General features: G+C 35.5%; 3 protein-coding genes and 1 pseudogene across 4 annotated transcripts; 3 read left to right on the plus strand and 1 right to left on the minus strand.

Annotated features, from left to right (window-relative positions):
• Window positions 1-32,397: 32,397 nt before the first annotated feature.
• Window positions 32,398-198,610, plus strand: sntg2 (syntrophin, gamma 2). The gene is made up of 17 exons (XM_088623452.1): window positions 32,398-32,424; window positions 42,356-42,493; window positions 56,912-56,968; window positions 57,078-57,135; window positions 60,972-61,015; window positions 64,627-64,668; window positions 84,314-84,401; window positions 88,358-88,449; window positions 114,071-114,198; window positions 142,628-142,757; window positions 144,667-144,705; window positions 148,530-148,646; window positions 167,755-167,826; window positions 175,849-176,058; window positions 193,999-194,091; window positions 195,724-195,834; window positions 197,947-198,610. The coding sequence occupies exons 1-17, from the start codon at window positions 32,398-32,400 to the stop codon at window positions 198,076-198,078; spliced, it is 1,578 nt and encodes a 525-aa protein (XP_088479578.1). The 3' UTR covers window positions 198,079-198,610.
• LOC148674863 (U6 spliceosomal RNA) lies at window positions 184,858-184,955 on the plus strand (annotated as a pseudogene).
• Window positions 198,611-212,360: 13,750 nt separating the features above from the next.
• On the minus strand, window positions 212,361-217,948 carry LOC148674864 (marginal zone B- and B1-cell-specific protein-like). Of its 2 annotated transcripts, XM_088625565.1 has the most exons (4): window positions 217,559-217,944; window positions 214,785-214,888; window positions 214,005-214,109; window positions 212,361-213,207 (listed from the first exon to the last, which is right to left on the minus strand). In XM_088625565.1, the coding sequence occupies exons 1-4, from the start codon at window positions 217,778-217,780 to the stop codon at window positions 213,036-213,038; spliced, it is 603 nt and encodes a 200-aa protein (XP_088481691.1). In that variant the 5' UTR covers window positions 217,781-217,944; the 3' UTR covers window positions 212,361-213,035. The 2 variants fall into 2 exon arrangements, with proteins under 2 accessions (XP_088481691.1, XP_088481692.1); XM_088625566.1 differs by lacking the exon at window positions 214,005-214,109 and having other exon boundaries at window positions 217,559-217,948.
• Window positions 217,949-229,314: 11,366 nt separating this feature from the next.
• tpo (thyroid peroxidase) lies at window positions 229,315-252,303 on the plus strand. Its single transcript, XM_088623453.1, has 11 exons — window positions 229,315-229,408; window positions 230,035-230,128; window positions 230,699-230,868; window positions 233,522-233,654; window positions 234,983-235,112; window positions 236,569-236,775; window positions 238,809-239,324; window positions 245,157-245,415; window positions 246,486-246,656; window positions 249,580-249,817; window positions 252,090-252,303. Exons 1-11 carry the CDS (start codon window positions 229,315-229,317, stop codon window positions 252,301-252,303), a joined length of 2,226 nt encoding a protein of 741 aa, XP_088479579.1.
• Window positions 252,304-288,358: the final 36,055 nt, after the last annotated feature.

Genomic DNA, 288,358 nt, shown 5'->3' on the forward strand with positions numbered 1-288,358 from the left:
GATGACGCGCGGTACCGCGGTACGTGATTGATTGACCGACAGGGGCACTCGTGGTCCGTTGGTCTGTCGTAGAAAGATTTACAGTAAACGTCTTTACTGTGCCCGTTGTAGTATTGAATATTTATATGGAATTTTACCACTGAAGGGAAATCTTAGTGCCTCAGCATAAAAAGAATAGAAGCATACTGCAACGCGTGTGAAGGCCATAAACAATATTAATTTTGGAACTTAAACATACAGTATATGGCTGGTCTCGGTACTTTAAAGAAAACATACACACCAGTATTCCATTTCTCCCTTAACATTTTAAGCATCGAAGTCTTTAACTAACGTGATACTGGAGTCAACAAGCATACTTTTAGAATTTGATTAAAAGGGAATATAATATGGAATCTCGTATCTCAAGAAATTAATAACGATATAATTATATTCATGTTGCAAAAAAACTGCAACGGACATAAAAACTCCCTTGCTTTTAACAGAGCGTTCCATAATTTCTAACTACGAAAATTATTTCAACTGCGACACTTATCATTCAACCAGAGCTCGAAATATCACAAGGATCCTCTAGAGCACAGCAAAGACTGTATTAAAAGAATCGCATATCTCAAGAAATTAATAAGATATAATTATATTCGTGTACTGCGACAGGGCTGTGTAGGGCTGTTTCACCTCTCTCTTCATGTGACTCTATTCAAAAGCCATTTAGCAAAGAGGGGATGAGAAGAGTGACAAACTAGTATACAGTACAGTACTTTAGATCTTTTTTTCTGAACCGGGGAAAATCTGATCATGTTTCTCTATAACAATAATAAAAAACATTGCCACACCCGGACTGTTAAACCAACTTTGAAAATACCTGTGAAACCGGTTTAATTCGTCACAGCCAGCACTCCCGCAGAGAGGGCGGTTGTACTCGTTAATGTCTTAGCACAAAGCAGAAACTTCTTGTATTTTCCGATGACATACAAGTGGAAAGATTACAGATTTTAATCGTCTTTTTTCTGAACCAGGAAAATCTGAAAATGTTTCTCTATAACAATAATAAAAAACTTTATTTTACATATCACCTTTAAAAATGGCATCTCAAAACAATACAGTAGATGTAAACCACAGATTACAAAGTAAATACCCAGACAAACGCAAACGCATTTTTAATAAAATGCTTTTATTCATTCATAATCCGACGATCTCAGGAAGACTAATGGGGGTCTGGCTTTTTTTCTGGAAAACCATAACTCTGGTCTTGTCCAGATTGACTGTCAGCGCTCAGGTCTGACAGTGCTGCTCCAGCAGCGCCAGGTTCTGCGGCAGCCTCTGTTCTGTGGGCGACAGCAGGACCAGTTCGTCTGCAAAGAGCAGGAACTCGATTTCTGTAATTAATGCAGATCAGTAAATCAAGGGACAAAACAATTATTGCACCCGGGTCCTCAATGGGCTTTGACGTGCTAATGCGTTGGTTTAACACTCCGGGTGTGGCAAGCCTCTAATGTCTCCCGACTTCGGCAAAAGGCACCTGTGTGGAGACTTTTCGGCAGCAGCGGGAGCAGTACGACGCATTTCTGGGGAGGATTGGGAGGCTAGAGACACTCCTGAAAATGCAGACTTTTATCAATGGAAACCGGTGTGTGTGTCTCTCTCTGCTGGATGTCCCTATCACTCTCTGCTGAATGAATAAAAGCATTTTATTAAAAACGCGTTTCCGTTTGTCTGGTATTTACTTTGGTCCCTTTTAACTGTTTTTCCATCTTCTTTATTGCTTTGAGATGCCACTTTTAAAGGTGATATGTAAAATAATGTCTTTTATTATTGTTATAGAGAAACATGATCAGATTTTCCCCGGTTCAGAAAAAAAGATCTAAAGTGCTACACCTAACTTTCTTAATTCGATGTATTTAAAGCAGTGAACTACTGTAGGTGCAACATAACATTCAGAAATACAATCGAGAATAGTTTTGTGGTGTTTGTATAGATGAAACGTTCCTAAAACGTATAACGTAACAAAATTAAAGTTTCTGCTTTGTGTAAGGATGGTATCAAAAGTAATCTAAGTGGTGAGAAAGCTGTGCTCAATGTATTTAAGGGACTTAAAAGTAAAAGGAGATGCTTCATATTGCTTGACTAATTTATAAACTAAGTTATAAATGCAGACGCTCCCTCGGTGCCGCGCCGGGTGTAAATATCTAAATATACATTCGTCCTGGGCAGAGGCCGAAGAGCGCCCGGCTGGGGTGCGCGGGGAAGAGCAGGACAGGAGTGAAAGTGGTCAGGGCGGGGTTTAGGAAGGCATACAGTCTGGGCAGGTATAGATTACACTTTTCTAAAACGTATTTAAAAAATAAAAACGATTACAATCTAATCCTTCCACGTTTGATCCCAAAATCCCAAGAAAAATAAATCTAAACGGGTAGAAAGCTATGCTGAAAGTTTATTAAGATACTTAGAAGACAAAGATACTGTATCAATTTATGTTGCATTAGTCTGATTATGATAAAAAAACACATATAATTAAACACGCGTTTGCGATTTAAATCAAAACACGATTTAAATCAATACAAATGTTTATATTGTAACGCATACTGTCCAGCCTCCATTTCTCTATAAAAATTTACTCTATTACAAATTTACAATTTGTTGATAATAGAAATGTTAGGTTCTCTAAAGCTTTGTGATAGTTGACCCACCCAGGCAGCAAAAGATCAGCTGCACTTGTAAGATGCGACACCGAAGATATGATTAATAACCTTTTAAATCTGAAGGGAGATCTGAAGGAATCCCCCCCACACACACAATAGAAGCAGGAAGCGGACGCAGGGACCGTTGTCAGAAGGGAAGAAGGCGACTATTCATTGCTATCAAAAATGACTTAGAATCGATCATGTTGTGATATTTTGAAATATAAAAGTCAATTGATTGTCCATAATATTGCTATTCTATTTTTTCGAAGAAATGTTTGTTAAAAGAAAAGTCCAGCACCAGCTGGATTTGAACACACAACCTGTGAGTTGGTAATCGGGCACGTAGACCAGTGGGCTACAAAGGAAGGCACATGAAGAGAGAGGCGAAACAGCCCTTCACAGCCCTGTCGCAGTACACGAATATAATCATATCGTTATTAATTTCTTGAGATACGTGATTCCATATTATATTCCCTTTTAATCAAATTCTAAAAATATGCTTGTTGACTCCGGTATCACGTTAGTTAAAGACTTCGATGCTTAAAATGTTTAGGGAGAAACGGAATACTGGTGTGTATGTTTTCTTTAAAGTACCGAGACCAGCCATATACTGTATGTTTAAGTTCCAAAATTAATATCGTTTATGGCCTTCACACGCGTTGCAGTATGCTCCTATTCTTTTTATGCTCAGGCACTAAGATTTCCCTTCAGTGGTAAAATTCCATATAAATATTCAATACTTAAACGGGCACAGTTAAGACATTAAATATACATATACATACTGTATACAGTACAGTTTGCATAGGGTAATATGTTTATGTTCCTAAATCAATCTCTTTTATGAGCATTACTGTACTTTGCATGATTGGAAACAAATGCGTGATTGCGAAATGCTGTGGTGTTACTTTTACAAAGACCGTCAATGAAATAAAGAATGTGGACCAGGGCAATACTTTGAGTTTACACTTACAGCTTGTCCAAGGTCATTCATTATTAATACTATTAGTAATATCTTCGTTAAAGACTTTGATGGCGACAGCTCAAACATGAGAGGTTGAGCTTTATTAGCTCCGCCTTGCGGAAATTCCGGATACTATTATTTTGCTTGCCGTATTATAGGAGAATTTACGGTAACTAGCGGTATTTACCGGTAACTCGCGGTATTTACCGGTAACTCGCGGTAGACTGCGTACAGCATGCCAGAAAATAATGCGGTATCGCCCGCGCATTTTGAATGGCTGCATCTGTACATCATCATTGTTGACTTGCAGTCTTAAGCTGTGGAATTGATTGCATGGTACAGTCTTTCTTGTTTAAGGATAAGTGTGAGTGTCCTTTTACAGTACATATAATGGTTGTGTTCACAATACCTAAAAATTGTAACATTTCATTATATCTCAACCTCAGTAGTAAATAAGTCTATGTACATCTACAGTGTTGAACATTGTCACGAACATTAAACCGAAGGTTCCAGCTGAACTTTTGCTTCTAGATTCTGTAATTGCACAATGTAATAGGTTGTTCATACCCTCAAATGATCATTTGTACCTCGTAATAGCGTACTGTAGTAATGTATTATTTTGTAATGATAATTTTCTTGTGAAAACGAAATTCAAGTGATTTTTGTTTTCCTTGATGGAAGCAATGTGCTTCTGTACTATACAGTGCCTTGCGAAAGTATTAGGCCCCCCTGAACTTTCAACCTTTTGCCACATTTCAGGCTTCAAACATAAAGATATAAATTTTTTATTTTATGTGAAGAATCACCAACAAGTGGGACACAATTGTGAAGTGGAACGAAATCTATTGGAATTTTGAAACTTTTTTAACTAATAAAAAAATGAAAAGTGGGGCGTGCAAAATTATTCGGCCCCCTTGCGTTAATACTTTGTAGAGCCACCTTTTGCTGCGATTACAGCTGCAAGTCGCTTGGGGTATGTCTCTATCAGTTTTGCACATCGAGAGACTGAAATTCTTGCCCATTCTTCCTTGCAAAACAGCTCGAGCTCAGTGAGGTTGGATGGAGAGCGTTTGTGAACAGCAGTTTTCAGCTCTTTCCACAGATTCTCGATTGGATTCAGGTCTGGACTTTGACTTGGCCATTCAAACACCTGGATACGTTTATTTGTGAACCATTCCTTTGTAGATTTTGCTGTATGTTTGGGATCATTGTCTTGTTGGAAGATAAATCTCCGTCCCAGTTTCAGGTCTTTTGCAGACTCCAACAGGTTTTCATCCAGAATGGTCCTGTATTTGGCTGCATCCATCTTCCCCTCAATTTTAACCATCTTCCCTGTCCCTGCTGAAGAAAAGCAGGCCCAAACCATGATGCTGCCACCACCATGTTTGACAGTGGGGATGGTGTGTTGAGGGTGATGAGCTGTGTTGCTTTTACGCCAAACATATCGTTTTGCATTGTGGCCAAAAAGTTCAATTTTGGTTTCATCTGACCAGAGCACCTTCTTCCACATGTTTGGGGTGTCTCCCAGGTGGCTTGTGGCAAACTTTAGACGAGACTTTTTATGGATATCTTTGAGAAATGGCTTTCTTCTTGCCACTCTTCCATAAAGGCCAGATTTGTGCAGTGTAAGACTGATTGTTGTCCTATGGACAGACTCTCCCACCTCAGCTGTAGTTCTCTGCAGTTCATCCAGAGTGATCATGGGCCTCTTGGCTGCGTCTCTGATCAGTCTTCTCCTTGTCTGAGCTGAAAGTTTAGAGGGACGGCCAGGTCTTGGTAGATTTGCAGTGGTCTGATACTCCTTCCATTTCAAGATGATCGCTTGCACAGTGCTCCTTGGGATGTTTGAAGCTTGGGAAATCTTTTTGTATCCAAATCCGGCTTTAAACTTCTCCACAACAGTATTACGGACCTGCCTGGTGTGTTCCTTGGTCTTCATGATGCTCTCTGCGCTTTCAACAGAACCTTGAGACTATCACAGAGCAGGTGCATTTATACAGAGACTTGATTACACACAGGTGGATTCTATTTATCACCATCAGTCATTTAGGACAACATTGGATCATTCAGAGATCCTCGCTGAACTTCTGGAGTGAGTTTGCTGCACTGAAAGTAAAGGGGCCGAATAATTTTGCACGCCCCACTTTTCATTTTTTTATTAGTTAAAAAAGTTTCAAAAATCCAATAGATTTCGTTCCACTTCACAATTGTGTCCCACTTGTTGGTGATTCTTCACATAAAATAAAAAAATTATATCTTTATGTTTGAAGCCTGAAATGTGGCAAAAGGTTGAAAAGTTCAAGGGGGCCGAATACTTTCGCAAGGCACTGTATACATTAATTTAGTATTTTTTAGTATACTGTCTAAATATAGTAGGAATATTTAGATGTATTGTACGCCTTCTATCAGAAAAGGCTGTTCTCTGCAGAAGGATTCATCTAAGGGGCAGAGTTGAAACACTATAACACACACCTTTCCTTCAGTTTAATAGATACCTCCCACCCTACATTTCAAGCTTACACTGTTTGACATATCTGAAAGGAGTTACAGTACATCATATGTTGACTGGGGGATGTAACTTCTGATTACACTTATTTATTGGATGTTTTTACATATTAAAAAAGAGGTGATAGTGGACCAGACTGACATAATAGAAAGTGTATTTGTGTAACAATATGCAAGTTTTTTTCTGGGGTCTCATGTGTATTGAATACTAAGCAACTAGCCAGAGAGTTGTCACACTTAATTTCAAATCAATTGCAAAATAAATTATTTTAGAGTCTTGAGGACAATGTATTTTTTAAGGTTATTTTACATGACATTAATTATGTTTTAGTTTAAAGCCATATTAAAAACTCATTGGAATAAAATAAATGATACATATTTAAATTTATATTAAAAAATGATTTAAACTATAATTAAGGAGCTACAGTATGTTTGACTTAAATGTTAAACTCATCCATTCATAAAAGTATAGTCTAAAGATCAGTGGTTTAAATTAGTAGCTACAGTACAGATGCAGCCATTCAAAATGGGTGAGGTATTTTGCGGCATACCCCGGTGGGCGTGTCGCGGTATCACGCAACTATTAACTAACTATCCGGCGTCGCCTTGTAAAACCGCCAGGGGGAGCTTAACCTCTCATGTACAGCATTTGAGCCTTTAATTTTGAACTATGTATTACAGCATGTTAATCATCAGTCATTTAAATGTTGGTATATTTTATGAAAGCAAGATTGCTCAGTTGGACAAAAGTACACAACCTACCTTTATCAGAAATATTTATGCATCAAAGCCTTTACTGAAGATATTACTAATAGTATTAATAATGGATGACTTTGGACAAGCTGTATACTCAAAGTATAATTTCTTTAGCACATTTGTACAAGCACTTGGAATCTGTCCAAGCCATACTTTGTCAGGCATTTTGTTTTACTTCAACGGGCATAAAAACTTCCTTGCTTTTAACAGGGCGTTTCATAATTTCTAGCTACGAAAATGATTTAAAATGCGACACCTATCATTCAACTAGAGCTTAAAATATCACAAGGAAAAATACACACCGGTATTCCATTTCTCCCTAAACATTGTAAGCTTCGAAGTCTTTAACTAACGTGATACCGGAGTCAACAAGCATACTTTTAGAATTTGATTAAAAGGGAATATAATATGGAATCGCGTATCTAAAGAATTTAATAACGGTATGATTATATCCGTGTACTGCGACAGGGCTGTGTAGGGCTGTTTCGCCTGCCTGATCATGCGAGCTGTCTTGTAGCCTACTGGTCTAGGTGCGTGACTACCAACTGGCAGGTTGTGTGTTCGAATCCAGCTGCTGCTGGACTTTTATTTTAACAAACATTTCTTCGAAAAAATAGGTAAGCGATATTATGGACAATCAATTGACTTTTATATTTCAAAATATCGCAACATGATCGATATTTGCGATATTTTGAACATATCTTCCCTTCTGACAGCGGTTCCTGCTTCTATTGTGTGTGTGTGTGCAACAGAGTAAATTTTTATAGAGAAATGGAGGCTGGACAGTATGCGTTACAATATAAACATTTATATTGATTTAAATTTTCTGTGCCTAGTCACATTATTTTATAGCGTTTTTATTGCGTTATTAAATCCGGTGGCGCTGTGTTAGTTTCCTGACTCACATTATTTAAACTGCGACACTGATCATTCATCTCTAAATAAACTTTATTTTATATAGCGTTTTAAGCGAATAGGTAATTAGATTGCTCATAAACCTAATCGCTTTTTCTACATATACACAGCGTGATTGCTCTCTGAAAATGCTTTTCCTTTCTTTTTAAAGTAGGCTCAGATTTCAACTATAGATCGTATTATTATAAACTTTCTTGGAAAAATGTATTTTATGTAAACCATGTTTGCCATTAATTCATTTAGGGCTAAAATACGTTCATTGTCTTCCAATCGAGTCGAGTTGACATTGGAAGCCTGCCACACCCGGACTGTTAAACCAACGCATTAGCACGTCAAAGCCCACTGAGCCAGTATTGGCTTTAGTATTCCCCCCTTCTCCCCTCAATTCAATTCAATTCAAGGTGTTTTATTTGCATGACAGATGGGTACAAGCAGTGTTGGGTATGTATATTGTAACGCTTACGGCAGACAGGCACCAGAGCAGCGCACCGAGGGAGCGTCTGCATTTATAACTTAGTTTTTAAAATTAGTCAAGCAATACGAAGCATCTCCTTTTACTTGTGCCTGAGCATACTGCAACGCGTGTGAAGTCCATAAACGATATTAATTTTGGAACTTAAACATACAGTATATGGCTGGTCTCGGTACTTTAAAGAAAACATACACACCAGTATTCCATTTCTCCCTAAACATTTTAAGCATCGAAGTCTTTAACTAACGCGATACCGGAGTCAACAAGCATACTTTTAGAATTTGATTAAAAGGGAATATAATATGGAATCGCGTATCTAAAGAATTTAAAGACCAGACAATCGCAAACTCGTTTTCAATAAAATTATTTTATTCATTCAGCAGTTTGTGAGAGGGACATCCAGCAGGGAGACACACACACACCGGTTTTCATTGACAAAATTGTTTTTTTTCAATTCCTCTTGTCTAACAGGAATGTTTTGTTTGTGGACAGACTGTTAGACAAGAGGAAAAGACCGCCTCCTCCTACGAAGCACTTCGTTGATCCAATCACGAATTCTTTTCCAGTCGTACGCAGCAAGGGTTGAAGAATCTCCGATTCACCATCGTACTAATGGTTTCCCGGAGATTGCAAGGAAAGGCACTTTTGCCTCTGGACCCATCGAAATTTACAGACGTGGTCCACCCCCAGTAAATTTCAAAAGTCACAAGATTTCGAAACACGAGGGCGGCGTAGCGGTCGGCTCTTGCTTTCCCGTCTATGCCGATGCACTGCAAGTACAACCCCCCCTCCATCTCCTAGGTGATGGGTAGCAGTTGGACATCTGGGAGAATTATTCGTCCCACTGGCGTCTGTAAATTCCGCTGTGCTTCCTGGGGGGAGATAGGCGGCGGGGACAGTATCAACAGATTCTTGCGCGGTGGTGAACTGAGAGGCCGGGATGGAGTGTCCTGAGGCGGTGTGTGCTCTGCGGGGGGCAGAGCTACCGCCAGGCATTGCAACCTGCGCGGCGGGGAGAGGCACTTTTCGGGAGACAGCTGCTCAACTGTTTGACTGCTGGAACATACTGTCTCCTTCCTCTGCATTTTCAGGAGTGTCTCTAGCCTCCCCATCCTCCCCAGTAATGCATCGTACTGCTCCCGCTGCTGCCAAAATGTCTCCATACAGGTGCTGCTTCTACAGGTTGGCACCCTGGCCAGTGGCCGAGAGCAGAAACCCACGGCCTGTGGCAAAATAACATAATTCATGTAAGAAATAAAGTCACACAGTAGTATTCATCAGTCGCGGAACAGAAGTCAAAATAAACTTTTCTTTTTTTCCGTCTTACCGCTTTCTTTTTTACTGTCCTGGTGGTAGATCGTTTCGCCCGTGCGGTGTTTTCTTGAAGAACAGGCTACGAAGAAATAATTATAATTGAATTTAAAATTCAAAACGGCAATAATACCTTGTAATATGCGCTGTAATCGCGTATTTCAGAAAAAGTCTGCTGTATCTGCTTACCCTTCGCTCTTTGGAAGCTGGGGCGGCAGAAGCACCCCGTCTCTACGGTGAGGTGCGCTGACAGCTGTGTGGTGTGGCGCAGTTGTGGCCTGGCACGGTGAAGTGCGCTGGCAGCTGTGTGATGCAGTGGTGGCCGGGCACGGTGAGGTGCGCTGACAGCTGTGTGGTGTGGCGCAGTTGTGGCCTGGCACGGTGAAGTGCGTGGTCGGTACCCAACCACCACTGCATCACACAGCTGCCAGCGCACCTCACCGTGCCAGGCCACCACTGCGTCACATAGCTGCAAGCGCACCTCACCGTGCCAGGCCACAACTGCGCCACACCACACAGCTGTCAGCGCACCTCACCGTAGTAATTTTGAAAGCCACTGAGACATCAGGTACTACTGTTGTATTTATGAAAAAGAAACAAAACAAAAAACATACTAACAACTGTGCCATCCTACTCCTTAGTTAATACATTTTATTATTCATAAACAGTTAACATTGTTAGCAAAATATTTTGAATTATATTTAACCCTATTTTTTCTTTAGTTTTGTATTTAACTTATTATATGATAGTCAGACTTAATGTATATTTGAACAATGAAAATATATTTTTACAAGATTTTACATTAAGCACTTAAAATTAATATGGTTAATAATAGTAAACTGTAACATGCTGTAACAAGATCGGTTAAACTGCGAAGAAAATGCTTTCAGAGAAAATGTTTCAGGTGTGAAGAACATAGATCTCCAATGCAATTTTAACAAAAACCTGTTCCCACACACCCTGCCCCCACTACCATTAGAATATACACAAACATTTTAGCGTTTCATTCTGAGCAGAAGACCCTCACACCTGAAGAGTGCTGGCTGTGACGAATTAAACCGGTTTTACAGGTTTCAATCACAGACCATGTGACATGGGACTCAGTAAACTAAAACACAGCGCCACTGGATTTGATAATACCTAACCAAAATCCGCAATATGGAAACAGAACCTGTGTAATTGTTCATAGATGATGTACTCCTAACATTTTTTCAAGACGAACTACAACATTTAAAAAATGACTTGTATGTACTTGATATCTCTAATCAATCCACGGGTTCCAGCACAAAACGAAACTAAAACGCATACCGTTTCACGCTTCTTATTAGTTGCTCAAAAGTAATTTGACCGTATGAAATGCATAATATAAACCTAGAAACATATACGTGAGCAGTACTGTAGTATCGGTTTTAAGACATACCTCTCAAATACTGTAAATCAAGTTAAAAATATCTCAAGACCGATTCTGGTCGTAATGAAACCATGTTTCGTGTATGTTTTCTTTTTCATCTTGAAATAACTCATTTCTAAATACCTTTTTCACTGTTAACATCTTGCAGCAACTTTGCGACAAAATATACACTCTGACAGTTCATCCTGCTACCAACATTAAATAAAACAAATCTTAAGATTTCTATATTTATGTCTTTATTTAGTGGTTTCATTCGAAGCTTACAATGTTTAGGGAGAAATGGAATACTGGTGTGTATTTTTTTCTTTAAAGTACCGAGACCAGCCATATACTGTATGTTTATGTTAAGATTTCCCTTCAGTGGTAAAATTAGATATGAATATTCAATACTTAAACGGGCACAGTTAAGACATTAAATATACATATACATATTGTATACAGTACAGTTTGCATACGGTAATATGTTTATGTTACTATAAATAAATAAATAAAACTGAAAGGTCCAGCACCAGCTGGATTCGAACACACAACCTGCCAGTTGGTAGTCACGCACCTAGACCAGTAGGCTACAAGACAGCTCGCATGAACATGCAGGCGAAACAGCCCTACAGAGCCCTGCCGCAGTACACGAATATAATTATATCGTTATTAAATTTCTTGAGATACGCGATTCCATATTATATTCCCTTTTAATCAAATTCTAAAAGTATGCTTGTTGACTCCGGTATCACGTTAGTTAAAGACTTCGAAGCTTACAATGTTTAGGGAGAAATGGAATACTGGTGTGTATTTTTTTCTTTAAAGTACCAAGACCATCTGTATACTGTATGTTTACGTTCCAAAATTAATATCGTTTATGGCCTTCACACGCGTTACAGTATGCTCCTATTCTTTTTATGCTCAGCTACTAAGATTTCCCTTCAGTGGTAAAATTCAATATCTACAACGGGCACAGTAAAGACGTTTACAGTAAGTCTTTCTACGACAGACCAACGGACCACGAGTGCCCCTGTCGGTCAACCAATCACGTACCGCGGTATTTTGCGTCATCGCGCGTCAGGATGCACGACGCCGTAGCCAATTACCTCCGGTACGTGTCTGTACCGCACACTTTGAATGGCTGCATCTGTATATCAACTCAGGGTAAAAGGAGCAAGTGTAAGTTTAACTAGTTTTTGTTTATTCCAAAAGAGCATAAAATACACAGTATATCTAATTGCAAATTCAGTTTAAATTGTCCTTATACAATATATGCTGTAGGACTTTGATATATCTCACACTTAAAAATGTAATTAAAATTTCTGTTACAAAATGTACAGTATAATACAGTAATACAGGTCACTTCCAAATACCGCACTGTATGTGCTAAACATTATGCAGTTCAAGACAGTTTTAGCGTAATTTATTTTACAATAAAAATGACATTTCAAGTTAAGATTTCATTTCTTTAAAACAGAAAAAAAGAAAAAAAGTAATTTAATCCTTTTAAACTCTGTATCCTAAAATAATACTGACATTTTGTGTGCACTGTAAAAACCCCACACTTCACCAAACAATACTATTGTTATTAACCAAAGGATTCTGGCTTACAGTACTCTTTTGAAAAGACTCCTCTGGTTATTTGATATCTTGAGTTAAAAAAAAACATTTTAGACTTTGCAACCCTTCTCTTTCTTGCACTCATGTTCAAAGTCTGGGATGTTTCTCAGATTCAGATACAAAGCTAATTATACTCCTCTGGAGCCTGGCTTGCAGTGGAGCTCTTGATGTGTACAATCAATCAGACTTAATATAAAACTGAGTCTTTGCTTTCTCCGTAATCTCCTGTACCTAACACACAATTGCAATTTTTAACATCAGTTTTATGGACCTTACTATGCACAATGCAATCAGCACACATGAAATAAATCTACTGTTATTCCAGAAATCTGTACTAGGAATCAGTCATAAATTAGTTTCTAACATGCTTAGATTGTTAATAAAAGAACATTTTCCCACAATTATTTTCCCTCATGTAGGATTTTACTTACAATTCAGACCAGGATTTCTTTTATTAACTCTAAAAGTGTTCATTCTATTTTTTTTTCAATTGAGCTTGCATGAGAATTTTCAGGTCCTGGGACAGATTCTTGAGTAAAGGACTATTTTCTTTCTCTGTCTTAAATTCCCCTTCAGGTTTTCACTTGTAATCCTGTGTCATCTTGCTCTACACTGAATTTGAAACCTATCTGTGCCCCCTAGGCTTCTGTACACTTGGATGAAATCTCTCAGTCTCCTTTGTCCTAGACTGAAGAGATCTAGTTCTGTCAAATTGTCCACACAGTACAACAGTCCTCTGAAACTAGGAGTCCTCTTAGTTGCTCTTCTATAAACTATTGCTAAGGGTATAATTTAATTTCTGTCCTATGGTGACCAAAACTAAACAAAATATTCTAGAAAAGAATTATATTCTATTTTATATAGAAAATATTGAAATCTAGACAGAAGTCTTGTTAGTGTCTTTTAGAGCTTCAGCATAACTTCCCTGTGTCACTTTTTGCTAGGTACCCAAACATTCTGTTTGCTGTTTTATTGATTCTCCATATTGTCTTGATAAGGACATTAAGGAATCTACACAAACACAGCTATTCCTTTTGCAGTTAACTTATTGCAGTTCCAAAGCACGTAATGTGATACAGTAGGTAAATTTTATGTACCTACTACAAGTATGGATCACTTTGCACTTATCAGTGCTATGGTTCATTTGCCAAATGTTTGCCCACTTATGGATTTTGTCTGAAAATCAACTACAAATCAAATGTGTAATTCCCTTGTCACTTCATTTTTGTTTTCTTCTCCCCCATTTCAGAATCATTAGCTGATATTACTAGTTTGCTAAGTATACCAGATATACCAGGACCGAAAATGGATCCCTGAGGCACACCACTACTCTCATCTGCCCAATTTGAGGATAAGCCCCTTAAGATAACATACTGTTTCCCATTTGCTAACCAGTTCTCAATCAATATACATACGTTGCCTAGAATTTCTTTGGCTTTTAATTTGAAGATCAACCTTTTATGGAAGACTAGATCAAATATCTCCTCACATCAGTTTCTATAACCATTTTTATTTAATTCAGGATCATGGTGGATCGAACCCTATCCCAGGAAGCATTGGGTGCCCTCCCATTGCCGGGCATACTCATGACTAGATCAAACAATTTCTGGAAATCTTAATATACTGTATCATGTTCATGTATATGATTTAGAGTGATCTAATGTTGTTGTTGCTTCTTTTAAGAATTTGTTAGGCAAGAGGTAGACAAGACATCCCCTTTCAAAATAAAATTGGCCGTTTCTTAAAATGTCCTCATTTTTTAAATCTTATTAACATTTTGAAATGTGTATCTTTCATTTCCATAACTTTATCATCTCAAGAGGTCCAGACAAAGTAAACAAAGGTTCAGTTTCTCCTATCATGACATAGTTCCTAGTTAATGCAGTAATTTCTTGATTTGTCATACTTATACTTTTAGCACTGAATTAAAGTATAATGATTTAAGAATGGATGAGTAATTTGTTTTGAATGTGTTTGTGGTGTTGCTCAGAGCTTTTTATATCCCGACAGAATTGGTCTATTTTAAGCTCCATGTCCCCCTTTAAAACCTCCTCAGTTACTCTACAGATGCAACCATTCAAAGTGCGTGGTAAAAACCTGTTCTGCACGCAACTACCTATGTCATACCGCGGTACGCGATTGGCTGGCCAAAATGACCGATAGGGGCACTCGTGGTGTATTGGTCGGTAGTGAAAAGCTTTTATCATTTAATCTCTTTCCTGTGCACATTTTAATCCGCTTAGTATTGAATATTTCTATGGAATTTGACAACTACAGGGAAATTTTAGTAGCTGGGCATTAAAAGAATAGGAGAATAATGCGTCTGATGATTATAAACCATATTAATTTAGTAACATAAACATATCATGTAAACTGTATATGGCTGGTTTTAGTAGTGTAGTGTGCTCTCACAAAGCACCAGTTCTGTAGGGTTTGGGCATTTACGGGGACAATTATTAATAGTAGCTGTAAATCACAAAATTATTATTTTAAATGGCTTTAGAATCCAACCTTGCAGTATAACTCAAACAACGCACACACACAGGTACTAATACACAAGAATACATTTATTAATACATAAAATATGCATATAAACCTAACAGATCTTATCGAGAGTGTTATCAGAATACAAAAGGTATATATTCAATCAGTCACAAAGAGTTACACATAACAAGAGGACATACGTTTGGTACAGATGCAGCCATTCAAAATGGGTGAGGTATTTCGCGGCATACCCCGGTTGCCGTGTCACGGTATCACGCGGTATCATGCATTTCACGTCTGTCACGTGACTAACTATCCGGCGTCGCCTTGTAAAACCGCCAGGGGGAGCTTAACCTCTCATGTACAGGATTTGAGCCTTTAATTTTGAACTGTGTATTACAGCATGTTAATCATCAGTCATTAAAATGTTGGTATATTTTATGAAAGCAAGATTGCTCAGTTGGACAAAAGTACACAACCTACCTTTATCAGAAATATTTATCCATCAAAGCCTTTACTGAAGATATTACTAATAGTATTAATAATGGATGACTTTGGACATGCTGTATACTCAAAGTATAATTTCTTTAGCACATTTGTACAAGCACTTGGAATCTGTCCAAGCCATACTTTGTCAGGCATTTTGTTTTACTTCAACGGGCATAAAAACTTCCTTGCTTTTAACAGGGCGTTTCATAATTTCTAGCTACGAAAATGATTTAAAATGCGACACCTATCATTCAACTAGAGCTTAAAATATCACAAGGAAAAATACACACCGGTATTCCATTTCTCCCTAAACATTGTAAGCTTCGAGATCTTTAACTAACGTGATACCGGAGTCAACAAGCATACTTTTAGAATTTGATTAAAAGGGAATATAATATGGAATCGCGTATCTCAAGAAATTAATAACGATATAATTATATTCATGTTGCAAAAGAACTGCAACGGACATAAAAACTCCCTTGCATGGTTTCATTACGACCAGAATCGGTCTTGAGATATTTTTAACTTGATTTACAGTATTTGAGAGGTATGTCTTAACACCGATACTACAGTGCTTAAGTACTGCTCACGTATATGTTTCTAGGTTTATATTATGCATTTCATACGGTCAAATTACTTTTGAGCAACTAATAAGAAGCGCGAAACGGTATGCGTTTTACTTTCGTTTTGTGCTGGGACCCGTGGATTGATTAGAGATATCAAGTACATACAAGTCATTTTTTAAATGTTGTAGTTCGTCTTGAAAAAATGTTACGAGTACATCATCTATCAACAATTACACAGGTTCTGTTTCCATATTGCGGATTTTGGTTACGTAATATTATTTTCTAGATTTCACGTTGTGAATATGATGGGATGTCTGATGGGATGTTTCTAAAAATCCATCCTCTGTAAAACGTCTTCTCTAGTTGTCCTGCATATGTATTCGCTAATGAAGCTGTGTGTTCTGAGCCTAGATCTCTACATTTCTGTATGAACCAGCTTAGAGGGCTAAAGACAGCTTGTGTTTAAATTGAGTGTAAGGCAATTTATGCTTCTAAAGTCATGGTCAGCATTTATCTTTGTACTGTGCTGTAAACTTGTTCTGTGCCAAGTCACATTATTTTATAGCGTTTTTAAAGCGTTATCAAATACGGTGTTACTGTAGTTTACTGAGTCCCATGTCACATGGTCTGTGATTGAAACCTGTAAAACCGGTTTAATTCGTCACAGCCAGCACTCTTCAGGTGTGAGGGTCTTCTGCTCAGAATGAAACGCTAAAATGTTTGTGTATATTCTAATGGTAGTGGGGGCGGGGTGTGTGGGAACAGGTTTGGTTGAAACATTTTCTCTGAAAGCATTTTCTTCGCAGTTTAACCGATCTTGTTACAGCATGTTACAGTTTACTATTATTAACCATATTAATTTTAAGTGCTTAATGTAAAATCTTGTAAAAATATATTTTCATTGTTCAAATATACATTAAGTCTGACTATCATATAATAAGTTAAATACAAAACTAAAGAAAAAATAGGGTTAAATATAATTCAAAATATTTTGCTAACAATGTTAACTGTTTATGAATAATAAAATGTATTAACTAAGGAGTAGGATGGCACAGTTGTTAGTATGTTTTTTGTTTTGTTTCTTTTTCATAAATACAACAGTAGTACCTGATGTCTCAGTGGCTTTCAAAATTACTACGGTGAGGTGCGCTGACAGCTGTGTGGTGTGGCGCAGTTGTGGCCTGGCACGGTGAGGTGCGCTTGCAGCTATGTGACGCAGTGGTGGCCGGGCACGGTGAGGTGCACAAAACGAAACTAAAACACATACCGTTTCGCGCTTCTTATTAGTTGCTCAAAAGTAATTTGACCGTATGAAATGCATAATATAAACCTAGAAACATATACGTGAGCAGTACTTAAGCACTGTAGTATCGGTGTTAAGACATACCTCTCAAATACTGTAAATCAAGTTAAAAATATCTCAAGACCGATTCTGGTCGTAATGAAACCATGCAAGGGAGTTTTTATGTCCGTTGCAGTTCTTTTGCAACATGAATATAATTATATCGTTATTAATTTCTTGAGATACGCGATTCCATATTATATTCCCTTTTAATCAAATTCTAAAAGTATGCTTGTTGACTCCGGTATCACGTTAGTTAAAGACTTCGAAGCTTACAATGTTTAGGGAGAAATGGAATACCGGTGTGTATTTTTTTCTTTAAAGTACCGAGACCAGCCATATACTGTATGTTTATGTTAAGATTTCCCTTCAGTGGTAAAATTAGATATGAATATTCAATACTTAAACGGGCACAGTTAAGACATTAAATATACATATACATATTGTATACAGTACAGTTTGCATACGGTAATATGTTTATGTTACGCGATTAAAAAATAAATAAAACTGGAAGGTCCAGCACCACCATTATGTTTATATGGTTGTTTTTGTTGGTTGGTTGTTATTATGGTTATTAATAATACGATCTATAGTTGAAATCTGAGCCTAAATAAAAAGAAAAAGCAAGTGATTAGGTTTATGAGCAATCTAATTACTTATTCGTTTAAAACGCTATATAAAATAAAGTTTATTATTAATTTGCTGGACAGAGCGGTGAACATTATTATGCATAAGACAAAGATAACGATCCTGATCAGTTTAGAAATCTGTGTACGCTGTAAGGTTTTTACTTCTTAAACTTTTAAAATACACGTTTTGAATAGAAAGAAATCCTCTTCCTGGTAGTGTGTATAGCACACCAGCACGTCTTTTTTCTCCAATCAGAGGGGTGTCAGATAGTGTCAGCCAATCACCATTCTGCGTTGGGTAGCAACGGGTGACTGTTCTCAGGCGGAAGATGTAAACAGCTTAATGTTCGTGTTAAATAATTTTTTTTAAATTCAATTAAACGGGCACAGTTAAGACATTAAATATACATATACATACTGTATACAGTACAGTTTGCATACGGTAATATGTTTATGTTACGCGATTAAAAAATAAATAAATAGTCCAGCACCAGCTGGATTCGAACACACAACCTGCCAGTTGGTAGTCACACACCTAGACCAGTAGGCTACAAGACAGCTCGCATGATCAGGTAGGCGAAACAGCCCTACACAGCCCTGCCGCAGTACACGGATATAATCATACTGTTATTAAATTCTTTAGATACGCGATTCCATATTATATACAGCCCTACACAGCCCTGCCGCAGTACACGGATATAATTATACCGTTATTAATTTCTTGAGATACGCGATTCCATATTATATTCCCTTTTAATCAAATTCTAAAAGTATGCTTGTTGACTCCGGTATCACGTTAGTTAAAGACTTCGAAGCTTACAATGTTTAGGGAGAAATGGAATACCGGTGTGTATTTTTTTCTTTAAAGTACCAAGACCAGCTATATACTGTATGTTTACGTTCCAAAATTAATATCATTTATGGCCTTCACATGCGTTACAGTATGCTCCTATTCTTTTTATGCTCAGCTACTAAGATTTCCCTTCAGTGGTAAAATTCAATATCTACAACGGGCACAGTAAAGACGTTTACAGTAAGTCTTTCTACGACAGACCAACGGACCACGAGTGCCTCTGTCAGTCAACCAATCACGCACCGCGGTATCCTGTGTCATCATACCTGCGGTATCTGTACCGCGGTGTCTGTACCGCTCACTTTGAATGGCTGCATCTGTATATCATTCATTTAGACCGTTTTGTAATTGAACTTGGTTACAACTTCTACATTAGATACTCAAAACAAGTACATAATCTTAGGAATTAAATTGATATCACTGGTTGGGATAACAATTGAATTCTCGAGCAGTAATCCAGTGAAGTTGAATACTCATCCATTCTTTGGGGATTCAGATCTCCTGCAGGCACAAAGAAACAGTTGCAGGTGTGCTGTGCTGTTGCGGCTTGCGACTGTGCGCTGCTGATGTTCTCTGAAGACCTGCTAGTTAGTTTTGGCTGAAACTAGCGAAGTTTGTGCACAGGAGAAAAGATGACTGTTGGTCCCAGCAGGTCAGGAAGAGGACCCGTTCGTTCCTGATGAAGCGCTAGTTCTGAATAGTGATTCATCTGTCCACAGTTCCGACCTGTTCACGAGGCTTGCTGCTGATGCTAACCTCGGGTGGATCCTCTGGTTACTCTCTGGCAACCTCCGCTCTAGACTCTTAGAACAAAGCAAAGTTCTGGCACTCGGACTCACTGGCCGTTCCGTGGTTGTCTGGGCTGAGTCTCAGGATGGTCAGAAGGCGCGCTGCGAGAATGTCCTGCCCTTGGGAGCCTTTCTGCTCGTGGGCCGTCCTGCCCTGGAATTGTCTCGCACCCCTGGAATTCTCCCTTGAGATTCTCCTTAGAATAGTCCACTACAGGCTCTCTGTGCTGCCTGTTTTTACCGGGAGAAACTTCAGCTCATTCATTGGCTGAAAGTTCCATGGGCAACAGAGACCCATGTGGGTTACTCGGCCCTACCAGTCCCTGATTGGTTGATCAAGGTGAGATATGAGTCACTTACTCCTGATACTTAGGAATGCAGTCCAGATGTCCATTTGGCACTCCCTAGACAGATAGGCGCCAATGGATGACCATTGATCATGATAGCCAGGCTAAGCTAAGTGCATCCCCATTTGGGAGCTGTTCCTTATCAAAGGAAACCTTAAATCAGCCTGCATGAATAGTTTCTCTGTGGCTGCACCACAGAGATGAAGAGAGAGATGGGGCCTCATTTGGGAAAGCACAGCAACACTTAATTCTGTCTTATTAACAAGCATTGCTGCTACAGTAGTTTAAAGAAAAAATACACACCAGTATTCCACATTCTCCCTAAACATTTAAAGCATCAAAGTCTTGCATGAGGTTATTTCGGAAACGTTTTTATGTGCTCCTTCTGACCATATTAAGTTTGTATACTTTGTGAACAGTGATAATGTTTTAACCTTTTCTAAGAATATGCTCATTATCGGAGTAAACAAAAGCATACTTTTAGAATTTGATTAATAGGGAATATAATATGGAATTGCGTATCTAAAGAAAATAATAACGATATAATTATATTCATATACTGTAGCTCAAACAGTAGTATAAGACTTTCTATTGATATGAGTATGGGTGTTTCACTGCTTTTCATGTGACTGTGTCTGTGGTGTGATGGCTTAAACTTGTGCCTTATAAGCCTGAGATCCGGCGTTTGACCCCAGCTGTCGTCATGAGTTTTCTTTTAACAACTTGACATTTTTTATATTTCTAAATATCACAACATGTTCGAAGCTAAGTCATTTATTAATAAAAATGAATAATTTTAAATTGCTACTGATATAATTACTGACAATAAATATTATCAACACTATATTGAATTTGTTAGTCTTTCTAAATATCACAAGACATTCAAAGTTAAGTGATTACCATTTTCCATGAATACTTGCACTCGTTATCTCAGTAAAAGAAACTCATACTTTTCAGAATTTAATTATTTAAGCAATAAGGCACGAGAGGCCGTGCTATATCATGGATATAATCACAGTTATAAGGGGTTGTTAGGCCCAACGCGATGCCTCGAGTGCCTTATTGCTTTTATAAAACAGTCCCAAAATATGCGAGTGTTGTATAGAATTAATTTTAATTTTAAAAAAATTATTTAACCTGAAAATTAATGTGTTTACGTTCCTCCGCCTGAGAATATAGTCCCTCGTTGCTACACAATGCAGAAACACAGCCACAAGTACAATTAGCTAGCAAAGCTGGCCAATATGATAAATACAGGGAAAAAAAGCAATTGGGAAAAAAGACCTGCTGATCTGTTCGATATACCAGTAAGAGAACAAAATATGATTTTCTCTGTTTGAAAAGTGTGTTGTCTTCATGAAATTCATGTATTTTAAATGTTTAATTAAGAAGAAAAAAACTTACAGCGTACACAAAGATTCTAAGCTGATCACGAGGAAGAAAGATCACCCATTTATCATGCATAAAAGTGGTTATTAACTATCGAAACCTGTTTTTATAGCTTTTAAAATCATGCAATGTCTAAGTTAAACAGGAACACATCATTATATCTCATTTTATATTTATTTTTTTTAAATCATTTGCCCAGCCTAAGGGTGTTTATAATATAAGGGCGTACAGTATCTAAAGAAATAAAGAAAGATATAATAATATTCATATACTGTCTGGCGGAATAAACTGAAGAGTTAGTTAATGCGATACAGACGATAGTATTATAAATGTAACACTTTCAGGCTCACGCCCTTCTAGCTTGGGAATTGAACCCAGGTCTCCAGCATTACTCAACAGGGAAGCAGCCAGTCGAGCTACAGTGAGATCTGCCCTCAACACCAACGGACCAGGTTCGTCCTATTCATATGAAAGGCAGTGACGTCACTGTGCTGGCAAGTCCTCAGTCACCTGCCCAGCGGATCACTGCATCAGAGAGAGTCAGTATAGCTTCTGGGAAATAAATTTTTCCTGCATCAAAGTTTAACTAGTTCAGAGCACCCTACATTACAAACTCCAAGCGTTTCATTTTGAGCTGAGGACCCTCACACCTAAAGAAGGCTTCACAGCTGAAATGTTGAGTTTTCTCTCTTCTCTTTTCAGCATGGAATAAACCTATTACTAGATCCTTTGAGACTATGCAGGCTGACTCAGCTACCCACCTGAAGTAGTTACAGTATATATATATATTGCAAGGTGCTCTGTTTTATTAAAAGACACTCAGTTGATATAGACGTGGGTAAACAATGTGCTTATTATGCAAATCCTGCTAAACTAAAAATTAGACAAAAGAAAAGTAGTATTGGACAATGTTGTGAGCATCTGGAGAAATTTCTCTATAAACTGAAGAGTTTTAGAGAAGACACGTATCACCTCTTTTTACACTTGTAAAAAAAGAACATTCCACTCAGTGGCCGATGCATTATCTCAATCACCTGCTAATTCATTTTACACCACAGGAAGACAGGAGAATGTGATTATACTGTATCTGTATGGAATTTGTATTGCGTTTAGAAAATGTGTTTAAAATGTATGATTAAAAAGTAAAAAAAAACTTACAGCTTACACAAAGATTCAAAGATGATCATGAGGAAGTTTATTGCATGTCTAATGGTCTAACCCCATTACCCCCATTTTGATTAAAATCACAAATGCGTGTTTAATTAAATGCCTATATTGATTCACAATCTGGCAATGCAGTGTAAATCGTTCTCTTTTACTTTAAGCATAGCTTTCTCACCATTTAGATTTCTTTTTTAATACCATTGTTAAACAAAGCAGGAGTGTGTTGTTCCTGGGATTCAAACGTGGAAAGATTAGATTGTAATTGTTTTTATTTTTTAAATACATTTTAGAAAAGTGTCATCTATACAAAAAAGTTGTATTTACTACCACTCGATAGTTATATTAGTAGAGATAAGCTCTCTATTAAAGCTCAGATCAAAGATCAAACACAGATCAAACAGCAATATCTCACACACTGGGACTGATCTGTGATCTGTGATGCTTTGCTCTAGCAGGCTAGCTGGTGTCTATGTGATTTGGGCTGGCTGGCTGGTGGCAAAAAATAAATAGAACCGTTTTAAACAACTCTTAAGCATACTGTTGTTTTTGTTAACAACTTTATCAATGAAAAGACCACGGGCACTTTTCCTCCCCCCTACATTCTCAGAATAGGTGGACCTTCCAATGAAAGACAGTCCCCCTTCCCCCCACAGATAGACAGACAAATGTTTTCACTGCCTATTATTTGGCTAGCTATTCAGAGGGAAAAGTGGTGATGTCACCACGTTGGCAAGCATGCGATTCCATGTTATATTCCCTGTTAATCAAATTCTAAAAGAATTCTTTTGTTTATGCCGATAACGAGCAAATTTGCAGAAAAGATTAAAACATTATTACTTTTCACAAAGCATATAAACATTATGGTCAGAAAAAGCACGTAAAATAATTTCCAAAATAACCACATGTAAGACTTTGATGCTTAAAATGTTTAGGTAGAAAGTGGAATACTGGTGTGTATTTTTTCTTTAAAATACCAATACCAGCCATATAAAGTTTACATAATATAATAATAATAATAATAATAATAATAATAATAATAATAATAATAATAATAATAATTGCTTACACTTATATAGCACTTTTCTGGACACTCCACTCAAAGCGCTTTACAGGTAATGGGGACTCCCCTCCACCACCACCAATGTGCAGCATCCACCTGGTTGATGCGACGGCAGCCATAGTGCGCCAGAACGCTCACCACACATCAGCTATCAGTGGGGAGGAGAGCAGAGTAAAGTAGCCAATTCATAGAGGGCTAATGGGAAATTTGGCCAGGACGCCGGGGTATATAATATGTTTATGTTCCTAAATTAATATCATTTATGAACACGTGAGAGGCATGGTGAATCTGAGATTCTCAAAACTTACTTTGTATGATTGGAAACGAATATGTGATCGGATGAACTAAATGCTGTGGTGTTACTTTTTGTCGAAAAAATAAAGTATTTTCGTTTACAAAGACGGTTACAAAGAATGTGGACCAGGGTAATACTTTGAGCTTATAACTTGTCCAAGGTCATTCATTTTTCATACTATTAATTTAAATGGTGGTAGGTTGTGTACTTTTGTCCAACTAAGCAATCTTGCTTTTATAAAATATACCAGCTTTTTAATGTTTAATGATTAACATTCTGTTATACACAGTTGGAAATTAAAAGTCTAAAGAGTATACAACTTAAATTCTTAATTGGATAAAGATTGTCCCCCAGGAGTGATTGGGATTCGAAAGTGGGTGTTTTCTGGTGACAGCTCAAATGCTGTACATGAGAGGTTATGCTTTATTAGCTCCACCTGGCAGTTTTACAAGGTGATTCCGGATACTATTAACATAATCAAATTTGTATGCAGTAAAATGCGGTATGATGCGTTTTGAATGGTTGCATCTGTATGTACAGTATATGTCTCCCCATTAGTACTCTTCTGTTTCAAGTGTAATTAAAACATAAAACCAAGTGCCTACCTGCGTCTCAGAAAACTATTGCTGATGAAGAGGCAAAAATTCCCAAGAAAAAAAAAGTTACGTTGAGAAACAGAATTGGAAAAAAAAATCCTCTTGGTGCCCTAAGATATTTAATGTATTAAGTGGAAGAACAGATGCATCTACTGTACGTCAAGAATGCACCACAAACGTGAAGCCATGGTCTTTTACCGTCACATCTATTGATTTGGCCACGTCAAAAAAGGAATTTCCCTGAAACATCAATATCAAATGCCAAGGGATGGCTCTTGATCAAAGTACATAATAATCTGATAGCAGATACTCAAGAACATATCTGGGAAAAAGCCCAGAAGTTTGAAACCCAAAGATGCCAGAATAAAGAAAGCAAAGTTGGAGCTTTCAGAGAGAACTATTCTACTGTATAATGGTTTAATCAGCCTCCTTTTTCTTAATATAAGACAATCATCCTTGACAAAAATGGATATCTAATATAAAGAAAATCTACAAATTCATAAGACGCCTTACTGATCTTAATATGAATTTATGTATAACAAATTTTAAACATTTATCCATCAATATATGAGTATGATTTAACAAATTATTAAATCATGGAGCAATCTTGTGTGAGCATGTTTTTCCATATACATTTGATTTTTGATTTAATTTTTTTTTTGTGCCAGAATCTATATGGGCCCCATTTTATCTAGATATATACTGTACTTGCCAAATAATTGCAATCCTGATCAGGAGTTTAAGGTTCTGATTGCTGCTGCTGCTAAAGAGCATCTCCTTTCAATTTATTGATGTAGTACACTGCCATTGTTGATTTTGTTAGTATTTTTTATTTAAGTGACAATCTAATTTAGCTGAGTATCATCAAATCAATGTCCATCAGAATTCAGATTTGGTAAAATATACTGTTTGCTCTTCCTCAGCTAGCAGGATGGAAAGTTTATAATGAGTAATACCAGCAGCCATATCACTCTGCAACTCACAACTGGTAACCCACTGAAGCTAAGCAGGTGTGAGCCTGGTCAATACCTGGATGGGAGACCTCCTGGGAAAAACAAAGGTTGCTGCTGGAAGAGGTGTTAGTGGGGCCAGCAGGGGGCGCTCACCCTGCAGTCCATGTGGGTCCTAATTCCCCAGTATAGTGATGGGGACACTATACTGTAAACAGGCGCCATCCGTCGGATGAGATGTAAAACTGAGGTCCTGACTCTCTGTGGTCATTAAAAATCCCAGGGTGTTTCTCGAAAAGAGTAGGGGTGTAACCCCGGCATCCTGGCCTTACCAATCATGGCCTCCTAATAATCCCCCTCTATGAACTGGCTACATTACTCTGCTCTCCTTCCCACTGTGGTGAGCGTTCTGGTGCACTATGGCTGCTATTGCATCATCCAAGTGGATGCTGCACATTGGTGGTGGTGGAGGGGACTCCCCATTACCTGTAAAGCGCTTTGAGTGGAGTGTCAGGAAAAGCGCAATATAAGTATATTATTATTAATAGACTTCTAAAAGTGAATTGTATTTTCCAACTCAGGATTTTTGTACTCAGGAGTATGTTTCTCTTATTGTTGTGTATATCTGTATATATTCTGTATTTAGCGAAGTGTAGCAGCAAATGTACTGTATATTTAACTTGATATGCTCCAACTCATAGTAAGCTTTCAGTTTGTCTTGTCTATTAGTCTATGATTTTTTGTTCAGCCAGTTCCTATGACTATGAGTTTTGAGCCTGTATTAGTTTTTATGTGAGTTTTGTTTCCTTCAAGATATTATATTCTGCCATGGTAAAATTTCTTCACAGGGCCAACTAACTTTCAGGGTTTTATAGTTTAATATCATAATTACTAGATTTGTTCTTATTTTCTTGAGCAAACCCACTATTGAACCCAAGTGTGTCCTCAACATATTTTATGATTGTTATTGTTTTGTCATAAAATTGTTATGGTGTAAAGATCTTATGTACAGTATATCTTACTTCCTCTCTTAGTACGATGAAACTCTTTAGTGACAAAATAGTCTAGCCAAGTTAGTTGTAGCTGTTGCATTCTCCTGGGTGTTAAAGTAGTACCTGTTTTCCCAAGATTTGATTAGTTGTAAAAGTCCAGGATGTTTTTTTTTTCAAATTTAGTTGTATAAGTATTGCTCCTGCAGTGTCAGGTACTGCTGGAGCACCCTAAAGATGTTGGAAGTAGATTTTGAACACTTACTATATTCTTTATGCATGAAGGATGAATATTCTTGGAAATTAGTATATTAAAAATATGTCAGTGATCTGTTGCCTGATAGCCCTTACCCAGGTAGCTGTCACGGACGTCCAAAGGGACTAACCGTGGAGAGGCAGGAGAGCGGAAAAAGACCCATATGCGTAGCGGCGAGATGGGAAAAAGGCCCGGGTTCGTTCGTGCAAAGAGTTCAGGAGTGCCGTATAGAAACCTATGCCCTCAGGTAGCGGACGTGGGGCGACCTGGTGCTAGGACATCCGAACGTCAATGCTGAGCGAGGGCAAAGGGCAAGACCCGGAAATATATAGCCCAAGGGAAAGAGAGGGACCGGAAGGACAGCAGGCAGGAAACTAGGGACAGGTCAGAGAAGGAGCGCCCCCCCTTCATGGGCGGCTTCTGACGCCGATACAAATAAATAAGCTACACAGCACTGGGGGGAGGAAAAACCTCATTTAACTGAAAGGAAACCTCCGGGAGTCCACGGCTAAGAGATGCCCCTTTCCACTGTGCATATGGGTTGCAAAGTGTTAAAAGCATGCATTCTGCAATTATCTGCAAATACATTATAATTTTTAATTATTAGTATTTTTTATATTTATTTTTATTGGCAAATCAGGCAACCTTGTCCAGGGTGAATTATAATGCTTATGTAAGATAGAAGAAAATTCAGAAACACTAATTCAATTATGGCTGTGTTATAAAGTTCTCTAAGGTTTAATTAAATTTTCAGTCACATTCTAATAATTACAAAGCCTCTTTCAATGACGAGATTGAATATGAATATACATATTATTATGTGTACAAAAATATCAATAAAACATAATGATCCATAGTTAATATTATCATGGTATATTATACTATTATGCTGTTTTATTACCTCTACATTGTTACAAATGGGGGCTACGAAAATGATGAAAATCAGGATTTAGTCAATAAGTAAAATAATTATTCATAAATCCCAACTTGTAAGTGATTTCTAGCAATAGACCCCAGCAGTTGGTATAATTGAAGGCACGTGAATTCTTTGTTCTCTGGCACACCTTTGTTAAAAGGAGTAATAATCCAGGCACACTTGGTTTAACAAATATTTATTACAATGACAAAATACAAACTGCACTACACACAACATACAACACACAAATTACTTTATGTACAGTATTTACAGTACAAGCAAGGCATTTCAGAGGCCTAACATTCAGGTAACCCAGAAAACCCCAGACTGTTACTAAGCATTAAACTCTTAATATACCTGCAGAGGCCACACAAGAGATGAGCTGCCTTTAACTAAATACAATGCAACATGCAGTTAAATCTCTCTCTCTCTGCACCCCGGATGCCAAAAAATAAATGGGAGCCTATATCCCATCCATAAAAATACACCTTAAGGAGGAAAGACTTATCTAAGTGAGGTATCTTTTACTCAGGAAACCTAAGTTCCCTAAAAACACAGAATAGCATGCTCTCTATAACAAGGTTCAAATACTTAGCTCCAGTCAGGTTTGATTCGATCATGAAGTAGGGGCTCTCACCTGGTGCAAGCTTCAAGTCACAACTCTTCTGTGCGCTTAATGTGATCTTATATTTTGTGTGTCTGTACTGCTGCTTGACAATCATTAATCCATGACATACTAAGGAATATTAAGATAACATTTACAATTTGAAGTTAGAAATGTTTACTCTTTGCAGTGTCACAAACTTTATCTAATATCTAAGAGACACTTCTCAGTCACCTAAAGCTGTAACAATATATTATAGTATTCTGAAGTAATGCTGTATTGATATAAATTGGTTTTAACGATATTCCCTTCATGCCTTAAGGCAGAGAGTTATTATAAGGGGATGAATTTTATTTATAATAAAAACAACAAAAGAAGCCAGGCATTTTCACTGTTTTTCAAAATGAAATAATGAATTATTTCAGCACTTGGCATAAGCTATTTGAAGTGTTAGTTCCCTGACAGTGATTGAAAGCAGATTGTGTCCAAATACTAGTAACATGAGCCAGGGACTTTTTCACATAGGCCACATTCCAGTTGTCATATTATGCATCACCAATCACCTGAATTTAGATTCATTTATTCTCAACATTTTGAGAAATAGAAACTTTTCTATGTACTGTACATTATACAGTATATGAGCAGATTTTGAGTATACCTTGGGCAGATGTTGTCGCTAAAACACTGTGAAATGACACATTAGCACAGAAGAACAATGATGCCAGAACTTTCATAAGCAATATTCTAAATTTCCTTATGTAGGAGATTCACAATTCTCCTTCACATTTTGAGGAGGGTCAAGAATTGTAACCCTATTGTATCTGAATATAATCAGGATTTAAAATGATCATGTGTTAAATCTAAAAAAGTCCTCCAAGTCCAGAACACACTACATCTTGTCATCACTGCTACTGAGGTTAGTTACACTAAGGTTAATATACAGTAATAACTCATTTTAAATGCCCAAAACCAAGCTTAAACTATGATTTGTTGCACAACAATGACGTTCTAGATTGATGTTTGTCAATACAGAGTCATTAGAGATTACTGTAATGATGTCTTTAATACTAGTTAACCAAAGCTTGTTGTGTTTAGTTGAAAAAAAAATTTGTAAATCTATTTTCATAGCTTACCCAATTATTTTCACATCTTATCCAAAAAGTTAATAGTTAGATAAATAAATCTTTTTCTATTTATAGTATTTGATTTATCTGTTTATTTCTTCTAATAAGCTGTTATTAGTCTTGCACAGCCGCAAACAACTTCATCAAAATTCACTAACAGGTGTCATGTGCAGCATAGATAACATTCAGCTGATGAAAGGAAATACATCATGAATTTAATTAGATAGGTGGCATTTCTTTCTTTATAAGGCAGTATACTTTTCATTCTCACTTATTACCCAATTGAGATATGTTAGTCAAAGAATATATGAAAGGCATTTGTGAATGTTTTGGATTTCTTATAAATAAAAGAAAATATAGTCAGTGCATGTCAAATATTACAATGCAGGCTAGCTATCATTAGCAGACTAGAAAAACAGATTTAATTCCAGAATCACTCATTAGATATGGTAATGAACTTTTAAAGATTATTTTTTTTTCTTTTTGGAAATTAGTGTTTGACATAATAATGTCTAAGCAGCTGATTATGACAGCAAATTTATGAAAGTAGATAACCAGACCACTCCTCAACACACTGCTTTGAAAATAAGCTGGAGTATTCATACATATGTGGTTCAAGTGGATAGCTGCGTCAGCATGCGTAGGCTGCAAAGGAACAAGTAATAGGTTTATTCCATGCTGAAAAGAGAAGAAAGAAAACACAATGTTTCAGCCATGGAGCCTTCTTCAGCTCCAGATCTGAAGAAGGCTCCACGGCCTAAACATTGTGTTTTCTTTCTTCTCTTTTCAACATGGAATAAACCTCTAACTTATTCATACATATGTATTGTATACTATATAAATACACTTTGTAGAGAAAACAGTACTTGAACATTTTACAGTACACCACAGATGGAGAACATGTTGTGTCACAAAGGATAACACAAATGTGACAAATTAAGCAATTGTATCTACAGGGTAAAGTGTCATGATATGGAAGGGAAGAGCATACTGTACCTTCCTTCATTGCATAAACAGTGATGACACAGGAGCAACAGTTCAAATACAAGAGTTATGGCCACCTTACCACCACAAAAACAATGACTGAAACAATGTATTGTCTTTATTATTAAAGGACATATCTGTCATCCAGTGTAACACCATTATCTTTGGGGATCTTGTAGTTTGTCACATTAATGTAGAATTGGTAAACAAAGGTCCTACAGTCCAACTCTAGAATCATTTATCACTTAACTGCTATACACAAGTGTCTGTCATCAGTATTTTTTTAACACTGTAAATGACTGGTGTGAAACCAATGGCAGAACAACATGTTTGTATCATTTCACCAAATTGTCATTAAAAACAACTTTTCCCACTGGCTAAAACTAATGGTCGTGGCGAACCAGGACTGTATCATATCCCCCACTGGTAAAGTTTAACAGTAATTGCTTATATAAACTGGTTGCTGAGAATAAGAATATTCCAAACATCCATTATTAACCCACACATACAGTAAAATATACTGTAGTGGCTTACAGAAAGAAAATATTGTGAGCCTTTTTGATTTTCCTGTGCTAAAGTAACATGCTCTCTATTGTGAGTGTCCACTTCACACATACATAGAATTCATCAGAACCAAAGTTCATGGTACATTAAGGTCAACCTGGTTTTGTCTCAAAGGGAAGAAAAATTGGAAACTCTGGAATCACTCAGATTGAAAATTATTTGCTGTCAAAAGCTAAGATTGCTTGTTTTTCTTTTCAGCTGGCCTGAAATTGACTTTTGGTTTGACATTTGTTTGCAACAACCCTTACAGGGGAAAATCTCCCATGTTGAAACTTTTTTTTCTGGCCAGACTGCAAGTCAGTGTCCTCTGGTTAAGTGACTCTTATGGAATAAGTAGATATCAATCTCACCTTTCAGGCAATTACTTGGACAAGACATGAAACTCCTGTCAGCCTCACTGGGGATCAAATTGGAATTTAGCTTACCTCGAGAAAGAGGTTATGACAAGAATGAAAAGTGCTGTTACACGTATCTTTAAAAAAATAAAAGAGAATAATAGGCTAGTACAACAGTGTACTTAGTAATAATTTAATGGTTCTCACAAATAAAACAATAAGCAACAATTATTTAAAACATGTCTCTATTACACTGACACAAATATGTGGAATATTCACCAAAATAAAGGTGTACTTTTAAAGAAAATAAACAAGCAGTTGCCTCAAGTAAAGTGCGATGTACAGAAATAAAAATAATTCTTCATTCAACCAGATCAGAGTTGGTTGAGAAACTTATTAAGGTTAATTTTGTGGCATTGATGCAGGCTTTTGCATGTGATTGTAACAGAGCACTGTGCTATAGCTTTTGCTAGCCAGGTCTCTTTAAAAATGTAGACATAGGCTCATGGTTAGTGTAAACCAATTAACAACAATTTCTCTGCTCAGAGGTCCAGGTTAATTTATGGTTAAGATCAGTCTCACAGTAGCAGAGGTTAGATTAAATTTTGATGGAAAAGTTAGCTCCGGAGTATGGAAGGGAAGACCAGAAGGAGAGAAGCCTGGCTAGCTACTTGGAAGGTTCAATCCAAAGGTTAGAAGTGATGGTCTTGCTCTAAGGATAGGAAAGAAGTGGAGCTCTTGGGTGGAAATGGTGCCTGCAGCTATGTTGGGGGAAAGGGAATCCTTAGGCTAAAGCTAAATTTCTAGTGGTTAAGGTTAAGGAAAGGTTAAGCTTCTGCTTAGATTTAAGATTCAGGTAGAAAAAAGAGATTGGGGGAATTTGATAACCCAAACTACATAAGGCATTTGATTTATCAGTGCTTCCAGACTCTGTGGCTGACGGAAGAAGGGAAACTGTACTTGTGTGGCAAAACTCTACTATTTCTCATTGAAGCAGCTGCAAGGAATCCATTGATCGTATGTCTACTGGTTTGGGTTGTTCAAGAACCCTGTGACAATTACACAATGACTGAGGAAACCAGTGGGGTTAAGGTCAGTATTGTCACAGAAGGGAGGACCAAGTGTGATCAAAGTCTTGGATTTCATAATGGATTGGTGCAGTACATCAAAAGACTTGTATCTGTGGCTTATAGTAATAAATAAACAGTAAAGTGTTGTTGTCTTTTCAATTTAATGGTACTACTATTTTCAATTTATTTTATGTGATGCCTTCATCCAAGTTGAATTACCAACTATTTATTTTCTGTAACAATTCTGAGTGAGAGGAGAAGTAATATTTTGAACTAAAAAGAATATTTCACGATTGGAATTTATAGATTCCCCAGTCAGGCTGAGAGGGGAACAGTTGAATACTGTGTAGAGGTTTGATGGTTTTACTGAGACAATTATTAATTGTAGCAGTAATCACGAGGTGGTTCATTGTGGCTTTTAGAAAATCAATTGTCAGAACAACTAACAACGCACACACACGGGTTCAATACACGAGATACATTTATTAATATGAATTGTGCACCAAACATATACTAGTCTGCCTGGATACAAGCGGCAGACCTTACTGTGAGTGTTATCAATATACAAGGCATATAATCTCGAAGAGATGCAAACGCAAAGAGATACACAACAGAGAATATATGTCAATATATATAGTTCGGTTACCAAATCACTAATCAGTGTTATTACCCACTGTTACTCTAAACTCGGAAGTAAATACATTACTTGTGAATTAAATTGATAACAACTTGTATTGAGGTACAACTGAATTCTCGATACGCAATGTAGAACATAGGGTTTACTTATCCACTGTGTATGGATTTGGAATTTCCCGGCACGAACACCAAACCAGCTGACAGGCTCTGTTGCAGGCTCTGTTGCAGCGGTTGTCCAATGGGTGTTGTCCCAGCGTCCTCCGGCTACCGGCCAACCAGTCGAGGTGCACCTCGGAGTAGGACGGGCGGAGGAATCTAACTGCGGCGCGCAGGGCAGTCATTGCTCCAAGGGGATCTACCAGCAGTCCGGCTGGCTAGTAGAAAGTCTCTATGCAGTGTGACCGCGAGTCCTCACAAGTCACTCTTTATGCCCGGGAAGAAGCTTGTTCGTTCCTGGTCCAGTGCTGCTTCTGAATAAGATATTCAGGTTGTCGACGAGGGTCCAACTGTAGGCTGCCGTTGATCAAGCGGAGCATTCACGTTGGTAGAATTCTGAGTACGTATGGGATCCTCAGCCTCACTCTTAGAACAAAGTCCAAGTCCCAGTGCAGACAACAGCAGTTGTCACGTGATTGTCTCTGAGGATGCACGAAAGTGGCCAAGGAGAGCCCTGACCTGAGCTTGCGCTCCCTTTTTGACCAAGACACAGACGTGTGCTGATTGGTTGAGAGTTTGGCGGGCATTGGAGATCCACGTGGTGTTACCACGCCCTGCCAATCCCTGATTGGTTGATCAAGGTGAGATATGAGTCACTTATTCCTGACACTTAGGAATGCAGTCCAGATGTCCATTCGGCACTCCCTAGACAGATAGGCGCCAATGGATGACCATTGATCATGATAGCCAGGCTTAGCTAAGTGCATCCCCGTTTGGGAGCTGTCCCTTATCAAAAGAAAACATCTTAAATCAGCCTGCTTGAATACTTTCTCTGTGGCTGCACCACAGAGATGGAGAGTGAGATGGGGCCTCATTTAGGAAAGCACAGCAACGCTTAATTCTGTCTTATTAACAAGCATTGCCGCTACAGCTGTATGAAAGGTCTACTGTATGTAAAAACATGACATTTATTATACTGTGTCTTAATTAGAAAAAGTGTAATCACTGTATTAAATGTTTCATATACTAATGGTAATATAATAATGATCAATACAAAATGGATTACTGATTCTGAATCAAATCTCTGAACTAGCTCTTTATGTATTATTTCCAAATCCAGATTTAGTAATGGCTAAGGGCAGTAACTAGACCAGCTCCTTAATTGGTTTCAGCCCATATGAAGGATACACTGTGGAATCTATAAATAAGAAATGTGACTTCTTAAGCAATTCCTAAGCAATGGGCTTATAACAGTCCAAAAAATCCTTGTAAAATTCAAGGAACAATTAGTCCTTGTGACTATTGTAAGGCATGCTGAAACTCATTATTGTTATTTTTGTGATCTAACTAAATCACTTAACTAAAATGTTTTAGTCTGTTTACCAACACATGACTTTTATGGGAGCTAATTTTGTTCAACTTTAGCTTTTAGAGGCTTTGTATCACTTAACTAAATGTGATTTGGAGAATACCATATCAAGGTGATTTATATCTTTTATTTCTTTGCTTTCTTCTGCTTTTTTTTTCTTATCAGAGGAGTAAGCTGTTTTGATATGCCTTCACACAATAGTAGTAACTTGTACTGACAGAAACTGATGAATCCCCAGCTTGCTAAGTTAAGTATGTGAAAATCATCTCAGCTTGAAAGAACATGGCTTAAAAGATGTGTTTGCAGTTTAAAAGTGACAGCACCTCCATTTACCTTTTTCAAACCAAACTGTCTGGTAAAATACAAAATGTTGACCAACGTTTACAAACACTGCAGTACTGAGTGAAAAATGAAGGAGGAAAAAATGAAAAATCTTTAAAAAACATGTACTGTACATGCTGTATACAGAAGGCTTCACAGCCGAAAACGGGGTACCGCGGTGCGTGATTGGTTGACCGACAGGGGCACTCGTAAACATACGGTATATGGCTGGTCTCGGTACTTTAAAGAAAAAAATACACACCGGTATTCCATTTCTCCCTAAACATTGTAAGCTTCGAAGTCTTTAACTAACGTGATACCGGAGTCAACAAGCATACTTTTAGAATTTGATTAAAAGGGAATATAATATGGAATCGCGTATCTCAAGAATTTAAAGACCAGACAATCGCAAACTCGTTTTCAATAAAATTATTTTATTCATTCAGCAGTTTGTGAGAGGGACATCCAGCAGGGAGAGACACACACACCGGTTTTCATTGACAAAATTTTTTTTTTTTCAATTCCTCTTGTCTAACAGGAATGTTTTGTTTGTGGACAGACTGTTAGACAAGAGGAAAAGACCGTCTCCTCCTAGAAGCATTTCGTTGATCCGATCACCAATTCTTTTCCAGTCGTACGCAGCAAGGGTTGAGAATCTCCGATTCACCATCGTACTAATGGTTTCCCGGAGATTGCAAGGCAAGGCACTTTTGCCTCTGGACCCATCGAAATTTACAGACGTGGTCCACCCCCAGTAAATTTCAAAAGTCACAAGATTTCAAAACACAAGGGCGGCGTAGCGGTCGGCTCTTGCTTTCCCGTCTATGCCGATGCACTGCAAGTACAACCCCCCCTCCATCTCCTGGGTGATGGGTAGCAGTTGGACATCTGGGAGAATTATTCGTCCCACTGGCATCTGTGAATTCCGCTGTGCTTCCTGGGGGGAGATAGCCGGCGGGGACAGCATCAACAGATTCCTGCGCGGTGGTGAACTGAGAGGCCGGGATGGAGTGTCCTGAGGCGGTGTGTGCTCTGCGGGGGGCAGAGCTTCCGCCAGGCATTGCAGCCTGCGCGGCGGGGAGAGGCACTTTTCGGGAGACAGCAGCTCAGCTGTTTGACTGCTGGAACTCTAGCCTCCCAATCCTCCCCAGTAATGCATCGTAATGCTCCCGCTGCTGCCGAAATGTCTCCATACGCCTTGGTCTCCATACTGTACTATGGTCGCTGTAGTGCAGGTTCGCAGTTTTTTTTTTGTGATGGGAGCTTACCCAATCCCTTGGTGTCTTTTATGCGTCACACATACTGTATTTCAGCGCCATATATTTCATGGATATTATGGAATATAATGGATGGATATCTTAGTTATCTTTCTAGTTCACAGGTTTGCATGCATAATTTAATTTTGAAAGCCACTGAGACATCAGGTACTACTGTTGTTTTTTTTATGAAAAAGAAACAAAACCAAAAACATACTAACAACTGTGCCATCCTACTCCTTAGTTAATACATTTTATTATTCATAAACAGTTAACATTGTTAGCAAAATATTTTGAATTATATTTTACCCTATTTTTTCTTTAGTTTTGTATTTAACTTATTATATGATAGTCAGACTTAATGTATATTTGAACAATGAAAATATATTTTTACAAGATTTTACATTAAGCACTTAAAATTAATATGGTTAATAATAGTAAACTGTAACATGCTGTAACAAGATCGGTTAAACTGCGAAGAAAATGCTTTGAGAGAAAATGTTTCAGGTGTGAAGAACATAGATCAATGCAATTTCAACCAAACCTGTTCCCACACACCCCGCCCCCACTACCATTAGAATATACACAAACATTTTAGCAATAAATTCTGAGCAGAAGACCCTCACACCTGAAGAGTGCTGGCTGTGACGAATTAAACCGGTTTTACAGGTTTCAATCACAGACCATGTGACATGGGACTCAGTAAACTACAGTAACACCGTATTTGATAACGCTTTAAAAACGCTATAAAATAATGTGACTTGGCACAGAACAAGTCACATCAAGTCAATTTAAACACAAGCTGTCTTTAGCCCTCTAAGCTGGTTCATACAGAAATGTAGAGATCCAGGCTCAGAACACACAGCTTCATTAGCGAATACATATGCAGGACAACTAGAGAAGACGTTTTACAGAGGATGGATTTTTAGAAACATCCCATCAGACATCCCATCATATTCACAACGTGAAATCTAGAAAATAATATTACATAACCAAAATCCGCAATATGGAAACAGAACCTGTGTAATTGTTGATAGATGATGTACTCGTAACATTTTTTCAAGACGAACTACAACATTTAAAAAATGACTTGTATGTACTTGATATCTCTAATCAATCCACGGGTCCCAGCACAAAACGAAAGTAAAACGCATACCGTTTCGCGCTTCTTATTAGTTGCTCAAAAGTAATTTGACCGTATGAAATGCATAATATAAACCTAGAAACATATACGTGAGCAGTACTTAAGCACTGTAGTATCGGTGTTAAGACATACCTCTCAAATACTGTAAATCAAGTTAAAAATATCTCAAGACCGATTCTGGTCGTAATGAAACCATGCAAGGGAGTTTTTATGTCCGTTGCAGTTCTTTTGCAACATGAATATAATTATATCGTTATTAATTTCTTGAGATACGCGATTCCATATTATATTCCCTTTTAATCAAATTCTAAAAGTATGCTTGTTGACTCCGGTATCACGTTAGTTAAAGACTTCGAAGCTTACAATGTTTAGGGAGAAATGGAATACCGGTGTGTATTTTTTTCTTTAAAGTACCGAGACCAGCCATATACTGTATGTTTATGTTAAGATTTCCCTTCAGTGGTAAAATTAGATATGAATATTCAATACTTAAACGGGCACAGTTAAGACATTAAATATACATATACATATTGTATACAGTACAGTTTGCATACGGTAATATGTTTATGTTACGCGATTAAAAAATAAATAAAACTGGAAGGTCCAGCACCACCATTATGTTTATATGGTTGTTTTTGTTGGTTGGTTGTTATTATGGTTATTAATAATACGATCTATAGTTGAAATCTGAGCCTAAATAAAAAGAAAAAGCAAGTGATTAGGTTTATGAGCAATCTAATTACTTATTCGTTTAAAACGCTATATAAAATAAAGTTTATTATTAATTTGCTGGACAGAGCGGTGAGCATTATTATGCATAAGACAAAGATAACGATCCTGATCAGTTTAGAAATCTGTGTACGCTGTAAGGTTTTTACTTCTTAAACTTTTAAAATACACGTTTTGAATAGAAAGAAATCCTCTTCCTGGCACAGTGTGTATAGCAAACCAGCACGTCTTTTTTCTCCAATCAGAGGGGTGTCAGATAGTGTCAGCCAATCACCATTCTGCGTTGGGTAGCAACGGGTGACTGTTCTCAGGCGGAAGATGTAAACAGCTTAATGTTCGTGTTAAATAATTTTTTTTAATTCAATTAAACGGGCACAGTTAAGACATTAAATATACATATACATACTGTATACAGTACAGTTTGCATACGGTAATATGTTTATGTTACGCGATTAAAAAATAAATAAATAAAAATGAAAAGTCCAGCACCAGCTGGATTCAAACACACAACCTGCCAGTTGGTAGTCACGCACCTAGACCAGTAGGCTACAAGACAGCTCGCATGATCAGGCAGGCGAAACAGCCCTACACAGCCCTGCCGCAGTACACGGATATAATCATACCGTTATTAAATTCTTTAGATATGCGATTCCATATTATATTCCCTTTTATTCAAATTCTAAAAGTATGCTTGTTGACTCCGGTATCACGTTAGTTAAAGACTTCGAAGCTTACAATGTTTAGGGAGAAATGGAATACCGGTGTGTATTTTTCCTTGTGATATTTTAAGCTCTAGTTGAATGATAGGTGTCGCATTTTAAATCATTTTCGTAGCTAGAAATTATGAAACGCCCTGTTAAAAGCAAGGAAGTTTTTATGCCCGTTGAAGTAAAACAAAATGCCTGACAAAGTATGGCTTGGACAGATTCCAAGTGCTTGTACAAATGTGCTAAAGAAATTATACTTTGAGTATACAGCTTGTCCAAAGTCATCCATTATTAATACTATTAGTAATATCTTCAGTAAAGGCTTTGATGCATAAATATTTCTGATAAAGGTAGGTTGTGTACTTTTGTCCAACTGAGCAATCTTGCTTTCATAAAATATACCAACATTTTAATGACTGATAATTAACATGCTGTAATACACAGTTCAAAATTAAAGGCTCAAATGCTGTACATGAGAGGTTAAGCTCCCCCTGGCGGTTTTACAAGGCGACGCCGGATAGTTAGTCACGTGACACACGTGAAATGCGTGATACCGCGTGATACCGTGACACGCCCACCGGGGTATGCCGCGAAATACCTCACCCATTTTGAATGGCTGCATCTGTATCATTAAAATCATTTGGTATTACCTCTTCATTCCACATCTGTATTTCTATGACAATGATATGGAGGTGTATCTTTAGTTTCTGTCCACCATATAGTAGCCTGGGCCCTTCTAGAACATACAGTATATCAAAAACATTGCCTTAAATAGAAATGTTAAAAAAAATAACTAAATTACTCCAAACTAGTCAGAAATATTTCAAGTAGCACTCAGGATGTAGTAATAAAATATTTTAAATTATTTTTGCAATTAATCTGTTTCAATTTTTGAGCATTTTGTTTCTTTTTGTAACGTCATGCTTCAGTGGTTTGTAAACTAAGCAGGTTTTTTGCTGTTGACAGGAAACAATTACAATATTCACTAACGTTTGGCTAAAATTTCCTTTTTCTTTGGTTGTCAATGCCAAAATTGACAATGTTTTGCAGGTGGAAAGTGTGGTTTCAAACTTTTGATTTTTGACCATATTTGTTGAAACACATTTAGTCTGCAAAAACGGCACAATTGGGCCCAATTTAGTTTTTGAGGAAACAAAAAGATAACACTTTTCCTGCATTTCAGATACTTCCTTAAGCACAGCAAATGCAACACAAATTGTCTAGGTGTTGTTCAAACCCTAACCCTAACCCTTGCTTGGGTCTTTCTAGAACATACTGTATATCATAAACATTGCGTTAAACACCAGTGTTGATCATTTTACCTACCTTATTCCACACTAGTCATAAACATTTCAAGTAGCATTTAAGAAGTAGTAATAAAATATTGTAAATGTTTTTGCTGTGAATCTGTATCAGTTTTCCAGTTTTTGTTTTTGTTTTTTTGAACATCGTGCATAGGTGGCGTGTAAAATAAGAATGTTTTTTTGCTGTTGACAGGTTAGGCTTACAATATTCAGTAACTTTTGGCTATACTTCCCATTTTGTTTTCCTGTGAATGCAAAAAGTGAGAATGTTTTGCAAAGGGAAAAGTGTGATTATAAACTTTTGAGTTTTTACCTTTTTGGTTGACGCACCCCTTGGGTCAGCAACAATTGCAAAATTGGCCAAATTTCATTTTTGAGGAAACAAAAAGATAACACTTTTCCTGCATTTCAGATGCATCCTTAAGCACAGCAAATGAATCACAAACTGTCTAGGTGTTGTTCAAACCCTAGTCCTACAGTACGTAAAAAAAATTCATCACTATCTGCTGTTTTGCTGTTATTCATTTCCATAATGGCTTTCATCACCTCAATAGGTGTTGGTACAGTTCTCAGACTGGGTGTTGTGGAATGAAATTGAATCTACAGTATTATGATTAACAGTGAATGTTTGTTAAAACAGATCTTCAAAAATGTTCCACTAATGGGTATTGGCTGCCTTGCTTGCCATGATCCATTCCCTAACTTACAGGCACTGTTCCTTAGGTACTTGGACCATAACTTGAAGAAACTATGGATTTCTATAAGTTTTTGTAGTTTGTATAAGATGATTGTTTGCCTTGTCTCTCCACCATCTGTTTTTCAAGGCACAAGTTATCCTTCTAACCTCCATCTATGTTTGATGGAGGTCCAAATATACTACTTGGAGTTTGGGTCATACTGCCATGTGTGGAATAAGGTTATTGATCATTAGACCATTTTTGCCAAACCAGTCCTGGTGTAAGTTCTTCTGACCAGGTGTTGGTGAGTGTTTGTCTTGAGGTCTTCCCTTAAGGAGTATGAACACTTCTTTACTTGCCTGTGACTTTGATTATCTGTGGACCTTGTTTCTTCCGTAGAAATGAAAAAAGAAGAAGAAAAACCAAAAACAAATACAGCAATCCTAAGGCATTATAATAAATCTAATATGTATCCACCAGCCTTTAGTCAACTTTACAAATCTATCAAAATTTCCAATCTTAGTAACAAGGCTGTTAGCTTGCAGCAGAAGTAGGGTCACACAGAAATAACATTATGTTTTGTATCATTTGTCATAAAGGTGAAATAGGTGTTGTGCTTCATATTTCCTTTGGTTATTTCTGGAAAATGTGAAAAACTTCCAATGTTTGGACTAGGACATACCAAACACATGACAATGGTTTATCTCTATGACAAACTACAAATGGCTCTGTTCAACTGTGGTGCACAGTATGATTATGTTTGTTCATTGTTTTCATCTGTTTATACAGTACGTCTTTATTTTAGATAGGGTTTAGGGGATTCTGTTCTTAGACAGGTAGAGTGCTGGAGAGATCATCCACCTTCCTTACAGGGGGAATTCCCTAGGGAACAATTTAGAGTAAACCAATCAAATCTAATGTGCGTGAACATGCATGTCTCTGGGAGTTGGCAAGAAACCAGAGTTTGCCCACACATCCAGTATGCATATTGGACCCCTTTTTAAAACAAACTAGGAGCATAAAGACACAATAGGGATTTAAATGCCTTAAATGCTTTGAAAATGGGGACCAAAGTATTTAATTAATCGAAGTTGAAAGTGCATGCTGTGAAACAGTAGATTCCACCATTGTATTATGTCACGAGACAGTTTGCAGTGATGTCCAGTTTGTCATGAGACCATATAACCGAAAACTTTAATGAACATGAATATTGTAATTGGCATGTACTATATGATGATGTGCATCTTTGATAAGAACTCAGCCTCTAGGATAGGCTGACACTAAGTGATATTCCCTTGAAATCAGGGTTAGCAAATGCTGGATATATACTGTAAATATTCCTATATTACTGTATATCGTTGGAAAGCACAATGAATGAAAGATCAGTGTCAAAAGAAATTTGATTCCTTCAGTAGGTGATCAGGATTCAATTATGAAGTAGAGTGGAAGAAAGCAATTTTTTTGAAAAACAGTTTTTTTCATTTTTAATTACACTGTAAAAATCACTCTACAAGACAAACAATTATTATAATGTTCAATTCATCAACATGATTTCCATATTAAACTATTTAATTTGTGTATGAAAAGTTAATTTTTCAATCAAGTTGCTTTTATTTGTACTTACAAAACTCTTTTACTATGTTTCACCCAACAGACAAAAACTGGAATAGCCCTGCTGTATAATGAAGAGACTGGTAATACTTATGACATTCGACTTAAGCTAACAAAGGAGATATTAACAATACAGAAACAAGACGTTGTTTGCATCACTGGAGGTGAATCCAGTTCAAATGTAAGTACTAAAGCTTTATACTTTCTTACAATAATGCAGAAGATTTGATCCTTTACATAGCAAGTGTGATTCATAAATACTATAAAGTCATAGATAAAATAAACGACATTTTTCATTATTTTGTCACATTTAAAATGTTACAATCAATTTCCTTCTAAACAAAGTCAAGTAAAATAAATGTAATGAAGTAGAGAAAATAGGATTATTGAAATTAACAATATATACAGTACTTCTTTACCCCAAAGTTTTGAAAATTCATGAAACGACAGTTTAATCCATCTCCAGGGGCAATTGCAGCTGCAAAACATTCCATCATTGGTTCCACTAACTGTTCACAGATATCTGCAGGGATACGGGACTCCTCAAAACAAAGTTAATGCAAATAATAATTCTAATAGTTTCCTCCATCCCTCATTTTTCTATTGGTGCTTTTCATCTACCCACAACTATCCATAAAAGCATGAGGTTGTCTAGTTTGGAAGGTGAATAATATCAACAAAAAATAAGAATAGCAAAATGCCAGAGGGTGTTGTTTTTACATGTAAAAACAATCTTGACTATTGTGAGGTCACTAACAGTACAGTACATCATTCTTCTTACCCATAGCATATTTGTGAGACATTTGTGATTCAAATGTCTGGTCTGCTATTAATTTAAACTCTTCAACTATTCTGGACATTCCAGTTTGATGCACACCCAGCACTTAAATACCCTTACAGTATCATTGGATAGTTCTAATATTATTGTGTAAGGGGTTTTCTTGTTTTCTTGTTCTTTAAATATGGAGTGCACTTTGGTTAAACACATAGATTACTTTGTTTTGCAAGTAATTAGAAGACTTTTACAAGTATCAAAGATTTCAAAGATTTGTTGGTTGCAGCACATGTAATGTATGACTCGAAAATTAAGTAGATGATCTTGTAAAAAATTGCTATATTTATCTTAAGTAATCCTTCAATTCCATGTGTAAATAAACAATAGCAGTGGTAAACTCCGCTAATTAAATCTTTACTGATTAAATGTAAAACATGATCTGATGCACTGTATATAATTGTATTGTTTGTTGTTGTTTAACATTGTTTATAATTGTATTCCCCTAATTCCCTTTTCACATATTTAATTTGAATCAATTAGAAAAGCAGTAAACAGTTCTTTTACCTCAAGCTTCAGCACATTGAAATCCTTTTTATCCTTTATGATTTCAGCCTTTACATGTAAACTCAGAATGACTAAATTAGATCAATTATAAACGTAATTGTTCTAAACGAATGCTTTTTCCAATGTCTTTAGCCTGTAAAAATTTTTTAGTCACCCATGAAATCTACAGGGTTGAAGGTATTTTTGGTAAGGTGGGAATTATTAAGATGGGACAGGGGAAGTTGGTTTAAAAATGGAATGAAAAACATATCTAACAAACAATGAAAAGGCTAAATTCTAGTTAAATTCTTAGGAGTCATGTGTCCCAGACTACTGCTTACCTTTAAAACTTTAATACACCATAACTTTGGCCATAATGTAGACATTGTGAATGCATCACAGTGAATACATAATATTTATATTAATGCAAACAAAGAAAAATACAGAAGCTTGTGACACACAACATTCTTATGACAGTAAAAATTAGTTTTAATGAAAACTACATTGTACAGTACAGTTACACATATTGATGTGGGACATATAATTCAATTGTATTTCCAGTTAATTGTTTTATATAACTTTTTTTCACTAATCAATTCCATGGTATGGAATGAATTGAATACAAATCATAAAAATTTTGCCCATTGGAGTCATGTGGGCATGTGGAATTTATAATGATCACAGCACACATGGCTGCCAATTTAAACTGCTTCGCTATATAAACCAAGAAATAATTCTTCAAGCTGACATAAAACTGAATATAGCACCTAGAAATAGTGTTTTGTGTTCTATACTGACAAACTTGACATAATCCACATTGGTCAGTTTTCTTGAAGCCAAACATATTTGAACAAGGTCTAGCATGTTACTGTACTGCTCTTACTTTATTTCTGGTGAGTTTAGTTTAAAGTTTATATACCATCACCATTTATGGACAAAATATAGTCACTGCATTTTATGTGGACCTTTATGTAATGCTGACATATAGTGCCATGAAAAAGTGTTATTGAAAAGTTTTGACACTGAATGTTTTCAGGTCTTCAACCAAAATCTAATTTAAGATAAAGGGATCCTGAGTGAACAAATAACTCTTTTTTTACTTATTTGATGAACAATTTATCCAACACCGACAGGCATTGTGTGAAAAAGTAATTGCCCCCGAGTTAAATCAACCCAATTAAAGAGATTAAAGTCAGCTGATTGAACACAGCCAGGCTTGATTATAGACAGCTCTGCTCAATATAAACCTCACTTACTGTATTTTGACCCTTACCATTAGAGTCAAGTTGCCAGCACAAAGATTCAACAAGCACATTATACCATGATCAAAGGAATTTCCTGAAGAGATCAGAAAAAAAGTTGTTGATTTCTATCTGTTTGGAAAGGGTTAAGAAAAACTATTTCTAAAGCTCTGGGACTCGAGCGAACCATAGTGAGAGCCATAATCTCCAAATGGAGAACACTTGGAACAGTAGTGAATCTTCCCCAGAGTGGCCAACCTGTCAAAATTTCTCCAAGGGCGCAGCATAAAATCATCCAGGAAGTCACACAGGATCCTAAAAAAAACATCCAAAAAACTGCAGGCTTCTCTTGCCTCAGCTAAGGTCAGTGTTCATGACTCCACAATCAGAAAGAGACTGGGCAAAAATGCCCTTCATGGGAGAGTAGCAAGGCAGAAACCACTGCTAACCAAGAAGAACAAAAATGCTCGTCTCTCATTTGCCAAGAAGCACCTGGATGATCCCCATGCCTTTTGGGGAATGTGCTATGGACAGATGAGTCAAAAGTGGAACTTTTTGGACGACATGGGTCCCATTATGTCAGGCGTAAAACAAACACAGCATTCCACAGTAAGAACATCATACCAACAGTCAAACATGGTGGTGGTAGTGTGATGGTGTGGGGATGCTATACTGTCTCTGGACCTGGACAACTTGCCATAATTGAAGGAACCATGAATTCTGCTCTGGATCAGAAAATTCTTAAGGAGAATGAACAGTCATCCGTCCGTGAGCTGAAGTGTAGTTGGGTCATGCATCAAGACAATGATCCAAAACACAAAAGAAGTCCACATCAGAATGGCTGAAAATATGCTAAATTAAAGTTTTGGAGTGGCCTAGTCAAAATCCAGACCTAAACCCAATACAGATACTGTAGCAGGACCTGAAACAAGCAGTTCATGTTTGAAAACTACTGATGTTTCTGAATTAAAGCAGCTCTGTGAGAAAGAGTGGGCTAAAATTCCTCCACAGCGATGTGAAAGACTGATATTGAATTATAGGAAGCATTTGGTTGCAGTCATTGCAGCTAAAGGTGGCACAACCAGTTATTAAGTGTATTACTTTGTGTTGGATAACTTTGTTTATTACATAAATGAAATAATAAAAATGTGTTATTTTTTTTACTCAGGTTCCCTTAATCTGTTCTTAGATTTTGTCTAAAGATCTGAAAACATCCAGTGTGACAAATATGAAATAGAGGAAACCAGGAAGTAATACTTTTTCATGGTGCTATAGTTTTTCAGTTGTTGTTATTCAGTATTGTTTTCTCTTTTGGTGTTTTAAGTGGGTTAGGGAAGCTGTTGTTGAGTATGTCAATAAACAGACATTCTTATTTTCTTTTGACTGTTTTATTAACTACACAAATCACACCTTTATGCCATATATTCCCGCCTTCCATTTCTCATTCTGTTGTCTTGCGATGTCTACTCACTATACTACATCCCCTACTTTGTTATTTTTAAAGTTCATAACTTTATCATACAATTGTAACAATTCTATATCAACACACAGGAAACTATTATTATCTATTACAACAACATTTACATAAAACCTTCCATTTCTGTTCAACAGATTCAACCCTCTTTTTTTCTTGTAACAACAATATCTATGTGTAACAACTCAAATGTTTGTTCAATTTCTGCTTACATCACTTCTAAATTTCTAGCAGTCTAAGTAACGTCTACATAAATAACAAACAAAATAGGCCAATTATCATTTGGAGGGCTATGCAAGTCCTTTATTTTTAAGTGTCTCTGTATTGAGCCGGTTTCCTGATAACCCTGCCACGTCTGGTTGTTACTTCACTTTTGGGTAAAGTTACTGGCTCTCCTTTGGATGTACTCTCCCATGTCTGAGAATGCTGCATTTCCTACATGTCAGAAAGTCCAGTGTATCTCTTGGCTCATCAGTGTTGGGTAGAAGTAGTTTCTTGTTTATTGATACTTCTTAGATGAATTGGGATTATTGAGAATTTGGAAGCTCACACTCCTCTCTAAATCTATCTAAAAGCTTCAACATCACTACTTCGCACCGGCCATCCCAGTAAATAAATCTATGAGAATGCACACATTTCATTCAATTAAAAGTAGAGCTATTTGTTTATTTTTGAGAGTATTTACATGTCCTTGAGACCATACTGTACGGTCCTTTCATGGGCCACCCAGTATTAAATCATCCTTGTCATCACTTTATGTGCAAAAATCTTTGATTCACATTTTTTAATTTGTGTGAGGCTATACAGTACCTTTTAGAATTTTCAGAATACACCTTCTGGAAAGGTATTTTATAGGGGAAGACATAGGGAACTGATTTATTACAATTATTTTTCAGTGTTAAATGTACTGGAAAAAGAAACATATCTCCAGCCTCTTTCTGCATTCTAAAGCTTTCAGACCTTTTCACAATATTTAATTGTATGTCAGTGCTTGCTGTTTGAGAAATAATGGTAATATAAAATTTTACTTTACTATTTGTAGACACAAAATAAATTGTGGCATTGATTTTTTCTCTTTATCTAAGACTCTCAGTTCTTGTATATGATGATGCTCCAATTTGAATTTGATTTGGTACTGGAACATTTTTACATTTAACTGTGGTGATCTGATTTCAGAATAAGCCTGTCATAAAGCAGCTCACTGAAAATATAACAGATTTTTAATAGATTAAATTGAACCATATCTCATTAAGGGAGGTTATTAATGCTTAATTAGGGGCTCTTGTATAGATTGTGCTTCTTATCTGAACAAATCCCATATTGAGTAGACTTCACAGTTAGGAATGACAATTTTGCAGCTAGAAAAATAACAACATTGTAATTTTCAGAGAAATGAGCTGCATACTTATTTTCATAAAAAATCCTGCTACTATTAGACAGGTGCAGAAGACACTGGAGACATGCTGACCACCCTAGCAGGTCACTTGTTCTAAAACTAAAACAAAATGATGGCTAATGCTTCTTAACTTAACTAAAGATGATGATCTTCTGCTCGTTAAGCCTGCACATTACTAACAACCGAGGTTGATATTCCTTTTTAGTAACTGTTGGAAATATAGGAACATGTTGGCCATTTAATACTAAACTATTTTTTTCATTCCCTGTATGTTTTTTTTTTCAAAGAGATCAAAAGTCAGACTTAATCTAACATCTCTTACAAACAGTAAATATGCACTGGAATGTTATATATAAATAACTATATACAGTGCGTACAAGTCTGTATCTGAGGGAATGCAAAGGGGCAGATGCATTTTCTCAATTTAGACCAAGGCGATTGCACACAGAGACATGTGCACTACGTTTGTGATCTTTTAATCTATTCTTTTGCACCTGAACTGGTTTAGGGTTGCCATACTGAAGGTGCTGATTACCTACAGTATGCAATTTGGAATAATCTAATTTTCTTTAAAATACATACAGTACAATCTGCATTTATAAGTTTAATCAATTGGAGTACTGTCTAGAGATTTATTAAAATGTCTTATTAGAAAGTAGTGTTGAAACAGAAAGAATAAGGTTCTGGATTCCGAGATGAAGTTAAACAGATGAGTTTATTGCATGCAGGGAACAATAGAACCGAAGTCTTGTTTCCCGCAAGAAACAACAAAACCGAAGTATTGTTCAAAGTGCTGGGACAAACTTTCAGTTTATATAGCATTTTCCTGCTGCGTCTGATGTCACTCATTATTATGGTAAAGGGGGGAAGGTCACGATGTCTGGCCAGTTTACAGCCTTTTGGCCAAATGGTTAATCAGTTATAATGATTATGTCACAAAAATATTTAAATAAGACACTTAACAGAAGCCTTTTAAACTAGAACACTTTATACTGTATTCTTGTATTTTGTAGACAGCTAAAATACTGTATAAATATTGATAATGAAAATGTTTAATTAGAAACTAAGAAAGTTTTCTAATTCTTTGGTCTGATTAACAGGAATTAAACATTTTTTTAGCATTAAATGGTATTTAAAACATTCCAAAATTATTTGGTCAATCATTTGATTTTTCTTATCCAAGAGCTACAAGGATTTACAGTATGTTTAAATTCCTTCATAATTATTAGCATTCTTGTTATTAATAGCATTTGAAATGCTGAATTATCTGGAATTAAGAAGTTCAAAACAAAAACGTTTGAAAATGAGTAACTGTACGTCAATTACTCTTGCTGTAACCATAACAAAATAAATTACTTAAATTACCCTCTATTTATCTATTATCAAAACATGTTTATTCCCAGTAATGGTTATGGAAATCCAAAGTCTGTAATAGACTACTATTAAAAATGATTATATTTAAAGATTTCTTTGTTGTAATTGAATGTTTGTCATGTCATTTGCCAAACCGCTTTATACTGTACCATACTTTGTTGCGGAAAGTCGAAGCCTACCTGGCAAGCAAAGAGTGCAAGGCAGGGTACACCCTGGACGGGGTGCCAGTCCATCGCAGGGCAAGTGCAAGCCAATCATACATTGGGACAATTTGGAGGCCACAGTAAAAGTCGAGGGGGGAAATTTGGCCCGGACACCAGGATAACTCCTTACTCTTATCGAGAAAATGCCCGGGGATCTTTAATGACCAGTGAGAGACAAGACCTCAATTTAACGTCTCTTCTGAAAGATGGGAACCACTACAGTATAGTGTCACCACCACTGTATTGGGGCATTAAGACCCACACCCCCCACTGGTCCCACTAACACCACTTCCAGGAGCAACCATAGCTTTCCAGGAGGTCTCCCATCCAGGCTGAACCCTTCATAGCTTCAGTTGAGCGGTAGGGTGATATGGCCGCTGGCATTGAATGTTTGTGACTCTTCAAAAACATTTTAGTTTATTTGCTTGAGTCTTGATCAAGACTTTTTCATTTTTCTGAAAAGCCCAAACAATTATTTTTCATTTTGTGTATGATGAAGTATAGTAGCCCATGGCTAGAACTGCACAATACTAAGCACAATCATGTACCTAAATATTCAGTCTTCTATATGGTCATAGTTAACATTGTTCTTGTAATTGAATGTACCCACACACAATGGCATAAATGTTCTACCAAACAGTCAATTAGGTGAACAGCCTCATATTTTCCTGAGTTTGTTGCTGGTTGCATTTTTGAAGGCAATGCAGTAAATTACTTAATGAAGGTAATTGATATTTTAGAGCAGGGGTCTTAAGCACATTTCCTGGAAACAACCTTAGCTCCCTACTTTGTGGAAAAATAAACATAATTATTGCTATTATTCTTCAACATCTGTAAAGTAGATCAGTGCTATGGGACAAATGGTGGCCACAAACAAAATGTACATGAACATAGGAGATCTGGGACCTCTTTTTATTTTTTTTATACTCTACAAAATCAGCAGGTCAGTCCCCTCTAAATATATGTATAGTCCTACTGTCCTACTGAAAACATAAACATATAAAGTATATACTGAGCATGATCCATAATTATTTAAAAATTGTTTGAAACAGCTACGTATTAACAAGCTTTTCGTTACTTATTATTTTGTCCAGATATTTAAACACCTTAAATCATGTGTGATTAAGGTTTCCAATTTACTAAATTAATAGATAATTTTGTTTCTTTGAACATATACAGGGTTGTGAAGAAACATCACATTCATTCAAATAGTTTGAAAATCAATGAAAACATATTTATAGAAAACACAACAGAAGAAACACTTAATTACTTAACATTTACTACTGTGAATTATCTTTCAAAACAAATGAGGAAGCTTATAAATTTGTGTCTACTTTATTTAAGTATGGTGGGAAGAATGGCATAATTTCATAGTTTAATTGGACCTTTTTTTCCAATGACTAGTCTGCTTGATTGGATGATGTCAGTTTGAGTCATAATTTCCCAGAAATATTAAGTATGAAGCCTGAATATTTTGAATAAATCAAGTTTAGAGAAAAAAGGGCAGTAGCTTGATTGTTTCTTTTACAGTACATATTCCTATTTCATTTTTAGTAATACCTTAGGGAAGCAAATATTATTTGATCGATGCTGTACAAAAACTTAAATATTTACAGAGATTACTAGGGCTTTACTTTAGGGGGTGCAAATCACCCTTAACTCTTTATATTATATGTGCTTAACAAACGGTTATTGATGTTGTATTTATAGAATGAAGAGGTGTGTCCATTCAGGTACATAATATATCTAGAAGCTTCTGTAAATATACGAAGATTTACTTTATTTAAGCTGCTTCCCCACAACTTAGTACCTACCTTAGTCTTTTTTCCTAAATGATGCTCATGACAGCATCACTGGCTCCACCTGCTGGCAGACAGCTTAAATAGTTTTCTAAGAAAGGGTTAAACATATGAATGTCAACTGAACATTATAACGTTATAACAGTGGTATGTTGGAAGTGTGTGTCACACTAACACTGAACTGACAATTGGTAAAATATTTAGAAATTACAAATACAGTATCTGACATCAGTTGGATAAGGATTCAGTTAATCACTAATAAGGATCACTTACTGTACTATCAGGTTATTGACACTATATTGAGGTTCTCTTAGTGTAAAAATGGTCATCACTGGTTCACATACTGTATACAGTAAATGTGCAGTTTATAATGAAGTGTTACCCAAAATGTTTGTAAATGAGAACAAAATTAACTTTTGTTAATAACATTTTTAATCATCAGTAGAGGTCTGCTAATACTAATTAGTACTATTAATGTGTATTTATAATCTGTTAATATATTATTATTAATTTTATACATGTATTTTGGAACCACATACCTAAAGTACAGTATAATCTTCAGTTTTCTACAAAGGCTGGAATATACAGTACTGGCAGTATTGTATTTTTCACAGAAATTTACTACTACATATTTACTCGGGTTCAAATAATCAGGTACATTAAAGAAGACACACTGTGCAGATTAAAATGCTTTTTCCACATATCTATTTATGCTCAACATGCTAGGAAATATTTTTTGTCCATGCAAAATCATCCACTGTATGTGAAGCTCAACATAGACAGATGTAATGCAAAGTCTTTATCTTGTGTGGTGACTGCTGTGATCAATGCTACTGTTATGATCTAAACATGTATGGTGTTCATGAACGTTCATATAATACCTTACTCCCTCCTCTAAAAATCAATCTTACCATTCCCTCACCTCCAAAACTTCATTTTTCCTCAATCCTGCTTCAAAATGTTCTTCTTCCTCTTTCAAAACTGTGCTCCTTGCTTTGGAAGTCCACGCTCCCAACTTACGCATCACTTACTATACAATCATGTTGATATTTGATTGCAAAGACAGTTAAACTCTGTCTTTGAGAAGAGGAAACAGCATGTTTTGGAGTAGAGAGGAGGATATCCTAATATTGTATGTACACCACATACAGTACAAGTGTCCGATCGAGTGTCAGAATTAGTTCTAGGAAAAATAACTCCAATCATATTCTCAAGCAAACCTAATAGATCTTAACTCACACACTGAAGAAGGCTCCACGGCCGAAACATTGTGTTTTCTGTCTTCTTTTATTCAGCACGGAATAAACCTATTACTTGTTCCTTTGCAGCCTACACATGCTGATGCAACTACCAACCTGAACTACTACAGCCTACACCTGCTGCAACCCACTATGTCTTCCTCCAAATCTTTTTCTAGATCTCTTCGTCATACCCTTTCTTCAACTCTGGGCCACTTGCCCGCTTCTCTCACAGACACCTGAAGAAGGCTCCACGGCCGAAACGTCGTTTTCTTTCTTCTTTTTTTTCAGCGTGGAATAAACCTATTACTTATAGGCTACGCATGCTGACGCAGCTACCCACCTGAACTAATAGATCTTGACTACAATGTGCTATGGACTGTCATCACTCAGACAAACTGTACAAGTACCAAATTTATAGCATTGACTGTCTTCAGTTCATACTAACAGCAAATTCATTTATATAAAACAAGCTGTTTATTTTGAACAGTTTGTCTTTCAGTTGTTGGTAGAGCCAGCTCGAAACAGCAATTACCATTGGGCTACAGCAGAGTAGAGCTAATAATCTGCCATTTGTGGACTAATTTTCAAGAAGTGTAAAATGTTATCTAAACAATCTTGAAAATTTATAGCAATGTTTACTTCGATTAAACCCAAAAGTGATGGGCACAGATGAAAAATAGATTAAAATCAATGCGGGATGCAGTTTTGGAGGTTGAGGATGAAGTTATTGCTTAGCTGATTAGACACCTCAGGAATCTCCCCAAGTACACATTTCTTACTAAAGAACTAGTATTACAAAACTTTGTACAATTACAACTACAGTACATACAGTATATTGTATAATTTATTAATAAAGGGGAAAGACATTACCCATGTTTTATTTTTTTCAGAGTTGTTTTTATGATGTATGTTTCACACTTTACACCTTGTCCTCATACATATAGCACACTGTGTGATGACAGATCATTAACTACTTTTGTCTGTTTTTTCAAACTGTCATGAATGTTAGCATGTGAGTCAAGTGCAGAAGCTGAAGCTTTGTGCATTCATTTTTGTTTTCTCAATTTTCTCTCTTAATTTGCTTACTGAAGTGCACATAGGCAGATCATACTCATTATGATAATCCCAGTAATGGGGATATCATGTGCAGGCTGAGTGTTTGGAAACCAAAGAACTAAAATCATCTTCACCTTTAATTACCATTGATCTTCTCCAAGGAGAACAAAATTTAAAAGACAGAGTTGCATGGCTCTAGGCATCAATATGCACAGTGCAGCTGAAAAATAAGGTAAACAAAAAGTAATTGAATCACGGTCCATCTCAGTCTATTCCATTCCTTTTATTTTAAGATCTTGGCAAAGTTTAGACCTCTGTACTATTTGAAACTTTATAAACATTTTAAATCACACCCGTATTTGTGCAGTATAATATCTATTTTTTTAAGTTGCTTACAGTGTCTTGTGTGAGTATTCACTCCATTCCAAAGATCAAATTTTGTTGAACCATTTTTTGCATGCACTGTTTTTAATTGAATATTTTTGTCAAACTGTGAATGTGACCCACTTTCATGGGTGAACAAAGTTAAATGTCAACATATAAAAAACCACAAAGCAAAATAATCACAGCTGCAAGTCTTTTTTTAAGAGTCTTCACCAAAAAAAAGCACATCAGGATCCTGATCCACAAACAGAATGGGCAAATTTCACCCATTCTACCCATTCTTCTTCCTCTGTTAAGTTTGTTAGGGTTTTTTGATGAACAGCAAATTTCATGTCTTTCTTCAGATTTTATATCAGATTCAAGACATTCAACTCCATCTTGTTAAACCACTCCAGTATTGCCCATGTCTTTTGCTTTGCGGTAATGATGAAAATTGAATTTTAATATTTAGTGCTTAGGAGAGGACGTTTTAGAATGTTTTCTTTTTTTTTGCTATATCCATTATATAGTAAAAATAATTTTAAATTAATATGTCTCAGTCCCTTCTGATGAGAAGCAGCCTCATAATAAAATGTTACTACCACCATGTTTAATAGTTAGGGCTGTGTTGAGTTTGCACCAGACTGCATTATTACCCAAGTGTTCTAGTTTTGTCTCATCTGACCACAAAACATTTTATGTTTGCAGTATCAATTAATTGCAAACTCCATGCAGCAAGAAATGGCTTCTTTCTTGTCAATCTGCCATAGAAGCCACCCTGTGATTCATGAACATTTTCTCCCATCTGAGCCACAGAACTCCGTAGCTCTTTCAAAATTGGCATTGTCCTCATGGGTGTAGCTCAAATTAATTTCTTCCTTGTCAGTTTGGTTCATTTTGTGTTTCCAGCCAGCGCCAATTTAGGAAACTCTGCAGAACTGCTATGAATAAATGTGTGTTTGACGCAGGCAGGTCGGGAGTGGGAGAGAGAAACACTGAAACACTTGTTTTCGCCAGAGACACAATGTAGCCGATGGCTGATAGCCGCAAGACTGATGAGGTGCCAGGAAAGAGCAGCATGTGGGTGTGCTGTGTGAGTGTTGTATGATTTACCCTTTGGAAGAGAGTTTATCTGAGTGCACATGCAATTGTAATGGTCTGTAGCCTGTGAGTACCGAAGAGGTGTATAAATTGTGTTTATATTGCAGTCCATGCCGTCTCATTTTCTGAGAGAGACAATGGTAAAAAGCAGCCTTGTGGACTCAGGGTCCAAAGGTTGCAGTCAACAGTGAAATGACAGGACTTGTTATAGGTTGCAGAAGCCCTCTCATGACTGAATGTGTGTTTGGAGACATCAGAGAAGAGACGTGGTCTGGATAGCAGAGGGCAGTCAGCCACTGACACTCAAGAGACTTCATCAGCTTGTTGATGTGAGAACATGAGTGGTATGCAGGAAGATGGCAGATGGAGAAGATAAGTCTTCCCCAGAAGGGGAACAATGTGTAAGATCTAGGAACCTGGAGGGGTTCCAGCAGAAAAGAACTTTCAGACTGCAGTAGGGTTTCTCTCCTGTCTAGGTGTTTCCATACTTGAGACTCTAGAATGTGAAAGAGTGTAAGAAACAGTAATGAGAACATTTATGAATTAGTGGTGGTCACTGAGCTGGAATTTCTGCCGAAGGGGAGGTACTGTATGTGCAGCTGTAAGACCTGAGAGGAAGCAGTATTCCCCAGCACTGTGGGAGGGCTAATTATTAATTCCTGGTCTACTAGTATTTCTGAGGGAGGACCAGAGAGCAGGGATTTCAGCAAGAAGGATTCTGGCTCTGTGAAATAAGAGTGGTGGATACTGTCTCTCTGGCAATGAGTTACGTCTGACTTGTCTCCACAGTAGGAAAAGAGAAGGACCAAAAAGGATCCTTTGGAGGTGAGTATGCACCAAAATTTAAGTTGTTTCGGGTTGGCAATGAGCTTACCCAGTGAAGTGGATCCTGCCTGGTACACACTTCTTAATGGTTTACTTCACCGTTCGGCAAAGGATATTTAGTGACTTTAATTTTTTAAACCTTTCTCCTGATCAGTGCCTTTCTATGACTTATCTGTGTTGCTTTGAAATCTCCTTGGTCTTCATGGTAAAATCTTTGCCTGAAATAAGATTACTGACGAAAGGACTAACTAAGGTGTTTTTAATATGAAAATTACAATTTCACACTAATTTTGTACATGTGAATTGATTTAGACTTGTCATAGCAAAGGGGGATATACATTTGCAGGTAAAGCATTGGATTCAGTTGCAGGGGAAAGTACCGTGTGTATATGGTTAGTATGGCAAGTTAAGGGACCTATGAACAAGAAGGTTGCACAGAATAGGCGGTCAGCAATATGAAATGACAGGGTGGTAAGGAGAGGTTACCAGTGGAGGTGTGATCTTGTAAAATGGGAAAGTTGTCAGTCATGGTTCTGGGAATAGAAAAGGTGTTAGGGTGTTAGGGAAGCACCAATGGAATGTGGTTGTGAGTCTGGAAGCATGGAAATAACCTTTACCTGTTCCTTTGCAGCCTACACATGCTGACACAGCTCCCTACTGAAATACCTTTAACTGTGCTGCTCTACCAAGATATTAGACAATATTATGCAATTTCCAATTACATCTACAGCATGATTTCCACTATGATGTTCACAGATCTTTGAAGATATACTGTAGGACCATTAAGCCAACAGATCATGCAGATCTCTGTGACATGCTGTTAGAGGTTCAATAGCTTTTTGCAGCCGGAATTGCACATGCTTGTGGTGTCCTTTTATCTGACAACCACTGCCTGTAAACCCTTCATGATATCTAAATTGATTTGTAAGCCGGGTCGACAAATGCTTTTACTAAAAGTCATTCCAACAATGTAACAGCACACTGATGGCACTGGGAAGTGTATATAGACAGAGTTTCTTTTTAAATAGGCTTTTTGCATTGTTATATTCAGTATGAGTCCTGAAGCACTTTCAACAAATAAAGTAATGATTTAAAACCTGAATTGCATTGGTTGTGCTTAAACATTTATTATCTCAGATGTCATTTTTAATCCTTCTTTGTAAAGTTTTTTATTATTGTTTTACCAAGCTAAATTACCATTTTTAAAGCACAGAACTGTTGTACTTCGAAGGCAAGCTGTCGGGGGATTGGGTCTAAGTATCAAAGTAAGTTTTAATCCTTTAAAATTTTTCTCATTGATTTTATTATTACAATTTGCATAGAAATGTGCTGGTTAATTGTGTTAATAATATTATTGCTATATCTGCATTTTAGGGTGGTGCTGAGCATAAAGTGCCTGTAGTCATATCGAAGATTTTTAAAGATCAAGCTGGTAAGGACACTTTGATACTATAATGTTCTTTATTGATTCAGACTATGAATTATGTTTATCTACACTATCGTGGGTGAAGTGCAAAGTAAATTAAGGACTTTAGATATTTATCCAGCAGTTGCAGTAGATCATACAACATACTGCTTGTTTTGTTATCTGCTTGGGTCAGCTGAAATGTAGATCTGAAAATATAAAATTTTGATATAAAATAAGTACTTTAAGTATTGTAAGTATTAAACTGACAATTTCAATTTTTTTGGTTATAGTCTGCTTTTGGTTCCCATATTTTACTCTTTTGAATATTTCCTCTTTATTAGGATTTTGAGAAATTGTAAAGCAATCTGGAATCTATTTTGTATTTTATGCTTGAGATCTGGAGAATAGAAAGCAGTAGGATTAATTATGTTTAATACAATGTCTAAAAAACAGAAAAAAGTTATTTATTTTTTGTAAGATTATAGAGGAATATATAGAGCTATATTGTATATACATTTTAACTTTTTATAAATACTTATTATATGTCATCCCTTTTATATAACATGTAAACAAAAATAACACAAAGTAATCCCAACACTTAAAAAATAAATACTGTAAATGAACAAATAAATAAATCCATGTTAACCCATCTTAATACATATTAAGAGTCAGAATAATTATTTATAATAATAATAATAATAATAATAATAATAATAATAATAATAATAATAATAATAATAATAATTATAATAATAATCAGAAGAAATGTTTTTTGCTAGGATGATCAAAATGCCTTTAATCAGTCCGGACCAAACGTTACAAAGTTAATGAAAAAATATATAGTATATATACTGTAACAACATATACAATCAGTATTAATACAAAAAATATCTGCCTGTATCCAGCAGTGTCAATACTAAGTATGGGAAAGTGTTCTCTCATTCTGGAAATTATGCTTTCCAAAACATTAGGTAAAGAAGCTAGCAGATGCTACATAGGCATATGTTAGTCTCTTTGGGTTTTGCTAATTACAAGAGTTGTAAGTTGTCTCTAAGCCATATGGAATACATTATAAATGAATGGGTTGACTTACTAGGGGAATAATTAAATCTCATACAATTTGAATATTTACTATACTTTATAAAATGGATGGAATATATTAGACATTTTAAATGTGTTTTGTTACTGTTGCCTTTTTAAAATATTTTATCTGAGCTCCTCTCTTGGGTATAGTCCTACAGTATCACTGAATTTAATTCAAACTTTATTATAGTGCAGTACTGTGGCATAACAGAATGGTTTTCTCACAGCTTTGGAGTCCTGCAATTGATTGGATCAGTATTTAGTGCTTCTAAATTTGAATTTCTTTTTCATAAGCATTTAATATTCTATGCAAGGAACTGATTAATTTTCTTAGTTAATTAATTGACCTCTTTTTTGTAGTGATCATGGGACACTGAGTTCCCATGAAGGTTCTATGTGAGTGGTTCAATAAAGTATGAAACCTATTAATCATTGCAGAAGTATATTTTTTAGTATATTTAATGTATATTTTTAAGTTTTTTAAAGGATACATTTTTAAAATTATTTCACTATTTTTGTACCTTATTCTTGAAAACCGTGGTGAACAGTCAAGAAGAAAATATATGCAACACTTTATGACAATTATTTTTCCTTGCAAAACAAAGATAGAGCTAATTAAAATATTTCTTGCATACCTGGGAGCAGGATGTACACAGTCGTACAGTACAAAAATGACGCTCATTTTACAATACAAGCAAATACACCAAAATACTGAAATAAAATCTGAACTCTTTGTGTTCTACCTTAGATTCTTCAAAATCCCTCTGTAGCTGGAACTGTTAACAGCTTCAGAGTCTGTCTCTGAGAATTTTCTCAAAAACAATTCCACACAACAGCTAGAAGTGATCTCTGCTTCCTGGTTTTTAATGTCATCCAAACAATTGTCTTCCACTAATTGGTCAGGCAATTTGACAGAAGGTCATTCCCCATTGCTCTCAGGGCAATGTCTTTCAGACAAGGATCTCCATTTGACTTCTGTCCTTTTCTAACATATGTATACTGGCAAAACCACCTGGCAGTAACTCCATTGGTGGTTACAGAAGTGATTAAAACATACCTCTAGTTACATAACGGATTACATTCTGCAAAATCTCACTTAAGTAAGTTTTCAATTAATAGGTATTACAACTGTTATAACTATTAACTACTTGCTTTCCACGTTACTAGAATGCTTTTGAGCCATAACTAAAAGGGCAGCAAATACCTTTCAAATACCTTTGGAAATTTAACCAGACACATAAAAGAAGATCCCTGTATGAGGCAAAGAACGAGTTTGCACACAATTTTCTTACATGAAGTAGGATTTACATTAGACGGGGTATAGGCCATGGATAGTGCAAGAAGTATCCTAAGTGCTGTTGTGTAAGAAAAATATTTATAAAACAGAAACGCACAACAACAAAAATAATAAGATTTTATTTCATCAATCATTTGAGAAACAGTCTCTGTAATCCACTTCATAATGTGATTCTTTGCCGAAATATATAACAATTACTGTCTGCTGTGATAGAAAAAAAAAAGATTCCCTCGGTTGGGTGCCATATGATTTTCTGAACTGCTTCCTCATAATTTGCTAGGAATCACCTTTCACTGGGAACTGAAAATCTGCAATTATTAAAAAGAAAATGACAGCCTCTGCTGGCAGTCCTGTCACCTTTACAATTTGAAGGAGAGAACACAGTAAAAGCCATGTGCCAAAGCATTACTTATTATTAAGATAATAAGATAATGCAAGAATGTTCTTAGTTTTAAACAAATAGGTTACAGTAGTATAATCTATAGTCATGTATTGAATATATCTTAATCTGTAACATAAAGTATATATTATGGATATGCCGTACATTATATATGAATTATACAGAAACTAAATAATTTTGGTTACCTGTAGAAATAATATAACTTTTATTTTGAGATAACATTTGCACAGCCAATTCATTAGATTGTGATTCTTTCAACCACAAAACATTAAATGAGCCCATAAAATATAATATTCCTGCTTATATTGTCAGTCACATTTCAAATGTTTTGAAAAACATTTTGTATAGTATTATGGATGATTTTCAAAATACAAATGTGTTATGGGGACACTTCCTCTGAGCATGGACAGTGAAGCTTGTCTGCCTTGAAGGACAAAACACAGTTGAATCCTAGAAGAAAATCTGCTTGAGTCAGCCTAAAATTTAAAACTGGTCGATAATTCACATTTTAGCAGAACAATGACCTGAAGGTCAAAGTCACACTGGAGTGGTTTGACAAGAAGAGGTTGAATTTCCTGGAGTGGTCAATCTATTACATCCTATAGAAGAAAAATGGTGAGAGTTGAAGATTGCAGTTCATCAGCAATCTCCAATGAACTTTTCAAAACTCTCACAGCTGTACCTGGAATTGTGCAAAATTACACCATCCCACTGTGCAAAGCTGGTAGAGAACTGCTCAAAAAGACTTACAGCTGTAATAACTACCAAATGCACTTCACCCAAGTTCTGACTTTGGGAGAATGACTACTTGTACAATTGTCAAATTCCAAAGTATTTATTTTCTTTTCATCTTATTAAAATATTTGTATTTATACATTTAATATGTATACTGTAAATATGTCAATTTTTGTGCTGCAATTCTAGGTTCACTTAAAAATTTCATAGCTGCTCATTGTGTCTTTAGAATTCTATAAGACACTTTCATTTATTGCTGCTTCTTGAAGCACTAGCTCATGTGAAAACTGTCATTATTTACTAAGATTAATATTAACCTCTAACCCCTCCTTATTTCCATTTTAGCGGATCAAACAGGAATGCTTTTTATTGGAGACTCAGTGTTACAGGTTAGTATATCTAATTTTTTTTCTGTTTTGTATATTGAACACAGATTATACTTATGTAACAGCCATCCTGATACATATACTGAAATACAAATTACAGTAGATGGGAAAATAACAAATTATGTTTAAATATTTTATATTTATAAAATATAAAAAGTGATAATTTATTGTAAATGGAAAATGTGCGACCTTCAGAAAAGAAGATGAAACAGAGAATGTACTCTGGTGTGATTTTACTCTTGATTTTCACATAAATACAGTATCTGCCTTGTTAGCAATCAAATCTGACCTGGACATCTGAACTAGATGTCACAACTTTCGCTCAACATTTTTTCCTATCTTCCACAGCATATTTATTTTGACTGCAATCTTTGTCCTGTTTTCTTGAATTCCTCCAGCAGATCAATGGCATTAAAGTAAGGGGGTGATGAAAACAACTCTTTAATTTAAAACCAGTGTCTTTTTTCTCCTTTAAGAAATTACATTTTCATCTGGCAATTTACTTCTGGCCATTGTCATATTGAAAAACAAGCTCTTTGCCTACAAGTTGCTTCCAGAGGGTATTGAATGAAGGAAATTGATATTATACTTTTACTTCTAGTTATGTAATAATGAAAGAACCCCACACCTTCACTTAAATGTACTTAAATTTTGTCAAATGTTCACATGCTTTTCTTCTTACAGTATGTGCATTTTATTCTTATGATTTATCACCCATTCTTAGTTTTATTTTTACATCATCTCAGTAAAAGGTTCCGTTGTAAGATAAGATCACTTTATTAGCCATTTACAATTTCTTGTATTAGAAATTCGTCTTTTCGCATACCCCCAGCTTGCTCTCCATAAGACAGAGACACACAGACAGGGGTAGAAGTTTGGGGTCAGAGCGCAGGGTCAGAGATTGTACAGCACCCCTGGAGCAGTTGGGGTTAAGGGCCTTGCTCTGGGGCCCAACGGAGTAGGATTCCTCTGCCGGCCGCGGGATTTGAACTGGCAACCTTCCAGCCACAGGCACAGATCCTTAGCCACAGCTACCGTTCCGCCCCTATGTTGAGTACAAGTCACATTAGAATTTCAAATATGTGATGCAACAGTTTCTTTTCAAATGAAGAATACATCGTTGTAGCTTAGCAAATAAAATGCTGATTTCCAAATAATCATTCTATCCACTCTTTATTATAGAATTTCTGCTTTTAAAAGAATCTTGGGTAGATTTGTGTGAATAGCTACTGCTATTTAAATGTGTATGCTTTCACTGTGTACATTAAAAGCACCAGATTTTGAAACTGATGAGGTAATTATGTAAGTACTGTACTTTAGTTCTCATCCCTATTATAATGGTTTGAAAAAGATTTTAAAAAGTGAAAAGAACATTGCATAACAACTTTTCAGATACATTTACTGTAGCACTGTTGACAACAAAATACACAGTGATTTAATACTGAACCTATACACGGCATATCTGCTAAGAGTATATGCTTTTGACAAGTTTTTCCACATGATTCCATACTGTTTGTTCTCCTTATAGAAAGTGTAATTCAGTAAGAAAGTGTCAATGACTTTCACTGCCAGTACTGTATATTTAGGTGTTTGGAAGCAAATATTGTCTTGGTATTTGAGATGCTTGTGTTATGACTTCATTAATTTTCACTGAAATTCCACTCTGTTATTTAATATAATAAATATAATATTGCTTTATTCCTCTTAGACTTACTCTACATTTTAGATTCCTTTTATTTCTTTATTAGACTTAACATGATTGATGTACTATTCTGAATTGAAAGGACAGTAACTTTTTTTTTACTTTTCATAGCTTAATTTAAAAGCCAGACACTAGACAAGGGAAAATAATCCCTAATGCTTAGATTAAATGAGCTGTTCAAACTGTAGTACCATCATATAGCATTAGACAGTGTTATTTTAACGTGCTCTATATCATTTGTGCACATTTTACAGATTACTGGTAGTTCAGAAGGTTCAAACACTCTTTGTGTACAACATCCCAGAAGATTAGAATTAAAATCTAAATGTGAAATATTCACGAACTTCTTTAAGATTGATTAGCATTGACATCTAACTAAATATAGAGCAAAAAGACATAGAACAGGGCTTTAATTATGTTCTTGGCAATGGCAGTAAGGCCGTTTTGTTTCCCTGATTTTGCCTTTCTCTTTTGACACTGATATTGGCCTCACATCTGATTTGTTCACTTTGCATATAGTTTTAATTGAGTACCATCCATTGAGGCCACAACCTTGCTTTGCTTTAAGCAAACAGTAGACATCGCTTCTCAACTGCTCATGTGGATGAAGACAGCTGAGCTTTGACATGAATGTATGGCTCACAAAGGGTGGGCACTGCACTTCCCACAAATAAAAGCACTTCACATTGACAGATAAAGTTTCCGGCTCATCCTGTGCTTTAGATACAAGAACTGCATGAATACCACATAAGAATACCTATCATTTTCCCTAAAGGATCAAGGTTTATGCAGTGCTGCCAGTGACATTTTCTAATGAATTTCGTGCTGAGAGCCACAGAACATATGAACTCAAAATAAGCTGCCAGTTCACAAATCTCTTTGACCTTAATTGTAAGCTTAGAATTTGGAATTTTTATATTATATTATATTATATTATATTATATTATATTATATTATATTATATTATATTATAAATTGAGTTGCAAGAAATATTAATTAACTGTAAAAGCAAAAAAATAATAATATTATGCCAGCTACTACATAAGCTACTTAAAATGGGATTTTGTTGTGACCATTAAAACCATGTAAAGAAAACATTTCATTGTGCCAAAAAATAAATACAGTATAAGATGTGTCAAGTTTCTTTGTTGATCTTGATTATGGAAATGATTTGGTGTGGTAACACACACAAAAAATGAAATACCATATTATAGGGCTGAAATGCATTTCAGTTTTACAGACATATTCCTGTAATAGCTCAAAGGTGCATTTCATACTCTATTCTTATAGGAAGTGCATTGATACAGAATAAATGTGGGGTTGTCTTATTTTCACTAATCCTTTAATTTACATATTTAATACACACACAGTATCTTTGATAAAAAAGCTTTGCAAATAATATATACAGTATATGATAACAATCCCAACTTTTTCAAAAGCATTAGTTAAGATTACAATATCAGAGCAAATGAGGAAATGAAGTCTGAGCCAAAAGCTACCTGTAAAAAACATGAAATATGTGAAATATCCAGGTCCCAAGTTAACTTGAAGTGGATCCCTTTTTTCTTTATTTTCCTTACATTATACTGAAATCAAAATTAATTATACTGGGACAGAGATGTAGTAATGTCAGTCTTTTTTCAATTTTATCAAATGAAAATCTTAATAGTGGAAGCTTACCCTTTGGGACCTTCTAGCCATAAACTTGAAGTTCTGATAGAATCACTCAAAGGTGATTTATAAGGCAATTGTAAGTTCTAATGGGCTGTGTGGCCTGTCCAATTTTATGATGAGATACTCCAGAGCTGGGATTACAATAAAATTAAAATAAATTATCCAATTACAGAATCATACATTTACATGTATTTGCATTAATTTCTTCAAATACTGTACATGTTTTATTTTTCTCTAGGTCAATGGTATTAATGTTGAAAATGCTACTCATGAAGAAGTTGTGAGTATATTTTAAATATGTTTTTTCTTCTTATGTCAGTATGTTCTTGTCACGATAAAAATTCTCCAGCCTCTTAAATTTCTCCAGGCACTTAGAATACTACAACCACAAAACATTCTCCAGCCTCTAAATTTTCTCTCATCACAAAGAATACTGCAGTCATTAAAAATCTCCAGCCTCTAAAATTTCTCCAGACACTAAGAATACTACATTCCAGAAGTTTTGGAAGACCACCAAAACTTCTCTCCAGAAATGGCCCACAGGTACAAGATAGTGGCAGATAGACAGCACCGCCCCTTTCCCCGTCTATGCAGAGGTAAATTTGTCTGTCTTTCGTCGAAAAATCTCCCACTACGACAACCCCCCAACAAACCCGGACCCTGGTACACCAGACCTTTCTGGGTCATTTCCCAGGTTACCCCTGTTTCTTACCTCCTGGCCCTTCCGCCTACCCTCAAGATCCATCCTACAATCCATGTCTCCCTCCTCAAGCCCTTCCGTAGGGTTAGGCCCCGACTTTCACAGTTAACAGTTAAGATTCTGGATTCTCGCTGCCATCATGTCTCAATACAATATCTGGTAGATTGGGAAGGCTAAGGAACCCAAAGAGAGATCCTTGGTTTCTGAAAAGGACATCCTAGATCATAGCCTAATCATTGACTTCCACCGGACTTTTCCTTAATCGTCCACGTAGTACATTGGGAACCGCCCGTGAAGGGGGGTACTGTCATGGTTCCACCTTCCCCCAAGGAGACGCCACCGTTAATTAGACTCAGCTTCCATTAATCAATGCTAATTGGCTCCTATTTACCACTAACAGCATCACCTGGACTGACTATCCTATCCCACACTACAGTGTTTAAGGACTGCTTACTGTACCTGTTCCAGTTTGCTTGGCATTGGGTCTACGAGCAGAATTTTTTAAACTCCTATCAGCCCAGCGCTACTTAACTTGTTCCTCCTGATCTCCCGGCTTTGTGACCAGTTCTCCTTCTTAGACTGGAGTTTTGGATTTGACTTGCCGGATAAGTACACCTGCCTTACTACTTCTCTCCTAGGATTTCGCATAGGGTCCAAAACCTACCTGGTTCACTTCGTAACAGGTCAAGTATGGAAAGGCCAGATACACAATGTTTTGGTAACAAGATATATACATACAAGTGAAGATGCTTTGGTGTTTATTGTGATCACTAATGCACTAACCCTGGAGCATAACACACATATTGTGATTTAAGTTATCTTAGAGGAAAAGTCACCTTGTAAATGTTTTAGTATTTTAGTACTGTCAACCAATGCATAAGTAGATGTAATTTCTTATCATTTATGCTTCCTTGTAAAATTAATTATTTGTATATAATATATAATGAAATTATAGCAGACCTTAAGTGAAGCTCAGCACTTCACCATCTGGCCATTCAGAGTTCAGGGCTCTCAAGAAAAGCATCAATTTTATACTGATAGTGCTCACAGCTGACACGTTATTTTTATTGATATTCTGTATTAACACAAGTAGAGCATTTAAAACTGGTAACCCTACCTTCCTAAAACAGAACTGGTGTTTGTGTATATATTGAGTTTACTGAAATTGGTATGTTTAAAATTAGGATAGCTTATTAAGATTAGAATACAGTATATTTGTGATATCTTTTAGATTTGTACAATATAGTACAAGTACCCTACCTGTACTATATTGTATCTATACATATGTATTGTATAGTACTTCATTTTATTTCCTCCAAAAATATCTGGTCAATTGCTTAAGATACATTTTGATGCACTAACAATTACTGAATAACAAGAGCAAGACATATGGAGTATAACTATGAGCTCACAGTTTAGTACAGTGAAAAGCTTTGGGACTGTGAAGTGAAATTTGTTTTGTTCTTTTTGTTTACTATTGTTAAGATAAAATGATGTACAATATAGCATATTCAGGGTTTATAAGTATATTGTTTGTGCATATATGTTAAACCATGTTAGAAAAATAATTTTGTTTGTTTTGAAATATATAAAATGCAGATTAGAACATTTTCGGAAACAAAGAAAACTGTTTGAAAAATCAAGAAACTATTGTAGCTTTTGTTTTATAAGATAATTTATGTAAGTACATATATCAAGGAGAAGTGATTACATTATATGGTCTTCCTATATGATTTAACTATTGCCGAAGACCATTTTAAAAATAACTTTATAAGTTTTTTTTAGAACTTTCATAATAAGACTAGAGATAGACAATTTTCATTTTGTTTTAGGAATCATAGACATAAAGTATTAGCAGGAATAATGAATTATGCAGGCTGGAACTGTTTTGAATCCTGCAGTGTTGTCTGTGGCTTTCTGAAATTTGAAATATGTTAGTTAGAACCAAGCAGAACAGATTACTGAAGACAGAATTCACCATGTATAGTTATGTGGGTGGATATAAGTACATTTTTACAAAAGTAAAGTGCAATGTTTTTGTAATAGTAGACAGACATGCAACAGCTTTTAAGAAAAAAAGTAACTTTGTCACCTATTATGATGGTTGTCTAACCTTTCTCAATTACAATCTGTGTGTTCCCAAAAGCAAAGGACACTTAAATATGGAACAATGTGGCATCAGTGATGAGATGAAACACTGTCTTAAAATGCAACTGATTTATTTTGTATAAACATAATCAACAAAATGTGAAGTCTAAGTCTGAATAATACGTATGCTAAACTAAGTTTGATTCACTACATACTGTACCAAGTTTAAGGAAATACAGTACTTAAATGAGGCTTACTAATTAACTGTATAAATCTAAATGGAAATTAAAAAGATATAATGCAAAACGAATAGCCTTAGTAGTTTTTCCCTTTTCCACATGAAACCTATTTACTTTGAAAACAAAATTATATTTTTTTGAAAATCCTAGAAGAAATATAATATATATTATTGACCTTTTAGTTGATGAGAACTTAATATTTGTACATTGTCTGCCGCAAGATAAAAAGCAGCAAACCACAAATAATAAGTAAAATATTGCCAAAAGTACACTTATTGTATTCTACTGAAATAACAACTCAGTTCTAGAACTGGAATAGGTATAAAAAACTGTGATATCAGATATTGAAATGTATATACCTACTGTGTATCTTAACAAAGGTGAGGCAGAATAAATATGTATTAGTAAATTAAGAGAAAATAATAATACTGTAACATGACATTTAAATTATTCTTTCTGAACACTTCAGATCAAATCATATTAATCTAAATTGCATTAACTTGTATGCATTTTATTTTCATGTAACTCTGCATCAATTTTGGAAATCTCGAATATTAAAGGCTGGCTTTTTACCTTATATTGTTCTTAAATAACTGATTTTCTATTCAAAATCTGTGTCAGGTACATACAGATGCAGACATCTTATTTGTGTATACATTTGAATTTATCTGATATATTTTAATCGTACAGTATGTCTAAATTTAGTTACTATGGTCTTTTTACACACAAGGACTTCCTCACCAAGCAAGCAAAGTATGTACTGTAGTTATTAATTTGGTGAATGAATAAAAACTACATTTACCGATGACCACTTAGTTTAAAGATTTCCATGAATATCCACAGATATCCATACTGTACATCAACTACAGTATTAGTGTAATTTATGTAGGCTGTCTTCAACTAGATGCAATTATTAACCCCACTGGTTTTGCAATTGGTCATTGAAAATATATTAAATTAGATTAAAATGTTTTGAGTAACACATACTGTACCTGGACAATATAATGGCATATAACAATGTTAACAATTGCAGTAGTTTTGATTAGTTTATAGTAATTCTATGAAATGTATTGTTTTCTGAAAATTTCCATGAAACCAGGCATAAAACCAAGGTCTGATATAAACTCCATTCATGCCATGCCACTGGCAATTGGTCACACCAATTTACAATTGGTTAATTTACAGTTGCTGTTACTAAGGGGTATGTCCATTTATTCAACCCATTTTTCTAGGATTTAATTTGCACATTTGTTTTTCACTTGTAGCCCGTGTAATGATGTGTAAATTAAAGACAAATACATTCTAATTTAATGTACTGTATCTTGATTTTAGGCTGTTGTGCTACAAAATGTGTTACTTTGGAAAACGAGTGTAGAGTTTCTATAGGGACTGTAAAAATCAACTGTTTTTGTATTTTTATTGTAAATAAAATACAAAAAACAGATAATGTTTTATTTTGTTCATAGAAATAAAATTGTACTGACAATTTATTATCTTTCACTATTGTGAAGGATAGTAGAGATAAGGAGTGAATATCACTGGAGGGCTTCAACAGTCCAAACCTACCCCTGCTAGACCATCTATGCTACTGTAACAGGGAAGCCAAATAAGGAATGTAAAGACAAGTGAGAGAACGATATGGAGACACTCCCAAAACAGGAAAGGTTTCTCATGAGGAAATTAAGGAATTGGCTGCATCTGTAGACACAGTTTCTTATAAAAAACATTCAGAGTAGACAGGGGTTGTCTACTCAGATCCTCCAAAATCTCTTGGATGGTGTCATTGTATATCTGAGAGTGAGATGATTGGTGAATGATTTAGAGGAAAATATTCTGGGTTGGACAAAAAAAACAAAATATTATTACTTACCATATCAGAGTAACAGACTGGATTGTTGCTACACTAGCCCACCAGTAAAGAGAAGATGTTTATTTAATGGCTTGGCCTAAATGGGATCAACTGGGTTCTTTTCCACTGCTATGGGTATGGTTAAAGAACTACAGTAGAATTTATCCGGGCAAGCATAGGGAAAGTAGAACAACATTTAGGTTATAACAGGTAGTATAAGGAGGGAAAGTATAACAACAAAATCCCCTATGAAGACATTATTTTATGTGTAGGTTTTCCTGCTACATTATCAACTTAACAGGAATCTGTGACAGCCATCTAGTTATGTTTGTGGTTACAAGAACCCACAAAGCAATTCCACACTTGATGGCCCTATAAAAATGTTCATTTATTCAGAGGTATCAATGCAGAAACACACCCAATGACAGCACCAGGCAATTTATATTTCCAAGATTTTATGTGTGTGGGATGATATAACTATTATGAAATATAAGGGAAACAGTGAGCAACACTTAAAAACATTTAGAATGTCCTTATAGTCATGTATTATGGCCAGAACAAATGAGTTTAATCCAATTAAAACTCCAGGTAAGATTCAAAATTAATCCATAAAGGTAATTGCAAAGAAAGAGAAAGCTCTCCAAATCAAAATGTGTCAGGACTAGCACTGGCAAAAAAAAAAACCCAGAAAACAATTGCAGTCTCTGTAAGAGAACCAGTCCTTGAAAACAAAACAAGCCAACACAAAAATAAACTTTGACACAGAGTACAGAAAACAACTATTACAATTGCAAAAACCTAACAGGAACACTTAGAGAGAAAGATATAATCAAATCCCAACATTTTCATATAGGTACTATATTTTCCCTAATACACTTAGGTAATCTTTTCCTTTTGTTTATTCATGTCTTGCTTCTATGCAACCAGCCCACCTTTTGTGTTTTGCAGGTTCCCTTGTCTTTCCTGTATTAATTCCCTGTTTCATCTATCGTCTTGCAAACTATCCTCTGATCGACTTTTCATCTTGTCTGTTCACGCTGTCTTGTCTCCCCTATGAATTTCCTATTTAACCTGCCTTTGTGTCTCTGTGTCTGCACTGCTCTACTTGTTCTCCAAACCAATCTCTTTAACTTGCACACTGAAGTGTTCCCAATTACCTTCTACAAATTAATTATCTGGGCAAACTGAGCCTTATGTTCATCCATCCTTACTTAATTACCAATTATCACTTAGCAAAATATAGTAGGAATCCTGAAAACTCATACCTACAGTAGCTATAATTAATTATGATAAAGAAAATACATGTACAATAAGGAATCACCAGACAACAAGTGGATATATCACTAAGTGGCTAAAATGTGGGCTTTAAATGTCACACCACTGACACTGGAAGCCACAGTGGTTGTCAGCAAGGCTTCACTACAACTTTGGCATCCTACTGTAGCAATAAGGCACTAACTGATCTTAGAATTAAGTGTTTGGAAAGATTATAATCTTGCTCTCTTGTCTTGAATTGAAAAAAAACCCTGAAAGTCCATTACTCTTGACTCAGTTTCTTAGTACAATGTGGCTGAGTTATGAATCTGATAAGCAAGATATCCTTACTCTCTAACACAAACCAGACCACCACAAATTGAGCTCATCCTGACACCTTCAGTGATAGAGTGCCAACATCAATACTTCTTAAGTAAGAGAGAGGCACATCTGGATTCACACCCCAGCTAGATATAATCTGTCATAAACCCACTGTCTGAACTACACTGGCAAACACATTTAAAAGTAAAATGTCCTAAAATATTCAGGCTGAGACTATCTACAGTAAATGAAGATTTTTCCCAATACTTTTGTTTGTGATGACCACCCAATTGCAATTTCCTCTTACAGTTACACCTAATAAATTCCATGAAGTTAAATAACGTTAACATTCTAACATTTTTTAAAATGAAATCTCATTTGTGGTGGGTGCCCAAATTCTGAGACTGTGGGCATGTTCCATTGGAAGCTGATTTCAACATGACGCACAGAACTCTCCCTATTTCTGTGTGAAGGGGACTTCAGAGCTAATGACGGAATATTGGAAGAGCTTTCATATAGATCCAACTCTTCATCTCCCCTCAGGGACTGCCTGGCCAGATATTCTCAATTCTGATGAGTATTCAATGGTAACATTTTGAGAATTAATATTTCATTATAGTTTAGTATATATTTGATAAAGATTAATTCAGGAAAGTCAAAATGCTAATGACATTTATCCAACTATTATTTCAAGTATTTTTTGTAACCTCTGAACATTTGATCATCCATTCGTGTGTACCACAACTGATTGATTTACTGTATATATGTACTTGCATAAGTTTATTTGGTACATTTTGTTATAGTATTGATACATTTAAATATTGTACTATTGTACCAATATTGTACTAAATTGGTGTGTATACATCACTATTTTGGTTAGCTGATTCCTAGTAGTCAGAAGCAACTCTTTGATTTAACTGTTTCAATTTCTAGTTGTGTTATCAAATTCAAAGCATCAAATCACTGTAGTAGCCTAAATTCTGGCCTTTGACCTCTGAATTTGTGAAGTTGCTTTTTATCATGGATAAAACTGTGCTGGCTTAATCTCTTTCATAATATTAACACAAAAAAGTAGCAAAATATTTCTTCAGAGAGACAGCAGCAAATAAATTAATAATAAACAAAACATACAGTAAGATAAGACATGTAAAATGGTAATTTTTAAAATTAACAAATGACTTTTAGGGTAGTGAAATGTAGAATTATTATTTAGATAAGAGATATGTGTAGCTATAGGGGCATATGACGTTATGGATAAATGCAGTGCATACAGATGCAGCCATTCAAAATGCGCGGTACAAACCCGCGGTATGGTAACCTACCCACAAGCCACCACAACCACCCACAAGGTAAGTGATTGGCTGGTCAAAATGACCGACAGGGGCACTCGTGGTGCATTGGTTGGTAGTGAAAAGATTTAATCATTTAATGTCTTTACTGTGCACATTTTAATCCGCTTAGTTTTGAATATTTATATGGAATTTTACCACTTAAGGGAAATTTTAGTAGCTGAGCATAAAAAGAAGAGGAGCATAATGCATCTGAAGGTCATAAACGATATTAATTTAGGAACATAAACATTACTGTATGTATGTAAACTGTACTCTGTATGGCTGGTCTTGGTAGTTTAAAGAAAAAATACACACCAGTCTTCCATTTCTCCCTAAACATTTTAAGCATGAAAGTTTTATGAAACGGTACCCAAATATGCGATTGCTGTATAGAATTAATTTTAATTAAAAAAATTAAGCTGTTTACATCTTCCGCCTGAGACCAGTCACCCGTTGCTACCCAACGCAGAAACACAGCCACTAACTAGCAAAGAGAGGACATTAGCTAGCCAATATGATAAAGAAATAAATGATTATTTTGTTTATTTCTTTCGCACATTTATTTGAACATTTCCATCGATTGTACAAGCACTTGGAAACTGTCAAATCCCTAGTTCATCAGGCATTCTCCCGGTCTGGCGCCGGTCTGTGTCTTCTAGTATATAATGCCAGCGAACTCTTGTTTTTATGTCCACTATAACAGACAATCTCCTTTGCTTTTAACCGAGCGTTTAATAATTTCCTAAAATGAAAATGATTTACTTTATTTCCCTCACGAGATCAATAAAAGTATCTATCATCTGTCTAAACTATGGGACAGAATTCTGGGGTCTCCCCATACCAGAGATTATGGTAGGGCTTCAGAATGGTGATTGGCTGACACCATCTGACACCCCTCTGATTGGAGAAAAAAGACATGCTGGTTTGCTATACGTACATACTGTACCAGGAAGAGGATTTCTTTCTATTTGAAACGTGTATTTTAAAAGTTTAAGAAGTAAAAACCTTACAGCGTACACAGATTTCTAAACTGATCAGGATCGTTATCTTTGTCTTATGCATAATAATGTTCACCACTCTGTCCAGCAAATTAATAATAAACTTTATTTTATATAGCATTTTAAATGAATAAGTAATTAGATTGCTCATAAACCTAATCACTTATTCTACATAAACACAGCGTAATTGCTCTAGGCTCAGATTTCAACTATAGATCGTATTATTATAAACTTTCTTGGAAAATGTCTTTTATGTAAACCATGTTTGCTATTAATTCATTTAGGGCTAGAATATGTTCAATGTCTTCCAATCGAGTCGAGTTGACATTAGAAGCTTGCCACGCCTGGACTGTTACACCAACGCATTAGCATGTTAAAGCGATTTCATTGAGGAGCCTAGCTTTCTTAACTAGTAAGTACTGTACTTCCTTGGTTTTGGAGGGGGGAGGTGTCTTTCGCTGGAAATCTCGCCCCCTTCTACTTTGAAAATACCTGTGAAACCGGTTTAATTAGTCACAGCCAGCACTCCCGCAGAGAGGGGGGTTCTACTCGTTAATGTCTAAGCCGGAACACATCATTATAACTCATTTTGTATTTCTAAAACAAAATCGTTTGCCCAGCCTAACACTATTGTTCTTATTGTTTTTATCCTGTAAAGCGCTTTGAGGAGCACAGCTTTCTCACCACTTAGATTACTTTTTGATACCATCCTTACACAAAGCAGAAACTTCTTGTATTTTCCGATGGCATACAAGTGGAAAGATTACAGATTTTAATCGTCTTTTTTCTGAACCAGGTAAAATCTGATCATGTTTCTCTATAACAATAATAAAAAACTTTATTTTACATATCACCTTTAAAAGTGGCATCTCAAAGCAATATAGTAGATGTAAACCACAGATTACAAAGTAAATACCCAGACAAACGCAAACGCGTTTTTAATAAAATGCTTTTATTCATTCAGCAGAGGGAGAGCGTAAAACCTGGGCGTAACAGCTGTTCCTTTTTCTGATCACTCGCTCTCTGGATAAACGTCTCGCCTGTCCTGTTCTTTGTTTTCCTAATTTGCTGATTATGCCTTCTGCGATCCACTCCTGCCCTCACACCTAAAGAAGACTATTTTACATTTCTTTGCACGGTCCATTGTGCAATTAACCCTTGTATGTGCTGTCCTTAAGGTAATATCACATAAAGGTGATATGTAAAATAATGTTTTTAATTATTGTTATAGAGAAACATGATCAGATTTTCCCCGGTTCAGAAAAAAAGATCTAAAGTATACTAGTTTGTCACTCTTCTCATCCCCTCTTTGCTAGATGGCTTTTGAATAGAGTCACATGAAGAGAGAGGTGAAACAGCCCTACACAGCCCTGTCACAGTACACAAATATAATTATATCTTATTAATTTCTTTAGATACACGATTCTTTTAATACAGTCTTTGCTGTGCTCTTGAGGATCCTTGTGATATTTCGAGCTCCAGTTGAATGATAAGTGTCGCAGTTTAAATAATTTTCATGGTTAGAACTTATGAAACGCTCTGTTAAAAGCAAGGGAGTTTTTGTGTCCGTTACAGTAAAAGAAAATGCCTGACAAAGTAGGGCTTGGACAGATTCCAAGTGCATTTTTGCAATTTACGTTGCATTGTGCATTGTGCTGCTGTAATACAGCTGTAATACAGTAATGATGTAATACAGTTTAAAATAATTAAACGTCTAAACAGTATCAGCTTTGGGTTTGCAAAATGGGTTGCAATTTAAAAAAAGTCAAAAACCACACTCAAAATGCAATTTAGAGCTTTCTGGCAAGAGGAGACAGCCAAATAAATAATGTAACATGCCACTGTTTGTGCATGAACAAGGTTATACTGCTATTTCCTTAGATACGCGATTTAAAAAAAACAACTTTTTTTTTTAATCCCCGGCGGAACAGGACATCCATAAGAATCAAGTAATAGGTTTATTCCATGCTGAAAAAAAGAAAGCAAACACATTCCATAAGAATCAGCGCTTTTATATATCGCCTTTACAGGATAAAAACAACAATAACAACAACAACAACAACAACAACAACAACAATATTGTATTTCATTGCACTTTGACAGATCGTCCTTAAATCAATTGTTGACTCTTCTCTCTTTTCTACTTGTTTGGCGTGACTGAGCTCCGCTCTGTACCACACACTGATCCCCCCAGAGTCTCTGCCCCGAGTTATTTGGGGTTTTTTGACAGAGGGCAAAAAACTTTCTCTCTCTCGCTTGCCCTCCCCCCTTGTGTATTGTCTGTTTTTTTTGTGCTGTCCTTTGACAAAACAGATAATGTGAATCGAAACCTGTTTTTCTAGCTTTTAAAGTTGTGCGATGTGTAAGCGGGAACACATCATTATATCTTACATATGAAAAATACATAATATAGCTCCTAAACAAACGCAAACGTGTTTTTAATAAAATGCTTTTATTCACTCATAATCTGACAATTTCAGGAAGACTAAGGAAGGACTAAGGGAATTGTCATCTGTTGTTGAAGCTCTGTGAGCTCGGTGACTTTGAGACCACTTGTTTTCCCAGGTTGTTTGAATCGCCACAATTCAAATAGAGAAAAAAGAGCTGACTGACAAGATTTAAGATGTGGCTGTCAATGCTGGATTAAAAAAAACACGTTGCCCGACGTTAGTTGCATTGCTTGAAAAATAATTTTATTTCGAGAGACTGGATAAGTAAATCAATTGTTTTTTAACTTCCTGACAAACAAGTAAGAATTTAACTATATGTTTAAACGTTTCATGATATGTCGCTGTTGTGAATGTCTGTGGAATGTATCTTATTTGCCTGTCTGTCCTGGCTGTGCTCTCTCGCCCTCCATCTCTCTCAATTCAATTCAATTCAAGGTGCTTTATTAGCATGACAGATGGGTAAAATCAGTGTTGGGTATTTACTTTGCTTTGAGATGCCACTTTTTAAGGTGATATATAAAATCAAGGCTTTAACTTGCTTTAACTCCGCAAGTCTGAGTTCTAGTGTCTGTCCTATCCGAACCCGAAAGTATTACAATATGTATCTTTATAGCAGGTGGTGTACAGCTTTTTAGTATAGATTACACTTTTTGTTAAAAAAAAAGTCATGGCTTCAGCTGGATTTGAACATTCACCATGTGACGTGGGAGTCAGGAACCTAACCCACAGCGCCACCGGCAAGGTCACTTGCAGAGTGCTGAAAAAGCCCTACAGAAACATTATCAACAGACGATATACAGCGTGTACTATTCTTGTGTTGCGGTACATGAATATAATTATATCGTTATTAATTTCTTTAGATACGCGATTCCATATTATATTCCCTTTTAATCAAATTCTAAAAGTATGCTTGTTGACTCCGGTATCATGTTAGTTAAAGACTTCGATGCTTAAAATGTTTAGGGAGAAATGGAATACTGGTGTGTATGTTTTCTTTAAAGTACCGAGACCAGCCATATACTGTATGTTTAAGTTCCAAAATTAATATCGTTTATGGCCTTCACACGCGTTACAGTATGCTCCTATTCTTTTTATGCTCAGGTACTAAGATTTCCCTTCAGTGGTAAAATTCCATATAAATATTCAATACTTAAACGGGCACAGTTAAGACATTAAATATACATATACATACTGTATACAGTACAGTTTGCATACGGTAATATGTTTATGTTCCTAAATCAATCTCTTTTATGAGCATGTGAAAGGCATAGTGAATCGATTCTCAAAAATTACTGTACTTTGCATGATTGGAAACAAATGTGTGATTGCGAAATGCTGTGGTGTTACTTTTACAAAGACGGTCAATGAAAAAAAGAATGTGGACCAGGGCAATACTTTGAGTTTACAGCTTGTCCAAGGTCATTCATTATTAATACTATTAGTAATATCTTCGTTAAAGACTTTGATGGCGACAGCTCAAACATGAGAGGTTGAGCTTTATTAGCTCCACCTTGCGGAAATTCCGGATACTATTATTTTGCTTGCGGTATTATAGGTGAATTTACAGTAACTAGCGGTATTTACCGGTAACTCGCGGTAGACTGCGTAAATATAAGCTGCGTAAAAAATAATGCGGTATAGCCCGCGTATTTTGAATGGCTAAATCTGTATTCTGTACATACAGTATATTGGAGTGGACAATTTAATGGAAGCACCTAACAAAGAATGAATCATATTTTGAAATAACTAAATAACTAAATTGCAGGGATTCCACATGTGTTTCATATCAATACCAATACCAATTACCAATATGTTTCTGTTATATAAAAGATGCCTTAAAATCAACACTTAACATGATTTCTAAAGCAAATACAGTAAGAGAGCTAACAGATTTTAAAAAGAGGTCAAGTAGTTGGTGCCTAAATTGCAGGTGGTCAGTCACAGAAATGGCAAAATTATTTAATGTGTCAAAGGGAACAGTGTCAAAAACCATGACGGTGTACACCAAACAAGGGAAAATAGCATCAAGAAAGAAGAGCAGTGGTCACAAGTTGAAGCTCACTGACAGGGATAGATGGACACTTAATATAATAGTTGATAAAAGCCACAAAATAATGGCCTGAAAAATTACATCAGAACATAACTACACCTCCACTCCCAACAAAATGAGCTGCCATTTGGAAACCACTTGTAACCAAGGCTAATGCAAAGTAATGCGTAACCAGGTGAAAGGGAAACAAAAACTGGACTGGTCATCTCTTTTTCCTACATCTGAATGGGAAAATATTTGGAGAAAAAAAAACTTCAACCCACAGAGTACAAAGTAGATTTCCACCTCCTTCATCTCTTAAGGAACTGGAGGCTTTCCTTCTTAAAGAATAGTCCAATATACCACTGGAAATAGTTCAAAACTTATATGTCTGAATTCCAAGAAGGATTGAAGTATTTCTGAAAGCAAAACGGTTGCCCAACTCATTTTTGGTTAATAAATACTCATATACAGTATTGCTTGGTGTTTCCATTATTTTGTTCACCCCCTGTATATACCAGCTCTCCTTGGCTTGAATCTAACTACTGTTAGAAAAGCTCAATATCAAATATTACCATTAAAACATTAATGATTAGCATCATCAGTATGTTGCCAATATCTGAGACTAAAATGAAAGTATTTGTGGATTGTTTTGTTGAGTGAATTTAGAGTTCAGAATTGTAATTTTTAAATAAATTATTGCTTTCTGTTAACTGAAAGCAAATAGCTTTAACTTTCCTTTAACCAGAAGCAATTGCAGAATAGCAGTTCTATAGCTTCAGGTTGTTAGATCTTGAATACTAGCAGGTTTGGACCAGCAGTGGGTGTGGAGATCTCACACAAATACTGTATGCTGATACTGAACCTTTTAAGAAGAAAATTATTGATTATTATAATAGATTCAGATATAAAGAAAAGAAAAAAAACTACTCTTATTGATTTCAATAGGCAAGATTGTTAGTTTTAAAAAATGTTTCCTTCCATTAGTTTGTCAAAAGAAGTGATATACTTAATGATTTCCTTTCCATCTATTGTATAAATATCTAATGACCCAGAGTCAGGCACCCTCAGTTTTTTCAATAATACAGGAACGTCAAAATTGCTCATCAGTTAAATTAAATGTTAGTTTGTAAACAAGAACATTTTAGGTATTGGTAATTTCACAGATTACCAGTAGAACTTTACAGTTTGGCCAACAGAAAAGTTGAATCTATTGTTGAGCAGAACATACTGTAATTATATTTAAACGTGTTTATATTTTTTTAGATTTATATAAATAAAATAAATTTAAGAGCTCTGCATTACTGTTCGTATTACTGCTTTTTTATCAACTGTAACTCTTTATATTTGATATTCTTTATTGCTTTAGACCTTGCTATTTCATTTTTGCTGTTTTTTATTTTATTTTGCAACTAGCATTACATTTTCTCTTTTTATGGTTCTTTTTCTCTTTTTATTAATTTACTTGGTACTTGCAAATTTAATTTATTCAAAGCTTTTTATATTTGTTAGCAATTAATAATGCAGTAATGGAACTTGTCATTGTGTAGAAGCATTACACTAGTAGGGCCTGACCAAATTTGAGGAGTTACTAGCAAACCAGCTTGAGTTTAGTCATGCACCACTGGCTGGTTACTGTTGCTTAGAGGAGAATAGGCGAACAGTTCAAAGGACTGTGATATTCTAATTAGTGTAATCTTTATTTTTGACTAAATGCAACGTTCATAATGCTTAAGATACCTGCAGCTAAAAATATTTCTGAGATATGGATCATTGGAAAATTGTCATAGAGAATATGCACAACTGCCTTGTGGTAAATATGTCTATGTACAGTAGTCTTGCTATAATTTCCCGGAATTTTCTTTCTTTGTACTGCGCCTAAATTACTTTATCTTTATTAAACTACAGTAAATGGCATCTACAGTAAGCTTCTTTGAATGCCTTGTAATCAATTAAATTATTAATTTATATTTAAAAATATTCTTTCATCAAACCAATATTGACAAGTGTCATTGATGGTCTCTTAGAAAAAGATTAGAGCCACAGTTTTGACCTGTGTTTTTAATGAGAAATGTGAATTTGGACATTTGCGTGATATAATGGATTCCAATTTATGTTTTTAAATTTCATGAGACCTATTGCTAAAGTTTCCATTAATGATCTAAGGATCATTTTTGCTAAAATAAGACTTTTCTCCTTGTCTGATGCTGAGAAATCATTTAATTCCTTTATTTCAATTCAGATGTTTTTCTGGTATTATTAGGTGTACCCTGTCTTATCCACATCTTGTACAGAATTCAGCTGCCAAGTTTCTAATGAAAATGAAAATTATAATGGCTTCACCGCACTGGTGTCAAATATATTCTCGTATTCTGCACCCTCCAGAGTGTATTGTCCCAATAACCTCTGTTCCTTTTCCCTTAAAGGCTCACCCTCTCCTCTTCCTCCTCTATTAAACAGGAGGAGGTGTCCTCCTCTTCCTCCTTCGCCTGCAGTGACTAGCACAACCTTTTTTGTAAGCCTGAACCATCTTCTCCAGCCTGTTTCTCCCACATACCACCTACGCGAGCACGTACTGTAGGTTGCCACAACCCATTATGGAAGTGATTTTACAAATGCTTCTTTGAGATACATACTGTATAAAGCACTTATTGAAAAGTCTCTGATTATCTAAACCAAATATATAGCTCTATAACAGTTTGCTGACAGTTCCCTGCTGTGTATCCCAAGAGTGAAGCCTGAAAGAAAAAGTTCTTTTTTTCCTTATATTGCAGCACAACTGTTGAATTTATGGCCTATTAAGAGGCACTTTCTCTATTTTTAAATCAAGACCTAAGACACATGTTATAAACCAAAGTTTTTGTTCATGTTGTTGCATTAAAATGTTATATTAAATAGTTATTTTAGCTTGTTTTTTCTCAATTTTAAAAAGTACTTTCTTTATAAAGCTCTTTGAGATGCTTTTAACATCAAATAGACTAATAAATATGCAGTGTAACAACCTTCTGTTCTTATATTGTTGTAGTTCAAAAGATAAGCAATTCTGGGTCTGCTCAGTACTGGGATGAAAGACCACCAAGAAGGATTAGGTTGTTGGTGTGTGGTGTTGGTGGACCAGGATTCTGTCTGGATCCACTGGTTTACATAATTTCCAGACCAATGCCCAAGTAAGATGAGTGTGTTGTGGGGGTTGCAATCTTTTGGATGGGATTTCAAGATGAGACCCAAATTACTTGGTTATTAAATATCCGATGGCATTGAAAGATTTAGGGCATTAATTCATGTTCAATGTTCTGGCTAAATACCACTCTGGGCCAACAGGGTATAACTAAATTACCCCTTATTAGAATTAGTGAAATATTTTTTTCATTTTACATGATCGTTTTGCAGTAGAGGTTCTGGTGTATAATAGCTATACCATGCATCACCAAGGTTGATGAATTTGGTTGTGGAGTAAGTGGAATCCTTCCTATATTTAAAGAACTTTGGCATACATTCTTTACAAAAAAAATGATACAATAAAATATACAGACATTTCATACATCAAATCATACAATCAAAATGTAGTGGCTCAACAGGTGGGTCTTGAGGAGACACCAGAGAAAAAAAACGAATAGGCAAATGTACAGTATTTAAGGTTTTAATTTTACTTCAAAATCTCTTTTCTCTACTTATCATCTCACATCCCTACAACATACTTCCCTAATATTCAGTGAAACACAGCAACACTGTATGAATATAAAAATGAATGTAAATTTTCTAGTATGGCTTCCAGCTTTCAAGTCTGTCATCTATAGGAGGTTCACGTGTTACAGTTCCATTGGCTCGCAGCCAGGGGGCACCTCAGGCACTGGTTGGTGGCCTGGCTGTAGCCAATCACCAATTGAGCAGTGCTTCAGATGTTTTGTTTTTTTCTCTAAGGAGTGCCTACTGTACCTGGTTCTTGATTTTGGCTTGTTTCTAGACTTCGGTTATGGAAGCTGCAGAAGGTCTACTCCTTTGCTTATTAGAGCTGTCTAGGCATCCTTTACAATGCTGTTCAAGGAGCTGTTTAAAAAAATACCTTAGGCATTCCTTTGAGTCTAGACATCTAACCACAGTGAGGTCCATCACTCAGCCACAATCTGCCTTCAAAATAAAAATCATTGCACAAAACAAAACTCCACTGATCTATCACTTTAATGTTTCTAATCTTCATGTACTATGCAAATTACTGCTGGAAAGATCTAGCTTTCATTAAGGTGAAAATTGATATGACTGCACTTAGTAACTATGTGAATAATAAATATTGTGATAATAAGACAGTAGGTAGCCTCTTTCTGTTGCTCATTATGTAATGTTACGTAATTAATATACTAGTAAGACATACTGTATTGCAAAGTGCAATCCTGTTAACTGCAATTGTATTTGTATGTTATTTAGATTTTGTTCTTAAATGACCTACACTTGAGGTATGGTACATTCTAACAACCAGATTGAACTTTCAAGTCTCAAATGGTTTGTAAACTCTTGTACTGTTTTAAAACACATTTTAGTAGCAGAAAGAGCCAGATTAAACTGGTAGAAAGTAACTTGTTTTAATGCACTTGAGATAAATCATTAAAAATGTTTGTGGATGTATAATGGCATACAATTTGCAATAAATTGCAAAACAACATAGAGAACATTATTACACGTACCTGTAGAAGTTCTTAATATTAAACCACAGATTCATATAACAAGAATACCTGAAGCTGAAATGACATTTTTTAATGCATTGATTGAAAAAGCAAACAAACAGATTTGGTTTTTGAAGTAGCCATATTGCCAACAAAAAATAAAATTAAACTGATTGAAAATAAAGAAATAAAATAGAAACATTTAGAAAACAAATATTTAATGCAGGGTGCTGTTTAAGTACTAGTTTGCTCCTTGTGCAAGTAAAGTATTAGATCAGAGCATGTTGATTCCAGAATCAGACTTGTGAATATTATTGTGTTCTTCTGCTATGTTTAAGTGAAAGCATTACAAGAGCTCAGGGAATAGACCAGTTAATATTGTAAACAAAATGTTGCCATCATTTATTCTAAAGAAACTCAAGTACCTTTGTAAGTAGGCTTTTAGAATAGATTACTTTGTATTGATAGCAAACCGGTCACTTTAAAGCACCAGCTGCTGAAGAGCTCAGAGAAGCTGTTAAATCGGTCCAATTGAAGCCAATAACTAGCTGATTTAGGTGATTAAGAGTTGGAATGAAAACGAGCAGGCACAGAAGCACCTTATGTTCAATATATGCTGTATATATATTTGTGAGTAAATATCTTTTTTCTTCTGTTCAGCCAATAACTGATATTTCTGGTACCTATTTTTACATCTTCATGATGATAGTGTTTTTCAGAAATATTTGTAGAGGTTTTTGCCCTTGAGTGCTGCAGCACTTTTGTAATGCATATTATAGCCATAAAGTCCAGAGGTACTCAAATCTAGTCCTGGAGGGATTTTTAAACAAATTTGTTCAGAGTTCTGTTTCTAAACTGAAGCCCTTTCCTTGCTCTAAAACAATTGTCGATTTAAAGAACCTTAGTGTATAAAGCCAGCTGTACTACAGTACTACAGCCACTACGGACTGGAACTGGCCCCATTAATAAAAACAGGGATTCTTTTTTTTATTAACGGTGCAATGCATGTGATAAAATGAGCAGTCTTTAAAAAAATTACAAAATTATTTTTTATTAAAAAAAGCACAAAATTGACATACAATATCATATTGCACAGTCAATCCTATTAAACAGAGCTTTTGAGATGTACCAAAAATAATTTGTTAAATGTGATGATACATTATTAAAACTATGAATTTCTATTTTAAGTAGAAAACAAAACTAAATAATCAGTTTAAGTTAAGTCAGTAGTCCAAGAGTGTTGTTACTGTACTAGAAAGACGTGGGTTGAAATCCCAGTTGGGACGCTGCAGTTTTATTTTTATTTAAGGTACTTTACTTATATTTCTTCAATACTGAACTATATGAATGTCATTTGCTTTAGCTAAATTTCATCCAAATAACCCAATAATAAAGAAACCGTCCTACCCATAATCAGTGCATTTTTGAGACACCTCAAATGCCTCAGCTGGGGTCTGGTCTTGGCCTTGTTTATATTCAAGCAGGACCTAATCAAGCAAATAATATTGCAAATCCTCTTTTACATGAGGTTTAGAAATCACTACTTTGCTCAGTATGTAGCTTGTTCATACACTGTATCCAGTTAAAATAGCTATTACAAACCTGATAGTGTGGTTTCCAGAAATTGGATACTGGCGTTTAAATCTAATTACCTGATACTGTGAAAAAAACAAGCAGTCTGTAATCTAAGAGTGCTCTGTGTAAGAACATATTGTTTATAAACATTCTTATAACTAATTTTTTTCTAATTCTGATACAGAAAGATGGCTGACTCATATTGTTAGAAAAAAAAACATTTAATATGTGTGTGAAATTAAATTTTTGTATTAGAGAATGTGCTAATCGGGACAAATGCAATGATTTTACTCATGCCCTGGTTTTATCATTTGAAACCTTGATGTAAATTGCGAGGTGTTCAGTTTAATGTGATGTCTGGCTCTGTGTATTTCACTTCTGTATTTTGGATGCCTTCCTGCAGTAAACTAGCTGTGATTTATCACACTGACAGGTACATCTTCTGCGGAACGCTGGGGATGAAGTTACCATCACTGTTCAGTACCTCAGGGAAGCTCCATCATTTCTTAAGCTCCCATTAGGTAAGAGAGAGGAATAGTAATGGATAAAGGCTGCAGTAGCATTTCTCCACAATATTTCTATAAATGAGAACCTTCTGGTGTATTTCCTTTGTTTTAGTCCTCATAATCAAACAAACACCATGGATATTTAGGCTGCTACCTTTATTTTTTGAAGGGGGGTGGGCTGGTAGGCTGGTCTATTAACTTCTAAGATTACACAGGAAATAATCCTGTACACATTATTTCCTTTTTCTTCTGCCTAAAATAAGGGATAATTATTGTATTTAATAATATGGTATTATCATGATATACTGTAGAAGGATCAAAAAGTAAAATCTCTTTCTGGCCATCTGTTAGCATAGTATTGAACTTGATTCTTTTCTGATTTATTTTTCTTTGAAATTAGTGTGGTCACGTCCAGTTAAAAGAGTGGCTTACTTTTTTATTTTTATGTCATGTACTGTTTGTATTACTCAGTCCTCTATATTTACTGTTACTCATAGTATTGTTATTCAGTTCTGTAAACAATTATTTATTTGCCATGTAAGGCATGTTTCTGAAGAAATGTAGGATGGGAATCAAATGTTTATTATGGATGGGGGGCTATTCATCATGAAACTTTATCAAAAGAGTAATTTCCAATATTGTATAGTTAGTTTCATATACCTGTAAGTTTAGAATACCAACCAGGGTCCATAATATCATAAATAAAATTATCTTACTAGTAATTGCTCATCATTATGGATGTTCATGTTATAATGGAACAAGTTTGCTTTCTTCATGATGCACTCACGGCATATTAGCACCAATATCAAAGCCAAAAAAACTTCATTGACTGGACAGATTAAGATCTTATATTCTTCCCTCTTAAGTCTTTCCCTTAAGACTGGTTGGTCTTCATTATGCTTCTTATACTGTATCTTAAATATTCAATATTACAGATGTGGTCTAATTCAAGCACTTTTTACGTGACCGTTCTTTATTTTGTTTTGAACATAGCTACAGGTATATGTATGTGTGAGCACGCAATGCATTTTGGATTTGTGCATTGCCTGGATGCTAAATGTAATAGAGTTTTAGTATTGAATAAATGCATATAGTACATTTATCTTCCACCTTAAGTACTACATATGTACTGTACTGTACATGAGTGAATATTGAGTGAAAAATGCTGTTTCTGCAGATATTTGTATTGAGACATTTTGAAATGTTCTATGTCTAAATGTCATTACATCCTAACAGTTTTAATACTGTTTTAGTACAGTTTAGGTTATTGTAGGTAGAAGGAAGTTACACATTATTTTATCATATAAAACTCTTTGTTGTTGTTATTTATCAAATACATGAATTATCCTATTCTAATTAAAAACTACACTTTTCTTTCGAATTGTGTGATACAAACAGTTTAAAGAAACATAACCAGCTAAACAGCACTATAATGGGAAAAATGAATAGTTTCACAAAGACTTTAATAAGCACTTCACATGATGCTATTCTAGATGATTTCTAAACTTCATGCTGATATATCCATACTAAGTTTTCTGCTTAGTAAATATGCCATAAATATTTTTATAAACGCTCCATCTGCTTGCTAAAATTATATAGTTAATATGGTATTTTGAGTGCTGAAAATTGTTTTTGGTTTGTGAAAAATTATGCCCTGCATCCATAATCTGAAATCACTTGTGTGAACATGGAAATGGAACTCTGTATGGTGATTATCGATTTTCGCTTGCTGATTAGGAGTAAATGCTTTCATATGTAAGCAGAACATTATTTTCAACAAACAGAAAATCATTTCCAGCAATTCACTAGAGTAACACAGTAGTGCTGTGGTTAGCATTGCTATCTTCATGGAACATTGTCGTTTCTCCTTGTGAGTTTTCTCCAAGTGCTCTGATTTCCTCCCATAGTCCAAAGACATACTGGTAGATTAATTGGCATCTAGGAAAATTGGCCTTGGTGTAAATGTGTGAGTGTACTGTATGTGTCTGTATGTTTGCTCGGTGATGGACTGATGTCCCATCCAGGCTGTATCATACCTTATGCCTGTTACTTCCCAGAATAGGCTCCAGCCCCCCACGACCCTGAATTGGATGAAGCAATTAGAAAATGGATGGATGAATTATTGCACCTCTCAATCTGCATATATGATAATCAAACACAAGGAAATTAGCTTGACTAGTTAAGGTTCTTTCTCAGACAGAGTATGTTGAGTATTATGACCCGGGGGCAAATATTTTCCAATCTTCAGACAGTTTAATTGAGAATGAAAATTAACACTTCATTCTCTTGGAGGGAAGTTCCTAAAACTGTTAACCACTCTCAAAGGCTCAGCTCAGTAGAAAGTTCCCCCCTGAATGTAGAATATACACAGCCCATTTATAGTTCTTTTACTCAGAAAAAAATAAGAAATTCTGTGTTAGGAATTAATGTTTCTAATGGTCTCAGATTAGAAAGTGTAGAAAGAGAAGGGACAGACCAATTAATGTGCCAGCTGCAGGTAGTTAATATAAGATAAGGTTCACACCACTAATGTGACTTAATGCCATTCTGACTTTATGCCAGTGATACCCAAAGAGGAATTCATAAACAATAACAGCACTCTAGCTTAACACCAGTGTTGGATGATGAGACTTATGCTTTGGTTAATGTCAGTAATATACAATATATGGGGAAGCAGATAAATAAAAATACTGTTAAAACAGGCATTTTATAACAATATACAATTATTGGCCACCTGGGAACAGGATTCCCCAAAAGACAGCACATACTGTAATTGGCAGAGTTCCATCAGGATGAGTTTGGTGTTGTATAGTAGAGACCAGAGGTCTCTCTGCTTTTCTACAAACACTGACTTCTATTATTTGTTGGGCGCCTGAAGGGTCATACAGTCGTAACTGAGAGAAGAAGCATTGCTCCTCCGATTACTTTTAACTTTCCTTGGAGTGCTATGGATCTTTGAACTGACAAATAGAGCTGACAAACTGTAGGTCTGCAGTTAGATATGTCAGAGGAGCATGTCTGTGTGTCTCATTCTCTGTCACGTCGGAAAGGTATATCAGCAAAAATAATTGGTGATTAAAAAAAAAACAGTCCTGGGACTGCAAAAAGCTGTTTTTTATTTCTCCTACAGTACTTCTCAGACAGGAGAATAACTGTCTGAAGTATTCAGTCCCCAGATAGGGTGTCTCTAAGCAATATTGAATGGTGCTTAAAGCATAAATTATTTGCATCTGTGCAGTGGGCACAACAGCAGCAAATGGGCCTCACATTTTGATGCTTAAATCATCACTCTTTGATAGCACAACGATTTATTCTAAATTGAGCCCACTCTTACTATAAACCTAATTATAAATACGCCACAATCATCCTACTAATGAAAGCAAATAGTAAGAATATAGTAAATCTGTCCTAAAACATTAATTCTGCAAACTTTTAATGTTTTACCTGTGCTTTGTTTACAATTTTGTAAATTAGTCTCAGTAAACTTATTCACATAAAAAAATAAAAAATGCATTTAAGATTTTAAAAAAGCCACCTGCCTGCTTAGGATTCAGAAGTACTGTATAATTAGATACAAAATGCTTTCATTGTTTTATGAATAATTAATAGGATTTTTACCAATTCATTTCCTTTGTTCCAAATTGTCCTTTCCTGAATATAGTGCCACTGTGTAACAGATCTTTTAAAAACATTCTATTTGTAGGCTAGCAGCTATTTTATACAAAGCATGAAGCTCAAAGCCTCTTATTGAAAGTAAATTTGGCAATTTTAGAAAAACATGAATACTTTATGAATGAAATATGAGTCCTCACAAAGTATATTTGAAGCTACAAATGCAGAGGTCTAACTATACACTTTGTTCTTCTGAGAAATAAAGAAAAAAATATAAAGTTTCTTTATATTTTTGACAAAGGATAAATGGAATCAAGATTGCAGCTTAACTCCTTCTATATGCTCCTGTATATTTTTAGGTTCTCCAGGACCATCTAGTGACAACAGTAGCAGAACTTCCTCCCCACTCTTTGACAGTGGTTTACATCTAAATGGAAACTCTTCAAATACAGTAAGGCTCATTTAAGTTTTCATCATATTTGAGCTTTTAAATATGTCCCCATGGTTTCTGGGTATCCATCACTGTTTTCTTTTTTCCTATTGCATTTGAGTAAGTCACATACTCAGCTGGGGATAATGCTGCACATTACACAAATCAAAGCATTAAGTTAACCCTTACAAATGCATTGACAGTCTGAAGGACACTGTGAGGACAGATGAGTGCAAAAGGTTTATGGAGCATTGGGAGTCTTCTGGAATTGGTGGAAGATGTACTGGGGCAAAAATGTACAGAAGTGGTGAAGTGTGTCTGAGAGAGGTTTATAAGTAATTTACCTAGGAAACTGGGTGGCAGGGATATTAAAACAGACCAATCCTGGTGGGAGCAGAAAAACATGGATTTAACAAATTCAAAACAAATAAACTCATCTACTCTTAAATGCTTATATTTTAATTTCAGTGGAAAGGACATGAAGCTACTCAACTAACCTGGATATCACAGGAATAACTGAAACAAGGTTATTGTTGGAAATAACACAGAAATCTAAAATGTTGAATACCCCCAATTTCAGAAAGGCAGACTGGAAATATGTTGTGAATTTGGGCTATAAATAAAAATTAACCTACAGACAACTGAAGCAAGAGGGTATGGGAACTTTCAAATGTACTGGATCAACTTTAAAAGGGATCAACTGGAAAAAAGGAATTTATAGGGACTTATCAATGGCTGTATATTATAGACTACCTAATGCACATATGGGCACAAATAGCTTGTTGTATGATGAGTTTAGGAAGGTATGTAGCAAAGGTAACATCTACTTACTATGAGACTTTCCGCACATAATTGGGATATTAGATGGCTGAAAAAGTTTGTTTGCTTTTTAACACAAAAAAACAAACTACATTAGATGCTCTAATTGACTTAATATTCTCAATCAACCGGGATAGAATTAAGATAATTTATCTGTTAGAACTACTGGGGCATTGAGATAATAATTTAGCATCTTTCAATGCTTTAATACACAAGTCTAAAATTAGGCTTTATAGTTTTAGAAAACCAGACTATGAAACTGGAAACAGATGGATACAGAATCAAAAATAGAAATATGGTTATATTTCAAGCACATAATGTTCAAGAATCAAAACAAATTAATTCCTAAAACATTAACATCTAAATCCAGGAAAATATAGCCCAAATGGTTTATGTAGTCATTAAGAAAAGAAGCTCTACAGACTGTATAAATGGGTGTAACGATAGAAAAAAGAGTATCAAAATAGAGCTATTGGAACAGCTGAATAAAGTAAAGAATATCACAATAAAGACAAACATAGTGCAAAATACTTTTTTCCAGTTCTGCAGCTGGAAACAAACTGAAAATACAATACTTTATTAAATAATTTATACCACAAAAAAGGATTAATAATAGAAGGTGATAAAGATATAGTTAACATATGATAGAAAACAAATACAGGACTCCATATTATACATCAGGTTGTGTAACTTTAGTGTAACTTATACAAGGTTCTAGAGAGGTTAGGAATGATAAAAAAAGAACTCTGAAGGTCTTTTCCAGTCTTACTTAAGTAAATAAGGAATGTTACTCATTAGCTCATAACTAGAATGTTTACATTCTCACTTGGAATAGGAAAAATGTCACATTAAAACAAACCACAAAGAGGGGCATGGAACTGAACCAGGAAACTACAGCTCAATTAGCCTTTTTCATATTACTGGTAAAAATATGAAAACGATAGACCTAAATTAGAAGAATACTTGACATGTGAAGAAACAACCAACATGGGACTAGAAGGGGATGGTCTTGTTTAATTCCTAGAATTCTTTAACAAGCAACAAGGACATTGGTTAACATTAATTTATAAGAACAGTATGTTATCTGAAGGAGTATAACCTCTAACTTGGTAGATGCGAGTAGTGGTTTGCTACAAAGAACCATTTTAGGCCTTTTGCTCTTGCTGATCTTTATTAGTGATATAGATTCTAAAAATGGGTATAGTTAGCAAACACAAACAGGGGTACGGGAGTTACAAAGACTTTTTACAAAAATCATGCACTGATACTTGGAGAATGACAAATACAGTAAGTGCAAAGTGACACAAACTGGTACTAGGACATGCACGATACATATTATACTGTATGTGATCTTCTGAGCTGCAGAATAATATACAGGAAAGGAATGACAAAAAATATTTAAAAAAACAAAAGACTTGGCATCACCTCCCATACGAACAAATTATGAAAGTTAAGATATAAAACACCTTTTTATAACTCACTGAGCAATACCGAGTAAAATTGTGTTAACAGTATACTTTACTTTTTTGTGAACAGTTTGGTATGTAATAATTAACTAGGAAAATGGCCTCAAAAAGAGTTCAAAGAGCAGCAACAAAATTCCGAGGTATTATAGATAGTTCAACCTAGGGGACTGTTTCACATTCAGTAGTGAAGGAAGGACGAAGGGTCATAATTGGAAACTTAAGAGGAATTAATTTAAGACTGAATGAATAGAAAACACATCGTTATTAAAAGTAGTGAGTATCTACAACAGCCTTCTCAGTGACGAGGATGAGGCCTAAATTCTAGGCACCTTTAAGAAACAGATAGATAAAATGTTAGGATTCTTTCACTTATCTACTAAACATGCAAATGAGCAAGACTGGGCAAATGCCCCATTTTCATTTGAAGACCTTTCTAATGTTGTTTCCTTTGCACTTATTTTTAAGTCAATTGCAAGAAGCAGAAAGCAGCCTAGTAACTATGGATAATGATTATTACTGAGGTACTGTATGTAGACTATAATAGTATACTGTATGTGCAACCAATTTTCAAAGGAGTTGCCACTGTGATTTTTTTTCAAGTACAACCTGAGAACAAGTTGCAGCTGGATTACATTTTCAATATCACATTTGGGTTGAAAAATGGTAATATCCACACAAGGTTTTGTCTTTTTAATAAGATTTTCATGATGATGTTCCGTGCTTATTGTGACCAACCTCCACATTTAGACCACAGTACTGAATCTCCCCTGCTTATCTAACATTGCTGTTGAGGCTCTAACATACAAATAAGAGAGAAAAAAAGAAAAACTATAATGCCATAAAAACATTACATCATATATATGACATTGTTGCATAATTAATTATTTATATAGTAGGTATAATCCCTATTAACCATTTAAACATCTTATTATTATTATTATTAAAAGAATGTAACGGTTGTTTGCAAGTTTGTAGTCAGATGTTCCTTTGGAATCTAAACACCTATCAGAAACATAATTAATTCTGTTTCTTTTACTAAATTAATATACAGCTAGTCTATAATATGCTAAATGTTTTGACACCATGGAGTCAGTAACTTTTCCAGTTCCTGCCGTAATTATTTTATATTGAATGACTGCTCTATGACTGACAAGTTTAAGTGTCCAGGTAGAAATTAAACAGTAATACATAATTTGTGACTAAATGTAAATTGGAACTGTCAGTTGTTTCATAATCTGAGGTGGTTATGTAATGGCAGCAGTCATGGATGATGGTGCTGATATTTGAAATTATTTTTTAGATAACATATTATTAATACCTGCAAATGAGTTGTCAAATCTTATTGTGTTAAATTTATTTCCATAATACATAGTTCAATGAGTGTGTCATTTAGCTTTCTTTAATTAATAAATTTGAGTTGATATGTAAATCTGGCTGTGTACTCGCTGACATCTAACATCTTTATCATGCTGTGCAACCTGAGGATACCTAATCGTTTTCTTGATTTGCTCCTGTGTTGGTGCTGGAAGTTAAGTGTGTTCATTCAAAAAATGAAAACAAAATGAGGATGAGGATGGGATCAGGATGACAGACAGAGGGGCGTGACAACGGTGGTCCAGTGCTTGGGGGGAGTGTTGCAAGCGAACAAGTCTAAGGAGTCCAAGGGGGAAATCCAGGGCGTAGTCCAGGGTCCAGGTACCGGGAAACCATCCAAGATAGACGAAGTTAAAATTGGAAACAAGATCTGGAACAGGGAATTAAAAACAAGATAATGAGGCCAGGCGCCGTTCTGAAGCCTATGCCATTGGTAGGCGGGCTTCCAGGCGTCCATCTTCCAATGCTGAGCCAGGAATAGTGGGAGCGTCAGGCTTAAATAATGACCGACTAAACAGGGGGCAGGTGCACGTAATAAACTAAAATACCAAAGGGTTTGAGCACCATTAAGAGGAGGGATGATGATCGTGACAATGCTCCTGCATCAGAACTGCATTTAAAATTTTCTTGCCATCAGAAAGAAGCATTAAATACGTTTTGTACATTTGACAAAGAAAATATTTTGTTTCAGTGTATAATTTTATGCATAATTATTTTTCATGGTTACTATGGTACAGACAAAATGAAAAACAGTATTAAACTTCACATTTAGCATTTTAAATGTTTGCACTTTAATTACCCTATGCTGTTTGAATTGAATAATTGGAAGTAACTACATTTCTTTATGGCCACTTTTTCAGATGTACTCTTAAATCTGCATATCACAAAGTATTCATTAAAGTCTTGCTGCTTACTTTGCTTACTTTGGGCATTTTATTAACTAAAACAGTTACAATTAATATCTAATGTTGGTTTACGGTTACTTTTAAATCTTTAAGCACTAAAACCTCAAAAGCTTTTATACTACAGTATGCCGCCTTCAAATACATTTGAATTTGGAATTTGTAACAGCAAAATGCAGGAAAAGTGTAATTTGAAGGGAGAAGAAACAATATCTGTCGTGTCTGTGCAACTGGATACAATGTAGAGAGATAGGGGAATACCAAACAAAAAGATGAATCCCAGGATGGCACCCAACCCATTATACAGTTTGTACATTGTTGACTTGCCGTTTACCATTACCAACAATAACAATTGGTGTAAGTCTTACTATCAATATAAATATATTCTGTTCAATGTTTACAGAGTAGTCAAAACCCTATGTACTGTACATGTTTCTGCAGTTTCATATCAAGAGTAACATACTTTTGGAAAGTTGTGCCATTTCTACATCACAAACACGGTGAAAACAATATGCGTTTAACCTCGGAATGCTTACTGACATGGTGTTGTATTCCATGTATACAAAAGACAGAACATGGCTCCTTTAGATTATTTTAAGATTATTTTATTTAAGAGGAATGTGATGATATTCTACTATTTTTAAATGCTACTTTGCATGGGACAATATTATTTTTATTATGCAAAATATGAATATAGCAGGCGACATTGTTCACAAATTCTACACTTACAGCAAGTCTCTACAATCAATCAAAGTTTATTTATCAAATGCACAACAACACAACATGCAGCAGTAGTTGCTGGCAATGAAATGTCTTTTCTACAAGCTCACCAGGGTGCTTATAAGAGTTTTTTAAATTCTTTAATGAACTGTACCCTTACATTTGACTTCACTATTTATTCTCTGTACCCCTAATTCCGTAATAGCCCTGCTTTCCCATGAATAAGAAGTGTAGAGTCCTTTCACAATAAAACTACAACAAATCTATTTAATTAACACCTAGATGCGAGAGAACACATTTAAGACTTACACCCCATTAAAATAAGCAATTCCTTCATTTCAGTTCTCTTTACTCCCCAGGATATCTGAAAATTCACTATTGCATACTAAAAGCTCTAATACTGAATTATTTTATTATTAATTTTAATTATTTAAGAATTATTAAATTAACTAATAAAAAAGATATACAGTACATAAGAGGTTTTTTTTATCAATAAACACATGTATTAATGAACTTCATTCTAATAAATGTGGGTGACTAGAAAGCATTTTAGTTCAATATTACAATAATTTTCCAAAAAAAGTGACAAAGTGACTGATGCATAAATTCATTATGTAGTGACAATATTTCCATAATTTGATGCAGTGTCCCACTTAGTCCACTACTAATTTGCTTAAACCCTACAGCTTAAAATGGCCTCTGGTGGTAGATAAGCTATAACTTCCAGCCTCTCTACTGCCACAGTTTAAATAAGGCCCCTTAAATTTTTGGGATTTGTACACCCCTGTAGTCTGGTGTTCAAATAATCACATTTAGAGCTTAGAACCAATTTCCATGCTAGATATTGGTACTGTAGATTTTTAGCTTTGTTCTTGATCATTTTTTTCTTGAAATGGCATTAATCAACAGGAGATGATCTCCTGGACCTTGCTAAGCAGTAATTTGGAACACAGCTGTGTACTTTGGATGTTCATTGCAATTGACCCATTAAAATTTCTTTTCAATATCAAGCACTATTTTATCTGAACAGAAATACAGAGCCTCACAAGTGTATTCATTCAGAATGAGTTACAGATTTTAACATAAAACATTTTTTGCATGAAACAATTCGAAAAATATTGTACTGTAAATGTAATATCACTCTCCATAGAAAAGTGTTATTTGGGATAATTAATTATACATACCTCCAAGTATGCATTCAAATAAAACATTAAAGAAAAATAATTCACAATGGTGCAGTGATTAGCATTGCTACCTCACAGTAATGGGACCCTGTGTTCCATTCCTGACATGGGGTGCTATCTGCATCGAGTTCATGTGTTCATGTGTTCATACGTATCAACTATGCTAGGAAGAGGAAACAAATCACAGAGAATCAAGAGAAAACTGTAAATCCAGACTAAACAACTTAGAGATCTCTGACACAAACTGGCATGTTTAGAATAGAAAATGTCAAAAACTACCATTCTACAGTATGTCCCCTACATTCATGACTGGATTCCAAGAAAGAATCCTTTTTGAGGGCAAATGACAAAAAGAGGCTTACAAGATTGCTAAGCTACATATGAATGATAATTACTTTTCTTATGGTCAGATTAAATGTAATTCGAGCTTTTTGGACATGCTCATGAATGCTACTTTATGTCTGTCATAAAAATTGCAAAGCTCATGTTGTGAAAAAAACTCATCATACAGTGAAATATGACTGGGTTGGTTTTCCATCTATTGGTTGTGGAGTCCTTGTTAAGAATTAACTTTAACAAGTACCAGAATATTTGGCCAAAACACCTAATTCATTCTGCCAATAACCTCAAATTTTAGTTGAAAATGAACATTGTGACATGACAATAATTCAAAGCACACATCCAGCTTGACAAAGAAATGGTTAATTGCATGCAAAATAAATATATCTCCAGATCTCGGCCCAATTGAATATTTGCAATTTGAACTCAAGATGACAGTTTACTAAAACAAAGGGTCTGAATTCTGTCTAGAGGAATTGTTAAGACCTTCCCTGACGTGCCAGAATCTCATAGCACACTGCAGAAGGTGTAGTTTCAGTGTAAAAGATGTCAGCGATGACAGAGATGGATATAAAAAAATACTAACCACAGGGACATTAATAAATATGCTTCTGTTTTTGGAACCATTTCATAAGACTTGGCTCTATGCAATGGCTATTAAGATTGTTTTTTGTTCCTCTTTCTTTGGAGGTATGAATACATTTGGAATGCATTGTATTCTTACAGTATGTCTTCCCATTCCTCTATAAAAAGACTGCACTCTAATCATAACAATTTTCATTAACCTCAGAGTGCAAAACAGAGAACGGGTGAAGATATCTTGGAATCTTGTTTTAATTTCTTCATTCAATATTTCTAACTTCTTCTATAATAATAATAATAATAATAATAATAATAATAATAATAATAATAATAATAATAATTGCTTACACTTATTTAGCGCTTTTCTGGACACTCCACTCAAAGTGCTTTACAGGTAATGGGGACTCCCCTCCACCACCACCAATGTGCAGCATCCACCTGCTGGTTCTATGGGAACCAACATTCATTTCACATAGCACAAACACTTAAGCTGGTTTCATATACAACACTTTCAATTTTAAAAGCGCTAGAAAAAGGTTTGTTGTTTAAATACTGTATGGTTAAGCCAGTTGTCTAAATGAAAATTAATCTTAATGATCATCTTCCAGATGAAAGAATCAGAGTTACAGCATTTTCTGAAAGGAAATGTTTTTATTTTTGAAATTTCCAGGAGCTAGTTTATCAAATATTTCTGCCTCAATAAACAAAAACATTTAGATTTGCATGACAGACTGACTGAGAATTCAGAAAGTCTTACACAACTGCATTGTTCCCATGACAACCAAGGTTACTGGTCCCCTGAGATCTCAGGCCACAGTGGGGTTTTAAAGGCTCCTTCAGGACAACTGCAGATCAGCCAGTCTACTGTTATAAAATTTGTACATTTATTGCTTCTTGTACTGGATACAAATTCTTCTATCAACTGTATTACTTTAAATCAACAGCAAATTGTTTTTTATAGCCGTTTTTTTTTCCTTCACTTTTCTCCTTTACTCTCTGGGGATAAACATCCCTTTTTGCCCCCTCATTTTGATCTCCAGAATAAACAATTACATAATTTTCTTATTATTTTTAATGGTGACCTTGTCAGGGGAAACACTGTTGTCAAAAACAAAACAATTTGTTTTAAAATCAAAGCTCTACCTTCAGGTGCTAGTTCTCTACCTTCCCAATGTTTAAACCTTCCTTCCAGTGTCTGTTCTGTTTCTTTCTCCTGTCTTTTACACCATAACCTTGAGACCCAAAATCTTAATAGTCATTCTGAACTTATATTGAAACTCCTTTCCAGCTACAAAGATCTTCAACTGCCTCCAGGGCTGTTTATATTGAATTTAAATCCAGATGAATTAGGGGGATATCAAATGCTACACGTTTATGCTTACCAATTCTTAAGCCTTGTATGAGAGGTTCTAAAGCTCAATGGACCACCCTTTTGAACTCTGCATAGCAGATACAACATAGTTGTATCTCAACTATATTAAAACAGGTTACGTAAACACTTAATCTTCCTTTATGAATAAAGCAGCTTTACCCAGGTTAAAAGTCCATCTACCAAAATGTGCAAACATAGTGATGTGACATTCTATCATGTTTTTTTTCTAGGCCTAAATGTAGGAAGGAAAAAACTACCCTTTTCACCTCAATACCCCCTTGCATCTCTAATCAAAATCATACTCATCCCTCAGCCTCCATCCTGGTACAGAACGTGTGATCCACATAAATAATCTTTAATGCTCTTTTCATGCGTAACAGCAAAAGTTTACTAAATGGTTTATAATCAGTATTCAATTAAGTTATTGGCCTTTTTATAAATGAGTAACACTACCCCAATCTTAATACTCTCCGATAGGTTACCTACTGTTTTACATTCTTTAAACATGTACTGTATTAAAATTAAGACCCACTATAGACTACAACCTGCTAATAAAATTATAATGGAAACCCATCATGAGCTGGTATTTTTTCCTCAGTTTAAGTTTTTAATAATTTAAAAATTAATCTTCCATAAAATCTACACTATTCCACAGGTTCTGATATGCATTTCACCTTTTCAGCACTGTTCAGCAGAGCACTCTGCACAATTATTTTCTTATCACACACACATTTCTATAGAATTTCCACTATAACATTTTTTCCCCATTGAAGATACTACATCCCCCCTTTCCTTATTTAGAACAGTAATATGTTCATTTTTACCTACAATCTTCTCAAAATAATTAGCACACTTTTACCCTACTTTTAAATAAATCTTGTTTACTCTTTTTATTAATTACTGTAGAGTCTCAAGTTCTTTCTTCACCTCATTTATGAAATCCCATTCTTGTTCTTGAAAATATAATCTTCTATTTTTTAGGTTCTGAACAAACCTTTTTTTCCTTTGCATTCATCTACTTCCTCCTTTTCCTTAAAAAAATGTTTTTTTTTACCCAATCCCACCATTGAGCCTTAGAGTCAAAGAAGTCCTTTAAGGACCCAGACCTCCAATTTTCATATTTAACTTTAAGTTCATCTTCTATCTCTAGACTGCATAGAATAGTATTTCTATACCCCCCCCCCCCCCCCCCTTTGTATTCCTTCTTGCAGATTAAAAACAGACTTCAAAATCTTCTGATAAAAAAAAACACTGGAACCAAATAACTTGATACACACTATCCATTCTTAAAGGGAAAATTAACACCCCAGATCTGAACCCCCCTGTCTTTCAGCCCACAAAAGGAATTAGACACTTTAAAATCCTCTACAATTCTCTTTAATAACCCAGAGGTCTGATCTTACCAAAGTTGATATGACCTTGTTCTACTGTATCTGTGTCAGGAATCACACAATTCAGACCACCTCTTCCTCCTATTAGTGCACTGCATCTCAATAAATGTTAGTGGGAGCATAGGTATTCAATGTCATTGCTCTCCCCATAAACAATATATTCACTCTCAGCAATCTTCCACATTCCACAAGTGAGCAATTCTTTATTACAAAATTATTAATACAGACAATTCATCTGCTCTGCTCACATTAGAGCCACTCCAATCAGTTGACCCCTCCAGCCAAAGCTACTCCCACTCTACATAAGATGTCATATTCCTTTTGTTGCAATATCTGCATCCACTGTTCTCAGATATTTCAACAATTTGTGCATTACTCATGTTCTGAATCCCTCTTGCATTAGTTAGAATGGACAACAGCATTATAATCCATAAAACCTGTCACTTAATTTTAAAACAACCCATACATCTCAAAATGTCAATGACCAATTAATTCTCAGTTTTAAAGCTGAATAAGGCATCTCACACACTAGGAACAGGACTCATCACCAATTCACCAGTCCACTTTATCCCTAGTTTATTCCTCACAACACCATTTTTTTAAAGATACCTCTGTTGAGCCATTATTTTCATTTTCAGACTCTGAAATTACTTTATTCTCCTACCTCTCATCCACAGGTCAGACAGAGGCTCTTCACGGATCAGTCCTCTTTCCTCAACTTCATTCCCTGTCATCATGTTGTCTGCTTCTTCGGATTCTTTTGATCATTTAATCTTTTTCACTTTATTCCTGAACAGTTGAGGGCAATTCATATATATGTGAAAAATATCTCACAAACTATTTTGTTAGTACACGATTCAAATTCACATCTAGTCTCAGCACAATGTCTACAATACACAAACCACTGCCAAATGTCCCATCTCGACCACAGTGTCTACATAACATAGGCTGGTTCTCATAAAAATGATCCTTTCTTACCCCTTTAAATAATCAGGATGGAGAGATGTTTGACCCTTCCCATCCCCATATCCCTAGTGATCTATGTGCAATTTTACAACTTCTCTTCTCAATCCTGTCCATACAGATGCAGCCATTCAAAATGGGTGGGGTATTTCGCGGTATACCCCGGTGGGCGTGTCGCATCAAAACGCAGTATCACGCGGTATATCGTGTCATTTGACGTCATGCCGGAAAGTATCCGGCATCACCTTGTAAAACCGCCAGGAGGAGCCAATAAAGCTTAACCTCTCATGTACAGCATTTGAGCTTTTAAATTTAAACTGTGTATTATAGCATGTTAATCATCAGTCATTCAAATGTTGGTATATTTTATGAAAGCAAGATTGCTCAGTTGGACAAAAGTACACAACCTACCTTTATCAGAAATATTTATGCATCAAAGCCTTTACCGAAGATATTACTAATAGTATTAATAATGAAGTATTACGCTGGTCCACATTCTTTCTAACCGTCATTTTAAATGAAAATACTTTTAGTTTTTTCTTTGACAAACACCACAGCATTTCGTAGATCTAACTAACGAGGACAGGACATTAGCTAGCCATTACGATAAAGGAATGACTTTTTTTGCTAATTTCTTTAGCACATTTGTACAAGCACTTGAAATCTGTCCAAGCCCTACTTTGTCAGGCATTTTCTTTTACTGCAACGGACATAAAAACTCCCTTGCTTTTAACAGAGCGTTTCATAATTTCTAACTACGAAAATTATTTAAACTGCGACACTTATCACTCAACCAGAGTTCAAAATATCACAAGGATCCTCAAGAGCACATCAAAGACTATATTATATAGATACTTGTATCAGATACATGAGAATCCAGGCTTTTTTATCAACGCTTTCTTTTCCGTATACCAGATATTATGGAACCACTTCAGAAGGGTGTCAGCCAGTCAGATTCCAGGAATTGGTACTTTAAAGAAAAAATACAAACCGGTATTCCATTTCTCCCTAAACATTTTAAGCATTGAAGTCTTTAACTAACGTGAAATAGCGTGTAAAAAAGTGGTAGTTTTAAGCTTTTCTGCTAATATAATATGGAATCGCGTATCTAAAGAAATTAATAATGATATAATTATATTCATGTACCACAACACAAGCCGGAATCCAGCCGGAGCCATGACTTTTTTTTTTAACAAACATTTCTTTGAAAAAATAAAACGTTTCCCTGGGTCAGGAATTAAATAAAACTTCACTCGCATCAAACAAATTTTTATTTCTAAATATCACAACATGATCGAATTTAAGTCATTTTAATATCAATGAATAGTCACCTATGCGTTACAATATAAACATTTATATTGATTTAAATCATGTTTTGATTTAAATCGCAAACGCGTGTTTAAATATATGTGTTTTTTGATTCACAATCAGACAAATGCAACATAAATTGATATCTTTGTCTTCTAAGTATCTTAATAAACTTTCAGCATAGCTTTCTCCCCATTTAGATTTATTTTTCTTGGGATCTTGGGATCAAACGTGGAAAGATTAGATTGTAATCGTTTTTATTTTTTAAATACATTTTAGAAAAGTGTTATGTATACTAAAAAGCTGTACACCACCTGCTATAAAGATACATATTGTAATACTTTCGGGTTCGGATAGGACAGACACTAGAACTCAGACTTGCGGAGTTAAAGCAAGTTAAAGCCTTGATTTTATATATCACCTTAAAAAGTGGCATCTCAAAGCAAAGTAATTACCCAACACTGATTGTACCCATCTGTCATGCTAATAAAGCACCTTGAATTTAACTGATTTGAGAGGGGGGGGGGGAGGGCGAGCGAGAGAGCACAGCCAGGACAGACAGGCAAAAAAGATACACTCCACAGATATTCACAACATCGACATATCATTAAAAAACGTTTGTACACATTGTTTAATTATTACTTTTTTTTCAGGAAGTTAAAAAAAATTGAATTTATTATCCAATCTCTCGAAATAAAATTATTTTTCAAGTGTAGTGGCAAGGCTTATTAATAAGGCAGAATTACGTGTTTCTGAGCTTTCCCAAATTAGGCCTCATTTCTCTGTTCATCTCTGTGGTGCAGCCACAGAGAAACCATGCAGGCTGATTTAGGGTTCCTTTGATAAAAGACAGCTCCCAAAGGGGGATGCACTTAGCTAAGCCTGGCTATCATGATCAATGGTCATCCATTGGTGCCTATCTGTCTAGGGAGTGCCAGTTGGACATCTGGACTGCATTACTAAGTGTCAGGAGTAAGTGACTCATATCTCACCTTGATCAACCAATCAGGGACTGGTAGGGCCGAGTAACCCACGTGGGACTCTGATGCCCATGGAACTTTCAGCCAATCAATGAGCTGAAGTTCCTCCAGGTAAAAACAGGCAACAGAGAGATTCAGAGTGAGTTTCGGGAGATTCAACAAGATTCAGAAGGGGAGATTCAGAGAGATTCAGTAAGATTCTGAGGAGAATTCTAAAGGGAATTCAAAGGAGAATTCCAGGGCAGGATGGCCCAGGAGCAGAAGGCTCCCTAGGGCAGGACATTCTCGCAGCGCGCCTCCTGACCATCCTGAGACTCAGCCCGGACAACCACGGCACGGCCAGTGTGTCCGAGTGCCAGAACTTTCCTTTGTTCTAAGAGTCTAGAGTGGAGGTTGCCCGAGGTTAGCACCAGCAGCAGGCCTCGTGAACAGGTCGGAACTGTGGACAGCTGAATCACTATTCAGAACTAGCTCTTCATCAGGAACGAACCGGTCCTCTTCCTGACTTGCTGGGACCCACAGTCATCTTTTCTCCTGTGCACAAACTTTGCTAGTTAAAGCCAACACTAACTAGCCGGTCAGTGAGCATCAGCAGCGCACCGTCGCAAGCCGCACAGCACAGCCTGGCACCGAGCCAGAGAGCACGGATTGGACAGCAACAGCCTGCAACTGTTTCTTTGAGTCCGCAGGAGATCTGAATCCCCAGAGATTGGATGAGTATTTAACTTCAATGCATTACAGCTCGAGAATTCAATTGTTATCCAAACCAGTTGATATCAATTTAATTCCTAAGAGTTATGTACTTGTTTGAGTATCTAATGTAGAAGTTATAACCAAGTTCATTTATGAAACGGTCTTAATGAATGATATACTGAACGTATGTCCTCTTGATATATATAACTCTTTGTAACTGACTGAATATATACCTTTTGTATTCTGATAACCCTCTCGATAAGATCTGTTAGGTTTAATGCATATTCTATGTATTAATAAATGTATCCTCGTGTATTAGTACCTGTGTGTGTGCGTTGTTTGAGTTATGTCGCATGGTTGGACTCTAAAGCCATCAAAAGAATCAACTTTGTGATTTACTGCTACAATTAATAATTGTCTCAGTAAATGCCCAAACCCTACAGAACTGGTGCCTTCAGAGAGCCACTACATTTAATTTTGCTACGGCTATGATTACATATTTGGCGTCCCTGAGCCGGTTTTATTACATATTTGGCGTCCCTGGGTGGGCGTGGCAAGACTGAAATGAGTCAACCAAGCGGAATAATTCAATATAAAACGCCGCGGGTTTCATACACGACAATACAGTGTGCTGAAAGCCGAAAGGAAAAAAGTTCCCCTTGCTCTTTAAGCAGTGCTTGATTGTTTTGTGATCTTTTGCAATCTACCGGGTTGATTGCATACTTGATCTTGTGGTTTTCTGTGGTAAAACTGTGATTTCGTACTTAAAAGTAATACTCTTTAAGTTTAACGATGGTTGCTAAAAGGTCTGAATTCGAGTCGCTATTAAGCACTCTCTCTAGCAGCGACAGGTCTGACCACGATCTCTTCCATATCTCCGTCAGCGGAGAAGCTAGAAGGATAAATCTCCATTCTCTGAGAGAGCTAGCGAAGGACATAGAGAGATTTGACCCCGCAGTGTCAGAGAATAATATCCAGAGTTATATTCAAGACCTCAGGTATAACCTGCAGTACCTGCCAAACGCCACAGAACAGGAGAAAGTGTTTCTGGTCAGGAAAACTACCAGCAGAGCTGTACATGAGTGGATGGCTAGGCAGATGAAAGAAGTCTGTAATGACTTTGAGCAGCTTTGTCATGCACTTATCGAAGAATACAGTGCTTTTATTGACCCGACTGCTGCGATAGCCACCGCCCTTAACATCAAGCACGAGAGAGCAGAGTCCCCTCGCGAATATTACGAGAGACTTAGACGAACTTATTTTGCAGGGCGAAATGATGAGGGTTGCGAAGAGAACACACATTTCAAGCGTTTATTCATTGCGAATCTCCACCCATCAGTCAGAAATATGATCTTAATGCATACAGATGCACACACCATGAAAATGACTGATATTAAGAGATTCGTGCAGAAAGCCTGGGAGTATGATGTCCAAAGTCGCTCTGAGCAAAAACCTGCTAAAGCGACTGTGTTCGCCGTCAGAGCCAGCAGGGTTAATTCCCCCCTGCTCGAAGGAGCACAGGCTCCTGAGCTGGCTAAGCCCCGTTCCAAAGCACTCACACAGGACCGCACCCAGCGTCCTAAGTGCCATGAGAACACCGGGGGAGGGAAAGGGCTAGATAAAGCTGAACAAAAGGATTCAGTAGCCTCCCGCCTGGCCAGGCTTGAACAAGCTTTATTAGGACAGAGACAACCACTCCCCACGGCTGCCGGAAGCGTGAATGAGCTGATACTCTCCACTGGAGGAGGCGGAGACCCGCCCCCTCTCCCTCCCTCAGTCTATCTGATTGAGCGGAAGGGTTCCTGCCTGGATGAATTCAGCCACTCCCAAGTGAGTGCTGACTCCACCCCTGAAGTCACAGAGCAGGCAGTAAAACACAGAGGAAAAGCAGGAAGCTTTTACCTCAAGGCTGCCATGGGAGATGTCTTACACAGTGAGACACTGATTGACACTGAGGTTGAAAGGTGTTTGATGTCACACGGCAAGCTCAAACGGGTTGAAAAAGAAAAGGGCATGCTACTCAGAGTGGAACCTTTGGTGGATCACCAGAAAGGCAAAGTGTGGAAAAAGGTCAAGGCTCCTAAGCCTTCTGTACAGAAGGAAAGGGGGGCCAAGAGGCAGACTGTGCTCACACAGTGCCCACCGAACACAGAAGCCCATGCGGAGATTCCTTCTGTTCCCTCTGGACAAGAAATACAAATATTTTCTTGTTCCCCGAATATACAGGGAAGTCGTGCCCCGGCCGAGGTCCCAACAGCCTCCATGCCACAGGAGCGGTGCTCCAAGCAGCCGCCTGATCCACCAGGTAAAGCACACACCTTTTACATCCCTAAAGAGGAGCAGATCTCCCCACCTGGCGATGAAAAGGAGCTTTCCCTGTGCACCCTGGCACCCAAAAGGGGTCAGGACCACCACCCTGCAGTGGTGGAAGGGATCCAGATGGCAGGAGAGCAGGTTGGCGATGTAGCCCTCACCCTTAGCCCTGAGAGGTCCTCTATTAGTGAGGATCTGCTTGAGCAGCTGTCACAGGGCCACCGCCAGGTGCCCCTGGTGCAACATTCACAGGTTAGACAGGAGGTCCAGCTGGACGCTGAGACTATTGCGCTGTGGACACACCTGATCCCAGATGCCGATTCCCTCTGCTGCGACCCAGGGAACCTGCAGTCAGGTAACATTATTTCTCACAACTACCAGGTAGTGAGTGAGACTGACCTGATTGTTCCTGCCTCAACGGTAGGGTTGCCAACACACCCAGTCCCCAGGAAGGGACAGGGAATGAAAGCCGAGCCGGTTTTCTTACAGCCACCAGCTCAGTCTGTCAGTCTGAGTCTGACCAACAGTGGTTCAGCCAGACTGGAGCTGGATGGTCAAGTCACCCGCCTGCCAGTGCAGGACATCGCAAAGAGGGGTGTCAGAACCCCAGCCCGCACTGACATGGGCCTGGTGAGTGATAGTAAGTTCAAAGACAGTGAACTAGCTATCCCACTGCTGGGGCAGCTCCCTGAACCCCTAGCGAGGGAAGGGGGGAGCGAGCAGGTGCCCTACACCCACGCCCAGCGTACGATTGTATATATGCCGATAGAGGGATTCCTCAATCAGGAAGTGTACAGGGTGGACCTGAACAGTGAGAATGGGATAACAATCCCAGATCACTCAGGTGCTCCAGATGACCACTCAGCCGAGGGTCAGGCATGCTCCACCGCTGCACCGCCACCCTGCAGGGTTCCTAGAGCACAGGCATGAACAAATCGAAAAAGCAGATGCCCTGGAAAAGGAGGAGCAGCATCAGCAGCTGCGTCAGATCTCCCCAGATTTCCAGGATGTTGGTGCCCAAGATGCCACATGGCATACTGAGAAAGACACCATGTACACGCTGCGCCAGCTTAGAAAGGCAACAGTCACTCAGAAGGAGATGACTGGGATCAGCCACCCGAAAAGACTTTTGGGAGGACTGATTGCTGCCGCCACTGTTGCACGTTTGCTATTTCCTGGTAGGTTTGTGTGCTACTGGCACTCTCACCCCGAATGCCCCAAGAAGGCAGGTGTCAGAGATGCCAGAGGGTAGTGACAGACTGTATCGACAGCAGCAAAAGTTGGAAAGCTCAGGGAAAACCCTACAGGCAACTTCCTATGCAACAGGGTTAAACCTTATTCCCCAACCAGTGGACATGATTGTTGGTGTTATACGGTGGGTTTATGCTTGTGTGCAACAGGCCAGAATGTTGACACAAGACCTGTTAAGGGAGCTTAGTGCCACTGTAACCAGTCTAACCACGGCACAAATCCCAACCCACTTGATTCCACTCTTCTCAGTAGAGGAGTATGTGACATTAACCCCATCGCTCATAGCTCACCCAGAAGGCAATCCAAGATCGAATTCGGTTTCAAATCTTGAGATGGGTATGGCTACCAAAGCTATCCATTGGCTGTGTCTAAACGATTCACCAATGAAGGGTGTAAAGCTACTAACGAGCAGAGGGAGGTTAATGAACCCCATGAAGAGCAGGTGGGAAGTAAATGGCTGGTCAGCACACCACATTTAACAGACACTGTGACTTGTGACAGGCATGATACAGCTACTGCAATGCAGCTACCTAATCAAACAGTTTTCCTGCAAGTTCCCGAGGAGGCCATAGTACAGCTTGAACTTAACACTGTACTGTCTAGAACCAGACAACATAAGACCAAACTTGAGGTCGTGGATGCCTTCAGGTGCCACACTATTGAATTGGATAGAAATCCAAGAAACAGTAAGCCCTGAGGAGGTACAGGTAGTTGAGTTTGCTTTAATGGAACAAACCTCCAAACGACCCTAGCAGATACCCAACACAGGTGTTGAGGTTTATCAGGGGGCTGGGAACAGGAACTGTTGTTATTGTAACACTACTGCCGGGAAGCTGGATCATGACTGACAGTGTACTCTGAATGCTGTAGTCTTACATCAAGATGTACTCTGGGTAGCATGAATGAGTCAAAGGTAGCATGCCAAAAGAAAGGAAGTTACTTCTTCCCAAATATCTACTACAGAGGTATCAGATATTGACAGTGAACTTCCTGATGTGTAATTCCTAGACTTAGATAATGTCTCCTACCGTGTTTATACATACTCCAGATGTTATTCATCCTGTTTGTATCCAATGCTGGTTCTGGTATGAATTCTCGAGGAGTAATGTGGACATTTAAGATTAATGTTCTAATGGCAAGGGACATCACTTAACTCTGTTTTGTTTTGAAGGCAACAATGCCTCAGGACCTCGTGACCTTCAAAAAGGCGGGATATGTAGTGGCAAGGCTTATTAATAAGGCAGAATTAAGTGTTTCTGAGCTTTCCCAAATTAGGCCTCATTTCTCTGTTCATCTCTGTGGTGCAGCCACAGAGAAACCATGCAGGCTGATTTAGGGTTCCTTTGATAAAAGACAGCTCCCAAAGGGGGATGCACTTAGCTAAGCCTGGCTATCATGATCAATGGTCATCCATTGGCGCCTATCTGTCTAGGGAGTGCCAGTTGGACATCTGGACTGCATTACTAAGTGTCAGGAGTAAGTGACTCATATCTCACCTTGATCAACCAATCAGGGACTGGTAGGGCCGAGTAACCCACGTGGGACTCTGATGCCCATGGAACTTTCAGCCAATCAATGAGCTGAAGTTCCTCCAGGTAAAAACAGGCAACAGAGAGATTCAGAGTGAGATTCGGGAGATTCAACAAGATTCAGAAGGGGAGATTCAGAGAGATTCAGTAAGATTCTGAGGAGAATTCTAAAGGGAATTCAAAAGAGAATTCCTGGGCAGGACGGCCCAGGAGCAGAAGGCTCCCAAGGGCAGGACATTCTCGCAGCGCGCCTCCTGACCATCCTGAGACTCAGCCCGGACAACCACGGCACGGCCAGTGTGTCCGAGTGCCAGAACTTTCCTTTGTTCTAAGAGTCTAGAGTGGAGGTTGCCCGAGGTTAGCACCAGCAGCAGGCCTCGTGAACAGGTCGGAACTGTGGACAGCTGAATCACTATTCAGAACTAGCTCTTCATCAGGAACGAACCGGTCCTCTTCCTGACTTGCTGGGACCCACAGTCATCTTTTCTCCTGTGCACAAACTTTGCTAGTTAAAGCCAACACTAACTAGCCGGTCAGTGAGCATCAGCAGCGCACCGTCGCAAGCCGCACAGCACAGCCTGGCACCGAGCCAGAGAGCACGGATTGGACAGCAACAGCCTGCAACTGTTTCTTTGAGTCCGCAGGAGATCTGAATCCCCAGAGATTGGATGAGTATTCAACTTCAATGCATTACAGCTCGAGAATTCAATTGTTATCCCAACCAGTTGATATCAATTTAATTCCTAAGAGTTATGTACTTGTTTGAGTATCTAATGTAGAAGTTATAACCAAGTTCATTTATGAAACGGTCTTAATGAATGATATACTGAACGTATGTCCTCTTGATATATGTAACTCTTTGTGACTGACTGAATATATACCTTTTGTATTCTGATAACCCTCTCGATAAGATCTGTTAGGTTTAATGCATATTCTATGTATTAATAAATGTATCCTCGTGTATTAGTACCTGTGTGTGTGCGTTGTTTGAGTTATGTCGCATGGTTGGACTCTAAAGCCATCAAAAGAATCAACTTTGTGATTTACTGCTACAATTAATAATTGTCTCAGTAAATGCCCAAACCCTACAGAACTGGTGCCTTCAGAGAGCCACTACATTTAATTTTGCTACGGCTATGATTACATATTTGGCGTCCCTGAGCCGGTTTTATTACACAAGCAATGCAACTGACGTCGGGCAACATGTTTTTTTTAATCCAACATTGACAGCCACATCTTAAATCTTGTCAGTCAACTCTTTTTTCTCTATTTGAATTGTGGTGATTCAAACAACTTGGGATAACAAGTGGTCTCACAGTCACCAAGCTCACAGAGCTTTAAGAACAGATAGTTCAGGTGGGTAAAATAAACCTTTATTTGAATAAACCTATTACTTGTTCCTTTTCAACAACAGATGACAATTTCCTTAGTCCTTCCTTAGTCTTCCTGAAATTGTCAGATTATAAGTGAATAAAAGCATTTTATTAAAAACACGTTTGCATTTGTTTGGGAGCTATATTATGTATTTTTCATATGTAAGATATAATGATGTGTTCCTGCTTACACATCGCCCAACTTTAAAAGCTAGAAAAACAGGTTTCGATTCGCATTATCTGGTGAGCCTTGTTTTGTCAAAGGACAGCACACTCTCTCTCGCTTTCCCTAAACGGACAATACACAGGGGGGAGTTCAAGGTAGAAGGGGGTGAGAATTCGACACCTCCTCCCCCCCCTCCAAAACCCAGTAAGTACAGTACTTACAAGTTAAGAAAGCTAGGTGTTAGCATAAATTATTAATAATCAATAATATTAAATTTAGCACTGTAATAAATTGTGCTAATAATAAATTCTATTCTACTCTGAGAATGTAGGGGGAGGAAGAATGCCTGTGGTCTTTTCACTTACAGCAATATTATGGACACTCAATTGACTTAAAAAAAACATTTTTTTTGACAGCTGGTACAGCACCCACCGCGCCCACGCGCCAGCATTATATTCTCATGTATTGGTAGAATATGTTCATTGTCTTCCAATGAAAGAAGGGTTCCTTTCGCCATAGTCCGGAGACATTAGAAGCTTGCCACGCCCGGACTGTTACACCAATGCATTAGCATGTTAAAGCGATTTCATTGAGGAGCCTAGCTTTCTTAACTAGTAAGAACTGTACTTACTGGGTTTTGGAGGAGGGGAGGTGTCTTTCGCTGGAAATCTCGCCCTTTTCTACCTACCTGTGAAACCGGTTTAATTCATCACAGCCAGGACTCCCGCAGAGAGGGGGGTTGTACTTGCAGTGCATCGGTATAGATGGGAAAGCCAGAGCCGAGTCAAGTCTAGCCATGTGTGAGTCTAGTCTCACAGAGCTTCAACAGCAGATGACAACTTGTGAGTTCGATTAAGAATGAATAAAAGCATTTCATAAATAACACGTTTGCGTTTGTCTGGGTGCTGACAAAGTAAAAAACAATCACTTTTTGACAGTGAAGAACTGTGTGTGTGTCTCTCTCTCCGCTGGCGTTTGTAATCATTTTTTATTTTAAATACATTTTAGCAAATTAATGTACCATAAAAGTATTGTGAGACATATTTGGGTTAACATGTTCAGTGTTCAGTGTGTGGTAATTTGTTTAGTGCGAGTCAAGTTTTATTTAATCTCTGACCCAGGGAAAAGTGTGGTGTAGACGGCTGAGGAGAGAATGCAGGCCCACGCTGTGTCCGTTATTCTTTTTGTCTTTTTGTCTTTTTGAGCCAGTGAAAGCTCTGTTGTCCTTCACATGAATGCCTGAATCATTGTACCGAACCCAGGATTTTACAGTATTTTTTTCTTTAAAATACCAATAACAGCAACATACAGTTTACATAATATGTTGATGTTCCAAAATTAATATCGTTTATGACCTTTATGACCTTCGTTATGCTCTTCGTTAATGTCTAAGCCGGAACACATCATTATATCTCATTTTGTATTTCTTAAAAAAAAATCGTTTGCCCAGCCTTACAGTATTATTGTTATTGTTTTTATCCTGTAAAGCGCTTTGAGGAGCCACCTTTAAAGGCGTCATATACAATAAAGTTCATTATTATTACTATTGTTAATTTGCTGGACAGAGAGGTGAACATTATTACGCAGAAGACAAAGATAGCGATTTACGTTGCATTGTGCAAACAGTATCAGGTTTATTTATGGGTTTTAAATAAAGGCAATTTAAACGTGATTTAAATACATATAAATGTTTATATTGTAACGCATAGGTGACTATTCATTGTTATTAAAATGACTTAAATTCGATCATGTTGTGATATTTAGAAATATACATTTGTTTGGTGCGAGTGAAGTTTTATTTAATCTCTGACCCAGGGAAACTTTTTATTTTTTCAAAGAAATGTTTGTTAAAAAAAAGTAATGGCTTCGGCTGGATTCGAACACGCAACGTGTGATGTGGGAGTCAAGAACCTAACCCACAGCACCACCGGCAAGGTCACATGAGGAGTGTTGAAAAAGCCCTACAAACATTATCAACAGACATCGTACAGCGTGTACTACTCTTGTGTTCGGTATATGAATATAATTATATCGTTATTAATTTCTTTAGATATGCGATTCAATATTATATTCCCTTTTAATCAAATTCTAAAAGTATGCTTGTTGACTCCGGTATCAGGTTAGTTAAAGACTTCGATGCTTAAAATGTTTAGGGAGAAATGGAATACTGGTGTGTATCTTTTCTTTAAAGTACCGAGACCAGCCATATACTGTATGTTTATGTTCCAAAATTAATATCGTTTAAGGCCTTCACACGCGTTACAGTATGCTCCTATTCTTTTTATGCTCAGCTACTAAGATTTCCCTTCAGTGGTAAAATTCCATATAAATATTCAATACTAAAACGGGCACAGTAAAGACATTTAAATCTTTCTACGACCGACCAACGGACCACGAGTGCCACTGTTGGTCAACCAATCACGTACCGCGGTATTTTGCGTCAACATGCGTCACGATGCGCGAGGCCGTGGCCAATTACCTCCGGTACGTGTCTGTACCGCGCACTTTGAATGGCTGCATCTGTATATTGTCATCTTCCATCAATTTCATTAGATTCCTCTGCACCACACAATATTTACTCAACCAGGATGCTACAACGTCCACCACTACAGTATCATTAGTCATTGTTAAAACGTATATGGACACCAAGTTGTCTGACAGCCACAATAAAGAAAAATTCCCAATACATCACTCCATCCTTTCTCCTGAAAGAATTTCAAATACCTTCCCCCCCCAATCAATGTCTATATTCTGAAGCTCAAATATCATTCTTTCACACAACAGTGAAATTGAACAATTCACTTCTTCTACTTTCTGCAAAACTTTCCTCATGAAAGCCAATCTACTCAGTCAGAGTTTGTAGTTATTCCACCCCATCTCTAACTTGAGCTGCTATTTGTCTACCTTTTTAATAGGATCCAAAAGGAGAAAAAACAACCCCTGCCTTTTCAAAAGCCAGAAAACTATTCAATACCAAATAAACCTTTCTTAGTAGACTTTCTCCCCTAACAGGCCAAAAACCTGAAGTCAAAGAAAAGACTATTCAAATTAATCCATGCTTTGAGAGTAACAACCCACAGCTGATTTTATTCTGAAATCATTACAATCACTACAACTGAACACAGGTGGAGGCTAATTAGCTTGTTGTATAATTTGGAAGGCAATTGACTTCACAGGAGCTAATTTACAATTGCTAATACTAAGAGATGTATGCACTTAGGCAACCCATTTTTCTAGGTTTTCATTTGTAATTACTTTTCAGAATGTTTTAGCATTTGTTTTTCAATGTGTGTTACAATGATTAAATACATTCTGATTGATAGAGTCTTGATTTGAGGCTGTTAGACTAAAAATGTGTTACTTTGGCAATGGTATGTAGGCTTTCTATAGGCACTGTATATAGATAAAAATTAATGAAATAATGGGAAAAGGAATGAGTTTAATCATAGCTTCGACTGAAATATTAGATTTCAATTGAAGCAATGATGAAAGTGATTTTTAGGTAACAAATAACAGATACAAATTTACATGTAATTTCCTGCTGCATTGCATGCATGTTTTGTTGTTCATATATGTGTGGACTGCTTTTGTTCTCTTGTCCTTGTTTGTCTTTTAAAGTAAGGTGTCATTATAAGTAAGTTGTTTACAGTGCAAGACAAAGCCTATTGTAGAATTACAGGTTTGCAGAATGAACATGAACAAAACCCACTTAGAAAATATGCAAACTCCACACAGATACTGTATCTGAGGTTGGAATTGTGGAGTAGAGTTTACCACCATGCTACTCTGCAACGCTTCTAAAGTTATGTCTGATATTAATGGGATGTTGTAGGTCACATCTGAATTTGGTGCTCAGCATTTTATTTTCAAAAATGGTATTTTAACAATGGTAGAATAGTCACATAGGACCTTTCTTGACAACTCTGGAAGAGTAGACATTGTTAATTTAACATTATTCTTAGAAAGGATTTGTCTGGCAGTCCCAGAATTGTTTAATTCAGTTCCAATTACATGCATCTGAGCAACCCTAGTCTCTTTTTGGATTTAAAGGAGAAGAAAACCTGGAAAATAATCTACTTGGTTTAGTTTATATAAAATACGTTTCTATGGGACCTTCTTCTCAATGACAGTATAAATGTTTAGATTTGACCATTGACATTTGCAATAAAATTTGTTTTCTGAATTGTGTGGCTTAAACCTTGCTGATCTTTGCAACCTTATCTGCCTTTTCACATTAATAGAGTGTTTTATTCTAAGCCAAAATTTTACACTTTTAAGTGAGTGCTCCTATCATAGCTAAAATAACTAAAATGTTTGTCTATCAAAATATAGAAGGAATACATGTAGTCTAGACGTTTATTATACTAATTTCAAATATAAGCCTGGCTATTCATTTTAGGCTATTCATCTGTTTTACTTCAGAGCTACTGCTGATGTAACATAGGTATTGTATTTCTCACTGAATGGATATTCCATGCTAAAGTCTTGTTTAAAGTGGCTCTACCAATGGGGCTACAATGGGGTTTTCTTTTTCTATACCTGCATATTTAGAAAGCAATTCAGCCCTCCTCAGATGTTTAGGATTTTGAGAAGTACTGTATGTTATTATGCTGAATCTGGCCATTCCCTCCTTAATTATTAATGATGCAATTTCTAGTGAAGTACACAAAGTGTCTTATGATATATTTTAGTAAAAGTTTGCCCTATGCATCTTAAGTACAGAATGCTATAGTATGTGGGGATGACAACTGGAGTATATAAAACATACTGTAGGTTGCATTTTCATTTCAGAAAGCCATGGCTGGATTCAACTCTAAATGAAATTGTATGTGTTAGTTTAATTATACTAGAGAACAATCTATGTTTGCCGCACTGGATAAGATCATGTCTTCAATGTCTCTCATTTATTCTGTGCAGGCACCATCCTCACCTTCCTCACCCACAGCTAATGAACCAAAATATGAGAAGCGCTGGCTCGACACCTTATCTATCCCTCTGCTGATGGCTCAAGTCTCAAGATACAAAGCTGGAACCGATAAATTAAGGTCTGTAATCCAGAGGGGGGAGTGTAGAGTAATTCACTTCAAAGCCATTATTGTTTATGAAGCAGACGTTGGTTGTCGCTGGGCCTTTTCCATTAAAGATGAGAGGTTTTTAAGCCCAATATCCATGCATGGACATGCTTCTGACCTTTTAAGGTTAGTGATCTGAAGTCCATCAGAATAAGTGCAATGTTAAAAATGAATGCTTTAGAACATTCTTGACCAAGAATAATAAAAAAAAACAATCATACAAACTGCATTGGACTTGATAAAAATATTTGTGCAGGGGAAATGGAATTGAATGATAAGATATAAGTCACAAATTTAGAAATTTTACATTGTGAACAAATTTGATAAAAGAAAGCATTATAATCCTAAATAAATAATTTGATTTAATCTTGTTTGATACAATAATTAGTAAATTAGCTAAGTGAACACTTAGCATTAGCAATCGTACTGGTAGAAGAAACAATACAAAAAAAGAATTCCCTTAGTGATCTGCAAAATGTAATTTTCAACCAGGATTATGCTACTATCAGCTTAATTCCCTTGACCATTTTCACATACAGTATTCTTTCATACAACCAATGTACTTTTAAGTTGCTCTTTTCTTTATTAAGTGGTGCACACCAAAAACTACTGTAGATAGAATACATTTATTTAATTCAAATTCTTGCTCAGAGAAAAATTGGTTTTTAAGTCACAGTGCACTTCATTAAAGTATGAAACAAAACGTTTTGTGTACAAACAAACATTGGCAAGGAACAATCACTGGGACAGGGGAATCACAAATAGCTTTATCAAACCATAAAATGAAAAACAAACCAACATTTAAATACATTTTTTGATTCAATTATGGTTACCCTATCTTCAGTGAACTGATGTTGTTTCATATGCTCTTATGATTGGTAGGACTATCACAATTATGTTTATGAAAAATGATAAAAGACATCTATCCCTACCTATATATTTCTATTACAGTATTTCCAGTCATTTTATGACATTTTATTAATAAACATTCTTTTGCTGTAGATACTCTTTGTTATTGTTTTTTAATGTCCAATTTACCTTTGTTATTTTAACTTTGTAGTTTTTTTCATGCATTGTAGGAATATTTATTGTTAATATCTTATGTTTATTTTTGCATATTTGTCAATATGCAATAGTTTTGGTTTGTGAATATATCACATATTATATCACATAGGGTCAGTGTGTCAGTGTTGGAATTGGCATGGTACAGCATGTGTAAGCTGATGTGTATTAATGTCATCACCATGCAGAAAAATCATTATTTTATAGGTGCCTGTATAGATTCAATATTTTGTGTGGTTTACTTCATCTTATTTTATATATGATTAATAAATATCTTTGTTTAGTTTGTCCCTGATGCTACTACTCTATTGCCATAGTATAAAAAATACTCATGTGCCCCAAGCTATTCATAAGCACACACATGGGCAACATGTGACAGTGTTTATTCTGTATGCTCGCAGCCTCACTATACAGCAGTTCAGACAGCAAACACAGAAATGGCTTCACCTAATGAGAAAATGGGGAATTTTAGTACAGACAGATTGTGTAAATCTAGAGTCGAATTTTACCAAGAGATAGATGGTTAACAAATAACTCTTTCACAAAGTGCCATGGTATCTGTAATGACCAAGAAGGTGTCACGGATGTCGGAAAGCCATGCTATGGAATGTCAGGAGAGCTATAAAGACCCTATGCGTAGAAACCTATGCCTTCAGGCTGTGGAGGAGATGAGGAGATGACTTGGAGCTAGGCGGGTCTCAAGACATCCAAACCCTCAATGCTGAGCAAGGAGGAAAGGGTGACCCGGAAATATATAGCCCCGCACAAAGACAGGACAGAGTAGGAGTGCCCTCTAGCTTTAGAGGGCATGACAAAAAGAGGTGCTGTCCTTTGAATGATGCATTAACATGAGCTTCTAACTACTGTCTATTGGGGACTAGTGTCCCGGCTACTATACTGTGTCTTGATCTTCATTTGCATGACCAGGTAGATTTTTATCAATGAATCCATAAATCACTATGAATACTTATTATGGAAGTTTTAACACATTAATCATTCAATTAATGCTGTAAAAAGATAGTTTAATTAAGATTTCAGTAACTTTAAGTAATTAAGAGTTCAGTTGGATGGAAAAAAACAACAAACATATTTCAGGATCCAGACTGTATTTTCAGCCAGCTGTTTATTTATAGGTTTTACCATGTTATTTACTTTCTGCTACTGTTGTTTTCTATTAGAAATGACCTCTGTTGCCAGGAATAAGGATATTATTACCACACACTGATTAATACTGAATCTTAATAACTGTTCTTTATGGATGTGTGAAAGGAGTATGATTTCCATGCATGCAAATTAGAATTTGTGACCCTATGGGTCACTTGTAATCTATCATTAACACCATTTTGAAGTAGCAAAACCAACTGTAAAAAAAACATAGCATGCCTGAATCATTGCTAAATATCTGGAAAGAACAAAGTAATAAAGATCTTGACTGAGACAGGTTTGGAACAGCCAAAAGGGTTTAAGGGTCAGACAGCTAGATGTGGAGAAGGTCTATGTGGTTTATGTGGTTGAGCATGATGAAGAAGATTCTGCTTTGATAATGTTTTGGAAAATTCTATTCCTTGTTGTAAATAATTCTGTGCATTTAAATTGATGTGATTTTACCATATTACAAATCATTTATAAGTTTGTTAATTTGTCTGTAGAATCCACACTAAAAAATGTTTGATGTACAATAATATAACTGATATTAATATGGGAAAATCATAGAAAAGAATCAACATAAACATAATTGCATTCTAACAGAAAGTACTGTATAATTTTTATTATTTCTCACTGCATTTCTTTCTGTTGTAGTTTGTTCTGCTTCCCATGATATTGCCCTCTGAAAATATATGTTATCTACAGTTTGTTCAGATACAGAGATAAAATAAGTACAGAGACACACATGGATATACTGTAATCACAGGTATATTACTACTGCTGCCATTCTAATCACTGTCTTCTGTCTGCTTCCAGTGTGGAACAGATGTACAGTAGTGATAGAACTCATTCTTAAATCAATAACTTACTGTATATAAAATCTCCCATATTCTCCACAACAGTCCCATGAAACCAGAAATATTTTTTGTTTTTCTTCTTTGAACATGTTCTAATGATGTAATATTTTTTGTGGTTTGGTGAACAAAAATGAATATAATATTCTAGATGAAGTCTTACTAGTACACTGTAGAGCTTAAAAAAAATCCTGGATTTAAATCCATGCTGTCTCTTAATTGATTGGGAAAATTCCATAAGGCACCATTGATTTGTTGTAGACTGTTCTAGAACGTCAGTAAGATTTATGTTAAAATTACTCAGTGCTGCTGGAGATTATTCTATATCATGGGGGGTGTTATTGATTTTTTTTCTATTGTAAACATTTTAATGAAATATTCATTTTGTACAGTATGTTAACTATTTTTTATTGCGTGATAAAAAATCAATTCCTATTATCTTACCAAGTATTTCCATTTTTTCATTAACTGTTTTAGTACTGAAGGAAGTGTTACACATTACTTTTTGCCTCTATTGCAATATTCTTTTCTGTCTCACCTATTGGAAATTCTGTTATCTTTCTTTTAGGTTTCTAAACCTATTTTTTAGGTTGCAGAATTCCTGTAATTCTATATACTCCTTTACACAATCTGTGGAGTGTTCTCTTCTTTCCTGGTTTTTCTTAATATCTCCATTAAACCATTACATCCATATTTGTTGGTCTTAAAACTTCACTGTTGTAGGATTTAATTGATTAATTGAAGAATACTGTGAATACTCATCTATCTGTTTCCAGTTCACTGCTTGCTAGCTCTTCCTCATTCCTTCATAGTTTGTAAAGTTATAAATCCTAATTAAATCCTAATTTTAGACTATGTTCTAGAACTTTTAAAAGTATACTGTACATCAAACGATACCATATTATAATCACAATTTGTGCCTCTATCACTTCAGTTCCCTTGCTGTGATTGCTAAGAAGCACTATCAATTTCAACCATCTGAAGTTCAGCTTCTGTATTGGCCCTCACCACATAAGAATTAATGTATGGAAAGTTAGAATTACCAGAAGTATAACATCACTTTTACTGTTGCTTTCTACTACTTTCCTGATCTCATCATACAGCTACGTGTACCTGTATCTGCATTAGGTGGTACAGATCCAGCCATACCGCATGTTATGATAATAGTATCCGGAAGCACCTTGCAAAACCACCAGCTGGAGCTAATAAAGCTTAACGTCTCATGTACAGCATTTGAGCTGTCTCCAGAAAACACCCGGTTTTGAATCCCTGTCACTAGTGAGGGACAATCTGTTTCCAATTAAGAATTTAAGTTGTATACTGTTTAGACTTTTAATAATTTTAAACTGTGTAGTACAGCATGTTAATCATCAAACATTAAAAAGTCGGTATATTTTATAAAAGCACGATTGCTCAGTTGGACAAAAGTAAACAACCTCCCACCTTCATTATAAATATTTTAAATATGCATAAATATTTTATACATCAAAGTCTTTGCGGAAGATATCATTAATAGTATTAATAATGAATGACCTTGGACAGGCTGTAAGTTCAAAGTATTACCGTGGTCCACTTTCTTTGTAACCATCTGCATCAGATTAACTCAGATAACTACGTTAAGACATTTTGCCTGCTTAAGCTACAGCTTAAGCTGTTAAGTGGAGTGTTGGTGTAATGGCTTAGGCATGTGCCTTGCATGCTGGAGGTTGGGGGTTTGAACCCAGCTCTCGCCATGAGTTTTCTTTTAACAAATAAACATTTCTTTGAAAAACTGAAATAGTAAATATTATCAACACTATATTGTATTTGGTGGTATTTCTAAATATCACAACACATTCAAAGTTAAGTGAGTTAAGTGATTAACCTTTTCTGTGAATACTTACACTCGTTATCGCAGTAAAAAACCTCATACGTTTTAGAATCCACTAAATAGGGAGTATAATATGGAATTGTTTATCTAAATATTAATTTAAGGATCTAAATATATGTATTTACATAGCTGGTAGTATAGTATGGTAGTAAAAGTGTTCTAATTTTAATGCGATACGAAAGATAATATTCATAATAAATGACCTTGGACGGTTTGTAAACTGAAAATTTATAGAGAAGATATGTAAAGTATTTTCTTTCGAGCTTGGAATGAACTTTTACCTACTGGTATATTCCATTGCAGCTACGGTACCTTATGTAACGCAGCTCCGTACTTCTCACAAAGGCTAGGACTGTCAACAACCCGCTGTGTAATGTTATGTAGAATAGAATGGAACAGAACAGTTCTGGGGGATGGGAAGGAATTTTCAGTAGCATGCACTGTTGTCAAGGTAGCTGTTTAACATAAGGCAACCAGCAATCAAATGTGGGAAATGCATTTATTTGTCCTGCATCAAAGTTGAACTTGTTCAGACTGCCCTACGTTACAAACTCCAAGCATTTTATTTTGTCTATTGCTGCAATATTGACAGCAATGTAGTTAAAAGGAACATGTCAAACTGTTTCCAAAATAACCACAAGTGAACGAGTTGAGAGATTTGATAATAACAGAGAAATCATAACAATGACCCCGTGTTGCTAATCATGCATAGGGGAATAGGCTCCCACTCCCTGACAGAAAAAAGGGTGTGAACTGTACTTAACATAAACTCCGCTTAACAGAGTAAGCAAGGGGTAAAGTTACTTTCTGTTCAATTAAATATAGCTACTGTACAGATTATAAATTCTTCAAGCAATAATTTGCTGTGTGTCAAAATCAGCTACTTTCTAACACCTACGTTTTGTCTCTTGTGCAAACTCAACAAAGGTTTATTTTTTATAATTCTGAAACCTGAAAAATATGCCTCACTCATATTACCCTCCCCCACTCGAGTCTCGCCTCCATCTGTTCCACACACGCAAATCAGATCTACAAATATAGAGTGCCTTGCAAAAGTATTCTTGCTTTGTGCTCAGTTTTGCCGTTTTCCAAATACTTTCAGTGAAAGGCATAAGATTTCTATTGGATGATTCAGCTGGAGTTTTCACCCAGTTTATTCATTCTGCTTTAAGCCTCGCCATTACTGGTGTGTTTCACCTCATGGAGTTCCTTCTTTGAATTAAACAGCCGTTTTCACCCAAAATGAACAAGATAAAGAGCATTTTCAGACACCAATTACTTTGTGTTTACATATAATAAGGGATTAGATTTATGAACAATCTAATTTCTTATTTATTTCAACAGTGAAAGTTCAGCTGCAAAAAGGTCGTACCAACACTAGTTGGTACGTTCAGACGTTCAGGAAAGGGGGTGAATTAAGCAATGTCAAGTGCAATAATTCAGTGATCAGTAATAACAGCTAAAAAATCAAATCAAAATTGATAAAATGCACAACAATACAGTGTTCAGCTGTTACGCATTCCACTCGCGTCTCTGTCCAGTCTTGCATTCCCACGTGTGCAGTGTTTAACAAATGCTCATGCTGCAATACACCTATCGCCATTTACTGTCGTCACTATTTTAGTTCTCCTCTTTCCTCGGTTCCCCACTCACAAGTGCGGATACTCCTAGAGCTTTCAAGTGCGCATTATTCTCTTCTATGCCTAAACCTCGGAATTTGATCTTCTAGCCTGCTCCTCGTTTTTAACTTTGCCTTTCATTTTGGATTGTTGCTCTCTTGTTGTCTCTCCTGTGTTCAGACCTACTTGCTTGGTTCCTGGTTTTGCTTTTCACTTAGTGATTTGGATTGTTGCTCTCTCGTTGTCTCTCCTGTGTACAGGCCTAGTTGCTTGCTTCCTGGTTTCGTTTTTCACTTAGTGATTTGGATTGTTGCTCTCTCGTTGTCTCTCCCGTGTACAGACCTACTCACTTGCTACCTGGTTACGTTTTTGCTTAGCAATTCGGATTGGTGATTTCTCTCTCTCCTGAGTCCTGCACAGGATCCATACACCCTTCCTGCCTGACCTGACAGCAGCAGTATTTGCTGACAATGAAATGTCTTATCTGCAAGCTTGGCGGGTGGATCACAAAATTAAAGTTACATAACAAATGAAAATAAACTCAATATAAATAGAACTGCTATATGTCCAGGGTGTACATTATGTCCAATGCATTATGTCCAAGTAGTGCAGTATGCCAAATACAGTGAAAACTTTATGTCCAAGTAATTTGACCATTTAATAGAGCAATGCAAAAATGCTGGGAACTTCACAATTAAAGAGCTCTGTAGGGCAAGAAACAAAAGCCTTTTTAAGGCTGAAACTAAAATTCAGTTTAAAAAAAATAAAGCAAAAGAAAATTTGGGATGTTAAAGTGTGAGAGAAAAATGTGAAAGTACACAAATGCACTTGAGCAAAAAGTTTTAGAATTGGAGCAGGTGTTACCTTGAAATAACCAAACAGAAAAAAGCCATGACTAGACAGTGCAGAAGAGGGATGCAGGAACACTTGCAAAAGCTTAGATATCCAAAAAATCACAGAAAGGTCTTATGTTACAAAAGAACTTGTGAACCTGAAGCAGATTTGGCAGAGAGTTAGGGGCTTGACTAATCAGGTGCATTCCTGGTAGGGAGACTATGACTTTTTGATAGGATAGAGAGTCAGAAAATTCGCACACATGAAAAACAGAGCAATTCAGTAAGAGAGCCCTTATATGAATTAATATCAAACATGGCTTCATGGAAGGCTTCTCAAACAGTTGGGCTTTTAGGTAAATTGCCAGGGGACAGCATTTGTAAATATATTTTGTTAAAGCAAGTCATTTTTTGCAACACCAAGAAAGTAATTTAGCCTTTGTCACTAATGGAACTACTAAATAAAGATATAAATATAGAAAATATTTTTTATTCAATGCTGGTAGCAGGATGAACTAAGTCTCAGCAGCTGTCAGGTTGAGTTCAGTGTATATTTCTGAGTTGATACGAGATGTTAACAGTGAAAACAGTATTTATCAATGGGATTTTCAGAATAATTATAAATCAAGCAGCATAGGGAAAGCACAGAAAATAGGTACTTAGATTGATCAGATCCAGAGACGTGGAAAGGCTCACTCCTTAAACCAGCACTATAAAATAATTTATCCTCAGTGAGATCCAGCCATCTCATAGTGGGTTTCTATTACTCTGTATACAGTAGTTACACAGCGCCTTTAGTTCCATCCATTTTCTAATCTCTATCCTTTACAGAGTAGCTGGAGTCTATCCCAGCAAGAAACAGATGCAAGGCAGAACACACCCTGGACATACTGTAGTCTCAGTCTATCACAGGGCAGACAGACACAAACACACACTTAAGCCGGGGTCAGCATTTCCATAAGCCAATTAACCTACCAGTATGTTTTGGACTGCAAGAGAAAATTAGATTACCTAGAGAAAACATAGAGAGAACATGCAAACTCCATACATTCAATACCTCAGGAATTGAACCTAGGGCCTCAGCACGGCAAGAGAGCAAAGCTAATCACTGCACCACCATTAAATGGATGGATATCTTAGTTATCTTTATAGTTCAAAGATTTCCATGCATAATTTAATTTTGAAAGCCTCTGAGACATCTGGTGCTACTGTTGTATTTATGAAAAAACATACAAAAGGCATGTATGCACTGTGCCATCCGATTCCTTAATTAATATATTTAATTTTTATAAATAGTAAAGATTGTTATTAATTGTTTATTGTAAAATATTTAAAATTATATTTTACCCTATTTTTCTTTATTAATTTTGTATTTTACTTATTATCTGATAGTCAGATTTAACATACATTTGAACAATTATTTGTAAATTAATATTTTTACAAAATGTGGAAAACTTGCAACAATTTATCAATGCTTATTTTATATATATTAATTACTTTATGTTCACACCTGACTTTCTTATTTAGATGTATTAAAAACATTGAACTAAGTGTACCATAACATTCAGAAATACAATCAAGAACAGTTTTGTGGCATTTGTATAGATGACACTTTGCTAAAATTTATTTTAAAAAATAAAAAATGATTACAATCTAATCTTTCCATGTGTGATGCCATTAGGAAGTACAATAAGCTCCTGCTGTGTTTAACGATGGTATGAAAAATAATATAAATGATGAGAAAGATCGCTCATGTTCCGCTGCTCCTCCTCCCTTCCTCAGTGCCGCCGCCCCTCTGACGGAAGGCAGTGGGCGGTGTGCTATTTTCACAGCCTCTGGTTGGGAAAAAAGACCTGCTGATCTGTCCTACACAACAGGAAGAGAAGAGAATGTAATTTTTTTTGAAAATATAATGTGTGTTGAGTTTATGAAATTCAAGTATTTTAAACTTTGAATTAAAAAGTAAAAATCTTACAGCATACACAATGATTCTCAGCTGATCACGAGGAAGAAAAATCACCAATTTGTCGCGCATAAAAAGTGTTTTTTCAGCTTTTAAACCAGTTTTTTTTTCAGCTTTTAAAGTCATGCAATGTTTTAGGCAGTTACAGTAAATGTCATTGTATGTTATTTTTTATTTCGTTTTTAAAAATTTAAAAAATCTTTTGCCCATCAGGTTGATAAACTGTTCTCCGATTACTGGCAATTGTAAAAAATAACCCTTCCCCCCCACCTTATTTAATTTAAAGTTTTCCGTGAAGAAATCCTTGAAGACAAAACCATCACGTATAATAATTAGTCGAGCAGGTTGCCTGTTGAATTACGCTGACGGACCGGGTTCAATTCCAGGCAGTGTACTACACAGTACAGTTTAAACTTTTTTTTTAATTCCAACTTAAATTGTTGGCTGATTACTGGCTGCTGACATTTGGATTAAAACAAAATGTAGATTTCTCAGTTTGGATGTAAACCTGAAGAGACACGTCATGTTCACAATTAGCTATAATAGTGGACTATTTTTATGCATTTGGCTATATACTTCAACATTTATCTTTCTACAATAACAGCAAGTAATGTTCTTACTACGTATACTTAGGAAAGGATTAAATTTTATAACTTTTTATGAAGTACAGTATATAAGTTTAATAATGTTAGAACAAGCATGTTAAAACCAGAAAAAACTCAAATTATTTATATTGTAGGGGTTTTGTGCATTTACTGGGACTACTCCCTGAACTACTCAACTACTGTATATGCATACTAACAACAAACACTTTCATTAAAAACGTTGTTGTTTACATTGAATAGTTATATTGTTGAGACAGAATTCGTACCATGTTGTTACCAGAACTCCAAATGAGATATATAACAACAATACTGTACAACACTAATAGAATGATACTGTAACTTTTAATTACTGTATTTTAAAAACTGTATACATAATTATTAGTAATTTTCTATAGTAATCATCCTCACATCTCACCCCCACCTCTCTATAAATTTTAATTAGAAAACATGTAATTTTATTTTAGCTTATAGTATATAATATACATATTAGCTTTAAAAACATATACTATTTAAAAGCAAATAAATATAAAAAAGAGGCCAGATGAAAATAAAAGTTTTGAGTAGTGATTTGAATGACTTTGTTGTGTACAGTAGGTGGCATTATAGCTAATACAAGTGTGTGAAAAATTACGGTTAATATACTTAAATTGTTAATATTGCAATGTGCTGAGATACAGTGTGCCCCGTTTGATTTTAATATGATTTTAATGAGTGCTTGCAAAACAGTGGTGTAAGTAATAATATCTAGTTAAACTTAGTCTGCAAGAAGAATGCTTATACTATAGTTGATGTACCATATGAATATGTCTTGATATTACTTAATGGAATTCTTTAACGTGTAGCACATCAGGACATGTAGTTTTTTGTCCAGATACTCAGTTCATGTGTGATTAAAAACTACATGCTGTTAAGGGGAAACTTCCTGTTCTGTTCTAAATACACCCTTTAAAAATTAAAAAAAATAATTCTAAATTAATTTAGAAATGTAAAATTAATAAACACACCTGAAGAAGATTTCAATCTTTCAAGATCTTTCAGAAGATGTCTGTTGGTTTTACTCACTAATTTACCCAGCTTATTAAAATTACCTGTACTTATGTTGCCAAACCAACAAGTGAAGCAGTATGTTATGACACTTTCAATGAATGATTTGCAGAAAAGAATATTTATGTAAGAATAGTTTTATCTACCTTAAAGTAGCTGACTTTTCTAAGAAAGGAGAGTCTCTATTGGCCTTTTTTATAGATAGTGTCATAACATTTTTCCCATTTTAGGTTTTTGTCAATGACCAGTCCCAAGTACTTATAGTCATCAACAATTTCAACAGGCTGACCATCAATTATAGTGGGTTGAGGGGATGTGGTATTTTTCCTAAAATCAATAATTAGTACCTTTGTTTTTGAAACATTTACAGATGCAGCCATTCAAAACAAGCGGGGTATGCTGCGGTATAACAAGCTGGGCGTGTCGCAGCATAACGCATCATACCTTATGCAAATTAGATTATGTTAATAGTATCCAGAATCACCTTGTAAAACCGCCAGGTGGAGCTAATAAAGGTTAACCTCTCCTGTACAGCATTTGAGCTGTCACCAGAAAACGTCGGTTTCGAATCCCGATCACTGCTGAGGGACAATCTTTATTCAATTAAGAATTTAAGTTGTATACTCTTTAGACTTTTACATGTAAACAGTGTATTACAGCATGTTAATCATTATACATTAAAAAGGCGGTATATTTTATAAAAGCAAGATTGTTCTGTTGGACAAAAGCACACAACCTACCACCTTTATCATAAATATTTTAATTATGCAGGAATATTTTATGCATCAAAGTCTTTACCGAAGATATTACTAATAGTATAAATAATGAATGACCTTGGACAAGCTGTAAGCTCAAAGTATTACCCTGGTCCACATTCTTTGTAACCGTCTTTGTAAACGAAAAGAGTTTATTTTTTCATTGACAAAAAGTAACACCACAGCATTTAGTTGATCCGATCACGCATTCGTTTCCAATCAAACAAAGTAATTCTTGAGAATCTCCGATTCACCATGGCTTTCACATGCTCATAAATGATATTAATTTAGGAACATAAACATATTACTGTATGTAAACTGTACTGTATATTGCTGGTCTTGGTAGTTTAAAGACAAAATACACACCAGTATTCCATTTCTCCCTAAACATTTTAAGCATCAAAGTCTTACATGTTGTTATTTGGAAAACGTTTTTACATGCTCCTTTTGACCATATTAGGATTATATACTTTGTGAAAAGTGATAGTCTTTTAACCTTTTCTGTGAATTTGCTTGTTATCTAACAAATGCATACATTTAGAATTTGATTAACACTGATTATAATATGGAATTGCGTATCTAAACAAATTAATAACGATATAATTATATTCATGTACTGTCTGGCGGCATAAACTGAAGAGGTTAGTTAATGTGACATGGAATTATTAAGAATTATCACCTCTTTTTACACTTGAGAACAAATTAGTACATTCCACACAGTGCGCGGTGCATTGTTATCTCAATCACCTGCTAATTCGTTTTACACCACTGGACGACAGGAGAATGTGACTGTACTGTATCTGTACAGAATGTGTGTTTCAATCAATACAGTAATTGATTAAAATCGCAATCGTGTGTTTAATTAAATGCCTTTTTTGATTCACAATCTGAAAATGAAAACCGCGGTAAAGTCACCTTGAATTAAAAAAACCGACTTTGGCACGCCTGTAGCATTTTCATGAAACCTCCTAGAGTTGTGAGAACACTTGCTTTGTGTATAAAGTACATTGTGAATGTTTTCACAGCCTTCACTTTGTTGTTTTTATGCCATTTTTTTTACCTTGCACGAATATTCCTATGTCTGTATCTTCGCAAGGGAATCACTGCGAATTTTAATACTAATTAAATGACCGCGGGCACTTTCCACCCCTTCTACATTCTCAGAGTAGAACAGACTAACCTTCTAATGAAAGATGGTCCACCCCCCCCACCACGGACAGGAAAAGTGCCCACAGGCACTTAAACTTAATATGGTCAGTTACAGTAAACAATAACATGGTCAGAAGGAGCACGTACAAACGTTTCCTAAATAACCACATGTAAGACTCTGATGCTTAAAATGTTTAGGGAGAAAGTGGAATACTGGTGTGTATTTTTTCTTTAAACTACCAATACCAGCCATATACAGTTTGTAACGTAGGGATTTCTATATGTCTTTATTTAGTGGTTACATTAGTGACAAAGGCTAAACTTTTAGCTTCAGTAATGCGTACGCCGTATGGCATAAATGCTTGTTTTGGGTTTTGCTTGTTCAGATATCTCCCCTTTTTATAAAACGACATGGTTGAAAACTGTTCCAGAGCCACTGTTGTTTCATCAGTGAAAAGTACATCATGAAATGCCTCTCCCTGTTCAATCCACTGGAAAAAAGAAAAGGAGCATAAAGCGTCTGATGGTCATAAACGATATTCATTTAGGTACAGCATCAGAGATATGTTTTTAACTGCACTGCATCGGAGAGAATACCATAGTGTGTTTTTTTTTTATTCCCTGGCGGAAACTGGCTTCCATGAGAATCAGTATGGCTCAGAGATTAAATAAAACTTCACCCGCACCAAACAAATGTATATTTCTAAATATCACAACATGATCGAATTTAAGTCATTTTAATAACAATGAATAGTCACCTATGCATTACAATATAAACATTTATATTGATTTAAATCGCGTTTAAATCGCCTTTATTTAAAACCCATAAATAAAGCTGATACTGTTTAGACTTTTAATTATTTAAAACTGTATTACAGCAGCACAATGCACAATGCAACATAAATCGCTATCTTTGTCTTCTGTGTAATAATGTTCACCTCTCTGTCCAGCAAATTAACAATAGTAATAATAATGAACTTTATTGAATATGGCGCCTTTAAAGGTGGCTCCTCAAAGCGCTTTACAGGTTAAAAACAATAACAACAATACTGTTAGGCTGGGCAAATGATTTTTTTAAAAGAAATACAAAATGAGATATAATGATGTGTTCCGGCTAAGACATTAACGAAGAGCATAATACGTGGGCGGCGTAGCGGTCGGCTCTGGCTTTCCCATCTACTGTATCGATACACTGCAAGTACAACCCCCCTCTCTGCGGGAGTGCTGGCAGTGAAGAATTAAACCGGTTTCACTGGTATTTTCAAAGTAGAAGGGGGCGAGATTTCCAGCGAAAGACACCTCCCCCCTCAAAAAAGTTAAGAAAGTTAGGCTCCTCAATGAAATCGCTTTAACATGCTAATGTGTTGGTGTAACAGTCCGGGCGTGGCAAGCTTCTAATGTCAACCCGACTACGGCGAAAGGAACCCTTCTTTCATTGGAAGACAACAAACATATTCTAGCCCTAAATGAATTAATAGCAAACAGGGTTTACATAAAAGACATTTTTCCAAGAAAGTTTAGCCTTTGTCACTAATGAAACCACTAAATAAAGACATAAATATAGAAATCTTAAGATTTTTAAAATACATGACGTTGCTAAAATTTATTTAAAAATAAAAACGATTACAGACGCCAGCGGAGAGAGAGAACAGGGGAGGGATGTTGGTTTTGCATAAAGGGGGGAGGTTATGGAAATAAGGTCTATTTGGGAATGTGGAGTTACATGTTCTGGCTGTTTGTGAATTATCATTGTTGAGTATGGAGTGTTGAGGTACTGAGAGTTTAATGGTTTGATATATTTGATTTTGTATTGTGATTGTTATCTATGTTTTTGGTTGGTATTATGTTTTTATGGTTGTTTTTGTTGGTTGGTCGTTATTATGGTTATTAATAATACGATCTATAGTTGAAATCTGAGCCTAAATAAAAAGAAAAAGCATTTTCTGAGGGCAATTACGCTGTGTTTATGTAGAATAAGTGATTAGGTTTATGAGCAATCTAATTACTTATTCGTTTAAAACACTATATAAAATAAAGTTTATTATTAATTTGCTGGACTGAGTGGTGAACATTATTATGCATAAGACAAAGATAACGTTATTAGATTTACGTTAAAAGACATTTAATTAAACACGCGTTTGTGATTTAAATGGGAATGGGGGTGACGGGAACTCTCAATCTAAATAAAAATAAGATAAATAAAACAGGTTTCGATAGTTAATAACCACTTTTTATGCACGAAACACGGGTGATTTTTCTTCCTCCTGATCAGTTTAGAAATCTGTGTACGCTGTAAGGTTTTTACTTCTTAATTAAACTTTTAAAATACACGTTAAGAATAGAAAGAAATCCTCTTCCTGGTACAGTATGTATAGCAAACCAGCACGTCTTTTTTCTCCAATCAGAGGGGTGTCAGATGGTGTCAGCCAATCACCATTCTGAAGCCCTACCATAATCTCTGGTATAGGGAGACCCAAGAATTCTGTCCGATAGTTTATGTAGATAGATGATAGATACTTTTATTGATTTATTGATTTTATTGAGGGAAATAAAGTAAATCATTTTCATTTTAGGAAATTATTAAACGCTCGGTTAAAAGCAAAGGAGATTGTCTGTTATAGTGGACATAAAAACAAGAGTTTGCTGTGACGTTATTGGAAACCCAAATTTAACAAAAAATCGCTGGCATTATATCCTAGAAGACACAGACCGTTGCCAGACCAGGAGAATGCCCGCAGCGTAAAAGAAAATGCGTGATGAACTAGGGATTGGACAGTTTCCAAGTGCTTGTACAATCGATGGAAATGTTCAAATAAATGTGCAAAAGAAATAAACAAAATAATCATTTATTTCTTTATCATATTGGCTAGCTAATGTCCTCTAATTTTCGTGTTAAATAATTTTTTTGAAATTAAAATTCATTCTATACAGCAATCACATATTTGGGTACCGTTTCATAAAACTTTAATGCTTAAAATGTTTAGGGAGAAATGGAAGACTGGTGTGTATTTTTTCTTTAAACTACCAAGACCAGCCATACACAGTACAGTTTACGTACATACAGTAATGTTTATGTTCCTAAATTAATATCTTTTATGACCTTCAGCTGCGTTATGCTCCTCTTCTTTTTATGCTCAGCTACTAAGATTTCCCTTTAGTGGTAAAATTCCATATAAATATTCAATACTAAGCAGATTAAAATGTGCACAATAAAGAGATTAAATGATTAAATCTTTTCACTACCAACCAATGCACCACGAGTGCCCCTGTCGGTCATTTTGGCCAGCCAATCACTTACCGTGGTGCCCTGCGGTGGCTTGTGGGTAGTTTACCGTACCACGGGTTTGTACCGTGCATTTTGAATGGCTGCATCTGTATATCCTATAAGATACAGACCGGCACCAGACCAGGAGAATGCCCACAGAGTAAAAGAAAATGCGTGATGAACTAGGGATTGGACAGTTTCCAAGTGCTTGTACAATCGATGGAAATGTTCAAATAAATGTGCAAAAGAAATAAACAAAATAATCATTTATTTCTTTATCATATTGGCTAGCTAATGTCCTCTCTTTGCTAGTTAGTGGCTGTGTTTCTGCGTTGGGTAACAACGGGTGACTGATCTCAGGTGGAAGATGTAAACAGCTTAATTTTCATGTTAAATAATTTTTTTTAATTAAAATTCATTCTGTACAGCAATCGCATATTTGGGTACCATTTCATAAAACGTTCATGCTTAAAATGTTTAGGGAGAAATGGAAGACTGGTGTGTATTTTTTCTTTAAACTACCAAGACCAGCCATACACAGTACAGTTTACGTACATACAGTAATGTTTATGTTCCTAAATTAATATCGTTTATGATCTTCAGATGCGTTATGCTCCTCTTCTTTTTATGCTCAGCTACTAAAATTTCCCTTTAGTGGTAAAATTCCATATAAATATTCAATACTAAGTGGATTAAAATGTGCACAGTAAAGAGATTAAATGATTAAATCTTTTCACTACCAACCAATGCACCATGAGTGCCCCTGTCTGTCATTTTGGCCAGCCAATCACTTACCGCGGTGCCCTGCGGTGGCTTGTGGGTAGTTTGCCATACCGCGGGTTTGTACCGTGCATTTTGAATGGCTGTATCTGTAACTTTAGGGAGAACCAGTTAGTTGTACCAGTTAGTAAAATAATTTAGAATGGACCCATGATGATATTCTGTGTCCTTTAATAGACTGACCAAGGCTGTGTCATCAGCAGACTTAATGAGATGTCTATCTGTTTGTTTGCTTATGCAATCATTAGTGTACAAAATGTACAGCAGAGGGGAGAAGACACAGCCCTGTGATGATCCAATTGATGTGTAGCGAATGTCCTTGGTACTAGTTGCTACCAAAAACCAAATGAAATGGACCACAGTTGATCAGTATCAGTTCCATAGTGTAGAGGAGGGATGTAGAAAGACAAATGCAAGCAAGGGAGAGAGTTACAATGGTATTCAGATTTTCAAGTGACATCATGGAGTATTTCAATTTCAGGCAGTTTTCATCATTCCCAAACTATTCCTAAAACTCCTAAACTTTCGTAAAATTATGTCTGGTTCCAGTAACTTCTACAGAAACCAGAAAGTCATAAATAAATACAGTAGATGAGTATTTAGAATTAAAAAAATATCAGGTAAGGGAGACTTGCTGTGCACTGGTACAAAAAGAAAGACCTGTGTCTCCCATAACCTTTAGACTGGTTTTTGGGAGCACTCCCTCCCAAGAATTAAAAAAAAATAATTATTAGAACAAGCAGTCAAATCACTCCTTCAGTACCTCTCTCCAAAAAAAATCACATCATGAATGTCTTTTGGAGACACCCCCATGTTTCAGTCCATAGACATTTCAAAGACAAAAGACAGAGTGCTGATAGATATGTCACTTGTAGGTTGTACCTTTCAAGACAGTAATATTAACTGCTGCAAGAGAACTAAGAGGTGAGAGAGAAGGGTATACTTACATAGTTCAAATGACAGGTGATAATTACTGTCAAATCTCACTCTTCTAACTGCATTAACCTCCTGTTATAAAAATGAGTCTTCATTCACCAGAAAGGTTCGACAGTTAATCTCACAAAATGCATTTTATTACAAGATTCATTCAGCATTTTAAGAATAGCTTCAAACTTTTTTTATGCAGAGGTCTTATTTAAATATCTGACAGGAATAAAACGACGTAATCATAAATTAATACCATTAATCTTTCACCATTTAATACCAGAAATGTATCACAAAAAATCCATTTAAATTCAGACGTTTAGTTTTTCAAATGCAAGTTACAGTAGTATTTTCTGAGTTATCTTCATATTTATACGTTTTACGTTATACATTTTTCTTTAAAAAGAAAAACAATATTGACTAAATTTTTCACCTCTTAAGAAATATATGAAGTACAACAGACAATAAGAAAGAAATACATGAAGTTTAAAAGCACATCTATTTGACAACTGCATTATGAGAGTGGTTAATATCTTTGATGTTAACCAATCTGGATAGGAACCTATAACCTATAGATGTAAAGAACTTAACAGACCCTTCAAGGGATCCCTGGACTTTTCACTGCTGGCCTCCTGGATGTGGAACAGAACTGGGGGAGGGAGGCCAGTGAAGAAGAAGTCCAGGGAGTCCAGGGTGGAGGTCTGGGATTGGCGTACAGTCAGGAACTGGAATAGTGGTACCTGTACCGAATAGGGAGAGCCCTGAGGTCCTGGACTGAATATGGGACAGAACCATAGGGAAAGGAGGCCAGCAGAGAAAATTCCAGGGTTCCCAGGGCAGTGGCCAGTTGCCTATTCACAGTCCAGTTCTGAGTCTGTGGTGCGCAGTGAAATCCAGGAGTGATATGGAACGAGAATGGAGAAGCAGAGCTGCATGGGGAGAGCCCTGGGGTCCTAGATGACAGAAGCTGCCTCTTAGATGTGGGACAGAACCAAGGGGAAAGGAGGCCAGCAGAGAAGAGTCCAGAATCCTCTGTACAGTCCAGTTCAGAAGATGTAGTGATGAGTGAATCCTGGAGTGGAGTGATCTGGATCGGGGTGTGAGCTGACTGCCTCAGCAGCAACAGGTGAGTGGTCAGCATCCAGCCCGGAGATCTCATCCCTGGCAAATCAGCCCATCAACGGAATTGGGGAATGGAATAATTGATAATTAAGTGCAGATCACCTGAAGAGGATTTGGTTATTCAGCAAGCCCTGGAAAAATGTGAGCCCTCTTGAGAATGTGACGGTTTCCCTGGTCAACTGGTAGCTGAGAGACTCCATACAACATACAGTATAACACATAAATATTGGATTTATACACCCTTCGTTACTCTGGGTTTAGTTTTGTCTTCCTCACTTACATCTTCCCAGGAAGGTTTTGTTCCCCATGCTAAAGTTTGATGGTATTGCTTTTGCTTTGGTCAAGGGAAGCTACAGTGGGTGTACAATACGATTTTTGTTCCATGCCTTCTCCCAAATTATTTGTTTTAAATACTTTACACCTCTTCTTGTCTAGAATGGATGAGATCTTCAGATCAATTATTTACTACCAAATGGGTTAAATGTATTAAATGTCGTTTTGAAATTTCGTCTTTTGCATCCATTCTTATGTTCTCATCCATATTGCCCCCTTCAGCTTCACATTCTTTTTCGATATTAGTTATTATGCCCAACTCTACCCCTCTTACCAGATGTCATGAATTGGGCTCAGACTATTGATTCCTTATTCTCTCCTGCAGCCCTTGGCTGGTCTTATATTTGGTTTAATTTTATACTCATTTTTGAATATCTCAATGTTGTGATATTCATATTTGATTTATATATATTCATAATTAATCTTTTTGTGACTCTTCAGTGTTTCAAGAGTAAATGCTTCCTATGTCCTGAAATGAGTTTTTCTTTGCTTATTGCCCATCTTTCTCTTATCTGCACTTGTAGGTTTTACAAGGCACTGATAATACTTTAGTCCTCTTCTGCTTGAAATGAATCTGTAGATTTACTGGGTACCTGAACAGTAGAATTAAGGCTCAATTTTTGTAAAATTACATTATTCCTACCGATGTACGTTCAAGCACAAGTAATTTCTGAATTTATGTAGATTGTTTACATCTTCTTTTTTGTTTATATTCCATTTTACCCTTGTGTATGCTTTACTTAACAAAAGCTCTTTCTTTTTAATAAACGTTTGCATAATGGCTTTTTTATCAGATTTTTATTTGATAATCTTAGAATAAATTACATTCTAATGCTGGCCTCCTTCTCCAGAGGTACTGTCCTGCATCCAGGATGCAGCTTCTGTTGTCCAGGACCCCAGGGCTCTGTCCTTGCAGTCCCCTCACTTCCTTGTAGACAGCCCAGTTATGTTCCTGTTTAGCCCTGTCCCTTGGATTTTTTTTCTTTCTCTGTCTTCTTTCTGGACACCTTTCTTGGCTTCTCTTTGGGCCGGCTTCCTCTCTCATTTTAGTGCTGTTTGCTTTACCTCGCCCTCCTGTTTCTAATGCCTTCTGGGTTCTGTTCTTTTCTCTTTCTACTTTTTTCTGTAGTCTCATTTCAGTGTCCCAGCAGAGCTTTCTGTTCCATTCTGGGGAGCCAGGCATCCTTGTCCACTCTGTTCAGCGAAAATTTCCCTGTTCACCCTGAGGATTCTTGTTCCCAAGCTCTGACTGGGACACTTCCCTACACTTGTGCTGACTCAGGGTTCTGAAAGCTGAGAAGGGTTTTAGTACTGGTGCTTGCTTCCCGTCCTTTGCAGTTGTCTGGACACGCACCCCTGGCCTGGTCTTGGAGGAGAGCCCCCTTAAGGGCATGCACTTTGAATCACTGACTCCCCAGGCCCTTTGACTGACCATTGTTTGGGGGTTTCCTGCCTTGCCAGCTTAGCGAGACCCCTCCTCTCAGTAAAGCCCTTGGGGACAAGAACAGCTGTGGCCTGAGGAGACTTATTTTTCTAACCCACACATCGGCTTGTGGGTTTACTGATCTTCACTCTATATCTGTGAGGCACCCTTTCTTTCTTGGGGCTTGGCAGCCAGTTCTGTCTAGGAGCCAAGGGTCCCAGATTCTGGTCAGCGGTCTTAGATGAGCGGTTTAATTTGGGGCTGGCACTTTGCCACGTCAGCCTCTCTCTTTGGTCACTAGTGATGCAGACAGCTGGCATTTTACAGACAGTTGTGTAATGTATTAATACATTAACTAATCATGCATAGAAATCCAATCCACTCCATAGTAATAATGTACATTTGATTTAATCTAGGAAGGCAGGCTGGTGGGTGGTTAGCAATGCTGCTTGCAGTGCTGGGAGTAATTCCAGACCTGGGGTGCTACTGTATCTGCAAGTGAGTTTTATGTTTCTCCCATATTCTTCTGGGTTTCTTCAAGGGGCTCTGGTTTCCTTCCACAATACATAGACATGTTGGTAGGTTAATTGGTTTCTGGAAAATTGGCCATAGGTGTGAGTGTGCATGTCTGTGTTTGTGTCAGTGTTTCTGCCCTGCTCTGGGCTGGCATCACATCCTTGCGCCCATTATTTGCTGGGATTGACTCTGGCTCAACAACAAACAAAACTTTTTTGAAGCACTAAAATTTCTCCAGGTGACTGTCTGTGTGGAGTTTATATATTCAGCCTGTTCTCTCTCCCATTTCCTGGCTCCTCGGTATGAGTATGTGCTGTGTATGAAATCATGACATTCTGCTGGATTTTTAAAAGCTTTTAAAAATGTTTTGCAAAAAAATAAAATATTTGATTAATTTTAATCAAATAATATGTTCTTCTCAGCTTAATATCTGATAAGCCCCAGTACAAAAGTAAATCTACAATAGTGTGAAATGCTTCCGTCAGCTAGGCAGCTGCTAATCAATTGCAGTACTGTACATCTCATTTAGTTTTTGGTAGAAGTGTCTCCTCCTCCAGGTGTGTAGTTTTTAATTCAGTGCGTGAGCCAAATACATTGATAAAAAACAATGGTCCCACACCCGTTAAAGAATTCCGAGAAGTAAGATTAACAGATATATAAATCAACTGCAGTATTAGCATAGTTCTTGCAAAATGCCTTTATCTAGATGCAATTATTTACACCTCTGTTTTGCAAGCGAATGTTTTGAGCGGTGCATACCATACCTCAATAATATACAGTAATGGTAAATTGCAATAATAACAATTTAAATATTGATCTTAATATAATGTAGACTTCACCTATGTGAACACTTGAAACAACCACAATGCAACTTATAATATACAACAACGTTATTCAAATCACTACTCAAAAATATTATTTTAATCTGGTCTCTGGAGCTCTTTTTGTTTTATGTGTTTATTTGCTTTTAAATTTGCAAATAATTTTAATAAATTTAAGTGTTTATTAAGTCTCTATAATATATTTTGATCATCAAAATCTTTAAAAAAATCTGTTTTCTAATTACTATTTATACACTATCACTAATTACTCTGTATACTGGTATGTAATTAGAAAAATACTAATAGTGTTAGTGTTATACAGTATTGTGATATACTGCATCTTATCTGGGTTTGTGGTAGCATTGTGCTAACAACATCCCGTCTTCGTTGTATGGCTTCGGAGTCAGAACAGCCATTCCTACAGAAAGGAATAATAACTCTGTTAAAACCAAAGTTGTGATTACTTCCTGTGTGTGTGAAAAAGATAATAGTAATTAATTTAGAAATTCTGTGCCATTAAGAGACAATATCAGATACATTAAATATGTTTTCTAATTATCTGTGTTTTTAGGAAAAAGTATAGTATTCCATCATTGGCAAGTCAAACCAAGATACATACTATACTGTATGTCAAAGCCTTGAATTAAATTTTGAGCTAACCTTAGTTATCCACAAGAGAGCTGCTGAGCCGTTGTGTAATTCAATGTGTAATTTTTCTGACAAGGCTGACTAATTGTACTCAGGATTTATTACTATAAAATAGTGCTCATGCCACAGCTCTGTCACAAAAGCATAATAATTTAGCATCTTGTGTTGTAAGTTGATCATTTTAGTTAGTTTACATAAAGAAGAGTTTCATGATAATTAAACCATTTCATACTGAACTATTCTAGTGAAATTGCAGAGTCAAGCATATAATTAGCACAAGTGTTAAATGCATACAATGAGGTTTATCATTGCTTTTTTTAGGTTTGTATTTTTCTTTACTTCTCAAGGAAATACAGTAGGATATACATGATGATAATTGCAGTCTAGTATTTGTAGTGAACATTTACAAGGTATTACAGTTTCTGTTTTGTACATATCTTTAAAACCTACAGAATATTCTGGAAATGCCATGCAGTGGTAGAAATCATTTTTCTATAAGCAGCTTTTAGATATTTTGGAAGGCTGAAAGATAATTTACAAACCTTTAAACTGTATTTTAATGTATTTAAATGGCAAACACATCAACAATATTGGTAATTTTAAATGGGAAGAAAAGTGTTCTGTATTTCATTTCTGTGTTTTTGTTGGTGTATCTATAAGTCTCTAATTAATAGGATCACAAACTATGCACAAACATGAAATAATACAATAGGGCCATTGTGACACTTTATAGATTTTGATGTAAAATGTCTATATAATTATGCAATATTTAAGTTTTTAGTCATACTTACATGTATCTGAAAAGTATTTTATAGTAATAAAACATTAAAAAATAAATAATACATATTAAATAATTAATAAAAATAATTCTGTGCAAAATAGAAAAACACTTTAAATTAAACAAAGTCCAACAGGTTGCCCCCAGAAAAGACAATAATAGCAACAGGCCCACCATTAAGGCCAGCAAAACTGCTCTCAAAATTTACAGCTAGGTTAATTAGTGAGTGCTTTGCCTGGTATCACAGAAAACTAATAATAACAGTTAAAGAGGTTTTATATCGTACTATTTTATTTTTAAAATTTTATTTAAAGACTTATTTTATGTCCTTAAAATAAAGTCAGGATCAACAGGACTGATTCCTGGAGAAAGGGAAATATACAGATCCAGCCATTCTGAATGTTCCATGCATAATGCACCATTCCGCAAATAGCATACTTCATTATTAAATGTATATACCACAGTATATTAAATATTAAATTAATATTAAAAATAAAAGTAGAGCTGTTTCATGAAGCAAAAGTACTCAGTAGGATATATAAAAAGTTAATATATAATAGTGTATTTTTCAAATATTTACATTTAAATATTGTGATATACTGTATAATATATACAGATGCAGCCATTCAAAATGCGCGGGCGATACCGCATTATTTTATATAGCGCCTTTAAAGGTGGCCTCTCAAAGCGCTTTACAGGATGACAATAACAATAAATAAGAAGACTACAACAATAAATAAGAAAATTTCACAAGATAGGACACAATTATAATTACAACAATACAACAATAACAATAGAGGAGACCGTGGAAGATGGTATTAAGAAGAGCAGAGGGGTGAAGAATGGAACCAGTTAAGTAAAGGCTTTTCTGAAGAAGAAGGTTTTGAGTCTGGATTTGAAGGAGTTTAGAGAAGGTGACTCTCTAATATCCTTGGGCAAAGAGTTCCAGAGCTTGGCGGCATAGCAGGAGAAGGCCCTGTCGCCCATACAATGTAGACGGGCTTGGGGGACAGTAAGGAGGGCAGAATTTGAAGAGCGGAGGTTGCGAGGTGGGGAGTAGGGCGATAAAAGTTCAGACAGGTATTGAGGTGCCAAGCCATGTAAAGCCTTGTAGGTGAGCATGAGGATTTTAAAGTCTACACGGAATTTGACCGGAAGCCAGTGCAAGGAATCCAGGATAGGAGTAATGTGAACACTTGCACTAGACCTGGTCAGGATTCTGGCTGCTGAATTTTGGACATACTGCAGCTTGTTCAGAGTTGATTTAGATACCCCAGGGAGTAGAGCATTGCAGTAGTCAATTCGAGAGAATACAAATATGTTGATCAGCTTTTCAGCCACAGTTAATGATAGCATAGGGCGTAGTCTTGCGATATTTCTAAGGTGAAAAAAAGATGTTTTGACAGTATGCTGTACATGTGGGTCGAATGTTAAGCCAGAATCGAATATAACCCCAAGGTTTTTCAATTTTGATTGAAGCTCAAGTACAGAGCCATCTACAGACAGGGTTACAGGACTGGCTTTACGAAGTTGATGGGGGGTACCAATAAGCATGACTTCAGTCTTGTCACAGTTAATCCACATAAATTGGATTAACTGTATATAATTATACAGTTAATTATATAATTAATATATTAATTATAATATAATATAATTAATATATTAATTAATTATATAATTAAGTATACAATTATATCGTTATTAATTTGTTTAGATACGCGATTCCATATTATATCCCCTATTAATTAATTAATAAATTCTAAAAGTATGCGTTCGTTTACTGAGATAATGAGCATATTCCCAGAAAAGGTTAAAACATAATCACTTTTCACAAAGTATATAAACTTAATATGGTCATATATATATAACTTAATATGGTCACAAGAGACATACATTCAGTTTACCATTCATTTATACCATTTCATTACTGAGCTTTGATTACAACTTATACACTAGATACTCAAAAGCGAGTACGTCACTCATAGGAATTAAAGTGACATCAACTGGGGTTGAGGTAACAATTGAATTCTCGAGCTGTAATGTAGAATGTTGAATACTCATCCAATTTATGTGGATTCAGATGTCCCCTGGATACAAAGGAACAGCAACAGACTGTTGCTGCATCCAATTGACGTCCTCTGGCCCGGTCCCAGGCAGTCCTGGTGCGGATGGACGTATGGGAGAACGAGGGAGAGATTCCTGCTGTGGTGCACTGGCAGTGACTCTCTGAAGACTGGTTAGTTAGTCCTGGCTGAACTAGCAGAGTTAGGGTTAGGTCCAAGCAAGCCATACTTTTTAGACAGGAAGAAGGCCGGTTCATTCTCAATGTAGCACTAGTCCTGAATACAGCTGTCAACAGTTCCGACCATAGTTCACTTGTTGATCAGGCGAGCATTCATGGTGGGTTACCGGCGGTTCACAAGGCTTGGTGCTGGGCTAACCCCAGGCGGGTCCTTTGGTTACGTGTGGGCGACCTCCAGTATCGCCACTTAATACAAAGTAAAGTCCTGGCACTCGGACATACTGCCCATCACGTGATTGTCCAAGCTGAGTCTGAGAACGTCCTGTAGGGGCACCTTCTGGGCCCTGTGCTGCCTCTTTTATCTGGAGGAACTATGGTGGTTCTTTGGTTGAAAGTTTCACGGGCATTCGAGACCCACGTGGGGTTACTCTGCCCTACCAGATCATGATTGGCAGATCAAGGTGGAGTATGAGTAACAATGCTCTCTGACCTTAGGGTTGTAAGCCTCAGGATGAGACTCTCCCTTGGAATCTCCCAGAGAGTAAGGCGCCAGAAAATATGAAAATATTTAGAAAATATGAAAGTTTGAATATGGATTCAGAGATAATTTAGAATTAGTTCTCTAGTGTATACAGTATTCTGAAATTGATCTGAATCCTCCAGAGTCTCTACAGAGTAGTAGCCTAAGTAGGGAGTAAGAAGCAACAGTAAGTCTCGGACGAGACAGGGAACAAGTATCTTCCAGTACAGAGAAGACTGGCTGTGGAAAGGTTGCTGAGGGTGGTCAAGGGAGCCGTGAACAAGAAGGTTATGCAGATTAGGTGGTCGGCTATATGAGATAATGTGGCGGTCAGAAAAGAGGGCCCCAATGGAGGGATCATCCTGTAGGATGGAAAAGTTGTTAATAGTCCTGGGGATAGGAAGTGTGTTGGGGTGGTAGGGAAGCACCAAAGGAATGCAATTGTTACGGTGGGAGTGAAGGGGACAAATTTAGGCATTTGTCTGTTCCAACTCTATAGAGGACTGAATTCCTACACATGCGAAGAGGAGCCGAAGATCTTTTGGGAACAAATATAGTGAAGTTTAGTATGATAGTTAAGAATTAGGCCTATTTGTTCTTGTACCATATTTTCTGCACAACAGACTAATGTTTGAGTGGCAGTTGGTAATAAAAACAAGACCTGAAAACACAGAGCTCCTGCAATGTACTGAGAAATGTAATTAAGTAGCCATCAGCAATCTTTTCCACAGCTTACATTTTTTAATAAACAGTATCTTGAATGGAAGCACTTGTGTGTGGCAACTCCTAATTTTGTATAGAAGATTTTTCTTTTTTTGGGATTATAAAAAGACAGTGGTGATGTTCATGGAAAGAATATTCAATGAATTTCATCATGGTTTAGTTTCATCTGTCAATATCCAATATCCCTGGCATCTTGGCAGTCAGTGCCCATACATGCATCACAGAAACTGTCTAAACCAGGAATTCTAATCATGTGTCGCTCATACAGTATATCAATGTTTAAATCACTGCTTTTGAGAGACTTGAACTCTTAAACATTGTTTAAATGTGGAGGTTGTGTGAATGACAGACATGCTTGTTTTTGTTATTGCATGTTTTTGTTTACAAAGGTTTGTTTCACAGTTTCTGTTTAAGGGGGAGAATATGTGAGGGTTTAGCTTTCAAAATAGCTTTATTAACCGATACTCTACTGTCTGATTTAAATCAACATATTTTTCTTTAAATAAAGTGTGTTCACCATTGATTGTTTTCATTTTGTTTAAATAAATGTGAAATTATGTGCCATAAAATGAGTGAGTCGTTTGTTAAAGATGTGTTTGAACACTTTTATTCTACGTTTTGCTGTTTATTAGGTTTGACAGGCTTTAAACTTCACATTGACAATTTTGGGGATCTATTAAAGAGCTGATTGATTGTCTACCCAACAACAGGCAAATTATAATTTGTCTAGGGGGGAGCCCCAGACACATCTGATTAATGAAAAGTCTACAGTGTATTTATACCAGAACTCTTGTTTTTCAGAGGAGCATCTGAAAAGGTGTATTCTATTATGTGTTACATAATGCATTAGGAATTTAATGTATGTTAATATGGGTGGGTGGGTAATGGTGGGTGTTATTTTGTAAAGATGTTAGCATAAGTGTAGTAATAACTGTTTAAACAAGATGAGGGCAGACTGGCCCAACTCAATGCCTTGATAAGAAATCAGCTTAAGCAGGTCTTTTTAATGTCGATGTTGCAAATGTAATAACATAGTGTTTAGTTACCATAGAAGTAATAAATGATTTAACATTTGTTTAGATAAAAACATATTAAAATGTCTTGTATGTTTTTTTAATTAGATCATCTGTGTGCCTCTAATCTGTGTGTAGATTTCTTGATAGAAAACAAAAACATTAACCAAGGCATGGTATCATTATGTAAATATTAGGTATTAATTAGTTCAATCAATATTATTAGTTATTGATAATCTTAATATGTCTGTCACTTAACATGAGAAAAAAGCACTCAGATTAGTACTGACAACCACAAACAACAAGTTCTATTTGCATCAAAAACAAAATTTAAGAAACATCTCATTTTCTACTTCCTTTGACTTGTCATCCCTTTACCTTTGTCTTCCACTAGGTTAAACAGCTTTGAAGTTCTTGCCTTAGATGGAGTAAGCTCTGGTGTTCTTCAGTTTTGCACAGCATCAGAAACCACGGACTGGCTGCGATCAATATCAACCAATGTCAATGATTTGACACTTCAAAATGTACGTATACATACCGAGTATAATGGAATTACTGTATAAGAGACATTTTTCACCTTTTCAGTGAAGGACTGCAATTCCTAGAACTCTAGATCATTTAATGCTTAGCACCACTTATTTTAGCTCTTCAAGAAATCTCAAACCATACAAAGTATTGTAGCTTGGAGCTGAGGAGGGGCAAAATACACAGGAGTAGTCCTCTTCATATTTTTTTAATGACATCATTTAAATATAATAAACCCATTAGTAGAGGTCTTATAGACATACAGTGTAGTATTCTCAACATTCTGTAATCTGTATTGGTTGGGTTGCTTTCTTTTATGTTATTAAAACATGTCTTTGAAAGATGGAAGCAAAGAAGAATACCCAGTGAAGAAAACAAACATGGCTAGATCATGCAAACTCCACAATGCTACACAAGTTAATCCAATAATTATTAATTTAAACTTTAACAATTAAAATAAACTCATACTGATCAATTCATCATTTAATCCATTCATGAGAGATTTATGAGAGATTTATGTGAAAATTCCATATTCTCTCCCTGATAGGTCCTTGTAATGTGGTATTTTTCTATTAAACTGATAATGCATTACTCTATAATGATAAAGGTGCTGTGAGTGTGTCACAACTACCAGTAATTATGCATACAGTATGTATGTAAACCTGAAATAAACACATCAAGTTCATAACAGACTATAATACTTTATGCCCCTGAGCCTGAATGCATGCTATATAAAACCATTTGGGCCTGTCTTTTTCTTTTTATAGGTGTTAATATAATTATCCAAAAAAACTCAAATTTAAAATACAGCTGAAAAAAACATTCCTATAATTTCCTTTTGTGTTGATTTATTATTAAATGTAGTTTTTACAATTAAAGTAAAATCTAATTTTTCCCCTAAATCAGTGTATACTTATGGAACATATTGTTTAGCAAGCTGTGTTTATATTAGTGGCCCAGCTTACAAAGGAATCGGATTTTGTCAAAAAACAACTCCACACCATATAGGGAAACTGTTCATGCTGCCAAAAACATGTCTGTAGAATTTTGATAAAAGACCTGCTCTAGGCAAATTCCATAGTACTTATGTTTACTTTATGTCATTATCCTTTTGCTCTAGAGTGACCTTCTTCTAATTCACAACCTAATGAAAAATAAAATGTCTTTGTCCAACTTAATTAAAGGATAATAACCTTCTTCACCGTATTCCATTTTGGAATCCCACTAAACAGCATATTTCATTATGTGCCCTCATATTTAGTATGCAGGCGATGGAAAGATATTGTTTACTGAAAATGTAAGAAAGAATTGGTTCACAAAGCACCCTTTACAAGGAGATTTTTTTTGTATTTCTGTCATTTGCTACTTTCATTATCAGCTTAATTTTATACATTGATTTAGAATTTCAGTGTGTACTCTATTAGCAGTGTGAAACTATTTCTCACTATAACACTATGAGATGTTCACCATTCTGATGTCAATTGGCTTAAAATACTGCAATGTTTATGTCACATATTAAAAATAAATATTTTTTGCATAAAGCACTGTGCATTTCAGCATACTGAAAAAGTACTTTTCCCCTTTCATTAAGATATTTAAATTACAAATTATTGTTCTCCTATATTTTACATAAACTGAGCAGAGTGGCTAAAATAAATTACACTCTAAAATCTCAAAATTACGAAAGCACACCTTACTAACATTGTACATTATTTTAGGGGACAAAAGTCTAATCAAAACTCCCAATGTCCACTTTTTACTTCATGGAATGTTTTGCAGAGGAATATTTGCATTGCTCAATTCTATGTTGATATTGAAAGACACTAATGTGCACCCATTTGGTAGTTTATACAGTATGTAAACTATTCTATGTATAAGGACCTGTTTTTTTCCCGTTTCTTTATACAGATGAAAATGGCCAACAAGTGCTGTGCACCTGATGACCAGGTAAAAAAGAAATCTCTTTTAAATATGAATGTGTCTCATTAATACAGTAAATAGAATCCCTTGCTCAGTACAGGTTTTTCCTTTGATTTAAACAATGAGATTTAAAAATCTAATCAGGGACTCACTAGTAACTCATTCCTTTGATTGCTTTGTTTGGATTGCAAGTTGATTACTGGAGGTCAAATGTTTCCATCATGGTTAGTTTCCTGGCTAGATTTCTTGGACATAAGTATTCAGCTGACTGCTAGTGTAGCTTAGAGTTTTGTCAGCAGGGAAAACCTGGGTACCTCATTGTAGTGTTGCAAATACAGATTTCTCTGTTTGGCAGTAAAGTTCTTGTTTATCTTTAGAACTGCAGCATAGAAAAAGAAATCTATGATTTGTTAATGTATGTCTCAGAAGTTGAGTGTACTGTATATAGTCTGTCTCTCACATTCCAGTGTGGGAGGCTTGCAGAAGCTATTTTGAGTTGTAAAAGGTAAAAGGCATTTCTTAAATAATTCACAAACTGTCAGGCTGTCCTTATCTGGCCTTATATATGTATAAAGATTTTTAACTGCACAACAATGTATTAGACATTGGATGTAAGTAAAAAAAATACCCAGTGATTATTTTGTCTTTGAAATATAATTTCAATAATAACATACAGTATATATAAAATCAGATAATTGTGGATTTTATATAGTAATTATTTTCTTTGAATTGCAAAATATAATTTCAATAATAACATAATTATATAATTATATGTATTTTATATATGTTACAAATTGAGGGTTACAAAAATGGTGAAAATCAAGATTTGACCAAGTTGTTCAGCCAATAAGTAAAATAGTTACTCATAACCCTTATAACTTTTAAATGCTTTTTCTAGAATATACAGTACCTTCTGGGACAGCTTTGGTGAAAGGAGTAGTAATCTAGGCACACTTGGTTAAACAAATGTTTATTAACAATGACAAGACACAACACTACACACAACAAAACATACAACAGGCAAGTTGTCTACACTATTTACAAACAAGGTGTTTCAGAGGCCTAACATAATCTAATCACCCAGAGAACGTTAGACTGCTCCTAAGCATTAAACTCTTAATGTCTACAGGGGCCACATAAGAGGTAATCTGCTTTTTAACTACAGTAAATGCAACACAAACTGGAGTTAAATCTGTCTCTCTGCACCCCAGATGCCACAAAATAAATGGGAGCCTTTATCTCTATTCTAGAAATGCATCCACAAGCAGGAAAGACATTTCAAACCAAAATATCTTTTACCCTGCAAACACAAGTTCCCTAAAAACACAGTATAGCAAGCTCTCTCTAACAAGGTTCAAATACTTAGCTCCAGTCAGGTTTTGTTTGGGTGATCATGAAGTAGGGGCTCTCGCCTGGCTTAAACTTCGAGTTCCAACTGCTCTTTCTCCTCTCTCTCTTCAGTGTTGTTTCTTGCTGTTCTCCTTCCTTGTTGTCTCTTTGTGCTTTTAAAGTCATTTTATATGGTGTGTTTCTTTACTGCTCATTGACAATCATTAACCCACAACTTTACAATGGTTTCTGATCAATTGTGTTTTTGTACTGTGGGAGTAAATTGGAACACCTAGAGAAAGCCCCCACATCTCAACAAACATCCTCTCTGCTTTGAATCTAGAAGTGCTTACTGCAAGTGTCACAAACTTAATCTAAAATCTAGAAACACTTTTCAGTCAATAAACTCTAACAATTCTAAGCACCTGCAATGCCTTTCTGAAGACTGTAGATTTTTTTTGGTATTAATTGGTCTGGAGCAAAATGTGTTCACATTTTATTTTATTCAGGTAAATGTAGGAGTTTAATTCTAACAGGAGATAGCACTTGCTAGGGGAAGGGTGAGTGTAGTTTTCCCATTAAGCACAATATAGTATTCTGATATTCTGATGACAATTTGTAATGAACTGTAATTCATTGAAAAAAATACATTGAAAGAACTGTGATTCAATGGCCAAAATAAAAGAAAAAAACTCACAGTCAAAAAAAACGAATCCTCTATGCCTGGTACTGAATACTTTACTCAACTCCCCATTAGCTACATGTTTTGTATGCCTATTCAAGTAATATCTGCATAGTCAATGATAAAATAACTAGTCACAGCACATCCTTTGTGAGTTCAAAGGAAATTCCCTTGGATCTTTCAAAAAATAAATGGAAAGGTCTCTTAGATCAATAAAATACTACTTCTCACAGAAGCAGATGGCCTATCTTATTTGCAATCATTCTTATGCAAATGTCATCCTTACCCTCTTGTGTATAGAGCCATATATATAATATATATATATAATGTATTTTTAAAAATAAACCATAGAATACTACAATATACTGTACACAGGGAACTAGCGGTTGTGGTGGTAGAAGTTAACTAGAAGGTTATTCTCAGATAGGATAATTCTATCATAAAAGCAATGGTTACTCTCCAGGCTATCATTGTACAGTAAATGAGATTAGAATTTGTTCTTGACAGACTTATTAATTAGAATTTGATTAAACTGATGGTTTATTCATCCATCCATTTTCTAGCCGCTTGTTCCAATTCAGAATAACAGTAGAGCCAGAGCATATCACAGCAAGCAACAGGCATGAGGCAGGTAACACCCCAGAAGGGACGCCAGTCCATCATTGGGCAGACACACAGACAAAACTATTACCTATTTTCTCAGTAGCCAATTATGTTTTTGGACTGTGGGAGTAAACTGGAACGACTAGAGAAAGCTCACTCAAACACTGGAAGAACATACACACTCTATGCAGATAGCACCCCAGGTCCAGAAGGGAACCAGGGTCCCTGTGCTGTGAGGCAGCAATACTAACTACTGTGACACCATGTCACCCATAATGGTTTAGTGTAAGAATAAATATAGTTCAACTATGTTGAATAACTAAAAGTATTGACCAACTTTGCAGAAATGAGGGCATACAGATTATACTACACTGTACAGATTTCATGCAAAGCTGTGAGTCTGCATGTACTGTAAGTTGATTTATTTAAACAGCTGCAACATGAAAAACAGTGTATGATAAAGTAATGGAAATTGGTACACATGCAAATGAAAACATTTAGAATATGTTCCAATGGACAACAAATGGAATCATCAGGACCAAATGTCAGTCCTACATGTTGCAATACAACTCATACATTACATGTTACAACAAACCAAATAGTGTTGCACTTGCCTTGCACATTGCCCACTAATATTATGATAATACATTATTGTAATATTGTTACAGTACTCTAGTTCGGGTAGGTAGCTGTGTCAGCAACTGCGTAAGCTGCAAAGGAACAAGTAATAGGTTTAGTCCATGCTGGAAAGAGAAGAAAGAAAACAATGTTTCAGCTGTGGAGCCTTCTTCAGGTGTAAGAAAGATAGGGCAGTCAGGAGAGATAATATAGCATGGGAAAATAAAAGCCAAGAGAGAGGAGGAGGCGGGAGGGGAGTGGACAATCAATTGGTGGAAGGTTGAGAGAGGGGTGGAGAGGTGTGAAATGAAACCTACATATGAATAGAGAGAATTATTAATAGTAGTAGACACAGTAGTAGTAGTAGTAGTAGTAGTAGTAGTAGTAGTAGTAGTAGTAGTAGTAGTAGATATAGTATACTATTTACTGTATATTGTAGTAGTAGATATATAGTAGTAATATACTATAGTAGAATATTGCTACTATATTAAAGAACATTTTCTTTGCCCTGGGAGCATAAAATATTTAAATAAACATTTAAAAATAACAATCCTTTTATTATGACAAGTATTGTTTTGGGAGAATTTTCTTGTCATTATTTGAATGGTTTCTTTTGCAGATTGTTCACATGGGCTGGGTCTGTGAAAAGCTCCAAGGAAGTGATGCCTCACAACAATACAAGTTTAAGTTCCTGGCACTAAAAGGCTCTTTCCTATATATATTTAGCACCCCTCCGGTAAGTTCACTATGCCCTTGCAATCATTATCAGCACAATTAGAAACACTGAAGAAAGTAAAGCACACATGAACATACAGTAGCATTGCTTTATATCAAAAGGTGTATATTAAAATGAGGCAAATTTTACATACAGATGCAGCCATGTAGAATGCACAATGTGTTAGTTGGTATGCCATGGTAGGCACCACAGTATCACAGAGAGCAGCATGTCATAGCTTTTTATTATTCAAATAAAGTGATATAGGACTTCACATCTCTGTAAAACTGCCAAGTGATGCAATCAATCCTTAAAGTAAGGCAGCCATGGCAATATATGTGGTTGTCAGACAAATCAGTACAGTATTAAATGTCTATCAACCTGTAAGTGCTTCCCTGCACTAATCATACTGTATGTACAGAATACTAGCCGCAAACTTAATAAAATTTCATTAAATACTCTACAATGATTACATTGCTGAGATAGAATGTTGCTACCACAACTCAGAATAAGATAATATACTGTTTGACACTTATACTATACAATTGTATTTTTTAAGTACAGTATACAAAATTATTTGTAATTGTTATTGAATAAATAATAATTAGAAAACGAGTAATTTTATTTTAGATTTTAACTAAAGAAAGTATTACTTTTATTTAATTGTGATTATGTAGTTATTATTACAGAAATATATTATAACAAAATTAAAAGAAATATCTTATATTGCTTTAATATCTTTATTTAAAAGATATAAAAACAAAAAAGTTATAATCAAAATTATTTATAACATTATTATAATATAATATATTAAAATAAAAATTTTAGGTAGTAAATTGAATGACTTTGTCATGTACTTTAAGTGCATTTTCGCTGATACAAGTATGCAGTCAATTTAGATTAGTATATTTAAATTGTTAATATTGCAATACAGTATGCCATTATATTGTCAAGGCACGGTATGCACCACTCTAAATCTTTAAAAGTAATTTTAATGATCGCTTGCAAAACAGTGGTGAAAATAATAAGATGAAAGCAGTCTGTAAGAACTACGGTAATAAATGTAGTTGATGTATATTAATATCTGTGGATATTCACTGACTTCCTTTATGTCTGTGGGAATTTGGGAAATGTACAGTACAGTAGTTTTTTGTCCCTGTATTCTGCTAACGCACCAAATTAAAAGCTATATACCATGAATGAGACAGTTCTTGTTCCATTTTAAATATAACCTTTAGAAAAACAAATAAAACTATTCTAGAAATGTCACAAAATCACAACATTTTGAAAATATTTGACTTGTGTCAATAATATGCATTTTTGTCAATAACATGTGCTAATGGTACATTACCAGTAATAAATGAATAACTGGTGTTTGGAATGATGCATTCAAAAATACAATGAAGACGAAGAAGAAATTACATTAATTAAGCACTATCACCAGTCTGAGGTATTTATTTTTAAAAATGTTCCCTTTTAAAAGCTGAAAATTATTTTTTTTGTCATTAGGGTAACATTTATTTACTTTACATTTAAATTTATTTAACACAAAATATAAGCTCAATGTGCAGTAGTGATTACTGCAGGCTTTCTTGTCCATTATGCTGATGTTATCTATATCACACCATACTCTTCACTTTTAAATTGAAGTTTGAATTCGGTTTAAAATGAAAGAAGACATTTTTTTGCACAGAATAAAATGACCTGGGGACTTAATTCAGAAAAAAACACATAAAGGAGTATGGTGCTACTGTATATAGAGATCTCAGTTTGAAATACTAGACCTGGTAAATGTACTGTAAAAAAATACCTCCACATCATATAATAAGGATTAAATAGTATTTGTGGTATGTAATTCTTTCCTTGATTACTTACCAAGTCAGGTCTATTCTACAATATATTCCAAAAATTCACTAAATTAAAGCTGTTACATCAGGATTTAATGGCACATCTCATTAGGAAAGAATGGAGAAACAATATATTTTCTGTTGAAACCCTGTGTATATTTTGTGGCAATGACTGGAATTAAACAGCATGTGAAGATATACTATCAGTTTCGTATGAACTGACATGGTGCTTAAGAAAATAGAGGAGTACAGAAATTACATTGTCTACTTAATGTATGTCATCATTCATTTCAAATAGACTGTGAAGTCTTTTCTCTTGGTACCTTTGAGAAACATTAAATTAGATCTAGCAGGATGCAATAAGCAAAAAATCAATTTCATTATCCTAACTATTTATCACAGAAGCACTTGTCAAGGTCATGTTTCAATAACTTCTAAACCACTAGGAAATATAGGAAATCCTTTTTTTACAGTCGTACATCCACATGAAAATGCAGACCAGATAATAATCCTCTACTAAGTCTGCTTTCTAATTTATATTTGGTCTTTTATTTTTTTTTATATTCATAAATGTCTAATAAATATTGGACAGCTAACAAAAAACAAGAAAAACACTCATAAAGGATACAAAAATAGAACAATAGTGGAAGAGACCCTACCCACTGTCCCTTTTATCAAGAATTTAATATACTGTACTACATACTGTACAGTAGCTCAACGTCCAGGTGAAGGGAAATGCTCACGTTTATGAATACATAACAAAATACATGGATTCAGAATCAAATTATGCTGCTAATTTGAACATGTTTTAAAACTACAATATTGCAATAGACATATACAGTATTGCACTTAGGTACTCTAGTTCTAATCCTTCACTCTTCAGTATGAAGAAATCGGTGAGTTGACTCTTTTAATGCCTTTCAGGATTCTGAATACTTGTATAAGGTCCCCTCATTAAGTTCTTTGTTCAAGACTAAAAAGGTTCAGTTCTTTTAGTGTATCAGTGTAGTACACGATTGTTCTACTCTAGTTGATTCCAAGGCAGCAATAACTTTCTGTAACATGATGACAAAATCGTGCTCAGTATTGTAAATGAGGAGTATGGGGCGGGGTCATCCCAGTTAGGTGAGCAGCATTCTTGAAATTCTCACAAGGAAATCACTGAATTGGCTGCCTCTAGAATGTCAAGCTTCCTATTAAGGCAGTTCCTGAGGCAGTTGGAGGTTTTCTTTTAGAAAAAACCCTCATGGTTGAGTATAACAGTGAGCATTTAAATGAAGATGCAGTAGTAAGAGAGGTCTTCTTGTAAAACAAATTGCAGAATTTCCCATTTTGGGGGTAAAATTGTTTGCAGCCTCTGTAGTTTTCTGGGTCGGGATGCCGGTAAACAAGAAGGTGGTTAATGAGCGCACCTGGCCAACCGGAATTGACTGAGTGAGGCTCTTGCCACTGCTATCTGGGGAATTACACAGTTACGGTTCATGTGGAAAGCCCCTTGCCAAACTATCAGAAAGGAGGATCTTTCGTATATCCCTTTGTCTAAATTCTGCACTTTTATGTATAGATCCTAATCTGTCAAGATAGATGTAAATAATGTGTCATTATTACAATATGTTCTCAAATGCTATTAATCTGTAATTTGCATTATGAACTAACTTTGTTTCCATATCTATTTCCAGTCCCTTATCAAATTTCAAAGGAACATACAAAGTGCAGCAATGGGAAACCAGAAATCCTCTCTAATATTCTGCTAGGATAATATTGATGTATTATTGATTTATAAATACATCTTAATTTTCAAACTCCTTATGTTCACAATAACTTTTTACTATTTTGAAATTAAATGAGAGCCATTTACATTATTTTATGTAATACTGTAATACTGTGTTCTGCTAAAGCACCATACTTCTATACAGAATTTTATGAATATGTAGAAACATATAAGCTCAAGTCAATAGTGCAGGAAATGGAGGAAAGAAAATGTCTACAAGTTTAGTGGTTTTATTTGAATACAAATGATATATAATGAAGCAGATTGCCTGCAAGATTTTCACATTTAGCCTACTTTGAATGCTGAAGGTCTATATTTCAAATATTTAGAAAATGCATAGGACTATATCATTGATTATACTTATTTTATAATATAATGAAATCAACACATGCAACAAAAGTGAAGGGGGATGTGGTAAATCTTGTTTGGCAATTAATGTATTATTGACAAGTCATATCTCCGGTTAAGTGTCATCTGTCGTTTTATAATGCAATCCGCTGAATACATGATTTGTCAATGATCACCATTAGTCACTGCTGATTTGGCTTCAAACTGTCTGTCTGAGGGAACGATATTCACACCATTAGGACAAGGTCATCTGAAACCCACATGAGGTTAAAAAAGCAAAGACTCTGCAGCAAGGGAGGAATTCAAAACAGTTAATAGTAGGAAAGGGCTATTTATTTACCATGTTTTAACATACTGTAGCTGTACATGGTAGTGGTCTATCCCCTAATCTGCTACTATAAACTCCAAATATACTGTATAGGTCACTTTGTTTGGTCTTGTACTATTATACAGTACAACTTGTATGCACAAAGTTCATTTGCCCTATACACTTTAAATAGAATCTGTGAGCTTTCAATTACACACAATACGTTCTTCTTCACAGAGTTTCCTGCAGTTACAGTGATATTTATTCTTAAAAGTCAGAAGGCTCCTACTGAGTAGAAAATCAGTTTAACATGTTAACCTTCTTATAAGATTTAGATTTGATGCTTTGCTCAGCTAATACATGCAAAAGTACTTATATTTTAAAAAGAATATAATCCTAACCTAGTTTGCTGTCTGAGACATTTATTTTGAACAATCTAAAAATGAACACTATTATCTCCATGTGAAATAATGTTTTTTAAATAACAATTTTTTTATTCAAATGTTATACAATTTGTATTAATTTTGTTTCAATAGCAAAGGTCTTATTTTCTTTTATTATATGTATGGTTTGGCTACAAAACACATTTTTCTCATATTTATCTTAAATATATTAAATTAACTAGACTGGGATTTCTACAGATAGAGGTTAAATGTTATCCTATGTTATTTAGTAAAAGTTAAGTTGAAAATATTTTGAAATCTCTTCAATATATAAGCACATATTCTACACAGAAACACATAAATAAATATTACAGTGTATCTACTGTGGTTAATGATACAATACTACTGTACTGTATATTGCTTTTGTAGTAGTAGCCAAGTATTTATTGTGTATGAAACACATAAACATACATACATTTCTTGTCATGATGTGCAGGTGAAAGCATTGTTTCATTATTTCTTGTTGTGTTTCGAAATCTGGAGGTGACCTTCAGATGTATTTATAATCCTGATGAAATAGGAATACAAATACGCTATCATGGGCTTTGAGACAAGAGATTTGGAAGGCAAACATAAATCCAAAGACAAAATTTAGAGTTTTCAAACATAAACTGGAATCTTCACATATGTTTTTGGAGTTGCACAGATGAAGCTTTTCTGAGGCTAAACTACAAAAGGAAGAGACTGGAGTATGCTAGTGTTGGTGATTGAGGTTTTAATTTGCTTAAACAATCATAAATTGAAACAGCAATTTGTGAGAGTACTTGACGACCTATATGAACCAATCAAAAATAATAATTTACAGTCTCACACAAGGATTCTATATATACAATATACAATTAATTTATATAACCAAAACATGCATAACAAACCACAAAAGTAATAGAATATATTTGTGAAATGATCTGCTGTGATGCAAAAGATGATCGTTCACTTTTTCAGGGACTACAAAGATCAACTTTAATAACTTCAGAGTTAAAATACACATGGACTTTAATGTGTTTCAGTCCAGTTCACAGGTTCTATCTGTATCATATGATTAAATCACATTCATATTCTCATACACATGAAGATATGGCATTTACCATCATGACCTAATCATCAAACATGCATTTGAATTAATAATACAACTTTTGAGAATTGTAATGTGAATAATGAAGGTTTATACTCAAAGGTCCTTTGGGCACCCATCCTTGATGAGTTTAAACTTTGGTAAGATGAAGCTGGGTGGATTGATCCATGGCAGGTGCTCTGTGCTGGGAGAGAGAATGAGCTTTTGCCCTGCTTTGCTTAGCAGTTTGCATTGGCCTCTGCCGAACTAGCAGCTTGCTGACTAAACAGTGTTTATACAGTACAGTCATCATCTTTGGGTCCAACCTCAAGCTAGACACAAGGGGAAGTCAGACCCTTATAGGCCATACCTTTATTAAGAATGTTCTGGATGTTGACAAAAAGAAGGGGTCCAAATGTCTAATTTTAATTTATCAGGCAAACATAATAGTGGATTCAAGAACGCAAGATTTCTTCTGTTTCAGAGAGAATATCTTTGACAGAATTCTGCATTGATTCGCTCACTCGGCCTGGCTTATTAGAGAAAAGTTTTAGTCCTGATATAGACTGCTGTAGCGGTGAGGCTTATTAATAAGGCAGAATTAAGTGTTTCTGAGCTTTCCCAAATTAGGCCTCATTTCTCTGTTCATCTCTGTGGTGCAGCCAAAGAGAAACCATTCATGCAAGGTGATTTAAGGTCCAAGGACAGCTCCCAAAGGGGGATGCACTTAGCTAAGCCTGGCTATCATGATCAATGGTCACCCATTGGCGCCTATCTGTCTAGGGAGTGCCAGTTGGACATCTGGACTGCATTACTAAGTGTCAGGACTAAGTGACTCATATCTCACCTTGATCAACCAATCAGGGACTGGTAGGGCCGAGTAACCCACGTGGGACTCTGATGCCCAAGGAACTTTCAGCCAATCAATGAGCTGAAGTTCCTCCAGGTAAAAACAGGCAACACAGAGAGCCTGGGAGATTCAGATTCAGATTCAGATTCAGATTCAGATTCAACAAGATTCAGACAAGATTCAGAAGGAATTCAAAGGAGAATCCCAAGGGCAGGACATTCTCGCAGCGCGCCTCCTGACCATCCTGAGACTCAGCCCGGACAACCACGGAACGGCCAGTGTGTCCGAGTGCCAGAACTTTCCTTTGTTCTAAGAGTCTAGAGTGGAGGTTGCCAGAGAGTAACCAGCAGCAGGCCTCGTGAACAGGTCGGAACTGTGGACAGCTGAATCACTATTCAGAACTAGCTCTTCATCATAACGAACTGGTCCTCTTCCTGACTTGCTGGGACCCACAGTCATCTTTTCTCCTGTGCACAAACTTTGCTAGTTAATGCCAACAGTGAGCATCAGCAGCGCACCGTCGCAAGCCGCACAGCACAGCCTGGCACGGAGCCAGAGAGCGCGGATTGGACAGCAACAGCCTGCAACTGTTTTTTTGTGCCCGCAGGAGATCTGAATCCCCAAAGATTGGATGAGTATTCAACTTCAATGCATTACAGCTCGAGAATTCAATTGTTATCCCAACCAGTTGATATCAATTTAATTCCTAAGAGTTATGTACTTGTTTGAGTATCTAATGTAGAAGTTGTAACCAAGTTCACTTTACGAAACGGTCTTAATGAATGATATACTGAACGTATGTCCTCTTGATGTGTAACACTTTGTAACTGATTGAATATATATCTTTTGTATTCTGATAACCCTCTCGATAAGATCTGTTAGGTTTATATGCATATTCTATGTATTAATAAATGTATCCTCGTGTATTAGTACCTGTGTGTGCGCGTTGTTTGAGTTATGTCGCATGGTTGGATTCTAAAGCCATCAAAAGAATCAACTTTGTGATTTACTGCTACAATTAATAATTGTCTCAGTAAATGCCCAAACCCTACAGAACTGGTGCCTTCAGAGAGCCACTATGATTACATATTTGGCGTCCCTGAACCGGCTATGAATCACTACACTGCTTAGAGTCACATGGGTGGAAGTCAATTTGCCAGTTTAGATAGTGAGTACTGGGGAGCCAGTGGTAAACCAGCAAAAAGTGAATTTGGTTACAGTTTTCATAGTATAGAATCACCAGTTGGTAATTGGTTGAGATGTTATCAAGTTTGGACTTGGTACACATCCTAAAGATCATTAGTGGATTAGTGGATTTTCTTTTGGGTGATTCATCAATCCCTGTGCCTTTAAGATCATGTCCAGATGTGCACATGACTCTCTGTTAAACATCCAGGTGCCAGTGGTGGACATCCACAATGGGGAGTGTAGATCATCACTGTCCTGGGGAAGATTGTTATCCAAAAGACAAATGTATCTATCTTACTTTCCCACATGCAAAGACCACCAGATCATTCTGTGACTGAGATGACAAAGACAGGGCCTCTTTAGCTACATTCCTGTGCCATCACACAGACATGCAGGAAGTTGCTTAGTCAAGGCACACAAAGAATATTAGAAACTCTTTGATAACAATTAATTCTAAGTGAAATAATAGGCCTTGTTCCTACACCAGGTTATATCTAGACATACAGTAATTGGAACCTTGTTTTAGGTTAGAATAAATGATTGAGCTTTTTGGACAAACTCAGCAGTGTTACATTTGACATAAAAATGTGAATCTCATGAAGGGAAGACACTCACTGTGAAATATGCTGGGGGGGCCTATCATATTTTGTGGTTGAGACATACATCCAAATCAAAACAGAAAAACTGTACCAAGCGGCACACCTCCAATAAATGCTTTCAACTAGCCATATCAATCTCCAGATTCAATTCAATAGTTGTTTAAGCACAAGTCTGTTTGAATTCAGAAACCATAAGAACTGGTTGTGAGCAGTAATACAAAAATCTCATCCAGCCATCTCTTGAAAGAACAAAGAAGTCTTCTAGACTTTCTAGACTTGAGCTACAGTATATGGCTCGTTAAGATAGTTTTGTGCACCTAAATTAATTTAGGTTTGCCACAAAAAAGGGTTTTATTTCTAATGCTAATGATGGCTTTTATAATTAGTTTTTTTGACTGTCTGTTTACTTTGTTTGTCTGTCTGTTCAAATGATTATGACTTTTAACCATTAAAACTACACAATATGTAAACTGCAAGTCTAAATACTATTACAGTACATGGCACTGTATATCCTAGTCTCACTATTACAGTGTTACAGTCCACCTGTTTCATTCAACATTAAAGTAATGCACAAATTGATGTGCTAGTTTTTATGATGCATGTTATTGTAATTATTTTTCCAGTTCAGTAATACTGAACTCTTTCTTCTTCAGATTACATTTAGAATTCATCCTGAAAATCTTGATTCTCAAAGGATACAAAAAGAATGGTATCGTAACAGCAATCAGACTAAACATTCCTTCAATTTATTTCTATTTATTTAGCATAATATTAGATACAGAATTTACTTGTTTGTTTCAGGAAAATGTGTACAGAATATAATTATTCACTGAAGATGAGGGAATATTTCACAGAATAAAACATGTGGCACAATGTTTCCATTATGATTAACCTGAACAATCCTTCAGTGTCTGCTATTTTAGAACAGCATTGTGAAATAATACATTCTGTCTAATGTCCTTATACTAATATCAGTTTATATTGATGATATTTTATGAGATGTGCTCCTGTCAGAGCAATCTAACATTAAAGAAGGATTAAATTCTAGAATTTTACAGGTATCACCATTGCACAGCAATATGAGGATATAAACACCAGTGGGTAATCCCAGCAAGAGTCAGTTAATTACGTAGAACAACATCTAACCAGGCTACTGGGCTCAACAGTCATTCCAAACAAGTGCCTTTCCCATTTGAACTACAAAAGAGACACTCATTCTTGTAACTGTTCACAAAAAAATGAAACAGATTATCAATAAAGTATTTGGGTTGATGTGATTTTATTTCAAGAGTTAATTATTAGTGGTAATACAACATTAATGTTCTTCGTTACAGGTGATAGAAATAGTGTAAGTTAATAAAAAGCACTTTGCCACTGCCCACAAATGGCATTTTTTAAAAGAAATACTTCATTAAGAATATAACCAAATATATATATATAAAATTACTGGTATATTGTACCTCATATCACTATATATTTTGTCTATGTTTTGTGCATAGCTTTAATTTTTCCATCACAATTTAAAACATTAAAAAAATACTCACTATAGCACCCAGACTGTATGTGGTGACATACATATAGCCAGAGATAACTTTCTTATAAAGCATGAATACATCAAATTTTGATCATTATCAAATGTAATTTAAAGATGAATTTAAGGTTGATAACAAAAATATCTTGTTAAAAAAACTGTGCTGATTTAGAGAGAGCACCATTACATTTTCTTCATAGAGTAGCATTGCTGTGAGCTCCATTTTCATTCCTTGCAAAATACAGTTTTATGATTATTAGTTCTATGTTCAAAGGCATAATGGAACTTAATAATGCTCTGGGATATGCGTTCCACAGACAACTGCAACAGACCTCTGACTGTTCTGTGAAATGGCTAATAAACAAATACCACCACTCTCCTGTCTGTCCTTTAGACTCTAATATGTCTCATGTCACATTATAGATTTAAATCGCATGGTCTTGAGGGACACCACTGAGGCAATGAAATGCTACTCAATGAATAATAAATGAGGATAATCAAAACACCTTTTAAAACTAAGAAATAGTGAATGCATGTGGGAAAAAAAAGACAGACTTGAACTGCCAAGGTCAGATGTTCTGCTCTGGAATGAGTTGAGTGAGTTGAATGAGTTGGCTGACTCTGTATTTGGCACAAACAGTTAGTAATCAAACTCTGTTATTAATTACCGTAGGTGAACAAAATCTACTTTGCCATGCTGTGTAATGATTTTTCTCAGTTAAGCCCAAGCTTTGTTGCACACATGTACTGTAATACGTATAAGTCTAAATAGCTCTGAGGAGACATGGTTTTCTGTGACTGGTATGGATAAAAATATAACACTGATTCCCAGATACAGAAGAACATCTTTCCCTTATGTCACATTTATTTTTATCAAGATTGATGATATAGGTGTTTTAATTGAAAAATAGCAGTGGAAATAGCAGTTATTCAATTGAAGTGGTCTATTATTTATTATATATTATACAGTATTGTAGTGTTCTGACCCCTAGCATTGCCTGTCCTTTGACCTTGACCCTGATGCCTTTAGCCATTCTTAATACTTGCTTTTACCCATCGTATTTAATGGAGAGGAAATTTCCTCTTTGTCCACATCTGTCAAGCACATGCCTCTGTCTTTCTCCTTTACTAAATGCCACCCCCTCTCTGTGTTAAGTATGACCTCCTGTACAACTAAAGGGTAATAAAGCAGAGTGAAACTGAATCTGCTGCTAATGTCATTCTTTACTCTGACACAGTCAGGAAAAAGGAAGAATCAGTAAAATGTTATTTATTATTTGCACAGTTGATACACAAAGTTATCAGTGAGAACCTGATCACTTCACAGATGTACTGTAGGCACTGTGGGAGTTACAGCATGCAAAATGGCTAATGTCACATGACAAAGCTTGCATGATTCTCCCTGTCTTTGTGATAGTATATCAAAGTCATAGAAATAATGCTTGTATTGCTTCTGATCTGCTGGGATTATTATCTTAATAATCCCCATCTATGAACTGGCTTCCTCACTCTGTTCTCCTCCCCACTGACAGCTGATGTGTAGTGAGTTTACTGGCGCACTATGGCTGCCGACACATCATTCAGGTGGTGTACAGAATGCTTTGAGTGGAGTGCCCAGAAAAGTGGTACATACATTTTAGGAATTATTATCAGTATTAGTATTTGTATTATTATTATATTCGTATTAGTATTAGCACACTATCAAATATACCTGTACAAATAACAAAAAGCAATTAAGCAATCACAGTACCTTTTTTACAAAAATCAATCATACTTTTGGTACTTGCAACACTGAGCTGAAACGTTTCTACATTTTAGAAAGTTACAATTGCCTTTTCAACTTAAACCTTTACTGTACAGTATAGATGCAGCCATTCAAAGTGCGCGGCACAGACACGTACCGGAGGTAATTGGCTACGGCCTCGTGCATCGTGACGCGCGTTGACGCAAAATACCGCGGTACATGATTGGTTGACCGACAGGAGCACTCGTGGTCCGTTGGTCTGTCGTAGAAAGATTTAAATGTCTTAACTGTGCCCGTTTTAGTATTGAATATTTCTATGGAATTTTACCACTGAAGGAAAATCTTAGTGCCTAAGCATAAAAAGAATAGAAGCATACTGCAACGCGTGTGAAGGCCATAAACGATATTAATTTTGGAACATAAACATACAGTATATTGCTGGTCTCGGTACTTTAAATAAAAAATACACACCAGTATTCCATTTCTCCCTAAACATTTTAAGCATCGAAGTCTTTAACTAACGTGATACCGGAGTCAACAAGCATACTTTTAGAATTTGATTAAAAGGGAATATAATATGGAATCGCGTATCTAAAGAAATTAATAACGATATAATTATATTCATGTACCGCAACACAAGAATAGTACATGCTGTACATTGTCTGTTGATAATGTTTCTGTAGGGCTTTTTCAGCACTCTGCAAGTGACCTTGCCGGTGGCGGTGTGGGTTAGGTTCCTGACTCCCATATCACATGGTGAATGTTCGAATCCAGCTGAAGCCATGACTTTTTTTTTAACAAACATTTCTGTGAAAAACTAAAACTTTTCCCTGGGTCAGAGATTAAATAAAACCTCACTCACACCAAACAAATGTATATTTCTAAATATCACAACATGATTGAATTTAAGTCATTTTAATAACAATGAATAGTCACCTATGCGTTACAATATAAACATTTATATTGATTTAAATAGTGTTTTGATTTAAATAGCAAATGCGTGTTTAAATATATGTGTTTTTTTATTCACAATCAGACAAATGCAACATAAATTGATATCTTTGTCTTCTAGGTATCTTTCAGCATAGCTTTCTCCCTGTTTAGATTTATTTTTCTTGGGATCTTGGGATCAAACGTGGAAAGATTAGATTGTAATCATTTTTATTTTTTAAATACATTTTAGAAAAGTGTAATCTATACTAAAAAGCTGTACACCACCTGCTATAAAGATACATATTGTAATACTTTCGGGTTCGGATAGGACAGACACTAGAACTCAGACTTGCGGAGTTAAAGCAAGTTAAAGCCTTGATTTTATATATCACCTTAAAAAGTGGCATCTCAAAGCAAAGTAATTACCCAACACTGATTGTACCCATCTGTCATGCTAATAAAGCATCTTGAATTGAATTGAATTGAGAGAGATGGAGGGCGAGAGAGCACAGCCAGGACAGACAGGCAAATAAGATACACTCCACAGACACATATGCACATATAGTTAAATTCTTACTTGTTTTTCAGGAAGTTAAAAAACACTTGATTTACTTATCCAGTCTCTTGAAATAAAATGATTTTTCAAGCAATGCAACTAACGTCGGGCAACGTGTTTTTTTTAATCCAACATTGACAGCCACATCTTAAATCTTGTCAGTCAGCTCTTTTTTCTCTATTTGAATTGTGGCGATTCAAACAACCTGGGATAACAAGTGGTCTCAAAGTCACCGAGCTCACAGAGCTTCAACAACAGATGACAATTCCCTTAGTCCTTCCTTAGTCTTCCTGAAATTGTCAGATTATGAGTGAATAAAAGCATTTTATTAAAAACACGTTTGTGTTTGTTTGGGAGCTATATTATGTATTTTTCATATGTAAGATATAATGATGTGTTCCTGCTTACACATCGCACAACTTTAAAAGCTAGAAAAACAGGTTTCGATTCACATTATCTGGCGAGCCTTGTTTTGTCAAAGGACGGCACAAAAAAAGCAGACAATACACAAGGGGGGAGGGCAAGCGAGAGAGAGTTTTTTGCCTTCTGTCAAAAAAAAACAAATCACTCGGGGCAGAGACTCTGGGGGGATCATTGTGTGGTACAGAGCGGAGCTCAGTCACTCCAAAAAAGTAGAAAAGAGAGAAGAGTCAACAATTGATTTAAGGACGATCTGTCAAAGTGCAATGAAATACAATATTGTTGTTGTTGTTATTGTTGTTTTTATCCTGTAAAGCGTTTTGAGAAGCCACCTTTAAAGGCGATATATAAAAGTGCTGATTCTTATGGAATGTGTTTTCTTTCTTCTTTTTTTCAGCATGGAATAAACCTATTACTTGATTCTTATGGATGTCCTGTTCCGCCAGGGATTTAAAAAAAAAAATGTTGTTTTTTTTAAATCGCGTATCTAAGGAAATAGCAGTATAACCTTGTTCATGCACAAACAGTGGCATGTTACATTATTTATTTGGCTGTCTCCTCTTGCCAGAAAGCTCTAAATTGCATTTTGAGTGTGGTTTTTGACTTTTTTAAAATTGCAACCCATTTTGCAAACCCAAAGCTGATACTGTTTAGACTTTTAATTATTTTAAACTGTATTACAGCATTACTGTATTACAGCTGTATTACAGCAGCACAATGCACAATGCAACGTAAATTGCAAAAATGCACTTGGAATCTGTCCAAGCCCTACTTTGTCAGGCATTTTCTTTTACTGTAACGGACACAAAAACTCCCTTGCTTATCATTCAACCGGAGCTCGAAATATCACAAGGATCCTCAAGAGCACAGCAAAGACTGTATTAAAAGAATTGCGTATCTAAAGAAATTAATAAGATATAATTATATTTGTGTACTGTGACAGGGCTGTGTAGGGCTGTTTCACCTCTCTCTTCATGTGACTCTATTCAAAAGCCATCTAGCAAAGAGGGGATGAGAAGATTGACAAACTAGTATACTTTAGATCTTTTTGTCTGAACCGGGGAAAATCTGATCATGTTTCTCTATAACAATAATTAAAAACATTATTTTACATATCACCTTTATGTGATATTACCTTAAGGACAGCACATACAAGGGTTCATTGCACAATGGACAGCGCAAAGAAATTTAAAATAGTCTTCTTTAGGTGTGAGGGCAGGAGTGGATCGCAGCAACAGGGCACGTGTATCCAGAGAGCGAGTGATCAGAAAAAGGAACAGCTGTTACGCCCAGGTTTGTTCGGAAAACTGCTAAGCCCCTCACAAAACAGGAATTGATCGATGCGATCTATAAATTCTGGGAGGAAGAACTGACCGAACAAAATTGTAACAATTTTATTAACAGGCTGTTTCGTGTTCTTCTTAGGATTGTTGACCGGGGCAGGGGACATTCGGGAATGTGAGTCTGAGAAAGACAGTCTCACGTTTGTGGACAGTCTGTCCACAAACAAAACATTCCTGTTAGACAAGAGGAATGTAAAAAATACAATTACTTTTTGTCAATGAAAACCGGTGTGTGTGTCTCTCTCTGCTGGATGTCTCTCTCTCTCTCTGCTGAATGAATAAAAGCATTTTATTAAAAACGCGTTTGCGTTTGTCTGGGTATTTACTTTGTAATCAAAGTTTTTTATTATTGTTATAGAGAAACATGATCAGATTTTCCCTGGTTCAGAAAAAAAGATCTAAAGTATACTAGTACTAATCTGATCAATCTAACTGCCTGTTTCCTGTGCTTTCTCTATCCTTTAAAATAAACTATTATTCCACAATGCAGGGTATTACATAGCCAGTATCACAGGCCAGTTCACAGGTTTGCATGCATAATTTAATTTTGAAAGCCACTGAGACATCAGGTACTACTGTTGTATTTATGAAAAAGAAACAAAACAAAAAGCATACTAATAACTGTGCCATCCTACTCCTTAGTTAATACAATTGATTATAAACAGTTAACATTGTTAGCAAAATATTTTGAATTACATTTTACCCTGTTTTTTCTTTGGTTTTGTATTTAACTTATTATATGATAACCAGATTTAATGTATATTTGAACAATGAAAATATATTTTTACAAGATGTGGGGGAAAGTGCAACAACTTATTACAGCGCTAAATTCAATATTATTGATTACTAATAGTTTATGCTTACACCTAACTTTCTTAATTAGATGTATTTAAAACAGTGAACTACTGTAAGTGTAACATAACATTCAGAAATACAATCGAGAATAGTTTTGTGGTGTTTGTATAGATGAAACGTTCCTTAAAAGTATAACGTAACAAAATTAAAGATTAAAATCTGTAATCTTTCCACTTGTATGTCATCGGAAAATACAAGAAGTTTCTGCTTTGTCTAAGGATGGTATCAAAAAGTAATTTAAGTGGTGAGAAAGCTGTGCTTAATGATAATTAAGGGACTTAAAAGTAAAAAGAGATGCTTCATATTGCTTGACTAATTTTAAAAACTAAGTTATAAATGCAGACGCACTCTCTGTGCAGCGCCGGGTCTAAATATCTAAATATACATTCGCCTCAAGCAGAGGCCGAAGAGCGCCCGGCTGGGGTGGGCGGGGAAGGGCAGGACAGGAGTGAAAGTGGTCAGGGCGGGGTTTAGGAAGGCCGCCGACCAGTGTGGCTGTCCTACAGTGAAGCGGGCGTACAGTCTGGGGAGGTATCCGTTTTCCTTGTAAATAGTTCCCTGCTTCTGCACCCCTGGGTCTTACTCTCTCTCTCTTTTCTCTCTCTCTCGGGCGCACGGGCGGTGTGTTGGCTCGCGCATGTTGGCGGGCGGGGGCGCGGGAGAGCCGGGCAAGCAGATGGTGAAGGAGAAGAAAAATAAAGGCTTTCACTTCCTTTAACTCCGCAAGTCTGAGTTCTTGTGTCCGTCCTATCCAAACCCGAAAGTATTACAATATGTATCTGTATAGCAGGTGGTGTACAGCTTTTTAGTATAGATTACACTTTTCTAAAACGTATTTAAAAAATAAAAACTATTACAATCTAATCTTTCCACGTTTGATCCCAAAATCCCAAGAAAAATAGATCTAAACGGGGAGAAAGCTATGCTGAAAGTTTATTAAGATACTTAGAAGACAAAGATACTGTATCAATTTATGTTGCATTTGTCTGATTATGATTCAAGAAACACATATAACTAAACACGTTAACACTAAACACATATGACTAAACATATAACTAAACACACGTTTGCGATTTAAATCAAAATGCGATTTAAATCAATATAAATGTTTATATTGTAACGCATACTGTACAGCCTCCATTTCTCTTATCAAAAATGACTTAAATTCGATCATGTTGTGATATTTAGAAATATAAAAGTCAATTTATTGTCCATAATATTGCTATTCTATTTTTTCGAAGAAATGTTTGTTAAAAGAAAAGTCATGGCGCCAGCTGGATTTGAACACACAACCTGCAGGTTAGTAATCAGGCACGTAGACCAGTGGGCTACTAGGGAAGTCGCATGAAGAGAGAGGAGAAACAGCCCTACACAGCCCTGTCGCAGTACACAAATATAATCATATCGTTATTAATTTCTTTAGATATTCAATATTATATTAGCAGAAGAGCTTAAAACTTCCACTTTTTTACACGCTATTTCACATGTTAGTTAAAGACTTCGATGCTTAAAATGTTTAGGGAGAAATAGAATACCGGTGTGTATTTTTTCTTTAAAGTACTGATTCCTGGAATCTGACTGGCTGACACCCTTCTGAAGTGTTTCCATAATATCTGGTATACGGAAAAGAAAGCGTTGATAAAAAAGCCTGGATTCTCATGTATCTGATACAAGTATCTTTTAATACAGTCTTTGATGTGCTCTTGAGGATCCTTGTGATATTTCGAGCTCTGGTTGAATGATAAGTGTCGCAGTTTAAATAATTTTCGTAGTTAGAAATTATGAAATGCTCTGTTAAAAGCAAGGGAGTTTTTATGTCAGTTGCAGTAAAAGAAAATGCCTGACAAAGTAGGGCTTGGACAGATTCCAAGTGCTTGTACAAATGTGCTAAATAAATTATACTTTGAGTTTACAGCTTGTCCAAAGTCATTCATTATTAATACTATTAGTAATATCTTCGGTAAAGGCTTTGATGCATAAATATTTCTGATAAAGGTAGGTTGTGTACTTTTGTCCAACTGAGCAATCTTGCTTTCATAAAATATACCAACTTTTTAATAACTGATGATTAACATGCTGTAATACACAGTTTAAATTTAAAAGCTCAAATGCTGTACATGAGAGGTTAAGCTTTATTGGCTCCTCCTGGCGGTTTTACAAGGTGATGCCGGATACTTTCCGGCATGACGTCAAATGACGCGATATACCGCGTGATACTGCGTGATACTGCGTTTTGATGCGACACGCCCACCGGGGTATAACGCGAAATACCCCACCCATTTTGAATGGCTGCATCTGTATGGATAGATTGTGTACAGCACACTTCTTAAACCCATTCAACATGAGCTGGATAGTTTATCTAGAATAGAGAGTGCAAAATGAAAGGTGTTTTTAAGTGTGTTTGAATCCTGTAGCCAATAATCACTGTTTTAAACCTTGTCTGCATTCCTGTTAAAATAACACATAAAATAAATTAAAAATAAAGGAGCAAGATACCATGAAGCTTTTTTAAGTGATGAAGGTTGGAAAAGACTGTATGCAGAAGAAAAATTGTTCAGGCTTCTTTGGAGAATGTGAAATTATAGATGAGATGAGCACAGGATCATGCACTCCATCCTTTTGTGAATGTGCACAGCGGACCATAATTGTAAAATCTGCTGCAAATGTGCTTACAGAAGGTTAGTTTTAACCTACAAGAGCACAGTGTGCACCATTATTTTGCAAAAGCAGATTTCTAACTATTGATGTGCAGTATTGATGTATGTCTTCTTGCACTATGTCAAAGGGCTAATTTTAAACTAATCTGTAATTATGGAACTTTGTAGCCTGTAATCCCTATATTTTGTCCCATTACATTTCTATTTTTATTTTGATTAATATCAATATACAGATTAACCAGTGAAATGTTAAGCATATCAAAAAGAATATACACAAATACTTTAACTTAAAAGAACGTCCCAACACGCTCCTTTTCATGTTCTCCAGTTAACTCTGAGGTTAGCCTTATTTTAGCCTTATTCTTTCAAATAGTAATGCAGGTGTACTGTATGTGTAGAGCTAGTTTCTTGAATGCAAAAAAAAAAAGTTTTTTTTGTGCAATGTTAAGTTTTAAAATACTATGATTAAACAACACTAGTAGACATTTGATCACAAAAACATGTATGCTGATAGATTTTTTTTTCTCAGGTATTAACTGAGTCAAAATTGTTAAATTAATTTTGACTTGGCTAATATCTGTCTTATCTTATCTGTGTGTTGACATAAAAAATGTTGTTGAAGCTTTCAGGCACTGTATTATAAAAGATGTAAAAAAATACTGTGTGTGCTTTTACTTATTTTTCAGGTCAGTACATTAGATTGGCCACGAGCTGAAACAATCCATAACCTCTGTGAGGTTCTCTTTAAGGTACACAAGGTAAGTGTCAATAGGAAGTGGAATTACAGTATATGCAACACAACTATAAATGTCTAGACCTTACTAAAATTATTTCTCAGCTTTAAGCTTAAAGAGAAGTTCTTTTGGATTTCTGATTCAAAGAAATACAATATATACCAATGCACAAGTGTAATGCCTTTAATCACATTTTTTATGCGTACACAGCAAACAATAGAAAATGTGAACAGAACTCAAATCAATAAACAAGTACAACCTTTGTAAATATTAAACAACATCTGTTAGTGCTCACAAACATACCTGAAAAAGCACATGGATAGACTATCTTGAATACTCTTCCTGTGTAACAGCAGCCAACACCTGAAATCTAACAAGTTGCAGTTGTTTCTTATTGATGGCATTTGGTGAGCTTTTACCACAATTGGTCTGTTGGAGTCATTTCAAGGGGCAAACGTTGGCAACAAGACTTTCACTTTGATTTCTTGAAACCACACCTTTGTAATTTTGTAGTTTTGCATTGTCCAAAAACGTTCATGTGTTCATGTGTCACACATCATTCATTAACGCCCAGAGGCTTGAACAATGCAAAAGACAGTATAAAGAACATAAAAAGATGATTCCATCAAATCTGTCATGGTCAAAATTCCATTCAACACTGAAAAAAATACTCCAGCACTCTCTGCTGACATCTCAGTTATTGGCTGGATTATTACATACTGTATGAATAGGTCAGTTCCATGTAAAAGGCAAGCATTATCCATAGGCTGTTTATTTGTTCTAGATTGGTTTGTGCTATGGACACTACAAGCTGAAATTATTTCACAGATTAATCAAATAGATATGAGGGCACCAGAATGATGTGGTGAACCCCTTCCAGGACATGGCATACACAGAGTAATTTTGCTGTTTTTTCTGACCTAGTTTGCTGATTGTTGAAGCAGTCCATCTCACAATCCATAACATTCCTCACTGCAGTCTTAGGCCTACAGTCTTATCGCAAACTAACAGATGATTTTTAGTATTTAAGCATGGCGATGTCATATACAGTATTTCACTGTTTTTGTGTAAACTGAAATCATCTTTTTGAATTGCTATTTATACACCTTCTTTAAACTAATTCTGTAAATTTTAACTCCATCAATCTTTTATGTGCTATAGCACCTTTTGCAATAGTTTGCAACAGTGTACTGAACTGATTTATATTGTTCTTAACAATAGAACCCAAATGCCAAAATACCTAACACTTGATGTTTTTATTAACATTCATGAGTAAAGTTCAGTTTTTCTTTATAAAAAGTGGAAAGCTCTTCTAAGAAAATCACCAGACTTGTCTGCTCACTAAAATGAAATTAAAATAACATAGTACAGTATAAGTGGCAAATGAGATATTGATGTAGAATATGAGTGTTGCATTTTCGTTGTGTATTCATATAGTAAACAAGAGAAGATGATTTCAATGCTGATTTTGATTGCTTTGTAAAATTCAATCTAATTTGCAATGTCTTTTTATGGAATCTGTAAAAAGGTATATGACAGAGATTGATTGCAAGGTTGAAATTCTATTTAATGTACAGGTACAGCAACAATCAAGTTAGCACCTTTAGTCCATGTATGAGTTACAGCTGAAATAAGGGTATGGCTAACGACAGATAAAGGTATACAGTAGTTTGTATAAAACAAACTTTGAGTTTAGACAGAAGGATAACCAACAATAATAACACAAACCCAAAATAAATATGGTCAATAATTAAAACAGAAGCTCAAATACAAAATGAAAAAAATAACTGTAATACCACCACCTTAAGTGATGAACTTCTGTGGTAGTAGTGATTAGAATTACTTTCATCATTTAAGACAACACAGTCTGTGTTTCTTCTAGGTAGGAACCTTTAAAGTAACCCAACCACTGTACTTATCCAATTGGATCTTGAAGATTCTCACTTCCAAGTACTTCCTGCTGTCCCAAAGAATAGTAAGTGATCATACAAGTAGCAATCCATGCACGGAAAAAAAAAAAACTCAGAGAAGAGCAAGTTTTAAAATTCAAGTCTATAATATTCCACTAAGCATATACAGTGAACAACATGTTGAAGTAACTTCTGAATGAAGACCCATCAAAGAACGAAGCTTAATGCATTACTGCTGCATAGACCCTTGCATTGTGTGATTGTTTGTTATAATACATTTCAAGGTTGTTCTGGGCTTAATACAGTAAAAGAAATGTAAGAAAAATTTGTTTTTTGTTTTTTTATTTGACAGTTTCCTTTTTAGTGAGTTGCACCTAGAGTATTATCTCTGGACATATCTATCAAATATAGAGCCGTTTTTAGCTTGGCAAAATATAATACCTCTAGGAAAAGGCAAAAATAATCCTGTTAAAAAACAAAATTAAGTGTTTATTATGCTTGATCAGGTTGTACCTTATACTGTACTGCATTGTACTGTATGTTAGAAAAAAGTTAAGAGTATGTCACAATCCTTTGAAATCCTTTGTGACATCTAAAGATATAAAATACATACAAATTCCTAGAAATAAAATCTGTTCATAAATCATAGAATTGTACATCACAAAATAGGTAATTCTGCTTAGTACAACAGCATCTTCCTCAGGTGAAGGCTTTTATAACTTTTTGTTTGCTTTCTTTGGTTCCACTGAAACTTTTTCAAACTGAGATGTACAAAATTCATTTTGGATTGTGAACCACTGTGAAAGTCACTAAAATGTAGTTATCTTTCCAAATAGCAATGTATTTTGCCATACTAACCCCTAATAAGATAAGATCACTTTATTGGCCATATCCAATTTCTTGTATTAGGAATTTGTCTTTTTCACATACCCCAACTTGCTCTCCATGAGACACACAGACAGGGAGTTAACCTTGGGGTCAGAGCGTAGGGTCAGCGCCCCTGGAGCAGTTGGGGTTTAGGGCCTTGCTCAGGGGCCCAACGAAGTAGGATTCCTCTGCCGACCGCGGGATACAAACTGGCAACCTTCCAGCCACAGGAGCAGATCCTTAGCCACAAAGCCACTACACTGCCCCAATTCAGTCTAGCTAGTGTTATGCTTCTCTGTAACAAACTGCTTTATGATTTAAATAAAGAAATGCATTTCTTTAACAACAATAGACTAGCCTTTTTGACTTAGGACGAAGGTCTGGCAGAAATTTAGATGATTGGACAGACCTTGGAAATTGGGAATACTGTATGTCTAGTATAATGTTGAGGAAGTATAAGACAGTGTGGTTTGTGCAGGTAAGTGGATGAATCGAGCCTTCCACATTAGATAATAAACTTGCCATTTTTAAAACAAAATACATTTTCCAACACAAATTTCTAAAGTTAATATGATGCATTTGGTGACTTTGGAGTTCCTGAAACCCTGACTCAATTTAGAAATGAAAGAACAAGCCTTACATTATCAAAGATAAATCTGTGAATCTGAGTTAAGTTCCAAACATTTGTTGCTATTTTAAGTAGATTTATTTTGGAATGACCCTTTCTAGATAGCAGAGCTTTCATTTCATAAAAACAAAAAGAAAGAAAATGTAATTGTAGTTTACGTCTAATAATTACGCCCTCCCCCCCCAAAAAAAATAAATAAAATGAAATAAAAAGCAAAGTTACTTCCCATAGTTTACAAATTACATAAAAAATTAAAATTTTATTCCTTGGACCATTTTCTTTTATTTTTTCTTCCAAGACTGAATTTAAAGTGCTTATAAACAGGACAATAAAAACTTTTTACAATTTAAGGTGGACGTTTGGCAATGCTTGTAACATCTGTTGCTATTCTGGGGAAAAATACATTTTCCCATTCTTATTTTAGGAATTGATTTACTTTTCTTAGGAGTAAAACATTTTACACTTCTTAATTAGGCAAGCATAATGGGTGCCATCAAAATGCTTTTAATGATTTAAGGATAAATGTCACACCTGGTGTACAAATATGTATTTCGTTTTACATCTATTTTAGTCATGTACTAATTGATAGTTTGGATATTATTTAGTCAGACATTACTATAAGTTTCAAAACGTTCAGGGAACTTTTTCAAACTCTGCATTATATGTACTCATAAATACTTACAGTATTTATAAATAATTTATTAGTAATTAAATTAATTTTCTTAAGAAACATGTTAAAGTGGCTACAAAAGGAATAATTTTTGAGCAACTGGAAAACATGGCTAATCTCAAAGATTTTCTCTCAGATCTCAAATGTTTGTGTCTTTCAAATGGAATACTCAAAATAACACAGAACTTGTTTGAAACTAATCTCCTCTGGATTGAAATTTTAAGACCTTCCATAAATGTACTTGTTGACTATTTTATACACATAAAAGAGCAGTTTGTAGCATGTTTTGAACAAGTGCAAAGAAAAAGTGTTTTCCCCAGTAGTTATATACTGTACTCAGTAAGAAAGATCATACCAAAGAATGAAAAACAGCTCTATTACTACAACTATAGGGCCTGAAATTCCATACTTATGGGATTACTTGAATAAATCTGATAGACAGTCTAGAATAGGGATAGGGAAAGTAGTTAATAAAGCAAAACAAGATGTTTGGTGAAAGAAAGTTTTAAAACCTTGAAAATCTTTTAAATCTTTTTTTAAGGTTTAACTTAAACATTTAGCTAATTTATTTTACATGCAAATAAATATACTTCTATTAAAGAGAAATCTTTGTTATACAGTACAATAGAATTTTTCTTGCTTTGAAATATTTAGGAAAGCCTTTCTAACAAAGGTCCACAATTGTCACAACCACAAATAATCCAACACCAGATCCTTTCCGCAAATGCTGACGCATTCCCACGACTGCAGACAATCAGACATCTGCTCTTCCCAATTGCCATAAACGCCAGCGCATGAACTAACCTTCCAATTGCACCTCTCACTATTCACCGCGCTCACTATACTTAAGGGCTCACTACGTTCAACACAATGCTCAGTATGGTTTCACCACTGGAGCTCCTGTCTCTCGCCTTTTTTCTTGAAACTCCTGCCTTTTGTAATATTATTGATCCTCCGGCTTTCTGACCCGAGACTAAACTTCAACTACGATTCTTGATCCCGCTATTTAGAAAGTACGCCTGGCTTTTTCTCTGTGCCTCGTTTTTTCTCTCTTTCTTTTCGCCAGTTTGTCTCATAGGGTCCATCTTAATCTCATTTTCTGGCAACAGTACCCTTACAACAATAAGAATAACATTATCTTATACTGTAGTACAATCATTCTTGTATATTAACTACAGATCCAGACATCCAGAATGCGCAACGAAGAATGCAGTATAATGCGGAGTACATGGTCTGTTTTAATGCATTTTTTAAAACATTCTGTTGCAGGACTACACTAATTTGTAAAACTGCCAGGTGGCACAGTGAATACTTAACATGGATAAGGGATAATCTTTTTCCAATAATAAAATTTAATTTATAATGGTTTATTATAGCTTGATGTGCCGCACATGAATCACATGAAAAATATTCACAGATATGCTGAAACAATAGTGTAGGTTTTTAAAGACAGTACAGTATGTATGAAATGTATTTTTTGTAATCAAAATGTAACTAATAATTTCCTAATTATTGTTGCTGAAATCAGCATTAAGACAAAATATAGATTATTTTAATCAGGATGTAAAACTTAAAGTACATCGCTTTCACAAGGTATAATAAAAAAAGCTATTTTTTATAAACCCAGCTGAGTAATTTAGCTTTGTAAAACAGCACTACTTTAATTTAAAAAAAATATTTGTGCTTTAAACCTGAACTGAACCTTGGACTTTCTAAGTAGCAGACAAGCTTTTAACCACTGTACCAGAGCATTGCTCAAGTGCAGTGCCCAACATTAGAAACTGAGTATTTTATTGTTCATTGCAACAACAGCAGAATATACTGTAGTTAAAACGATTATGTTAAAATGTTTCCAAAATAACAAGTGAACGAGTTCTTGATATAAATGCAGATGTTTTCAAGAAAGTGGAATACGGTACAACTACCAGCTAGGATGAATATAATATTTAGATCAACAAATAAATATTGATAATGACGTTCAGAAACTATTTTTATTTACATTCCATTTTAACATTCCCTATTCTGTTGATTAAAAGTACTACAACAATAGCCAATTTATACTGTAGAGGGGGATTATTAGGAGGCCGTGACAGGTAGAGGCCAGGATGCCGGGATTACACCCATTCTCTTTTCGAAAAAGACCCTGGGATTTTTAATGACCAGAGTGAGTCAGGACATTAGTTTAACATCTCATTCGAAGGACAGCACCTTTTTACAGTACAGTGTCCCCGTCACTATACTAGGGCATTAGAGCCCACATAGATCGCAGGTTGAATGTCCCCTGCTGGCCCCACTAACACCTCTTCCAGCAGCAACCTTAGGTTTTCCTAGAAGATCTCTCATCCAGGTACTGACCAGGCTCAAACCTGTTTAGCTTCAGTAGGTTGCCAGTTGTGAGTTGCAGGGTGATATGGTTACTGGCACTAGAGCCCTCCAAAAGTATTTGTAAATGCAAGACAAAATGTTATTTTTGTTTTTCAGTTCAGTTTGTGTTTTTGATCATGAGGTTACTATGTATGATAAGTAGGAACTAACATAGATGTTATTTTTCAGGTAATTCCATGGATATATTTAATCATATCAGATCATATATAGAAATACTATGTGTTTTACCAAATTATTTAAAGTAACCATAAGTACTAGGATTCATTCACTGCAAGTGTATTTCAGACTGTTAAAGCTGGTATTTGGTTGCTTATCCCTTTGAGGTAATAACTGCTTGGATCATAAAGCATCCTCTAGAGAGGTATAACTCTGTATGATGTTGTACCTTGTTACACAGTGGAAATATGCCTCACTCTGTGACTTCTCTAGTCTCCACTGGAAATCCCAAGACAACAGGGAATGTGACGCTCACTCTCTGCCCTGAACCTGCAGTAACTAGCTAATCAATTACATCTGTTTTCACGCACTGTGGTAACCTTCATTTGCGGTCTTTAAATTGCTTTCACTTTTGGTGAAATATAATATTAAACTATTATTAAGAAATATACAAACATTCCTTCACACTTTAAAGAGTAAAACTGGTGGTAAATTTTAGAATATAAGTATTCTGCAATGCATTTAAATAAAGCTTTTCAAGTTAATTCAAAAAAGCACAATTCTAGCTAGGATTGGGATTATTATAGAAATTACATGTACTGTTATTTTTACTAGTTGAGACCAGTATGTTCTATTCATCACCATCATGATTATTGTAGAAAGAAATTTGTATTATACTTTATATATTAAATATAAATTATAAAATGAAATATTAATGCATATATTTGTACTAGTACATTTAAACTAAGGATTAAATTCTGGTACATACAGTATATAAAATTAACTATTGCCACTGAATAAATCCAAGCCTTATCTCAGATTCATGAGATCCACATTCTACTGTAGGTTCCTTAGCTCTAGATAACCAAATCGGTAAAAGTACCACCTGTCAGTTTGTATTTGCCCCAAATACATTAACATTATACCATTTATAATGAAGTACTGTATGGCTCAGCACTTATTTCCTTTAGACATTAACTGCCATCTAACTAATGGATAAAAATAATTGATCATGTAATTAAAACCTGCTGAGACATCATATTTTTTTAATCCTTTAAACCTTTCATCCTCACAATTGTGTAGTGCTATGACAATTTAAAATTAAGGTGCAGTCACGGAAACAAGAAAACGACTAAATACTTTTTTACCTGAAGACATTTCTATCATATTTTATTTGAACTGTCAAAAATACAAAACATACTGTACGTAACACTTATGACAGACCATTAATAACTATCTATAAATTCTATAAACCTCCAACAAGTATTGTATTTGTGTTCTATTAAATGACATTTAAGAATGTTTGCTTGTATCATAATTTCTATGTAGTGATGGATTTCCTATAATGTGTAAGTCCCAAAACTATTACACAAGAACAACAAATAAATAAAAAGTATAATTCATTAACCTGTGCACATTAAACTTTTCAGCTGTGGATTACCGAAGATTGCTGGTTACAAGCAAAATTGTACCTTGGCCTTCATCAGGACTGTGAGCTTCGAGACGATAAGTCTTTCTGCTTCAGTGTCATGGCTGGAAATGGCAAGAATCACTACTTCAGTGTTGAACTAGGCAGTGATTTGGCAGTATGGGAGAAGTCATTCCAAAGATCAATTTTTATGGAAGTACAGAGATCATTGGTAAGTTTAACAAAAATTAAACTATTGTTATGAATGCAGTCTGCTTAGTAACTAATAGTACTGACATTTGATAAGACACTTAAACCTTGACCATTAGTGATTCATTACCATATTAATATTCCACAGTTGATTTGGGTTAGGGTTTAGGTAAACTGGTTTTGAACTTAGTTGTCAAACGTGCTTATACTAATGTAAACAGGGCCCCAGATACTTTTAAAAAAAGAAACCTTTATTTGTTCAAATGATTCATGGATTTACTCCTGAACTGCCTGAGCAATGCTTCAATTTAGAATGTTTTACTATGGGGTAAAAAAGGTACCGTTCTCATAAATTTCAAAACTTATTCCAAAAGCAAAGGCTGTTGAAAGGCCTTGTTAAAATTTGTTTTTTATATATACAGTAAAAAAAATCTAAGGTTTTCTTTTTATATTAGTATTACAAACATAATGGTACTTCTGTAATACTAATCTCCCTTCAAAGGGAGTAGAAGATAAAAAAAATGTTGTTCTCATTTTTGTAAAATATGTAGAATAGCAAATGAATCAGTAATAGAGCTATTCAGCAACACCAAAAGTGGAGCCAAGAGGGAAATAGAGCTCGTTTCTGGGTTGGCATTCATGCATTACAGTCTATAGTTTTTTTTTATCAGTCTGCCTGCTTTGACTTACTATCATGCAAATTTTAATGTGACATTGTGTGGGGGAGAGTACTAGAGGTTTTGCACCTGTTATGCACTTATAATCCACATCTTCAAAGGAATAAATTCAATATCAATCCATAGAATCAACAGAACTTTAATTTTATGATAGCTTTTATGTAATTTGTTCATAATAAAAGTTGTATAGAGAAAAATATAATTGATTTATATTAGTATTATTTATATTAGTTCATTGAAAAGCGATACATTTATCATTGTGAACATTTACAGCATGTACTGTATGATGTATAGATTGAGGATTAGAGATATACACTGCATATTCCACAAGAAATATGGAACATTGCAGGTGATAATTGAAAATGTGGAGAAACCTGAAAAAATAATTGCTTTTCTTGGCTTTAGCAGGCAGGGAATTATTTTTTGAATACCTTCTTAGGACAAAACAAAAAAAAAGTATTCATGCAGAGTACCCTTTTGGCTTCTGGCAAATGACCTCTTTACTAATAAATGCTTTAAAAACAGCCATACAAAGAAGGGCTAGAAATAAGTTTTAGCTTTCTTTTTTTAAACAAAAAGATGTGTTTAATTAAATTTATTCAGAGCACCATGTTCAGAAATCGACATCCTTATGGAGCTGTCAAAAAGCCTGTGCAGAACAAAAGCTCTGACCAGAAAGAGTGTTCTGATGCAAGACTCCCTGCTGTGGAAATTTGTAGAATCTTTTCAGCCTTTTTTCTTGGAACCTTTCTGGGTTCATGGAAAGAGCACGTGTAGTGCACAAAGGTTGTATATCTTCTGCTTTTCTTTGTGAAAAAGGAGGAAGTCAGATGAACTGCAATGTATAAACATAGACTATAGTCGCAGCAGTTAAAGAAGAAGGGCTTTGTCAATGTGAAAAGGACATATGAAGCCAGATTCCAAAGGGGAATCTCCATTAAAATCAAAAATCAGTTCAAGAAGGCAGTGTTTTCTATTAAATACTGTATTACCCTGTACTTCATAAAAGAATAAACTAAGACTAGGGAGTTCAAGGTTTATCTAAAAGAAAAAGCTGTTGAGGAAGTTTACAAAAGGTAATATACAGGACTCATACTGAGAAGCAATGTTTAATGCCTAAAATGTTTAATAAAGTATTGTTAAATATATTAAATAAATATATGTCTTAAGTTTATTTTTTACACCAACAAATGTATTTTTATCTCTGTTGCTTGAACCCATTCCAGTCGTAAAACCACACTGGTTAATCTCTGTAGTTTAGAAGTCATGTGCTTGTATTTAGACTGTCATATGGTCGGTGTGATTGGGATTCCCCAAGCCGAGATGTAGAATTTCAGAAATGGCATCAGGGCTGGTGGGCTCATACAGCTTGCCATGTACCTCTCACTTTACAGTGTTATGGAATGAATGGTGTGCTGTTTGTCTCATCCCCCATATCTCAATTTATGTTTGGAATGTTGGGATCTTCTAGTAATATACAGTAACATTACACTTTCTACATACTTTTACCTCATTTAACCTGTACTGTATAGATGGATTAAAACTGATCTAGCTCTAGTTTTCTGTCTTGTCTGCTGTTGTTGATATATGGTCCCACAATTACCACCTCTTCCATTGTGTTTTTTTTTCTGAAAAACAAAAATGCACACTGTATCATCTTCATCGTCATCCACTCCTAGCCATATTTCACATACTGTACTTGTATAATGTCATAGTTTCATGTTGATGTAGTATCCTATGTTTCTTGCATTTTATTCCTAACTTCTAAGTTTCAGGCATGAGTATTAAGAATGGACATGGTGTATGTTTTAAAAATTTTTCTTTGTGTTTTCTGATCCTACTAGAATCCTCTGCCATTTTAATACTTGACAACTACTCTATTGTAGTTGGTTATGGTATGATTTCCAATACTTCAGTGGCCCTTTCATTAAAGTGCATGTGCATCATGTCCCATTTGTTCTAGAAAAAAGTACCAGACAAACCCCACCCCCATTCTCTGCACCAGAGTGTTGTCTCTGCAAACTAGAGTGTTAATTCTCCAGATTTTCACTTGATTTTTCTTTGTTTTGCTTCTAGGCTTGCATGTGGCACCAGTAGAATTTAAACTTAAACTTAAATTTTGCTTGTTGCAGATCAATCCCAGCTCAGGGCAGACATGATATCTTCACTATAATAAAGGACAATAAATTAACTTCTACAACTATGGCTGTTGCTCTTTGGCAACAGCTAAATCAAATATGTCAGTTTTCATTTCAATTCAAGAATCTACTTCTCTAAATAATAAAGGACTCTCTCACATACAGTAATAAGACAAAGGTCCTTATTACTCTTATTACATAAATATACAGTAGTATTACATCAAATATCTATCTGTGATCATTAAAATCACTATGTACAATTTCAATAAAACCTGTGGTTCAAAAAATACAAGATGTGGAAAACAATTTTTAGATGAGGGTTTCCCGAATTCTTTTTTTCCTCTATGTGTTTTGTGCAGAATAATATTTATTAGCATCAAACATTCTGAAGAAGAATTTTTTTGATAATACTGAGGGAAAGTTTTAAATATAAAAATGGTGAGTAAACCAGAAGCAGTAGGTGAATCGAACAAAGTACTGTATAATAAAACAATATTGGAAGGAATGATCCAGGTTACCTTCCTAGAAAACAATTTCCGGAAATTCAGGCCAGTTTTTCAATCACAGGTATGAGACTTGGCTATCAAAAATATCAAGTTTAATTGGTAGCAGAAAAAAATGCAGAATCCGAGGTGGGCAAGGTCTAATAAAATGAAATATTAGTAAAATGTATTTTTTATTTGTTTTTTAAATAAATACAGTTTATCTACAAAACTGTTTGTGTAAACTAGCTAAAGGTTTAAAATTGACAGCTAATATATGTGTATGAATGTGCATACATAAATATGCTGAGCCTGTGTTTAAAAACATTATAGTACTGGCTTTACAGAACTATAATTACAGTAATTTACAGTACAGATGAAACACAGAGTATGCATCAGAAGTAACATCAGACGGCGATCTTAGAACTATAGCTTTTGAGCAGAGAAATCAGCCACATTTAAATTATTTTTAAAAATAACATAGGCCACAACTTATATGAAAATATGTTAGATGTGCTGAAATTTCTCAATTATAAATGGTAAATAAAATAATTCATTGGCACTATATTGTAAATAAATAAAAATGTTTAAAAGAAAATGTTTATAAAATGCTCAGTATTGTATACTTTAAGGTATAAGACATTGAAGCATAAATGTATTTTTTAATCTTATTTAGTCCTAAAAAAGAAATTCAATAATAAAACACAACAACTTAAAAAAGCTCTTTTGGCTTCAGTAAAAAAAAACGTTTATGCAAAGATATAAAAACTAATGTAAAAGCATGGGTCTGTCAAGCCAGATCTAAATCTTTACAGCTCCAAGACAGAGAACATGTGCAAAGCATAACTATAGTTCCCCTCTATAAAAACACACAGTAAGTGGAAAATGTTCAATTGATTATTAAATGACTAAAAGTTTGGAAACCTACACTGCTGAATAACTCCTGAGGTACAGTATCTAATTTTCACTTCAATGCATGAGGAGACCTGACTTAAACAATCACATATTAAAACATATAATTTTCCATTTATTCATCAATAAAGACCAGATTGGCGGCCAAGTAGGTTCAGTGTGGCTAGGTTGTTACCTACCTATAAAGAGTGGCTCTGGTAACACTACATCCTACAGTATGTCTTCTGCTCATTATGGGACTGTGCTTATACAGCTGTAGAAATTTATTCTCCTTTTTTATATTGGAGATATCATGTCTGCCCTGAGCTGGGATTGATCTGCAACAAGTAAAATGTAAGTTTTATCTTAAATTCTACTGGTGCCACATGCAAGGCTAGAAAAAAAAGACAATTCAATAAACTGGACCATGTACATGGAAAATACAGATATCTACAGCTGTATAAGCCAGCAGCCATATCACCCTGCAACTCACAACTGGCAACCCACTGAAGCTAAGCAGGTGTGAGCCTGGTCAGTACCTGGATGTGAGACCTCCTGGGAAAAACCAAGATTGCTGCTGGAAGAGGTGTTAGTGGGGCCAGCAGGGGTCGCTCACCCTGTGGTCCATGTCGGTCCTAATGCCCCAGTACAGTGATGGGGACACTATAGTGTAAACAGGCACAGTCTTTCGGATGAGACGTAAAACCGAGGTACTAACTCTCTGTGGTCATTAAAAATCCCAGAGTGTTTCTCAAAAGAGTAGGGGTGTAACCCCGGCGTCCTGGCCACATTTCCCATTGGCCTTTACCAATCATGGCCTCCTAATCCCCCTCTATTCCTCTAATCCCTCTAATCCCTCTAATCCCCCTCTATGAATTGGCTACATTACTCTGCTGTCTTCCCCACTGATAGCTGATGTGTGGTGAGCATTCTGGCGCACTATGGCTGCCGTCGTATCATCCAGGTGGATGCTGCACATTGGTGGTGGTGGTGGTGGAGGGGATTAACTTTGTGTAATGGGCTCAGTTCGGTTCTGCCCCTGTTGCGATTTAATCACCATCAAAGGCGGGCCCAAAATATACACAGTTCCACTCCTTACAGGGACAAATTCCACTAAACCAAAAGACCGGTCCTTTGCTTTGATAGAATTCTGCGCTGTGTAGATTTTATTAGAAAGTCATCACTTCTATAACATGCTCAGTGCCCCTAAGCCTTGATACACATGGCTCAATAGAGCAATATGTTTACTTTGATGCTCAGTATAACAAGAATATGCAAGCCAGAAAACTGGAGGAGTGAACATGAATCCATATGGGTTAAAATAGAAAACACAAATTCTAAAGGCATAATGATAGCTGTGTACTACAGACCACCTGATTCAGAGATGGATAAAGAATGTTTGCTATATACTGTAATAAGATAAGAAAGATACCTTTATGTAGATATGAGGTAATGAGTTTAATTCACACTTAAAAATTGGGATATTGCTGTGGAGGGTACAGAAGCTGAAACTGATTAAAATGCTCAATGATTGTTTCTTAAACCAACTTGTAATGATACCTAATGGTACAATACTAGGAGAGATTTTCTAGAAGCAACCTAGCTAACAGTATAAAGATATTATACAAGATAGAATAAGTGGAGAATTGCGATGATCATATGGTATAATTTCATGTGCACTTTAAATATAAATTAGGCAGATTTTAATTTATATGCTGAAAATTCGAAAATTTGGGTTTACAATTTTAGAAAAGCAGACAATGAAGCAAAGAAGTGGAGCTTGAAAACAATAAATGAGAAACAGTTGGTAACAGAGTTAACAAAAGAACACCAATCATACCACAAAAAGAATATTATAGTATCAATATGAGTTAAAAGAAAAAATATTTCCTTCTTTCAGGGGTTTGACACATACAAACAAATTAAAGGAGGGAATTTAATCAAGCATACACTGTACTGTACAGTACAGTCAAATGTAAGGGGTATTAGTGTCCCCCCAGGAGATAACTTCATATTCTGAACAGTAAAAAAGCAAGAGTGAACTGGAAACTAAAAAGGAATTAATTAAGGAGAACTGAAGACTTTTCATTACAATGTGTGTACACATAAAGTATGTTGAATGCACTTCTTAACCAGGTAGTTGAAATATAAACACTGGGCTCCTTCAAGAAGTGACTGGATGAGTGTTAGATTCACATACTGTAGCTGCAATCCTTTTAAACAGGTATGATGGACTAAAAAGCCTCCCCTTGAGCCTTTCTTATGTTCCTAGTTGCATTGATATAATTACACTGATAAATACATTAGAAAGGAATCCCAGTAAAAGTGCCCTCAAATGGAATTCACCAAATGACACCATAGCTGGTAGTATGGTAATGGCATTCAAGCTTCCAGTATGCTGTTGTTCAGAATTCCAAAATATACATTTGTGGTCTTCCTGCCTTTCACAAAAATAAATGTACTTTGTCCAAACCATGATAATATGGTCATATCAGCATACTGTGACTCTACTGAAGGATTCGAGCTGCTCCTATGCAAGCAAATAATTATCATTAACAAGACACTCATTTCAATGTGTTTCTAAATACTGTCAAGTGTCAGCAAATAATTGATCATCATCAATCAATGAGGAAAACATGATTAATTAACTACACTATATATTTATCCTGCTGAACATCACTTTAATAATTAAAGAGCTCATATAGTAGCAAAATTTGGAAGTGCAGTGAATTTGAGGGGCCCTATGTCAAGCAGACCTGGTTTAGTCTAAATATCATAAGGAGCACACAATCAATGAGCAAAAGACAGAGAAAAAAGGGGGTGAGGAGTATCCCAAATTCCTGGGGAAGTGTTTCCCCATCTGGGAGTACCCCCATGTTTTAAGGGTTTCATTCCAGATCAGTACTTACTTAATTAAGCTTACCAAATATTTAACTGCAGACCATAGTCGGGGCTCTTAAACAGTAAGGAAGGGTTAAAATTTGCGTGAAACCTGCTCTAGATGCTAGCTTTCAGAGCTCAGTTTTTTGTTGTAAATGATCAGGTGGATTTAACCAATATACTATACTGTACATCACAAATAATGCTTACTTCGAAAGTATTTTACTTGGTGGCCTGTTTCTATACATCGTTAATTCATAACCAATTAAGAGCTGAGACAACTATGGAGGACCACTTAGTTTTAATCACTTTGAAATAGACATATAGACATAGGATTGCTACACTTTGTGGAATTAATACATTTAAAAGAGATTATTTCTGAAACTAAGAACTAAATGCAGAAAACAGTTCAAATCAAATAAATATCTAACCCAATAAAAATCATGGTCAGAGCAAACAACTCTTTTTAAGTGATCACAAACCGGCTCAACAAGTTCAACTTTTCAGGTAAAAGACTGTCACCTACTGGCCAGTGTGTGAACCCTCCGTACCTAATAATACTTTCACAAACAATTCAACCAATTACAGTATAGATTAGGATAATCTTTTTTATACTTAGCTATGTTTTTCATTAGTAGCCTACATACTAATGTCCTTAGTAAATGTATATTCCATTAAAAAACAGCATTATATAAATATGCATGTATCCTTACAATAAAACAAATACAAATACTGCTAATTATTTCTCTGGTTCAAACAATATGCAGTAAAACAGAATCCCTTTTGATGGTTTACTCAACAGTCATTTAATGGTTGGCAAATGTGCATTAAAAATTAACCACCAAAGTGAAATTTGGCAACATCTTGCATAAGAAATTACAGTCAAGGAGAGTCAAACACGGTGAGGTGTGCTTCACATACAGAGCAGGAAAGACATAGTTCCCACCAGGAATTCTTTACAAGTTATGCAAGTGGATGACATGTAAGACTACTGAATAAATACTGTAGTTACATACAGTAATTTGGACCAAAAAGTTTTTGAATCAGGATTGCTTTTTTGTATCAGATGAAATGAGCCTATCATTCGTGCAGAACAGATGGAACCTTAAAAATTAAACATTTCTATTATACAACAGCAGTACTTTACTGATGTTTCAAACAGCTAAGAACACATATATGCATTTAATAAGAATTCCTTAGACATATGAATATTGCATCTTTCATCCCACAGAGATTTATATTGTATATACTGTACTATAGAAAGCGGTCCACTTCACCTTTGAAGATCAACTTTTACAGTACCTCTGTGACATGTGACAACTGCTCTGTTAGATTATCTAGAAAGGTGAGAAATTACTTTGTATTACCAATTGAACTAATACTGTAAGTCAATTATATTTTAGGGGAATTTTATGGAAAATTAGGGAAGTTACATTGCGCAAACTCAAGCTTAGATTCTGATACCTGATGAGATTAGGCTACTTTTAGAATTAGATCTAGTTTTAGATTTAAGTTAAGCAGCACTGTGTTAAGTTCTTGCCTTTGTAATTTTTAAGAAGTATAAGGAGTATATGTATTGTAATCTGTGTGAATAAAGTGTGCGTAGAGAAATCACCATAAAACTTTGTCAGTACATACTGTACACTTGGGCACACACTGTACAGGTAATCTTCAATAAAACTATTTCTGACAACACAACAATAAAGGAACAAGATAATTTTTGCCTTTTCATACACAATTTCCTTGTCTTATTGTTCACTTTGTCAGAGCATTTGTGAAACAAAACAGAGAAGACTGGCAAGGCTCCTTTGCAAGGACGACATGCAAATTTGTGAAGCGTTAATTGTCTTAATGTTGAGTATAGCTCCATCTCCTGAATAAATATACTGTATCTGAAAGAGCATCCAATTAGCAATGTGTAGAAAAGGAAACTAAAAGGCTCTGACTAGCTTCTTTACTTCATACCAACACCCCAAAAAATGTCTGTTTTTGTAACATTGTATGCCCTGTGATTGACTAGCATCCTGTTCAGTGTGTATTCTGCTTTGCATCCATTGCTTGCTAGACAGGCTCCAGCTCCCCCACGACCCTGCATTAGATGAGGTTAGAAAATGGATGAATGAATGGATGAAATAAAAGATTGTTTTGTGAGGTTACTGAACACATACTTGAATCCAGAAAACCACATTGATCAGTACTGATTGAATCAGTCTTACAGTATGTATCTTCTGTAAATATTTTTTAGCATTTGTTGTACTGTACTGTATATACAGTACATCATTGTGTGGAGAAGGTACCATTAGAGTAATGAAAAAGAGAGAGAAACACATGTTTTCCAGGGAGAAAACACCCTACATACAGTATTTACATTTTTTGTATTTGATACTATCTGCTGCTTGATTAAAATAGGGCCTTGACAGGCCATGCTGAAATGTGTCATGCCTTACACGACCTTATTATTAGACATTTCTATATACACCATGTTCTGTTAAAGCAAAATAGTTTAATGTTAAATCTCAAGCCACAGCTCTTTTTTACTGTAAATGCCACGTGATTTACAGTAGTTAATAGTGAACTTGGGTAATTGAGGTTCAGTGGCTTTTAGATTGGTAAATCACGGAAAATTTTATATTATATAAACAAGAAAAGGAAATCCACAGTGGAAAAAAATGCAGGGTGTTGTACAATAATATATATCAAAAAAAAAAACAGTTGGAAACCTGCTTTCTGGTTTTTAAAATGCCACCTGACCTATTGACTTTCACCAATTTCCCACAGTGTTCTAGAGAATGTAATACAGACAAGAGCTATGATCTTATATGATCATGCCTTTTTGTCATTATATAATCAAAACACATTTTATAAGCGGAAATAACGTTACAGATTTTTTATTGGGAAAATGCCTCCATACTGTATCTTAAGAATCTACTGCTGGTTCTTGTATTAAACTCTCAGTTGAATTATTATTACTTTTATCAAACTGAATTTAAACTATTGATTAAGGGCATGTGATATTTCAATTTGCCTTTGCCAAAGACTGGAATATTCTGCAGAGTAAGAGTATTCTGTACTTTTGTACCTGAGGTTGTATTCAATTGCATAATTGAAACTTTTCTGTCTGACTCTTGCACTTCTAAAGAGTGCTATGTCCTTCTGGAGCATGTTATGCCCTGTTATGTTATTAATTGATTGATTGTCCTTTGCATTGCCTTCTATGTATTATTAGTGTTGATGTTTTGGCCAGGTCATTGTGGTAAATGAGAAACTGTTCATGACTGACTTTCTGGTTAAATAAAGGATTATTATTGCCTTCTTAAACAGGCTGAGTATCATTGAGGGCTGACACATCAACGTACTGTAACAAATATATTAAAATGTTTGAATTTAAAAATATAAAAAAAAGAATACATAATTGTAAGTGTTCATAAGCAACCGTTCTCCCTATATTAATACATTTATTTATTTTGCATTTTTTGCATTCTAGTGTGTTAATTATTTGAAAATACAGTACATATTGAAAAACAAAGACATTCTAATTTGAGAAATTATGGTATACAATAACTCCTCAAAGCACTTCTGTTTCTAGGATAAATAAAAATAATAATAATTTGGGAATATTTGGGTGTTTGAAATATTTTGGCAGAGTTGTTTATGGATTAATAAGAAGTGGGCAAAAAACAAAGCACAAATCTCAAGGCCTTTCATGTTCAGAATATCATTATGGATGTATATCATGAACATCGCAGCTTTACAAAATCATGTCAAAAATACCATTCATCTTTAAGAAGCCAGGACTGAGATTTTACAGAGAGGAACCAGTCATCATACATGTACAGTAGGTTAGCTCATGTATTTGCTTGGCAAGCTCAGGTTCAGTTTTTTAAAAATTAATGTGTCTGAACAACTGAAATTGAAATTGAGATTGAGTGAGCTGGTATGGAAAAATGAAAAAAACTTTTTTTATTATTATTCCAAATCCAATTGTTTGTTTTGTTTATTATGCAGGAAATAACTCCTGTGGAGAAATACCTTTGAGAGAATTGTAGAGTTAACTGGAGCTAATTAGGCTAAAAATGCAAGCAGTATTGTGTTTGTTGTTCAGTTTGGTATGTTTTCTTTCTAAAATACAACAAAAGTAATGTTACAGCAAAGTACAGTTACAGTCAAAATGCCTTCACATAAAATGTTACCTTAAGTAAATGATTATGTTTGTGTAAACCATATTTAACCTACTGTATCATTTGATAGTTTCATGGTAAATAGTATTTCCCATCCATCCATTATTAAAAACACATTCAGGGGTCACAGAAACCCAGAATCTATCATGTAAGTATAGGATGAACAGATGCAGCCATTCAAAATGGGTGAGGTATTTCGCGGCATACCCCGGTGGGCGTGTCACAGTATCACGCGGTATCACGCGGTTTCACGTGTGTCACGTGACTAACTATCCGGCGTCGCCTTGTAAAACCGCCAGGGGGAGCTTAACCTCTCATGTACAGCATTTGAGCCTTTAATTTTGAACTGTGTATTACAGCATGTTAATCATCAGTCATTAAAATGTTGGTATATTTTATGAAAGCAAGATTGCTCAGTTGGACAAAAGTACACAACCTACCTTTATCAGAAATATTTATGCATCAAAGCCTTTACTGAAGATATTACTAATAGTATTAATAATGGATGACTTTGGACAAGCTGTATACTCAAAGTATAATTTCTTTAGCACATTTGTACAAGCACTTGGAATCTGTCCAAGCCATACTTTGTCAGGCATTTTGTTTTACTTCAACGGGGCATAAAAACTTCCTTGCTTTTAACAGGGCGTTTCATAATTTCTAGCTACGAAAATGATTTAAAATGCGACACCTATCATTCAACTAGAGCTTAAAATATCACAAGGAAAAATACACACCGGTATTCCATTTCTCCCTAAACATTGTAAGCTTCGAAGTCTTTAACTAACGTGATACCGGAGTCAACAAGCATACTTTTAGAATTTGATTAAAAGGGAATATAATATGGAATCGCGTATCTAAAGAATTTAATAACGGTATGATTATATCCGTGTACTGGCAGGACTGTGTAGGGCTGTTTCGCCTGCCTGATCATGCGAGCTGTCTTGTAGCCTACTGGTCTAGGTGCGTGACTACCAACTGGCAGGTTGTGTGTTCGAATCCAGCTGGTGCTGGACTTTTATTTTAACAAACATTTCTTCGAAAAAATACGTAAGCGATATTATGGACAATCAATTGACTTTTATATTTCAAAATATCGCAACATGATCGATATTTGCGATATTTTGAACATATTTTCCCTTCTGACAGCGGTTCCTGCTTCTATTGTGTGTGTGTGTGCAACAGTAAATTTTTATAGAGAAATGGAGGCTGGACAGTATGCGTTACAATATAAACATTTATATTGATTTAAATCGTGTTCTGATTTAAATCGCAAACGCGTGTTTAATTATGTGTTTTTTAATCATGATCAGGCTAATGCATTTCTACATTTTCTGTATGAACCAGCTTAGAGGTTCATACAGAAAGACAGCTTGTGTTTAAATTGAGTGTAAGGTAATTTATGCTTCTAAAGTCATGGTCAGTATTGTTGTACTGTGCTGTACTGTGTCACATTATTTTATAGCGTTTTTATTGCGTTATTAAATCCGGTGGCGCTGTGTAAGTTTCCTGACTCACAGTATTTAAACTGCGACACTGATCATTCATCTCTAAATAAACTTTATTTTATATAGCGTTTTAAGCGAATAGGTAATTAGATTGCTCATAAACCTAATCACTTTTTCTACATAAACACAGCGTGATTGCTCTCTGAAAATGCTTTTCCTTTATTTTTAAAGTAGGCTCAGATTTCAACTATAGATCGTATTATTATAAACTTTCTTGGAAAAATGTATTTTATGTAAACCATGTTTGCTATTAATTCATTAAGGGCTAAAATACGTTCATTGTCTTCTAATCGAGTCGAGTTGACATTGGAAGCCTGCCACACCCGGACCGTTAAACCAACGCATTAGCACGTCAAAGCCCATTGAGCCAGTATTGGCTTTAGTATCCCCCCCTTCTCCCCTCAATTCAATTCAATTCAAGGTGTTTTATTTGCATGACAGATGGGTACAAGCAGTGTTGGGTACTGTATGTATATTGTAACGCTTACGGCAGACAGGCACTGTGTAGGAGCCGACGCACCAGAGCAGCGCCTGCAATTTTTATATTTATAACTTAGTTTTTAAAATTAGTCAAGCAATACGAAGCATCTCCTTTTACTTAGTGCCTGAGCATACTGCAACGCGTGTGAAGCCCATAAACGATATTAATTTTGGAACTTAAACATACAGTATATGGCTGGTCTCGGTACTTTAAAGAAAACATACACACCAGTATTCCATTTCTCCCTAAACATTTTAAGCATCGAAGTCTTTAACTAACGCGATACCGGAGTCAACAAGCATACTTTTAGAATTTGATTAAAAGGGAATATAATATGGAATCGCGTATCTCCAGAATTTAAAGACCAGACAATCGCAAACTCGTTTTCAATAAAATTATTTTATTCATTCAGCAGTTTGTGAGAGGGACATCCAGCAGGTAGAGACACACACACCGGTTTTCATTGACAACATTGTTTTTTTTTCAATTCCTCTTGTCTAACAGGAATGTTTTGTTTGTGGACAGACTGTTAGACAAGAGGAAAAGACCGCCTCCTCCTACGAAGCATTTCGTTGATCCGATCACGAATTCTTTTCCAGTCGTACGCAGCAAGGGTTAAGAATCTCCGATTCACCATCGTACTAATGGTTTCCCGGAGATTGGGTTAAAAAAAAACAAAAAACATACTAACAACTGTGCCATCCTACTCCTTAGTTAATACATTTTATTATTCATAAACAGTTAACATTGTTAGCAAAATATTTTGAATTATATTTAACCCTATTTTTCCTTTAGTTTTGTATTTAACTTATTATATGATAGTCAGACTTAATGTATATTTGAACAATGAAAATATATTTTTACAAGATTTTACATTAAGCACTTAAAATTAATATGGTTAATAATAGTAAACTGTAACATGCTGTAACAAGATCGGTTAAACTGCGAAGAAAATGCTTTCAGAGAAAATGTTTCAACCAAACCTGTTCCCACACACCCTGCCCCCACTACCATTAGAATATACACAAACATTTTAGCGTTTCATTCTGAGCAGAAGATCCTCACACCTGAAGAGTGCTGGCTGTGACGAATTAAACCGGTTTTACAGGTTTCAATCACAGACCATGTGACATGGGACTCAGTAAACTACAGTAACACCGTATTTGATAACGCTTTAAAAACGCTATAAAATAATGTGACTTGGCACAGAACAAGTTTACAGCACAGTACAAAGATAAATGCTGACCATGACTTTAGAAGCATAAATTGCCTTACACTCAATTTAAACACAAGCTGTCTTTAGCCCTCTAAGCTGGTTCATACAGAAATGTAGAGATCTAGGCTCAGAACACACAGCTTCATTAGCGAATACATATGCAGGACAACTAGAGAAGACGTTTTACAGAGGATGGATTTTTAGAAACATCCCATCAGACATCCCATCATATTCACAACGCGAAATCTAGAAAATAATATTACGTAACCAAAATCCGCAATATGGAAACAGAACCTGTGTAATTGTTGATAGATGATGTACTCGTAACATTTTTTCAAGACGAACTACAACATTTAAAAAATGACTTCTATGTACTTGATATCTCTAATCAATCCACGGGTCCCAGCACAAAACGAAAGTAAAACGCATACCGTTTCTCGCTTCTTATTGCTCAAAAGTAATTTGACCGTATGAAATGCATAATATAAACCTAGAAACATATATGTGAGCAGTACTTAAGCACTGTAGTATCGGTGTTAAGACATACCTCTCAAATACTGTAAATCAAGTTAAAAATATCTCAAGACCGATTCTGGTCGTAATGAGACCATGCAAGGGAGTTTTTATGTCCGTTGCAGTTCTTTTGCAACATGAATATAATTATATCATTATTAATTTCTTGAGATACGCGATTCCATATTATATTCCCTTTTAATCAAATTCTAAAAGTATGCTTGTTGACTCCGGTATCACGTTAGTTAAAGACTTCGAAGCTTACAATGTTTAGGGAGAAATGGAACACCGGTGTGTATTTTTTTCTTTAAAGTACCGAGACCAGCCATATACTGTATGTTTATGTTAAGATTTCTCTTCAGGGGTAAAATTAGATATGAATATTCAATACTTAAACGGGCACAGTTAAGACATTAAATATACATATACATATTGTATACAGTACAGTTTGCATACGGTAATATGTTTATGTTACGCGATTAAAAAATAAATAAATAAAACTGGAAGGTCCAGCACCACCATTATGTTTATATGGTTGTTTTTGTTGGTTGGTTGTTATTATGGTTATTAATAATACGATCTATAGTTGAAATCTGAGCCTAAATAAAAAGAAAAAGCAAGTGATTAGGTTTATGAGCAATCTAATTACTTATTCGTTTAAAACGCTATATAAAATAAAGTTTATTATTAATTTGCTGGACAGAGCGGTGAACATTATTATGCATAAGACAAAGATAACGATCCTGATCAGTTTAGAAATCTGTGTACGCTGTAAGGTTTTTACTTCTTAAACTTTTAAAATACACGTTTTGAATAGAAAGAAATCCTCTTCCTGGTAGTGTGTATAGCACACCAGCACGTCTTTTTTCTCCAATCAGAGGGGTGTCAGATAGTGTCAGCCAATCACCATTCTGCGTTGGGTAGCAACGGGTGACTGTTCTCAGGCGGAAGATGTAAACAGCTTAATGTTTGTGTTAAATAAGTTTTTTTTAATTCAATTAAACGGGCACAGTTAAGACATTAAATATAAATATACATACTGTATACAGTACAGTTTGCATACGGTAATATGTTTATGTTACGCGATTAAAAAATAAATAAATAAAAATGAAAAGTCCAGCACCAGCTGGATTCAAACACACAACCTGCCAGTTGGTAGTCACGCACCTAGACCAGTAGGCTACAAGACAGCTCGCATGATCAGGTAGGCGAAACAGCCCTACACAGTACTGCCAGTACACGGATATAATCATACCGTTATTAAATTCTTGAGATACGCGATTCCATATTATATTCCCTTTTAATCAAATTCTAAAAGTATGCTTGTTGACTCCGGTATCACGTTAGTTAAAGACTTCGAAGCTTACAATGTTTAGGGAGAAATGGAATACTGGTGTGTATTTTTTTCTTTAAAGTACCAAGACCAGCCATATACTGTATGTTTACGTTCCAAAATTAATATCGTTTATGGCCTTCACACGCGTTACAGTATGCTCCTATTCTTTTTATGCTCAGCTACTAAGATTTCCCTTCAGTGGTAAAATTCAATATCTACAACGGGCACAGTAAAGACGTTTACAGTAAGTCTTTCTACGACAGACCAACGGACCACGAGTGCCCCTGTCGGTCAACCAATCACGCACCGCGGTATCGCGTGTCATCATACCTGCGGTATCTGTACTGCGGTGTCTTTACCGCGCACTTTGAATGGCTGCATCTGTAAGTCTTTCACAGGATACACATTCTCACAGGAACAATTCAGACACACATGAAAGTGTGGTGGAGAGGTGGAAGACTACTGTGTGATCTAGACAACAGAAATGAACAACACAGGGAGCACATGAAAGTTCCAGAAGAAGTAGCCTCAGGGTAAGATCAAACCCAAGACCCAAGAAAGACAGCAGTGCTAGCTACCTTGGCACTTTACCACCCATTTTGCCATCTTTTCCAAGAAATGCAGTGTAAAATGATTACAGTTACACTGTAGACCACAAGGGCTACCTAAAGTAATGCAGCACAAAACAACAGAAGATCAATGCAGCAGATTGTTTTTTCTTACTCTCTCTCTATATGGCAGAAATAGTCAAAGTAATCTTTTTTTTAAATAGACAATATTAATAGTGCCTTTAGTTAAGCCAATGAACTGAATTAACGCAAAACCTCCCAGTGTTAGCTTTGCCCCATGTATGTCCTGAATTATTACCCATCAGATACAGACATTGACAAATCTGTCTTTAATAGGCATAAGTAAATATGTAGGAATGTTACACTTGACAATCTGTTCAGTTGCAAATTGGCCTTGTCATGTAATCAGATCAGTCAATCAAATACGCTTTAGGTGAGTTAGATCATTAATTTAAAGTGATTTGTGCTCTTACTTTTCATACAATCTTTCACTTTGATGTTCTAAGAAATCCAGATGGTGCCTACTAGAGATTTCCTAAACAAGAAATACTACTGCAGAGTATAAGGCTATTTAATCATCAGAGGTGTTTGCTGCTTATTATAACCAATGCAAAGTCTGAATCTCCAAGGTGTATCTGGTATATCAAGATTGTTCCTTATTATTGTCAGATTTAACATTTTAGACACAAAAGTACAGTATGTAGTGAAAATGTTTCATATTTTCCTCATTATTATTAATCATGCCCATCCAAGGAAAAATTTGAAAAAGTAGTTATTTAAATATTCATTGTCAATAACAGCTAGAGATCTTTTGAAGACAGAACATTGACATTGTCCAATTAAAACCCAGTTTAATTTATCACCTATACTTGAAACTGGCAGAGGGTTGTTGTGTGATATTTCTTTACTTTGATTTATGCAATTAGAGGCTTAGATTTTAATGGAAAGCATAGTATCTTGTCATTTATTTCTTCTAGGTAAATAAACACATTTGTATGTGTATGTGCTGTGATGAAAGCTAACAAGCAAAACCATTTTCCTGTCAATTCTGTGCTTTAATATCATAAGAATACTGTATCTGTCTTCCTCACAGTCAAGGACATATACATGCAGCAGTCAAGGAAAGATCCTACGTTTTACCATTGACTTTGAAACTGGATTCACATGTTCTGACAACGTTTCTAAGGTAATTATTGAAAAAAGCTTTTTTTGAAATTATTATCAAACATGTTATGGATTCCCAGACAAACAAATGCTTACAAAACTAAGTATTGTTCATTGCTAAATGTTATTGTTTACAGTTTATAGGATATACATAAATGAACTACTAGGTTTTCACCACTTACAATAAAATTTATTATTTATTATTTTTTTATTTATTAGCATTGATTAAAATTGTGTAATTTACATATTTCACAACTACACGTACAAATAATTATTTCATTCAATTAAGAAGAGAGAAGGTGCCTTTTCTAAACAGATAACTGTATAATTAATTACAGCACTCACTTATTAAGAAAACCTTTTCATACTTAAGTCAAATGACAACACATTTTAATTTGTAATGACAACCAGTAGAGTACACATTTATGCGGTTATACTGCCAGCACTGTCCACAATGGTTAAAAAGATTTAAACATCATTAGTTACACAAAAAGCTGTTTAAATATCTTTAAAAAATTGACTAATACCATTTATTCAGTCATTCCCTGTGTTTTAAATAAAATATATGTAATACTAGTAATTAGTTGTTTTGTTGCGTAAATGGTGAATACAATATTAATGTTTCTCATTATTTTGAGTTTAGTTTTATATTGTGAAGATAATTAAATTAGTTGGCTGTATTTTTCTTGATTTTGTATTAGTATTATTATGCTGCTGACATTTTTTAACAAAGTGTAAATCTGATTCGTGTTCATTAAAAACAGCAGGAAATCAAGTACATCCAAGATGTATTTTTATGTTACTGAAACCAAAGCAAGTATAAGCTAATTACTGTGTATTTGTGTGTATTAAATTGACGGGCCAGGATTACATTCATCCACTACTGTATTATGTAGTATGGATGAAACTCTTCTACATCTACTGATTTAATGTCGCTCAGCATGTGCTGGCAGAGTCTGATTGAAAGAAATATGAATCAAATTTTAGAATTACCTAGTTATATACAAAAGGTATTGATAAAACCTGGAATTGTTTTTGTGTTTATTTTAGTAGATGCTAATTTTTGATAAAAATGACAGCATTTTTTGTAACCATTTGTACGTTCCCTGTGAGCATTAACTCACCATTGGACCATTGGTGTAGTTGATAGATTATTTTATTTAACGTCAAGTCAAAGGTATGTTCTGCCCCCATTCTTCATTAGTATTGTTCTCATTGTACTCACTGTTTTTGTGTTCTGAAACTATTTGATATTCATAACTAGAAATAACTAATCAGCTTGAGTTTGTTTACCTGAGATGTGTTCAAAAATATAACAAATATTTATATTTTCCTCCAGAGAACAAAATAGTACACAAATGACTTAATTAAAAAGAAATAAAGTTACCAAATGCTATTATAAATATCATGCACCCAAATGCTAGAATGTAAATTATGTACACCACATCTGATCTAATATTTTTGATCAGTGGTAAATTAATTTGAGTATGCTGCCTGCTAAGATATTTATAGTGTCATGATTCTGAAACAGTCATACTCCAGATTTAATTTTTATACTCAGGAATGTCCTAGTTATGGTTGTTTTGTATGTCTCTAAAACTGCCTAAACAATTAACTCTTTTCTATTTCTAACATGTATGATTTTTTTCTCCAGAATGTTTTGTGGAAATATAAATTCTCACAGCTGAAAGGGTCATCTGATGATGGAAAGACACGAGTGAAATTCCTTTTCCAGAATTCAGACACTAAGCAAATAGAAATGGAGGTACAGTAAATAATATCACAAATGCTAAATTGTGATTCATGCATTGCAAGTCTTGCTATGTATTGCTATTACTTGTATTACTTGTCTGGCAGGGGAGTCCACATTTCCTTTGATCTACATTGATCTATAGTATATGATTCCTGCAAACCACCACATACAGTTGCCTTGATCTCAAATGGACCCTTAATACCACATCTGAGATTTTATCCAGAACTGCAAAAATCTCCAAAGAAAGGAAGAAAATTTGGCCAACAGGCCCTTCTTAGGTGAGGATAATATAGCCAGCCAGAACTATTCCCCAGAAACAAAGTCTCAAACTCTAGAGGGCTAGCTGGCCCGCTGAACACCTTGGTTTTCCCTACTAAACATTAGTACTGCTGTTTTGCACCAGTACGTGTGACTGGCAGACTAACAGCACCAAAGGCTTCTGATCCAGTTCTTCTGTTGCCTGGAGATGAGTGGTGATCTGGTCACAACTTTCAATTTAAACCACTCCACCAGTGTGTCACTCTGTGGGTGGATTAGCGTGGATACCAGCTGTTGACAGAGCTCTCAGAAAAGAAACTCAAAGTTCTGGCCCTTGTCATTGTGGCGCTTACCCTGGACTCTGAAGTAGGCTATATTCTGCAAATTGCATTTGTTCATTGCTATATTTAGAGTAAACTTTAAGGTTCCCCTACTTGCGAAAAGGGCACTAAGTGATCTAGCTGCTGGTTGTCTTAAAAATTTACTGCATGTGTAATAGTTCATCAACAGTCATCAACTTCTATTAAATGTCCAGGTTCTAATAAACAGTACTATTTCAGCTGTTCAGTAGTTCATTCGAATTCAAAATTCCAATAAAATGACCCCACATATATAAAGGAATATGATACTTGCTTGTCTGAGTAAATGGTTGCCCTAGCCGAAGGTCAGAGATCTCACAACACCCAAACGGATCTCCAAAACATCAATACAGATTTCTTTGAACATAGATCTTGGGGTGAGTCAGTTTGGTTGCAAAAGCTTCAGAAACTGATAGGATTGCATGTAATCAAAGAGGAGTGCGTATGATGCATGTGTGTATTTAATCAAGCAGATTCATACTGTAAAATACTTCACATATTACAAAGATACACACAAACACTGATGTGGAATAAAGTGAATGAGAATACCTCTCATGCAGAAAATGGAAAGTAAGTCAGCAAACAGATGCTACGAAATTCGAACTCAACTGATATGTTGACAAAACAATGAAAAAAACCTTGGTCTGTAGATGCAGTGGTTTTGGTTGCTTGACAAAAAATGGAGGGAAAAGGGGAGGAGGGGGGTTAACACAGCAAAGTTAGCAAAAGAGAGAAGGAGCAGAAACGGAGATGAAGTGGCCATGGTTGAATTGAAATTCCATGGAGAATTGATTGATTGATAACGTGATGAAAAAAGCGAAGAACATGCTCAGTGCAGAGAAATGGTTGTTTTCTGTGGAGAATCTGCTACAGTAGGTCGAGAAAAGGTAAGAAAGTGACCCAGCTTGGAGGAGCCGAACACCGCAAAGTCTTAGCAATAAGGAACAAGTTATAGGTTTATTCCATGCTGAAAAAAAGAAGAAAGAGAACACAACGTTACGGCCGTGGAGCCTTCTTCAGGTGTGAGGACCTCAGGTGTGAATCTCCTTCAGGTGTGAATCTCACACCTGAAGAAGGCTCCACGGCCGAAACATTGTGTTCTCTTTCTTCTTTTTTTCAGCATGGAATAAACCTATAACTTGTTCCTTTGCAGCCTACGCATGCTGACGCAGCTACCCACCTGAACTACTAAAGTCTTAGCAATGCAGACTATGAGAGACATTTGCCTTTGACTAGAGTGAAAGGCTGAGTACTAGGATCCTAGATACAGGGAAATTAAAGTGTGAGATTAGAATTTGACCACCTCCTGAGCTTTTAACAGCACTTTATTGTATTTTCTGTGCTATTGTATATTTTATTGTGATATTTTGTTATTGTTGATTTTTTAGAAAATTTCTGACTGTTCAATTACATTGTTGTGAATACATTTTTATGATTAGGGATTGTCTTGACATGTTTAGAAACAGCTTAAAAACATATCTACTGTTATTTTTTTCTTTTCTTTCAGGAACTAGAATTTTCAGACCTAACAGCTGTACTTCACTGCATACATTCTTTCATCGCCGCAAAAGTGGCAGCAGTGGATCCTGTATTTATTAATAGTCAAAGCATCGCAAGGAAGTATATGTACAACAGCTAAAATTTCTACTTTCTTTTATTCTTTGGATGACCTCTATTTAATCAGTATTTTTTCTACAAACTCCTGTAAGATAATCAACAGAATAACAAAGTAATATCTCTAAAATTTCAAAACCGGAGTACATTTTTTCACTTTCAGCTTACATAATCTACTGCTAAGTAATTTCAAGGTTTGCTGTGATCACTAATTCATTTGCACCTAATTGATATTAGTATTGTATAACACCACTTTGAAGAACTGTGTGTGTATGTGTCAATGCAACTCTTAAAAATAAGCTAAGTAAAAAAATATTTACTTAAGTATTTTTCTTGAGGTCCTAAATGTGATTGCATTATGATTCAAGACAACTGCTCTATGAACAAGAAAGGAGAATTTTTCATTGCTGAGTTTTGACATTTGCTGGAGTATGCATTTATTCAAAGGTGACATGTGTTCTGCTAGATTTAGCAGGAGATAAAGTGTATTTGTGTTCCAGTTAAATTAATCAAATGCATAAGCTCTTCAGTACTTCGTAAAATACCAGCATTTTCACTGGAGAATCCCCAGTTATTTTATTTATAGATTTTCCTAATTTCAATTCAGATTTTTTTCTTGGCTTGGCTTACAGCTATGACCCAGAGATCTGCATTGGAGGATTGAGGGAAGAGTATGTCTTCCTCTGAAATGTGCACTTCATATCCATCTGCCATCACTCTGTAAGCCCCATAGGGTCTCAAATAGGTTTTGTTTGGAGGAATGCTACAGCTTGCTCCAATACAAAACATCCCATAGCTAAGCTCACTGGTTCTCAGTACATGATAATGGTACATGGTAATTACTGTTGTATAGCTAGCTCTGTGTAATAAGACAATTTTCTTTTGTCACTTACAGACAGCTAAAGATATGGATCATGATTAAAATTTAGAATAGTTAGAATAGATGAGATTTCAGCTACTTCCATCCTCAAGAAGTATGATACATCACACAAGACACTTTAAAACTGGCTTTACCGATGTGGCCACATTATTTAAGATTTAAGAAGAAGACATTAAGATACTACACTTTAAGAGAAGTGAAGCTTATTGAATGGTTTGTGTGGAATCTTATGAGGATGCAGCCTTTAAATAGAGATAATACTGGTTTATTCTAGATCCAGTACGATATACAGTACAATAGTTATAATGTTTTGAGAGAGTACAATTTGTTTTCTAATGTAATAAGCAATTCAATGCAGCAGTTGCCAAGCATGTTTTTTGCTAAATGTACCAAATTATTTAAAAACTTATTTACAAACCACATGGACATTCACATTCTTTTAGGTTTTAAGGCTTCCATTAAGGCAAGTAGTCTTTCTGGTTGCTTCCGCACTTTTCACACTTGCTTCTCCTGATACACAGCAACCATTGGGTATTGCGTGCAGAAAGGGTATTTCAAGCAAGCAGAAAAAACATAAATTATAAATACAAAATGGGAAATGGTAATCTAGAAAGAGCCTTACAGTAGATGTTTATGTTGATGTGCCATTTTCTAAACAACGTGGGGAGGCAAGTAAAAAGGAAATCATGCTATTACAGTATATATTAGATAAAATCTTAAAGTTTTAATAAAGGGATGTTATTTTAAAAAAGGAAAAATTACTGTACTGTATATAATGCACACTTAAGACCTCTTTTAGAATATTGTATACAATTTTTGTACAAACATATTACAGAAAAGATATTGGAACCCGTCCAGAGAATGGCAAACAGATGCAATATCCCGGGAATTCTTTCACTAAGAGAAGGGACTGAATCTTTTTAGTGATGAACAGAGAGGACTACAAGGGGACCAGAGACAAGTATTCAAAAAGTTGAAAGTCACTGACAAAGTCAACCTGGTGGATTTCTTCAGAATGAACAGTGAAACACAAACAAGAGGACACAAGTAGAAACTACATGGAAGTGCATTTAAAACCCAGAACAGGAGGCACCTCTTTACCCAAAGGGTGGTGGGAGTACTGAACAAGCTACTGTGTGACATCTTTGGATCAATTTACTACTGGCTACCAAATGGGCTAGAATGGCATCTTCTCATTTGTAACCTTTCTTATGTTCTTATGAAATAAAAAAAACATTTTTTTGTTTTATCATACACTGTCATAATATGATTATGTGTAATACTAATGTTGTGCCTTAGACTGACTTATTGAAAACAAAATTACTAAAATGGACAAGGTTCAAAGTTTAAAACTGACTTATATATTCCACTTATATTTAAAGCTTTAATATTTATATAATTTAGAATCCGTTTTCTAAAATTATATTATATATACAGTATATGAAATCATATGAGTACAATATGAGTAATGTTGGCCTGTGGTTCTCATACACTTATCAATGGTAAAAACAAAATATAGCAAACACAGTATGAATATGCTAAATTTCTCTCCAGGACTTGGGATTAAAAAAAAGAAAAAAAATCTAAATTGAAATATAAAACGTACATTATACAAGAAATCTCCATGTGTTTTATATTTATATGATTCTTCCAAAAGGAGAAAACAACAATGTGGCCTCCACTTCCTAAAGAGGCTGTGACATACAGCAGCTACTGTTTATTAATAGTGACCATGTTTCCTCTATAATAAAAAATTTGTTGCAAAGTCTACTTGAGGAATGTCACTAATGAAAAGCAGGACCAAGTAAAACTAACTAGTTGAAATAGCTGAGAGATATTTCTCTTCATTTGAAACAGCACAAAAGCAAACACCCACGTTTGAAAATAAAACTAGTTGTTTTACAAATATCTTAAGTAATTACTGTCATATCAATAGACCATAATGTATGAAATAAATATAAATAAATGGGATAAATAGTAAACAAAGCTTATTAACTAAGTTTATATTTTTAAAATGCAAAAGGTGATTGCTATTATTTCTTGTACTGTTATTTTAGAAGCTCAAAAATGCTTTCTTTCCTGTTTCTTAACTGTGTTCAGTTCAGACCAGTAAATTAAACATGCATTATTTTTTTACTTTCTGATGTAAATAAATAATTGGTTTAATACAACATGCCATATTTTCCGTCTACCTCCATGGCAAAAGATCCCTTAAGTCTTAACAGTGTATGAATAAATCCAGCATACAATCACCTTGAAAGACCTCATTACATTTAAAAATGTAGGTCAAACAGTGAATGTTGTATTACATCTAATTTGCATATGTACATGTAATCAGTCTCTGGATAGATTGTTTCACGACTGTTGCTATGAAGCTGCAGCCAGCTGGCAAAGATTTGCCATTTGCAATTGTTTCCTGTTCAAAGAGCGTGGACCTGGTCTCACAGGATGCTCTCCTGTACTAATGGCCACTGCAAGACCTTCGCACTGTTTTCTAGAAGTTGTCATTGTGTGATCCTAGCACTTCAGTTCATTGTCTTGCTAGAAAACATTAATTTGGCAGAGAATCTGTTGACTAAAGGACTATAGTATGTATCACTGTGCAGTAAGCTTTTCTTCAATTTGCATTTACTGTATGTATCACACTCCCATTGTGCCACCTATTGGCTTTAACAATGCACCAGTCAGTATAGTGCTCACCATGACATTTCCACCTGTTGCCCCCACACATCAGGCCTGGCGAGCACAAAACTACATTCATTAATGAATAAAACTCCATCACACTCTCTTCTTGCCTTGGGGGTTTTCCCTCTCGCAGAAGATGAGTATACAGTACCATCTCTCAGCCTTCTACAGTATATTACACCTGAAAAGTCTCTGAGCATAGAGATTATTTTCATGCAGCTGGGGCACTAAACTCATTCTGCAGAGCCAAAGATTGTTGCTTCCTGGAACATCTTGTGCTATGCACTGTGATGTCTGAAAACAATTGCACAGATGAAGAAAATTAAAATGATGGTCCTTAGCCAGCGAACTGTCCATCTGCCTTTCGGGACATGATCTGATCCTCACAGAGCCATCCAGACTGCTGAGTTCTGATGCAAACTATCTTATCCTCTGGACAACTTCTCTCACAGTCAGGACATACAGTATTCCACCATTCCAGGTATCAACCAGGTAATCTTCATTACACAAGCAGGGTGTGGACATTTTTTTTTTGTTGCATCTTTCACTGTTTTTGCCTCAAGTAAAATCGTGTCTCTGAATTATTATTTTTACAGATTACTAATGATCTCATTTTGAAAGTTTTAACAACTTCAATTAAAAAAACTGAGCACGAAGCATTTATGATATGAAATGACTTGATTTCAGTATTTTGTTACAGTATGACAAGGAATAATAAACATATACGGTAGTTCAGGTGGGTGTCTATGTCAGTATGCGTATAGATATACTGTATTTGATCAGTAAACATAAAATGTAAATGACAGTATACAATTAACTAAATATTTTCATGTTTTTTCATGCATTTTGTCAAGATGTCTGTTTCACAGAGTATTTTGTAACAGCTGTGATATTTCTTATTTTATTTGGTGTCTTTATTTTATTGCATACTGTAATACCCTCAACCACATTTCATGACATAGTTATAACATTCAACTGACAGGAAGCAACACATTGGGCATTGACAAGTCATTTAAAATACAGAGTGCAGCTCGGATCTTGAACATTAAAGTATCAAACTATTAAACTAAAGCACTGCAGTGATCACAAGTGTTCTCTATTGACAGATTTATAAATGAAAATAGAAAATAAGCTTTCAAGGGGTTATTTATTGTGCTCCCCAAACATCCCTGTGGTTTTCCTTTTCCATTTCTTTCTATTTAATAGTACATGTATAAAACATTTCCTTTTTAAACTTCATTGCGTAGTGTAGTAGTTACCACTCTGGCATCTAACAGTAAATGGAAGGTTGTATGTTCTGTTGCAGACACTGTTATTAAATAAGACCCTTGAGCAAGGTACTTTACTCCATTTTCTCTACTCCACTGAGCCATACTAATGGGATACAGCAATGGTGAGGTAATGCTGTGATGAATTAGTGTCCCTTGCTGCGGGAAGTGATGTTCTCTCCCACCTTCTGCAGCAGAAACCGGAATAAGCTCTGACCAGATATGCCTCTATGTTTAAATTTTTACTTTGTATCTTTTCAAATACAGTAGATGTTAACTCTACAAACTACTTTGAAGGCTTATACACCTTCACTGACAATTGGATTTTCTGATTTATTTGAACATTTTTACTTTGAGTTATCTATCCATCATTTTATAACCACTTTATCCGATGATGGGCAGCCAGCGTCTACAAGGATACACCCTGGACAGGATGCCAGTCCACAGCAGGGCAATTAACCTACTGTACCAATATGTTTTTAGACTCTCGGAGGAAACTAGAGCACTCATAATTCCTTGATTACAAGACAGACAAATTATCTTTTTTAAATTAAGAGGTATATTTGCTACATTACACTGCTGTTCCTTTATCCATCGCAATTGTATTGTGCAATACCATTAACAAACAAAAATATAACAAAAAACACAATTGTCAATGCTTCACTGTTGCATAAGAGATTACACAATTAAGTAATACAGAAACTTAGTACTCAAATTCCTTAAAGGAAACATTTAAATACTGACAATGAAAAAACAACACTTTTTTATAAATATAATAATACATTAACATAAGATAAACTTATTAGTTACTGGTTTGTTTGTGAATTATATTATTTTTCTACAACACTGTCTCTTATCCACTCAGAGCAGAGAAATTGAAACAAAGTTTGAAGAGCTTAGGTAACAATACCAAAAACAAACTTGTGAATCAATGGCTTTGTGCTTTTTCCATTTGTTATGGCTATTTGACCAAAAGGGCCTAAAAGCCACTCAACATAAAGTGAGCACAGAGCATACTAGCATCTTTGTTTGCTCTTTCCCTGCATTAACTTTCCAAATAAAGTTGGGAATGTTTACCACTCACCTTTACAATGTTCTCAAAGTGTTCTTTATTCTCACTATTAAATTCCTGTCACTGTATGTTTCTTTAAAACTGAAAGAAAAAACAATCTTTAAGTCATCTGTATGGCAAATCCTATGTACTGCACAACTAATACAGAAAGGAAATTACATTCCTGACACACATCTTATGATTTATTGTCTTGCTTGTGCCTTGCATTTTTCATAAAATTCAGTTTTTCTTCTGAAGATTGCCATTTCATAAACTAATGAAATGTTAATAAAATGTAATTTGCATTGCATGACCTTTAAAAGGGGACATATGCTTTCTTAACATATCACCAGTATATCTGTTTTTTAAGACATCTTTAAAAATATATCACCTGTTACAAATACATACTGAATGCAATTTGGAATTTATCTGTGACATTTTTTAAGATTAATTAAAAAGTACAATAGCTCCAAACCTTTAATACTGCAGGTGGTGAAAAAATACACTTAAAATGTGCAAAGATAAACAATGCTTTACATAAATATAATTACAGCACTTATGTTTTGTCCTAGTGATACATAAATCTGAGCATACTCTATACATTAATTTAACATTTACTGGTATGCAAGGCAATAATGTTACCTTAATTTCCTATTGTTATAAATGGAGAATCTTTCTTGTCCATGGTAACCTAAAAGAAGACAAATGTTGTTGATATATTATACCACGGTTTATAAAAGAGCGTTGATCATGCTGTTCACAACAGTTTGAAAGCCTATTTTTTCTACAATTTATCTGTTACATTTTACATAGAGGACTGATCTCAATACAGAAATGCCTCAAGTGAACAATTTGTCTTTGTAAAAACAAGAAACTATGAATCATTTTTTACAGATGTGTGCAATAGCTTCACTTATATATATATACTGTACATAATGAAAAACACATTCTTTAAAAAAGTAAAATATATTTAAGAGCACCACTTTTGGAAAAGTGTTTTCTTTCATAACAGCATGCAAGTTTCTTTCTGTAAAAGCTAAATATGGTTTAAACATTTTACAGATCTTTTTTAATTAAGGCTTTGTTCTAAAATTGAGAATTTCAAACCAAATTCATTTTTTTTAACATTACAAGTGTCAAAGATTGGAAAGGCCTCCTGCAATGTAAGTAGATTGCTAGCCATACAGTTCATTTATTTCCACTCCATTTTTTTTCTTTGAAAACTCAAGCATGTCGAAAATGTAATGGTTTTCTTGCATCACAATCATAATGCTCAATCCTAAAGATTCTTGTTTTCCATGTTTCAAAAGACTAATGTTTTCCCTTTGTCACGAACAAGATAGTACAAGCATTGTGTTATTACTGATGTCTTTTTTGGAGAGGGAAATTAGGGTATTAAAATAATTGCATTGGATCTTAAGAATATTTATATGCTTAAATATAACCCTGAAAGTCTGGGTTCCTAAATTAAATTTAAACTTTAAGTTAAAGGTCTGGAATAGGAATAAATACCATGAGTAACTGCTGAATATAACTTTATGAAATCGTACATTGAACATTAAATGATTTGGTATTTTATCAATTCTAACATTCTCTAGAAGCATGATTTATGAAGAAAATTGAGAATCAATGATCTGCATGTGCTTTTATATATTTAAATGACTTTAAAATATTCTACCCATTCAGCCATTTTCTAACCGATTTATCCAATTCAGGGTAGCAGGGAGTGGAAGCCTATCCGAGAAAGCTGTGTTACACCCTGGACAGGATACCAGCCCATTCGAGGGCAGACACAGACACAAACATGCGACAATCATACAAGGGCCTCTTTTCCCAAAAGCCAATTAACCTACCAGTATGTTTTTGGAGTGTGGGAGGACACCAGAGCACCTGGGGGAAACACAGGGAGAACATTCAAACCCCACGGGGAGAACATTCAGTTAGGAATTGAGGCTTCTACTCAAGATGAAAAGTTTAACATTTCAGAGTATTTTGAATTTTTAAAGAATCATCCTAAAGACCTCTCCCTGAGATATTTAAAGCTCACTTTCTTAAGTGACCACAAAGGTCTTGCTAACATAGGAATTTGGCACCCCAAGGTACAGCCATTTTTTTTGCTAATTTCCTATTGAGAAAGTGAGGAGTGCATTTCTATGATTTTTGCACCACAGCCTTAGAAGAAGTGCAAATAAAGTGCTAATCTGGCTTCAGCAACTTGTCATATACTGTACACTACAAGAAAGGAGATGGACTGATGAACACTTAATTCTTAAGCAGATAAATTCCAAATGGGGTATAGATACAGTAGTTCCTTTAGGTTGATCTTTATAATCAACAGTCAAAAAAGGGCTTTGGGTAAAAATTGGAAACTAAAAGAGAATCTGTTAAAACACTACTTATACAAAGAGTTTTGGGCTAGTTTTGGAACCCCAGCAATGCAAGACAGCAATGATAAACACTGCACCACCATGCCATCCTCTTTAAAATATAATTTTATTTAAAAATACACAATTTAAAGTATTTTTCTTACTCATTCTTCAGTTTTGATTTTACAGTTCCTAATCATGTCATGTCACCATTTAATTTGAGCACAGGAGAAATTAAGCTAGTATCCATGTCCGCAAAAAATTGTACACCCAGCCTATAGATTTTCTTTCAAGTAGTCTCCTAACAAATCCAATATATTTTAAGATCTTTCCACAAATACATATGATCATCCCAAAGGTTTTGGAATTACAGTTGTTAAATTGGCTCTGAAAATGGTACTCTTTTTTGCTGTCCCTCATTTGCTGATTTAGTTGCCATCCACTCAAAAATGTGCCAGGAGTTTAATAGGCAGACATTCCCACAGTGGATGTGGGCATATGGATTATTGCACCTCTGCCATAGATGTAGTCTTTTCAGAGCCGTGTTTTCAGATAAATAAAAGCCTTGGGCGACACTGTTCTCAATGAACACCTAATGGGTAATTTTAGCATAAATGTCACTGAGACATTGGACCGCTCTGTCTTACTTCTGCTACTGCGGAAGGTAATGCAAATGACTGTGAACTAAAGTAGAAGGATATTAATACAATAATGGAAGTTTAAGAGATAGCCAATGTTGATTTACAAAGGGAAGATCTTGCTTTAGTTCTTAACACTTAAGCATACCATATGATAAATTTAAGTTCACATAGGTTTTTTTAATATCCCTTGTAAAAAGCTGAATCGAGAAATCTACTGTAATGTATAGACATGGATCAAGATCTGATCAATGGCAGAACAGGTAACACAATATTCTTGAGGGGCATAACGTTTAACTGGGCTCTTACCACCAGTGGTGTACTACAGGAGTTTGTTTTAGGCTCATTGCTCTTCATGCTTTGTCTCAATTATTTCATATCTTGGCACAGATACAGGTACAGTAGTGAACTAATTAACTCTGTGGATAAGGCATAAATCGAGGGAGTGGCAATCAAGCAAAAACATCAAAAACTCATTAAATCTGAACCAAATTGTGGATTTGGTACTTAACAAGAAGCTTCACGTTGATAAGTCAAAAGTAATCCAAGAGCCTGTACATTGTAATGCTTTCTGAGCTTCAGGAAACTATCACTGAAAAGGATCTGGAACTCTCTTACAGTATGTCCTCATCAAGACAATGTGAAGAATTAAAACAGCAACATTTGGTCCCCCATACCACAAAAAATGTTACAGCTTTTGTTCAGGTCCCCTCTAGATGGAAGTGCAGCATGGGGTCAGATGCATACGACCTAACCTATCGAAGGGGAAATGAAACAGCCCAAAGAACCAGCCCCAGTTATGCTCACTTCTCTACCTTATAGACCTATTGACTGAATTTTCTAACTCTCCCTTAAACCAGCAGCTGTCCTTGCCTTGTCGATTCCATTCAGCCAGGAATGTTCCTTAACCATCTCCCCTTTTTTACTGGCGACCCGACCCGGAAAACAATAGCAGCTGCTATTCAAGATGAAACATTCAACCTTTCAGAGAATGTCGACTTCTTAAAGACCTCCTAAAGACCCTTTTCTTGAGATATTTAAAGCTCACCGTAGCAAGTGACTGTGAACGTCTTGCTAGCAGACCTCTTCAGTTAATAGTTCAAGTAGGGAGCTGCGGCAGCATGTGTAGGCTGCAAAAGAGTAATAATAATAATAATAATAATAATAATAATAATAATAATAATAATAATAAACTTTATTTTATATAGCGCCTTTAAAGGTGGCTTCTCAAAGTGCTTTACAGAATGACAACAACAATAAATAAAAAGAATACACAAGATAAAACGCAATTGCAATATACAGAGGAGACCATGGATGGTGGTACTAAGAAAAACAGAGGGGTGAAGAATGGAACAAGTTAAGTAAAGGCTTTTCTAAAGAAGAAGGTTTTGAGTCTGGATTTGAAGGAGTTAAGAGAAGGTGACTCTCTGATATCCTTGGGCAGAGAGTTCCAGAGCTCTGGGGCATAACAGGAGAAGGCCCTGTTACCCATACAATGTATATGGGCTTGGGGGGACAGTAAGGAGACCAGAATTAGAAGAGTGAAGGTTGCGAGGTGGGGAGTAGGGCAATAATAGTTCAGACAGGTAGTGAGGTGCCAAGCTATGCAGAGCCTTGTAGGTGAGCATGAGGATTTTAAAGTCCACACGGGATTTGACAGGAAGCCAGTGCAAGGACTCCAGGATAGGAGTAATGTGATAATTTGCACTAGCCCTAGTCAGGATTCTGGCTGCTGAATTTAAGACATACTGCAGTTTGTTCAAAGTAGATTTAGATACCCCAGCGAGTAGAGCATTACAGTAGTCAATTCGAGAGAACACAAATGTGTTGATCAGCTTTTCAGCCACAGTTAGTGATAGCACAGGGCATAGTCTAGCGATATTTCTGAGGTGAAAAAAGATGTTTTGACAATATGCTGCACATGTGGGTCGAATGTTAAGCCAGAATCGAATATAACCCCAAGGTTTTTCAATTTAGATTGAAGCTCAAGTACAGAACCATCTACAGATAAGGTTACAGGATTGGCTTTATGAAGTTGATGGGGTGTTCCAATAAGCATGACTTCAGTCTTGTCGCGGTTAAGATGAAGGAAATTTTGAGTCATCCAAATTTTTATGTCAGAGATGCAATTAATTAGAATAGAGACCGCCACATCAGTGTCAGGTTTGGTATGGATGTATATTTGAATATCGTCAGCGTAGAATTGATAGCTGAGGCCATGTGATCTTAAAAGCTGACCAAGTGGAAACATGTAAATGCTGAAGAGCAAGGGGCCCAGTATTGAGTCCTGAGGAACACCAGACTTAACAAGTCCAATTTCAGACCTCTACCCATTAAGAGAGACAAAGTGACAGCGATCAGTGAGGTAAGATTTGAACCATTTGAGAACAGTGTCAGAAACTCCAAACACAGTCTCAAGACGAGAAAGTAAGATGTTATGGTCAACAGTGTCAAAAGCAGCACTGAGATCAAGAAGGATGAGTATAGAAAGAGAACCAGAATCAGAAGCTATAAGAAGATCGTTAGTGACTTTGATCAGGGCAGTTTCTGTGCTGTGAAGTTGACGGATGCCAGATTGGAGGGGTTTGAAAAGGTTGTTTGTCATGAGATGGTTATGTAACTGAAGTGTGACAGCACGTTCTCGAATTTTTGCAAGAAAGGGTAAGTTGGAGATGGGGCGAAAATTGTTAAGGTTGTCGAGAGCCATGTTAGGCTTTTTTGGCACGGGGGGTAATGGCAGCAGTTTTGAGGACCATTGGTACAGTGCCAGTGCTCAAGGATTCATGTATAATATTGAGGACAATGGGACAGAGAGAAGAGAAACAGGACTGAAATAAAGGGGTGGGAATGGGATCTAAAATAGATGTGGTGGGTTTCATATGTGTAACTAGTTTATTGAGGGATGCTGAGTCAAGAAGAGAGAAGCTGGAGAGAAGGGAACTAGAAAAGTTGGATGAGGAGGGAGGAGGCATGGAAATGATATGCGTAGTGGAGAGAATGTGATGCCGGATATTGTCAATCTTAGAATTAAAGAAATCTAAGAATGTGTTGCAAAGTTGCGATGAGGCAGGTAATGTGGTGGGGCAGTTTGGCTTGAGCAGTCTGTTGATGGTGGAGAAAAGATGTCTGGGGTTGTTTTGATGATTTTCAATGATGTGAGAGAAGTAGGTGTATCTAGCAGACTCTATAGTAACCTTATATTCAGACAAGTAGTCTCTCTAAGCCTGATAATGTACATTTAGGCCAGAAAGACGCCACCTACGCTCAAGTTTGTGAGAAGCTGCCTTCATATTTCGCAGATGGTCGTTGTACCAGGAGGCAGGACATGAGAAGGAGACGGTTTGAGTTTTTAAAGGAGCAAAGGTGTCAAGGGTAGATAAAAGAGCACTGTAAAGTAACTGTATTTTGTCCTCTAGAGGGTCAGAGGAAGAGAAACAAGATAAGGATAGAACAGAATTTGCAAACCTTGGGTGATCAATTGATCGCCAGTTGCGGAAATTTACAGAGAGTGAGGGGGAAGTGTTAGAAACAGGTAATTCCAGATTGAAAAGAATAGCTAAGTGGTCAGAGAGGCCAAGATCAAGGGGAGAGCAATGGGAGACGAAAGAGTAATTTGCAATAATTAAATCTAAGGTGTGTCCTTTGTTATGTGTAGGGGTACAAACAAACTTAAAAGTAAAGGTTTATGCCGTGCTTTTCTTTTTAGCATGGAACAAACATTTACTTTTTCCTATTCAGTTAACGTTTATATACTGTACAGTAGGAATCTGGCAGCCTGTGGTGCAGCCACTGGTTTGCTGATTTCCTCTTGAGAAAGTGAGGAATGCACTTCTATGATTGTTGTATCACAGCCTTAGAAGAAGTGCAAATAAAAGCAAAAACCCAAATTCCTGGTTTCAGCAGATTGTTATGTATCGACAGGTTAAATAAATGTATGTCTTTTCTACAAGAAAGGATTGGTGGAAGGACACTTAATTCAATTAAATAAATTCCAAGGGAATATAGTTAGTTCCCTGGGTTTAGTTTTTTTTTTTAAATCAACGGTGAAAAAAGGGTATTGGGTAAAAAAAGGAAACTAAATGGAAATCTAAGTGAGAGAATAGGAAATACTTCTTATACAAAGGGTTTCAGGCATCTGAAGCCTGTTTCTCTTTCAGGGGCCTGAACTTTTTCAAGAAACTCTTTTACAAAATGTTACATTCATTTAGCTACCAAATTGCCAGACAAGCAAAAGAGACCAAATGGTCTTCTCTCCTGTGCAGTCTTTGTTGTGATTGAAGGTATATTAAAAGGGCTCAGACCAAACAAAACTTAAGTACTGTGTCTACACAGTTACACTGTCTACAGAAATGCCTATTTGAAAGAGAAATCTGTTATGGCCTTTTTGTCACTCAGTCGATTTTAGGAGTGCAAAGTTACTTTTTTCAAATTTTTCTAACTATTAACCTACCATACCTATTGTAGATGCCCAATTCAAATTTCACATCCACACATTAGTTAACATTTTAACTTTAAAAACTTGCATTTGGGTCATACAGTAATAGTACTTCCTTGCATTTTATATAGCAGTCTTCATTCTAAAGCATCCCGGCGTGTTTTAAATATGGGGGGTGACTCATTTCCTCTACCAGAAGGATGGTGTACAGTATGGCAATCCCATTGCCAGCAGTTCAGATTTAGAAGAAAGAAATGGCATCACCAACTCAATTAAGAATGCCAGAGTAATGGGATCAACACCTACAGTAATATTACTTACAGTGCCATGGGATCTTAATTAGGCAATTATGATAAATTAAGACAAATACTACCAGTTTACACAAGTAATCATTTTAGAATAATATTTTTTCTACTTTTCTACTATAATACTCTATTATTCTACTATATATATATTATAATACTCTACTATAATTTTCTATTTTTCTACTAATAATTATGGATGATATGTTAGGAAGCATGCCAAGATAGCCTCCGGTTCCCCTGCAACCCTGATTTGGAAGAAGTGTTAGAAAATGAATGGTAGGAAAGAAGCACCATAATGTGGCTCTTTTATTCTATACTTAAGCTCCTTCTGTGTGGAGTCTGCATGCTCTCCCGGATTTTCTTAGGTTATCAAGTTTCTTTCCACCTTCCAAAGACATGTACTGTAGGTTAAGTTAATTGGCATCTCTAAGTTGTCCCTAGTTCATGTGTGCCCTGTGGGATGTAGTCCTGTCTCAACCCTCCATGCACAGTGTGATATGGCTAGGTTTCGGATTGTTCTGATCCATTATAGGGTAAGCAGCTCTGGATTATGGACAGATGGAAATCTTTATATTCTTCAGTTAGATACTCCTCAGAAACTTGAGTAATGATGGATATAGTTATGACATGATTACTCCTGGGTTAATAAAACAATCCATTAATAAAACAAACAAAAGCCTGCCTTTCTCAGATGCTTTATTTTAGATGTTGCTCAAACAACACTGAAACATTATAATTACATAACATGTGCCTACTTAGTTTTTAAACGGAGCAAGATTTAACACTAGACATGAATACATCCATAAATCCATAGTACGTTATTTAGAATGGAAAAAATGGTAACTGGCTGTTTCAATGAAAAATAATTTACTCAGAGGTCTCCATTTTGTAAAAACCTTGGAAAGCACTAAGGCTTTACTAGTCAAATTGCAGAAAAAATGAAATATGGAACTTTAACATGAAGTGTGTCAATGTAACTACACTGAGTTTTTCCAAAAGTAAAAGCTTAAGCATTTTTAAATATACTGTACATGGAATGAACTGTAAATCAGGATCATGGCTGAGGTATGAAAATATTTTTTTCTGCAAAGAGATTAAAAACCCTTGTGAAGAAGCACAGTATTTTTACTGAAAATATATATCTGTTTAGAACAACCCAGTTAACAAAACAAATGTCTACAGAGATTATACAGTAAATATGTTTTATGGATTAGGATTTTACACAGTTTCTTGAATGTGACTTTTTAACCAACTCCAGAATGTTTTTTTAGATATATACTGTAATATAGTTGCCGAGTCTCAAAATTCTCTTTTTCAAAAACATAACAAAGACAACCATTTCAGATCACAGGTTTTAGAGTTCATTTTTGGGTGAATGTCTTTTTTCCTTTTTACTTAGCCTACTGCAAACTCCAGAGCTTCCAAAGCAGAGGTAATCCCTTAAGGATCTTGGGTTTCTTCTGTATTCTTGGTAAATTTCTGTTTCATCATATTCCCCCATGTAGTTCTGACACATTTTAAATAACCTGAAAAAATGTGCAAAAGATAATTCAGATAAAATTAGAAAGTGCTTTTGTTAGCTGTTTTTTTCATTTACCTTGATTCCATTAGAAAGTGTGTTTTTCCCCTCACAAAGTGCTTACATTTTGTCCTTAATAGTTCTTAATATCCATTTAGGACTTGTAAACAGTCACATTCTAACAATCATTTTAATTAATCAATCAGTTTAATTGGTTAATGAATTCTGATTAGCATTACACATACAAACATGTTTGGACAAGAGCTTGTGACAAACTTAATTTGACACATGAAGAGATCTTGATGACATCCTTTGAGCCATTTCATTTTGTCAGGGCTTTATGAAAGCATTGCAGACTTCATGTAGAATTTTCATATTATTTCAGTGGCAGGAAGTAATTGATGGTAAGAATAGCACAGCCGTAGGTGTTTGCCTTTCAAATGATTCTGTTAAATCCAGGAGTTATGAGTATGCAATGATAGCACCACTGATTGAGCAAATAGCAAAGGCCAATCAGCCATAATTCTGACTTTTCTTGGCAGACTGCAGTACTTACTGTACATAACTAAATTTCTCATCATTAAAAAACACTTTCACTTCATCACAGGCCCCTGTGTGGAATCTCCCTGTAGAGATGTTGAAAGATTGCGAAAAAAAATACTGCAAGGAAAATACAGAACTACTATATAACATTGTATAAGATAAAGTTAATATAATTTAAATATAGAACATTCAGTTGCTTTAGCCAGCATCTACTGTAGCAAATGAGAATGTCTGAACTAACTGAGATGATATTTTTCATACCTTCCTGGCCATGGCCCCCCAAACATAACCATGCCCATCTCACTTTCAGTTTCCAGTCCAGGCCCTGAAAGATGTTTGACTCCATACACTTCTTTCAATCCATACCTGATCATGAAAAAGCATTGAAAGTATACAATATCATCACCACTGCTTTCTTACCAAATTAACGATTGGTAGTCCAGTGCAGGTGGCCCCATTCTTTCAACTTCAGCTATCTACTGTAGTTATTAAAGTTGATACCCTGGAGTCTTTCAGGAAACAGCTGAATTTGATCCTTCTATCAATAAAGTAGTAACAACTGAATGGGACCGATGGGCTTAATGGCTTCCTTCTATTTATAACCTTTCTTACATACATACATTTTTAAAAATATTTTCTTTTAACTTTCATGTTTATGGAACACAAATGCAAATAATTGCAAAAAGTCGAATGCATCTGAACACAAAAAACTAGATTTAAACTGAACTAAAATCTATCCACAGTCCAAGGAACCATATTACATACTGTGACTGTGGTGCATATGAAATGCAAGTGAATAACTTGACAACCAAAACCAGAATACAGTACATAATGTTTTCTAAGATACTTATGAGTCATAATTGGTATGCATAAGTACGACAAAGCAGTAAAGCAAACTATAAATAAATAATACCTAATTTCCCACTTAATTTTAAGAATATTTGTGGATCTTCAAATTAATAATAAAAGACAATATAATATTAATAATAAAGATTTTCTTTATTAAATAAGATGTCAAAAACAAGAATGGTATAAACTTACTGTTCCCATTTCTGAAAGCAGCTTTGTTCCAGTGCGTCCATGTACTCAGATTCTAGCAAATCTGCATTCTTGCCTTGTTGTGCTTTCGCCAGATATTCCGTCATCTTTCGTACAAAAATAATATGTAAAATGTGTTAAAAGTAATGAATCCCAGCCAATTTTTCCTCACCCTAAATAATACAAAGGTTTTTTTAATAACTCCTCAGAGAACACAATATTAGACTTTTCAAATAAAATGTGTTTATTTGGGATATTATGTCATTGATCAACACAAAATACTCTATAATGTCATATTGAAAACAAAATTTTACAAATCCTCCTATATTAATTATAAATATAAAACAGAAAATAAGTGATTGCATAAGTATTTACCCCCTTTTACTATGACACACCTAAAGCAAATAGGCTCTAGTGCAACCAAATGACATTTAGAAGTGATAATATTTGTTGAATGGAGTCCACCTGTGTTTATCTAGGATAAACTGTACCCATCTCTGATTAGTTCAGCTCCCAACAAAAGCTACTGTACATCATGAAGACAAAGGAACTTTCAAAGTGAATCTGCAATGTGCTTATTAAAAAGCGCAATTCAGGTGAAAGGAATAAGAAACTTTCCAAAGCATTACATATCCCCAAAAGCACAGTAAAGTCCATTATAAGGAAACTACAGAAAATACGGTACACCCTGCGCTCAAACACGTAGAATCGAGGCAGGAGAGCACTAGTCAGGGAAGCCACCAAGAAGTCTGTGACAACTCTAAAGGAATTATAGTCTTTCATGGCTGAAATGAGTGAAACTGTGCAAACAACAACTGCCTGGGTGCTTCACAAATTTGGGCTTCATGGGAGAGTGAGAAAAAACTCACATCAAATCTCAACTATACTTTTCCAGAAGGCATGTGGGAGAGTCCGAGATTCATTTTTGCCTCAATGATAAGCATTATGTTTTTTACATACAGTACGTAATCCTGAGAACACCATCCCTACTGTGAAGCATGGTGGTGGCAGTATCGTGTTATAAGAATGCTTTGCTCCATCAGGGCCTTGAAGACTTGTGAAGATAGAAGGAAATAAACTGTAGATGTAGCAAAGTAAAGAGAAATCCTGGAGGAAAACCTGCTGCAGTCTGCAAGAAAAATGTCAATGTTCTGGAGTGGAGTGGTCCTGTCAATTCTAAAGTTAATGCAATCAAATAGAGTATGTTGCAGGAGCTGAAAATTGCTGTTCAACATTTCTCATTCAACCTGGGTAAGACTGAGAAATTGTACAAATAAGAATGGGCAAAAAATGTGTCCAAACAAATGTGTCCAAATATGCAAAGCTGTACAAACTTATCCAGGAAGACTCTGACTTTGGCACACTCTGCCAAATTTGTCTACCAAACATTGATTTAAAGGGGATGAATACTTACTGTATGCAATCATTTATTTTCAATTTTATATTTATAATTTAGGAAATAATATAATTTATAAATTATAATTTAATCTTGTTTTCATTTTCATTTTGAGATTTTTATACAGTGGTTTCTGTCAATCAATGGCAAAACCCACCAGTTAAATACATTATGCAATCTGATCTGTTGTGTTTTTAAAGCATAAAAACAACTTAAGAATTGAATTAAGATGTTACATGTCAGCATATTCCCAGATGCAATATGTCTGCAAAAATGTCCTTCAAATGGAGGAATTTAGTGAATCAAGAAGCAAAATTATGGAAGGATGCTCAATGTTTTAGAAAGCATCTAGAAGCATCTGTTTGTAAAGAGGCTTGTTTTAAAAACATTGAAACCCATCACTATTCATGATTAAATTTTGAAATCCCTTCAGCCTATTAATAATGTTTCTAATCCTTATAAATCCCTTAAATTTTAATGTAATATTTTTATTTGATATTTTATTGTATTTCACTCTAGGTGGGGATACAGTTATAATCTGTTTAAATTTAAATATATACTGTACATAAGGTTATGTGCATTTCAGAAATCGCTTTCTAGTATGCTAGTGTTAATAATATCTTTACATTAGAACAATGTTTAATAAAGCAGTTTCATTAAGCTCCCAAAAAGGTTATGAAGTGGCTTCTCTTCATAAACGTTGCATAGGCATCCCTCCCTCCCAATTAGCAATGACATTGATACTGTGAAACTTACATCTGTTGATTACGAGCTTGCTTCTTGTTTGAGAAAACTACTGATGCATGCACATTACAAACCACAATTCTGAACGTGCTGAATATTTACGCGTATTTTTCTATTTCATAGGAGTTTGTAGTCAGTTTGTAATCCAACTATGATTTGCTTTTCAGTAGAATAAACAAGAAATGTTGCTCTAAAGTATTAGAACTTCTAAAACACAAGTTGCCTCTCTTAACGTTATTTCTTGTTTAGTATTTCAGAGCTCCTGTCAAAACACCATTGATGATAGCAGAAGATGCTTATTTCCAGAAGTCTGATCTTAACATCAAAAACTGCATTAAGTGCTTCAATACAATTGAAGCAGACAATTCATAGGATTGAGCAACTTCCCGATTGAGTTTCTTTTTGTTCCCGGATACAGTATATACAGTATACATAATACTGTATATAGGAAATAAAGAGTAATAATACTGTTTGTGCCGTTTTGTTTAATATTGTGAAATGAACTTTTGTTACTTCTATTATTTTGAGGATCTTGGCAGTCAAATGGAAGCTTTAAAAAATGCACAAAAACCTACCGAAACATCACTTATATTATAAACGTAATTTTGTCAGTAGTATTTTAGTTTAACAACCTTACCTGAAAGGCAATTGCTTTACAAGCATCGCATCGCAGATAGTCAGGCATATGGCCGGAATTTTTATCTTCTGCTGTAAGTTCTGGAGACGTAAAGCTGATAGTTTGTTCAGAAGACGTCTGCTCTTTTAATTCTGCGTGCTTTTCGACTTCGTCTATGCTAGCTGTCACTAGAGAATAAACACTTGCCATTAGTATTAAACTAATTGTTGTAGAATGATACATTGTAGCTTTACAAGTGAAATGCTTAAGGAAGTAAGGGTGGATTTTCTGGGGAAGTTTGAACAGAACAAGCAATAAACAACGACCAATAGGACTTTGAAACGTATCTGTAAGGAAGTTTTATAGCCCTGCTACCTAAAACACTTTGACCTTGAAATTAACAACTCAGTTCAAACGTATTGCTGCGTTTCACAAACCGCTCTATCTGAATTGAAAACAAAATTACTAATTTTTTTACATAAATTCAAAACACCAGGAGCTACAAATGTGCATTAGATACAGCTAATTGATTAATCAGGGATTCTAATGCTCGTTTGTTTATTGATGTTTGAAGTGAAGGTATAAGAATAATGTATAATAAGAGTTTACTAAACCTGACAAAATACATTTTTTTTTAACAACAGAAGTCACCCATTAAGGTCTATCAATAACTTCTGTATGTAGTGATTAAAATGACAATTTCTGTACCATATCTTTTTCGTCATTAGTTCACGAAGCACTAAAACCAACATTAGAAAAATTATCCTTTACAGACAAAATTGTGAATCAGGGTTTCAGGTATTTTATTAAATGGCATACAGTTTATGAGGATGAATGCCGTTGATATTGATTGGTCTCCTACAGTACTGTGTATCCCTGGTCTAGGTCTGGAGATATGTTAATTGATTAGAGTTGTTGTAAGGTTCAAATGATGGGCTGTTTATGATGATTAATACATTTGAAATAATGTCCTGTATCAATATATTATTTTTAAAAATGACTTTGTTGAATATTTACATTCAAAAACAACAAAAGCTATGGTAAAATGAACCCAGCTTATTTGTTATCACTTCTTTAGACATACCATTGTTATTAAAAGTAAATATTTTTAAGAAGTTAGTCTATTAATAAATTAACTGCATTAACAAGAAATTGGTGGTCACCACAAAAAGTTTAAACTTACTTTAAACCACTGAACATCTGTTAAAATATGTCCTACTTTGACAAATTTTAGAGGAAAGGGGTTAGGAGCTTTGATGACTACTTGAAAATCAAAGTAAGCAATTAGCTACTGTCTTCGTCACCTGCGGTATAGTCTCCCACACCATGAGAACCATTTTTTCAATGGTTTGTTAATGATGGTATTCATGGTATTCAACCTGGCTTCAGGCAAAGAGTACTCTCGTATGCAACATTGAAGTCACAGCTGAATCAGTAAGAGTACTGTACATACTTAATCAGTAAGAAAGAGATGTTATTGACCCATATCGATCTGCCACAGTTTAGACAGTGAATAATACTGTTCCAGAATGGTTTAAGAATCTCTGTCCCCTTCTAATCTCACCCCTTTAATAATGAGGATGTGTAGGTCTGGCAGTTGTTTTTTTGTTCGTACCTGTAAATGTACATTATTTGGTAAAGAGAATAATCATCACTCATATAAATACTAAATTTAGGTTTTCTTCCGATTTTCTTCCATATATTTATGTCATAGTTTAATTACATGCTGGATCAATTAAGATATGTAATTTACTTGATCAAATGTATTATCAATTTTAGTTCTCACTTTATTGGTGACTAGAAACATCTACTACAATCATACTTCTGATTAGAAGAAGTCAAGGAAACAAAATGTGTTGATTTCTAAACCTGATGTTATTTCAGGAACTTGATCTGTTGCTCTATATTCTGTAAGTGCCTGGGTTCCTTCCAATAAACTATTGGTGAGATTAGCCATGTTTGTACAAATTGGATACAAAACACAAGCAGTAACAGTCATAGTAACAGTCATATCCAATCAAATAGATTATACCATGGTCTATAAAAAGATGTTGTAGGTTTTCATTAAAATTAATTCTGTCCATTTAAACGTCATGGTTAAAAAGTTCACATAAGACTTTTATTATACAGCCCTGCCATATTATCATAAGCTTTGCTTAAAGCTAAGAAATTGTGCAGTTTTGCCAAAAACTGTTTAAACCTGTAATACAGTATACATAACAGCCTCTGCATTCATTGGATTCTGTTTTTTCCACACAAACACTCAGATATATTCCTTTTATTGTTCTGAGTTTTTCTTACAGTTCTGAATTTTGAATAAAGAAAGGTAAGGTTCTTTTAAGTGTATTTAAATCTTTATTGTGACTTCATTATTAGTTATGCTCTTTTAAATCAGCAGGGCCAGTGAATGAAAGCAGAAAAAAATCCTTCATGGAGGAACTTTAACAAATCCTTTTTTTACATCAGTCCCCTTTTTGTATACTTTGAACATCAATAATCTTTTCATGACAATGAATCTCTCTCACATTATGCTGTGCTTTGCACTAAACAAAAAGCACTTCCTGACACAATGTGAAGGACAAAGTCCATTGTTAGTTGTTGAAACATACAGGACACAAACATAATTCGTAAATGGAAACCATGACTAGAATTCATGTTGGTAATGAGTGGTAACTCAAACTGTTTTGTTCTTATTGTACTCAACAGGCAACTTTATTTCTCTAGCTTTTATCTATTTGAGAGCCTATTGCATGGTTTGCTTTTTTATAGTCGAAAAGATAAAATATTCACTATATCTTGAAAGAGTGTACTATTTTAAAATCAATAAGTAATTTAATGGTCATACTGAGAGTCATCGGTGAAGTGTAATGTTGGGGGTGTCGGCTTGTGTTTGCCTGTGTTCTAGTCTCAGTTTCATTTTCTAAATAAAAACCGAAACCAGTGCTCCACAGGATGCAGCTTTGAGCAATCTAGTTTCAGTTACAGAGATTAGGAAACCTAGGCATGAACAAATGTACAGAAATAATGACAGGACAACATGCATAAAGTAGTTCTGAATCCATTCTTATTAATCACAAAATAAATTCCAGTGGATACAAATAAGGAAATTACTTAGTAATCAGATCTGCTGTGCATCTATTTTACAGTATACACTGTACATAATGATTAAGAAAGATCAATTGTGTTGTAGTTTTTCTTGTCTTCAGAATTTCTGAAATGATTAACTATTAATGTGTACATTGTGTTAAAAAGATATTGAAAGTGAATTTTTATATTGCATATTCCCTGCTGTTATTCCCACAGTAGTTACAAAAGAACACCAATGAAGTTGCCCTGTAGTATGGTTACATAAATGAGCCCTTGATACATGTAATCATTTTCTTTACTGAGACTTTCTGAAATTCCTTTGAAGAGAGGAACAAATTATATGCAGAGTTATAGCGCATTTCAACATGTTGAACATATTATACAGTATGTATGAATCATAGTCCATAGGGGAGATATTTGCTTTAAAGCAGAATAATTCTGCTGGGAGTGCTCTCTTGGCTTTTTTTTTTCTTTTCGCATTCATATTAAGGTAATTCAAGGATGTCTTGTCCCAGATGAGTTAAAATAAAATGTAAAATGTTCTTATGGTCCTCAGTATCTATAAAAAAAGTTAATAATTTCTGTATTCAGCAAATGTTTTCAGTAAGTATAAATTCGATGTTCATGCCAAAATCTAAATTTCTGTTATGTATTCTGCATGTTGAGAAGAATATTCTTCATTTAAGTCAATCAGTTAAACAATTTATACTTTCTTGCACAACATGTCTTTGCTCAGTATTTTGTCTGTCATGTTCAAGCACATGAAACTACTGTATAAGAAAGATTTAAAACAAGGAGGCTATTTGAGGAACTGTGTTTGTTTGCTAATAAGTACTGTACCTTGCAAAAGGATTCATGCCCATTCTAAGGTGTCCCATTTTGTGAAATTCAATTGATTCGCGCACAATTTTAAATTAGTATTTTATTCAAAACTTGAGAGCTCAGACTGAATACCTCTAAGGGTAAGTTACAGTAAATGCCAATAAAACTCTACCCTTTTTCTAAACACTTCTTCCAAGTCAGGGTTGCCAGCGCCTATCTCAAGGTGGGATATACCCTGGAAAGAACACCCATCCATCAAACTCACACATTCCCAACTTTCCCAGAAGACAATTAACCTACCAGTATGTTTTTGAATTGTACTGTAGAAGGAAACCACAACATGCAGAGGAAACCCACAAGAACAAGTGGAGAGCATATAAACTATTGAAATAGCAGTCGAGGTCTGGGATTGACCTGCTAACCATGCTAACCACTGTGCCACCCCCAATGAGAATTCAAGAACAAAAAAAATATTTATAATAATAATAATTGCTTATACTTATATAGGACACTCTATGGACACTCCACGCAAAGCGCTTTACAGGTAATGGGGACTCCCCTCCACCACCACCAATGTGCAGCATCCACCTGGATGATGCGACGGCAGCCATAGTGCGCCAGAACACTCATCACACATCAGCTTTCAGTGGAGAGGAGAGCAGAGTAATGAAGCCAATTGATAGATGGGGATTATTAGGAGGCCATGATTGGTAAGGGCCAATGGGAAATTTGGCCAGGACACCGGGGTTACACCCCTACTCCTTTGAGAAGCGCCCTGGGATTTTTAATGACCACAGAGAGTCAGGACCTTGGTTTTACGTCTCATCCGAAGGACGGTGCCTGTTTTCAGTATAGTGTCCCCATCACTATACTGGGGCATTAGGACCCACATGGACCATAGGGTGAGCGACCCCTGCTGGCCCCACTAACAACTCTTCCAGCAGCAACCTTAGTTTTTCCAAGGAGGTCTTCCATCTAAGGTACTAACCAGGCTCACACCTGCTTAGCTTCAGTGGGTTGCCAGTTGTGAGTTGCAGAGTGATATGGCTGCTGGCATAAGATGAATGCATAAATATTCAGACCAGTGAACTCGATATTTGGTGGCAGCAACTTAGGCAGCAATAACTGTACAGCTGCAGGTTGTTTTGGATAAGTCTCTGCCAACTTGGTACTGTACATGGACGTGTTGCAATTTGTCCCCATTAAAACTTGCTAAATCACTCTAACATTGCTTAGGGATTGTTTATGGATAGTAGTTTTCAAGGGTTTTTCACAGATTCTCAGTTAGATTCTCAGATTCTGGGCCACTCAAAATAACATAAATTTTTGCAAACCACTCCAGGGTAGCAGTAGCCTTGTGCTTTGAATCAATGTCCTGCTGTTTTTCTCCCAGTTTTATGTCTGAAACAGATTTTTTCTATGATTTGAAGGTACTTTTCCATATCGACAAATTTCCTAGTCTCTGCTCATGAGAACCTGCATTATAACATAATCCGGCCATGACCATGCTTGACAGCAGGGAGGGTATTGACTGAATGCGGCCCTAAGTTGGTTTTGTGTCAAATGTATTACTGTATGCCTTGCATTTAGATTTAAAAAATTGAAATTTTGTCTGTCTGACCACAAAACCCTTTGCCAAATGTTTGCAAAATAAAGTAGCTTATAGTAAGGTAAGTGCTTTTTTGCAAAACCTCGTATAGCTCATACAAGCCCCTTTTGTTTAAAGGAGTAACTGAAATTTTGTTAAGCCATGAAGATTTTCTCCCATTTTATCCACTGAACTCTGTAACTGTCAAAGTCGCCATTAGCCTCGCAGTGGCACTCCTAACCGTTTCCTCCTTGCCAGGCTGTTTATTTGAGATGATCTAAGCAGTTCTGGGTGCTTTACACTTTAATGATTAATTTTACCATGCTCAAAGAGATATTATGGGCCTTTGAAATTTTTTTATACTTCATGTGAACCACGAAACAAATTAATAACCTTTTAAATTAATTATATTTTTTATTTTTGTGTTAAATGCGTGGAGTAGGTTTTAGATATTGATTTAACAGATATAAATTGCCATGAGATTTGAGGCAACAAAATGTGATAGTGGCAAGCATCTGATCACTTTTTAAGGCACTGTACAGTATGTTCTATACATGTATATGGAAAATTTGATGTAATTCTAATCAGAAACTTAATCTTCATCTCACGTTCATCTGTCTGCTTAGAGAATTATTATTTCAAGTATTCCACTTTATCCAACACACTGTACTTTGACTGGATAGTATTCACACTGACCACTAGATATGCCCACATGGTTATTCGTATTGAATGTTTAAAATCAGTAACAGGTTTATATACAGTACATGGTCATAAATAGGTGGGTTTTCTTTTTCTTTTTCTTGCAAGTGGAATTATTAACCTCTTTTTAAAAGATGAAGTACAACAACTTTGAGATATACAGTTTGTTCCAAATCCCTATAATTGATTTTTAAGTCCCTGAAACCTGAGCAATGAGTTGTAGGGGACATACTGTGTAACTCCATTTCTTCACCTGCAGCTTCAAAAAGATAAGAATTTAACAAGCATTTCAAGGAAATTGAGTTGTATGGCATCCATCCTAAGTATCCAATCCCTCTAATTTTAAGTTACTGGATCACATTGAACTGTTTATAGACAAACTCTGTCATTGCTACTTTTCTATTCCAGTCAGTCCCACACTCTGATATTTCTGCATGTGATAAGCTTGCGACAGCTTCAGATTTTTTAGTGTTTATACAAGGTTCTTGCACTTGTTGATCACAAGTGTAAGAACCTTGTATAAGAATATTTTCTTCCAGTAGAGTGTGGAAAACCTGAAAATGTAGCATTCTTACCATTCTGTTGAGCTACTGTACGAAAATAAAACTGAAAGTAATTTATTAAGCACAAGATAATGGAATAGACAAGACAGTAATTGATTAATTAATCACGCAATTGGAAGATGCATTGCTCATTCACAGTTATTTTTTATAAACAAAACTTTAGAGCAGTACACTCAACTAAAAGGGAAAAGTACGGTGCAAATAATTTGATCTTTTAACCCTTTAGTTAAAAAAATCCCTACTTTCCCTCCCCTTGACCCAGGGCATCTGCATTGTCTCTTTTATCCTTCTTACAAGTGAAGAATTAAAATAATTCAAATAAGGACATTGGATGGAAATATTTAACAGGATGAGTAAGCCGATAATAACATTCCCACAAAACTGCCGGTCCCACCATGCTTATCAGCCATAAGTGCTTGATGAACTGGTCAGTACTCGACCCTTCCATTTAGCCATGTCAACAAAGCCCTGAGCACGTGTCAAATGAGTCTAACACAATGCAACCACACCTTCTAATTGTCACAATTGTAGTCCCTCCCTCTTAAGGGCGCTCCGGCTCTTTTCACTTCTGACTTGAATTTGTGCACCTGCCTCCTATCCAGCCCACCTTAAAAGCCAGATGCTCACTCTATTCCGGGCTCTGCATTGCAATGCATCTGGAGCGTCTGGTCCTGTTCCACCCCCCCTGACCCTCCACCGGATCCCGCTCCGGTTTTTAATCCTGTTTGTCTTCGTCTCGGATGGACTGCCCGGCTTTGGACTTTTGCCTCATCTTGGAGATCCCATTGGACTCTGTTTTGGATTGTATGCTCCGGACTCACCCCCCAGAATACCTGCGCAACATGGACACGCCCCCCGTTTTCATTCCCAACTCCTGCGTGCCTTTTTCCCTGTCTTTTCCTCACTCATCCCCGGATCGTGTCGTCTGCATAGGGTCCGGAAAGAACACTTTCATTACACTAATCCTTGTACTTGTATTAACTGTATATTTGGCCATATCTGCAGACTACCTCTACCCCCGAGAAAAAAAAAACATCCCCCTCTCTTAAATTTTAAGAGGCATTAATACTTTGACGTTGGCTATAATGCTTTAAGGTTAATTTAAAAATTGGTAGACAAGGTTTTTTTAAATAAATATTCTAAATACACTGTATGTATGTACAGTATACTGATTCATGCTCTCTGAGCATAGATAAATTGATTGATTCCTCCACTGCATGGAATAGTGAAGTGACTTTTTTTTCCCTACAACAACCTACAACCATGAAATGTTATTAGTTATTACTTTGGTTTAATTCTGACACTCATGTATCTTGATGTTCCTTTAAGATCTGGTGTCTGCATACAGGTATATACTTGTGTTATTATATTACATCATTCTAGCATCCCATTAACATTGTAGATTCTGTTTGGCTTATAATTTGCATTTAATTGCACTTTTTGTTTGATTTACAAAACCCCCCAAAACATCTGAATTATAAATTCCTTACAGGTAATTCTCCTTTCTCTTTTTTACTCTGTAGAAAATAAACAAAAATATGTAACATTCTATCTGAACTTTATTTTTTACCTACAGTACATCTTTGTTCTTCAATTTTTTTGCCTATGATTTCTCCTGGGGGGTGATGTAGACCATGCATAATCTGCTGGATTTCAGAAACAAAAAGGTATTGACTTTTTATATTTATATATTTCTGATTAATGTATTCCCCTTTAGTATATATTATATTATATACTATTATATTATAGTATATATATATTTAACTATGATTATATTTAAGATGCTTTAAAGAAACATTTAGAGATGTTGCTATTTGGAATTTGTATTTGAAACCTACAGATGCAGAAATTCCTTGATATCTGGGATCATATTTATTTTACAAATATTCCCAGTGGTTTAATGATTTACTTTTCTACACATAGTGTACTGGACACATACTGTATATACTTATCTTTAGTCCTTCATGAATGTGTTTCCAATGGAACACTATGGCTTCTTGGTTGGTTGGAGTGTCCAGATGTGTTCTAGAATAGTTGTCCACTATTATTCAGTGTTTTTCCTTGCTTTATCATATATCATTTTGTAAGTAATCTTACAAAATGATAGCCCTGGTTTTGCTCTGTATCAGCAGCAGCAGGTCTATTTGACTGATCTTATCACACCTAAAAGGATATTGACAACCCACATTCCCTCTCCTGGGATGAATTGCCCCTATATTACATATTATTTGTGTCACCTCTCTACTGTTCATATCCAGGATTGTAGGAGGGGTGAGTGGAGACTTTGAGTGAAATCCCTATTGCATGGCATGTCTGTCATAGTTGGATGGCCTAATTTTGGGTTGTTTTGAAAGAAATCTGGTGAGTGTAACATTGTTTGTTTTATATGGGAAATTTTAGATATCACTACATGTTGATTCACAAAAAGAAAAGTATGGATTGCAATTTCTGTCAGTAATATACACCAAAGTGTGTATAAATTGATGTTTTCTGTACCTACCACCTGGGCTATAAGATGACACTTGTCCGCTATACCCTTGTAAGAACCAAGATGTAAGGACAGTGTTTTGAAGTGGTCAGAAAAGCCAAATAAAGAAATAACATGGAATTCATTAAAATAAGTTGTTATATAATGTTTCCTATAAGCTTTAAAAATACAAAGTCATATTTTCAAAACACTTTACATTTAAAGTATATTCTGCCCTGTACCTGTTGCTTGCAGGGATAGGCTCCGGCGCCCCTGCTACTGTGAATTGGATAGAGTGGTTAGAAAAGGGATGGATGGATGAGTATAAAGAACTGTTTTAGTTTGCAGCACATGTAAGTACAGTATGTTGTTCTCCCTGTGTTATTTTGTATTTTGCAACAGTTTTCTTTTCCTCACTTAAGCTCAATTAAAGTACTTTAGGTACTTCCAGTGAAAAACGCTGAAGGGCACTCGAACCAAAGAGGGGTGGAGCATAGATTAAATGTAGGCCACTAAAGTAAAAGTACTTTGGCTCATACTCATTGACAAATGAGCCCATGAAAAGACTGGGTGCAACCCTCTCTTCTCTCACCCTACTCTGGGTGCAGCATTTCATAAAAAGGTAAATATTGTTTTTGTCATCATACGTACTTTTGGACCAATATTTATTAATATATATTGTATATGTTACATCTTGATGATACTGTTGTACTGTTGACATAGAATGTTATTCATATATAAAAAAATCATTCATATATTGCACATTTTGTATGAACTTAGATAACGGTACATCGTTACAAATACGATGTAAATACATCGTCTGTTAATAATATGTTTTTGGAGTACTGTACACTAAATGTGTGTATGTACTAGCCTGTAAAATGTTCTTTGAAATATGTGCACAGATAATCCCAAAATTCTAAACTAAGCAGTAGCATTCAAATTTTAATCTATAAACAGACGACAGTGTCTAGAAAAGACAGTTGGTTGTCATCATGTTATGTTTTAGAAATGCTATTTTCTATTTTTTTCTATTATGGAGAAATCAGAATGTTTGCAGTTTAATGGCTTAATACTGTGTTTTTATTGCAAAGAAGAATTTTTTGGGTATTAGAGTTCAAAGAGACAACAAAACATTTTATGACATTTTAACATTTTATCATTGTATAAGTGTGGTTGTTTGAATGTAAAAGACCTGATGAATTGAAAGTGAAGCATCATCCAAACCATTATTAAAAAATGGTTATTAAAAAAAACTGTCTGAGAAAAATAGAATATACTGTTGAAAAAAGGATACCTGTGAGTCATGCCCCAAGGACATGAAACCACAAATGTTAAAAATATTCCTTTTTATATTCCTCAGAACCAATAGTAGGTTAAGAATTACCACTGAACCACAATACTTGTTGGGAAGGATAAAAGGCGTGCTGTTTGGATACTTTTTAGAATTTTCATGTGTTTTTAGAACTAATGCATAGTGATTCAGAAAATTTCAATTGTGAAATGAAATTTACAGTATATGAGATTATTAGACATTTCAGTCACTCTGATGAATTCTGATAGGCTATCACCAAAATAATACACACATACTTTATATTAATGTTTTTTTTTCTAATTACCTAACAATTAAGCTTTATTATTTGAATTTAAGATTTTTAAGCATAACCTTTTCTGTGGTGTCATGGAACAATACAGTACATAGACAATATCTTGAAGTTGTTTTGTAAATTCTGAATTGGTAACATTAGCAATTTTCTGACCACTTTTTTCCAATTCAGGATCACAGGGGGAGCCGGAACCTATCCTGGCACGCAAAGGGCGCAAGGCAGGGCAAAACCTGGACGGGACATCAGTTCATCACAGGACAGACATACAGACACAAAACTACACCTAGGGTCAGTTTTCCCAGAATTAAATTAACCTACCAGTATGTTTTTGGACTGTGGGAGGAAACCCATGAGAACATGTGGAGAACTCCACACAGGTAGCACCCGAGGCCTAAAATATAATCCAGAGCCCTAGTGCTGCAAGGCAGAAATGGTAACCAGTGTGCCACCGGCCCGAATTGGTAACACTTTTTAAAAATGGTAATTAATTTTGAATTCCATAAGGTATTCATGTTTTATTTCTTTTGTGATATGAAGTCACAATCCTAAAACAGACAGAAAATGAAAATAAAAATAATAACATGTACAACAGATAGAAAACAATGTCTACTATACAGTATGGTGAATTGGTAACATTCTCTAAAAAACACCACAAAGTCACAATGAATTCCATCAGAATTCAGAGGATATAACAAATTCATACTTTATTCCTGTGATATTGTGTTGGAATTGTATGGTATTGAAAAAAATGTATGTTATTATTGTGGTTATTACACTATTACTAGTGTTGTCAACTAAACAGTGTTGCTTTTCTGTAATAATGTTCTGTTAACACGTGGTTAGCATTGGTAATGATAAGATTGGGATGATATTTTCTGGTAAACGATATGCATTATATTTTTTTATACATTTTTTTCATAGCTCATCTATCACATTTCAAAACCATGAGGATTTATTCAGGTGTTGCCATAGCTACATTACTGTCCTGCATGGTGCTCATATTCTTCTTCAGTAATGAGGCAGAAGAAGAAGCACAAAGTAAGTTAATATTGTTTTTTACAATGAAGTAATCTTTTTGCTAAATTACACTATGTGAAAAACTGCAAGTATAATGCAAATTAAACTGAAGCAGTGTAATTGACCTGCATGTCAAATGCACAATTTTAAAATATTTCTTATAGGTTTTTTACAATTTAAAGGGACACCCTTAAAACAAACACCTGTTTTCTCAAATAAGTAACTAAACTTAAATAAACAATATATTTTGTGAAGCCTGAACCAAAGAGTTAGGACATGACAATTACATTCTGCTTTTGAAATAATTTATCCATAGTCAGGACGTTGCATGGTACACAGTTTTATCTTATTTGGTTTTGACTGTTAAGTGTATAGAGTATGTAGAATACACACTCTATTACACACGGTTTCTGAAATAACGATGTACAGGATATACATAAAAATACAGTTATAAAACAAAGTAACTAACAAAATGATCTACTTTAAGTCAAAATAAAATACATTTAAAGCCTGGAAATACAAACTGAGACATACTGTACTTTAATAGACTGAAAGTACACTGATAATAGACTGAATTCTCTAAAAAAGCTTTGAATTGGTCAAGACTCATGCACCATTTTTTCCTCTTTTCCTCTTGTGTTTTCAAGGCAACCTGAAAAAGATTGGGGATTCCATTATCTCCTCCGCTTTCCAAGAAAGTCTTCACATGGTAGACAGAGCTATATTCAACACTATGAAAGGGTATGGCATTTTTCCCTTCAAGGCTGCAATACATTAAATAGTTGAATCTAGAAGCTGCTAGCTTAATTTTGACAATCATTGCTTGTGTAAATTCCCCTACTTGTTCATAGTATTTTTAATGTAAAATAAGCATTTAAATTCTATCTGGTCAGCAGATCATGTTGTCATCCATCCATCCATTTTTTAACCACTACTTTGCATGGAAGCCAGAGTCTAACCCGGCAAGTAAAAAGAGCAAGGCAGGGCATGCTCTGGAAAGGATGTCAGTCTATTGCAAGGCAGAAAGGCACACATACTGTAGAAGTATTCTCAACCAAGGGCCAAGTTTTCCAGAAACAAATTAACCTAAACTGTAGGTTTTTAAACTGTAGAAAAAACTGGAACACCTGGTGGACACCCACACAAACAGAGGGAGGACCATATTAAGTCCATGCAGATAATACCTCAGTCTGGAATTGTGCCCAGGTCCCTAGCGCTGAAGGCAGAAATGCTAACCACTGTGCCGCTGTGCTGTCTGTAATTTTATCATCTTTGCAAGGAATTGATTTTGCCTTTATATTTGACATTCAGGAATCATAACCAAGGCACACTCCAATCCCCAGTGCAGATTTTATCATTTTTCAAGCAAGCTGAACCAGAGACTCAAGAGATATCAAGAGCTGCAGAACTTTTAGAAACAACTTTACACATTTTAAAGAGCAGAGCACCTAAGAGAAATAAAAGAACCATTATGATAAAAGGTGAGTACAGCTATATCTAATTATTTCTTACAGTTAAGTCAATTGTTAGTTAATTATTATTATGATAAGAGAATTAAACATCAATAATATCTATTTTCTTTGTACCAGTACAATTCTGAAAGTGTAAGTTGTGTAACCTGAAGTGCTCCTTCAAAGTAGTTGCATTGAGAAAGTCTGTTCATACTGTATTCCTTTCTACATTTTACACAATACAAACCCAGCCCTGATCATTTCAAGACACACTTATCTGTATGTTGTTGTGCAGAAAATACATAGCTTAGATTTATATTTGGGAAGTGGTCTATAACATAACTCCAAGATTTTTATTTACTATGTTTTTGTAATTGTGTAACATTTTTAAAAGTATGAAAACAGGGAACAGTCCTTCACATAAATTGCAGAGTGGCTTCTAATACTTCTAATATAATATACACTTAAACATTATAGAAACCATGTATTGCATAAACATTCTGCATATTTTTATGGTTTATGTCGTTAATATCAAATAATGTAATGATGATATCTTTCTCATTTTTATATGAGCCCCTTTTGTGGAATGAGAGGGATATACAGTACAATAGTTGACCCACAGACTTTTTTCACACCTCAACCACTTAACTCTGTATCTCTTACATAGTTGTTATTGGCCACACAGTATCATTCCTAACTCCTTTCCTCTTGCACAAGTGCCACGTTTGGAGAGAAAGCATGGTATAGGCTGTCAGGGTGCTTTGCACTTTTTGATTGATCTCATCATGCTCATAGAGATATTAAGGGTCTTTGAAATGTTTCTATCCAATTGTCCTGATTTGAGGCTTTAAGCAACTTTAGTTGTTTTGAATGCTCCTTGGTCTTCATGGTTGGATCTTTGCTTCTTGAAATTCACTTCTGAAATGATGGACCTTATAGAGATACAGTAGGTTTAAGTATTCTTAATTAATCCAAACCACTCTTATTACATTTTTGGAACTTTTTGGACTAAATGCAAGAAGGAATTTTATCTATCTCACATCTAATGCAGTGCATCACTCAGTCAATATCATCCCTACTATGATATATAGTTATGTTATTTTATGCTGTGGAGCTTGTCAAGATGTTTGGTAACATAAATGGAACAAAGTACAATACAAGTAACAGTACAAAGGTCTGTGACATTTGAGGCTTTTCTTGCATGAACATTTCCTTTTAGATTTATCCATAAGGTTTCAATAGGGTTTTAGGTGCAGACATTGAACTGGGCATACCAAACACACAAATTCCTTCTTATTCAGTTGTTTTGTTAAAAGATCTGTTTATATGTTTAGGATCATTGACTTGCTACATGACCCTCTTTTGGTTTAGCTTAAGCTGACAAATGGATGACATGACATTCTGCTCTGGATTTTCCTGGTACAATGCCATCCTGTCAATGATTACAAGCAGTCCAGGTCCTGAGGCAGGCAAACCATGATACCATCCTTAAGAGCAGGGATTGGGTACTTTTCTTTGAAGGCAGTATTTGGTTTTCATCAAAATGTTTCTTATTGTGCTCCAAAACTTTGGACTATCTCGAGAACATTCTTTCAGTAGCTTTGTGAATAGTCCAGGTGCTCCTTGCCATTCCTGAGTCAAGCAGCAATGTTCCTTTTTGAGAAAACGGTTTCCCCCTTGATATCTTCCCATGAAAAACATTCTAATTTAGTATTTTCATGATTATTGAGGTATGAACACTGATATTAGCTTCAGAGAGAGTGGTTCTTGTTATTATTCAGGGATTCTTTGTTACATTATGGATGATTTTCCAAGTTAGTCGTTGGAAGATCTTGGCAGGACGACTTGGCAGTCCTGAATAGGGTTACAGTACCTTGAATAATATTTTTCATTTGTAGACTATACAGTACATTGAATTTGTAAGGATGGATTACCAAAAGTTTAGAAATGATTGTGTAACCCTGTCTAGGTGATGAAATTTGATTGTGACATGATGTGGTTCCACAGGTGAAGAGCAAACTCTCAAAGATTCTCACCATTATACAGGATAGGGGCTGCCCAAACTGAGTTGTTATTTGCTTGTTATGAATTTAAGCACTTGGTTCTAATTAACCCCTTAATTGTTATAAGTAAACTAGGGATTCGCTTATTATTTCACATATGTTGATTCTTAATTATTCTTTTTTCCACTTCATTTACCACTGCAACTAAAAACAACATTGAAAACATTGAACTGTTGTTGGTTTTAGAAAGCACTAGTTTTGATACAACAAGGGTGTCATGATAAAACAAATTAATTCACAGTATTACATTGAGACAAGAGACAACTTTTTCCCCTTATGATCATATTAAATACCAGCTGCTTATTCTAGAAAAAGCCGCATTCCACCATTTTGTTGTGTGCTGATTTTTCCAAATAACTTTCAATTTACACATTTTAACTATATACAGTAAGAATCTGTAACCATCTACTAAACTAAGAATTAGCAAAAGGTCATCACGCAATACAATTGCTTCTTCATGAACTAATTTATCAAGCCAAACATTAAAGCAGATAGGAGAAGACGAAGAGACATGGAAGTAAGTTATACGCTTAGTTGATTAGTACTACAGTATATGCCAGATAATGAATCCATTGTACTCTTGCGTTTAAATTTTGCTATGGAATTTTTTTTTTTGAAAGATCATCTTTCCATGAAGGACCTGAAGCTGATTGCAAACCTGTCTGGATGTTTTCCTTATATGCAGCCTCCTATCTGCCCAAATGGATGTCTGGCTAGGAAATACAGAACTATCAGTGGAGCCTGCAACAACAGGTTTTTAATTACAATGATTCTGACGATTCTGACATCATCCATTAGTCCATCCAGTTTCTAACCACTATATCCAACACAGGGCTGCAGAGGAGATGGAGCCTTATCCAGCAAAGCAAGAGATGCAAGGCAGGACACACCCAGGGTGGGGAGCCAGGCCATCACAAGACACACACAGGCCCAGACACAGACACACACCCTCACACCAGGGCTAATTTTCCCAGAAGCCAATTTAAGTAATATGTCTTGGGGCAGTGCAAGGAATCCGGAGCACCAAGAAACCCACAATAATTTGGGAAGAATATAAAACTCCATGCAGATAGCACCCCAAGAATTGAATCCACATGTGTGAGTGAGTGTGTGTGCCTTGTGATGGACTCTTGTCCTGATTGGGGTATATCCTCCCTTGCACCCCTGGTTTCTGGAAAGGTCATCTGCTCCCCCTTGACTTCCCCTCTTCTTTTGTATTGGCTAAAGAGGGTAGAAAAGGGATGGATGCCTTGATGTAAGTTTTAAATTTTGAAATATTTATAACATTCTGATTGTCTTTTTTAATGCTGGATTGCCTAGAACTTGTTAATGATACAGTACGTCAACAACCATCTAACACACCACCTAAGCTAACAGAATATCTTTAAACTGCCACCATCCAATTCTCTTATTCCATATTCATGCTATTACATTCCACTTCTTGTAACCACTCTCAATCATTAGTGGTATATTAGTAAATATATTTTTTCAGAAAATTTAAATATTTTTCTTGACTTTATTGTATAGTTTCAGTAAATATGTAAAAACATAACATATTATCACAATTCCCTGATGGTTTTCTCTCCGTTGCTTAGTCTACAGTATCATTATTGTTTGAAAAGCCTACAGTACATCAAATAGTCTTTCTTACAAATTAGTTAGAAACCAGTTGTTGGCCACACCTGTATCTACTATTTCTGTTCCCCCTGCTGCGCTTATGTTTTTATTAATTCTATGATAACCACTTCTTCCTTAAAACATATCTTCCTTATTTTATTATATACGTCCTTAATATAATTTAGATATCATTTTCATGGTAGCATGCTCCCCATCCTACTTTTTTATTTGCACATTTTTTTAATTCACAGCTTTATCCGCTTTATTTTTGATGAAAGATATATATTTTTTCATGTTCAAAGTTTAAATAACTTGAGTTAAATTCAGAAATTCATTAGTTGAGAATTAATCTAATGTACCGCAATACTTAGAATGTAGCATAAGGTTATGATTTTTCAATGTGATGAATTCCTAAAACCAAACTGCCAATGACTGGTGCTAATCTCAGGTATGTCCTCCTCCAGAAACCACTCCCAGTGGGGGGCAGCCAGCACTGCTCTGGCCCGATGGCTTCCTGCGGAATACGAAGATGGGCGTAACCAACCTAAGGGCTGGAATGCTGGATTGTTGTACAATGGCTTTCCACTTCCTCCAGTAAGTACAGTATAAAACAATAAATATCTGCATATATATGTATATATAGAGAACAATAATACTGTTGTATTTATTCCAAAAAAAAACCTGAGGTAGTAAAATACAGTAAATCTGAAACATTTTTCTGTAAAAAAGCATTGTGTCATGAAAGATAAGACATTGGTTTAGTTCACAATCAAGAAGAAAAATAAGTAAAGTAGCATATGATATGCAACTCTAACACAGTACTTACAGTAAATAATAATAATAAAAAGACTGTATGCTGTATGTTTCTTTAAGCACTCCTAATGGTGCTCAGATAAAACAATACAGCTCTCCGATTGTCATCATAAATCAATTTTATTAAAGGTAAATGCAGAATAACATAGATGAAAGCCATTCTTTAGTAGGATCTAAGGTTTGTTTTAAAAAAGCCATCGCTGTAAGTATACAGTACCTCACATCTGATTATTTAACCTGCCCTGTCAACTGTTAGTAAATGACTACAAATCAGCAGATAAAGTACTAGTGAAGCAACAAAGAAGGGCAGCAGGTTTAATATTCTAGAAAACTATTTTAAGTATTATTTGGTTAAAAACCTGCACTTTGTTAACATTTGAAAGACATTTCATTCTGACAGAAATCTCATAATGGATAACTTCAAAAGAGAAAATATTTCATTTCTAACAAAAATAAAAACCTTTGGAAAATAGTGTGGACATCATTACAAGAAAATCCTGCTGTCAGTAGAGCTCATAGTGATATTATTTCAATTAATAGTTTCTGTTTGTTATTTGAAAAAAAATAACTGAAGCACATTTTGGTTTATTCATGTATTGCTGTATGTGTGTTGATTACTAATGCAGTTGTTTTTCTCATGGGTCGCTTTTCCCTCATCAGTTATCAAATGGATTAACTGGAGCTGAATTTAACAGCTCTTAGTTTAAAAACAGTCTGATCTCCATTTATCTGTCTGTCAGTGGAAGAGAGGCACATTTCTGGGGAACGAACAAATCGTCCCTTCAGCATACATTTTCTGTTATAAGTTCCAAACCACATACAATATACATTGTTTTGAGGAAAGAATAACTGTAAAACTGTGCTCTGTTAAAAGGAGTTACATACTGTAGCTTAAAATAAAATGACATTCCTAGCTTAACTATTCTCCTTTTCCTTCACAGAATGTCTTTGTTAATTATCTGTTTTATGGGGTTTCAATTATCTTAGCTTGTTAATTAATTCCCATGTAATATATTAATAATAATATTATTCTGATGTTGTATAATGCTTTATTATTTCTATAATCTATAATGACAAAACCTTTGAACTAATATAATTAAAAATAATGTTAGAATCCTAAGACTTCAGGATTCTAAAACCAATCACAATTATTTAAAAAAGAGAAGGTTATTATATGTAAATATATACATATACAGTATATGTTATTTAATTATATTTATTGAATATATATAAACAGGTCCGGGATGTAAGCAACAATATAATGCAAACTTCAAATGACCAGATTGTGGAAGATGACTCCTATTCCCAAATGATTGTTGACTGGGGCCAATACATAGACCATGATATTTCATTCACCCCTCAGACCACAAGCAAAGCCAGTTTTGTGGAAGGAGTGGATTGTCAAAATACATGTGAAAACTTAAATCCTTGTTTTCCTATTAAGGTAGGTCTTCCATTAAAAATAAAAGGCACCACAATAACACAATAACTTGTAAGCCTTTTAAAATAGTTTTTGTTTTATATATTTACATTTAGAGAACATTAATATTCAATACAGCTAAATTATTGAAATATAAATCATATTGCTCATTGTTCTGAAGAGTCTAAAATAATTTAAAGGATATTTTTCATCTTAATTCTCATACTCTATCTTTCTCGGGACAAGAATAATGAATAATACTGCAACTTTTATATGTTCAACAAAGGTATATTACTCATCAGTTTGAAAATAGGAGAATATAATTTGCTGAACAAAGGGAAAATGCAGACAGATGCTTTTGTCCCAGGGCTTTCCCAAGTAAATTGTTGAAGACATTACATAGTTTCCTGACATAAAGATGATCTATATAATTAATTTATTTTAAAGTATTCAAAAGCATAGGTACTCTTTAAAGACAGAAAAAGCAAACAATTAAATAATAAGGTCACTAGAGTGGTAGTGCAAGGAAATGTGTACATTACAGTATGTTCTGAAAAGTCTTGGGTGTAATTCAAATAAATGAAAGTCCTACAAAAGTACAGTACTAAATCTTTTTTAACATTCAGACCAAATTATTATTTTATTTCCACTCATTTTGTCCAAATTATTACTCAGAGAACCTTCATTTATTTATTTTTGGCTTAAACGCTATCTCCATTTCATAATATAACAGTAGATACTCAAAGGTCTTAAATAAGTTTGTGATATTAACGTATATTAAGAGGCTCACAATTAAAAAAAAAGCTACTGTATAAAACATTTGATATTATACTGTATTACAGGCAGCCTTTTTTCTGTGATATTTGAATTAAATTATGAGATTTCTAAAAGGCTATGACGCTGGATTTTAGGTAAATGTTTCTAATGTATGCATAGAAACATTTTCAACCATGCAATGATAAATTTAGTCAAATCTCAATTAACAAGACCAAGGGAAAGCTAGAATGTGATAATTCTACATTAGGAGCTTTTGTTCCTGATGATTTTATGTCGTTTAAGTTATGCATTCAGGGTTTTCATTCAGTAATGCATACCAGGTGTGAAAGATCTTGCCTTCTGGTAAAGACTTTAAGGACCTTCATATTGTATCATTGCTCTTTTCAAGCCAGCTAGTGTAGGACCTCTTCCTTAGAGATAATATTATTACAGAGTGATTATCTAATTCAGGTGCTGCAGTCTACTCCACAGGGTTAGCTAAAGACAATCTGTTTCACTTCCCTCTCTTATAACAGGCATTACTTTCTACTCCGTGAATCTGGGAATATCTGAGCCCTTTAGTTAGGACATGTCCCACTATTCCTCTAACATGTCTTACACCCCAGAATAGATTATTTACAGTGATTTGTGCTTGATGTCTTTTAATTTTAACTCATAAGCATAGGATAGTCTGTTGACCCTTTAAACCCAAATATTTTCTAAATACATTATTGTACTCCCTTGAGTTGCTTGTCATTTGCCAGGCTGAGTTGAATAACCTGCAGCTGTAATCTCCCTTGTTTATACTTTTATACCAATTACACACGTACTGTAATTGTGTAGAAAATGTCTATTTTTGCTTCTGTACAGCAACCTCTAGTGGCTATCTTCTTGTCATTACATACTTTCCAGTCTGACACTTTGTCCTATTAAAACATTCCCTGCTAGACTGAAGGAGAATACATTACTTCATAGTGGTCAAAATAAATATTCAATTGAATGTCTCTTTTAGAAACACATCCCTTTGCAGATCATATAACAATAAGCCTTTCATTCCAAAACACAAAACATAATCAGCAAGTAATCTAATGAGTCACTGTCATTGACATTTGGAGATGTTCAATACATTTACTGAGAGCAGAGGATGAAAGAAGACTGTTATTAAAGGAATATCCTAGTGTAAATACAATGGCAGTAAACATTTTACTTAAAATATACTTTGTATCTCTACATAACTTCCAGAAATTTAAATAATGCAGAAATAATATTTCAAAATCAATGATTTTCTCTCTTACACACAGATTCCACCGAATGACTCATTTTCTGGAACGAGAGACTGTTTACCTTTTTTCCGTTCTTCTCCTGCCTGCTTCACTGGTGATGAAGCTGTGCTCTTTGAAGATCTCAAAATGTTACCTCAAAGGCAGCAGATGAATGCCCTCAGCTCCTTCTTGGATGCCTCTACAGTTTATGGCAATAGCCCATCCATGGTGAGCAAGCTTCGGAACTTTTCAAGTCAAGAGGGCCTTCTTGCTGTGAACACAAAATTCACAGATAGTGGGCGCTCATACTTACCTTTCGTGAGTAAAACCCCCTCTCCGTGTGCACAAGACCCAAGGGATGCTGGTGGGGAAAGGATTGAATGCTTCATGGCTGGAGACACTAGGTCAAGTGAAGTAATCTCCCTGTCTGTTTTGCACACTCTTTGGGTCAGAGAACATAATCGGATTGCTAAAGCTCTAAAAAAGCTAAACCATCATTGGACTGCAGAGACTACATACCAGGAGACCCGCAAAATCATTGGAGCTTTGCATCAGGTTGGTCACACTCCTAATTCTGGCCTTGTCAAGCAAAATTAGTACTGTATATTCTTAATTGGTTATTTTCTATAAGCTATTTTATTTACAAAATGAGTAATCCAGTTTATTTGTATTCAGTTTATTTTTAAAATGTACTTAAAACAAATCTAGTGAAATAATTGTTTCTTGCAATGAAGTTTTTACTTCATCTATATTTAAAGTATTGAAATAATAAGATCAACAATGACCTTTAGGATTCTATTACTATGCTAATATGGAGCACTTTTCTTACCATAATCTTTTAGTCACTTGTCTAAAACCCAAGGATACCAATGTATGTGGGAGCAGAAATACAACATGAGATAACCAGTAACCAGTGCAGCAAAGAGGAAGTAGAGAAACAGGAATGTATTTTTCACTGGATTTCCTTTTATTGCACAATTTCATAGCCTTGCTTCCTATATGGTTTGCAGCTTCTCTGCTCCAAATACAGTATCTCTCAGTACTCCCCTTAGTCTTCTCTGACCTGCAGTACATTAATCCCAATCCCAAAACAATCTTTCTTTCGTCAATCGGTCTTTCTTACTTTTTTTTGTGCTACACAAGACAAAAAGATTACCTACTAATGTGACTTCATAATAATAAAAACTGCACCTATAAACTTGCTGAAATATTAAATAAGTATCATACTACAGTATCCACTTCTTAACAGCTTCAGAGACCAGGGTTTGATACTGGTGTGCATGTGTGGAATGTGTATTTCCTCCCCATATACTGTACCCCATAGTGGTTTCCTCTTACCACCAAAAAACATCTTAAGTTTGACTTACTGACATACTGTAGGATGGATGGATGTAGACTGAACCCAGCAATACCCATTTCTATACTCCTTTGAACACATTTACAGTATATTACTACAAGAGAATAAAATATCTTGCAGCTTAGAAAAATATGTGCTGAGAAATGCTTAATGTATCTACTGTATATACTGTACTAAAAAAGAAAAAAACAAATTCACATAGAGCATTTTATATTCAATAATATGAAAAAAGAAAACATAATGTTAACATATACTGTATTAACATCCATAAAAATGGAAGTAATTTATCTAAGTATCATAGTTCTTATCTCCATAATTCCAAATGGTGTCATTTTAATATCTGACATTTTCTTGTAGAACAACTTTTGTTTTCTTCCTACACAAATCGATTCTGTCATTTGATTACAATGCTGTAACAAAGCATTACATGTGAGGCACTTTAATCCTACTTCATGTCAAAAAGTAAATTATATATTTCCCGTATCCATCATACTTGGTTTAAACAAAAACCCAGTATTACGTCTGACTGATATTTATCTTTTCACTGTGCCAAAGATTACATTATGCACTTCTTTGGTTAAAGTATTTAGAACATGATTAATGCTGCTCTTATAAAACAATACATGTCAATAAAAAATATGCTGTAAGATTAATTTAGCTCATTAATATCTGCTGCTTTCAAATTACTTTTGTATATGTAGATAGAAATTTAACAATCAAGCTATTTCATAGTATAAATGAATTAAAATCAATGTTTTATTTTTTAATCAATTGTTATAAATGAAGTAGACAATTCAAGGGAAATATAATTAATTTATCCTGATGTATCTTAAAAATATTTTAAAGATGTACTTAACAGTAAGCTTAACTGCACATCCTTTTATAGAATAAAACACAGAAATGTAATTACTTAAATGTAGAACTACAGAAATTTAATTAATTAGATGAAATAACAAATAACAGTTTTGGCTAGGGGAGGAAATTAATGTGAGGGTAGGACATTTTTAAAAGATACTAAGGAGAACCAGGGGTGAGCAGGAAATTGTAAAAGCCTAGAGTGGGCATCTACTCTTCACAGAATACCTTAAGCAGTATGTGTTATACATCAAAAGTAATATTATTGCTTAGGAAAGGTATATTATATTACAGAAAAAAGCAGCTGCAATAAAAGATAAAGAAGAATGTTTATAGTTTTTTTTCTGTTTTGCATCAATATGTTTAAAAATATCATGGTGTAGCGTTGATCCTAACCAACCATCAATGCACATTCTATCTAATTTGAGATACTGCTTTCCCATTTTCAATTAAGTTGACATTACCTGTTTTGCTTTAGGAACTTTTCTCTACAACAACTTTCTCAGAACCTCAAAACAAGTTAACACTGTGACCTGTCAAATCAGACTTAGTTGTGCAGAAAAATGCTGTGCAGCAAGCTGTTCAGTTCACATAAATAAGGGTTTGCACATTCCACTAATATTGCAGTAAAAGGCCTTTAACAAACCAGCACAGTAATAATTCCAAGTACTTTAAGGCACACTTACATCCATATTTTGCCCATCCACATGGTGTCAGGCAAAGCCTGGGCCAAGAAAAATTATTTAAGCTTTTAGAACGTTTACTGTTGGCCTCAAGCTCAACTCAATTCAATGCAATTGAACTGATCCCTTCATCACATCCTCCTAAAGATTACTGCACTACGTACTGTAAATGTAGAGGCACATGTTTTAAGAAGATTCATTGTTATAATAGAAAGCTGCAATACTTTATTATCTTCTTTTCATTTGTTATTTGGTACTGTATATTTATTTTTTATTTGTAGTGTATGATATATACTGTACTGTATGTAATTCCTGAGATCATCCATCTTTGTTTTTCACTGTAAGGTCTACAGTTTTTTTTTTTGTAGTTCAGCCACATATTGCAACATAATACAGCACATACAGTAAGTGTTAAACAGTATGCCTGCAGTGCACTGCAAAGAGAAAAAAACTATTCCTCCACAAAAAAAAATAACTTTCCTCATGGAAATTATTTTGGGAAAAATCAAATGAGAATTTTATTTTGTTTTAAAAAAGAAATTACTAACTTCAGATTGTTCAAGTTGAAGGTCACTTTTAATGTATGGATTGCTTTTATTTTCTCATAAAACATTCAACACATTTACAGCAGGTGATCACCACAGAGAACTTTAAGAAGATACAACATCAATAATTACAAAATACTGCATCTTTAAGTCTTCTAGCTGCTTTATCCAATGCAAGCTCACAGAGGAGCCAACGTCTATCCTGGTGAGCAACAGGTGCAGGTTGGGATACACCTTAGATGGGAGGCCAGTCTATTGCAGGGCTCACACAGATACAGACCAGTGTGTCTTTGGACTGTGGGAGGAAACCAGAGCACCTGGAAGAAACCCACATGAACACATGAACACAGAAAAAACATACAAACTACACACAGATAGCACCCCAGGTCTGGAATTGAACCAAGGGCACCACTGATATGACGCAACCAGTCCTCCACTGTGCCATCCTTGTTTGTTTGAAACAGATACAATTTATTCAATGTGATTATGTTCTGCACATTGTATGTCTTCTGCATAAGACTACTTAAATGCAGGTTTTCCCCCAACAAATATGTTTTAAAACATCTTAGTCTAACACTAATACTGTACAGTATATTTACAGTATGACTTACTGTAGAGTTGTGATCAATTTGTATTTTGAAACTTAGCTTGGAGAACTTTGTTTTCAGTATTTGCATTTTTCATTATCTGCAGATAGTTCAGGAATATATCCCCCGTGACTAAGCAGGACCTAGTGAAGAGGGCTTGTTCTATGCTGTAGGCTGTGAGCCTGTAAGTGCTACAGCAGAAACATGCATTGATATGAATTTCGCTCTTTATTTCTCCTTTCAGTGTGGAATTCACCTCTACTTGTTCCTTTTGCAGCCAATCTATTCCCACACCTCCTCACTCTTAACTTTTCATAATAGAGTAGACTGAAAGGCATTCGAATGAAGCAGAGGAGTTTTGCAACAGTTTTTACTTAACAAAAACAAAATACAGACTGATTTTTGTCTTAGGCAGAAAAACGTGGACATCACAAAAGGTTAGGGTACATACTGTATGCTAAATTAACATTCAAACCCATTATCTAATTATAAGAGCTTACAAACCCAAGAGGTTTACAACAGGGGAGGATTTTTTTTCTCTGAACAAGGTGAATATTTCATATTGAAAAATTATGTTCACTATCTGTCCATCACGTTTCTTACAGTTTATAGTAATGATTGGATACAACATGGAATTAACATAACAGTAAAGAAAAAACAGTATTTATTTCTCTGTGGGACTCAGACTCCTCTCAGCCAGAAGTAATACTATACATGTACTGTACAGTAGCTCAGCAAGCATAAAGTACATGGCTATGACCGCCAGCAGTGCCTGAGGCCACTCCAGTGCTTCCCAAATGCTTTGAGTTCATGTCAGGTTCATAGAGCGGCAGAACCATCACATGCATGTTGTGCCATGTCAGGATAGTCTGACAAATGCATGCATGTAAACGGTAGCGTGTTTACAATGGCAAAACGATTGTTTCTATAGCATTGCACAGTTAAGGAGACACTAACCACGATCTCCACTGATGCTGTATTGTAGCTCATGCCATGTTACACTTCCATCGCCAAACCAGTCCTTCTTTTCCATTTCAACGTCTTACACTACAGAAGAAAGGGTCCTCCATTTCCCTATGGCATCCTGTCTTCTACTCTGCGGCAGTTCTTGAATTTTGGTTCAGTTATGATTATTGCTCTTATTCGCTAGCTTGTACCCACAGTCACAGGGGGTAGCAAAATGCAAACATTGCCACATCTAAAGTACCAAGTGTGCATACCATTCCAATATATATTTTAAGGTGTAAAATATGCACGTGGACGAAATGCACTTTTCACCTTTGGTTAATTGATTATTCTGAAATGCAGTGAATTAAATATTTCTTTCTGATAATTTTACTGTGCGTATATCTGAGGAAATGTTGGAACAAAAATTATTAGTTACATTATTTATGACTCTCATTATGTATTATGTACAGTATATCTGTCCATCTGTCCATTTCAGGATCACAGATGTCAGTATGTCAGGGGAGCTGGGGCCTATCACCCCAGCAAGCAACTGGCACAAGGCGGGGAACACCCTGAATGGGATGTCAGTCACAGACACAGACACGCACATACTCACACCAGGTCCAAATTTCCCATTTTAACCTACCAGTATGCTTTTGGACTGTGGTTGGAAACCAGAACACCTAGAGGAAAACCACACAAACATGTGGAGAACATACAGTATAAGCTCCACACAGATAGCACCCCTAGTCTAGAATTAAACTCAGAGCCTAAGCGATGTGGGCAGCATTGCTAATCACGCATCACTGAGCTACCTCAGTATGTTATGTGTAATTTATACTGTAATGCACAATTCAGTTTTCATAAGGGGATTTTGATTGTAGAATGGTAAATTGACTAATTTCATATCATTTAGCATTAGAAGATTTCAGAATTAAAAAAAAAATCCTATGTAATTTGAGATACCTACTATTGCAGATGAAATAATGTAACAACTGTTTCACCATACCTAAATAAGTGCTCTGTACAATATTGTACTGTACCTACTAGGGCTGAAAAATACATGCTCATAATTTGACACCCACAAAGACTATGCTTAATGTACATTGCGATTTCTGGCAAGGCAGATTGCAAAGAATGTTGGCAGAAAAAATTCTTAAGGATTAAAAAACAATGTTGTAAAGTAACCTACATTTTGCATTGGAAATTTGGAAAATCGGTAATTATAGAAAGTACACCCTGTAATTATACCTATGAAATACATTCTTAATAAGTATGACACTTGGGGGGGGGGGGGGGTGTGTGTGCAGGAGTTTCACTTTTATCAGATAGGGAACAATTATAATAACCTCAAATCCATACATAAAACAGAGAAATGACTACAGCAACTAACTTCTCTTTTCTCTTTGAAGATTATAACCTTCAGGGATTATGTCCCCAAAATTCTTGGAGCTGATGCCTTTGATCAGTACATCGGTGTCTATGGAGGATATGATTCTTCTCTCAATCCTACAGTTTCCAATGTGTTTGCAACAGCAGCTTTCCGGTTTGGCCATGCAACTGTTTCACCGGTCACACATAGACTGGATGAGAAATATCAGGAGCATAACAATTTCTCATCTGTGAGTCTACATGAGACATTTTTCAGTCCTTGGAGACTGATTAAGGAAGGTATGCTTAAACGTCTTTGACATGTTTCTTCACCAAATCTAACAGAACTCTAAGATAATTTCTATCCAATGGAGAAAAATGCAATACTGATACATTTTTTCCCCTCATAACACTATTTCACTTTTATTTCATTGGTGTAAGTTAGAAAGGATATTTTACCCATATAAATTATTTTTTCTTGACATTTCTCTATTGTGTGAAATCAATTTTTGAGAAACTTTGAGAAAGGCATACATAACTATTTTTTTTTTAAATTGAACTCATTAAATGTAGTCTAATTGAGAACAACATCTTTTTTAAAATGCTTTAGAACGACGTGTCATCTTAAACGCAAAACAGAGCCACAATAGAAATGACCACCTCTGAAAGACCTGGTTCTGTTCAAGTTGTAATGATTACCTTAGTTCACAGTACGTGTAATAATACTGAGCAACAACTGATTGATTTGAGTTGGTGTTACTTCTGGAAAATCAATTCCCTTTTTCTCAAACAGGTTTTTCAAAATTATCATATATTATCATAACATACACCCACTAATTATACTGAGTTCAAATCATAATGTTTTGGGAGATTTAAAAAGAATTAAGAAATGAGGTATTTATGTAATCCTAATGTTTAGATTATTTATTTTGCTACTGTTGTATATTTTATTTGTGCTCTGTCTCATACTGTGCTGCTCTTGGTTTTACACTTGATTTACCATGATAGATGACATGCCAAGCAAGCTTATCTTTTGAAAAGAGCTCGATGATAAGAATCCAGCAAGAACATGTACGATACATTTGGACACAGTTTCACCAATGTAATTTATTTTATAAATAACACGTAAGTGTGTAATTATATATTTTGATTCCCTTTTAAAATGTCCTCATTTCGGGCTTTGAGAACCCTTCTCACAGGGTGTTTTGCTCACACATTAATTAGAATGAGAGATATAATTCCAACAAATAAACAGAACAGAATGCTGAGCTTGAAATTACAAGGAAATATTTACATATATAATGTGAACTACTTATTGAAGTGTTCATAAAGCCACCCATTGATCTTAGTACATTTCTTTTTTCTGGTAGGTGGACTCGATCCAGTAATAAGAGGTCTAATGGTGAAGCCTGCCATTGTTGTAACTCCAGACCACTTAATGAATGAAGAGCTAACAAAGAAACTGTTTGTGCTTTCCAGCCCTGGAGCTCTTGACTTGGCATCCTTAAATTTGCAGCGCGGCCGTGATCATGGGCTTCCAGGTCTGTTACTCAGTCTTCTACCTCCTGGAGCTGAGTAAAATTACTGTCTTATGTGGAGATGAGAATCTTTTAATAGGCAATTCTGCAGGCAGTTTTCTTTACAGAGGTTTTGAGTACTTTTTTTTGCAAAGTAATAGCAATTTAATTCTCTTTGTTTGATTTATTTTAAGACCTCTCCTCATGTATAATGCAATATTTCCTAATGGCAGTTGGCAATTAAAAAAAGTTCAAGATTGTTGTTTGAATATAAATGCCCCCAGATGATCACAATAGCACTGTATGATATTTAATTGCATGACTGATAAATAAGATCTGATTGCTTTCTTGAAAAACCATCTGGATGTGAAATGGACACTTTTTAGAAAAAACAAAACAAAACAAAACAAAACAAAACAAAACAAAACAAAACAAAACAAAACAAAACAAAACAAAACAAAACAAAACAAAACCACAATCAGAATTCAATGATATGTAAACAAAGTGACTTCAGAGAGGTTGACATTCTAGATTTGTCCTGTCATTAGTAGTGCAGTCCTCATGAGCCCTCAAGAGTTCTCATTTTTCTTTATTTACAGTATTACTGTAATAGATGCTGTTGGTAATGCTGATGCCTCCCATTTTTTGGGTCTTGGGTTTGCTTCTGGCCTGGGGCACACTGTATGGAGCTTACATATTGTTCTTGTGTCCAAGCTAATGGATGTCTCTTAAGTGACATCTTAACTGATATCAAAATATATACTATGTAGGTTAGTTGGCATCAGTAAATTATGTGCTTATGTACAGTACCATATGTACAGGGTGTAATCCCACTTTGTACTATGTGATTCTAAGATAGACACTATTGTGCTTTTTCCCCTATAATGGATAATTACTAAAAAAATCATTTTAAATGTAATATACTTACAATATATATTTTCAAAAGAGAAAAACAAACATAAATTAAATTCATAACTGATTTCACTTGCCAGGGATTACACATGCAAGTACTGTACAATCTAAGGCTGCCTTTAATAATGTATGTTTATTTTCTGGACACATACAGTACATATATAATGTTTACTTATGAGACTTCGCTCTGTTGTTTCAGGAAGGTCCTACATTTTCTCCACAGTTAGGGATTGATTTTGGTAAATGTTTTCATACTGTATATCTAAGATTTCTTTTGGAATAATCTTGCAGAATTGGCGCACACACACACATACACACACATAAGGTAAAAAAATCTCAAAACACAAACTAGACATAACAATTGCACCTCTTCAAGCTCAAATTAAACTTCCTTGATTGCCTGTTTTAGAAATGTAGCCATGTAGCCGAGCAGTTTGCCTCAACATACTCAACATTTCAGACAAGAACCTACATAATGTCATCACTTACCATCTCTGTAACAGCCAGTTTTCAAACCATAAAAATAAAGTTTTATTTACTCTTTACAATGAGTGCTTTCAGTAAGCCAAGTTTTGAAGTTTTGTGGGTCTTAGTAATGAACTTGGGTTTAAGAATTAGGGGAGCATTGGTTGTGTTTTAAATGGCATTTAAAACATATTATCATCACTTATGTATTTAGCAGCATTTTTGTTTCAGTAAAAATGTTTTTCTTCCTCAGTTTGTTTTGGACATTTATGTTATGTTAGTTAGAAAGTCAAAACTATAAGCACTATAGTTTGTTAAATATACTGGTAGACACTTTTTTAGTGTAATTGCTGTTCCAAAACAGAAAACCTTCTTGTATTTGTTCTTTAAAAGAAAATTATCTGCACTATGCTTTCTTGTTGATTACTGGGAATTTGACAATTGGGCAATTTTCCTTGAATTTCATGATGTTGCCTTTCTGGTGTGAACTGCCAACTTCAGGGTCAATTTGATCAACCTCTGTCCCATTGGAATACTACTCCCCTGGCCCTAATTTCACATTTTACATCACTGTGGAATCCCGTTGAGGCTTAGTGAACAGCTACAGCATCTGATATTTTCCGGGAATCTGTGTTAAAAACAGGTACAACACAGAAAGATGATTGAGGGGGAATAGACACAGAACTTTTCAGTTCTTCATTTCAGTTCAAGTATAAATCATATACTCGTCTTCCTTCAGTAATGCAGAGGCTGATAACATAGTCTCAATGCCAATTGTTGCAGGTGTTCATAATTGATTATGAGTTGATTGTATTCCCCATTGCAGAGAGGAAAAAATAAGGTAATTTACTTATGTGGATTATGGGTCCTTTATGTTGAAGATGTGGATTTCAAGTGAAGTCTTGTTACTGCACATATACAATTTTAGAAAATTGAATGTAATGTCATTATGTTATACTTGTTGTTTTTTGGTGCTCTGAGACAAAGCAAGAAGATAAATGGTAGATAATAATTTAGATGGCTTGACATGGATTTCTACTTTGATAGCTCCAACACAACTTTATCTAAATAGTTTCCAATTTTGTCTAAACAGGTTTGGAAACTATTAAAAATAGTGTGATAATGTGTACCATGGCCATATAATTGATTAATACGTGTAGTTCTTTACAAATAAATGCACTCACAATGTTTTTCTCCTTAATTAGATCTACCAACATTTTTTGTGCTGAGATGCCACAGTGAGGAAGCTGCATTACATATTATTTATTTTCAAAATATGTTTATCTTTTGGAGCTCATCAGTATAAAACTTATTTATTGAAACAGTTTCATACTTATATCAGAATTTTTCTTAGAAATATCCTTTAGATTGTAATGGTTTTTTTCAACAATAGTAATTTAATTACTTATTAATAAAATTAGATATCTATTTGTGGTCTCTAATCCATGTTTGTTTATTGCCACAATTAAAACCTATTTTAATTAGGGTATTTAGTCCTTTTATATTGTTCATATTGCTTACTTGACAGAAAATGGTTGTATATGACATTTTTTCCTGGTGTCTGTTTCAGGTTACAATGCCTGGAGGAAATTCTGTGGATTTCCTACACTGGAGTCTCAGGCTGATCTACACACTGTTATAAGTAACGCAAGCATAGTTCAGCGGATAATGGATGTATATGGGCATCCCAGCAACATTGATGTTTGGTTAGGTGGGCTAGTGGAGGATATTTTACCTGGTGCCAGAACTGGTCCACTGTTTGCATGCTTAATTGGAAAACAGATGAAAATGCTACAAGAAGGAGATTGGTAATTTGGAATGTGAATATGCCTATATAAATACCTTAGATGTTCCTTGAAAGCAAGATTATCAATTTTGTACGAGACAATGGATTACACACATTTTGCTGTTGCTTCGTACTTCTCTATGTCTGCTGTCAATTTCTCCTTCATTTTCTGGATCAAATTTTTATCTTAATTTTAGGAACATTATCATTTAAAAAAAAAGAAAACAACATGTTTTTCTTAAACAGATAGCTTTAAAATCTGTCTGTACCGACATCTTCAACATGTCCTTGGCCCAGGCCACTGTACCTAGCTGCTTCAAGACAACCACCATCGTGCCAGTACCGATAAAATCAGCCCCCACATGCCTAAACGACTACCGCCCTATTGCACTCACCCCCATCATAATGAAGTGCTTTGAAAAACTACTTATTCCGCACATTAAAGCCAGCATTCCAAAAACACTGGATCCTCTCCAGTTTGCCTATCGCACAAACTGCTCCACAGAGGATCCAATCTCTATAGCTTTACACACCACACTAACCCACCTGGATAAAAGGAACACCTATACAAGAATGCTGTTCATTGACTTTAGCTCAGCATTTAACACCATCATACCCATAAAACTTTCTACCAAACTCAGGGCTCTAGGTTTAGATACAACCCTCTGCAGCTGGATCCTAGACTTCCTCACCAGCAGACCCCAGACTGTCAGGATTGGCAACCTCACCTCCAACACACTCACCCTTAACACCGGTGACCCTCAAGGCTGTGTGCTCAGCCCACTGCTTTACTCCCTGTTCACCCACGACTGTACTGCTAAGTTCAGCACAAACACCATCAGCAAGTATGCTGACGATACCACAGTCGTGGGCCTGATCACTGACAACGATGAGACTGCCTACAGGGAGGAGATAAAACAACTCGCAGACTGGTGCCGAACCAACAACCTATGTCTCAACATCAGCAAAACCAAAGAGCTGATTGTTGACTTCAGAAGACAAGGAAAAGTTGACTCCCCCATCTACATAGAAGGGTCTGCGGTGGAGATGGTGAATAACTTCAAATTCCTAGGCGTCTCTAAGGACCTTACATGGACACTGAACACCTCCAGTCTCATCAAGAAGGCACAACAGCGGCTGTACTTCCTGAGAAGGCTGAAGAAAATACACCTACACCCACTGATCCTCACAAACTTCTACAGGTGTACGGTGGAGAGCATACTGACCAGCTGCATCACAGTCTGGTACGGCAACTGCACTGCATCCGACCGTAAGGCACTACAGCGGTGGTCAAAACTGCCCAACACATCATCGGCAGTGCCTTACCATCCATCCAGGAAATATACAACACGAGGAGTCTGAAAAAACCAACCAAAATTATGTCTGACCCCACTCACCCCGGTCATAACTTGTTTGTTCCCCTACCATCTGGCAGAAGGTTCCGGTCACTCCAGTCGCACACAACTAGACTCCAAAATAGCTTCTTTCCCAGAGCTGTCAAGTTGGTGACGCCCCCACTCCCTCCCACCTTATTATGATCTCTCCTAACATCCTCCTGTACCCACAACCACTGTACTCCTACACCACCACACACACATGTAAGCCAAAATTGTACTGTCCCCTCGATAGCCCAGTAAAATTGTAACAGGCATAATAATATTTAATATTAATTAACCATACTACTTTTAACCACACTATTTTTTTGCACTGTTCCAAGAATTACCTTGCACTGTTTTTGTCCTGTTAAATTTTCTCTGTTTGCGGAATTTTGCACAGTTTTCGATTACTTGATTACATCTTATTTATGTTATGTTATTACATGTTACTATTATTGCTATTGTGTAACTGTCTATTGTCTTATCTTCTGTCCTATTTATATACTGCACCTGAGTGACTAATGAGAAACACTTTTCATTATACTATGCACCTGTGTAAGTTTAATGACAATAAAGTTGAATTGAAAAGTTGAATTGAAAATGGAAAAAAAACAAGCATTTAAGAAGCATAGCATCAGATTTATTTACATCTCTACCTTTAAAAACCTGTCTGTGATAAGAAATTAAGAATATAATAACGTGCTGAAGATGCACTAAAAATAAAAAATGTATGTAAATGCATCTGCTTTCAAATTCTGGTAAAGAAAATAAGCTATTTTTGTAAGGTGCAAGACTAGAGAGTATGTGCTTGTTATTGCATTACCATAATTTAGGAGGTGAATATTATTCCCGTAAAGCCCTTTGATTTCAAATGTTACAGTATGTGTATTTTTAAAACAGTTTTTTTTGTTTCTGTAGGTTTTGGTGGGAAAACTCTGGTGTATTTACACAGACCCAAAGAGAAGAATTTGAGAAACATTCTCTCTCACGAGTTATTTGTGACAACAGTGGAGTCACAGAGGTCTCCCTCGACCCTTTCAGATTGGGAAGATACCCTGAGGACTTTTTTCCTTGTGATCAAATACCTGGAATGAACCTTGACGCTTGGCAGGAAAACCTCAATGAAGGTTAGCTTCAAGATTATTATAAGTATAAAAATGACTATTGCATTAACTGTTGTAATAACCTGTTAATTGACCCAAATCAGTGCATGCAGCTTTTAATTGTCATATTTCAACATTTATAATCCTTCACTGTTATCTTTCAAGTATGTCTAATTATAATATATGTATTAAATCAAACTGTTGTTCAGAATCAATACTTTAATGATCAAGTTTTTAATGTGTTTTTATTGCAAAACAGTTTGGGAGTTTTGGGTTGAGTTTGGGATTATTGTTTTTACAATTTTACATCACAATTAATAACGGCACACAGACAATGTATGGTCCCCTTTGCAGTAGTATTTTGTCCTGAGATTCTTTTGAAGGAAAACATCAAATAACCCATAAAATCAAGAAATGAAAACAGCCCTCCAATAGGTGAGCTGATTTAAGCAGGAGAATGATCAATTCTTAATCTCAAAGTGATCGAGAAAGAAGATGGGCATGAAAAGGTAACAAATGAGTATGATAATGCCATGAAAAATGCAATATGACACAAGTACAGTACAGTAGGTCTATATTAATGTTAAATCTTATTAATGATTACTACAGGTACTTGCAGTTCTTTCCTCAGGTGTCATTATATCTGTCTACAATACACTGGCTTTACCTTCATAGTTAATTGTGAATAATTCCGAACATATTTTAAATGTGTTTTAACCACAGAACTTAAACAATGTGGCTCACCCACAAAAATAGAACATGGAGATTTTGTATTTTGTTCCTCCCCTGGCAAGTTAGTGGTGATGTACTCTTGTTACTTTGGTTACCGTCTGGAAGGTGCAGAGGAAATATTCTGTACAGAAAATGGCTGGAGTGGTGACCCTCCTCTGTGCAAAGGTAAACTACTTTTCATTTTCTTTTCTGCAAATCTCTTCTAATCTTTTAGAACTAGATAGTAACTCATCCTCAGAGATGTGCAGTATATTTTTCTTCACACCTACAATAATTAAAGAGGATAAACCCATTACCTATCATTTTGCTACATCATTTTATAAAATACATTTTGCATTTTTTTATTGAAAAAAATTGATGGTTTGGAGACTTACTGAACTGAGGACATCATGACATCAGCACCGAAATAAACAACATTTTAGTCACATTCCAGGTTTTCACAATCATATAATGGAGACTCAGTTATCTTGGGTAATGGCCACTTAATGGAAGGACTCTGTTGGAAACCTGATTATTCACCTATCTTTCACTATGGGTACAAACTCTATTGATATGCATCAGAAAGTTTCCAAGACATAAAACTCAACGCTCTGAGCATATTCAGAACAGAATAAATAGAATCCTGCAGAAGAGAAAGTAAATGGGGAGAAAAAAGCATTTTGCAGTCTTTTATTTTCAAAGTACATCTATTTTCTTTTTGTCATGTTATCTGGACTTTTTCTCCTTTTTCTCTCTTTTTGCTACCATGGTCATCAATCCATTTTTTTTATTGATGTTCAACACTCAAGAAGGAATTACTATAAGTCCCTGTGCAAACAAAGCACCCTTACACAAGGTGCTTCATTTAAGGTCATTCTGCACCACATTATTTCCTCAGGTATTTTTTCTGATCTGCTTCAGTAATGCTTAACAATAGAAAAAGAAACTGTGATGGAATATTTTAACGAAATGAAAAAAATAATATGTTCCCTTATAAATTCAAAAGCTGTTAAACCATACTCAGAAACTCCACAGGATAGCAGAGTTTATATAGGCAGATACTCTGACCTTCAAGACAAAACAAAAGTTCTAAAATGAACTGTATATTAACTACCAATACTTAGTGGAACTTTATTTATAATAGTTTTGTGTTGGCTGAGCTTTACTCAGATAAAGCCCCTGAAGAAACTGATGCTGCTGTCATGTTAGTGCTTTGGGGCTCCGAGGGCACACACTGTATATAGTACATGCTGTATAGCTTGGGACCAGCGAGACAATGTGCCTTTTCTGACATGACATTACCTTGACTTTCTCAAGAGAGATAAAACATCTGTTCTTTAAATAATGTAAAACGATAGGTTGTGATGCATTGCACATTTCAGGGATAGACTCTGTTCGTAGACCCTAGCTTTATTTTTCAACTTCCATATCGCTTCAGTTGCTTCATTTTTAATAAATTGTGGAAGCTGCCTTTAAGTTCATAATACCTTTATACTCCCTCAAGTACTAACAGGTATTAGCATGAAACACTTATTCCACATTGAGCATGGAGTAGGAAATGTTTGTTTTTAAACACCTTAGACTAGAGAACATTTGTGAGTTTAAAAATAATGAACATTGTGTTGGGACACTCTCCTCATGATGTTTGAAAAAAAAAATCAATAATTCTGTAAATCCATTTCTCAAACAACACTTTCATAATTTTTTATGTTAGAGAAAACATCACATTAGTAATTGCATTACTGATTTTTCAAGATATCAGTTGTTGTGTGCAACAAATCAAAATGGAATGAACCAGTGTATAACAGCATATGCTAGATAAACAATAGCAAAGAATCAAACCCACATATTTTTATATTGCGTTACATATTTTAAATGAGTAAATAGATAAACTATTTTTATTACATGTATACAGCTCATGTATGTCTCAATGTATAAGTCATAATTTCCTATTGGTTTTAAACCATTGTTAAATGTGTTGAACCTTCAATGTCTTAATACACGTTTGTGCCAGCAGACATACTGTAAATGAGTGTGATTATCCCCAGAAACCAGTGTGCCACAGTTCATCTCACTGCATCAACACCAAAGGAAGCTACAATTATCTCTGCTCACATGTTTGTACTGCTCTGTACGTTTCAAAACAAGCAGGGTTAACATTTTCTTATCTTACATTATTGACCATCTGGTTTCATATCATTCTGTTTTGTGTACCAGTTTCTATCGAAGGAGAACAGAAACAAAAACAACAAACGACAACAAAACCAGCTGCAACAGCTGTTTACTATTATTACAGCACATCTCCCAGGACCACTCACACTGTACATTTGACATTCTGGACGTCATATGACAGCCTGTGAAGCCACTGAGATTATAAAATTAATGTACAGATGCAGCCATTCAAAATGTGCGGGCGATACCGCATTATTTTGCGGTGCGCTTTATGTAGTCTACCGCGAGTTACCATAAATTCTCCTATAATACCGCAAACAAAATAATAGTATCCGGAATTTCCGCAAGGTGGAGCTAATAAAGCTCAACCTCTCATGTTTGAGCTGTCGCCATCAAAGTCTTTAACGAAGATATTACTAATAGTATTAATAATGAATGACCTTGGACAAGTTGTAAACTCAAAGTATTGCCCTGGTCCACATTCTTTTTTTCATTGACCGTCTTTGTAAAAGTAACACCACAGCATTTCGCAATCACGCATTTGTTTCCAATCATGCAAAGTACAGTAATTTTTGAGAATCGATTCACCATGCCTTTCACATGCTCATAAAAGAGATTGATTTAGGAACATAAACATATTACCATTTGCAAACTGTACTGTATACAGTATGTATATGTATATTTAATGTCTTAACTGTGCCCGTTTAAGTATTGAATATTTATATGGAATTTTACCACTGAAGGGAAATCTTAGTACCTGAGCATAAAAAGAATAGGAGCATACTGTAACACGTGTGAAGCCCATAAACGATATTAATTTTAGAACTTAAACATACAGTATATGGCAGGTCTCGGTACTTTAAAGAAAACATACACACCAGTATTCCATTTCTCCCTAAACATTTTAAGCATCGAAGTCTTTAACTAACTAACTTTTAGAATTTGATTAAAAGGGAATATAATATGGAATCGCGTATCTAAAGAAATTAATAACGATATAATTATATTCATGTACCGCAACACAAGAATAGTACACACTGTATATTGTCTGTTGATAATGTTTCTGTAGTGCTTTTTCAGCACTCTCCATGTGACCTTGCTGGTGGCGCAGTGGGTTAGGTTTCTGCCTCTCACGTCACACGGTCTGTGATCGAATCCCACTGGAGCCATGAATTTCCTTTAACAAACATTTCTTTGAAAAAATGAAACGTTTCCCTGGGTCAGAGATTAAATAAAACCTCACTCGCACCAAACAAATTTATATTTCTAAAAATTGCAACATGATCGAATTTAAGTCATTTTAATAACAATGAATAGTCACCTAGGCGTTACAATATAAACATTTATATTGATTTAAATCACGTTTTGACTTAAATCGCAAACGCAGGTTTAAATATATGTGTTTTTTGATTCACAATCAGACAAATGCAACATAAATTGATATCTTTGTCTTTTAAGTATCTTAATAAACTTTCAGCATAGCTTTCACCCCATTTAGATTTATTTTTCTTGGGATCTTGGGATAAAACGTGGAAAGATTAGATTGTAATCATTTTTATTTTTTAAATACATTTTAGAAAAGTGTAATCTATACTAAAAAGCTTTACACCACCTGCTATAAAGATACATATTGTAATACTTTCGAGTTCGGATAGGACAGACACGAGAACTCAGACTGCGGAGTTGAAGCAAGTTAAAGCCTTGATTTTATATATCACCTTTAAAAGTGGCATCTCAAAGCAAAGTAAATACCCAACACTGATTGTACCCATCTGTCATGCTAATAAAGCACCTTGAATTGAATTGAATTGAGGGAGAGGGGGGGGGGGGGGGCGAGCAAGAGATCCAGGACAGACAGGCAAATAAGATGCACTCCACAGATATTCACAACAGCGACATATCATAAAACGTTTGCACATATAGTTAAGTTATTACTTGGTTTTCAAAGTGCAATGAAATACAATATTGTTGTTGTTGCTGTTATTGTTGTTTTTATCCTGTAAAGTGTTTTGAGAAGCCACCTTTAATAAAAGCGCTGATTCTTATGGAATGTGTTCCGCCGGGGATTCAATTTTTTTTTTTTCATCGCGTATCTAAGGAAATAGCAGTATAACCTTGTTCATGCACAAACAGTGGCATGTTACATTATTAATTTGGGTGTCTCCTCTTGCCAGAAAGCTCTAAATTGCATTTTGAGTGCGTTTTTTGACTTTTTTTAAATTGCAACCCATAAATAAAGCTGATACCGTTTAGAGTTTTAATTATTTTAAACTGTATTACAGCAGCACAATGCAACGTAAATTGCAAAAATGCACTTGGAATCTGTAGAGCCCTACTCTGTCAGGCATTTTCTTTTACTGTAACGGACACAAAAACTCCCTTGCTTTTAACAGAGCGTTTCATACTTTCCAACTACGAAAATTATTTAAACTGCGACACATCATTCAACCAGAGCTCGAAATATCAGAAGGATCCTCTAGAGCACAGCAAAGACTGTATTAAAAGTATACTTGTGACAAACTAGTATACTGTAGATCTTTTTTTCTGAACCGGGGAAAATCTGATCATGTTTCTCTATAACAATAATAAAAAACATTATTTTACATATCACCTTTATGTGATATCACCTCGAGGACAGCACATACAAGGGTTAATTGCACAATGGACTGCGCAAAGAAATTTAAAATAGTCTTCTTTAGGTGTGAGGGCAGGAGTGGATCGCAGAAGGCATAATCAGCAAATTAGGAAAACAAAGAACAGGACAGGTGAGACGTTTATCCAGAGAGCGAGTGATCAGAAAAAGGAACAGCTGTTACGCCCAGGTTTTACGCTCTCTCTCTGCTGAATGAATAAAAGCATTTTATTAAAAACGCGTTTGCGTTTGTCTGGGTATTTACTTTGTAATCTGTGGTTTACATCTACTGTATTGCTTTGAGATGCCACTTTTAAAGGTGATATGTAAAATAAAGTTTTTTATTATTGTTTTAGAGAAACATGATCAGATTTTCCCTGGTTCAGAAAAAAGACGATTAAAATCTGTAATCTTTCCACTTGTATGTCATGGGAAAATACAAGAAGTTTCTGCTTTGTGTAAGGATGGTATCAAAAAGTAATCTTAGTGGCGAGAAAGCTTTGCTCTTCAAAGCGCTTTACAGGATAAAAACAATAACAACAATAGTGTTAGGCTGGGCAAACGATTTTTTTATAGAAATACAAAATGAGATATAATGATGTGTTCCGGCTAAGACATTAACGAGTACAACCCCCCTCTCTGCGGGAGTGCTGGCTGTGACGAATTAAACCGGTTTCACAGGTATTTTCAAAGTAGAAGGGGGCGAGATTTCCAGCGAAAGACACCTCCCCCCTCCAAAACCAAGGAAGAACAGTACTTACTAGTTAAGAAACCTAGGCTCCTCAATGAAATCGCTTTAACATGCTAATGTGTTGGTGTAACAGTCTGGGCGTGGCAAGCTTCTAATGTCAACTCGACTTGATTGGAAGACAATGAACATACTCTAGCCCTAAATGAATTAATAGCAAACATGGTTTACATAAAATACATTTTTCCAAGAAAGTTTATAATAACACGATCTATAGTTGAAATCTGAGCCTAAATAAAAAGAAAAAGCATTTTCAGAGAGCAATTACGCTGTGTTTATGTAGAAAAAGTGATTAGGTTCATGAGCAATCTAATTACTTATTCGTTTAAAACGCTATATAAAATAAAGTTTATTATTAATTTGCTGGACAGACCGGTGAACATTATTATGGATAAGACAAAGATAACGATCCTGATCAGTTTAGAAATCTGTGTACGCTGTAAGGTTTTTACTTCTTAAACTTTTAAAATACACGTTTCGAATAGAAAGAAATCATCTTCCTGGTACAGTATGTATAGCAAACCAGCACGTCTTTTTTCTCCAATCAGAGGGGTTAGACGCTCAGTTAAAAGCAAAGGAGATTGTCTGTTATAGTGGACATAAAAACAAGAGTTCGCTGGCATTATATCCTAGAAGACACAGACCGGCGCCAGACTGGGAGAATGCCCGCAGCATAAAAGAAAATGCCTGATGAACTAGGGATTGGACAGTTTCCAAGTGCTTGTACAGTCGATGGAAATGTTCAAATAAATGTGCAAAAGAAATAAACAAAATAATAATTTATTTCTTTATCATATTGGCTAGCTAATGTCCTCTCTTTGCTAGTTAGTGGCTGTGTTTCTGCGTTGGGTAGCAACGGGTGACTGTTCTCAGGTGGAAGATGTAAACAGCTTAATTTTCGTGTTAAATAATTTTTTTAAATTTAAATTCATTCTATACAGCAATCGCATATTCGGGTACCGTTTCATAAAACTTTCATGCTTAAAATGTTTAGGGAGAAATGGAAGACTGGTGTGTATTTTTTCTTTAAACTACAAAGACCAGCCATACACAGTACAGTTTACGTACATACAGTAATGTTTATGTTCCTAAATTAATATCGTTTATCGTTCCCTACGGTGCCCCGCGGTGGCTTGTGGGTAGATTACCGTACCGCGGGTTTGTACCGCGCATTTTGAATGGCTGCATCTGTAATATGTTTTTAGTTTTAACCATTTTTCTGGATGAGGTAAAAATGGAAGTTTCCAATTTAAAAGGTTTGGAAATGTAACGGGAGCTAGTCCAAGCTCCCGTAAAAACGTAGTTCAGGACCCTATGCAGATGGTACAATCCAGAAGTGGAGAAGGAGAACAGGGAAGAGACTTTGAGGATCAGGACGGGTTGACAGACAGTGCGGCCTGACGACAGTGATCTGGTGCTCGGGGGGTGTAGCGTAGACAAACAAATCCAAACTGTCCAAGGGGGAAATCCGGGCGCAGTCCAGAGTCCAAGAACCAGGTGTTTCATCCAAGACAAACAAGGTCCGACACAAACAAGTTTAAAATCCAGAACAGGAACAGGGAATAAAAACCAGGGTAACGAGGCCAGGCTCAGATGGTCAGGACGCCGTGATTAAGCCTATACCGTCGGGTCTCTCCTGAATCCACTGGTTGGTGGGCTTCTGGGTGTCCATCTCCCAGTGCTAAGCCAGGAGTAGAGGGAGTGCCAGGCTTAAATAATGGCAAAACAGGGGGCAGCTGCACATCATAAACTATAATAGCAAAGGGACGGAGCACCCTTAAAAGGAGGGATGATGATCGTGACAGGAAAGAATTATGGTATAAAGTGTCAGGCACTGTAAGTTACTTAAGCAGCTCTGTCAACAGAAAAGAATGTTACATTTCAAAACCACAGAAAATAAACTGTATTACAAATTAAGTTTCATATAAGAATACAATTTACGATAATATTCTTTGTGTTCATTTATTATTTTCATATATATACATTTACATAATTAGGGGATTGTGAACAATAAAGCCTCCCTACCTTTAAGCTGAAATGACTCGTGCTTAACATAATTATTGATTTTTTTGGGTTAATTTTTAATAACAAAAACAAGAAATATTTATACATGTAATATTTTACCTCTCATATCTTATCCCTGCTCATTAAGCAATGGGAAATGATTTCTAATATTGTTCTCAAGTATCATGTACAGTATAATTTAATTAACAGTTCAATTGTAGTACAATAACTTTAAAGTACAAATTATAGTATAGTTCTACTGCTTTCAAAAGGCTTTCAAAAATATGTAAAGAAATTGTATAGTTTTTGGTAGTAATACAGTCCTTAGATTGCACTTCAATGAGCTAAAAAATCATACAAAATACTGTTAACTCATTGTTAGTGTTTTAATCTAAACAAATTATCAGAAATAACAGAAATGATCAATTAATGTTTAAGTACTGATGTGATTTGCAAAGAAGAATGTACAGTATTTTGTAAAAAAAATACCTATATGCTTACATACTGTACTTTAGAAATCAACCACAAATAAAATACTTCAGTAAACTTGGTTACAAGCTGGTGAAGACCTAATATTAGCTGTAGTAAATATCAATGGAAAAAGAAAGGTTTCTGTGCAACTGCTGTGGTCCTGCCTAAGAAAAGTTTTATTTTCTTTGGAATCTTTATAAAAACAGTTAACAGTAGTGATATGAATTTGTTACAGTACTTTACATCATCATAGGTGGAAATGTTTAAAAATGAATGAACTACAAGTCATTTTTTTTAAATCAAGCTTCATGTAAATATATACTGTACAGTTGCAGGCAGGACATAATTGCATCTGTCACAAACAGTATACAGTCTAAAAACATTCAGCAAGAATCCCCTTAGAAAATACTTAGGTCTTTGTGTACAGAAAATACTTTTGCAGACCCAGGGAAAGTAGAGGGAAGTTGCAGCATGAACTATGTGGAAAAAAAACACAAAGTAAAACTGAACTAGAGATTCTAAATAAACTTAAATAAGTAAAACTACAACCATGACAAATCTTAAATACTGTACCTATCACTGTAAGTGACAACATCAATTATTATATGTAAAGAAAGCATTGCAAGTTACAGTGCAAACAAAAAGTCCTGTTTTGCCAGGAGAAGTATGCATCTAAATAATTTCATGAAATCAAGCAATTCAAGCAATAAATGATAATAATGGTAAATAAATGTACATCTCCACTGCTCACAGCAATAAAGACGCCTTATGTGTTTTGCAACTCTGCAAATGTTTTTAAAAGAAAGCAATTTTCTTTTTGTATGTTTCAGATTCTGGAATGTTGACCAAAGGATATTTTGTTAACATTGTGATGGCATTAATTGCATTCATATCTTTGGTTTCCTTAATAGCGGCTTGATTTCAACACTGGTAAGAACTAATTGTGAGTTTTATCAAACATGAAATAGTTTCTTATTTATCCAGCATGTGGTTCTCCTGATGACTTAAATTCAGACAAAAGCACATCATATTCTGAAATACTTAAAATACCTATCCATTTTGCTAAATTATACTCACATGTATCTCAATTATTTAAGTTAAAAAATAGAATAAAGTTAACAGCAAATTAATAAACAGTACCTCTTTTTGAATTGATTGGATCTTTGTGTTTCAGTGTATTATAAAGCCCTTAAGACAATGATTCTTCAGAAGTTTTAATTAGTTTTATAGCTGTAGGGTGGCATGGTGGTGCAGTGATCAGCATTACTGCCATGCAGTGCTAAGACCCTGGGATCAGTTCTAGACTTGGGGTGCTATCTGCATGGAGCTTGTGTGGGCTTCCTCTGCCTATCTTCGCAAGTACACTTATCTGTAATAAAGGAAATCAAATGAATTTTAAATTGACGTTTTATTTTGTAGTCAGAAACAGAAAGCAATTGGTGTAGCAATTGCAACCTAGAAGTGTCCCTAATCTAAAAGATGAGTGGCACTCTCCGTAGTCCAGACAAACCCACTACTTCCTACATTTTAAAGTACTGGATAGCAGAAATGTGAAAGTGTCCTCTGTTCTTTCTTTCATAAAAGATCACACCCCTGCATCAATCTGGAGCCACTGTCTTAAAGATATCAAAATTAGAAAAATGTTCCATGCGTAATGTTCAAAGTTAAATCATAGGTAAAACCAAAGATGTCATTTGTACCTAAAAGTGGTATATTTATCTGAAACATATATCCCTCTGGATCTGTGAAACACAGGATTAAGATTTCAAACAATGCTATTTGCCCTGCCTAAGGTAACTACAGGTTTGTTTAAAAATTATTTCAGTGTATGTATTTTTCGTTCTCTCCTTGTTATGCTTGTTAGGTCAGGCTGATTAGAATTAACTCAGAGTGTGTGAGATATCTAAATTTATTGGTCAAGTAGTCTTTGACAATGGTGTGGCTCCCTTTAGTCTGCTATGACTAAATCATAAGGAATTTTTCCAAAGCAATATTACCATCAAGGTGGAATGGTGTTTAGTCGTGGTACAGTACATAACAGATTTTACTGTAGGTCTTATGTTTGTTTCTGGACTGTAGCATCATCTGTGTAGAGTTAGCAGGTTTGTGATGGGTCTGGCTTGTAGTGGTGTGCTGCACTGATTAATAACTGTTGATGCCAGACTGAATGCAGTTAAAGTTATTGCAGGGAGCAGGAGACTATAGCAGCAAACAATGGGCACAAGGTCTGTTACAAGCTCTGTCAAACCTCTTAGTAGCCTACTAATGATAAAAAAAGAGCTAAATGAAATTGAAGCAAAACAATAATTAAAACCTGGATTTTAACTATGAACTGCTAAGGCTTGGGGCATGTCAAAATTTGACCTACCTAATTCATGATTAATGGCAGTTTCAGCTTGGATTTAATGCATGGGTTGAAAGTTTGAATTTACATTGATATATGTATTTTAATTAAGGAAAGAGATCCATGAATTCATTACATGCTCTTTACCAGTTATTTAAATTTAGAAGATCAGTGGACAGACTGCACACATGTCAGTGCTGTTCATTATCTGGCTTTCTGACTAATGTCCTCACAGCCCTTGTGATATCCAGACATTTATGAGCTGCTTGCGAAATTTCAGTAACAGTTTGCCAAGTATACACTACGTGCCAGGCTCAAACTGGAGTACCATAGGCATCAACGAGGACTCTTTACTAAAAATGAATCTTTACTAGTTGAGCCATTCAGGTGACTTAGAAGTGTCATCACCATTTTTAGTGGGCATCTTAAACCCAATTACTAACAAGAGGCACTTAAATAACTTCCAATTTAACAGTATTTTTCTTCAGTGTTTAATTTTTTTAACCTCTACAAGCCACAAAAGTCATTAACACTATGATGTGTTTAATATCAATTAAAAATCTCCTTCTAGCTTTATTAATGTTTTACATCAGGATTTCTGTAAGCAAATGAAATCAGATTCTTTAAAATGCTCACTATGTGACAGAGTATGTGTAGTAGTTTGCCGAGGTAGAAGTTGTATAAGAATAGGTGTTCAGATATTTCAGCTTGATATAACATTTATCTCATTTTCAATTTACAGCATGTGTATTGTGGGTTAACCTGGGAATGCAGGTTCCACTAGTAATTAATAGAAATGTAAACCAACTATAACTGTTTTGTGTGTATCACTCACTGAATTTCTGCTGAAGTTCACGGACACATTCCTAAGAAGTGTATGTCTTCAATGCAATCAGTTATAAAAATGCAAAAACTATTTTAGAGTCAAAATAGAAATCTATTACTGTACATACAGTACAGTAGTATTCAGAGGGAGATAAACTATTCCTCTATGAACTAACTCCAGGCAGTATTATACTGCATGTATAAAATTGCATTTATATACTGACACGCAATAAATCACATGGCTTGTCCAGAAGCAGCAAGAAACATCAAAGATGAACACCTATGACCACTTAATAAATCTCTGAATCCAAGTTTAAACTGCAGTGGCAACAGTATGAGAAGTTCAACAGAATGACCACAGCACACATAACAATCCGTAACATGCTTGAAGATTCAGAGGCAATGTCTTATTCATTCAATGTTGAAAACACCAGGTTTTTGACCAGACAGCATTTGTCTTAGCGATAAAGACACTGTGGGACATTTTTAAAAAATAAATTAATGCCATATACTCTTGAGACATGGATTATAACATGGCCTGAGTCATCACAGTTAAGGTGTGGCAGACCACTGCATTATCTTATCTGATCTTCATTCTTGAAGGAAGAGTAATGGCTCAACAATACATGTACAAAATCCTATAACCACCAGTACTTTTGTTCCTTCAAGCTCATTGTGCTGGTACAATTCTTTAGGACAATAACATCAATGCACTTACAGTATGGTCAGAGTTTTCAGCTTTTAATGAGCCGTAAATATCTTTTTGGATTCTGTCTTCATTAACTTGCTATAGTATACACAAAGGAGGACCAGCACCCCACTCCTACATCTCAACGATCTCAAGATTGCCTGAGTGCTTAGAGAGGTCATACCAGATACTGTTAAATTGTTACTTTAACTTTGGCAGCACGACTTTGTTTATTAGAGAAAACATAATTGCTGATAAAATGAAATAATGCTTGGTGTTCTCAGGTTACATTCATGTATTTCTGTGTATGGTAATGTTTTTTTAATGTTTAAGAAAATATTTTATTTTAAAATGGCTTTTCTCTTCTTATTGCAGGAGGTTTAACATTTCCATATAAATGGACACAATAGGAAAAAGCTTTCACACCACTCACCTGATTACAAAAGAATTAATGTTTTTATGTTGATATTTCAAAATAGACATCATGGACAGCTTTAAAGGATACAACGCACTGATTTGAAAAAGAATATTTAAGTGTTTTTATTTCCATTCATTCTCCTCATACCTCATAATAGTCTGCCATCAGTTACCAGGTTAAATTTGTTAGTAACTGTTCTTTATTAGCAACAGTTTTTCTGAAATCTCATATTTTAAATAATTAGAAAAAGTTTCAGTAGATGCATAATATTATAATAATAGTATTACTTATCTTGTGCTAACCACAAAAATGTGATGTTCATGTTTATAAAGATAAAACATTATCTGCTCCTTACTAATTATCTTACTAATGATAGTTGTATACAGTAGTAGTTGCAAAGGTTTGAATAAATAAAACTATTTCTTGTTGCATATTCCAATTGCCTTATTGAATTCTTGCTAGAACACTACTTACTGTCACAATCTAAAAATATTTAATTTAATTCAATTTTGCAACAATTGTTTTATGCAGTAACTGTCAAAAAAACTTAAAAATGTAGCATCTGAACATTATATTGAGTCATATTACAGTATATACTTTGATCATCAAGCAGCTAACATATAAATAAATGTACTGCTCTACTGAAAGATACTGTATATCTATGTCTGGAGGCATTAAAATGTACAGTCAGAATATACTGAAGCAAAATAAAAATAAAACACCTCCAGTGTAATTTACTTTTCTCTCATTCCCTTTTGCATTTTTCACTTTGGAGAGAGTCAAAATGGAAAATACTTTGTATCATTTTAGTTAATTAACATGTTACTAAAGACATTGAGTACAGGGAATAGCTTCATAATTGTTTTAGGTAATTCATAGTAACAAACTTGACGTGCGATCTAAATATGAAGCTTCAAAATCAAGTACAGTATATTCAGGAGAAAACAGATTTGACACACAGATTCCATATAAACCTGCATAGTAACTCTAGAACTTCTGGAAATGTCAACATTATTTTGTTGCAAAATGTTAAATTGTTATAATATGTTAGGTGCCTTCATTGCTTTGGATTCCTACTGTATGTGCAGTGTATAGTTTCTGATTTGATAACATTGTAGCATGTTCATATGGATAGAGTAATTCTAGCAGTCATTTCATGCTCAGCAAAAATATAGCTTTTCACATGTATTTTTAATAAAAGTACAGGTTTCTACCACAGTTGACTTTTTAATGCTTAACACATAGTACTATTATGTATTTAAGCATGATTTAATAGAAACAGGTTACTGACAACATTTGACATTACTGTATGCCATATTACTGCTGAAGTGTGGAGCTCTCCTATTTACAACTGCAAAAAAGTGGCTCATATTTATTTTTGTGATCTTACACAGACACACCTAATGTGATGTCTGATTCTTCCACCTAGTGGTGAATGGTTGTTATATTTTTAATAAGAAAGGACAGCTAGTAGAAACAATACAAAATGAAAGTAGGCCAATTCTCCACAAATCTGCATTGTTTGATATTATAGAACTATGGTGCTGATAATGTTTAAGGCATTACTAGCACTTACGTTTAGAAGCTTATAGCCTTGTGAGAATAGATAATGAGCATAAAAACTATATCTGTATTTCCAATGTATAAATATATAAATATATTTGGTGTTGTGTTGCTTAATTGAGTATTGACGACAGACTATAATACATTCAAGTGCTTTACTGTTACATGCGTACTATCTTTCTAGCAAAAGTTGAATGGACACAATTCTCACTTGCTGTCCTTCCTATGGGCTCATCCTAATATAACAACAGTCATACAAGACAGTGAACATGCTGTTCTTAAACAGCTTTCATGCAAGAGCAGAATGTGAACGTTATCCCATTATACCACAGTATACAGTATGTCCTAATCACCAGACACATTGAACCTTGTGGGATGAGCGAAGACGTATTATTTGGACTTCAGATATCAATGAAAAAGCACGTGTTTATCCAGGCGTTATGAGAAGAATGGAAGAAACTCACAACATTGTAGCTTTGACCTGGTGCATCATATACAGTGTGTATTATAGCTTCTCAAGGTGGCCACAGATGTCTAGCCTGTGACTTTCAAAGTAAATTGATGATTAATCTTGTAGATAATCAGTGTTGGTCCATGTTTTCATGCCTTATTGTAACAGTCTACCATTGAAAAACAAGAATACTCATGATATTTCGGCTAAAATTATATTGGTTTATGAAGAATTGTGGACACTTTTCTTCCCCTTTAGATACGTTTTTAAGTAGTTTAGATTTAAGCTTTCATTAACTCAGTCCTGCTACTCCTGAAGCAGGAGTAGGATTTAAAGACAGTAGCTATCAAAGACTAATGCATTATAGTATTATAATAACAGATCTCCCTTTGTTGGTAGCATAGCAAGGAAAATCTGCACACAAATAATTGTCCTTTTATAAAGGATTTATAAAATTTATCCAGGCAAATGGACCACCTTGATGTCATTATACATTCACAAGCCTCATTCTACCATGAAAAATACTTAAGTTCCACTTCAACAGATTAGTGAAAAGTCCTCACTCAGTTGAACCTGTTTAGACCAGTCCTCCCAAACTCATATTCTCACTTACTAGCATGCTGGCATGGCTACAATTGAGGTTGTTACTCACAATGTGTATGGATTTTAATTTAATTTAAAATGTGAGTTTTTAATACTTTTCCAAAATATCACAATGATCTTACTCTGAGATTTGAGTGTCTCACTTTCTTGCAGACTGCAAGGGTCTAAACAGATAACCTCTGTCTATTCTTAATGTTTTTTTCTAGTGTCATAGTTTTCACAGGTTCAGCAAATTTCTTAATTCCCACTTGAGGATGTCAGATTTTCTTTTTTGGGAATATCTCATCATCACCTTCTGGCACCTCCGCCCCATATTTTACACTTAGGTTGTCCTGTTATTACTCTATTCTATTATCTATCCAGTAGGGTATTAGGGGAGTCAGAGCCTATCCTAGCAAGCTATGGGTGCAAGGTGATAAACACCTTGCATGGGATGCAAGTCCATGGCAGGGCAAACACACAGACACAAACACAGACAAGCATGCTCTCATACCTAGGGCCTTTTTTCCCAGAAAATGTGGAAAGAAAGCAGAGTACCTGGCGGTGACCCACACAAACTCATAGAGGACATAATGTACAAACTGCACGCAGACAGCTCTCCAGGTCTGGAATTAAACCTCAGGTTCCAGCACTGCAAGGCTGCAAAGCTAACGACTGCACCCATATTATCACCCATATTATATACAGTAGTTTAACATATTAGTATCAGTCACTACTTTATTTGATATATAAATTCTTCATAACGGATGATACACATGCTGTTCTAAGTGTTATAGTAACCAAGCCATTACATATAATATTACCTCAGAATTTTTACATAAGAACGTTAGACGTTATTCAGCTCACCAATTGCTTTCACATATAATGTTCTGTTTTGTAACTGAGCTCAATTCTGGCAACTAGGGGTTACTTTCTTAAGTAGCTGGAATGCCGCATAAATTCTCTACCCACAATGTGACAACAAAATAGTCACAGACCAAAAAATCTTTCATGTTTTTTTTATTCTTTCAAAGACCATGCAGCACCAAACAGGTGCACTTTGATGTTGATCCTCATTAATGGCTTATACAGAGCTTTGCAACACTCCATCAGCTCGTCTGCTCCCAGCCAACCCTCCAGGACACACACACACATACACACACCCACACACTCACAAGATACTGTAAGCTTTAAACCCCCCCAAAAAAATACTTTGATTTTATAAACAAAAGCTCTATTGGGTAACAAATAACATGCCATCCATTTCACCACAGGCATTCTTCCACACTGTCCAAAATCTTTAATAACTCTAGCTGTAAAGCAGAGCTCCCGTACCCTCCCCTCTTCATGTTTATTCATCTTCTAATGTAACTGTGAAACATTAAAAACAAGACCAGTTTCTAGTATGAGTGTCTCTGTCTTACCAATTTCTCCTCCCCCCTCTGGAAACTCAAGGCCTCTCCCCCTCATCATGGGAAAAGGTGCCACACACCTCTCTGAGGCCTCTCTGGGCACTGCAGAGCACCAATATCTTTTCTATAATGTGGTAACCAAAATTGTCAGCAATATATATCCTATTGTTTAGTTTTCCTTTTTAGTTACTTACCCGTATTGTCTAAAAGATGTAAATGATGTATCAACATGAACACCTTTTTCCATAAGTAGCCTTTTCTGCTTCAGTGTTTCCCATTTTCCATTTATAGTTAATGTTTTTGCTACCTGCATGTAAAACCCTGCAACTGTCTAGACAATAAATGTCATTTGTTAAGTGCTCACTTAATCTTAACTTTTATCAAGGATTTTATCAATTTTTAAAGGAGTAACTTTGTTTGAAGCCTTATCATATGTGTCAACACCATACTGTATGTGTAAACACCAAAACACCAATGATCCACTTTAAAAGTAGATCCACACTACTTCAACAACTCCAGTTAGATTTTTTTCAACAGGTATTGCTGTAATAATCTGATGTTTATAAAAAAAGATTCAGTGTACCTGAGTGTGTACAGTATATGTTGCCTGAGCTACAATGTGTCAACCACTGCATTGTGGAGGTGGATGAAACAGTTCCTGGTTATTAATAAATGATACAGTAGTTGGCCATCATCTTCATCATCATATCCTTAAGTTAATTTTCACTACTGTCATCATTAAACCATTTAAAGGAAAGTGACATATTCTTCACATTTAAATTATGAATGTTATCTGTTTTACAGTATATGTACTTAAAAATTATACCTTTAGCAACCCAAGGCCCACATGAAAGAAAGAAATCAAGGCATCAGAACAGCAAGATTTTCTGTGATAACTACTCCCAGTGCATACCTGGCTTTTCTATTAAGATGATTGGACAGCTAAGTGATACTGGAAACGCTCATTGAAATGAAATCATATTAGGTTTTCCTGTGTCACTACTTTGAGAACAACTGCACTGGATATTCAGTGAAAACTTTTCTACCTGAATGCAAAAGGCTTATTCAGAGGTTTTAATGAAACCTTAACAAAAATAATTCTGAGACTAATTCAAGATTGACAGATCTTTTCGTAATAATGGCATAAAAACCCAACTTCTACTCATAATTTGCTTCATGGTAGGACTACTGTGAGTAATAAAAATCTGAGAGGTTTAAATCCTCTGGAGTCAAGGCTCACAAATTAGACGTCAAGTTTGATACCTTTAGAGATTTTCATTTGACAGACCACAGGAAATGAATCGTCTAACAATTTATCTAAAAATGATTCTACTTTATGAATGTGAAATATACAGTACTTGCTCATTTGTCTTCACAAAAATTAACTATATTTAAATAAAAATAATATCACTTATGTGCTTTATTTTTCTCTTTCTATGTGGAAATGCTGCAAATAGCAAAATAAAAATATAAACCTTTTAAATCTCTTTAGCTGAAGTCCTGATTAAATTAATATAAACTACAGTATTTTCAGTTTTCTAACCATGGTAATACATATTTAAACAAATATCTAATGCAATTTTATTTCCAATACTGAATGAAGTTGTTTTTTCAAGGACTTTTAACTTATCCTTCTTATGTGCTTAAAAAGCTAAAATATATTGCTCCTGGTTATCTGACACATTTGAACCATAACAAAAACAAGCAATCCTTCAAACAACACAGGATTTATGCCTGCCTCAGCTTATCACTGACAGGTGTGATGATTCTTATCACTTTACAATACAAATATTGATCCAGAAAATTCTGCTGTCCTCTTTTTCTCCTTTAATTTTAATATAAGATAGAAAAGTCTCACCATGCCCTGTGTAGATATCACCTTTAACCTTTCCTCATATAGTGCATTCTTAATACCATCACAATTGTGTCTACATAAAAGGAATCACTCATCTTCTCTTAACTAATCTTTCAAGTGTTGTTTCTAAAGTGGCATTAGAAAAGACCATAAAATACTACTAAGAGTCACAAGAGGGAGCCAACGAACAAAACAACAATAAAGCTTGATAATTGTTCTGAAGGAATATTCATGTGAAGAATGTGACATCCTGCTCTATGTAAAACATGCAACAATGCTCACAGGGTAATTAAGAGGCTTATAAATCATAGGGAGTATGTGGTTGTCTATTATCAGTCCAAAAGACAGTAAAGTCCTTTGAATGGGTAAGAGGTTATTTTTATATGTAAAAAATCCGCATTTGTATAAAATAGAAATGCCTTAAAACCATCTGGTACAGGTGTGTAATCATAGCTATACCTCTGAATGAAGTGATTACTTCCCAATTAGAAAACCCACTAGGTATTACATCCAAATACTGTATTAGGTAAAGAGGTGGGTAAGGATTACAACAGGATTTGCTGGCAAGAAGTCATTTCACTCATTAAGCACTTCCATTCTCATTGTAATTATTAATGATAGATATAAATGAAATATCAACCTATTATATCAGTGCAAACCAAGAAAATATTTTATCATAGGGCTCAGACAAAATGCCCTAAAAAATACCTAGGAGAAATTGTAGTAACAGTAACAGTGTTAACTTCTAAGGAGAATGGAAAACCATTTGTGACTAACTGTGAATACAATACATGTGTTTAAAGAGTTTCAAGCCACTAGAATAGAACTGTTAGCCAACGAGTGGGAAAGGATAACTCTAGTGGTATCCAACTTTTGACCAAATGCATAGAACAATAACAACTCTTTTGGCAGAAAGATAAACAGACCAAATGGCAGCATGTGCCTTCTTAGCACTTGTAGTGTATTGACTGTTGCTTTTATCCTTGAAAATGTAAAAATATGGAGATAACTCAAGCTTTGAAAGGAACTTAGACCAGATGAACTGATCATCCTTTTGGTCATGTATATCAAACTGATTGCTAAGTGATGTGCACAGTAGAAGTAATGCAAAAAGATTATCATGAGGACTCACTCTTCCAGCAGTGCTTTAATAAAAGACCAAGCTCCATCCAGCAGTGCTGGAAAAGTGTCAGCAGTACTTGGTATTTCCTCTCCAAATTCATTGGAGTGATTCTTGGATTCTAAGAAAAAATCAGACATGGATGTTGAAAATGACCAAAAGATCTACAGTATGAGGTGATTAGCAATGTCATCAAAGTACATAAATGGCATTTATCTGCCACCAATTCTAAGGACCTAGCATTTTGAAATCACTTCTCTTGAGACCCAATAAAGGAGATTTGACTTAAGCAAAAGATTAGCACTAATATTTTAACATAAAACTACTGATCTTGAAAATGTCAGTTGTGGAGAGCCTGCATATACACTTATAGTGGTTTGAAATGACTTGGAAGCTGAATACTCTAACAAGTGTAACTTCACAAAACCAAAAACAGTATGTCTCCTGCCAGTGGGAGTTTCAATGTCCTCTTTATTTTTCTTATTCAGGGCCAGTGCTGCTTGTTCTCAGTTTCCATGTAATGAGGATGTCTACCTTTTACATTCTGAGTAGGGTATTCATGCTGGTTAAATTTGATACTGGTATTACTCAGGCACTGGTTATTTTTCATTCCTTTGTGTTTCCTAGGAAAACAGCATTCTTCCCTGTATGCAAGGTGCACCTCAATTTTCACATAAATAATTGTATGCCTTAATTTAATCAGTTCAGATATGCACACAAGTTCTGTGTCTTTATGCTCTAGGGAATACCATGTTCATATCATTACAGTATCTTCAATGGTTTGGTTTTGTTATATTATTTTAACATCTACAGTATACAATATTCAGCACATGTAAATTTGGACATCTTTGTTTTTGCTAGTACAGTACAGTATGTATGTGTGTAACATGTAAGACTTTCAAATACTTCTTTTAATAGTTTGTGAAATTTGTCTCAGTAGGTGTCACTTATCTTTGGTTTACACTCCTGAAATTGCATTAGAATTGTTTGTGAAGCCTTTACTGTCAGGCAAAAAATATTAAACAGTGTCTGCTAGTTTGTCCCAGTCTGCATAAGGCTCAGGATTACCACAGATTTTGGCAAGTGTAAAAAAATCACCATTAATCACAACACAATATACATTATGAACAATCTCTGCTCTAATTTCAATGCTCCTGGAAACAACTAAATAATGTTGTCAATTAATGGAATACCAGTGACAGAAGATTTCTAGAGAGTTGTGTTTCTTTAGACAACATGGCTTGAGGAAGAGAGATGGTATCAGAATATATAGATTGCCAAACAAGGAATAACTAAGTAATTTAAGCATTAATATTATTCTGAAATTTAAATATATCAATAACATTTTACTACTTTTCCTTTGTCATTTATTCCTGTTCAATAAAGCAAACTGATCGTTCTTTGAGGAGATTGTGACTTGAGTGGTTTCATTAATATTTGTATTTTTTTCTTTTTCACGACTGTGTTCCATTTATCTTTCATACCTCATACCCCAAAGTATGAAGATTTATAATTTCTAGCATTTATCTGGCATGTTTCATCCTGAAGGATCCCAAAGTGCTTCACATACTGTATAGCAGTCAATCCACTTAAGATGTGCAGCACCCTCTTGTGTGATGCATGGTATCCATTGTACAGCAGCAGCACCACTACAGGTATATAGCAGAAGACATGAGAAATCACTTGTTGAATCAAGGGGGAATTCTAGGCACAATAGTGAAAACCCATGGTGGAATTTTAACAGGATACAGGGTTAACATCACTTGTCTTACAAACCATGAGATTGTTAATAATAAAGTAGTAAGGATTTAATTTTAACTTTTCATCTGAATGACTGCTTATCCTATAGCACAGCACCCCCTAACATTCTGCACCACTGGCTTGGAAAGTTTGGACGGACCAGACGAAAGCAAACATTTAGTCCAATATCATTGACAATATCAGGTCTCCCACTTAGGATCTTTGCGTAGGCTCTTAGATCAGATGACATTGAGCTAAAAAATATCTGAATTAAACAGGCCATCCTGTGTGTGAAAATGTGTGGATTGTGTGTGAATCTATAAATTATTCATGACCACGAGAAAGAATATGAATTTCTGCAATACCATTCAGCACATCAAAGCAAATAAACATACAGTATACTAAAGCTGGTGTACTGTAGGTAATGTTTCATCTCCCTGGTATTAGAATGACACAAAAGAAATACTGTTAAGTATTCACCAACTTTACATCCAAATACTGTATAGATGAAGTTGAAAATTTCAGTTTTCAAGATATAATTTTCAATTGGTTCTTATGTTTTCCAGGTTCCCAGTCTTCTCCAAAGCATGTTCAGGGTCCTTTTGCTGAGAGAAAACATCATTGTTGCAGGGCTCAGCAGCAATATCGTCACATCAAAAATATAAACAATTTTACCTAAAACAAAAAGGGAAAGCCAGTTGAATAGGTACATACCAATGTCAACAGTTTATTTATATAAACATTACATTTTATATAAAAGTGGTGCAGTACATAACTCTTCCAAGATGGTGGATGGGAGAGTCTAATGTGATGCTCCTGAAACTCTTAAAGCCTAAGGTAGCCTTATAATGACTTAATACTGCAGTGAAATTAATAAATTAATGTGCACCTCTCTGCAAAAAATATGAAGAATTTATTCTTTTGAGAAAAAAGGCTGGATATAAACATTAAAATATATTGGTCCTGCTGTGGCACACACAAGTGGTCTTGACATATCAGAGGATCAGTTACATTTAGACTGTATTTAGACAGAACAGGGCCTCTTTGTACTGTAGCTGTTAAGAATTCATTTTTTAGACAGCAGTATTTAAAATAATATTTATTGCCACAGCTCCATAAAACCCAGAAATAGTACCCATTCCCTAAGCCTTAAATTATTTAATGCACTAGATGTTAAACTCACACTAGCTGAGCTGAATTTGTGCTCAATAGACATAAAAATGCAGTTTAAAAAGATCATTAATCCAAGAAATAACTGAATACATTTATGGAGATTTGGGATGTCAATACATTATCCATGTATTTAAATCATAGTACATCATAGTACGGTTTAATACTACAAAATATCTCTGTGCTCTGTTGCTTACCTCTTACATTCTTTGCTAATGGAGTTGAAGGTAATCTTGGATTCTTAAAAGGCTTATTTCTATTTGATCTGAGGACATCATGATTTGTATTAGTTCTCTTTTCATCCCATATTATTATCTGAGGATAGCTGAGTGGCCCACAAACGTCTGCAAAACAATAAAAAGGAACGAGATATCCCCATGCTGATTTAGTTAGCATTACATTCATAAAAACTAATAAACACACAATATAATTTAATTACAAGACTTCAATCTTCACCTAAGAAACCTGCTTCTTAAATATCAGATGCCAGACATGCAAATACCAGAAAACATACCAACATAACTGCAATGTCACAAATTGTATTTGCTGAGACTAGGAGATCTTTTTTGTTGTTCAGAGAGCTTTCGGTTTCAAAAGAGCTGTTAGTTTAAACAACTAGACAGCAGTTTAGGGACACCAGTTGGAGAATGAGGGAAAACATTTGTAAGAGACCAACGCAACTGGCTTTCATTAGGTTTCTCTAAAAATCGGTAGGAAACACAAGAAAAGGTCTAGTGATGAGACCAGTCTTTTAAGTTGGTCTTTAGGTTAGAGGTTAGTTGTAATGAGTCACTAATAAAGCTCAGTGCTCTTCCATCATTTCAAGATTATATAAATTGATTACTCATAATGTTATTTTCAACTGGATAGGGAACAGGTTAAGAGGCTTAGCTACTGCTGGTTCACTTTGTAAGGAACCTTTCTCAACTAGGAAACAAAAAGGGACCTCTGGTGGATGGAGTGACTTTCAGCTAGTGGTTCAGGCTGAAGGAACCCTGTTAAATTTTGAACAAAAGGGTAATCTGGGTAGACTAGCAGATTTTGGCCCATATAAGGGATTTTAAGATTCTAAGATTCCTTATAATACAGGTGTTGAATGTAAGTAATTTGTCCTATGCCACCTGCCACAGCATGTTAACAGTTTGAATTTATTTTCACTGGGGCTAAGAAGCCTTTTATATGCTTTTACACATTACATAATAAGCATGTGTATACTTTCATGACATTTAGACATTTATTGATGATTGATTGAATTCTTAAACATAAGGGGTCAATGGGAAAACACACCCACTTTTGAGATTCTCTTTTTATTTTTATTAACTTTATAACAAAGGTTCAGGAGGAATGACAACTTCAATCATCCTTAGCATCCTCTTCTCTCCCTCACATACTGTATGTCTTTTGCATCCCATCCCCACCCCACCACAACCTTTTGCAGCTGCCCCTTGGTCAGTTCTCGTTCCACATGGGGGTCGTTGTCTCCTTGTTCTTTGGCCAGGAGGTTAGCTCTCAGCCAAACAGGTCAAAGCCAAATTGACCAAAACATTCAAACCTTTCGATACACTTACTTTAATTCTTGGGCAGTATTCTTAGTGAAATTACAGTATGTTAAAGAGTAACCACTACAATGGAACAAAAACTTATGAAATACTTATAAAATACTTATTTGTATGTATAATCTACACAGTATGTGAAAATGTCATTTATTATTTTTGTTAATTAATGCTGATGTACACTGAGGTACTACAATTATGCATGTTAACTACGTTAAAAAATTGCAGCCGGGTGTAACAGTTTCTTTTGAGAAAAAACAACTTGGTATAAGAAGGTCTCAAGTTATTATTAACAAATAATAAACAAGATAATCCTACTAGAGATCAGCTGCATAACATTAACACAATTATTATATAGACAACGTGCGGGATATGGGTTATGAGTTGAGTTATGGTTAGTCCTAAGGTTACCGTTAGAACTGCAATTAAACTTTCAGGTATACCAATAGACCTAACAGACCTTATTTAGTGCCATTCTTCAACATGTAACACAAATGTTCAGTTTTTGGTTTATAAGCTTATATACTGTATTACTTTGATACCTTTTCTGTTGGAATAACCCAGTTTAACAACTCATCTTTCCATCTGTTTTATAGTGTGTAACTTGCTTTTAGTTATAATGTAATGCCTGTAGATAAAGAGTAAATGTGTTGCAAAACATGTTATAACACTGCAAAGGAACAAGTAATAGGTTTATTCCATACTGAAAAAAAGAAGAAAAATCAACATTTCGGCCTTGGAGCCTTCTTCAGGTGTGACACTATCAAATAGTGGTGCAAAATGTGCTATATAGACTTCTACTGTAGGTACAGTATCTGTTGCTAAAATGTGATATGTACTGTAGATACTGCATTTCGTTCTACATGTGCAGGTGCATTTCTGATGGTATGAGAAGTGCTTACACCTAGGTTTGAATGTTATGCTGGAATTTTGAAAAGTTGATTCTCAATGGTGTGTTTACATGCATGTGAAACACCAGACTGCTCTCTCTGGAGAAGAGCATTTCTAATCTAAGGATGGTGTAAATAATATTTGGGTAGGACATAAAATAATGTAAGAACAAATGATGTTGCTGGAAACATCGCATCACAGTGGTATAACAAATCATGTGGCTAGAAAAAAATAATTGCTATGGCTAAAAGCTGTAAGTTTACAGTGCCCTCTGGGAATGTTCTCCATTTGTAATGTGGAGTACTATACAATAGAAAAAATGAATGTTGGATTATGTTATGTTTGGAGAGGAAACAAGAAAGAATTCTGAAATACTTGTATATGACAAAAGTATACCGGATTATGGCCTTTTATTTTCATTTACTTCTCAATATTTTTGCCACCGTAAACTATTAATTCCTGTTCTTAATTCAGGCTTTTTTTTCATAATTTATTCTTCATAAATCCACATTCTGGTCTTTATACATTAAGGTTTGGTGAGGGGAAGAGGATACCGCAAAATCTGAATTGTTTGAGCTTTTTTTCTCTCCATTATTTTATGGTATGAAATTACCAAGATATTGCAGGAATTCTAGGTGAACTGTACCCATAGTCTTGCACAGTGTGTCCACTTTTAAAAAATTATGGGTATTAACTATCTATCCAGTTTCTAAGTGCTTACGGAATTGCAGCGGAGTCCATCCTGGAAAGCAAGGGGTGTAAGGCAAGATACACTAGTCCATCATGGTGGTACACACAGACACAAAAAAAGCATGCATACTTTCGAATCAGAGCCCATTAACCTACCATTAAGTCTTTGGACTGTGGGAGAAAATTCACCTGAACATGGGGAGAACATACAAACTTCACACAGATAGTGCTACATGTCCGAAATTGGTCCTAGGGTCCCAGCGCTGCTAGGCAGTAATGTTACTCAATGCTGTACCGTGCTGCAAGCATAACTTTAAGTTTCTAAATTTGAATGTTAGTATCTTATTGTGTAGAGTTATCCACAACCTTTAAAAAAAGAATTCCCTTCATTATTAGTTAAAAAGGTAGTATAACAACAATTTTTGCCATTTTTTATTTAAATACTATCCATATCCTACCTTTCAGATGTAAGCTCTCTTCAACGAAGATCTTCAACTTTTCAGAATATTCCTCCTGAGTCATATCAAGGTCAAATTGTTTAGCTTCTTTTGAGAATCTTTTGACTTTTTCATCTTGATAGGCAGCCAGCACAGTAAATCCCATTTTCCCCATTTCAGTTGCAAAAAAGTGCCCAGGTTCACTTCCTCTGTCTGCAATTACAACAGCTACACCACTGGAATAAGGAACACCTGGTCTTTTAATTTTGTCAGAACAAAATGTAAAAATAAGCACAACGAATCCCAGGAAAAGACAAAGGCTTGCAGGATAGATGGCAGATAGCAGTGAAGCACACCATAGGTCTGTCATAAGAAGAATTAAGTTTATAATTGTATTAATCATGCTTGCTGAATATAAAACTCTGTATTACTCCTGAGCAATGTTGTGCAAACCGCATATCAAAAAGTAATGCTCAGCATTAAATAGCATCAACCCTGCAGAACCACAGCTGACATATTGGGAAATATCTGGACAGTGTTTTTATTTCATTCCAGTTCTTACCATGATGAAACAATACATGCACAAAGTTCATGCTAAAGGATATGGAACTGCTAAAAATGAGGAAGAGTAACAATGATCAGTTACCTAAGACCTAATATTAAACACTATGTGCTCATTATTCAAAATGTTTATAAAGCAAAATATATTCATGTGATATACATTCTACACAGTAATTTAAAATTCCTTCTGCACAGGGGGTTTTAAACATCAGAAGTAATATATACAATGTCCATGCCCCTCGATGCTTTGCAATATATGTGCAGTAGCTTAAGATATTGTTTTAAAAAGGAAAGTCAAATAAATCTCACAAGACTAGTTATGCCTCGCCTTTCTGAAATGTTAATGCCACATAATGTTTTTAGGATAAAGGGTTTCTACAGTGAAATAACTGTCAGTTTTTTTGAGCTATTAACCCCTCCCCCCCTCCTTCTTATGGAGTGGACTCCCAGAGAGTACTGTGTCATCTAGTACTGTATGTACCGTATTTTAAAATATAATCGCAAGATTTATGCTATTTCTGAATTGCCATTTCCTTTTCTGTAAAATGTTTTGAGGGGATTGTCTGGCTGAACTTGGTATAGAAACCTAAACTCTATAACGTATTATTGATAGCAAGTATTTTGAAGACACATATCACAATGACTTCTAATGATTCTCCAAGCAGCTTTGTAATGTGCCACATGCCTGAAGCTTAACAAATGGAGCTTTTTTTATCCCCTGGGAAAGGAAAGCCTCTACTTACTGCCTTCAAGGAAGCTTATCTTTTTTTTTTTCAGAATTGGTTCTGGGTGTTTTTTGAAATTGTGGTGGGTGAAAGCATGAAGGCAAGCTTTTCATTGGCACTGCCTGCTATCACAGCTCTGGTATAATTTATTCTTATTTTGTGAATAATGTGTAATTCTATACATTATCTAGCTGTTACCGGTTTTACCTTAAATTTAAAAAAGGGGTATCTGGGTCAATTCTTTCATATTTTAAAGAATGCACTTCATTGTGAGCATCATATTAAAGCATTTTATGATGTCATGTTAATGTACACCGGGATAAATTATTAGAGATAAAGAAAATATAAACAAATAAAACTAATAAAGCTAAATAATCTTTGTAAACACATTTTATTTTTACAGTTCTTTGAGATGTACCACATAAGGTGCTAAATATTGTAAATGAAAGGTCATGAAGGAACATAACATACAGTATATATACATGTATTTGTAATTTAAAAGTAAATTAAATTTACAAGTAGGCCTGAAATTATAAATGGGGTCATAATTTAAAAAATCGTGAAGGTGGTTTGCGAGCAGAAAAAAAGATACTAAACAGAAACTGCCCTTTGAAAGATCACACCACATGCAGTAAAGTGGTTACACTGTAGAAGAATGCATTAAGGATAACCCCAAGAGCTGTTTTCTTTTTAGGCTCATTTTCCTTTTAAAGTTAGATAAGAGTTACAGAGACAATATGTAAACATTGAAGAAATGTCTTTCAATCGTACTGTTGCTCTACTAGGGTTTTGTTTTATGAGAAAGTCAGAATCAGGAGATCACAAAACAAACCATGCAGCACTGTAGTACTAGAGCTCCACCGAGTGGACTGAAATTATTTTTTTCAAAGATGGGGTTGTGAACGACTTCACAATGTATTTGGAGATTTCTCATGTGAGATTTTTGTGCACTTGTATACTAACAATGTTGCCACTGGATATATCCACTGGATCCATTGGTTCCCACTGTTGGCAAAACATGTTTTGTCTTATCAACATTGAGCTGCAGGCTGTTTCCTAGACAGTAGTTCACAAGTGTGTCAACTTGTTGATGGCAGTCTCATTTACTGGTATTTGTAATGAATTCCATAACAGTGGTGTCATCAGCCAGTTTTAAACTCTTTACAGAATCATGGGTGGAAGCTGTGTATAGGAGTGGAGAAAATACACACCCTTGAGGTGTACCAGTATTCAAGGTAATTTTTTCACAACCTAGGGCCAATGCAGGAGAAAGTCTTGTATACAAATACATGTAAAGTAATCTTACAAAACAGTTTCTGTGGGATATTTATAAGCAATTTTATAATTATAGAATTATAATTTTATAAGCAACACAGTATTTCAGAAAGCTATAGTAAGGTAAGGACATTCTATTACATGTATTAAATAATTCCAGGTGTTTTAAAATGAAGGCCCAAAGATAAATCAACATAAACAGAAACAAATCTCATGATATGTGAACTGGAAAGCACTGAGTTGCTGAGATCAGAAACGTTTTCCTACTTGTAGTCTGTTAATATCATGCAAGTGAGTCACATGGTCACGAGATTATTAGATGTTCAATAACCATATTAACAACATTGATCACTAAGACATCATAAGTAGACCAGCACCTGAGCAGAAATAGTTGGAGTCACAAAAATACCCTATTTCATAGTGTCGTGCTTGTTTAAAAAATGTGCATAAAAGAGTAGAGCTAGTAGATCCCCTCAGTTAAAAAAGTACAGTATGTAACCTTTAATGCAATTAAGATCATAATCTTAAATTGCAAACAACATTTGTTAAAAATGTGAAGGTGTTAACTGTACATTTAAGAAATGTTAGAAATGATTTAGTATACACAATATAATTAAGCATTTCAGAGCATAATGAGTTAATAAAGTACGTGCAACAGCTTCAGTTTTAAAGTGGTATGCAGCTTTATATTAATTTTTAATCTGTTGTTAGTTTGCAGCTATGGATACTTAGGGGGTACATTTAAAAACATATATTAAGCCCCAGAGAAACCAGAACAATTTAAGAATTTTACATTTTCTGATCAGGGAAATATTTTAAATTTAATATTTAATATTTGGTTTATGAAGATCTCTGTTAACCCTATACAAACTGGTACATTTCTTGGTGATAGTCTCAAATGCCTGTCTTGATTAACAATGGCATCTAACTAAATTTTAACATCGTCCTTATTAGAAGAAATAAATTGCTGTGGAAGCTGAAGACATTTTTGGGTAAACAAATCCATAAGTGCCCTTTATAATAATCATCTTTAAATTCCAATGGTCATGTCTGCCAAACCCATCAAAGGAAAGAAAAAACAGAATGTGATAGTTTGTTATATACAAACATTTCCAGTTTTCACATTCATTTGTGATTTTGCTTTTACATTGAAATAGCTTTGTTATAATCGATATTGTTACAAATAGGGGGGTGTCAGGAAAATAAAATAATGAAAAGAGATAATTAAAATAATCCCAAGGAGTATATATATTTTGAGGGAAGTGAGTATTGGCACATGAACTCTTAATTCTCTGGCACAGCCCTAGCAAAAGAGTAATTAATCACAGACAAACAAATATTTATTAGCAATAACACACAACTTAATGACACAAAATATTACACAACAAAAAACATTAAATGTTAACACAAATACCAGTAAGACTATTTACAAAAGAAGACATTTCAGAGGCCTACCTTGAAAACCCAGAATGCTTAGCTTGAATCCTTAAGAACTTAAAAAGAAATTAAACAGGCCAACAAGACCAGTAAACTTTATATCCTAAACTGCTGAAAATGGCTCACAGCTACAGAATATCTTCCTTTTTAAAACCTGGATGCCCAAAAATGATTTGGAATCCATTACCCTGTAAAGATATATCACCAACTAGGAGAGAACATTTTTAACCTGGGATTTTCACAATTAAGGAAACGATAGTTTCCTAAAATAAAGGTCCTAATGCCTGGTACAAACTTAGGTCTCTCCCTGTGTCTCTTCTTATGATCCTTCTTTTTTTCTCCATCTGTTTTTGTGCTAGTTTCCTCTCATCTCCAAACAAAAAACTGAGTAGATTTGATTAATTTAAATAACCCTATAAGAATGTTTGAGCCCTGTCTGGTCACTATGAGGAAAGGACTTGATCTGGTGCCTATCTGATGTACCTCGAAAAATCAGGCACATGTTTACATAAAGAAAATCTTCTTTCAAAACCAATTTCTATTGCTTCTACCCAGGCTGTTAGTCAAATGTCATTAGTGGAAGAAACATTGATTTAGTGTTCAGGTTAATAAAGAAAATCCAGCTTCAAAACCATTGTGGGAAATTTCTCAGTCCCATGAAATTTCTTGCATATATGGCTCTATACACTGCTTTGCCCAAAATGAGAACATTGTCTTAATTGCCCTAAATGCAAAAGCTTGAAAGAAAGTGGTAATATTTTTCTAATTCTTGAATTTTCAATTGAATGCACTAGCAGTTTAACAGATACAGGTAAACTGTATTGGGCATTCCTGACTCTTAACCTACTGTATTTAACCCTGAAACCAAGCTCATTAAAAACACCATTCAACACAAAATTTCCAATACCAGAATAATTGTCCAAAAATAAAATGTTACCATAGTTGATACATTTTCTTTGGTTTGGCAAAGCTGCTTAGTCTTTTCAAACTAATATTTTGAAGTCCTGACCCTAACCCTACCCTACCCATACCCTTAGCTACGGTTAGGATTATTAGAAAATATAGAGGATGTCTAATGGCATGGCTGTGTTTTAAGACAGAAATCAAATTTAGGAAATGTGTAACTAAAAACTGGCACAGCAAGACATTTAGAAATGTTGTTCAAATCGAGAAAAACTGGGATGGCATGCCTTGGCTTTTGATTGAGAGATTAAACTTTCAGCCATCTTCCAACAGCACATCCTTAAACTTTAATACAAACGCTTTCAGATTTTGTATTTATATTAAATAAAGAAATAACACAAACTAATGAACAGTATCATATGAAAGTTTTAATGATACTCTGAAGTGATAAGATCCAGGATATTTTCAACTTCAGATAATAGTACATAATTTTCAATAGCAATTAAATTAATTTTCAGCAGATTCTACAGAAAACATTTAGTCTGTGTTCACCAATAGACCAGCAGGTGGAGCAGGTGTGAATTTTCAATTCTAGCATTGGAAATACTGCTACTGTATACTACAGTATACAGTATATGGCTCTATTCAAGGCATTAGCCTAAATGGAAATTTAGGAAATGTGGTATTTCAATGTTTTCTTCACAATAAATTTTTTGCATACTGTATATGGCTCCATACACTGCTTAGTCCAAAATTAGCACGTTGTCTTAATTGCCCTAAATGCAAAAGCTTGAAAGAAAGTGGTTATACTTTTCTAACTCTTGCATTTGGCATTGAATGCATGGGCATTGAATGCACGGGCACTTTCACTGCTCTGCAATATAATATTTATTATTCATGCTGTATATTTACAGTATATAATATATAGCACACTGTTGCCTATTGTTACATTTTAACTAAGTTGACTTACCTGTATAAGGTTTTATGAAATAATCCAAATATCCTTCAAAATACTAACACAGTAATTACAGATGTATAACACCATACAGTAGATTATAATAATAAATATAATTATTATAAAATAACCCCAGGCCAAATAACATTACATTAATTCAGAATCCAATATAAAATATAAAAAATATTTACATATTGATAAAGAAAATGGACAATCCTCTTGAAAAGGTCAACAATGTTGGTTTGTTCTAGATTCTTAAGTTTTATCTTGTGACATTGTATTTAATGGTGTTTCTTCACTCCATCCTTTTTAGATAAGGAGAAATTTGATTTGAATGAAATTTCATTTAGAATGTGTATAGAGATACATTTTCCATTCTTGGATTTTTTAAGTGAGAATTGAGATATTACAATTAATTACAATAGAGATACTCATAAATCTTACTAATTCAATTTCTCTCTAACAAAACCACATTCTTTTGGGAAGTACCTTTTAATGAAGAGGCTTGTCTGTTTCACTGAAATTGTTATACTTGGACTCCAATGTGAAATTGAAAGATTTGCTTCAATATACTGTATGTTTCAAAATGATTAGAATTAGTATGTACAATCCTACATGCCTGAAATTCTTTACAAAAATGGACTGAAGTGAACGAAGTTCAAACTGTGTTGTGTAATATACTGTGGAATTAGAAATAATATAATGTAGAATTCTTTGTTTAAACAAAGATTAAATTAAACTGTACAACTTAAAAGCGATCACTTTTAGTTAGATTTAGTTTGTTTAGTTCATTTACATTTTCTATTCACTCTAACTTTATAATGCAGGTTGCCAAATTAAAGCTAATACCAAGAAATCAATGTAAATTCAATACTGTAAGTAGATGTTTTTTTCTAATATATCAATTGATTTTGCTGGTGCACCATTATTTCCATTATTCATGGAGTGTGAGACACCTGTAAATTAATTAAAAAGCTGTCTATTTCTGCAGTTTGGTTTCTTGCTTCTAGGTATGTTACAAATTAAAGTATTTCTATTGATCTTGCATTTCAAAATCATCTTCCTTTGAGATATTAGTCATATTAAACTAGAATAAAATTGAAATACAGACAAAGGAAAACAAAACTCTACAAGCTACTGTTTAAAAAAAATGAGTAAAATACAATGTAGTTTTGTAATCCCTTGTCATACAAACACCTCCTGTGTGGGTAGTGTTGGCCGTAGAACGTTTTGTTCACAGAGAGAAAATAATACACGACGACAAGTCAGCACACAAACAAACCAAAAGGCCAGTTTTATTGAAGTTGCTGGCCACATAAACACTCACTGGGTCTCTTCTCAAGTATAAAAAAATAAATAAATAAAGTAACAAACTTTTTATAATATCCACTCACACCTTGCTCTTATTTCTAAACTCCTAACTTGCCACAACCAACTCCTGACTCCTAACTATCCCTAGTGCTCACCACACCCTTAAAATAGGATTTTATTATGGTTATGGATATTATCCATTATGGATACACTAGGTGTAAAAAAACATAACACAGTAATCTGGACTACTTGGACACACAAATATATGAAACCCTTAACAATACACAGCACAGACATTCATTAGATCTTCTTTACCTGGTTGCCATTTTTAGCAATAGCATTAGGCTCTGAAACCCCCCCTCTCAGCATACCAGCAATGGTATGTGCCACTAGCTAATTTTCAGGCATATAACCAGTCTCCTATCTGTTTGCAACCTTCTGTACTTTCTGAGGACCCCTCCAAACAAATAGGCACTGGCTTCTCCTCTCGTGCAGTGCTGTTAAGAGGTAAACTAGTGGCATTCTACACTATGTTTTGTTTCTTTAGTGCCATTTCGCTAAACATAGTATTCTCTACCAGTAGTTTCCCCTCCTTTCCACAACCTGTGTGTGCACCCGCAGGCTGAGAAACCAGCAGGGTAAATTGGTGAGAACTGATGCATTCTGTCCTTCTCCTAGCACGTTCCATTTGCCACAGTGATGGACTGCTCTGTCACATTATCTACCCCTTCTCCCAGATTGACCATGTTGGGCAATCGTGAAAGATAGTCAGTCACCAGATTTCTACTCCCTGCTTTATGCCGGACTCTAAATTTCTATGGTTGCAGGGCCAGATACCATCTAGTAATCCGAGCATTCTTGTCCTTCATGTTGTTGATCCAGCTGAGAGCCCGATGATCAGGATCTAGGATAAAGTCCCTCCCTAGTAAATAATACTTTAAACTGTCTAGAGCCCATTTAATGGCCAGTGCCTTCTTCTCGATGGCGGAATATCTTGTTTCCCGGAGAAAAAGCTTAAAACTCAAGTACAGGATGGGTTGTTCTTGGTCTTCTTCACCCTGGGCAGGGACAGCTCCAAGGCCCACGGTCGAGGCATCCACCTGCACAAGCAATGGCTGGTTGAAGTTCGGACTTTTTAGTACCGGTTCAGAAGTCAAACAGTTTTTCAGAGTCCTGAATGACCTATCACATTCCTCGCTCCATTTTACTGGGTTCTGACCTGCTTTTGTTGTAAGGTTGGTAAGGGGAGCAGCAATTGTGGCAAACTGGGGAATAAAACATCAGTACCATCCGACCAAGCCAAGGAATGCACGTACCTGCCACTTTGTTCATGGTCGGGCACTCTCTCAGATGGCCTTCACTTTGTCTGCTTGCAGTCGTATCTGTCCTTTGCCTGTTTTACACCCCCAGGTAGTTTCACTTTTTGCTAGGACACATTTCTCCATATTAAGAGTAAGCCCTGCTGTCACAATATTACTTTCTTTCTAGGTGTTCCAGGTGTTCCTCCCATTAGTTACTGAAGATAACAACATCATCTAGATATGCTACTGCCATCTTCTTACATCCTTCCAGAACCTTATCCATTAATCGTTGGAAAGTGGCTAGAGTCCAAATGGCCGTAAATTGGTAAAGACCAAAAGGAGTTCTAAAAGCTGGGTACGCCTTTGAGTCGATTGACAAGGGCACTTGCTAATATCTTTAAAGAGGTCCAGGGTGGTGATGAAGGTGGCCTTACCCATGCTTTCTAGGAGCTCGTCAATTCTGGGCATCGGATAGGCATCAAAGCGTGAGACTGCATTCACCTTCAGAAAATCATTGCAAAATCGTAAGCTGCCATCCTTTTTCGGCACCAACACAATTGGGCTTTACCATTTACCGTCAGAAGGCTCTATTACTCCTAGGTCTAGCATCGTTTTGATCTCTGTCTCCAGGCCTTCCAACAACCTTTCTGGTATCCGATGAGTTCTTTGACAAATTGGAGTATCATCTTTCAGCTGTATGGTATGCTCTACTAGTGTAGTTCGTCCTGGCCTGCCATGGTTTAGGCTTGGGAACAAACTTAGAAGGGTTTGCAGGTCTTGCTTACAGCACCTACAGCCCCATCTCCATCGTCTCTTGCTCCTCATCTACCTGAACACCATTAATGACTGCTCAGGCCCTTCTCGTTCCTTCCACTCCTTAAGTAGGTTGATATGGTACACCTGCTTAGGTTTCTTCCTGTCAGGTTGCAATATTTCATAGGTGACTGGTCCCATTTGCCTCAATACTTCATATGGCCCCTGCCATTTAGCTAAAAGTTTGCTTGTAGCAGTGGGCAACACCAATAATACTTTGTGGCCTGGTTTTACCTCTCAACTCCTTGCACAGCGATCATACCATAATTTCTGACTCCTCTGTGCCTTTTCCAAATTCTCCCTGACTTGTTCTCCCAGTGCCTCCA

The sequence above is a fragment of the Lepisosteus platostomus genome, chromosome 3 (assembly GCF_059453375.1).
Source record: "Lepisosteus platostomus isolate fLepPlt1 chromosome 3, fLepPlt1.hap1, whole genome shotgun sequence".
NCBI classification, from domain to species: Eukaryota; Metazoa; Chordata; class Actinopteri; order Semionotiformes; family Lepisosteidae; genus Lepisosteus; species Lepisosteus platostomus.

Excerpts from the sequence above, each read along its gene's own strand:
- sntg2 (XM_088623452.1), top strand. The coding sequence starts at position 32,398 with ATGACTGAGGAAACCAGTGGGGTTAAG. Across the intron at positions 88,450-114,070 it reads ATGGAAACTCTTCAAATACA|GCACCATCCTCACCTTCCTC; the intron begins GTAAGGCTCATT and ends TATTCTGTGCAG. Across the intron at positions 194,092-195,723 it reads GTTCTGACAACGTTTCTAAG|AATGTTTTGTGGAAATATAA; the intron begins GTAATTATTGAA and ends TTTTTTCTCCAG.
- LOC148674864 (XM_088625565.1), bottom strand. The coding sequence starts at position 217,780 with ATGTATCATTCTACAACAATTAGTTTAATACTAATGGCAAGTGTTTAT. Across the intron at positions 214,889-217,558 it reads GTAAAGCAATTGCCTTTCAG|ATGACGGAATATCTGGCGAA; the intron begins GTAAGGTTGTTA and ends TTTGTACGAAAG. Across the intron at positions 213,208-214,004 it reads GGGGGGCCATGGCCAGGAAG|GTTATTTAAAATGTGTCAGA; the intron begins GTATGAAAAATA and ends ACATTTTTTCAG.
- tpo (XM_088623453.1), top strand. The coding sequence starts at position 229,315 with ATGAGGATTTATTCAGGTGTTGCCATAGCTACATTACTGTCCTGCATG. Across the intron at positions 230,869-233,521 it reads AAGAACCATTATGATAAAAG|ATCATCTTTCCATGAAGGAC; the intron begins GTGAGTACAGCT and ends TTTTTTTGAAAG. Across the intron at positions 235,113-236,568 it reads ATGGCTTTCCACTTCCTCCA|GTCCGGGATGTAAGCAACAA; the intron begins GTAAGTACAGTA and ends ATATATAAACAG.